General features: G+C 46.4%; 2 protein-coding genes, 1 long non-coding RNA gene and 1 other non-coding gene across 5 annotated transcripts; 2 read left to right on the top strand and 2 right to left on the bottom strand.

The window, feature by feature from the left end:
- Positions 1–45,017: 45,017 nt before the first annotated feature.
- Positions 45,018–165,339, bottom strand: VPS52 (VPS52 subunit of GARP complex). The gene is made up of 20 exons (XM_085620396.1): positions 165,103–165,339; positions 159,536–159,626; positions 159,392–159,444; positions 157,941–158,016; positions 155,786–155,853; positions 142,322–142,497; positions 141,272–141,422; positions 140,084–140,184; positions 138,910–139,042; positions 138,662–138,719; positions 132,155–132,288; positions 124,626–124,781; positions 122,758–122,876; positions 121,941–122,064; positions 89,573–89,668; positions 88,721–88,828; positions 87,999–88,064; positions 52,955–53,066; positions 50,505–50,623; positions 45,018–46,314 (listed from the first exon to the last, which is right to left on the bottom strand). The coding sequence occupies exons 1-20, from the start codon at positions 165,148–165,150 to the stop codon at positions 46,168–46,170; spliced, it is 2,136 nt and encodes a 711-aa protein (XP_085476522.1). The 5' UTR covers positions 165,151–165,339; the 3' UTR covers positions 45,018–46,167.
- RPS18 (ribosomal protein S18) lies at positions 165,323–179,053 on the top strand. 2 transcript variants are annotated; one of them, XM_085620401.1, is made up of 6 exons: positions 165,323–165,471; positions 169,816–169,914; positions 170,948–171,034; positions 178,012–178,113; positions 178,424–178,515; positions 178,938–179,053. In XM_085620401.1, the coding sequence occupies exons 1-6, from the start codon at positions 165,469–165,471 to the stop codon at positions 179,011–179,013; spliced, it is 459 nt and encodes a 152-aa protein (XP_085476527.1). In that variant the 5' UTR covers positions 165,323–165,468; the 3' UTR covers positions 179,014–179,053. The 2 variants fall into 2 exon arrangements, with proteins under 2 accessions (XP_085476527.1, XP_085476524.1); XM_085620398.1 differs by lacking the exon at positions 165,323–165,471 and adding an exon at positions 165,520–165,543.
- Positions 170,042–170,179, top strand: LOC146869826 (small nucleolar RNA SNORD94). Its single transcript, XR_014959858.1, has one exon. It is a non-coding gene; the product is annotated as a small nucleolar RNA SNORD94 (small nucleolar RNA).
- Positions 171,327–172,496, bottom strand: LOC146869827 (uncharacterized). The gene is made up of 3 exons (XR_014967356.1): positions 172,378–172,496; positions 171,956–172,070; positions 171,327–171,682 (listed from the first exon to the last, which is right to left on the bottom strand). It is a non-coding gene; the product is annotated as an uncharacterized LOC146869827 (long non-coding RNA).
- Positions 179,054–282,276: the final 103,223 nt, after the last annotated feature.

The following is a 282,276-nucleotide window of genomic DNA, read 5'->3' on the forward strand; positions in this document are numbered from 1 at the left end:
GTTCTGTCCTATAGTGCAGGCCTTGCATTTTATGCATCTAAAAAATCCCGCACTTGTCTGCAACCACCCTTCTGTCGTCTTCAGTTCTGGGCTATTGTTATCCAAGTCCTGCCTCATCGACTGGGCTTTCCTGAAAGTTACTAGCGGTTTTCGTGTAACCACTTCTCTCATAATCAGATCTCTCCTTACTAAATACCAATGTCTATTCAGGCAGTCTCTCACCCTGCTCTGATAGGCATTGTAGGTGGTAATCATCCTTATTTCATTCTTGTTTTTACTTGTCTTCCTCTCTTTTGCCATTTCATTTGGGTGTAGAAAGCTAGATCTGGCTATTGTATTTACTTTGCTTAGTCCAACACAGACGGTTGGTATCCTCTCAGCCTGAATCTTTCATTTAGATCTCTCTGTGCAGTTTCTAGGACACATGGTTCGCTACAATTCCTTTTTATCCTTAGATGTTCACCATAGGGAAGACTGTTTTTCAATTTTGTTGGGTGGTGGCTCTTGGCGTGTAAGATAGTGTTGCCAGCTGTCGGTTTTCTGTAGGCACATGTGTGTAAGGTGTTGTTGTTCACATATACTTCCACATCTAGAAAGCATAATCTTGTTTCACTGATGGAACAAGTAAACTCCAGATTTAGGGAGTTGATACTCAAGCTCTCAGCATATGCCTCTGCACGGTTTTTTGAGCCATCCCATACCACAAACAGGTCATCTATGAACCTGGTCCATAGAACCACATTCTTTTCCCATTGCTATGCATACTGCATCCTGAGCACCTGCTCCTCCTACCATCCCATATGCAAATTCGCATAGCTGGGGGCGAAGCAGGTGCCCATCGCAGTCCCTCGCATCTGCCTATATGTGTCTGTTCCATACATGAAGATGTTATTCTTAAGACATTGCCCATTTCTAACAGCATTAGTGTGTGCTGATGCAGTGTAATAGGTCTCTTGCTGAAATAATGGGTCATTGCTCTCAACCCATCTTCATGATGGACACTTGTGACACATCGTGTCATCAACAAAAATGTTTACTTCCATCTGATGTTTTCCACTTTCCTAAGAAAGTCACGGGTGTCTTGAATATAGGCTGGCAGTGCCTTCCCGTATTGTTGTAAGAAAAAAATCCCAGTACCTTGAAATTGGTTCATAGAAGTTGCCTATTGCCGATATGATTGGTCTACCTGGGGGGACGTTGATATTTTTATGTACCTTAGGAATAAGATACATAATTGGGGTGACAGGATCATCAACCCGCAGGTCCTGTGAGATGAGATCCAGCCCCCTCCACCTTGATATGTCTTTATTCAGCTTTATTTTTGTCTCTAAGATGATACTATTTGGTACCTTCCGATAGCACCTGCTATCCTTCAGTTGAGACAATGCCTCATCATTGTACATTTTGAGAGGCCATAAAACAACGTTCCCTCCCTTGTCCGATCACAACATCTTTTCTCATCTTGATTTTTTTCACAATCATATCATATTTTCTCTATTGTTGCCTATTTTAATTCAAGAAACCCTCACTGGATTCAATAGACAGAGATTGTAAATCTTTTTTTAATTTAAAAAAAAATATAATAGTTATGCATGATGACTTTTGGGGGGGAAAAACAGGACTGAATGCCGAAGGTATGTTTATGCTCGCGTATGCTTGAAAAAAATACCAGAGTATTAATTTAATAGCAATTTATAATCAACAGATTAAACAGTATATTTACAAGATGACATGCAGAAGGTTTAGGGGCTATGTGTGGGTACGTATGTTACTATTCAAATATTTTTTTAAAAAACTGGGTATTTGATACTAAATGAATAGTTCGGCATGATGCCTGTTAAAAAAAATACCAGAACGGGATGCAGAAGGTATAGGGGCAGTGGGTGGCTAAGTGTGTTAATACTCAGGTATATTAAAAAACAATGTACCAGAGTATTAATTTAATGACAATTTATAATTAACAGATTAAGTAGTATACTTTCAGGTCGGGGTGCAGGAGGTTTAGGGACTATGGGTGGGTAAGCATGGTAATAATCAGGTAAAAAAAAAAAATCTGGGTATTAATGTGATACCAAATTAATAATTCTGCATGATGCCTATAAAATACTGGATATTAATTTAATCATTTATTATTTACAGATTAAGTAGTATACTTTCAGGACGAGGTGCAGGAGGATTAGGGACTATGGATGGGTAACTATGATAATATTCAGGTATTTTTTTAAAAAAAGAACCTAGGTTTGATACCAAATTAATAGTTCTCTATGATGTCGGTTAAAAAAAAAAAAAATAATAACAGAACGGGATGCAGAAGGTATAGGGGCAGTGGTTGGGTGTGGTAATACTCTGGTATGTTAACAAAATCATACTGGAGTATTAATTTAATAACAATTTATAATTAACAGATTAAGTAGAATACTTTCAGGACGGGGTGCAGGAGGTTTAGGGGCAATGGGTGGGTAAGCATGTTAATATTCAGGTTTAAAAAAAAACAAAAAACGTGTATTATTTTGATACAAAACTAATATTTCTGCATGATGCCTATTAAATAAAACAAATACCAGAACGGGATGCAGAAGGTATAGGGTTAGTGGGTGGGTAAGTGTGGTAATACTCGGGTATGTTTAAAAAAAAGTACTTGAGTATTTACTTAATAACAATATATAATTAACAGATTAAACAGTATGTTTTCAGGATGGGGTGCAGGAGGTTTAGGGGCTATGGATGGGCAAGCGTGTTAATATTCAGCACACAAAAAGGTATCAGTGGCATGGGTATCAATTGCGCAAACCTTTCATATCTCAATGTAACTCATGATTACTACTCTGGTGCTCCTAGGGGAAAGAGTGGCCATCCACACCCTTAAATCTAGTGAGGACAAAGTCCCCGACTTGGACAAGTTGCTAAGACCCCTGATCAACACAACATCCAAAATGTCAGTACAAAAAAGTAGTAGTATTCCTTTGTCTTTTTATTCTTCCATCTACACATAGAATTAAATCAATCCATAACTTCACTATTCATTGCGGTCAGTCTTGTAGCCAACACGTGTTTTGACATTGGTACCTAAACCATTTGACTTCATCAGAGCTGTTCTCAGAATGTCACATAGTATGTATAATGTCATTATCAATCCAATCCGATATAAAAGTTCTCAATCACCGGTCATACCAGTGGTAAAAAGGTCCTCATTCTTCATATATGTGTCCAAATTCCAAATGTGGTGGTTGCATTACCCTGTAATCTTAAACTACGATCTTCAAACGCATGTATTAACTCCTATGGTCCGTGTAAACACGGACCATAGGAGTACTGCTCATTCGTTTGAAGAGCATAATGCTTTAGATGCCGCAGATACAGCAGCTAGAGGAGTCAATACCAGCATTCTACTCGGGAGACATGCATGGCCCAGAATTTCTGGTTTCAAACCAGAGGTTCAAGAAACTATTCTTAATGCACCATTTGATGAGGAACACGTCTTTGGGCCTCAGATAGACCAGTCGTTAGAGAAAATGAAAATAGACTCAGAAGTGGCAAAATCAATGGGAGCGCTTCAGTCTCCTTCTTCTAGAGGTTCCTTTCTTCGCTCCTTCTTCAGAGGCGACTCCAAGACTAATACCACAGATGCCAGCGCATCTTTGTATAAAACACAAACACAATTTTCCCTGTCTAGAGGATTCTATAAAGGTGGATGTAGAGATAACAACTTTAAAGGAAGAGGTAGAGGTTCACCAACACGCACCTCTCCATCCACTAACAAGCAGTCACTTGCAGTCACTTCCCCCCGATCATTCATCACCTGTCGGGGGAAGATTACAACAGTTTCTTCCACTTTGGCAATCAATAACAACAGATAAATTATCCAACATGGTTATTGCCTGGAGCTCACAAGCAGTCCTCCCAACTTTGCACCTCGTATTCACAAACTGTCTATAGAACACCAAAATCTACTCAAACAAGAAGTACACGCTCTTCTCGCCAAAGAAGCTATAGAACCCTTCCCAATACAACAACAAGGATCTGGGGTATATATTCACTATACTTCCGAATTCCCCAAAAGGACGGTTCATTAAGACCAATCTTAGATCTCAGACCATTAAACCTATATATTATTATCAAAACACTTCCATATGGTCACACTACAACAAGTACTTTCCCTTGTGCAGCAGGCCGACCTTATGTCAACACTAGACTTAAAGGAGGCATATTTTCATATAACCATTCACCCAGCACATCGCAAATACCACGGATTTGTGATAGGAAAAAATCATCAGTTTAAAGTACTTCCATTCGGAATAACAACTGCACCCAGAGTGTTCTCCAAATGCCTTGCAGTGGTAGCAGCACATCTACGAAGATAACACATTCATGTCTTTCCATGCCTAGACGATTGGCTCATAAAGCCAACACACATCCCACGTGGGTGCAACACACAGAAATTCAGATCTGCATCAGTTAGGATTTACAGTCAATGCAAAAAAAATCCTATCTTCAACCCACTCAAATACAACCATATCGAGCCAGTCTAAACACTCAAATGGATCTAACATATCCCAATGCTGCCAGGATTCACAGTTTTCAAACATTGTTACTCCAGTTTCAAAACAACCAATATCTACCAGTCAGAACTTTCATGCAGGGAATGATGGTGTCATGCGTTGCAATAGTGCCTCATGCAAGACTAAACATGCATCCTCTATAAGAGTGCTTAGCACGTTAGTGGAATCAATCACAGGGTCAGCTAGCAGATCTAGTGTTGGTAGACAACCGCACTCATCGCTCTGTGCAGTGGTGGAACGCACAAACTGTATCAAAAGGGCGCACTTTTATCGACCCTATTCCACAAATTGTGCTCCCAACAGACACATCGCTCACAGTGTGGGGAGCAAATTTACAACATTTTACAGTTCAGGGTCTTTCGAATTCCACCCAACAGAACCATCACATCAATACCTGGAATTCCAAGCAGTTCAGCTAGATTTAAAAGCATTTCTACCTCATCTGATAAGGAAAGTTGTCCTAGTCCGGACGGACAATATGACAACAATGTACTACATACAAAAACGGGGAAAGGACACACTCTTTGCAGTTGGCACGCCTCTCTCGGACCATTTGGCGTTGGGCAATTAAGCACAAAATCCAGCTCCTCCCAGAACACTTTCCACGAACAGACAACATCTTTGCCAATCTCCTCAGCAGAATGAGGCAACAAGTACACAAATGGGAACTTCACCCACAAGTTTTCCTTCCGTACTTTCAAAAATGGGGATTCCCACAAATAGACCTCTTTGCAACAGCAGAGAACCCGAAATGCCCAGACAGCGCCTCCAGGTTCCCACACCCTCTATCCAAAGGCAATTCCCTATGGATCAACTGGTCAGGGATATTTGCTTATGCTTTTCCTTCTCTCCCTCCTTCCATTTCTGGTTCGGAAACTCAGGCAGACATCTCTCACATTGATTCTGGTGGTGCCCACATGGGCTCGTCAACAGTGTATCACCTCATTCCTTTAACTGTCAATAGTTCCACATCAGAAGCTTCACATATATTTACATTTTCTCACACAGAACCATGGAGAAAGTTGACATCCAAACCCCAAGGAACTCAACCTGGCGATTTAGCTCCTGAAGTCATAGAGTTTGGTTATTTGAAACTACCATCAGATTGTATGACAATTCTTAAAGACGCAAGAAAGCCTACCACTGGGGCATGTTATCCAGCAAAGTGGAAAAAGTTTGTGGTATATTGTCATAATAACACAATTTATCCACTAGATGCATCTATACAAAATATTATTTGTTATGTTTTGCATCTACAACATGCATGCCTTGCCTACACATCCATTCGATTACACCTTGCAGCAGTATCTGCATATCTTCAAAACAGACCACCTTTATCTCTACTCAAAGTTCCAATAATGAAAGCCTTTATGAAAGGCCTCAAAAGAATAATACCACACAGGGTACCACCTGCACCTGTCTGGAACCTTAACCTTGTTCTCGAAAAGCTTATGGGTCCACCTTTTGAACCATTACACAATTGTGATTTACAATTTCTTTCATGGAAGGTTCTCATTACTATCACTTCACTAAGACGCTGCAGGCATTAACCTTCGAAGAACCCTTCTTTCAACTTCATAAAGTGGTTCTTCATACAAACCCAAAATTCCTTCCAAAAAAAGAGCACTATTATATTATATTATATTGATAGGACAAAATACTTTCGCTAAACAAAACAACTTTTTGGTGCCTTTGCTCCACCTCATAAAGGGAATCCTATCTCTAAATCCAGTATTTCTCGATGGAATGTTAAATGTATTCAAACGTGCTATGTTAAAGGTAAAAGAACTTAAACTATACCTCCTAGAGCACATTCTACTATCAAAATAAGGGCATCTATGGCCTTTCTAGGCAACATTTCCATAGCTGACATATGTAAGGCAGCTACATGGTCTACACCACACACATTTACCAAACATTGTGTGGATGTGTTGGCATGTCAACAAGCTAATGTAGGACAAGCAGTGCTAAAAACACTTTTCAAACAACTGCAACAACCACTGGTTAGCCATGCCTTTGGGAGTATACTGCTATACAGTCTATGCAAAGCATGTGTATCTACAGCACACATGCCTCGAACGGATTATGTTACTGACCCTCTAAGCATCTGTCCTTGGCATGTAGAGCTGTAGATTCACATGCGCTCTCCCTTGATCCCGGACACCTATGGTTGTTGCAGTTCTTATTCATATTACATACTCATGGACATCTCTTTACTACACTTACTTACTCCATTCTCACCATCTTGTTGGTAACCAATCTGACAATGGAGTTGATGCCCATGCGCACTATCACCGAAAGGGGGTTGTCACCTACCTCGTGACTGGAAAGACTTCTTTGAAGAAAAACAACTTGCAAACATCTGGAGCCAACACTAGATGGCAGCAGTATGCAAAGCATGTGTATCTACAGCTCAACATCCAAGAACAAATGCTTACAGTGTAAGTAACATAATCCTTTTACATAAGTCTTTCAGTAAATCAAAACAAACCTGATGTTACTCAATTAAACGTATTTATATAAACTCACCCATAGATGTAAAAAGAAGCACTCCAATATTTAAGCAATAACACTTCACATTACGTTCCTAGAGACACGGTAACAGTAGTCCATTTTCACTTTCCATGACTATTCCAAAACGTAGTTTTACATCTCTATTTAGAGCACATAGAGCACATTGGAGCCAGACGGACAAACATATTCCAGAGAGCTGCATGTATGTAACTTTTATTTACATTCTTTAATATATTAGGAACATTTACAGCAAACAAGGAGGGAGTGAGGGTTAGTAATGTTCTAAACTAGCAATACTCTATTGCTTATACATGTGGCAGGATAAAAAAAAAAAACATTAGTAACTGCATACAAACCGGTTCCCAATTTTGGGAACAAATTCATAAGGTCACAATTCAAGTGTATTTCAAAATGAAAACAGTATCTGCAATCTGTTTTTTAATAATCTTACTAGGTTCCAAAAGTAAAACCAAAGTGGCTTTCTTAAGGGGCGACATGATGAACAGAAGAAATGCAGAGTAAGAATCCAAAGAAACAGTAAAACTAAATATTAAAAATGTAAAATGTAGGCGATAGTCTCCAGGTAGTCTGCAATTACAAGAAATCTAAGCTGTTCGATTTTAGCAGCTAATCTCTCTGCCATTTCTCTACTTTTTGGGGAAATACGAGGCTGCAGGCTACCTGTTAAAGACTGTGCCTGCCTTTTTGTAAACTTTTCAAGAAATTATAAATGTTAGGGTGACTTTTGCCAATAGCATGATTGAAGGAGTTATGCCAACCCTCTATGGCATTATTTGTTTCACCAGCTAAACAGGTTGAGTAGCAGTTCCACCATTCAATAGGGAAACGTGGTTTATGCCTACGTCCAGAGCTGTTTAGATAACCAATCCATGTCTCTTCGAAAGAGTTAAGCAGGTGGGCCAATTTCTTCTAATTTTGAGAAAAATAATCAGAATCAACAATTGCAGTGTAGTACTCATCTACACGTTCTGGTGGGACAACACACAAAGCACTACTTTTTTTAAATTGTATTTTACTGCTCGAAAATAGTCTTCTACTAAGGCTGATATTTGGACTTTATGCCAATATGCCTGTGTGAAATGGAAAAAACAACCTTGAATTTGAGTTTGCGGATACAAAGAATTTATAGTTTTAATCATTTGAATTTAAAAATCAATAATTATTTTGGACGGGCTTTTGTTAAGTGTTTTTCCTTTGTACAATTGAAATAAATTCATTGTATGTGGGGGCCTGTTTATCAAGGAGTAATGCATAAATTAGTGGTATATTGGCATTGTTAATACTAGCTTGAATTGTGTATATTTGTGCAAATGGATGAGGGTACTTTTGAAGGTCCCATCCATTGCCCAGATATCAGTTCTCAAGAGTAACCAAGTTAAGTTATAAGGAGTAGTATATTAGTAATCTTTTTGGGGCATTTTCATTATCATACAAAAGAAATATTGTTCATGTGAAAAAGTTTTTGTTAGTTCTAAAGGTGTAATTCGGTCAGAAAAGGTTCAACAAGGCCGGAGATGTGGATTACTTGCCTGCTTTTTTCACAGTATCATTATTTGCAAATTTAGAATGGGACACATGCTGATTAGCCAGAAACCGGTCCCAGGATGCTTGTTTCCGGTCCAGGGAAGACATGGCTTGGCAGTTCGGGCTGGACTGTTCCCATGAGGCACAGGTCAGACTAATTTGCATATGGTCTGAACTGGGGTGGCAGAGTGAGCTAAAGAAGGATAATGGATTATACCCAGATCAGTTGACTGGAGGTGGGTGCCTGCAATGTTCAACACTCCGTCCTTCGTCCCCTTTGGTTTTACTTTGTTCGCCCTAAGTTGGCAGGGTATGCCCAGACGTGGGTCCCTTGCTCACTTTGCCACTGAATTCAAGCTAGCCTGGCTGATGATGGCTTATTAGCCAGAAACCGGTCCCAGGATGCTTGTTTCCGGTCCAGGGAAGACATGGCTTGGCAGTTTGGGCTGGACTGTTCCCATGAGGCACAGGGTCAGACTGATTTTCATAAGGCCATGTCTGAACTGGGGTGGCGGAGTGAGCTAAAGAATGATGATGGATTAAACCCAGAACAGTTGACTGGGGGTGAGTGCTTGCAATGTTCAACACTCCGTCCATCATCCCCTTTGGTTTTACACATGTTGCATGCAACATGGGGTGGGATAGTTTGAGAGACCAACCTCAAAACCGAGCCACAAGGTTCACTGGAGGTAGTGCTGAAGTCTTTTATTTCTTGAATGTTTTGTCTCACTTCAATTTCTGTTGCAGAGGCAGGGTGGTTGTGCTCTGTTGTTTTTAACACAAGGTCACATAGTGTAAACACTCTGCCTATGAAACATGCTGCAAAATACTGAACACACCTTCAGTGTCTCTGTGGCTCAGTTTCTCTTTTTTTTACAATAAAGGTGCCCTTGAAATTTAAGCAATCTGTTTCCATGTCTGAACAGAATATAGGCTGCCTCTGGTGTTCGTTCCATAACAAGAAACCTGAAAAGAAAAAAACAAAGGTGAGTGATGTTAGCATTAGAAAATCTACCGCAAAGCATACTCTCCAACATCTGTCCAGGGGTTTACACTCACTTGGAGTTGGAGTAGAAATTTTACACCAGAGCCCACTGTCCTGCACCTGTCCAGGGACTTCCACTGACTTGGAGTTGGGATAGTAAATCTGCCCAAGAGCCCACTGTCCTGCACCTGCCCAAGGATTTGCACTGACTTGGAGTTGGAATAGGAAATGTGTCCCAGAGCCCAGGCGTTTCACTAATTTTCACATTAAATCTAACCTAGTTCCCAGTTGGCTTTCTTAGCATTTGCAGCTTATTAATATTAAAAATGAACATTTTAGATATTTGTTTTATACAACATTACCTATTTTTAATGTACTTGTATGAGAATGTGGCTTTCTTTCACAATGTTCAGCAAGCAGGCGATATTAGTGAACCTTACATACAAGCCGAAGTCGTCTCCAGATCTGAAATAAAAAATAAAAATGTCCAGGACTAAAACTACGTAGTTGGCCTGCTATCCTATTTTTGGGAAAAGTAAAATCATCATTAAACTTTGGCTGCAGCCCAATATTTTTAAACATAAATGAATTATTACTGAAGCTGATACAATTTTGGCATGCACATTTATCAGTATCTTACACTCTATTACTTTATAACTCTGATTACATCGATTGCAGGACTATTATTAACTTGCATGCTTCACTAATCTGAATAATTGCTCTGATTCAGTCCACCACAAGGAAGATTTATATACGTACCCCGTAGACGAATGGGTTTCACCATTTCTCAACATTTTCATTATTTTTATTGTGGTTGGAAAACAACACAAATTTTCATTGATTAACACTTCGAAAATGTGACCTGTGTTTGAAGTTGCACTGCTAACATAGCAGATGCCTATCTGACGGATAGTTTCCTTCCGCAAAAAAAATCAAATGCGACTTTTCAAAATTAAAAGTTTACCTTTTACAGAGTCTTACTCGGTTTATGCTGCTTTCCCACCTCCAAGTGTAGCACGGTAAAACTTTGGTTAATGTGTAGATGCATTGTTGCTTTCCTATTGTTTTGGAAAAAGAAATGTATGTGCCTTGGTACTGCTACACTTCAGTCTTATGTTTCCTCATTTACAGTTCTCTTTTTAATCCATATGGTAATCACTTTTTGAACATTAACATAACAAGTCCCCTATGCTGACATGTCCATACAACTCTCTTTGTAACGGCACGCATCTGTTTACCTAAACAAATTGTTTAACTCCCTTTACTAATTATTTCTTTAAAATGCACTCAATTAAATAATTACTTGCAACACGTGGATTAACACGTATATGTTGAAAAAAGTTCTTCAATTTATTCAGTCCTCAGAATGTATTATTCCCCTATAAAAACTTAACCTGAAACGAATAGGTTTCATTTTTATAAAAACCAAAATATACATTTTCTAATTTACTAAAATAGGATTCACACTTTATTTATGAATGATTTCTTTAAATATTTACTTTGGACAGGAGGTAGCACTGTAAGTCTGTGACTAAAATGCCAGTCCTTCACAGCACGTCCAATCACGTCAGTGTGTTGCTTTGGAATGCACACAAAATGGTGGAGAGACAACTTAATTTGGCACCAAAATTCCACAGCAGTCTTCGGTTCTCGTGGCTCTTCTTTGTCCTCTTTTTTGGGATCTTTCAAAACTGAGTTCCTAATGTCAGGGATGCCTCCTAAATACTAAATGTAGGGGGATTAAGGGTGTGAGAAGTTGGCCTGGTATATGATGCTCACTAGTTAAAGTGATCACCTTGTACCATGCCAAGCAACCCTTATGGTGTGGTTGTAAGTCAACCTTTTCGGACTAGCTGCCCTAGTGGTAGCGTAGGCTAAGCAGTCTTTGAGGCTAAACTCGTGAAGCGTGTTAAGCAAGCTGTTTTACCAATAGTAACCCCCTTTTATACCAATGAAAGGACACCACACAGATATATATTCAAAATATATATGGATTTATTTATCAAAGTAACCCCTAGTCTCTTTATGAGCACAGGAGCACAAATCGTCAAACAAGATTATCACAGAATACACAGAAGTTGCACTTTATATGGATAGGCCCTGGTGGCCACTCGAACCATATACTAAAATAGTGGTATAAGTACCACGAACAGAAAAGGGAAAAGGCCTAGGGCCTCTAGAATCGCTGGGCCTACAAGGAGCTAACGTCAGTTAGTGACCAGGAGGTCCACGGGTGGCGTGTGCAGAGCAAATAGTCACACGCGTGCTCCCATAGGTTTCAATGGGTGCGTAAAAAGTACAAAGTTACTGCAAAAGGAATCTTCCGGATGACCTAGGAACTTAAGATTTGGAACACAGGCACTAGAGATGTAATACTACACTTGGGCACAGGGGTGCCAGCTTTACCTCACCCACAGGAAGCGGGTGCATAGGCCTCGAAGTGCGTCGGGTTTCTTCTATCTGTTCCGTGGGGCCTGTAGACAAAAGTGCTGCAGGCGGTCGGTCGGGAAGAGATGCAGTGGATCCAAGAGTGGATCGGAGATGTTGAAGACCTGTAAGCAGAGGGGACAGTGTTCACAGTCACTAGCCAGTGACCAGCGTGGCACCAGGTGGGTACCAGGCGATGTCGGGTGCAAACAGGTGATGGGGGGTAGCTTGTCTCCGCAGCCACGTGGTCCCTGAAGGTCGACGACGTCCAGGAGTCGGCTCACGAGCTGTCCCACGCAGGCTCTCGCTGTCGGCGGTGTCGGCGACTTGATCGAAGCAAACAAGCCTTGGCAAAAGCAATTGTAGGAGGATTCGGAAATCAGCTGTTGGTTCTGACCAGCAAGGTCAGAGGGATTGCTCCTTTGGAGGGGAGCAAGGGCCAGTCTGGAGCAATCAGACCAGCGGTGTTTGTCGTAGATTTCGTCGCCAAGATGGCCACTAGCCAGCGGGCCAGCAACCGGTTAGGCGCGTCGAGTGGCAAAATGCAGAAGGGCCCCACGCAGATCGTGGAGATGCTGGAGGGCTCACCTTTGGTGCAGATGCTGCTCGAGGGTTGGGCTTCTCAGGACCCAAAGCACAACTTGGAGGGAGCCTCGGTTGTTGCACTTGTCAGCTTGTCGTGGTCGTTTCAAGATGGCTGGCTCCACGTGTCTCGGTGCCTCCACGGGTCTCTTCTTTGCAGGGACTGTGGATCGGGCGGTGAGAGGTCTGGAGGTCCAGGTCTTGTCAGTCTCTGGGCTCGGGCTCCGGCGGGAGGCGGCGGCAAAGCAGACGTTGATTCGCTGGATGGTGCTTGCGTTAGCAAGGTGGTCACTCCCTGACCACAGGGGAGATTTTCTTCAGTCTTCTGTGCAGCAGAATGTCGAAGTTCCCGTCTTCTTCTTAGTTTCAAGTTGATTCCAGGATGTCTGAAGTCTTAGGACACAGCTCCTACCTTTATTCGGATTCTAGGGGCCGGACTACCTGCTAGGTCCCTCCCTATGGGTGGGACCAGGAAGGGGGGTGGTTACTCCCCCAATCCTTTGTCCAGCTCGCCCCAGGCCCGGGACTGGTGTGCCCCAGGACCGGTTTGAACTGGCATATGCCCCGAGGCTCCTTGTGAGCCACAGGCATGTCTGGTTTCTTTCAAGCCCTACCTGACCAATACACAAAATCCTGTCTGGGGTGGTGCACGCACCTCCCCTGGCAGGAAACCCTTTGTCCACACCTCCCAAGCTGGAAGGACTCCCAGCAGCAGGAGGGCAGACTTGTGTCTGTGGTGGCAGCATCCATTTTGTGGAGCTGAGGCTATGTCTGATTTTACCCGGGTTTCAGGCACTGTACATGTCGTGTCCCTCTAGAAGGGTGGAATGCTAACCCCGTCGCCAGAATTGGCGAGGGGTTAGTATTCCAATTCGTATGACACCTTACTCGACATGTTTTGATAAAGCCAAACCAAAGATAGCATTTAACCGCGAGGTTCATAATGCACTTAAGAGTATATGGTATGACGATATCTGGAAACAGTAGAAGGAAGTTGTTCCGACCACTGCAGACAGGCTCAGCTCATGCCAGAGCACCATCTCACATGGAACCAAGCACTCTGCCTTCAGGATTGTTAAGGCCTGCTATAGGAGTGACTTATAGGTTACCAGGTGTCCCATTTAAGGTTAGGTATAGGTATACTACACCTAAGTAAGAGGTGATTACACCAGCTTACCCCAGCTGAGTGATCAGCCAGTTGTGTCAAATCGTTAGGCCAAGCCTGGGGTGGCATAATACATGCTGCAGCCCTTGGCAGGCCTGGGGTACACCAATGCCCTGGGTACCTAGTGTACACTGGTACAGGGGCTGACAGGGTGATCCAACCAATTGGGTATGTACCTAGGGTACATGGAGTCCATTTTAAAGAGAGAGCAGATAGCCTGAGAGCCTGAATGGCAGGATCTCAGGCCAACTAAGTCGAAAAACCAGCTAGACACTAGGCAAAAATTTGGGGGTAACCATAGTCAGATATCCACCTTCCTACACAACCCCCCCCCAAACGAAGGGAGATAAGGCTGACCTTGACCAGGTAAGCCTATATTGCCCAAGTGGCCATATAAGGAGGAACCAGCACTGGCATGGTTACCCCCTGTCTCATGGTCCACTAAGCAATCCCTCACCCTAAGGGTATCAGAGGGTCTCCACCATAGGGAATCTCTACCTGTGGTGTGTCTTGGCAAAGTAAAAGGCTGGTGTTGAGATGGAGTACTGAAGTGAGTGTCCTCAAAGTGAGGCCTCAGCTTCCTCCAATCATCCTCCACCATGGATGCCTTTCTTTCTTTAACTGAGTTGCACTGTGCTCTCAGGGTCAGCCTCTGGCTACCTAAAGCTGGAGGCTGGGTCCCTTTTGTGGGCTTACTGGAGGGACGGGTCAGGTTTGGGGCCCTAAGGTCCCATGTTTGCCTGTGCCCAACAGAATCCCCCTGGGGGAGGTCCCTAACTACCTGTAAAGGAGATCCCTCAGGAATGTTTTTACCCATCACCTGACTAGGGCTACTAGCCAGGCAATCCTCATTCTTTTGATGGGGGGGTTCTTGTGGACAGGGGCCCTCTGGGGGTCCACTGGCCTCCCTGACCTCTGCAGCCCTGGGCTGACTGAGGCAGGGTAGAGAGAGGCAGGCTACCTGCACCAGACTGGATCCCACCTTGGAAGGGGCCACTGACATCAGAGGCTCTGCCAGGCCAGGCCTGGCTACCTCTGGGGCAGTTCCTTCACAAGGGGTGAGGTCAGATCCCTGAGGAGGCTGACCTTTTCCTAATGTCTGGGGAGAGGGAGACTTTTCTTCCTCCCCACTACTCTCAGTTTGTGTGGAGTGATCCATTGTTTCAGGCTTCACTACACCTATGTCAGTCTGAGTATAGGCTGAGACCATTACAGCCTTGCCAACCTTTTCAGGGGGGCACTCAGTTTGTGTTTGAGCTGTGACTGTCACAGCTCTGCCAGTCCCTACAGGGAAGTCTGTCTGTGCCTGGGCTGTGGCTACCACTGCCCTTCCAACCTTTTCAGGGAGGAAATCTATTTGGACAGGGGTTGTGAATGGCACAACCCCCCTACCCTTTTGTGAAAGGCCTACCATTTTAGAATGGGTGTCTTGTTCAACTCCAGCCCAAGCTGAGAGTTCTAAGTCATTCCCCAGTAAGCAGTCTACAGGCAAGGTTGGGGACACTGCTACCCTTTTAGGGCCAGTGACCCCTCCCCAGCTGAGACATACCTCTGCCATGGGATGACTGTTCTGTTTGCCATCAATGTTAGTCACCTGGTAGGAGAAACCGGGCAAAAGCTGCTCAGAGGGAACTAGCCAATGGGCCACCATTGTGATGCTAGCCCCAGTGTCTCTGTAGGCCTCAGCTTTTGTACCATTGATGTAGGGCTCCTGTCTGTACCTACCCAAAGTGTTGGGACAGGCAGTGAAGTTGGCAAACCCCATGCCACCATCACAGACAAGAGTGGTTGCTGTAGGGGAATTGGCTAAGCCAGGGTCCCCCTGTGTTCCCCAAGTAAACCCACCCAGATTTCTGGGGGCACTCCCACCACCTGGGGGATTACTGCTGACAGTAATAGGTGGTGTGACAGGAGTAATTGGAGGAACAGTTTTGTTTTTAGCCCTTGGGCAACCGCTGTCAGTTTTCCAATGCCCAGGAGTTTTACACTCATGGCAGTAGGGCTTTTTAGCTGTGGTAGAGGAGGGAGCTTGGGACCCACCACCCTGTGTGGAGTTTTGGGGCCCTGAGGAAGGTTTCTCTTTTTCTTTATCCCCACCCTTCTCTTGAGGCTTGGTGGTATCTTTCTTTTGGTCACCACCCTGGTTTTTAGGCCTGATCCTGGTCTTGACCCATTTATCTGCCCTCTTTCCCAATTCTTGGGGAGAGGTCAAATCTGAGTCTACCAGGTGTTGATGGAGAAGCTGGTTTTGACAATTACTTAAAATCTGCTCTCTCATCATCAAATTGTACAATCCTGTATAATCAGACACCTTACTTCCCAGCAACCAACCCTCCAAAGCCTTAGTGGCACATTCCACATATTCAGACCAGTCCTGAGTCTGTGTCTTCTGGGTGTCTCTGAACATTAACCTGTACTGTTCAGTGGTTAAGCCTAACCCATCAACTAGGACACTCTTCAGGACTCTGTAATTTCTGACATCCTCTTCTCTAACAGTGAGGAGTCTATCTCTGCCTCTCCCCTCAAAGGAGAGCCATAAGATTGCTGCCCACTGGTCTTCAGGAACCTGCTGCACTTTGCAGGCTCTCTCAAGAGCAGTCATCCATTTGTGGATGTCATCCCCACTTTTGTAGGGGGGCACAATCTTGGACAGGTTCCTATTGTCAAAGACCCTATCTTTGTCCCTAGGGACATTGCTGCCACCAGTGGGTATAGACCCACTCTCTCTATGCTGCCTAGCCTTGCTCAGTTTTTCTTCCATCAGGGCTACTTCTAGCTCCTGCTTCCTGATCCTCAGCTGGGCTTCCTGCATTCTGGCCTCATGTTCCCTCCTCTGAGGGGTGGTCATCCTTTTCCTGGAGTGACCTTGAGAGCCTCTAGAGCCATGAGAAGCATTGGAGTCACCTGAGCGATTCCTTTGCCTCCCAAGCCCTGTGTTAAGTCCACTGGGGAGATCCAATGGGGGGAACCCATTGTCAGTCCCCAATAGCCTTAGTTTAGCTGGGCCAAGTATAATACTTGGCACTGGGCTAGTTCTCCCTTCATCATCACTACTTTCTGTATCCTCACCACTTTCCTCCCCTGTAGTATGGTTCTCATCTAAGGGATGGCTATTGGAACTGGGTACCTCTGTAGTATCTTCAGAAGGGGGGCCTCCTGTTCCTGACCCTAAGGGGGCTAACTGGGAAGCTTTCTTGAGTGCTCTCTGATTCTCATCATTCTGTAAGAGCTCTCTGAGCTCAGCAGAGTTTGGGTTCTTGGGCTGTTTAAGGCCTCTAAGAGTTGCCAAATGCCTGAGCTCATTCTGATTAAGGGTAGCAAAGCTGGATGGTGCCCTCTGGGGGTCACTCTCAACAGAGATGGGTACAGTGGACCCCTCTGCCCCGGCCATTGCTCTTAAGTGTGGGTGGATGTGTTGCAATCTACCTACACTTGGGTTTACCTACTAAACCTATCTAGTAGTTGTAGTCAGGGTGTGCTACTCCCTTTGCTCTACAACAACTAAGTTCAGTAGAACTTATGTATATCTAATCTTGTTTTATATGTACCTACAGGTACCTATGTGATCTTTCAATTGGTAACCAAGAGATTACAATGGTAAAACACAGCAAGCTCAAATCCAACCGCTGCTCACCAATGTGAGAAGTTGGCCTGGTATATGATGCTCACTAGTTAAAGTGATCACCTTGTACCATGCCAAGCAACCCTTATGGTGTGGTTGTAAGTCAACCTTTTCGGACTAGCTGCCCTAGTGGTAGCGTAGGCTAAGCAGTCTTTGAGGCTAAACTCGTGAAGCGTGTTAAGCAAGCTGTTTTACCAATAGTAACCCCCTTTTATACCAATGAAAGGACACCACACAGATATATATTCAAAATATATATGGATTTATTTATCAAAGTAACCCCTAGTCTCTTTATGAGCACAGGAGCACAAATCGTCAAACAAGATTATCACAGAATACACAGAAGTTGCACTTTATATGGATAGGCCCTGGTGGCCACTCGAACCATATACTAAAATAGTGGTATAAGTACCACGAACAGAAAAGGGAAAAGGCCTAGGGCCTCTAGAATCGCTGGGCCTACAAGGAGCTAACGTCAGTTAGTGACCAGGAGGTCCACGGGTGGCGTGTGCAGAGCAAATAGTCACACGCGTGCTCCCATAGGTTTCAATGGGTGCGTAAAAAGTACAAAGTTACTGCAAAAGGAATCTTCCGGATGACCTAGGAACTTAAGATTTGGAACACAGGCACTAGAGATGTAATACTACACTTGGGCACAGGGGTGCCAGCTTTACCTCACCCACAGGAAGCGGGTGCATAGGCCTCGAAGTGCGTCGGGTTTCTTCTATCTGTTCCGTGGGGCCTGTAGACAAAAGTGCTGCAGGCGGTCGGTCGGGAAGAGATGCAGTGGATCCAAGAGTGGATCGGAGATGTTGAAGACCTGTAAGCAGAGGGGACAGTGTTCACAGTCACTAGCCAGTGACCAGCGTGGCACCAGGTGGGTACCAGGCGATGTCGGGTGCAAACAGGTGATGGGGGGTAGCTTGTCTCCGCAGCCACGTGGTCCCTGAAGGTCGACGACGTCCAGGAGTTGGCTCACGAGCTGTCCCACGCAGGCTCTCGCTGTCGGCGGTGTCGGCGACTTGATCGAAGCAAACAAGCCTTGGCAAAAGCAATTGTAGGAGGATTCGGAAATCAGCTGTTGGTTCTGACCAGCAAGGTCAGAGGGATTGCTCCTTTGGAGGGGAGCAAGGGCCAGTCTGGAGCAATCAGACCAGCGGTGTTTGTCGTAGATTTCGTCGCCAAGATGGCCACTAGCCAGCGGGCCAGCAACCGGTTAGGCGCGTCGAGTGGCAAAATGCAGAAGGGCCCCACGCAGATCGTGGAGATGCTGGAGGGCTCACCTTTGGTGCAGATGCTGCTCGAGGGTTGGGCTTCTCAGGACCCAAAGCACAACTTGGAGGGAGCCTCGGTTGTTGCACTTGTCAGCTTGTCGTGGTCGTTTCAAGATGGCTGGCTCCACGTGTCTCGGTGCCTCCACGGGTCTCTTCTTTGCAGGGACTGTGGATCGGGCGGTGAGAGGTCTGGAGGTCCAGGTCTTGTCAGTCTCTGGGCTCGGGCTCCGGCGGGAGGCGGCGGCAAAGCAGACGTTGATTCGCTGGATGGTGCTTGCGTTAGCAAGGTGGTCACTCCCTGACCACAGGGGAGATTTTCTTCAGTCTTCTGTGCAGCAGAATGTCGAAGTTCCCGTCTTCTTCTTAGTTTCAAGTTGATTCCAGGATGTCTGAAGTCTTAGGACACAGCTCCTACCTTTATTCGGATTCTAGGGGCCGGACTACCTGCTAGGTCCCTCCCTATGGGTGGGACCAGGAAGGGGGGTGGTTACACCCCCAATCCTTTGTCCAGCTCGCCCCAGGCCCGGGACTGGTGTGCCCCAGGACCGGTTTGAACTGGCATATGCCCCGAGGCTCCTTGTGAGCCACAGGCATGTCTGGTTTCTTTCAAGCCCTACCTGACCAATACACAAAATCCTGTCTGGGGTGGTGCACGCACCTCCCCTGGCAGGAAACCCTTTGTCCACACCTCCCAAGCTGGAAGGACTCCCAGCAGCAGGAGGGCAGACTTGTGTCTGTGGTGGCAGCATCCATTTTGTGGAGCTGAGGCTATGTCTGATTTTACCCGGGTTTCAGGCACTGTACATGTCGTGTCCCTCTAGAAGGGTGGAATGCTAACCCCGTCGCCAGAATTGGCGAGGGGTTAGTATTCCAATTCGTATGACACCTTACTCGACATGTTTTGATAAAGCCAAACCAAAGATAGCATTTAACCGCGAGGTTCATAATGCACTTAAGAGTATATGGTATGACGATATCTGGAAACAGTAGAAGGAAGTTGTTCCGACCACTGCAGACAGGCTCAGCTCATGCCAGAGCACCATCTCACATGGAACCAAGCACTCTGCCTTCAGGATTGTTAAGGCCTGCTATAGGAGTGACTTATAGGTTACCAGGTGTCCCATTTAAGGTTAGGTATAGGTATACTACACCTAAGTAAGAGGTGATTACACCAGCTTACCCCAGCTGAGTGATCAGCCAGTTGTGTCAAATCGTTAGGCCAAGCCTGGGGTGGCATAATACATGCTGCAGCCCTTGGCAGGCCTGGGGTACACCAATGCCCTGGGTACCTAGTGTACACTGGTACAGGGGCTGACAGGGTGATCCAACCAATTGGGTATGTACCTAGGGTACATGGAGTCCATTTTAAAGAGAGAGCAGATAGCCTGAGAGCCTGAATGGCAGGATCTCAGGCCAACTAAGTCGAAAAACCAGCTAGACACTAGGCAAAAATTTGGGGGTAACCATAGTCAGATATCCACCTTCCTACAAAGGGCATGACAGGTAGTAGCCAATGGGCTACTTACCATTAGTGTATCTACACCCTCTATTGGATGACTTCCAGTGGGAAGTGGACATAACTCTGGCCCACAGAGCCTAATTCCGCCCAAAACTAAGATGGTGGGATTTAAAAAATCGTGTCCACATCAGGTAGCCCCCTTTAGTGGTGGAACTAGGCTGAGACTAGCTAATTTACCCGCCTGTCCTGGTGCCAAATAGGCCCAGGGCAGAGGGTGCATTTCCTGTCTGGGGAAGCCTTGGGTCACTTATCAAAGGCGGCAGAAGCCTCCTGCCTTGATGTGCTGATCACTTAGCCATCCTCCATGGAGGAGGTGACAACGCCTGCCAGAGCAGGCATTTTTCTGCCCTCAGAGCACATGCTATCACCTGCAGGTGGTTAGAAACCTGTCTGTGGTGGCAGACTAGTATACACCAGCGAACCAGCACGCTAGTAGTCGGTAGGTTTTCAGGGGGCATCTAGAAGGTGCCCTCTTGGTGCATGCATTAATAAATCAATCACTGGCATCAGTGGTATCAAACATCTCATATCATCAATCAATCAAGCATTTTTATAGCGCGCTACTCACCCGGAGGGTCTCAAGGCGCTTGGGGGAGGGGGGTCCGCTACTGCTCGAACAGCCAGGTCTTGAGTTGCTTCCTGAAGGAGAGGTGGTCTTGGGTCAGGCGGAGGTGGATGGGGAGGGAGTTCCACGTCTTGGCAGCCAGGTAGGAGAAGGATCTTCCTCCTGTTGTTGCTCTTCGGATGCGGGGGATGGCGGCGAGGGCGTGGCTGGTTGATCGAAGCTGGCGGGTGGGAGTGTAGAAGGTCAAGCGGTCGTTGAGGTATCTTGGGCCTTGGTTGTGGAGAGCTTTGTGTGCGTGGGTGAGGAGTCGGAACGTGATTCTCTTGCTGACGGGGAGCCAGTGCAGGTTTCTCAGGTGTACGGAGATGTGGCTGTGTCGGGGAATGTCCAGGATGAGGCGTGCTGAGGCGTTCTGGATGCGCTGGAGTCGTTTCTGGAGTTTGGCTGTGGTTCCGGCGTAGAGGGAGTTGCCGTAGTCCAGTCGGCTGGTGACGAGGGCCTGGGTGACCGTCTTCCTGGTTTCGGTGGGGATCCACCGGAAGATCTTACGTAGCATGCGTAGGATGTTGAAGCATGATGCGGAGACGGCGTTGACTTGTCTGGTCATGGAGAGGGAGGAGTCCAGGACGAAGCCCAGGTTGCGTGCGTGGTCTGTTGGTTTGGGTGCGCTGCCAAGGGCAGGGGGCCACCAGGAGTCGTCCCAGGCGGAGGGTGATGATCCCAGGATGAGGACTTCTGTCTTATCTGAGTTCAGTTTCAGGCGGCTGTTCGTCATCCACTCGGCTACGTCTTTCATCCCTTTGTGTAGGTTGGTTCTGGCGGTGGCGGGGTCGTTGGTGAGGGAGAGGATCAGCTGGGTGTCGTCGGCGTAGGAGATGATGTTGAGGTTGTGTTGGCGTGCAATGGCTGCGAGGGGGCTCATGTAGACGTTGTAGAGGGTGGGGCTGAGTGATGATCCTTGTGGTACGCCGCAGATGACTTCGGTGGCCTCGGATCTGAACGGGGGTAGGCGGACTCTCTGTGTTCTTCCGGCGAGGAAGGAGATGATCCATTCCAGTGCCTTCTCCTGGATACCGATGTTGTTGAGGCGCTGCACTAGGGTGCGGTGGCAGACCGTGTCGAACGCCGCGGAGAGGTCCAGGAGGATGAGGGCCGTTGTTTCCCCGTTGTCGAGCAAAGCTCGGATGTCGTCGGTGACTGCGATGAGGGCGGTCTCGGTGCTGTGGTTGGCCCGGAAGCCGGACTGCGAGTGGTCGAGGGATCCGTTCGTCTCGAGGAAGGCGGCCAGTTGTCTGTTGACGGTTTTCTCGATGACTTTGGCCGGAAAAGGAAGGAGCGAGATGGGGCGGTAGTTTTTGAGGTCGGTGGGGTCCGCTGATGGTTTCTTCAGTAGGGCGCTGAGTTCGGCGTGCTTCCAGCTCTCTGGGAAGGTGGCGGTGTCGAAGGAGGCGTTGATGAAGTCCCGCAGGTGGGGTGCGATGACGGAGTCGGCCTTGTTGAAGACGTGGTGAGGGCAGGGGTCGGTTGGAGATCCTGAGTGGATGGAGTTCATCGTGCGGATGGTATCTTCGGTGTTGACTGGGGTCCAGGCGCAGAGGGTGGTGGTGGGGGGCGTTGTTCCGGTCGTAGGGTGCGTTGTCTGTGTGCTGAAACTGTTGTGTATGTCTGCGATCTTGCTGTGGAAGAACGAGGCGAGCGAGTTGCAGAGGTCTTGCGAGGGCGTGATGTCGTTGTTTCCGGCGCTGGGGTTCGAGAGCTCTTTGACGATGTTGAAGAGTTCCTTGCTGTTGCGGGCGTTGTTGTCCAGTCGTTCCTTGAATGCGGATTTCTTGGTGGCGTGGATCAGCTGGTGATGTCTTCGAGTGGCGAGCTTGAGGGTAGTCATGTTGTCTGTAGTTGAGTCTCTGTGCCAGGCTTTCTCGAGGGCCCGGCATTATTAATAAACCCAAATACATCTCTAGTTTCAGTGAAGTCGTCATGTAGCTAGGGAACTTGTAAATACCAGTGTCCAGCACATGTACTCAAATTGGCTTCCCTGCTCACTTGTAATATCTAACAGTCGACTTAAACGACATCACGGGCATATCGGGGAGAAGATGTAGCCTTACGGCTAGAGCAGTCGACCTCTAAGCTGGGGAACCGGGTTCGAGTCTCGACAATGACGCTCAACATCCTGTGATTCTGGGCATATCACTTAATCTCCCCGTGCCTAATAAAAATAAATGTGTCCATCTGTAAAGAAAGTGGTGCCCCTGTAAAGCGCTCTGATACCTGATGTCTCGGGTCTAGTTTGTGCTATATAAAACTTTTTTAAAATAAGTTTTAAAAAAGAGATTATATATCCGCTCATGCTGATATGTCTGCACATATAGTATAGTGCACTCCCCCCTTAGGACTGCTGTAGTGGTTGCTTACCTGTACTGCATGCAGAAGTGCCATGTTGTGTCTTCGCTTTTCTCTGCACCATGGCACGCAGTCTGCACATTGGTGCTGAGGGGGTCCCTTAGGGTGGCACAATTAATGCTGCTTCCCTTAGTGACCCTCTTTAGCTTCCTTGCCATAGGTGCCATGGGTACCATTTACTAGGTGCAACAAAAAGAAGGAGAGTAAGGGGTGGGCTATTTTTATTGAGGTCCTGCACATAAGCCCTAGGTATTGACACAAGCGAGAGATGTGGAGTTCCTACAGAATGAAAAGTCTAGGGTAAAGAAGTTTTCCGAAGTCAGACTTACACCTAGTGAATGTAAAAGGACAAGGGAGGGGGGTCCCTTTAGGGTGGAACTGAAACCCTCACACACCCAGCAAGCTAGGTGTCATGCTTCATCATCTGGGTTTTGCTCCTCGTCGGGTCGGCGGTGCAATACCCGACGGACACCCATATAGGGGCTCTTTGTCGGAGATCTTCTGTTCCCTGCCGTATGGTGCGTGCGTGTGAGGGCCCGTGTGTGTAGACGTGTATGGTTAAAAAAGGTTGGTTGATCCGAAATAAGACTTTATTGGTTCAGTCAACCACCTTGTTTAAAGGGGTGAGTGGCGTAAAAGCTAAACTTGCTCACAATGAGGAGTGGCTAGCTACGCTCTACTCTTCTGGTCAACATGTTTCGCGCCTAGTGGGTCAGGAGGATCCCGTGGCGCTTCGTCAGGACCGATGATCTTATAGTGATGTGTGTTAAAGAACTATCTACAGTGGAGTGTAAAAAGGGTGAACTAAGTTAGAAAATCAACCCTAAATTGGTTCCCCTACCTTTTGTATTTTTGGTATCTCAAAGGGGTCACCTAAGAAAAAGAGACAAAATAAAATGAAAAAAGGGACATAGTAACCCCCCAAAAAAGGGAACCTGTCATAACAGATTGACACTAGTTCATATTTGACCAGTATTTCAATTAAGTACATTCAAGGCAACAATCTGGAGCCCTATCCAGATATTCATAAGTAAACTCTTGATAATGTTACAAAGGGAGAAATAAAACTTGGGAACATAACAGAAATCTGGTAAAAGCAGCTAAGTATACTCAGTTATGATAAAAAGCTGTAGTTAAGTGCAGACTCACCAAATTATATTATATAAAACTCATCCTCAGGTACATGGCGCGTCATCAGGGGGGGGGAAACACATTCGTTTCCTATGAGACATTGATGCAAAAACAGAGTGATGCAAAAAAGAGGTGACGACACATACAAGAAAGATGGTGAAAAATCAAGAGTGGTCAACCTCGCTATCCTGTTCGCCTCTTAAAAATGTAACTGAACGATGTTATCCCAGAAGTGAAAGTGTCGGGGGACAACTAATCAATACATATGCGTGTGTTCTTTGGCATAGAATCCTATCAAAGAGCCCATCTACTCAGCTACCCAGTGCGGCGGTGGAAGTGAAAGTACGAGCCACTGATTGGCGGTTTCTGTTATTAAAAGAAGTAAGAAGACCAGTGTTTACCTTCCGGGTTCGGCGACGCGGGCAGGTTAATAAACCTCCAGGGGACCTTTGACGTGTGAGTATTTCTCTTACTACCCCGGTAGCTTGCCTATGTTTGGTGTTTTGTTTGAGATAATGGGGCAGCGATTATACCTCCACGAGGGTATAATCTTACTTCTTTTAATAACAGAAACCGGCAATCAGTGGCTCGTACTTTCACTTCCACCGCCGCACTGGGTAGCTGAGTAGATGGGCTCTTTGATAGGATTCTATGCCAAAGAACACACGCATATGTATTGATTAGTTGTCCCCCGACACTTTCACTTCTGGGATAACATCGTTCAGTTAAATTTTTAAGAGGCGAACAGGATAGCGAGGTTGACCACTCTTGATTTTTCACCATCTTTCTTGTATGTGTCGTCACCTCTTTTTTGCATCACTCTGTTTTTGCATCAATGTCTCATAGGAAACGGATGTGTTTCCCCCCCCCTGATGACGCGCCATGCACCTGAGAATGAGTTTTATATAATATAATTCGGTGAGTCTGCACTTAACTACAGCTTTTTATCATAACTGAGTATACTTAGCTGCTTTTACCAGATTTCTGTTATGTTCCCAAGTTTTATTTCTCCCTTTGTAACATTATCAAGAGTTTACTTATGAATATCTGGATAGGGCTCCAGATTGTTGCCTTGAATGTACTTAATTGAAATACTGGTCAAATATGAACTAGTGTCAATCTGTTATGACAGGTTCCCTTTTTTGGGGGGTTACTATGTCCCTTTTTTCATTTTATTTTGTCTCTTTTTCTTAGGTGACCCCTTTGAGATACCAAAAATACAAAAGGTAGGGGAACCATTTTAGGGTTGATTTTCTAACTTAGTTCACCCTTTTTACACTCCACTGTAGATAGTTCTTTAACACACATCACTATAAGATCATCGGTCCTGACGAAGCGCCACGGGATCCTCCTGACCCACTAGGCGCGAAACATGTTGACCAGAAGAGTAGAGCGTAGCTAGCCACTCCTCTCATTGTGAGCAAGTTTAGCTTTTACGCCACTCACCCCTTTTAACAAGGTGGTTGACTGAACCAATAAAGTCTTATTTCGGATCAACCAACCTTTTTTAACCATACACGTCTACACACACGGGCCCTTACACGCACTCACCATACGGCAGGGAACAGAAGATCTCCGACAAAGAGCCCCTATATGGGTGCCCGTCGGGTATTGCACCGCCGACCCGACGAGGAGCAAAACCCAGATGATGAAGCATGACACCTAGCTTGCTGGGTGTGTGAGGGTTTCAGTTCCACCCTAAAGGGACCCCCCTCCCTTGTCCTTTTACATTCACTAGGTGTAAGTCTGACTTCGGAAAACTTCTTTCCCCCAGACTTTTCACTCTGTAGGAACTCCACATCTCTCGCTTGTGTCAATACCATTTACTAGGGCCTGACGGAGTGCTAAAGGTATTGCCAATTGAAGGAACAATTGTACAGTTTTAGGGAAATCGATCTGGCACTGGGGACTTGGATAGCTTGAACCCAGTGCACTTGTGTCAAAATCGCATCAGATAGCAGGAAAAAGTGGGCGTGACCATGTAAAAAAATAGCACTTTTGCTTCTGTTTGGAACCTCCCCTACTCATTATTGCCGCTGCTTTTCACCCCACCCTGGCTCATTTTAATCATTAAAACAAAACAAAAAAAACTTTTGCGTGTTGTTTTCTTTTCTTTTTAGTAACTGATTCCACTCTGATCAGTAACTAAAGAGAAAAAAAAGCACCTGTGTCCTGTTGTAGGGGCATACATGCATAGTATGCATGCCTACAAACTTGTACGCGCTGGCATAACAGACTTTTTTCTTTTCGCTTTTTTTTTTTTTTACTTTCAGCAGCCATGTATTGGAGATGCAATGCAACATGCATGGCTAATAGCCATTGGAAAAGACAATAGATCACAGCAGTAAGACTTATTGGCTTTGCCAATGCTTGTTAGAAATGCAGCTGTTTATGCCAGGACTAACAATACAAGGTCAGTGGACGCCCCAACAAAGTCTTTCTCATATCACTGTTCTAGAATTGGGAGCTTTTCAGTTACCCTTTAAAGGCACTGATTCAAACAGGCCATTTGATCACCATTTCATGTGTTTGCAAATTGGAAGGTTACACCGTCCAATCCACTTTCAAAGTTTACACAAAATAAGTGTGGACATATGTGCTCACAGCCATCAGACCAGCTCACAGAAAGAACAACTCTTGGGGGTGGACATCCTGTCTGACCCGAGCATGACTCACAAGGAGGTCCATAAATAGGAAAGCAACAGCCTATCATGCAATGTTGCTTGAGTCTGTGGAGGACTACATTTGGGGATCTGTTCACAACGTATAAAGTTATGCCAGAGACTTGCACAACCCCAGTCTCTTGGGAAAGCCCTATGGATTCTCACCGGTCAGGGATGTTTGCTTGTGGTGCTGATGATGAGACGGGTTTCAGTGGCAGTTATCCTCTTAGCTTGTGCATGGACACAGAGCTCTGGTAGTCGACCCTGTTAGGGATGTTACGTCATCATTTCATACACCGCCACACAACTTGTTCTCATAATATGCAGAAAAATGGATATCTCTTCATTTAATTGATCATAGGGGACACCCTATCAATGGGACAAAGTCCCATTCCAATTTATGAAAAACTCATTCAATAAACAGTCATTATTTTTGTGTTTTTGACTGAGAGACATAAAAATACATATATATGTAGACATTTTACATCACAAACATATATAAAACAACATAAACCAAATCTTAGTTGCCAGCACCCACTTATTTCTACAGTAATCAGTGTTCACACACTTAATCTGGGTAATACATTGCGAGGTAGTCCTCTATGCACATGAGGTTTCAACACCTCTACAAACATCTATCAAGTGTGCTTGCAAAATACAATAGCAATTCTTGTATTCAAGCGGACTACTCCCGTCAAAACTGTCGACGTGGACGCGTTTCGGCCCCCAATTTCTTCCGGGCCTCCTCAGGACAAGGGTAAAGGAACCAACCTAAATTAATCAAAGAATATACATTTGTACAAAAACTATGACAACTGTCCTCTCAATTACGCAGGACATGCTAGGTCCAAATCATGCAGGGAAAATGGGATCTTGGAAAGGTGAATGGTGTGGGGATATACGTGCTGGGGCTACGAGACTTCACTGTGTGAGGTGACACACCACCATGATGATTGGGTATCCTTACCCGGGCCTGAACGAAATACATTTTGTGTATCATTATCCGAACCCACGTGCACCCGTAGAAACATCACATCAAGGTGCAGAAAAATAATAAGGTGCAAGAAAAAATAAATAAAAATGATGTGTATATAAATGCACACCGTGCACAATGCACTTACGTGGCATCAATCAATAATGGCTCTTGATCGTACTCCAGGCCCGCAGTGCCCCTCCTTATGAGGAATAAGGTGAACCATATAACGTGGTTCTATCACCTGTAAATGTTGGTTCATTCTATCAGAGCACATTCAATGAAGACTCCATTCATTTTCACAATTACTATTACCTAGGACGAGGTCGGAAAAACACAAGTGTTGAGGCCCTTACATACCTTTTAAAACCGTAATATGTTCTCTATTCGACAATATAATCCTTGCGTGTGCTCGCTCCCTCATACGGGTGAATCCTCGCTGTAAAACGAAATATCAACCTCTATAACTCAGCTTGTGTAATATGTAACCGTAAAAACAGCTTACAAATGTCCATTCGCACTGCCATTCCTACCTCTAACTACCGCCACAAGTCATGTAGCAAACAACGACAAGTTCCTCCGTGGGTCCACAATTATGGACGCTCCAACGTGCTGCTCGCACTGGCGCCGGGGGTATTTGAAAAAACAGGAAGTTTTCTGCCTACGTGGTCGTGTCATTAGATTGCAGAACAGGGAAAAAAGACTACCGGAGATGTCTAAGCCGGTTGTCATAGGGACTTTAACCCACAAGAAAACAAAAAACAAACGAGGCACCCAATCAAGCATCTAAAAACACGGGGGAAAAAATCACCTACTTACAACTCTAACATGAAAAAAATTTAAATTATTTTCCATCCTGCATCCACAGCATGTCCTGTGCAATCTGGGCTTACAATCTATTTCTTATAGGTGTGTAAATAATGAAACATATGCAAAGTATGACCATACGAAAACAGAAGTGTGTCACAATTTTCCAACGGTTACACACACATATGTACAGCAAACCCAAATCTTCCATCGAATGGGTCTAAATATACCTGAATGTTCATGGCTAAAATAAATACATGTATAACTCAGTGGAGAGCAACCCTTTACCGGTCAATTTATGCGGTTGCTCTCTAATCAGATTAATGCCCAAATCTCGTCATGGTCATTGAGACCATTTGTTGCTGTCTGGTATTTTTCGATCATTCGGGCGTTGTGTCTATTCAGATTTATTTGTAAACTCGCTTTGTTGTGTGACTTCACCACCAGGAGCACTGACCAACATATCATTTTCATTGTGGTCACATTGTATAAAATGTTGGACTAATGGTGGCCCCTGTGTCGTGCAGCATATTCTAGATTTATGTTGTAACACCCGCATTTCCACTGCCTGCTTAGTCTGCCCAATGTAGGACTTACCACACTGACATGTGAGAGAATACACTACGTTTTTTGTGTTACAATTTGAAAAATAATGTTGTGTATGCTTTTTATTGTTTAACATAATGAATTTAGAATCATTAGTCTGGGTGCACGCAGCACAATTATTGCATCTGAAGTGCCCTACCAGGGGTGGGAGGCCCAACATATCTCTAAGGTCCTTCTTAGGTTGTTGTGTACATGAAACCTTCACTAAATATTGACGTACGTTTTTTCCTTTACGAAACGAAAAGAGGGGCTTTGGAATATTTAAATGCTGTACCAACCTCTAATTTCGTAGGATATCTGCTTAACTTTGTTGGCCTTAGGATTGTATGTTAGTACACATGTCATTGGGCTAGAGTCATGTTTGGTCCTGGGAGTCAAAAGATCTTCTCGTGGCGTGAATCAGGCACGTTTAAGTGCTGCTCGGACCAATTTCTTTGGGTAGCCTCTCTCACATAACTTTTGTTGCAGAATTTATGCATTCTTAAAGTAATCGGTTTTATTAGAACAATTCCGCCTAATTCTTAAAAACTGCCCATAGGGCAAGTTTTCTTTAAAATTTCTGGGGTGTCCACTGGTGTACTGCAACAACGTATTGCGATCTGTGGGCTTGGTATAGAAACTCATTAATGGCTATCCACACATCTAAAAAATGAGTTTTTTTGTTGCTAGATGTTTTGGTAAACCTTAGATCTTGCTTATGTGAGTTTAACCAGAAGTGAAATTGTTTTAAGGACTCCTGATCTCCAGTCCAAACCATCAAAATATCATCCATAAATCGCACCCACTGTGCAATATGCGATTTAAAAGAGGTGGCGTCATGAAAGATGTATTGTGTCTCAAAGCAATCCATGACCAGATTGGCTATTTCTGGGGCGAAACAGCACCCCATTGCCATGCCTTTGTAAATATAGATCTTCTTGAAAGGCAAAAAAATTGTTCTTAAGACATATCCTGGCTAGGGCTGCTATAAATTCCATAGGAACCTGGTGTGGTCTGACTCTTTTATCGAAGACCATATTAAGGACAGCGAGTGCTTCTTCTTGGGGGATGTTTGTGTATAAACTTTCAATGTCGAACGTGACCAACAATTGTTGGTCCCTATCAAACACTGAATTCTCAATTTTGGAAATCAAGTCCATTGTGTCCCTAATGTATGCCTTAGTCTGAACAACAAAGGGTTTTAGAAAAAAATCAATATATTTAGCCAAGGGTTCTAAAAGTGAACCACACGCATGGACACAGAGCTCTGGTAGTCGACCCTATGTTAAGTCATCATTTCATACACCGCCACTAAACATGTTCTCAGCAAAAGGAAAAGCTATTGCATCCAGATCCCTCACCCCGGTGATTTGGCATCTGAAGTTTTAAAATGTGGTTACTTTGCGATTCCGCTGACTATATGGCATTTCTCATCACAACTTTGTACCAGCAGATGTAATACAGCAAGGGTGAAGTGATGTGTAACCTATTGCAACGGTCTAGGTATAGATCAACATCAGGGATGGCATAAACCTAAGCGGCTGCATGTAGCAGCAGTGGAAGCATACGTATAAAACTGTCATGAAAACTCACGTGACCTCTGCCCTCTCGCCGTCCCTCAGGGAAGAAGCGGGCCGTTGGAATCAGGCCGCGAACCATGTCCGCGCAATGCGGGGCTTATGGGAGACTACCAAAGCTGCCAAGGGACTACGCTTCCCAGCAGCCTCTAGGCCCGACGCGCGCGCACAGGAAGTGACGCGGCGCAAACGACGGAAATCCATTTAGCCAGGAGTTCTTGGACAGGTTCGTGGTAGCATACATAGATGACATCCTCATTTACTCTTCCTCGGTTGAGGAGCATCGGGCGCATTGCTGTCAAGTATTTGAGGCGTTACGAAGAAACAACTTGTATTGTAAACTCAGCAAATGCGAGTTCCATGTGGACAAGGTGGAGTTTCTAGGAGTAATACTGACACCCAAAGGGCAAGAAATGTCTGACAGGAAAATCTTGGCGGTAAAAAACTGGCCCCAACCTGCCACAGTGAGGGACGTCCAATGTTTCCTGGGATTCGCGAACTTTTATCGCAGGTTTATTAACGGATTCTCAAACATGGTGGCACCCATCACAGCCCTATTACGAAAGAACGTAAAGTTTGGTTGGTCGGCTGAAGCCGAACATTCCTTTCAATGTTTGAAAGATGCCTTTGTGACCGCTCCGGTGTTGGCTCACCCTGACCCTGAGCGTCCTTACATTGTAGAGGCGGACGCCTCTGATGTAGCCATAGGGGCTATTCTTTCACAGAGACATGCGGTTACCGGGCAATTACATCCAGTTGCCTACCTATCCAGGAAGTTAAACCCTGCTGAGACCAGATACACTATAGCGGAAAAAGAGCTCTTAGCCATTAAAGAAGCCTTCATGGATTGGAGGCACTGGTTATTAGGAGCCAAACATGTAGTCACGGTCTATACTGATCATCGCAATCTGCAGTTTATGCGCTCAACTCGCATGTTATCTCCTAGGCAGTTGCGATGGATGTTGTTTTTCTCGGAATTCCACTTTATAGTGACATTTCGACCCGGGACAGAGAACAGAAAGGCAGATGCCTTATCCCGGCAGACTACCTCCCTTGAACATACGACTGAAGAACAGCAGGCTATTTTGGACCCAAAGAAGGTCATTGGAGTTTTACATACGGATGACTTCCTTCAAAGGATACTCGTAGGAATCAAGACCACTTTCTGGAGACAATGGTTGAAAGCACATCCGCAATGGAAGCTACACCAAGGTCTGCAGATGAAAGGCAATCAATTGCTGGTACCAACAAAGTCATTGCGGGAGGAAGTATGGCAGATGTGTCACTCCACGCCCAGCGCTGGCCATAATGGGGTCCGAAAAACTCTTGACAGAATAGCAAGACAATTCTGGTGGCCATCAGTGGTGAAAGACACCACGAACATGGTAAGGCACTGTGAAACTTGCGCTAAAGTCAAAACGGACCATGGGAAGACTCAGGGTCTATTGCAACCTCTACCCACACCGTTGAAACCATGGGAAACCATCTCTATTGATTTTATAGTAGGTCTTCCAAAGGACCAAGGTTGTACAACCATCGTGGTAGTGGTAGACAGCCTCACCAAGATGGGACATTTTATCGCATGTGCCAAAGAACCCACTGCAGGGCAGTTAGCCCAGTTACTTCTGGTCCACATTATAAGAGTACACGGACTCCCGGCCAATATCGTTTCGGACCGAGGCCCTCAATTTATAGCTAAGTTCTGGAAGGAGTGGTGTAAGGCGTTACACATGAAGTCGTCCAAATCAACGAGCTTCCACCCCCAGTCGGATGGGCAAATGGAGCGACTCAACCAGAATCTTAAGCAGTACCTACGTTGCTATGTGGCAGACAATTCGGATTCCTGGGTTGAATGGCTCTGTTTGGCCGAAGTGGCTTACAATAGCGCCACACATCAATCTACACAGTACTCACCCTATTATAGCAACTATGGCTTCCATCCTCGTTTTTCCTCCTTGATCCAACCAGTGAGCGGGCCAGGGGTCCCGGAAGTTGGTACCCGAACCAAAAACATTCGAAAAATCCTACTGAGTACATACAAAAACTTGGTTAAAGCTAAAATAGTGTACAAAGACCAGGCAGATAAACACCGGAAACCTAATCCTCCTTATCAGAAGGATGATGTAGTATGGTTATCAACCAGAAACATACGGTTCCGGAAATACAGCATATTCAACCCAAGGTACATCGGGCCATACAAGATAAAGAAAGTTATCTCCCCTAGGGCTATGATGCTAGCGCTACCAAGATCTCTAAAAATACATCCAGTATTTCATGTGTCGCTGCTGAAACCTTCCTACACCCCGGTGAAGAAGAATCCTTCTCCTGTCTGGATAGAGAATGAACCGGAGTACGAAGTCAGGGCCATCCTCGACTCAAAAATGCGGGGGTCCAGACTCTGGTACCTGGTATCTTGGAAAGGATACGGACTGGAAGAAGATTCTTGGGAACCTGCCAGGGGGGTACATGCTCCTCGGTGTGTAAAAGCCTTCCATGCGAAATATCCCGACAAACCTGGCTCCTGGCAGAGGTCGTGGGGAGAGGGATGTGCTGTCATGAAAACTCACCTGACCTCTGCCCTCTCGCCGTCCCTCAGGGAAGAAGCGGGCTGTTGGAATCAGGCCGTGAACCATGTCCGCGCAATGCGGGGCTTATGGGAGACTACCAAAGCTGCCAAGGGACTACGCTTCCCAGCAGCCTCTAGGCCCGACGCGCGCGCACAGGAAGTGACGCGGCAAAAACGACGGAAATCCATTTAGCCAGGAACCGCGGAGAACTGCTCGCAGATTATCCTGGAGCCTGACCTGACCGTGTTGCAGATCTCATTGCGGAGTTCCCCGGGTGCGGTAAGGGTGTCAGTGACACCGCCAAGAGTCCTTTAAGGCACACGTTTGTGCTTCCGTTTGTGTTTCCGTGCTTCGTGATATCAAAGACTGCCATAAAACGAATAAGCTTGTGAGACTTTGTGACAGGCATTAAAGAGAACCGGAATGAGTGCGTGGAGCGCTCGACATTAACGCTTGACCTTTACCAGGTGGTATGACCCTAAATACCACGCTGTGAATTCTTTATACACCAATGTTTTGCCTTTCCTGAAGTCACCGCTGAACATGTATTTATGAACTGTGTGTTGTGTTGTCTTCTAGCTGGGGGTTTGTAGAGGGGCAGCTAGGCTACAGCGTAAGACCTTCCTTCCTCAGTGAGGCCTACCTGCACACCCTCTTTGGTGGGTATATGGTGATACCCTATATTGGCAAAAAAGGTATATTATGCTGCTGGTATAAAAAAAGGGGGGGGGTTCTAATGTATTGTTTGTGTATCTACAGTCGCGCCCTGTGAGTACCTATACAGAATAGCGACGTCCCGGTGCACACTGCAGCTAGCTGGCGTTGAAGCGGCCTTGACGATATTTAATCGCCCTTCTGCTGTCACAGCTAGAACTGGTTATTTTTCTTTACAGGTAGACTGAATTGTTTATGTGAGTCAAGTGGGTGTAAAGACGTTTCAGCTACAGGCAATCCAGCTAACCAAACCTGTGCTTCCTTTACAGATCTCCCTCCCCGCTGTTCCCATCCTTTCCTTCCCCTCGATTGACCCCCTTAAGCTTCCGTGCCTTTACGGCTATTCGGAATTAGGGTTGTCAATAGGGGGGCCCCCATTGAGCAACGAACCGATCCTGAGAGGCCTACGCGGGACCTGACAAAAACAGAGACTATCTTTCCATTTTGAAAATACAAGTCATACAGGCTTTCATGCGGGGATTAAAAAGAATAATCAACCAAGAATCCTACTAGCCAATTCTTGGACTGACCAATCTTGCTCGTCTAATAGGGCCAGCATCTTAACACCTACATTAATGCCCATCCCAATACATTTTTGTTGAAGGATGTTGTTGGTCGCTGTTGTAACAAGCCGCCGCACGGTTAGTGAGCCTGAAGTGCCATCTATTGGGAAGCCATACAGTCAAGTCCTTAAAGTCAAGGTAGTGATATGGACTCCACTACGCTTGCTACCAAAGATGGTGTCACAATTCAGTACCATTAAGTCTGTTGAACTGCCATCGTTGTTGACCCTCTACAGACACTTGAGGAGTGTTTGCTATGTTTGTAATGGAGTGTTTGCTCATCGTTGTCCACCCACAGACATTTGGGGAGTGTATGCTATGTTTGTTAAGGAGTGTTTGCTCGTTGTTGTCCACTCACAGTCACTTGGGGAGTGTTTGCTCGTCGTCCACCCACAGACACTTGGGGAGTGTTTTCTATGTTTGTAATGGAGGGTTTGCTCGTTGTTGTCCACTTACAGGCACTTGGGGAGTGTTTTCTATGTTTGTAATGGAGTGTTTGCTCGTCGTTGTCCACCCACAGACACTCGGGCAGTGTTTGCTATGTTTGTAATGGAGTGTTTGCTCGTCGTTGTCCACCCACAGACACTTGGGGAGTGTTTGCTATGTTTGTTAAGGAGTGTTTGCTCGTTGTTGTCCACTTACAGGCACTTGGGGAGTGTTTGCTCGTCGTCCACCCACAGACACTTGGGGAGTGTTTTCTATGTTTGTAATGGAGTGTTTGCTCGTTGTTGTCCACTTACAGGCACTTGGGGAGTGTTTTCTATGTTTGTAATGGAGTGTTTGCTCGTCGTTGTCCCTCAACAGACACTTGGGGAATGTTTTCTATGTTTGTAATGGAGTGTTTGCTCGTTGTTCTCCACTTACAGGCACTTGGAGAGTGTTTTCTATGTTTGTAATGGAGAGTTTGCTTGTCGTTGTCCCTCAACAGACACTCGGGCAGTGTTTGCTATGTTTGTAATGGAGTGTTTGCTCGTCGTTCTGCACCCACAGAAAATTGGGGAGTGTTTGCTGTGTTTGTAATGGAGTGTTTGCTCGTCGTTCTGCACCCACAGAAACTTGGGGAGTGTTTGCTGTGTTTGTTAAGGAGTGTTTGCTCGTTGTTGTCCGCCCACAGTCACTTGGGGAGTGTTTGCTAGTCATTGACCACCCACAGACATTTTGGGAGTGTTTGCTCATCGTTGTCCACCCATAGACACTCGGGGAGTGTTTTCTATGTTTGTAATGGAGTGTTTGCTCGTTGTTGTCCACCTTCAGGCACTTGGGGAGTGTTTTCTATGTTTGTAATGGAGTGTTTGCTCATCATTGTCCACCCACAGACACTCGGGGAGTGTTTTCTATGTTTGTAATGGAGTGGTTGCTCATTGTTGTCCACCTACATGCACTTGGAGAGTGTTTGCTTTGCACTGTGGTTGTTATGATCTACATTCAGTGTACTCACACACTATGAAAGACAAACAACTGTTTGTTGCTTTTTCCCCAACCACATACAGGAAATCTCATTTCAAAGGCAATATTTCCCAGTAGATTGTTAGTTCAAGCAAAGTGTAAACTTGGAGGCATCCTACAAGCATACTCTACATAAAAAAGGGACAACAGTATCATTTTTTGCCAGCATTCACTCAATGGATATATGTAAAGCAGCAACAAGGTTGTCTAACTACTCATTAGAAGAGATGCTGAAGTCAGACAGACTGGGTTTATGATACTGTTTAATACCACACCCACTACTTTGCTTAAGCCACCGTTTTAGACCCGAAGATACAGTTAGATCTACTTGATATCACGCACAACTTAAAACCGCTGTTTATTCATTACATAGGCGAAACCGATGCATTATCAATGCTTGTTTTATGGGCAGCCAATGTAATTTTTTTAAATGTTGGAGCCGAAGATGACCGAGCCGGTAAATTAGAAATCCTTCCAGAGCATGTGGTCTACAAGAAATACATGCTACAACCGTAAAACATTATTTACCTGTAACACTCTGTTTGCACCTTGTGCTATTGTATACACATCTGTTCCCACCCAACTTCACAGATGTGGTACGGTAGTAGGGTGTTCTTTAGTGACATCACTGTTCATGGCCATTAGCCACTCAAACTAACCTCAATAGGAAACATGACTATATACAATTTAGGGTGCAGTCTGTAAGATCTATTGTGGGTTGTGGGGATACAGTCAAAAGTCATTTGTGGCATGCAGGAAATTATAAGCAGTCTTCATGAAAACCAACGTGTAATATTTCAGACCCAACACTAATGTCATGAGAGTGATCAGACTGTGACACTATCACACTACCAGTGTCAAACCAAGTGTTCCAGATAAGTAATGGTTCCATCGGTGCCGCTGGGCAACTGCCTACCTTTTTTTTTTAATGTTTTAGATTGTATTGAAATTTCATCTCTGTAGTGCTACATACTCCTGACGAGGTTCCAAAAGGTATTTACTACTCCATGGAACTGTGGTGGATGACAGTGTGTGTGTGTCTTTTGTGTGGCTTATATGGGTAATATATGAAATTGTTTACATTCAAAAACACAGGTAGAACGGTTGTGGTTTGAAATTACCGCACAGTGTACAGTTTCCACAGTATAAGCTGCTCATTCCCAGGGCCAACCGTCTAGAGTGCTCCAATGTTTAGAGGAATGACAACATGCAGAAGGAGCACCCTAACTGGACTAAGAGTCTACAGAAGACATTTCACACTGGGCCCAATATCCCAGAAATGGTAACAATACGCAGAGTTACAAAAGGTCCAGATTGGTTATTCAGTCCAAAGAACATCACAAGACATCAATTCTAATATTCTTTATTTCTTCACTTCCATTTTCAAAAGGGAAACAAGTACCCTTGTTTGTTTCCCTTTTGAAAATGGAAGTGATGACCAGTGCCCCGTACATATACTTAAGATGGCTTCCTGAACACTTGCAATGTCGTGGCAATGGAACCAGACATCACAGGGGCATATCTGCTCATGCAAATATGTCCTCACATAATATAATGCACTCTGCTATAGGGCTCTAAGACCGCTGTAGGGGTGACTTACATATAGTATATGCAGTGTGGGAGCTATGTCCTGTTTTCAAAATGGTCTAAGCCATGTCACGCAGCATGCATGCAATTTGTGTGTGGGTGCCAAGCTACATGCTGCAGCCCTTAGGGATCCTGTTTAGCCTCCTTGCCCTAGGTACCGGGGCTACCATTTAGAAGGAACTAACATGGGTGCTAAAGTCCTTGCCAACTGGTTTATCATGGTTTACCTTGTTTTAAGGAAAGAGTAATGGCACTGGGGCCTGGTTAGCAGGGACCCAGTGCACTTTCAGTCGAAAAGCATCAGTACTAGGTACAAAGTGGGGGTGACCATATCAAACGGATGCACTTTCCTACACAACCCCTCTCCCCCAACAAAAGTGAATGAGACTAACATTTGCCAAGAGAGTCGTCTATGTGGAAGAACCTAGAAAGGCCATCTGTATTGGCATGGTCAGAACCACGTCAGTGTTCCACTGTAAAGTCCATACCCTGTAGGGAGATGGGCCACCTCAACATTTTTTGATTTTCACCCTTCATTTGCATTAGCCATGTGAGAGGCCTGTGATCACTTTGAACAAGGAAGTGACCAAACCACAGCAAAAGCTTCCCTCTCAATGGCACCACAATGCTGTTCCCTGGGGAGTAACCTCCTGATCACAGAAGCAACAGGTTGGTGTTGGCCATCATCATTGGTCTGGGATAGGACCGCTCCTATCCCTAGCTCAGAGGCATCTGTCTGCAAAATAAACTGCTTTGTTTAACCTGGAGCCTCTAGATTGGGTGCTGAGCACATTGCTTCCTTCAGAGTGTCAAAGCCTTTTGACAGCTCACTGTCCAGTTTACTTTCTTTGGTTGCTTCTTCGACGTCATTTCAGTGAGAAGTGCCACAATGGATCCATACCCCTTCACAAACCACCTGTAGTGCCCAGTCAAGCCAAGGAATGCCTAAACTGGAGTCTGCGGAGTTGGAGCCTCCCAGTCCAGAATAGTCTGGATCTAGGGCTGTAAGGGTTTAACTCTGGCCTCCACCTACAAGTGGCCCAAGTATACAACAGAACTGTGCCCTATCTGGCTCTTCCTTGCCTTGATAGAGAGTCCTGCACGTTGCAGAGGCTCAAGGACCTTTACAAGGTGGATCAGGTGATCCTGCCAAGTAGAGCTATAGACCGCAATATCAAGATATGCTGCACTAAAGGACTCCAACCCAGCATGAGATTGTTGAAATACTTTTTCATGGAAGAAAACACACACCTAGATGGTGCATCCTAACTGTTTTCCTAAGTATGCATTTGTTGTGAAAAAACCCTGTAACATAGGTTTCCCCACAGGTTTCCGCCTGTGAATCCTTCAACCTCTCACATCCCAATATGGATGGTTTTGTATATGCCATCAATATGTTTTGTTTTGATTTAAGCCCTTTTTAGCAGCAGCATTTATTTATAGATCCTGATGAAAGCTGCAACACCTTCTTGGGTCACGGGCGTAAACATGTCGACCTTTATGTGACACTAAAGCTGGTTGAATCACTCCCGCAGTGCTTTGTTGTTTTTTAATCCTAGCCCAGGGAGGGCCCAATAAAGTTACTTGCGAGCCCTGTAGCTAGTTTTACCCATCACTTTCACTTGCTCCGCTACCCTCACCACTCTGAGCTCATCTATCTGGTATTTGGTATACCCCGCTTAGTACTAAAACATACCTGAGCTCCTCCCTCTAAGTGAGGGGGTTGTAGCCCGTACCATGACTAGGCATCACGGTACAGGTTCCCGAAGATGAATCATGCCACCTATGGTGGGTGAGGGAAACTGCCCTATAAAAGGAACATTCCACGACGGCTAGTCTCTCAGCTAGGTTGAGAATGTTCACAGACCCAGGGGCTTCATTTGGGGTTTGGCATAATATGGCTACCCAAAGCCAGCAGACCCTCCAAGTCCTATTATAATCAATGAACTAGGACACTACTGGATGCAGGGGACATAACTGCTCTATCAGGGATTTTGCTTCGTACTGATCACCATACACTCCCATTCATTATAATCCTTCATTTTCACCAGACCTACAGGGAAAACTAGGTAAGATGGCAGGAAGGACACTGCTGTAGATTACAAGATCTTTATGATAAATAGGAGATAAGATTGTTTGAGAACTGTATGAAAACATACAAGTTCCCTGAAGACGAGAGATGGACACACTACCAATTAAGACTCTGGGCAATTTACCCCCCAAAATAGCATAGCTGCAAAAAGGCAGTGGGGAATTCTCAGGAATCAAATGCATCATCTCAACCCTCTATACCATACTGACTACACCTTCTCAAACTTATAAGTGGAATTACATGCCACTCTGGGGAACACTAACTCACTAATAAAGCGTGTTTGTGTAGTGTGAAAAAAGAAATATTGCTTTCTGGAACACATTCTTGAAGCGTAGAGTGAGAGAGACTGGTATGTCATGCAATTTCTTGGAAAGTTGATTAGAGGAGAGAGTAGGGATTTTACTCACTAATAAAGAAATTCCTGAAGGGAGCATGATAAACATTGTAGTTGAACATAATACATACGGCGGAGTGTGCAGAGATTTGCCTACTCCGCGTTCCGCAGAGTAGGCAAATCTCCACACAGTCCGCATGCGCAGATCACCCTCAGACGGCGATGAAGAGGAGGATGGCAGCCCGCGGACGCTGCAGCCAAGGTAAGTCTTTATTCTTTTACTTGTAATGTAGTTTTAATTAATTCTTAATAGGGGGGGATGGAGGCGGGTGGCGGAGCGGAGTTTGTCCCCAACTCTGGGGACCTCCGCGTAGTCCCGCTCCGCCAGCTTTGCCCAGGGTTAATCTAGGCACTAGGTTCTTGCTGGGATCAGTTGAAGAGCCAGGTCTTGGGTCCCTTTCGGAACTCCTGGAATGAGGATGCTGTTCGCAGGTGAATGGGAAAGGCGTTCCAGGACTTGGCGACAAGGTAGAAGGAACATCCGCCTCTGTGACGTCAGCGGATTTTAGGAGTGTGTGTGAAGGCGAGGCAGGCAGAGTGCAGGTGTCTGGATGGTTTGTGAAAGTTCAGGCGATAGTTGATGTATGCTGGTCCTAGGTTGTGGAGGGCCTTGTAGGCATGTCAGAAATTTAAATTGCCATCTTTTCTGGATGAGGAGACAGTGGAGGTTCCTGAGGTGGGGGTGTTGTGTAAACTCATTCCAAAGATTCTGTTTTCACCTCTCCACACTTGGGCCCAGAAATTTCCTAAAACAGTTTCACCAATGCTTAACAGGCTTTGCACACGGTGGTCCCTCTGAAAACTATTTGCCTGTGGCCTAACTGAAGGAGAGACGATTGTTTTTCATAATTTTATGTCCAAATTAAACCAGATGCCTAAAAACACTTACAAGAAAACACCTGACACAATTTACAGAATACTAGCAAAAATACTGGAAAAATCCATGAATCAAGACTTAATAGGCTATCTAGAGCTTAATAACATCTTAAATCATGATCAACATGCCTTTAGACAACCCCATTCCACCTAATCAGCCCTAATTATGGCCATGGAGGAAATACGCAGGCAACTGGACAGTGGAGGAAAGGCCATCCTAATCCTCCTAGACCTCTCAGCCACACTCGATGCCATGAACCATCAGGTACTGATTCAAAGGCCGAAGGCAATAGGTGTTAATGAGATGGCCCTTAGCCTTCTGGCCTCATTCCTCGTGGATAGGGAACAAAGGATGTCTGGGACAACCATCAATCAGAGAGGTTTTCCCTCCCCTGTGGAGTTCCCCAGGGGTCAGCGCTGTCCCCAACACTCTTTAACATTTATGTGACACCTCTGGCTGAGCTAACCAGAGGACATGGGTCCTCGCTGGTGCCATATGCTGATGACACCCAACGTGTCATTTCCATCTCTTCAAATGTGGACACCATTGCTGGGAAATTCCATGGCTGTCTAAAACACATCATGGGTTGGATGCACCAAAACTATCTCAAGCTAAATACGGGAAAAACATAAGTGATGGAGTTTGGGTCTGGTGCACCGCACTGGAGCCTGGAATGGTGGTCTGCAGAGGCAGGGAACTGCCCTATACCTGTAGGAAAAGTCAAGAGCTTGGGAATCTTGTTGGACGATCAGCTGAGTTTCCTAGACCACATTAACCAGCTTACATCAGCTTGTTTCTTCCAGCTGAAAGTCCTACGATTTTTTTTTCCCTTTTATCCCCCTAGAACTACGGATATCGGTTGTTGTCGCTTTGATTCTTTCAAGGATTGACTATTGTAATGCCCTCTTTATGGACATTAACAAACGCCAACTGTCCAAACTACACTTTATTCAAAATGCTGCAGCTAGAATGCTGTTAAACATTCCAAAGTTCCACCACATATCTGGCAGCATTAAAACTCTTCACTGGCTGCAGGTGCAACAGCAAATTGAGTTTAAAGCCTTGTGCTTGGTTCATAAAACTCAGTTTGGTGGAGGAGCAGAGGATTTACAGAAACTATTTCAGCAGTACACTCCTCGGCGCAATCTTAGGTCGGCTAACAAAGGTCTAGTCCAGATACCCAGAATACAAAGAGCTAGAGGGGGTGGTAGGAGCCGGACATATCGTGCGTCCAGACTATGGAATGAATTATCGGACGATATCAGACCCCAACTTTCCAGACCACGATTCAGGAAGTTGCTGAAGAAGTGGCTGTTTACTAGGCAGAAGTAAGGTACCCCTCCTGTGCTAAACCGGTTTCCTGCTACAGCGCCAAGACACCTCTGCATTCGTGCGCTCTACAAGCATAATACTTACTTACAGAATCTACAGAACAAGGCCAAGAGGATCACAATGCATCTAGGATGCTACTTGTGCAACAAAAGAGCTATTCCGAATCCCTAGTGAATTCCTTAATGCTACAAGCACTTCAAAAGATGAAAAATGATCATATACCTTGGCAAACTAAATCATCAAGAAAGTGACCAACCTCAAAGCTTTCTTTCTCTCAAAATAACTCAACATTGTCTCAAAGCCTCCATCATCAAATCAAGTTTCTTTCGACTCTCTTAACTGCACCTTGCACATTCAATTTTCTATCATAAAAAGAAGCCATTCATCTAAACAAAGCCACATTGCAGGGTCTCCAGCGAAAACGTACCTGCTAAACATGTCTTAAATCAATCCTCCTTGAGTCCTATGCCTGCTACACCGATGATAGAGCTCACCAACGCCTCCCTAGAACTTGGTGAATTCCCAAGTGACCTGAAAAAATTCACATATTAAATTCTGCAAATATAGGAAATTGACCACACTGACCCAGCTAATTACCGGCCAGTAGCTTCTAGACGCATTTTGGGTCACCTCAATGAAAAGACAGCCTTCACCCAGCTATGAACTTTCATTGTACAAAGTAGTCTAATCTCAGACTGAGAGAATTGATTCAGACAAGGAAGAAGTACCGAATCAGTACTGATCTCCACCAGGGACATTGTTTATAACACTTTCAACAGAGTAATGGAGTTGCAGCCATAACCCTACTACTCGAGCTGTAGACCTCTCTTGACAGACGACCATCAACTACTAGCCCGAAGGATACAACGGAATACAGGGCGCAGTCAATCAAATCGATAAAAGCCTTCCTAAAGAGCTCCCAAATTGTCACACTACCACTATTCAATTCGTCACGCAACCTCAGGTCAAAGATGTCCCTTGGCCTACACTACTGCACCTCTACTCTTCAACATGTAGCTAGAACCTAAATGGATGAATTATTTCACCCACTCCTGCTAGAACTCTGTGGATGGTACTCCTTGTTTTAAAACTCAAACAGTCCTTACTGGTCCAAACTTCAAAACTCAGCCTAGACCCATTAGCTGTGGAACAATTCATGCAAGAGAGCCATCTTATACTCAATACTAAAACAGAAATACTACTCTGTTGATCATGAAAAAAACATAGCCACATATCCTCTTTCTCTCAGGAAACAGGACAGCCACCTACCACGGTGAGAAGCTTTATAGAGACTTTGGACTCCACCATCTCTCCTCAACCTTAAGCCAACAAAGCAACAAGACACTCATTCTACATTATGAGAACTGTCCCTACCTGGTACTCTTACGCAGGATACTGGCATCACTGGAGCTAGTGGTATCAAGACTGCACTATGGAAATGGACTCAGCATTGGGCTCACTAGAAAATGAATTGTCAAACTACGATGAATACAGAGCACAGCAGCTAGACAAGTCCTAAACCTAAATAGAAAGGACCGTATTACCACTGCCCTCAAAGGACTACACTGGATCCAGTGGCCAGAAGAACATCCTTCAAAGCACACAAGTAATAGACACATTGGGAACTAGCTACTTACAATCCAAACTCAGGCTATACAACCAACGGAGAAACCTACAATCACAGCCCCACTGCTCATTCCTACGCAACATAAAAACCCACTGAGAAGGTAGCGGCTTCTCGATCTAGACATGCACATTAAGTCATAAAAAATCACCGCAGTGAACAGTGCAAAGAGTCAAAGTTCTGTTTTCTTCTTAACCAGAACTCAAGTACCTCTGAGGCCACAATCCTGACTGACTGGTATATGCTGCTAGCAAACATATCTTCACACCTTGCATTCCTCCACATATGTAAAACATGCTCAGGTGCCGTTGTGTCAAATCTGGAGCATGATCGCATGGCGTCACACACAAATCCAGCTGTAGATAGCACAATTGCAGCTTCACGCTTCTTCCACCCACACATGTCTGCCTCAATCATTGACCCTGGTCTGGAAAGTGCTTTGGGACCGCGAGAAGTGGTAGGAAATCGATTGAGAAATCTTGATATGCATGTGCAATAGCAATAGTTGTGTGTCTGAAACAACGGTTTTGCAGTTTCTGTTCATAATTCTAGCGCTCTAGTGGTTGAATCTGTAATATGTTATGTTTAAAAAAAATGTCTAGCAGTGATGTGACTAACCATTAGTCAAGTGACCTTTTTCTCCCAACTATGGATATTAAATATAAGGTAATATGTGGCTCTGCTGTTAAAATTTTACAACATGTAAGTTTCTGTAACTTATAAGAAACCTCTATTAATGTCAAACATGTTTGACTCTAAAGTGCATATTCTAGATTTCCCTAATATGTAAACATGCCACTATGCATAATTATTTTGAAATAACCTCTTGCTTCAGCCCCATTAGAGACGCATTTTCATGCAGGATAGATTCCACGGGTCCTGAGAAAAGTATTCGGAGGTACCTGGAACAGACACCCTGGCCAGATCAGAGGGAAAAATCATTTATTCAGACATTCAAGGGTAAGCGTGAGAGACCGCGACTGTCACCAGTATCACTATGTACATCTTGGTCAGAGGTTCAGTAACAGATTTGCGGAACGTCCACGCTACGAAGATACAGTAGATAGAACCAAAGACTGAGGCGTAGGGTGCAAGGTCTTGCGTTGTTGCACAATCCACATCCAAAGGAAAGACAGACAGGACTGGAATGGGCCACATAAACGTCCTCTGCTAACAGGAGGGATCTGCAATTAATAAGGATCATAACCTCTTGCAGAAGAAACAGAGTAGGACTCTCTTTAAGTAGTCTGTCTTTAGGCTGGGGTCAGGCTCCCATTCTCCACACATGGAAATGAGAACACCCCGTCCCAGAATGCCACGATACATAAACCTAAAGATGGTTTAGCATTCAAGGTCACAAGTTCAGGCATTAGACCTCAGAGCAATCTCTCCTCTGTCTGAACAGAAGGGGGTGTTCAGGGTGTTTTACAGTCTGTGCTCTCAGTAACCTTCTCCAGAGCAGTCTGGGTCTTGCCTCCTAATTCTGGACATATCTTTAAAGACCACAACAGAATGGCACTATCAGGACGTCACATGGGAAAGAAAGAGGCATTACATCAGGTAACATCCTTGAAGAGTAGCAGGACAGGACAGGACACACGTTTTACTGGCAATGAACTACGTGGAGTTGGTGGGGCACTCGGGGTCCCTGTCAGTCTTGGGGTATGGTGGTGGGTCCTCCCAGAAAAAGCCAACACGTGGAGAACCAGATGCCCACCTACCTTACAATCATCATTCCCGCAAGTGGTCTTTTGCTGTAGTGTGTTTGTGTAGTGTGGCATGGGAATGTCACTTTCGGGATCACATTCTTGTTGCATAGAGAGAGACCGGCATCTTGTGTTAATTCTTAGAAAGGCGGTTTGGAGGAGCTAGGTAGTGATTTTACTGGTTACGAAAGGCTTGCGGCAATATTCCTGGGAGCATACCACTGAGGTGATAATATATATCCTGTTTTTGAGAGGTTCTTGAAATTTCATCCAAATTCCTGGAAAGGATGAGCTGCTGCATATTTTCATGTCAATTCCTGGGAGAATGGCGCACAAATTCATTTTCTGGAAAGCGCTGTTATTGTCACATCAGAAGTTGGGCTTGTGCTTCTTCACTTCTACCATGAGATGGTGTATGTTGATAAGCTCGGAGCGGACCGGCAGATTCTTGAAGGGCGCCTGGGACAGCACCTTATGGAAGCGGTGATAATACTGGATCAGCTGGGTCAGCGCTCCCTGCGAGATAGAGAGAACAAACCACAAGTGAGAGAGGGAGATAGGTATGATAAATCACCATGCTCACAGCCAATAGAACCCTCCCTACCCAGCAAGATGGCCATCAAGCTGCAGTGGGATACAGACAGCAAATGGAGCCCACTGCCTATGCGCAAGATCACCCGTAACGTGTGTAGAGGGCTAATTGAATCCATCTGTCACCCTTAAGATCATCGACATCCTGAAGAGGGATAATGAAACCCATCCGCTATCTGTAAGATCATCAACACTCCGAGGGGGGCTAATAAGAACCCACCCGCAAGATCACCATCGCCTATTAGAGAGCTACAGACATCCAAGAGAACCCACCCTTATTCACAGGATGCCCAGTAAGCGGCAGTGGGATACACAGAGAAAAGGGAACCTGGCCTTACCCGCTAGATCACCAACACTGTGGAGAGGACTAATAGAACCCACCTGCTACACCGAAGATCACCATCTATAACAGGGCTACACAGAACTAATGGAACCCACCCCTACCTGCTAGATAATCAACAGCATGTGGAGGCCTAACAGAACCCACCCGTTACACGCAAAGATCTCAATTACCCTTCTGAGTGCTACACAGAACCAGTGGAACCCAGCTCCTACCCGCTAGATCATCAACACCATGTATTTGCTTAATGCAATGTATATTGTTGGAATAGGTGAACAAATGATACCTACATACAGGGGTAGAGGTTGTACCTCCACGATAGATAATTTCTTTATAACATCAGATTTGGACACTTTGGTGCTATCAGGGCAAGTGCTGGCCTCCACGTAAGGGGACCATAACCCACTCGAGGTAATATTTAGTCTCTGCACCAAGGATAAATTGAAAGGGGAATGCAGAGCCACGAATTTACATACAAGTACTGATGGTTTAAAAGTTAAAGTGGAAAGTTGCTGATCCAGCACAGCTTTTTCACTCTATAGTTAGCAAGAATAAGGTTTAGTTGAAGCATGTCTGAATGTCTCAGAACACCGTGTGGTACAGGCTTTCATCCAACTCTCCTTGAACATCAGGAGTAAGCTGATAAGTCCCCAACGGGAACACCCCTTCAATCCCAGATGGTTTAATTATGAGTGGTCAGAGGTCAATCGTGATTTACAAAGGGCTCTTACAGTTGCTCCAAGGGATCCCATGGGCGTAGTAGCATGCCGCAAGGTGATTAAAGAAGCCATTGCAAGAAGGAAGCAGGAATTACTCCAAAGTCAGAGGGATTACCTTGCGTTATTTGCAGCTACAAAGAATTGTAAATAATTTTGGCAGGAAGTCTCTAACAATGAAAGCGAGTCGGGAGCCTGGCTAACTGCCGAACACGGCGGACGCGCCGCAACAGAGCTCCCAGGCCAAGCCATTTAATCCTGCAACTTTCCAATGAGGTGTGGGACATTCATACTGAAATACACCCCCAAGACTTGAATAAGATAAAGCAATTGCCGATACTATCAGTCTTCCCTGTAATGAGCCAGAAACACCGGTAAGATGGGAACCGGCAGAGAAAAGAGAGGAGGGGCCGCACCATCAGCGCACTCTGTTCAGTGCGCATACCACCCGCACTGACAACTCGGGGAAGCCCCTCAAGTGTATTTCAAAAGTAGGACATGTACTTTTACGTTTCACATGTCCTGGTAGTGAAAAACTCTTATATTCATTTTTCGCTACAGCAAGGCATATCTCTCTTATAGGTTAACATTGGGATTACCTTATTAAATCTAATGAGTGTAATTTCCAATTGGGATGACATGGGACCCCCAAGTTTGTTGTCTCTAGAATCACAATTTAAATTGTAATTATGAAAACGCCACTTTTAGAAAGTTGCCATTTTTCTACTTTAGCCATCTGGGGCTGTATTATAAAATGCAGCGCCTTTTCCTTGTTAGCACCAGGTGCACCTTTCAAAAGGTGTGCTCAGCGCTTACAAGGAGAGTGCGCCGTGTTAGATTGAATACGCTGCCCCAAGGGCAGCCGTGAACTCATGCTGCCCTGGGGGCAGCGCATTCAACTCAAATACAGAGCGGCTTTGAAGCAGCTGCTCCGTGTTTCACAGTGCCGGTGGCAACTTGCCTGCACTTTTATGAGGAGTGAGCGAGCCCCTTTCAGGCAGGTGCAGTGAGTGACTGCAACTGCCTGCAAGGGAATGTCTAGGGTGTCCATAAGACCCCCTTCATCTCCCCCAGAGGACTGTCATCAGGGGGCGCACTGTCAGCATGCCTCCTGACAGCTTCTTTGCCTTTGCGCCTGCATCTATAATAGGCGCAGATGCAAAGAGATTCCCTCATTTGCATGAGGCTATGCCCCCATGCAAATGAGGGAACACCCTCTGATGGTAGTGCTGGTGCTATATGTGCACTGCACTATCAGTATTACAGAAGGGGCTGCACAAGCATCTGCTGCCCATTTTGTAATACCAAAGTGCCCAGGCGCGCGCAGAGCAGTTGCAAACGCACGTTGCGTCCCCGGGGGAACTTTGTATAATATGGCCCTCTGTGCCTTCTGCCTGTCTCTGAATACATGTCTGGGATGGGTGACAGCTGGGCTTTGTGCATTCCCACCAGACAGCCACACACAAAGGGAACTTAGGTGTGACTGATGTGCCATCCTAGTCAGGATGGGAGGGAGGAACTGAAACTTACACCTGAAAGGGCTAGGGTCTGTTCTGACACAAAGGGCTGCAGACGCCCCTGTTGTGAGTCTGAGACCAGAGCAGGAAGGGCAGGGACTCTGAAGTGGGGGAGGCTTCAAAGAGAGGGCTTTGAAGTGCACAATGGCACCACTTGGTAAAAGTACTGGACCCCTGGCACCACCAACTCAGTATACTTCTGGACCTGTGGATACTCTGCCAGGAAGGAGGACTGCTATGCTGCGGAAAGGATTGTCACTCTGCTGGATTCTTGCTCTGCTGTGCTGACCTGCTGCCCTTTTGCCTGGGAGAGAGAAGGACTGAACCTGCATCTCTCCAACCCAGGTTTAACGACGACGCATCTCCTATTTGCGTGGCTCGCAACCAACGCATCGCTTACATCTCCAGGATCGACACATTGCCTTCTTTGCTCCACGCATCTTGCCCACAACGTCAACGCAACCCCGAACCATGGTACGGTTTCCGACCCACGCTCTATTGTGGTCATACTGAACTTTTGGATTTGATCCGGTTTAGCATGACCAGATAGCCCCAACGGGCACTTTATACTTTGCTTTAAGCTCTATATTTCAAGATATCCTATAAAAATTCATAACTCCGATTCCACTTACTGGATTTTTGTTGTTTTGGTCTTGTTTTGTTCATTACATTGAGGTCCATTTTTCTAACCAGGTATTGTATCTTTATGTGTGGTTTTTCACTGTTTAACTGTTTGAAGTGTTGCACAAATATTTTATACATTGCTTCTTAAGTTAAGCCTGATTGCTCTGTGCCAAGCTACCAGAGGGTGAGCACAGGTTAATATAGGGTGTATATCTGACTTACCCTCACTAGGATTGTGGTTCTTGCTTAGACAGGGTGCCAATCAGAAACCCAATTTCTGAAAGGCACCCATGCCTGGACAATGACGGTATCCATGACCTGCTTCCCACCGCTCCTGAAACCAGAGCTGGGGTGTGACACCTGTACTAGGGACTGGTGCAAACAATCTCCGATCCCTCAATAACAAGTGCCAGCGCTCAGGGCCCTCACCTGGTTGATACCAGTGCATACAGCCATTACTGCCTCTGATCCCTTGAGAACGAGTGCCAGATCACTGCACTCACCTGGATTATACTGGTGCACACAGTAATTACTGCCCGAGACACCAGTGCATGGATGATACCAGTGCATACAGTCATTACTGCCTCGATCCCTCGAGAAAGAGTGCCAGCGATTAGTGCCCCCACCTGGATTATACCTGTGCATACAGTCATTACTGCCTCTGATCCCTCAGGAACTAGCTCTCAGTGCCCTCACCTGGATGATACTGGTGCATACAGTCATTACTGCCTCCAATCCCTCGGGAACGAGTGCTCAGTGTCCTCACCTGGATGATACTGGTTCATACAGTCATTACAGCCTGCAATCCCTCAAGTACGGGCGCAAGTGGTCAGCACACTCACCTGGATGATACCGATGCATGCAATCATTACTGCCTGAAATCCCTCGATAACAAACGCCAGTGCTCAGTGCCCTCACCTGGATGATACCGGTGCCATTTTTGAAGTTGGTGAAGGAACGCATCACATCCTGACTCAGGTTCTCAACTGACTGCTTCCAGGTGGCAGCAAATCCACGGACCAGCTGCACTACGCGGCCTAAGGGAGGTGAGATGGTGTTACTGTACAAGCAAAATTCGGACACACTTCAAAGCGACATATGATATTATTGGTCCATGGGCTCGCGCCCCCCCCCCCCCGCGTACCGCCACACTCCCTCAATGTCCATACCAGAAGACACGGGGATAGACTCGCCCCTCCTTAAAAGTAACACAGAGCGTTGCATCCGTCCAAGAGAAGGGCAGTATTACAGTCTCTCTCCTTTAAAACAAACATGGAGCATTTCAAGAGAAGGATTGGACCACAATCTCCCCTCCTTTAAACTATCAGGGCGCATCACATCAGTTCGAGAGAAGGAACGGGGCAGACTCTCCCCTCCTTAACACTAACACAGGACATCACATCCGTTCAAGAGAAGGACCGGGCACACTCTCCCCTCCTTAAAACTAACACAGGGCATCACATCCATTCAAGTGACAGACCGGGCCACATCCTCCTCTCCTTAAAAGCAATACAAAGCATTTAAAGGGAAGAACCAGGGCACACACTCCCCTCCTTAAAAGCGATACAAAACATTTAAAGGGAAGAACTAGGGCACACACTCCCCTTTTTAAACATAACACAGGACATCACATCCATTCAAGGGAAGGACTGGCACACACTCCCCTCCTTAACACTAACACAGGAAATCACATCAGTCCAAGGGAAGGACCACGCATACTCTCCCCTCCTTATAACTAACACAGGACATCACATCCGTTTAGGGTAGGACCTGGGGCACACTCTCCCCTCCTGAACACTAACACAGGAAATCACATCCGATCAAGGGAAGGACCGGGGCACACACTCCCCTCCTTAAAACTACCACAGGACATCACATCTGTTGAAGGGATGGACGGGACACACTCTCCCCTCCTTAACACTAACACAAGACATCACATCAGTTCAAGGGAAGGAGCGGACACACTCTCCCCTCCTTATAACTAACACAGGACATCACATCCGTTCAAGGGAAGGACTGGGGCACACTCTCCCCTCCTTAAAAGCAATACAAAGCATTTAAAGGGAAGAACCGGGGCACACCCACCACTCTTTAAACATGACACAGGACATCAAATCTGTTCAAGGGAAGGACCGGGCCACACACTCTCCTCCTTAACACTAACACAAGACATCTCATCTGTTCAAGGGAATGACCAGGCACACTCTCCCCTCTTTAACACTAATACAGGAAATCACATCCGATCAAGGGAAGGACCAGGGCACTTACTCCCCTCCTTAACACTAACACAGGACATCACATCCGTTCAAGGGAAGGACCGGCACACTCTCCCCTCATTAAAACGAACACAGAGCGTTATTAGAGAAGGGCAACGGGCACACTCTCCCCACCATAAAACTAACAGAGAGTGTTTCAAGGGAAGAACCACTGCACACACTTCTCTCCTAACACAGAGCATCACATCAATTCAATGGAAGGGCCGGGGTACTGTCACCTCTCAAACCTATCACAGGGCATCAAATGTGATCAAAGCAAGGCCCAGGGCACAATCACACCTCTATCACAAGACATCACATTGTTCCCCTTAAAGGTAACACAGAATTTCAAGAGCAAGACTAGGGCACACTCACCTCTCCTTAAAAATACTAGTGTGCTTCAAGCTTAAGACTGCGACACAGCCATCCTTCTTTAAAACTAACCCAAGGCATAACATCCATTCACAGGAAGGAAGTGGGGCACACGCAAACCTCCTTAAAACTAACACAGGGCATCACATCTGCCCAAGAGAGACATGGATACACTCCTTCCATTCCATGGAGAAAACATTGTTAGAGCTACCTTGCAGCGGACTCCAGAAGTAAATATTTAAGAGTAGCAAGAGCAGCCGTACTCTATCCACCGGCACCATTTGGAGAGAAACAGCGGGTTATCTCACCAATGATGGAACAGAGGTCTGCAGACAACGCTGTTCCCATTTGAAAAAGCTGCAGCTCCACCGCTCACCTGACCCTGGGAATCCTTGTTGCACACCACACTCATTGGAGAAAAGGTGGTATACTTTACTTTTTACAATAGATCTGAGACGTGCCTATCACTTGAGAAGTGTTCGCCACCTCTCAAACAAACCCAAAATGGAGGACCTCTCCTTCAAAAGAACGAGAAGGTTGTGACATGCGCCCCCTCAAAAGACTAGACTGCTAGGCACCACACAGAACAACCAGCTTCCTGGAACCAACAATGAGACAGACGGTCAGTTGTTGGACGTACTGACGAGTAGCCGGTCAGAAGGCAAGATGGAGGAGACGGACTAGAAAGAGGAAAAACAGGAAAACCACTGAGTTTTGGGCCCAAATGTGATGTGACCTCACCTTCTTCATTCTTCAATCTGTCAAGCTGCCCCTTCTCAATCAGCGACTCTGACTCCTTCACAAAGGCCATCATTCCACCAAAGGGAGGTGACAGGATCTCTTCGATGAATTCCTGCAGGAGAGCAAACAAGATATTTAGCACAGGACAACCAAAGTCTCCTGCAGAAGGGCATACCAGAAGCTTACAGCAGAGAATACTACAAGCTTACAGCAAAGGCTTAGCTTGTGACATCAGAGCATCCCTGCAAAAGAGCATATAGGAAGCATAGCAAAGGCGGCCTGCAGGAGAGTATCCAAGGAGCTTGGCATGAGAGCATAAAGGGCCTCGGCGCAGGAATTTGGACAGTCCTTAGCACAAAGATGGAGGTTAGCACAGAGCATCTGCCAGGTGAACAGCGGAGGCTGCTCCTTCTCCCACCTGGCAGCTCAGACATTTAGCACCCTCCCCCTACACCTCAGAGCATCTCCATCACTCCAACAGTTCAGGAAGGACCTCAAGACCTGGATTTTCAACCAATAGAAACAGGCAGCGGAATCCCACAGCAGAACCCCACAATGCCTCTAGACGCTCACGGGTGATGTGGTCGCGCTACACAAATCCTGATTGATAGAGAATTCCTTTAAGAGATCCTGCGGGTACCAATACAGGGCAAGAGAATTCCTGCAGGATAGCATGCAAGTAGCTCAGCACAGGACCTTAAACAGTTCAGAGCAGCTCCCAAATAGATCATTGAGGCAGACTGGTACAAAACCTCAGAGCCCTCCTGAGGGGAGAGGGTGGGGGAAGGTGAAGATAGGTTAAGCAGGTTAGAGAGCTACAAGGAAGAGCACACAGAGAGTCTCCAGGAAAGCATACAAAGAGCTTAATCCAAGAGATCAGAGCTGGTCTGGAGAGGGCGTTGATTGAGCTTACTCCAGCAGAGATCTTCTGCCCACAGCTCTGAGAGGTAGCTCCTGGACAGAGCACCACTGAGCCTAGAGCAGGAAAAAACATACATTTCGAGATTTGTAAAGTGTGCTTTCACACTTTTTGCCACCTTGGTGAAGAATACCAAATGTATTTATGTATATGGTATTCATATAGCACAAATCCAGACAAAAGGCAATAGAACGCTGTATGGGGCCAAAGGCAAATATACAGTCAATGAGTGAGTGAAGATGTAGCTGGATTCTGAGAGTTGAAGTAGACTGGTACTCTGCTGTGATATAGTGTTATTTAAGGAGTGGTGTCTTCAGCTCTTTCCTCAATTGCAGCAGCGCCGGGGCGTACCTTACAGATATGGGGATGCTGTTCCATATTCTGAGTTCACAGATTGCGAAAGCCTTTAGTCGTTTTAACACTTCTTAGTTTCAAGTCCATGGTGTCCCAACTCTGGGGTTGTCAAGAGCCACAGGAAGTGGCGAGCATGTCAACAAGATAGGCAGGAGAAGGATGCTGTGCTGGTGACTTGTAATGATGCACCTGGATTTCAAAATGTTTATTACTAAACTCAATAGCACTAATTTTATCAACCTCAGAAAGATGAAAGGCTGAGTGGATATGCTGGGAATACAACCTATAGATGTGAGCTAATGCACAGATTCCTGAAGTGATGTGTCACCAGCAGGCCCCAGAGACACTGAAAATATATGTAGTTCCGGGACATGTTTAAAACTTGCTGCTCATAGGGGCAATGTCAAATGTACTCAAGGAAATCACATACTTTACGTAGGTACGTAAGGTTATTAGGATCGGTTATTAGGATTCTCTCTTGTTTCAGGCTTCAGTAATTTTAATGCATTGTGTGAACCCTCTTTTGATTGCAGAACACATGTTTTCACCGATTCACTCATCGCTGAACTGCTCATTATGCATTTATTATTGTAGGAAACTGGGCTTTTGTTGCAGTAACCCCCCATCCATTTTTTTTCCTGTTTCTTGATGCAACTTTGACTGAAGTGTACTGGATTCCTGCTAACCAGGCCTCCAGTACCAGTGTTCTTTACCTAAAAATGGACAATTGTTACCCCAACTGGCAAAACCTTTAGCACCCTCTATAAGTCCCTAGTAAATGGTACCCCTGATACCTAGGGCCTGAGGCACTAAAGAGTGTTCCTAGGGTCTGCAGAACCAATTGTGCCACCCTAAGGGACCCCTCACCAAGCACATGCACAAATGCCATTGCAGGCTGCGTGTCTTGGTGCAGTCAAAAGTGAAAACACGACATGTCACATCCTTGTGTGCCATGTCTCTTACACTGCTTGTGACACTTGTAAGTCACCCCTACAGCAGGCCTGATAGCCCTAAGGTAGGGTACTTAGTACTACACGTGAGGACATACCTGCATGAGCAGATATACCCCTATGCTGTTCAGTTCCATTACTGCCAGTACAAGTGACCAGGAAAGCCACTTTAGAACATGTGAAAATGAGTTCCCCCAGCTACATGATGGCTTTATTCGATAGGGATGTATGGTATCAAACATCTCTTACTGGTAAACCCACACTGATGCCAGTGCCGGAATTAACAATACATGCACCTAGAGGGCATTTTAGAGGTGCCCCCTGAAAACTTACCAGCCTCTGATGTGCTTGCTGACTGTTTTTTTACCAGCCTACTGCCCAAGACGCTGTTCTGACCTCCTAGAGTGAGAGCCTCTGCTCTAAGGAGACCCAGAACAAAAGCCTGTCCGAGAAGAGGGTGTAACACCCCCTCCTTCAGGATGACCTGCTGATTAGCCTCCTACGGCTTGCTGCCTTTGGAATGTGAATCAGCCTCCCCTCAAAGGAGAGGTAGCCCCCCCCCCCCCCCCCCGTCTGTCCAGACCCCCTCCACACCTGGACATGCAGAAGAAAACAAGTTACTTACCTGTAACTACAGTTATCCAGGATTGGTATCTTTCATAGATTCACATGCCTGAATCATTCCCCGTCGCCGAGGCGGGAGTCCCCGGTAAATAAAAAGTAGTGCCAAAAGTGTTAATAGTAGGCCCAAAGAAAAGGCCTAAAGCCTAGATCTTAGCAGCCTATCTACCTCATTTTGCAAAAGAACCCAAGAATTGGTAACAACCAATCAGACATCAGCACCCTTCTAGAACCCTCTCAGCAGAGCCAGTTCTCCTCAGATTTTCCTAGCACAAGTGGGAAGTAAATGTCCCCAAAACATAGAGAACTGACTCTACGGGGAGGAGGGTGGGTGCATGTGAATCTATGAAAGATACCAATACTGGATAACTGTAGTTACAGGTAAGTAACTTGTTTTCTTATCCAGTATTGGGGTATCTTTCATAGATTCACATGCCTGAATCAGAATAGCGAGCAGTATACGAAGTATACAGTCGTTTGCGGATGGTGGGAGACTAGTGCTGATACTCTCCCAGTTGCATCCACATCTCGTTAATAAGAGGTATAAGAAAACAATATCTTAAAATTCGAAATATGCAAGCTACAAAGAGAAAGCAACATGTAGCGCAAAAACATTCGAAGTGAAACATGACATTATTGTAGAACATGCTATTGTCAGGATAAAATATAGTAACATATATACAAATAGACATATATAAAATGCGAAAAGTAGAAAAAAAGGTACCTGAAACCATCTCAGAGGAAAAGATGTTGCAGGACAGCTTGTCCGACCGCTGCATCGTCTTGATGCGTAGATTGGAGGCAGTAATGTCTCGTAAAAGTGTGGACATTCTTCCATGTCGCAGCACGGCAGATATTCTCCAGAGTCACCCCAGCAAACAATGCTGTAGACGCTGCTACCGTTCTTGTGGAATGGGCCTTGGCTTTCCGTAATAAAGGCCTGTGAGCTTTGTCATGGCAGAAATGGATTGTTGATGCTATCCATCTGGCAATAATGGATTTTGTAACTGCATTCCCCAGGGTAGCTTGGCCATAAGCCACAAACAACTGGTCAGACTTCCTAAGGTCCTTGGTCTTCTGAAGATAGAATTTGAGACATCTCTTGATGTCAAGAGAATGTAAGGCTCGCTCCACTGGAGTAGATGGGTTAGGAAAGAAAGTCTTTAACCTCACAGGTTCATTAAGATGAAACTGCGATGGTACTTTAGGGATGAATGTCGGATTAGTTCGGAGGTGTACGTAGTCTTGCGTGAAGTGTAGAAATGGTTCCTTTACAGTGAAAGCCTGAATTTCACTCACTCTTCTAGCTGACGTCAGGGTCAGAAGTAAGGCAACCTTCCAGGTGAGGAATTTGAGATCAGCCTTATGGATAGGCTCGAATGGATGTTTCATTAATTGACTTAAGACCGTGTTGAGTTCCCACTCTGGTGGAGGAAGCCTGACTGGAGGAAACTCCCGGAATAGTACTTTCATGAACTGCTTAATTAAAGAGGATGAACATAGAGAAGGACCATGAGCACCCTTTCTGAATCTGGAAAGTGCGGCTAAATGGACTTTGACTGAAGAGAAAGAGAGTCCAGATCTTGCCAGATGTAACAAATAAGGTAGGAGCTGTTCTGCAGGTGCTTCCACCGAGTAAACATGGTTAGCTTCGCACCAACAGCAAAAACGTCTCCATTTTAGACGGTAAGTTTTTATCGTGCTGTGAGCTCGTGATTTTGTTAATATGTCCCTACAGTCTTGAGGGATGTCCAGGTCTTTGAATTCTAAGAAATCAGGAGCCATGCGTGTAAATGTAGGGACTGAGGGTCCGGGTGGAGTACCTGACCTCTGTTCCTCGACAGCATTGTGGGCGTCGGAAGAAGACGGATAGGCTGGTCCCGGGATAATAGCAGAAGCTCCTGAAACCAGTACTGGTGTGGCCATCTGGGAGCAATCAGGATGAGACGGCAGCCCTCCAACTTCATCTTGCGTATGACTCTCGGTATTAGAGGTATCGGGGGGAAAAGCGTAGGCACAAATCCCTGACCATCGCATGGACAGGGCATTCCCCCTTGACCCCTGTTGATGGTATCTGCTGGCATAATAACGGCATTTCTTGTTTTCTTTTGTTGCGAACAAATCCAGTGTCGGCGTGCCCCAAGCTCTGAATACCCTGAGCACTTGAGCCTGCTCTAGTTCCCATTCGTGGCAGTCCGATTGGGACCTGCTGAGCGTGTCCGCTAGTGTATTGCAGAGACCTCTGACATGTTCTGCTCTGAGGGTTATGTTGTGGAGCGTGACCCATTCCCACAAATCCTGAGCCTCTGCGGATAGAGTTGCTGATCTTGTCCCTCCTTGCTTGTTCACATAAAACATACTGGTGGTATTGTCGGTCCGAACTAGTACCGAGGAACCTGCAATCCTTAGAAGGAAAGCTTGCAGAAACAGGAAAATTGCTCGCAATTCCAGGCTGTTGATGTGCCTGTTCTTGTACTCTGGAGACCACTTCCCCTGTATCTGTAAATCTTGGAGATGACCTCCCCATCCTTCTATAGAAGCATCCGTAGTGAGGACAAAGTCTGGAACCTTTTGTATGAAAGTGAGTCCTTCTGCTAGGTTGGGTATGTGGGACCACCAACATAGAGCACTCTTCATGCCTGGAGTGACCCTGAGGATGTCGTCGAAGGAACCCACAGCCTGCTGCCACTGAAGATGTAACTCCTCCTGCAGGGGTCTCATCCGAAGTCGTGCCAAAGGGACGAGGTGTATTGCAGAAGAGCACATCCCTAGGAGCGACGCGAACATGTGGACAGAAACTGACTTTGTTCTGGAAATCAGGATTGCCAGTTTTTGAAGATGAACCTGCCGTTCGTGAGATAAGAATGCCTTGCAGCGGACGGTATCTAACAGAGCTCCCAGAAAAGGAAGGACTTGCATCGGGTGTAACTGAGACTTGCTCCTGTTCACAGTAAGCCCCAGAGAGTGGAACAGACGAAGAGATGTTGTCACAGCAGTTTTGACTGCGCTTTCCGAAGGGCCTTTTAGTAACCAATCGTCCAAATACGGGAAGACTTGGAATCCGTGGGATCGTAACGCTGCTGCCACAGGAGCTAGGCACTTCGTAAAGATCCTTTGAGCAGATTTTAGCCCAAACGGGAGCACTTTGAACTGATAATGGGCGCCAGCCACGGTGAAGCGAAGATATTTGCGATGCTTCGGATGTATTGGGATGTGAAAGTAAGCGTCTTCCATATCCAAAGAAGCCAGAAAATCTCCCTCGTTGAGACAACCTAGAATTTCTGCCAGCGTGACCATGCGAAATCCCTGCTTCTTGAGGAATCTGTTCAGGTTGCGAAGGTCTAAGATCGGACGCCACTCCCCTGATTTCTTCTTGATGAGAAAAAAGCGGGAATAGAAACCCGTCCCCTTTTGAAGTGCGGAAACCTTCTCGATTGCATTCTTGAGGAGCATTGTTAAAGCTTCTTTGAATAATAAGTGAAGACGTGGGGGAGGGGGTCCCTTGGGTGGTGTGGTGGGTGGCTTGGTGACAAACTCTAAGGTATGACCGTTGTGAACCAGGTGCAGAACCCATTGGTCCGATGTAATTTCCTGCCACCTGTTCGCAAAAGCTGAAATTTTCGCACCCACAGGGAGGGGAAAGGGAGTGGAAGGCGCCCTGCAGAAATCATTGTTTCCTTGTGGTGTCTCGTCCTTGATTCTGCGACCTTTTTCGTCCGCCTTGACGAGAGAAACCAGACGTGTTGGTTTGTCTGTATGAAGACTGATAGGATTGTCTAAATTGAGGCTGGTACCTATTCTGCTGGGTTTGATACCCTCCTCTGGAAGAAAAACCACAGCCTCTTGCTCCTCTGAAGGTACCGCGTTTGTACTGCAAGGAGCCCAATGATCTTGCTGTATCGGTATCAGTCTTTATTGCTTGGAGTGCGTCATCTATATGTTTTCCAAACAACGATTCGCCATCATAGGCCATATCCAATATCTTTGTCTGGACTTCTGGTCTGAGGGTGGTGTCCTTAAGCCAACCCTGGCGTCTGAGTACAGCTGCACCAGCCAGCTGGCGAAAATTAGTATTAGCAATATCCAATGCGCAGTCGATAGTCTCGGACGCTGCACGCTCACCCTCCAACAAAACTTTCCGAGCGTCTTGTCTGTTGTCCTCAGGAATGAGCTCGATAAAGCTCGCTATTTCTGACCACATCTGGCGGTCATAACGCCCTATTATCGCTAGAAAGTTGGCAGCTCTGATGGAGGCAGCTGCCATCGTGGAATTTGTTTTGTTAGTTAAATCCAGACGACGCCCCTCCCTATCCGGCGTTGTAGTAATAGGTGCTGCCGGATTCTTAGATTTTTGTTGGGCTGCCTGCGAGATGACCGAATCTGGCCGAGGATGGCCAATGAGACAGGAGGGACTATTGGCCAGTGCACGGTATTTTTTGTCTATACGCGGAAGCACCGCTGGCACAGATGCAGGATTTTTCATAATCTTGACCCCTTCTTTCCAGATGTAGTCGATGATTGGGATAGCTCTCGTGACCTTCCTTGACTCCTCCTTAAAATCATGGAGAAAACAGTCGGACTGTTCAATGGTAACCGGCAAGTGGAACCTGGCCGCAGCCCGCTGCATAAGATTATGAAATCCCCCTATATCCTCTGGGGGTGAATCAGATGGTAGAGGGGTGGGTGGCGAAGGCATAGGGATTATATATGAATCGCAAGGATCTGCTGGATCTGGTAGTTCACCCTCTTCAAATTCTTCCTCAGAGGTTGAATCTTGAACCTGACGCGGGTCCTGTGGAGGATCAGGAAGTTGAGGCATTGGAACCGGAGCCTCAGGCGAGGGCAAAGGATCCGGAAGCGGCACAGTTAGTGGAACCTGCAGAATGACTGGCTGCGGTGGAAAACCCTGTTCATAATCTGCAAGCATGGCTTGCAGGTCTTGAATCAAAGTTGGAGGCAGATGTGATATCTCGCTCTGACGAGGTTGTTTATAGTAAGGTTTATGATGCAGGACGATAATGTCCTCCTGATAGTAATGCTCTTGATAATTTTCCTCCTCCTCCTCCTCCTCCTCATCATCGTCATCTTGACATTTGATGTGCAATTCAGAAGGATGGCGAGCAATTCCAAAGGGTCCTTCGTCCTCGTCATCGTCATATTCATCATCCTCACCCTGCACATAGGTTTCGAGGAGATGTGAGGGAGTAAGCGGTGATATATCGCTACAGTCGTGCCGTTGAAAAGTTTTGAGTTGAAAACTCCTGGAAGAAATGGGAGTGGAATGAGAGGGCGCCATTACAGGTGTCGTAGACGGAACAGGCAAATCTCCTGGCATCGTCGTCGACGGGCTCTCGGTAGATACCTTTGATGTCAACAGGCTTTTAGTGTCCATCGTCGATGGGGCCGTCGTCGACGGGGTCGTCGTCGACGGGGTCTTAGTCAACGGGCTCACCGTCGACGGGGCCTTCGTCGACGGGGCCTTCGTCGACGGGGCCTTCGTCGACAGGCTCGACGTCGACGGGGCCTTCGTCGTCGAGCTCGACGTCGACAGGCTTTTCGCCGATGGGATCGTCGTCGATGGGACCTTCGACGACGAGATCTTCGTCGACGGGATGTTCGTTGTCGATCCTGCTCTCTTCGACGATCAAAGCTTCGTCGACGGCATCGTCGTCTATATGGTTTTCGACGCTGGCTTAGTTGACGAGGACTCGACGACGGGCTTCTTTGACAGGATAGTAATCCTCGTCGACAGAATAGGAGATGTAATAGACGTCGTCGAGATAGTTTCCGTCAACGAAGGAGCAGAAGAAGTGACGGAAATCGTCGACGAAGGAGGGAAAGCCAGAGATTTTGAAAGGCTTTTACTCACTGTTTGCGTCTTAGAGTCCTTGACCGCAGAATCCTGAGGAGAGTGCGCTGATTCAGAGGAAATGATGGGATTCCTCTGAGAAGAATCAGAAGTAGAGTGGGAAGTTTTATGGCGTTTCTTCCCCTCACTGGAAGAGCTGTCATGCGATCTAGCCCTCTTGCGAGAAGTAGAGGCTCTGTCATCCTCCTCAGCCGAGGAGGATTTAAGCCACAACAGCACTCTCGCCACCCTATCCCTAAGAGTCTTGGTAGGGAAGGTGCGGCAAATCTTGCAATCTTTTGCCACATGTGTGGGGTAGAGGCAGTAGATGCAGTCTACATGTTGGTCATCCACATGGACTCTCTTCCTGGCGCAGGTTCTGCAGGACTTAAACAAGGCCTTCTTGTCAGACATGCTGAAGAAAGTTGAAAAACTGAGTGGCACTCAGGGAGACTCCCTTCCACACAACGTGCGGTGAAAATCTGAGGAGAACTCGCTCTGCTGAGAGGGTTCTAGAAGGGTGCTAATGTCGGATTGGTTGTTACCAATTCTTGGTTTCTTTTGCAAAATGAGGTAGATAGGCTGCTAAGATCTAGGCTTTAGGCCTTTTCTTTGGGCCTACTACTACTACTAACACTTTTGGCACTACTTTTTATTTACCGGGGTCTCCCGCCTCGGCGACGGGGAAAGATTCAGGCATGTGAATCTATGAAAAATACCCCAATACTGGATAGACATTAGCTAGTCAGGTAGGGGTGCCTCCTCCAAGCTAGTACCACCCCTAGGGTGGGCTCCTACTCTGCACTCCTAATGTCCCTAAATTCAGTATTTAGGGGAGTCCCTGGCACCAGAGAAGCAGATACTGGCAACCTTCAAAGAAGGACACAAAGAACCGCAAAAAACCAAACATTTGAAGAGCGCACCTGACGTGGCCCAGCCCTGATGTCCTGTCTGCTGTTCTCCGTCTATTCATTGCCAAAGACGACTCGTGCTGCAGCTGTGTGCATCCAAAACCTGGTATGACTGCCTGCCTTCAATAAAGACCAAGACCTCCCTTGAACAGCAGACCTGTTCCAACAAACTCCAAAGAAGAGACTCTGAGGCCTCAGGAACCGCCATACCCCCTCACCTGAAGCAACTACTGTGCCAGCAAGGTTACCCAGCCCTCCAGAGCTCAAGCCCATCGTGGTGTCACCCTTCATGGACTCCCCGATGTCGTTTGCAACCTCTGCATGCAAGCCCCCTCGACCACGACTGCTCCCGGTAAGAGAAAGCAGACACCTAAAGACACCTCTGCATCCATTGCCCCTGGGCCGTGGAAAAGAGGACCCCAGGTGTACCTACGTCCAAGAGCATCGCAAGCCTTGAAAACCCCCCTGTTGGTTCACCCCAACTGGTTTCCCTGCCAGAACCTGCAGCCTCTTTTTACAGTGACCGATCCCCATTTAAAGCTATTGGGCTCCCGACGCTGACTTGCACCCTGCACCTGGCCGCCCTCGTGTCGCTGGTGGTGTACTACTGGTGCTGCCTTGGACCTTGCCCACCATTCACCTTAACTCCTGGAGATTGGTCCTGTAAGTGGATGTACTGAACCTGTTTGCAGAACTTGTTCTTCCTTTCATAGGATCACATTGCAGAACAAAAAAATTGCACAGTGTCCACAGTGTAAACAATTTATCATGAAAAATATACTTACCTCAATCAATCAGGGGTTTATAGAGCACGGCCACTCACCCGTGAGGGTCTCAAGGTTCTCAGTGGGGGAAGCGAGGTGGAGGTGGGGGGTGGGTGATCCGTCTAGGCGCAGGGGTTCAGTCGAAGAGCCAGGTCTTGAGATCCTTCCTGAATTGGGTTAGCGATGAGAATTGCCTGAGGTGGAGAGGCAGGGTGTTCCAGGTCTTGACGGTGAGGTAGGAAAAGGATCTTCCTCCGGCTCTGGTCTTGTAGATCAGTGGGAGGGTGGCCAGGTCCAGTTAAGCAGACTGAAGGTGTCTGGCTGGTCCATTAAATGAGTGGCGGTGGTTCGGATATCCTGGTCCTGCATCGTGGACGGCTTTGTAGGCCTGTATGAGAAGCTTGAATGTGATTCTTTTGTTGACTGGGAGCCAGTGTAGTTCTTGAAGGTGTTTGTTGATGTGGCTGCAGCAGGGGATGTTGAGAACCAGTCTGGCTACAGTGTTTTGAAAGTTCTGTAGTTTCCGGAGGAGTTTCTGGGAGACGCCGGGATAGAGTGCGTTGCCGTGGTCGAGTCTTCTGGTGACGAGTGCGCGGGTGACCCTCTTTCTGGATTCAGCGGGGATCCATCTGAATGTCTTTCAAAGCAGGTGGAGCGTGTGGAAGCATGATGAGGATACATCTTTAATCTGGCGGTTCATTGTGAGCGAGGAGTCCAGTATGATGCCGAGGTTACGTGTGAGGTCCGTGGGGTTGGGGGGATTCCCAATGCAGCGGGCCACCAGGAGTTGTCCCAACCTGAGGGGGTGGGTCCCAAGATAAGTACTTCGGTCTTGTCCGAGTTGAGTTTGAGGCAACTGTCTTTTATCCAGAGGCAACGACCTTAATCCCGCTGAGGAAGGTAATTCTGGCAGCTGTGGGTTCGTTGGTGAGGGGGGAGGATCAGCTTGGTGTTGTCAGCGTAGGAGACTATGTTGAGTATGTTGTTCCCGACGATGGCAGGGGGCGGGGCAGGTAGATGTTGAAGAGGGTGGGGCTAACGGAGGAGCACTGGGGCACTCCACAGCTGAACTCTGTGGGTTCTGAGAGGAACGGAGGTAGTCTAACTCGCTGCACTCAGCAGTAGGGAAGGAGTGGATCCAATCCAGGAGTCTCGTGATTAGGGTGTGGTGGGAGACTGTATCAAAGGCGGTCGAGCAGTCCAGCAGGATGAGGGCTGCGGGTTCGTCCTGGTCGAGGATCGAGCGGATGTCGTTGGTTGCTTCAGAAGCTGGATTGGGAGATGTCCAGGATGTGGTTAACTTCGATGAACTCGGAGGAGAGTTGGGTGTTGATGACCTTCTCGATGACCTTGGCTGGGAAGGGGAGCAGGGACATGGGTCTGAAGTTCTTAGTCTGTCTAGTCGGCGGATGGCTTCTTCAGCAGGGGTTGATCTTGGCGTGTTTTCAGTTGTTAGGGAATGTGGCGGTCTCGATGGAGCAGTTGATGGTGCGGGGAAGCTCGGGGGCGATAGAGGTGGCTGCTCAATGGAAGATGAGGTGTGAGCAAGAGTCTGATGGGGCTCCGGGGTGGATGCTCTTCATGGTCTTGAGTGTGTAATCTGTGATGGCAGAATCCAGTTGACCAGGATCCGTTGGGGTGTGGCCTGGTTTGGTGCGGGGGTGTCAGATGTGGTGGGAGGGTCTTGGGTGTCAAAACTGTTGTAGAGCTGCCTGATCTTGTGGTGGAAGAAGGTGCCAAGTTTGTTGCAGAGCTATTGGGAGGGTGGGACATCTGTGGCCCTACTGTTGAGCCTGGCAAACTCCGGTGATGTACTGTGGGTGTGGTACAGGTGAAGTGCACGCAGTCGTGGTCGGTCCAGAGGAGTTCGTGGTGTGGTTGGAGATGTTCCGCTGGTGGAGAAGACTGGGTTGAGCAGTCCGATGTTGCCAAGGTTCTCAAGAATGGATGCGGTGTTCTTGTCACTGGGGTTGTTCAGGTGAAAGTTGAGGTCACCGAGTAGGATGTCATCGGTGGATGCGGGAACCTAGGGTGCAAAGAAGCCGACGATGACATCGGTGAAGGGTGGGCGGGGGCCAAGAGGCCTGTACATGAGAGTGCCGCGGAGGGTGGTGTTGCGATTGGTCTGGATCTGGAAGTGGAGGTGTTCCATGATTGTCATTGGGTTGTCCGAGTGGGTGGTCAGGCGGAGAGTGTTCTTGTGGACGATGGCGATGCCTCCTCCTGGTCGGTGGGTACGGTCCTTGCTAGTGATTTTTGAAGCCATCGGGGATGGAGGTGGTAATGTCTGGGCCATAGCTGGGGATAGTCCAGGTTTCTGTGAGTAAGGCAATGTAGGGAAAGACGGAGTCGAGGAGGTCCTAGATTTCTGTGGCATGTTTGTGGAGGGAGCTCGTGTTGAGGAGGATGCAGCTGAGCCGGTCGGGTGCGCTGTTGGCAGAGCAGGTGGCGAGAGGAGCAGGAGTGTGGAGGTGGGCGAGGGTGTAGATGCTGTTTCAGCAAGGGAAGAGTCCTTAGGTGTCCTTCGGTGACACAAGGTGGCAGGCGGCAGTGTTGACTGTGTCGGTGGAAGGTCCAAGAACCAGGGTCCGTGGCACTGGGCGCGGTCCAGGCGCGACGGGTTCAGACGGGCTTGCCTTTGGTATGCTGGAGTGAGGTTTTCCCTAAGATTCGTATACCTCCTCCATTTCATCAATTGAATTAAAACGAATAACTGATTAATAGTATTAATGGTTTGCTGTGTTTGAATAATCAACATTACTAATTAGAAAATACACGAGGGAATCGCATTTGCATGGCCTGATTGATATGTAAACTAATTTCGTATGCATACTAATGTCAGATATTTAGAATTTGCATGTTATATGTTGCTTTTGTGATGTGATTTGTGAATCGTGCTTTAAAATGTGAGTATAAACCGCAATGCGTGTTGCTTTTGCTAGATAAATACACACACATAGAGGGTTTAGTGAGGGAATAACATTTTAATAGTCACTTCCATGTATTAATTACGTTTTGTGTTTCTTTGCTTAAGTTGACCTTTCTGGTGTGGCCACAAAATGGCTGCCATCCCTATTTTGACGGACAGACGAGATACAGAAGTCACTGAGTGAAGTGCGTCTGCGCTAAAAGATGAGCAACAATAACCTCGTCCTGACCCCAGGCAGACTGTACTCGTGAAGGTCGCACCGGGAGGAGTGCCAATCCCCAGACAATGGACTTCCTTAAACTAAGAACTGTTATAATTGATGACACCATGGACACAAACCCGTATGGGACCCAAAATGCCCGGAATGGACTAGTAACTGTTGCAAATTATTAGAAAATTGAGAATTACATCTAATGAAACATCGAGCGCATGAGAATCAGGAAGAATGATCCTGGTTCAACCAATCAAATTTGTTTTAAAACATGTATTGTAACATTTTGTTGTTGATTTTACTATAAAAGAAGTAGACTAGAGAAGGTCAATAGCTCGTCGTGCTTTAGCTTGTTTTCTTGACGTTATGCTGACGGAGAGGACGGTGACACTGCTGGACAGCTGCTTGCCAGAGACTCTGATGGACTGATCAGATGCCCAAATAATTCACGAACTGATTGATCGATTTATGGGCATAGAGACAAAAGATTTGAATTTGACATAGAGGACGCCATTTAGCCAGATTACGTAAATATGCGAATCAAAATATTGAATGCTTTATGATTTTCTTATGCTTTAATTAGATAAACATTTCAATCATTTAAGAACTGTGTCGGGTTATTATTTGAAGTGTATTGATGTATATTGTTTAGAAGAATTAAGTGTCACTTTTCCCAGCAACTCAGCTGATCCATGGCCTATCCATGGGAGGAATTGCTAGGTTAAAAAGTATTGAGACCCTGGTGAGGTAGGGAGGAATAGGTGAACTTGTTACTCATCAGGGGATTTGTGCATTTTCCTCCCATATTTCCAGCGCATGGAATAGAGAAAGGATTCCCCTCTCTCTCGAGGACCATTGATCTAAAAGTAGAATGAATGATTGGTGTTATGGGCCCCACCAGTGAATGAGTGAATGAATGCAGTTGACCAGATCTGTGGTCTATGATGTAGAAAGGGGATTTTGGTATTCAGCGCTGGAGCAGTTTTTCTGGTAGCAGAAGGAATATGCTACTTACCAGTATGCATCTGTTCTTGGCATGTAGAGCTGCAGAGTCACACACTGAGGATAAGATCGCCATCTGGTGTTGGGCTCGGATGATTGCAGGTTGTTGTTGTCTTCGGAAGAAGCTTTGGTCACGAGGTTGGTGACTCCTCCCCTGGACAACAGTGCGCATGGGCATCCACTCCATCGTCAGATTGTTTTTTCGCCATGATGGGAAAAGATGGAGTGTATAGGAATGAAAGAAAGGATGTCCATGTGTAATGTCTAAGTAAGACGGATGCTGGAACAGATACAGGTCCCGGGGAGGCGGGCGGGCGTGTGTGACTCTGCAGCTCTACATGCCAAGAACAGATGCATACTGGTAAGTAGCATATTCCGTTCGAGGCATATGAGCTGCAGATCACACACTGAGGATAGATTATACAGCAGTGCTTCCCCTTAGCGGTGGTCGCCTGTATCTGTTGCAGCAGCTTGAAATAAAGTTTTTAGGACAGCCTGGCCCACTGAGGCCTGTTGTTTGGCCTGCACGTCAACACAGTAGTGTTTAGTGAAGGTATGCGTGGTAGACCACGTGGCTGCCTTGCAAATGTCTTCTAAGGGAATGTTACCTAAGAAGGCCATAGAAGCCCCTATTTTACGCGTGGAGTGCGCCCTAGGGGGAACTGTAAGTGTACGCTTAGCCTTTAGGTAGCATATTTGGATGCATTTAACTATCCACCGGGCTATACCGGATTTGGAGATCGGATTGCCTTTATGTGGTGGTGCGAAAGCAACAAAGAGTTGTTTCGTCTTTCGAAAAGGTTTTGTCCTGTCGATGTAATAAAGCAAGGCTCTTTTGACATCTAAGGTATGTAGGGCCCTTTCAGCTACGGAGTCTGGGTTTGGGAAAAAGACTGGTAGCTCTACTGATTGGTTAAGGTGGAAAGGGGAAATCACTTTTGGAAGAAATTTAGGGTTTGTCCTAAGAACCACTTTGTTACGGTGTAGTTGTAAGAAAGGTTCCTCTAGTGTAAGGGCTTGTATTTCACTTACTCTGCGTAGGGAAGTGATTGCGATAAGGAAAGCTACCTTCCATGTTAGGAATTGTAATTCACATTTGTGCATAGGTTCAAATGGGGTGCCCATGAGTCTTGTGAGAACCATATTGAGATTCCACACTGGGGCAGGTGGTAATCTTGGGGGAAGAATTCTTTTGAGACCTTCCATAAACGCTTTGATGGCTGGTACCTTAAAAAGGGACAGGTGTTGCCTGTTTTGCAAGTAGGCTGCCAAGGCTGCTAGGTGTAAACGTATAGAGGAATAGGCTAGATTGCATCTTTGCAAGTGTAGTAGATAGCAAATGATGTTTTGGATGGAAGCATCCAATGGATGTATGTCATTATTAGCGCAGTAGATGGCAAATCGTTTCCATTTAGCGGCATAACACGCTCTAGTAGTAGGGCGTCTGGCTTCCTTTATGATATTCATACAGTCTGGAGGGAGATTGAGGTAACCGAACTCTAAGACCTCAGGAGCCAGATCGCTAGGTTCAGTGTTTGAGGATCTGAGTGTCTGATTTCTCCATGGTTGTGGGTTAATAGATCCGGGGAGAGGCGTAGCCTTTGATGTGGAACTAAAGATAGTTCCAGAAGTGTGGTGAACCACGGTTGACGTGCCCAAGTAGGAGCCACTAGTATTAGTGACTGTTGTTTCAGTTTGCGTACCACAAATGAAACTAGTGGGAGAGGCGGAAAAGCGTACGCAAATCTGCCTGACCAGTTCATCCATAGGGCATTGCCCTTCGACTGCGGGTGTGGAAACCTGGCGGCGAAGGTTGGGCATTTTGTGTTTTCGGGAGTGGCGAACAGGTCTATGTCTGGTTGTCCCCACTTTTGGAAGAAGGGGAGTAGAACCTTGGGGTGTAGTTCCCATTCGTGGATCTGCTGTGTGTGGCGACTTAGGAGGTCGGCCACTTGATTGTGGATCCCTGGGAGATGTTCTGCTAACAGGTAGATGTTTTGGGGAATTGCCCATCTCCAGATTTGCTGTGCCAGTTGGGACAGTTGGAGAGAATGTGTCCCTCCCTGTTTCTGTATATAATACATTGTTGTCATGTTGTCTGTGCGTATGAGGACAGTTTTGTTCTTTAGGTGAACTTGAAAGGATTTTAGTGCTAGGAACACTGCTAAGAGTTCCAGGTGGTTGATGTGGAGCAGTTTCTGTTGACTGGTCCATCTGCCCTGAGTGGTATGGTGAAGGAGGTGGGCTCCCCACCCTGTGAGAGATGCGTCGGTAGTTAGCACAACTTGTGGAAGAGGCTCTAAGAACGGTCGTCCTTTGGACAGGTTGATGGTGTTCCACCATTTCAGTGAGCGAAGTGAGCGACTGTCCACCAACACCAGATCGGTAAGTTGTCCGTGAGCTTGGTTCCACTGTTGTGCTAGACATTCCTGTAAGGGCCGCATCTGAAGTCGTGCGTGTGGGACTATGGAGATGCAGGACGCCATCATGCCTAGGAGCTGCATGAACACTCTTGCTGGAAGAGATGGATGAGTTTGAAATTGAGAGATGAGATTTTGTATACTGGCTATCCTGGCATTGCTGGGATAAGCAATGGCTTTGGATGTATCTATGGTTGCTCCTAGATACTGATGTAAGTGGGAAGGTTGTAGATGGGATTTGTGGTAGTTGATAGTGAACCCCAAATTGTGGAGAGTTTGAATGGTGCGATGAGTGTGGAGAACGCATTTTTGGTGAGTATTGGCTTTTATGAGCCAATCGTCCAGATAGGGGAAGACACGGATCTGTTGTCTTCTGAGGTGCGCTGCCACGACTGCTAAGCACTTGGTGAACACTCTGGGTGCTGTTGTTACTCCGAATGGGAGAACTGTGAATTGATAGTGTTGCCCATCTACCACAAATCGTAGATATTTTCTGTGAGCGGGATGCATAGGGATGTGAAAGTATGCGTCCTTGAGGTCCAATGTGGCAAGGAAGTCTCCCTGTTGTAACAGTGGGAGGACTTGTTGGAGGGTGGTCATATGAAAATGATCTGAATGTATATACTGGTTTAGCAGTCTGAGATCCAGTATGGGCCGTAATGTTTTGTCCTTTTTGGGAATGAGGAAGTATAGAGAATACACCCCTGTTCCCTGATGTTGAAGAGGGACTGGTTCTATCGCATGTTTTTGTAACAGGGATTGAACTTCCTGTTTGAGGAGAGAGAGATGATGTGAGGACATTGGGCGTTGTTTGGGCGGTATGTTTGGGGGGGATTGTATTAGTTCGAGGCAGTAGCCAGACTGGATAATTTGTCTTACCCATCTGTCTGTGGTGATGGAAGTCCAGACAGGTAGGAATTGTTGGAGTCGCCCCCCGACCGGAGTGGAATGGTCTGGGGGGAGTGGTGGCAAGTCACTGTTTAGTGGCTGGGGAGGTGCGGGTGTTGTTGTTGTTGCCCCGCCCTCGACCTTTGTTATTGTTTCCCCTATAACCTCCCCGGAAATAACCTCTGTTAGGGGATGTTTGTCCAGAATTTTTAAAGGTGGACGTGGTCTCAGTTGCTGTGTTTTTGGAGCCTCCTCTATAAAAGGAGCGACGAAAGGAACCCCGGTTTTGAGGAGACTGCAGTGCTCCCATGGACTTGGCAGTTTCATTATCTTTTTTCATTTTTTCTAATGCAGTGTCCACTGCAGGGCCAAATAACTGCTCTTGGTTGAAAGGTTGAGCTAGAATTGCGGTTTGAACCTCTGGTTTAAAACCTGAAATACGGAGCCAGGCATGTCGTCTGAGTAAGACGCTAGTATTGACCGCCCGAGAAGCAGTGTCTGCCGCATCTAAGGCGCATTTAATAGAGGCATTAGATATTAACTTGCCTTCTTGAATGAGGTCAGCGGCCTGGGATTTAAAGGGATCAGGCAGGTGTTGCATAAGGTCCTCAAGTTGGTCATAATGCGCCCTGTCATACCGGGCTAACAGGGCCTGGGTATTGGCAATACGCCAGTGGTTCGCCGCCTGTGCGGCGACTCGTTTGCCTGAGGCCTCTAAAAGCTTAGACTCCTTGTCTGGGGGGGGGGGGGCGTTTCTCCAGTTGTCTGTGAGTTAACGCGCTTCCTGGCATTTGATACGACCAAGGAGTCTAAAGGGAGCTGGGCTTTAATGTATGCAGGGTCCTGCGGGGCTGGTTGGTACTTTTTTTCGATGCGGGGGTTGAGAACCCTCGCTCGAACAGGGTCTTTAAAGACCTCAGTGGCATGCTTTATAACCCCTTTAATCATGGGAAGAATGTGAACAGTTTTTTGTGACTGCTCAAAAGTATCGAGGAGAAAATCCTCTTCAAGGGGGTCCGTGTGCATAGTGACACCATGGAATGTTGCTGTCCTATTTATTAGTTGGCCAAACCCCAAATGGTCATCAGGAGGGGAGGGCTTGGAGGGGTAGGTAGTGGGGTCAGGCATGTCAGGCATTGGATAAGACCAGTCATCTACTGGTGCTGTGTCTGGAAATGTAAACGGGTCGTTTGGATCAACAGGATCATTAAATAAATCAGGGTCCGCCCCTCCCCCTAAGTCATCATTATCATCCTGTGGAGGAGGTGAATGATAGGGAGATGGTAAAGGTACAGGTAAAGGAGAAGGAGAAGGAGGAGGGGGGGACGGGTTAGGAGGTAATACAGGAGAGGTAGGACAAAGTGGTGAAGTGGCACAGTCCTTTTTCCGTATGGGAGCTGGAGGAGGTGTAATGTCCAGCTTCCGCTTTTTATATGGGACGGCAGTCACATGTCCAGTGTCGGGATTGATGTAGATCCGCTTTTGAGTAGGATCTGGCCGAAAAAGTTCATCTGGTTCCGAAGGTGGTGGCGGCGACGGCCGCTTCGGGTCTTTATGAGCTTTTTTCGGTGTGGACGTAGTTTTCGGTGCCGATGATGTTTTCGGTGCCGAAGGATGTTTCGGGTCCGATGGATTTTTCGGAGCCGATGAGGTTTTCGGAGCCGATGAGGTTTTCGGTGCCGATGTATGTTTCGGTGCCGATAGCTTCGGCGCCGAGGGACTTTTAGGCATCGATGTGGAAGAACGTTTCGGCGCCGGTGGAGACTTCGGTGCCGAGGAACGTTTCGGTGCCGAAGGAGATTTCGGTCTTGAAGCCTGTTTCGGTGCCGATAGTGGTTTTTTCGGTGCCGAGGGTGTTAAAGGCACAATCAGATGAGGTTTGCTCGAGCCCGAGCCACCTACAGGCTTAGATGTCTTCGGAGCCGGGCCCGAGGGCGGGGCTTCTGAAGAGGATTTTCGGTCGCGACTGGGCCCAGCTGGCGGAGTCTTGACCAATGCTTTTTTGGATGGGGCAGGGGCAGGGGGGGTGGTACTCACACACTGCCCTGGAGTGATGAGGTCATCGGAATCGTCGGCCTCAGACACGATCTCGAGATCTTCGGTGTCATCTTCGGGCACATCTTGAGCAAAGATGTCCTCCGGTTCTGGAGCTGGTTTGGCCATAATATGGCGTCGAGCTCTTCGGTCCCGGAGGGTCTTCTTCGAACGGAAAGCGGCACAAGCTGGACAGGTGGACTCGTTGTGTTCCGGCGACAGGCAGAGGTTACAAACCTCGTGGTGGTCACTGTGGGGGAACTTCGCTCCACACTGGGGGCATTTTTTGAAGGGTGTCCTGTCCATCAGCCGCTTCCGGAACCGGTCCGAGTTGATTTCGACGTCGATGGAATGAAGATTAAAGAGTTAAATCGATTGCTAGAAGTTTTCTGCTGGAGCGGAAAAAAGTTCATCCGAACCCAATGGCGGAAAAAAACAATCTGACGATGGAGTGGATGCCCATGCGCACTGTTGTCCAGGGGAGGAGTTACCAACCTCGTGACCAAAGCTTCTTCCGAAGACAACAACAACCTGTAATCATCCGAGCCCAACACCAGATGGTGATCTTATCCTCAGTGTGTGATCTGCAGCTCATATGCCTGGAACTGATGGTTAGCTATTGTTTTGGGTTTAGTGACGATTGCTTGTAAATAGCTTATTGATTATTGATTGGTATTGGTTTATGTACTAACACTATGTTGAATTGCGTCGAGTTATATGTTGTTTGCACGGTTTCGGGGATGTAGGAAGTCGGAAGTTTGTAACAGTTCCGTAGTAGAGCAGAGGTAGGTGCTGCTCTCGGGAAAGACGGAATTGTTGTAGCCCTGCAGGTACAAAGGGGAAACGTGTGACAAGTGAAGTTGCACGGCGCATTGTCTGGGTTCGATTCGGCGGCATGGTCGTGTGTTGCCATTAGAAAGATTCTCGGTGTGAGAGAAGTATGTATGATAGCGAAGATTACCTGTGAAATTTTGGTCTTTAAGTACCAGGAAACCAATTGGCATACCGATAACGCTTATCACTGAAAAGGTAGCAGGTGTTCTCTGAGTTTGTTAGAAGGACAAAGTAGAGGGAAGCGCTACTTTGTTAACGAATGGGAAATTCTGTAGCAGGGCAGAGGTAAGCGCTGCTCTCGAGAAAGACAGAAGTCTGCGTGAATGATCTACATTTTCCCTGTATGACAGTGTGTGTATGAAAAAGGCATTCTAATTAATGGCAAAAAAAAACTCTAGTGTTATTTAATTCTAGAGAAGCGGTTAGTTGATGTTTGACAGAAGGGTGAAGTAGAGGGATGTGCTACTTTATCAACGAAAGTAACGTTTCCGTAGTAGGACAGAGGTAAGCGCTGTTCTCGGGAAAGACGGAATTCTCGTGAGAATGGTCTTTTGCTGTCCTTTGGTTAGCGAATCAGACAATGGAGATGTTTTAGTGTTGTTACTAACAGAATCGTAAAAGTTGCAGTAAGAGTTCATGGAGCGGTCTTGTAAAGGAGGGGTAGACGAGAGCAGAGCAGAGCTGCTGCAGCGGCTGCTGACGTCAGAACGACCGCGCTGGGATTGGACAGTAGAATGGAGGCGTAAAACGCTCCGGATTGGTGCGCTAGTGTAAAGTCGCGCTAGGAGTGGAAGAATACAGAGTGACGTAAACGCTTCCTGATTGGTGCGTTAGTGTGAGTCGCGCTGAGATTGGAGGATTGTGATAGTGACGTAGATGCTCCTGATTGGTGCGTTAGTAAGAGTCGCGCTGTGAGTGGACAAAGTAGCGGTACCATTGTAAGAAGACTAAACGGTACACGGAAATCGAGAAAATGTATTACCAACCACCAGAAAAGAAGAAATCATGGTTTGGGAGAATTAAAAGGTGGTTCAAGAAAGATAAAGTAGTTGAGACCAGGGAAGGACAGTTACTTCCTCCACCGAAAACACCCGCATCTACAATGATTGCGAAATATGGGTATCATACTTGTATTTGGTTAGATAATTGGGTAAAATACACCAAGGACGATGGAGTCCTGGCGTTTCCAGAACATGGTTCCTTTAATTTGGCTGTTTTGAGAAATCTCCGAGACAAAATGATGGACTTAGAACCAAGACCTAGACCGACGCAGTTTGAGGCATTGACGGAATGGGAAGACGAAATGCATGAACAAGAAAAGCAGAGAAGTGGTAGGGGTTACCGATACATGTTCGGTAGATCATACGGACATGAGACACATGACGACCGGATGAAAAGGTGGCGGAATGCAAGTATGACTGAGGGTATGTATCCTGTGAGAATGGTAGGAGAGAATGAAGGGAGAAAATGCACAGAGAAAAGGCGTAATATGGATTTGAGTGGGTATGAAGTGAATGAATCAGAAGATGATGTTCTTGATGAGGTGTTTTACAAAAACCCACCACCGTATCGACCAGAACCAGAGGCATTGTCACCAAGTGCCCCAATAAGAGAAACATTACGAATAATTAAAACAGAGACTATGTCACCAGAATTAGGGAAAAGTAACTCTGCAAGAGAGATAGAAAAACAGGCAGAAAGTAGGGTAAATGGTGAGAATTCAGTAGAACTGGCCAAAACTACCCTAGAATTAACCGAGAAAATAAGAGAATTGACCAAAAATCTAGAAGCCGTAACAGTTCCAGTAACAATAGGTCCAGTAATGCCCATATTTGAGAAACAAAAAGATACTGACCATTGTTTGACAGTGCCGTACAGAAGCCAAAATCTAATTGAAAATACTGAACGGAGTCAAATTGAGAATCCGTGGGGACCGACAATAAATATGTTTGAACTGAGCGTTTCAAATAATCCATTTGTAAATCAAATTTATGCTGAAAAGAGCAGAATGACAGTGGAAACATTATTAGAACCACAAAAGGCCCCAGAACAAAATAATGTAGACAACCCAGTAGGGCCTTCTGTAGAAGAATTAAGCGAATAGCTCCGAGAGCTACAGAAAAAGGAGCAAAAATCCCAGTCAATAGATGTGGCCAAATTACGAATGGTATTAGAAGAATTGATAGTATGAACTATCCCTACTGAAAAATTGAAAAACTATCAGGATGAGGAATTGTTGTTTCTCTGCAAGAGTGCAACGTGGAGAGCGAAAAACTTGCATGAAAGATTAGAGGAAATTGCAAACGAAATGGGAATAGATTTTGACAAAGTAAAAGCACTGCAAAAATCTTATCGAGTTGATTTTACTGAGAAGGATATAGAGAACATGAATACTACAGGAAGGATAGGTCAAATTAAGGACATAATCGGTTTGTTGAGAAAATGGGGAGATGTGGACAGATGGAGAAGTCAGTGGTGTAGAAGACGCGATAATATTACAGAAAAGACAGTTTCAGCATTTCCCGTTAGAGAGAAAGAAAAGGTAACGACAGAATACCCCATGAGAGAGATTCCAGGGGGAGGGTATGTACATGTTCCATGGACAAGACAGGACATTTTGTCTTTCACAAATGATTTCCCTCGACTACGCGAAAAGCCCGTCGAGTGGTACCGGCAGGTAGACAGATTTGTAAAATTGTCAAAGGTATTATGAATAGATTTGAATAGTTTATTCGATATAATAGTACCAGCAGATTTATGGACAGAATGCAAGCTGATGATAAATTGGCCCACTCAGGAGTATCCCAGGGACCCTAAGACGGGAGCTCCCGACCCAGAAGTAATGAAGAAATATGAGCAGGTTATGGCATTTCTGAAAAATAAGGTACCCCCTAAAGAGACCGATTGGGTAAAAATTGACAGAACCCAACAGGAAAGCAAGGAGTCAGTACATGCATATTATGAGAGGCTAATTCAGGCTTTTAAACAGTTCAGTGGAGATGAGAACCTGAGTGATAAAGATTTGAGTCATTTCGTATACAGATTTGTATATGGTTTACGCCCAGAAATTGGTGATATGATAAAGCAGCATACAGTTGATTGGCAAAATAAGAAAATAGATGAAGTTTTGAGACATGCAAAATATTTCAGCGATGAGATTGAGGCAAAACAGCGAAAACTGAAAGAAAAGGCAATGTGGGCACAGGTAAAGGTAGCCGAACGACAGGAAGCTCAGTTGGTAGAACAAGCGAACAATCCAGGAGTAAGACCAAGATTTAGTTCAGGGAAAGGGAAAGGTTATATAGAAGAAGCTAAAAAGAAATTCCCATGTCACAATTGCGGTGAGTTAGGGCATTGGAAATCCGAGTGTAAGAACCCTCCAAATACTAATAATGAAAATCGATCGTTGAATCCACAGGTGCAGAAAGAGGTGGGTGGTCAACTGCAGCAACAGCTGCAGGTGGTTACCTCCCAGAATCAGGTGCCAAAACCACCTTTTCCACAGAACAGAAACTCACAGAAGTATAGTAAGGAATCGGGATACTACAATGAAGAACAGGTAAATAAACCATCACGCGCTCGCACTGATTCGCAGTATTGGCTGCAACATGATGAGAGTGATTCAGAAATGGGTTATTGACAATGCCAAAGGGAGGAAGAAGAGTGCGTACTTGGCGCAACTCTAGAAGTAGACCAGACAGGACCATTTGTAGATGGGAAGATTAATGATGATAACATTACTTTCCTAGTGGACACTAGCGCTACTCGATCTACTGTTAGATCAGCAGATGTTAAGAATCTTCCTCTTTCGGATGAAACGATCCAAGTAGTTGGTGTATCTAACCAACAGTTAAAAACATACCTTACAGAACCCGTAAAGGTTAGTATAGGGAAATTTTCTGAAAAGCACCGATTTGTGGTGTGTGACACTAGTCCTGTGAACTTGCTAGGTAGGGACCTGTTGTGCAAGATGAATTGCACTATATTTTGTACTCCAGATGGAATAGCTTTTGAAACACCAGATGAGGATGTATTGTATAAAATGACCATAGCTAACAGAGAATGTGAGAATATTGGAACATATGCAGTATTTAATCCAGATGAACTGCCTAGAGAATTGAAACTGTCTGTAAAAGCAGAGGTTTGGGATTTCACCGGACAAGATGTAGGGCTAATGAGAAACGTAGACCCAGTAAAAATTACTGTGAATGATGAAGTAAGTTATCCGAACATTCCTCAGTATAGATTGACACCTGAAATAATTGAAGGTGTAACTCCAATAATTGAGAAAATGATCAAGCAAGGAATTCTGAGAGAGATAATGAGCAGTCCATGTAACTCACCCATAATAGGCCTGAAAAAGCCAAATGGGAAATTCAGAATAGTCATCAAACTTGAAAGGGTCGCACTCCGATTCTTCCAAATTTGGAAGAATCGGAGTGCGACCCTTTCAAGTTTGATGATTTTGATGTTTTAGCCCTAAACGGGTTGGCACCCACGCGAAGAAAATAGACTTACAATAATGGACTTTCATCTAAATGACATTATTTTTCCATACAAGGCGGAAAATTCTCGTTCGTTTAGCAACTTTATTTTTTAATAAGAGTCAGATGAATACTGAAATGATAAATTAAGATATTGGACACATTGGCATTCTTAAAGTATTGTTAAAGGAGTTATATCAATTGCTTGCTCTTGTATCACATTTGTTTAAATACACAACCTAACGAATAGTATTGTGGGAGGTGTAGTGTCCCAGGGAGGTTTGGCCGATTCAGGTGTAAATAATTACATGATTGAAGAAAAAAAAGAGGGAGGAAATCCGAGATGGTAATCGTTCAGTAAATGGGAGTCGAGGACGGTTCATGTTTCAGCAGGTACGTGAAAGGGAAAGCGAGCGTAATGGGAATGGTTGAGAACAGTGGAAGGGGAAAGATTTCTGGGTATGTTTTGGTACGAAGGAAGATGGAGAGGAAAGAACAGTGTAATGTGAATAACGGTAACGGAGAAATAGTTATGGAATCACCAGGGGGTAGGGTTCATGTAGTAATTGAAGTGTAAGCAGGAGGGAGGAACGTTCCAAGGATGAAGGTTTTTTTACGGGAACCATCAATAGAGGGTATTGAGTAGAAACCAAGAGGCCATAGAAAGAATGGGAGACATAAATTGAAAGTTATTAAACAGTTGTAGTTACATGGGGAAAAGAATTGTGTTAATTCAATTGGATTGACAATGAGTATTGTTAAGGCATATACGCAGCTGTGTGCTTTTGAGATTTTAAATATATGTTCTATCATTCATTTACAGTTACCCCTGACGAAGGGCCCTAAGGGGCCCGAAATGCATTGGGTTACAATAAACTGCTTTTAACGAACGTTGCTTTATTACGTATTCTTTGAAGAGGTTCGGATGGCCCACTGGGATATGAGAAAAGTTGGAAAATTGCATTTCCTTGCATGGAATGAAGTATGCCTAAATCTAAAAGAAGTAGAAAGATATGGTATAAAAGGAGAATAAATCAATCAAAGATGATGACGGATTAAAAGTACCTGCAACGGCAGTAAAGGCTGTCGCCGCTGGACTCGGGGTTAAAAGAAGCCTCGATACGATGGTGTTAAATTCAGAATAGTGCAAGACCTGAGAAAGGTAAACAAAATCGTTGTACCATGCTGTCCCATTGTACCAAATCCATCAGTGATTTTGTATCAGATTCCCCATGATGCAGAATGGTATACAGTAATTGATTTGTGCCATGCGTTCTTTTCCATCCCATTGCATCACGACAGTCAGCAATTTTTGGCATTTCGGTTTGGAGACCGTATTTTGGCATGGTGCCGAATCCCACTGGGGTATACAGAAAGCCCCTCAATAATTAATCAATTGTTGAAAAAGTCATTGGAAAGTCTGCAAATGCCCGAGAGTTCAGTACTAGTGCAGTATATCGACCCTCCTTGTGGCGTCGAAAACTCGTGAAGCTTGTGAAGTAGACACTATAGCCTTACTAAATCACCTGGCAGATGGAGGACTAAAGGTGTCCCCAGCCAAACTGCAGTATTGTAAGAAGGAAGTACAGTATTTGGGACATAACATTGAAAAAGGATTGAGGAAAATAACAATAGACAGAATCAGAATCATAAAAGGAATGAGAGCCCCCATGACTCAAAGAGAAGTGAGAATGTTTCTGGGAATGGTAGGGTACTGCCGCCAGTGGATCAGCAACTTTTCGCTGATTGCAAAACCTCTGGTACGGCTAACAAGGAGTGATGTAAAAGATCCCCTTGAATTGAATAAGGAAGAATTAGCAGCATTCAAACGATTGAAAGATGGATTGTGTGAAGCCCCAGCATTGGGTATGCCTGATTACGAAAAAGAATTTGAGTTATATTGCAGTGAAAGAAATGGATGTGCACCTTCTGTGTTAATCCAGAAGCATGGAAGATTGAGGAGATTAATTGCATATTATTCATCGATGCTTGATCCAGTAGCCTGTGGCTTACCTGGTTGTCTGAAAGCAGTAGCTGCAACATGTCAAAGTTTGGAGCAGAGTGAAGGAATCGTAATGGGATATCCTTTGAAAGTGTTTGTACCTCATGATGTGGCGATTCTTTTAACAAGGAGTCGTACTCAGTATATGACACATAGTCGGCTGACTAAGTATGAAAAAGTCATATTAGGTGCAACGAATGTGAGCCTTGCAAGATGTGTGAATGTGAATCCAGCAACGTTGTTACCAGATGCTGAGAATGTGGAAGTGAGAGATGAAGCAGATCATGATTGTTTGGATGTGCTTGAGTATTGTACGAAACCGCGACCAGACATAAAAGATGTACCTTTGGCAGAAAATGATTATGTAATGTTTGTTTATGGGTCATGTTTGAGAACAGAAGAAGGGGTGTTGAGTGCAGCATATGCAGTGTGCACGGTTGCAGCAGTGATGGAAGCATCCTATCTAAAAGTAGTGAAATCTGCTCAAGTAGCAGAATTAGTGGCTCTGACTCGAGCATGCAAAATTGAGATGCCAACATGTAACAGATTGAGGTACGTTCGGGTCATAGTCTGCCTATTCTCCAGGTGGGTAGAAGCATACCCGACAAGGAGAAATGATGGATTGACAGTAGCAAAGCTGCTTTTGAGAGAATTCATCACCAGGTTCGGGTTCCCAGTGACCCTTGAATCAGACAGAGGAGGGCATTTCAATAATGAGATTGCAAAATTGGTCAGTGATGCATTGAATGTACAACAGAAACTGCACTGTGCCTACCGACCAGAAGCTTCTGGTGTGGTTGAGCAAATGAATGGTACAATCAAAAACAGAATTGGGAAAATGTGTTTAGCCACAGGAATGAAATGGCCTGATGTCTTGCCTCTAGTTTTGATGACCATACGTGCAACCCCAGATAGAACTACAGGGTTAAGTCCTCATGAAATAATCATGGGACGTGCAATGAGGCATGCTTACATACCAGTCAACAAACTGATGACGATTTCTGATGACATGGTGTTGGAGTATTGTAAAGGCCTGGCTGACGCAGTTCATTCTGTGTTTCATCAGGTTGGAGTGCATGCCACCACCCTTGAAAGGAAGCCAGCCCATGATCTAAGCCCAGGAGATTGGGTGAGGATAAAGGTCCACAGAAGAAGAAACTGTTTGGTTCCCAGGTGGGGAAAACCAAGACAAGTCATTCTAACCACGACAACAGCTGTGAAGTGTGCTGGACTGAAAAACTGGATCCATGCCAGCCATACCCTGAGAATACCAAATCCAGTGGATTGCAAGGAGAAAGAGTACTATGACGAATCAGAGTCAAGTACTGAATCAGACAACGAAGAACCAAAAACACGAGAAAATCCTGAAAGGGGGGAAAACGAACCAAAACAGATTCTAGTTCCCAGAAGTGTCTCTCTGAGAAGAAGACAGCAGATTTCTGACAGCTCAGATTCTGAAGACGAGCAGAGAAAGAAAGGTCCTAGAAAAGAACCTAAAAAGAAGGAAGGAAAATACAAAGAAGAAGAAGCAGTAAAAGAAAGTCAAAGAAAACAAATCCCAGATGAAAAACTGAGAGAAATTCCACATGAAATAATAGATTTGAATGAAGAAGGGACAGTTACAGAGAGAGAGGGACAGATTGCGGAAGACCCCCGAGGAGGTGTAGGGAACTGCAACATCCAGCTAGGTGAAGGGACAAGTAGTCAGCAGGAAGATTGCGTGTCGGAGATCCGAGGAGGGAAAGAAGTAGGGAAACCAGAACAAGTGGTGGATAAAGAGACTGGTGAAAAGGAAAAGCAAGTTGGGACAGAGTCAGAAGAGAGTGAGAACGAAATACCTGAAGGTTGAGTTCTGAGAAAGAGAGCTTGGAGAGAAGAAAAGAATGTCAAAGAAAGTAAATTGAAAAGAACTGTAAAACCAGAAGTTTGGCCAAATAAAATAAAGAGACTAAGATATCGATTGTCTCGAGTGAAATCACTAAGAGCTGAACAGGTGAATGAAGTTATGAGTCAGGAAAAATCAAAAGAGGAAGAAACAGTTGTAACCAAAGAGTCCAGAAGAACAAGAAAACCTAACCAGAAGTATAAGTCGCCGGAATGGACGTATGTGGCCCTGCCTGGGGAATCCCAAGAGGCAGACAGTCAAGGAAATCCAGAGGAGGCTTTACTGAAAGTGGTTAAAGAAGAAGAATAATCAGAAATCCTGAGAGTTCTCTTGTCCGACATTGGAGAAGAAGAAGTGGAGATTCAGGAAATTCTGTATCCTGATTGGGAGAAGGAGGCAAAGGACGATGAGATGCCAAACTGAATAAACAAAGAAGCTGTTGATGTGGAAAACGATAATAAAAGAGAAGAAGTAGAAAACTAGTGGAACCAAGTAGAAGCTTAGAAGCTTTGGGTTAGAAACTGGTCACAAAGTAAAAGAGGCTAAGTCAAAAGACACGGTCTATTTTAGTAAAAATGGCTAACACAGATGGTAGTAAAAGTAGATGTACATTCATGAAAAGATGGTGTAAAACATGTTGCTGTTGTACAGGATTATTAATGCTTTTATGGAGCATCCTAGCTCTTGTAATATCATTTAAAGTCACAATAGATATAATAGAAGGAAATGGTCAAAACAAAACTAACATAGGTAAAATTTCGAAGGTAGTACCGACTGTAGAAACAAACATTCATTTGCATAAAGATAGGTCTATTAACGATTTCTCTAATAATGTATTTTCAAAATTATTGTATGAATATGTAAAGACTATGGATGTAAGGGATTGCTACGTCTGCATGCAGTTACCTGCTTCTGTGGCAGAGGGAGTGACTTATCACCTTCCAGCTACTTATGGAATAACTGTAGTGTAATAGCTAGCTTATTTTATGAGTTAGGGAAATTAGAGTATTATTTTTCAGATGTAGATAACATATTTGCATTAGTGCCTGCTAATAATAAGTTAAATAAGGTAAGACCTGCTAAAGTTTTAGGTGAATTATTTCTAGAGACTAGTGAACTAACATTAGAAGTTGTGTTTAAATATAATTTGACATGCAGTTTGCAGAAAGAAGAGAAGACATTTTTGAATATGGTTGAGGAAAGAAGGCATAAGATGCACAAAAAGGCATCAGAAGGAAAGGTTGAGAAAACTGCTTGGGACATAGAAATGGAGAAACATCTGACAAAAGGAGAGTCTACACCAACAATTGCTTTAGATAGGCCTCAGAAAGGAAAATTTTGTATAAGAAGGAATCAAACTGCATATGATAATCTTTTTGTAGGTAATAGTGAGTGCCATGATACATACCGAATCATAGGTGGATGGGGATTTAAAGGTGGAAGAGATCCAGTATTTCCTGGAATATATTTTATCTGTGGGAACAGGGCATATTATCGTTTGCCAGACCATTGGTATGGCACATGTTATGTAGGCCTGGTATTTCCAAAAATCTTTCACATGGACAGAGAAGAGGATGTAAATAGTTTAAATAGTCATTTAGTGCGTAGAAAGAGAGAATCTTGGGCAGAAATTGTGGGTGACATCTTTTGTGCATTGATACCAGCAGTGGGAATAACTCTGAATGCAAATAAAATTAGAAGATTGTCTACAGTAGTGGATCGCTTGTCAACAAGCACTGCTAATGGATTCTTATTGGTTAACACTGAAATGGTTGCCATGCGTGCTATGGCAATGCAAAATCGACTTGCCCTAGACATTCTATTGGCAAAAGAGGGTGGAGTCTGTGGAATGCTGAAAGTTCAACAGTGTTGCACTTACATTCCAGACGAAAGTAAAGATCTAAAGGTTTACATTAAAAATATTACTGAATTGCATGATGAACTTGCACCACTGGAGGTTGAAGATGTATGGACAAGAATGGGAAAGAAAATAGCTGCTATTAAAAATCTCTTAGCTAAAATAGGTAGTACTGTTATAGGTAAAATTCTGTTTCCATTAACATGTGTGATAGTTGCATTATTAGTGATAAGATTAGGGTGTATGTGTTGTAGAAATAAGAAAACAAATAATAAAATAAAAAGAGATAAAATTAAGAGAAAAGGAAAAGATCCAGACAAGGATTTAGAAGAAATAGCCTTAGATGAGTGGAAAGAAAGTATGTATAAAAAAGTAAAAAGAGATGAATATGAAGAAACTGAATTTTGAGCTATGAGTAAGAAGTCATTTCAAATTTCAGTAAAAGGGTACTAAATTTGGGTGTTTTGTGGTGATAAAATCACCAAAGAGGGGATTGCTGGAGTGAGGTTTTCCCTAAGATTCGTATACCTCCTCCATTTTATCATTTGAATTAAAACGAATAACTGATTAATATTAATAGTATTAATGGTTTGCTGTGTTTGAATAATCAACATTACTAATTAGAAAATACACGAGGGAATCGCATTTGCATGGCCTGATTTATATGTAAACTAATTTTGTATGCATACTAATGTCAGATATTTAGAATTTGCATGTTATATGTTGCTTTCGTGATGCGATTTGTGAATCGTGCTTTAAAATGTGAGTATAAACCGCAATGCGTGTTGCTTTTGCTAGATAAATACACACACATAGAGGGTTTAGTGAGGGAATAACATTTTAATAGTCACTTCCATGTATTAATTAAGTTTTGTGTTTCTTTGCTTAAGTTGACCTTTCTAGTGTGGCCACAAAATGGCTGCCATCCCTATTTTGACGGACAAACGAGATACAGAAGTCACTGAGTGAAGTGCGCCTGCACTAAAAGATGAGCAACAATAACCTCGTCCTGACCCCAGGCAGACTGTACTCGTGAAGGTCGCACCGGGAGGAGTGCCAATCCTCAGACAATGGACTTCCTTAAACTAAGAACTGTTATAATTGATGACACCATGGACACAAACCCGTATGGGAACCAAAATGCTAACTGTTGCAAATTATTAGAACATTGAGAATTACATCTAATGAAACATCGAGGCAATGAGAATGAGGAAGAATGATCCTGGTTCAACCAATCAAATTTGTTTTAAAACATGTATTGTAACATTTTGTTGTTGATTTTACTATAAAAGAAGTAGACTAGAGAGGGTCAATAGCTCGTCGTGCTTTAGCTTGTTTTCCTGACGTTATGCTGACGGAGAGGACGGTGACACTGCTGGACAGCTGCTTGCCAGAGACTCTGATGGACTGATCAGATGCCCAAATAATTTACGAACTGATTGATCGATTTATGGGCATAGAGACGAAAGATTTGAATTTGACATAGAGGACGCCATTTAGCCAGATTAGGTAAATATGCTAATCAAAATATTGAATGCTTTATGATTTTCTTATGCTTTAATTAGATAAACATTTCAATTCATTTAAGAACTGTGTCGGGTTATTATTTGAAGTGTATTGATGTATATTGTTTAGAAGAATTAAGTGTCACTTTTTCCAGCAACTCAGCTGATCCATGGCCTATTCATGGGAGGAATTGCTAGGTTAAAAAGGATTGAGACCCTGGTGAGGTAGGGAGGAATAGGTGAACTTGTTACTCATCAGGGGATTTGTGCATTTTCCTTCCATATTTCCAGCGCATGGAATAGAGAAAGAATTCCCCTCTCTCTCTCGGACCATTGATCTAAAAGTAGAATGAATGATTGGTGTTATGGGCCCCACCAGTGAATGAGTGAATGAATGTGGTTGAAGAGATCTGTGGTCTATGATGTAGAAAGGGGATTTTGGTATTCAGTGCTGGAGCAGGTACACCAGCGGCACGGCCACACAGCGTCCGCTATTAAGTAGTGTGCGGGGAGCTGGACAGCTGGGAGGCGGGAAACGCAGGAAGCAGGAAAGTGTCACTGGAGGAGGGCGGGCCACCGTGAATCGCAGGGCAAGAGGGGCAAAGGTAAAAGGAGAGAAGAAAAGTGCAAAAGGGACAGAAAAGAAACAGAAAAGGAAGAATCCAAAAGGCAGAAAAAGAGAGACCGAGGGCAGCCCAGCCCAGCAGCGGATTAGTGACGCTCTACCACTAGGCCACCATGGATGAGGCTCTGGAACTCCTGACCAGAGGGTCAGCAGCAGCAACGGGGGGAGCAGCTACCAGTCAGAGATGTGCAGGGAAGGGAGCAGTCCACTAATGAGGTGAACGATTTTTCTTTGATGCCTAAACATATATAAATATACTTGCTATATTTGATAAATTGGTGTGGATCTCCTTCTTGAATCATTAAGTCATTTATTTATTATTGTGTGAATTTGCAACTGTCTTGCACTCCTCTGCGTTAAACCTAAGGCTGCTCAACCACCCTACCCCCAATAGAGCACTCTGGGATTACAGACCAAGCCCTGTCCACGTGTAAGGGAGCCCCTGGACTCTTTATACAGTATATCAGATTTTTGATATATCACATAAAGAGCCAGCTTCCTACTTTTAAATATGTACATATTAAAAATTCACTCCTAAATTTTAGTACCAAGCAATGTGCTCTATGATATCTTATAATAAAGCAAACACAAGGAGATGATGGACGGAGCACTGAAACTTTCCAGACACTCATCCCCAGTTACAGATCTGGGTTGAATCCATCATCGCTCTTTAGGTCACTTCGCCACCTCAGTTCAGACGCAGCCATATGAAATCAGTCTTGACCCTGTGCCTCATGGGAACAGTCCAGCCCGAACTGCCAAGCCAGGTCTTCCCTAAACCAGAAACAAGCATCCTAGGACTGGTTTCGTGGTAACAACCCTCACCAGCCAAGCTAGGTTGAATCCAGTGGCAAAGTGAGCAAGGGACCCACGTCTGGGCATACCCTGACAATTTAGGGTGAACAAAGCAAATACAAGGAGATGATGGACAGAGCGCAGAAACTTTTCAGACACTCACCCCAGTCACAGATCTGGGTTGAATCCATCATCGTTCTTTAGCTCACTTTGCCACCCCAGATCAGACACAGCTATATGCAAATCAGTCTTGACCCTGTGCCTCATGGGGACAGTCCAGCCCAAACTGCTAAGCCAGGTCTTCCCTAAACCTGAAAAAAGCATCCTGGGGCCGGTTTCGGATAACGCCCCTCATCAGCCAGGCTAGGGTCTGAACTGGGGTGGCAAAGTGAGCTAAAGAACGATGATGGATTCGACCCAGATCTGTGACGAGGAGGGGTGTCTGAAAAGTTTCAGCGCTCCGTCCATCATCTCCTTGTGTTTGCTCTGATATCTTATGCCTGTTCATGTGTACCAATACAAAGGTTGTGGCTGGATTAAATGCATTTATTATACTGTGTGTGTGGATACATAGCACATTTTTATTAAGGGCATGACCCATTTCCGGTATATTAAGATTGTCCTATGCCTGTCTGAACTTCTTGGTGCACCCTGCTTTTTGAGCACAGGCACCTTAAGAGGCGCATGAGTGATGTGCCCACAGTGACAGAGGGCCATGTTTACAGGACCTGTGGGCCTACTGACAAGCACAAGGGCACATGTACAGGGCCTTCTGGCCACAGTTACACTTTACATATTTACAAGACCTAAAGGGCCCACAGTCAGACATGTATATATTTACAAGACCTGCAGCGCCCACAGAAACACATCAACATGTTTATAAGACCTGCAGGGCCCACAGTCACACATGTACATGTTTGCAAGACCTGCAGGGCCCACAGACACAGAGGGGCTTAGGACCCTCAAGGGCATCAGACACACAGGGGCGTGAGTATATGAACTGCAGGAGCCACAGACAGACAGGTACTTGTTTACAGGACCTACAGGGGGTCAGACACACACAGAGGTGTACAGGACCTGCAGGGTTCACAGACACCCAGGGGCATGAGCAAGTGAAATACAGGGTCACAGACACACAAGGGCGCGTTGGATAGACTTCCAAGCATAGTGATGAATGCAGACAGTAATCTGAGACTTGTACTGACCTGGGTGCGAGCTGTGAGAAGCTGCTGGAAGCTCTCCACCTCTTTACTCTCATCAGCGGCACGCTCCTGTGGAGGGAAAGCAGAGCATGGGATGGAGATGTGACCCATACAATAAAGCCACAAGAGTGTCTACAGAAACTACGACAAGCCTCACCTGGCCTGGATAATCATGACATGAAACACGCTAAGGCAGCATGTGGCCTTCAGCCAGCACTGAAACACCACACAGGAGCTCCACACTCCACTGAGGCGCCCCAGGAACAGTCTCTCAAAGCGAGATGGGTGAGGGGGTCTCAACACCACTTACGTACTCTGATTAAGTATGCCAGCCATAGGCACGCTACCCTCCAGCACTGTCAAATAGACTTCTTACAAGAAGTCCAACAATTCACATCAGTACCCTCAGTCCCCCCAACCCTGCCAGCACCACTGGGTGGAGCCCAAACGAGCACTCGCCACCAGTGAACTTGGACCAAACAACACCTGCACCCACATGTGCCTCACTCTAGCCTTGGACAAGACTCTACACCACCTCCCCATGGCAGAATCCTAACTACCAGCCCTGGGCAGGCTCTTCCTGGGCGTCCACCCTCCCCTTCAACAACCCTGGTAGACAACTGGGCACCCAGCACACAAGAACCTTAAGGCAGACTCCACACCAGCACTTCACACTCACAACAGCCCCGATTCACTGCGCCCTCCACTGTTCTCCCAACACTTACCATAAGCACACCGAGGAGCATGTCATAGTTATTGATGAGGAAGATGAGCTGCTCCTTCCTTGATGAAAACTCTGCGGCCACTCGGAGGACAAAATTCTCAACCTCCACCTGCAAGAGAGGAGTGAGGGCAGTGGAGAGCGCAAGGGTGGAAGGAGAGATTGGACCAAGCAAGCCGTGGAAGGAGAAATGAGAGAACATGAGGGGTGGAAGGAGAAATCATTCAGTGAAAGAAAGGTCAGATCAATCAAGGGTTAAAGGAGAAATAAGAGCGCCATGGTGGGACGAGAAATAAAGTGTAGGGTGGAAGGAAAGATCAAAGAGAGGGTGGAAGTAGCAAAGAGTGTGCGGTTTGGAAAGAGAAATGAGAGTGTGAGAGTTGGAAGAAAAGTCGAGGAAGTTGAAAGGTAGAATGAGAGAGAGGGATAGCAGAAATAAGAGAGTGGTGGGGTGAAGACAAGAGAGGGAAAGCAAGGAGAGATTAGATGTGTGGACAGAACACAAGCAGTTGGCGTTCGAGATTGAGTGAGACACGTACAGGAGGGAATTATGTTAAGTAGCACAATTGGGCTCATAGTTAGATATATTCACTACTCTGAGATGAAGTGCACCCCTTCCAGGCCCTCTCATGACCCACTGTCCACCGCTTCGTTATCTTCCAATGTTCCCTCACACACCATATCCAACTGAGAGCTCCTATGACCTCTTCCAGCCATTCTCAAGCCTGCATTCATCACTGTGATGTGGTGCCCCCTCAGAAATGCCCAAACATCCCCTCTGTCTAGCATGCAGCAGACAAAGACTTTTCTGCCTCCTTGGGAGACCCCATGCACACCCTCTGCTCTCACAACGCACCTGCAGTTGAGCCAGCAATGTATTGGTCTTCTCGTTTGGGAACGTCTGGTTGATACTGACGATAGCGGAGGAGAACTCTGCGTAGCGCCTCGTGATCTACATGAGATGAGAGGAGATAGGTCCAGTCAGGAGGAGACGGAGCCAATACGCAGAGATGGAGTGAAGTACTCCAGTGCAGGGAGAGGAGGTGAAGGTACATAGGAAGAAAATAAAAGGGTGAGATAAGGTACAGAGAAGTGGAGAGAGGGTGAGAAGCTGCAGCGAGGTACAGAGCAAAGAATGAGTAGGGGGTGGAGAGTGTGTGTGTGCGCAAGAGAGGAGGGAACAGAGAGAAAGAGAAGAGAAAGCTGGTAAGAGAGATAAGGGAGACTCAAAAAGAGTGTTAGAAGTTGGTGAAGTCATGAACCATTTCCATAAAGCGACAGATAGAACCTAGACGGCAATGTTATTCATTTAACACTTTTAAAGAACTCGCTCCCTTAATAGATAGAGAGAAGTCTAGCTCTTGCTCCTATTAACACTGGGAGGTCACAAGGACCTCATTACGAGTACCATGTTCATTTAAACGGGGTAAGTAACTCCCCATTACCACTACCTCCAGAATTACCGGTACGCGTGGTATCACTCCGGGGACAGACAATGCTGGATTACCAGGGTAATTACAGGAGGCCAGCTGGAATGGGACACAATGGGACACAAACCCAGTTCCTGGATGCTCAGAGCAAGGGTCTCAATACTTGAAAAACTGGCTTAATGGGGCTCCACCTTCATCTGGAGGACTTGTTTGAACAACTTGGCCAGCTTGGGCATACTGACTACATCAGCCCAGTCATCTGTCCAGTGATCCGCAAGAAGACGGAGGGGAAAATGGATGCTGCATTTTTGCGTGGCAAGGGATTATATTGAGCTTATCAGGGGATACTCTCCTGCAGTAGAGGACAGATAGGCGAAAGAAATCTCATTGACCCAAATTATGCACTATTCAAACCCAGAGACACAATATATTCTTTATCTTCCTCCTCTAGAAAACCTCAGAGGCATCAGGGATGAGACAAATCAACGTGAGACCAGAACCGCAGACCTCCCACTACCCCATGTAAAAAGGATGCGAACCGAGACTAGTCGTTCATCCATAAGAGGACAGCGCAGGAGCAGTCCGGAACGAGTAAAATAAGATAAGCAGGCAGACAAACCTTTCAACCAAAAAACAGCCCCTTCCAACATTAAACAGAGTCCATGTGTTTTTACTGTAACGAAAACTGTGACTTATACAACATTCACAACTGAAAGACATTGATAAATTTAGATACAGTGCGTTACAAAACAAACAACAGAAATTAAGGAAGAAAAGAAAATATAGGGTCACTTCTACGAAATAAGATACAAATTAAAATCATAAGTGACAGCTACTGGTGATCTCAAAAGATAGGTTACTGCTAGTAAGGCTGATAATCGCATTCAAATGTGTGTTTATTTACATCTAATCATCAAAAACAGTCTGAATTATAGAGGCACCAGGCAAAGACACAATGCTCTGATTAAGACCAGCAGATATAGTCTGCCTTGTCTGATGGGACCTATTCTCAACCCTAACACCAAGTCGCACGGGGAGTCATTTCAAATGATAGTGGAGGTTTCCATCTTCTTGGGAAATGTTTGCCTTTTAAAGAGACTGACCAGTTTCACACTTCTCTGGCCCAGTTTCACACTTCCCTGGCCACCGGTCATCTCTTCCCAAATATCTAAAGAGCAGGAGCCCCAGTCCAAACCACAGCAAGCAACTTATTTCACCTGCTTAATCCTTATTGTCCCTTTCGACTAATTACGCACAACGCACTATATGGTCTTTGTCTTCAATGCACAGAAAACTCTGCCCACATTTTTAAGAAAACAAAGTCTACCGTACCGGAGGCCAGTTCTCTAACGAGGATAAGGTGCTGCGCAGACACCTGTCAGCCATCCGCGCCACGCAAACACAGAAATATGGATCAAACATTCCTACCAAGTGAAACGGTCTGTTCAGTCTAAAAATCTATGGCACCCCCTTGAAGGCAGAGGTCAAACTGTGGACATGGTCACCACGCTTTCTCAGCAGACGCCATAAACCTCTTCATAGCTGATGTATGTGCAATTACTGAATCCTGGCTTAATATTTACCCCCAACCCATCACTGGCATCTCAGCTCCTCCAGACTTACAGATGACCAGAACAGACTAACAGAAAAGCTGTATGGTGGAGAAGCATGAACTCTCCAATCCATCCTCGCTGGAAACTCTCATGTTTCAAAGTTCTTAAGGTAGCATGGCTATCATCCCCTTGAAGGTGCCACTGCCTGTGCTAGCGCGAACGCTCTACCGCCCTGTTATTTTAAAACTGTGTTGCCTATGAATCTGATTGTCACAAACTACTTGCTGCACTTAGATTTTTAAAATTGAATCGCACTCACCGCGCCGATTCCCCGCTGTCACACCGGCTCACTCGCTTCCTGGTGGAAACGCTACAAGCGCCAATCAGAGAAGAGTGGGAGGGGCTAAGGCTGACTACAGATACAAATGCCGCCAGCAGCGCAGGAGCGTAGCGGACGCGCGCAGCGGGCGCGCCGGCGGCGTGCCAAAGGCAAGCCCGTCTGCGCCCGTCCGCGGCCGACCGGGGCAAGGGGCAAGCCAATATGCTCACAATATTACCTACTCCACGGCCAAACTTATATCGCTCCACTCTAACGCACCTGCAATCGACCAAAAGTGCCTGGCTAACATAGCAACGAACAGGATAATGTCTAAAAGATCCTCATTTCCCGAACTCAGCGGTCTCACACACCAGAACAAGAAACCAAACATTAAGGCCACAAACAGGGAACAAACCCTAACAGTTATCTATCTAAATACCCGCTCCATGGTCAAGCACCAACTTGAAATACATAATCTACTGTTAACCGATAAACCGGATATCCTATTGTTAACAGAAACCTGGTTAACACAGGACTCCTCCCCTGATATCCTAGCAGCTCTGCCCGCCGACTACTACATCCTGCAAGCTAACCGCCTTCAGGGCAAAACAGGAGGGTGGGTGGCAGCCATAATACATCAAGACCTACAGTTCTCTGCACTTACCCCTCTCGACCTTCCACAAGTAGACAATCTAGTGATTAAACTAGAATCCGTCTCTGCCCCACTAGTCTGTGTCATACTCTATAGACCACCACAGAGCATGCCACAGTTTCCGCAGCTGCTGGGTGAACAGATGACACACATCACTACTAACCACACTAAAATACTCATGATTGGGGACCTCAACTACTGGGCGAACGACCCAGCAGGTGGACCTCACTCAGCAGAACTAACCAATCTACTCACGGGGCTAAACCTCCGTCAGTACATCTCCTCCGCCACTCACATCAAAGGTCATGTTTTAGACCAATTATGGTCCACCAACTTGACCATAACAAACCCAGATGTAACTCCTTGTATCTGGTCAGATCACCAGCTCATAAAATTTTCCATAAACAACCTTACTAAACCTAAAATCCCCCTACCAGTACCTGGATACTTTAGGAGCTGGAACACCATCGACAAAGCCCGATTCCTTGAAACCCTTACCAACACAATTCCCACAAACCACTCCTCCTTAGATAAAAAGGAGGAAAACTTGTCGGATTGGCTCCTGACAGCCAGCACTAAACACGCCCCACTTAGGAAGCTACAACAAGCACGTCGTCACGAAGCACAAAAATGGTTCTCTGACGACCTAAAAAATTTAAAACTTGCCCTGCGCCAAGCGGAAAGGAAATGGAGAAGCAAATACTCACCTGACGATAAAAACGTCTTTCGAACTGCCCTTAGAACTTATAAAAAAGCGATCCTGACCACAAAAACAGAATACTTCTCACTTAAAATCATCAATTCCAAAAATCAATCAAAGGACATTTTTTCTATAATAAATAACTTATCTAATCCTGATCGAGTGACATCAAAAATCACACCTTCACAACCCTTATGAGACTCCCTTAATAACTTCTTCATTGACAAAATCAAAATTATTAAAGCAAGCATCCCTACCTGCACTAAGCCCAACTGTCTAACCAAACCAATAAACACTCAAAGGCTAGAACAAATCCCTATGATAAGCCAAGAAGCCTTCTCAGACTTACTGACCAAAGTTAGATCTGGCTCTCCTAGAGACTGCTGTCCCCCGCGGATCTTGAAAGAAGCCTTTACAGCCTGCCCAGAACCAGCCATGTCCCTATTAAACAAATCTCTATCCCAGGGACAAGTACCTGATGCTTTCAAAGAGGCGCTTGTCATCCCCCTCCTGAAGAAACCGGGAGCAGATCCTGGAACCCTCAGTAACTACCGACCTATCTCGCTACTCCCTTACACGGCCAAACTACTTGAAGCTCATGTAGCCAAAAACATATCCACTTTCCTGTAACAGTCAGACTACCTAGACCCTCATCAAGCAGGGTTCCGCCCAGCCCACTCCACCGAGTCAGTGATACTGTCAGTCTTAGATTCTCTGCGAGAGAAAGCGAACAGAGGCTCCCCCAAGCCCTGGTGCTGCTGGATCTTTCCGCCGCCTTTGACACGGTCGACCATAACATCCTGGTCGACCGTGTCGAGGACGCGGGTATCCAAGGGTCGGCTCTTGAATGGATAAAATCCTTTCTTACTAACCGCTATCAAGCGGTCCGTCTGGGAAATTTCACAACACCCAAGAATAAGAACACTTGCGGTGTCCCCCAGGGCTCCTCCCTTTCTCCACATCTATTCAACTTATACCTTCTCCCCTTGACCCACGCACTAAAGGAAAGAAAAGTCCAGACCTTCAACTATGCAGATGACTTTCAACTAATTCTGCCGATCAACAACTCCCCCACCTCCATCCTCGAATTCCAGAGAACAATGCTGTTCATCCGCGACTGGATGAACAGCAATCACCTCAAATTAAATCCAGATAAAACAGAAGTGATCCTCACAGGAGGCCTTTTGAACCCCTGGAACTGCCACTTCTGGCCTAAGGAACTGGGACAGCCCCCACCCCCTCCACTTCCGCCAAAACCTTGGGTGTCATAATCAACAAAGACCTCACCGTGAAAAACCAAATTGGGGCCTTGATCTCAACATGTTGCTTTCATCTGAGGAAAATTAGAAAAATCAGTAGGTACCTTACTCAAGAAGCTAGAACACAGGCAGTCCTCGCCATGGTGATGTCCCACATCGACTATGCTAACTCTCTCTACCTTGGCATTACGGCCCACCTCATCCACCGCCTTTAAATGGTTCAAAACCAAGCGGCCAGACTGATCCTACAAGAAAACAGGCGCCAACATATCACCCCACTTCTGAAGAGAAAACATTGGCTTCCTATACCTCAGAGATGCTCCTTCATGGTAGGATGCATCATATTCAAATCCCTGAATTGCAATAGCCCAAAATTTATCAACAGTCTGATTAACAGATATACCCGACCCGCAACCTACGAACTGCCCACATGCACCTCCTGAGCACCCCACCCTTCAGGCTAAAACGCGCCGGGGGTCAAGATTCGCCACCCTAGGACCCAAATTCTGGAACTCTCTGCCACGTGAACTCAGATCCTGCACAAACCTCATGAGCTTCCGCAAACTGCTAAAAACTTGGCTATTTAAACAGGCATACTAGCAACATCTAGTTTAACACCCTCAGAGCAGCGCCAAGAAACCAACCTGTTGTACGTGCGCTAAACAAATAAAGTTTAACATAACATAAAGAAACCTTGTGTTTCCATAGCATGGCTATCATCCCCTAAAGAAACCTTGTGTTTCCATAGCATGGCTATTATCCCCTAAAGAAACCTTGTGTTTCCATAGCATGGCTATTATCCCCCAAAGAAACCTTGTGTTTCCATAGCATGGCTATTATCCCCCCAAGAAACCTTGTGTTTCCATAGCATGGCTATTATCCCCACAAGAAACCTTGTGTTTCCATAGCATGGCTATTATCCCCACAAGAAACCTTGTGTTTCCATCGCCACATTATTCACCATCCCCTAGAGCGAGCACACACAGGTTTCTTTACAGAAGACCTTACCATTCAACAGACACTGCCTATCAAACACCTATGTATGGGCGTCTTCAGTAGTGTGGCAGTCATTAGTGTTATTACAGAATATACTGAACATAAGCCGCTGAACACCCACAATCTGGAACTATCACAACGTCCGACTCACAAAAAAGGAAAAAGATCAGACCTAGTTATTGCAGAGTCCAAGATCATCACACGACAAGACATGAACTCCGGTGCACTAGTCTGGCCATCATATAATACCAAAAGAAATTTGACCGAATCAGTTTGACAAATGTTAATTAACTCTGTCTGCCTTTAGAGCCACACAGCCTTCACAACATGAAACAGACTTTAATCTGGTCTTTGTCATAAAGAATGTATAGGATGACACCATTGTACATAATGATATAAATTATTCCTTTCTGAAGTTATGACAGTGCTGGAAAACAAAATCCACAGACTCAGCGGAGCTCGTCAAGAGTAAGAAAATCACTACAAGAAAATACAATCTGTTGTTCATGGGTGATCTCTGTGCGAAGAAGAGAACGCAAAGGATGGAAAGAAGTTGGAGAACACAAAGTACACGTAAATCTCTTTCCAATCTGAAAATATGTTAGACATTATCAAAGGGGAATCTGATCCAGCAACAAATAAAAGCAACAATCCCCTCAACAAACCCAAGTAACCGATCGACAATGTTAATACCAAAACTCTGAACGATACAAGGCCTCCAAGTGCAACGAATTCATACACCGCTTCACTTCTGCAATATTTTACTTAAACTCTGTGGAAATATGGATTTTTCTGGTCAGTTATGTCCCCTATCTTGGACCCCAACGGTTCTATGTGCATATTACAAGTACATGTATGTTTCCTCCAGTTCCAGTTATGAAGACGCAAACACATGTGCGTCCACCATCAACATGTCCTCTGTCAGATCCGCCATGAATAGGCCGGATATTCCATTCCTAAGTATGGAAAGCCACCGGCTTTATATGGTTCACCTATGCCATTTTACAGTCCAGGCAAGTAGGCCCTGATTCTGTCGTCAAACTCTTCTTGCCTTCTGCCTCTGAAAAACTCCAGTCTGAGCCTGCATCTGTGACCATGAACTTTGTCTCATACTCTGCGCGGCTCACGAAGCCTGACATCAGCCTATTCTCTGCCAAGAACTGTATTTCACCTTCGAGTTATCTGCTTCGCCCCTTAGCCGATGCATTCCTGTCTAGTAGTTTAAGTAAACATTTCTTCCAGCTACCGAGCAAAAGGCTCGGCTTCTCTGTCTTTATGCAAGTAATTCATAGTCCTGTTACCATGGAATATTCCTACCCCCTCGCATTTAGTGTAGACACTTAGACGCTTGTACACGCACGCACAGTCAGTATAGAATAGATTCTGTCCGAGAGTCCTTCTTTTGTGGATAACATAGTTCTTTAAACATAGGATGTTAGATATGATTTGGGATTAGGTTGACTTGACCCCCCAGACTTTTCGTCTCCACATGTAGAGCTAAATGTCAAGTCCCCTTCACCCCTAGTTGCACGTCAATCACACGTCATGCTGCTGCGCGCGCATCTATGCCAAGTATTATCTTATAGATCCACCTATATATGACATCATAACCAATTATGTTCCTTTTTACTCCTTATTACACCCATTTTCGGTTACGCATATGAATCGTCATTTTCCTTATCAATTGTTACGCCTACTGCATTCGCTTCATTGTAATGTATGTACTATAAAAGTCATTTCTTGTCAATCATGTATGTACTTCACTTCCTGAACCTCCGTGGTGATGGAACTTGGAGCAACCGATTATAATCGATCATTGGAATAAAGCCCATTCCGAACCTCTGATACCACGGATTCTGCCTCTCATTTTACTGAGCTATTTTATTATGTTTCCGTATCAAATTAAGTCCCGGTAATGAATTTTATTTACCACATGAATGGCGCCCGAACAGGGACACTTTCTCATCTCACGCGCCGGCGGTGAGTTGCAGGCCCGGTCTCCTGCCACAGCTGGACGGACAATAACGCGTACCAGCAGGATTTCCTGTATCTCCCTCCGGTCAAGCGGGGGCGACTGAGGCTGCGATCAACACCCAGACGAGGCGGTGAGAAGTGCGAAGTATCCCGACCAGAGCCTAGCTGAGAGAGCAAGATCCGAGGTATACAGAGGCCCACCAGTTCGAAGTCGAGTCCAGTTTCCGACGAGTCGAGTCGAGTCCAGTCCGGTCCAAGTTCAGTTTCCGAGGCCTTCCGTTTCCGAAGCTACCCGGTGAGTACCATTGCTGGGGAGGCATTTCTGACGTGCACATAGGTTGTGCCGGTCAAGACGGGTTTGGGTACACAAATCCGGTCTGCACTGTTTTAGCAGTGTATATGTACTGTTTAGCAGTATATCAAGTATTCCGAAGTATCTAGTTATTGTCAAAGAATTATGCTTGGTGATTAGTTATGCAGACGATCATCATTGTTGGTTATTTTAAAGGTTAAAAATGTTTAATGTTTAATGTGTTAAACGTCCTGCATATTGTGGTATGAATGGTTGTTCATTATTGTGCTTTTGTACTAAGTGTGTTCAAGATTAAGTATCAGATCAGTTCTCAATATGCCGCTCTTTTCAAAACTAAGACAGATCACTACAAGAAAAGGGGTACTCGAAGAAGCCGTTCCTATTCCTCCTAGGGACACTCCAGGGTACTTCATGTATCATAAACATGGCTTAGACGCTATATTATTTCTTGATTTATGGGTAGACTACACCAAGGAATTACCAGAAAGTCAGAGGTGGCCCACAGCGGGAACCTGGGATGCAGAGTGCATCATGAAAGTAGAAGAAGAGTTATGGAAAAGGAAAGTCAGACAGTCACAGAAAGATGCCGTTGAGTTATGGCGTAAAGAATCTCATAGACGTACAGAAAAAGCACGTAGACAGGAGGAGAAGAGTAAAGAGAATTCCAATAAAGTTCGAGAAAATCTATTTATTGAGGAAGGTATCCGAGTGAAATCAGAACAGGTAGACAGACAAAGAAATGCCCTTACGAATGGTATGTATCCCCTTCTGGCCGAAGGATTACCTAAAGCTACTCCAGAAACACCGAAAGACTTGCCGCCCCCATTATTCCCAATAAAGGTACATCCTAAGGGGCATCCTAGAACCGCAGAAGATGTTTTTCTTTCCTCATATTTAGATGACGCAGCTCCCGAGTATGCTAATTCCGCCCCACATAGACCGCCTATCAGGGAGGTTCAACGCCAAGACCCAGTACCCGTATCCCTACAGCAACAGATCGTGTCACAAGTTCCGGCAAGCACATCTGTTTCTACATCTGTTCCTACAGCTGCTTCTATAGCTGTGTCCACACCTATAGTTGCTGTGTCACGTTCAACGAATCCTTTCACACCCGACACCCCAGATGGGGCTACGGGAGGTGCTAGTAACATTTTTTCTACGCCACCCAGAATAAATAAACTTACTTTTCAAGAGTCAGCACATTCACGTACCCCCAAACTCATAAATGCCCGTACGCTTAAGGAACTTCTTGTAGATTGTAGATATGACCCTGTGCCCGGCAAAGAGGACGAAATGACCCTGGCATCATTGCGTATCAGACGAGCCGCAGTGTACTTAGGGAAGTTACCAGGAATGACTGCGCATCTAGATAAAATATACCATTTTGTTCAAACAGGGCGAGATTCTGAATGTATTAACAGAGCTATGGAATATCAGAAAGTGGAGATACAGGGGGAACTGTTACGTTTCCTCATAAATTGTGTGATCAGAAATGAAGACCGACCGGGGGTAGACCCGGAAGCAATGCAAATTCTTACCAGATGGAGCCAGAATATATCAGAAGGTAGACATGATAAACAAAATTGTATAATAGCCATGTGCCGAAAGATCCGTAAAGAAATAGAACGCCTACACGAAGAAAGATTAGCGGTAGACGAGTTCGAACAAAACGAGGAGGAAGGGTCAGGACTGCCCGCAGGACAGTCAGACACCATAGCCTATGTAGGTAAAGGAAGATCTTGTAATAGTAATAGATGTCCTATTGACCCGATACGTCCGATATGTCCAGATAATAACAGGAATTTCCAAATACCTATAATTAACATCAGGTCTAACGAGCATTCGTTCCAAGCAGCTGACAAATTACTTCGAGAACGAAGGGGTTATCATTTTCTCGATTCTATGGATGAACAAGAATTAGCCAGGTCAGCTGTCCATTGGGTTGACAGTCCCGGAAAATATAGTGATGATACAGTAGCACGCACATTTTTGAATCTCACCCCAGATGAACAGCGGTTAGCTGGGATTTATATGATTCAACAACTCATTATACTATATCAGAGTCAGCATTCGGACCCTGGTCCCTTACCTGACATATTGACTGAATTGCTTATGAATAGATGGAGAGGTTCAGGTACTAAATTAATTAAAGAAATTCTAGAATCAAGAAAGCAGTATATTCTTTTTGTATGTTCAGACCGTGTCTCATTGCCCATCAAGGAAAGAACCACGTATTACATGGATAGACAGAATCCCTTACGAGAAGTGCACCCAATAAAGGGCGAGGACAACGAGTTTAAGCGCGTATTTGTGTATACGCCCATATCAAAAATAGAATTGTTAGAAATGAAGAAAGTGGTACCCAGTCATGACAAAGATCCAGCGGGTTTTCACCGAGAAATTAAAGACATGTTACTCATGGGAGAGTATACCTATCCCGACATTATGACAATATTAAAGGTATTGATGCCTGCTGGCATTTATGAGAAACTCAGGGAAAAAGAGTGGGAGGTAGGAGACCAAAAGATAGAATGGTCAGTATTAGAAGCAGAAGAAAAGGCCCGAACTGCAGGAGCAGGACTCGGGGATAAAACTAAAGCACTACCAGGTTTATTAGTACAGGTACTGCCACGTTTATTAACTACGAAAAAGGAAGATTGGGGTACAATTTCAGCCTGTAAGCAGAAGCAAGATGAAGACACTAGTGATTACTATGCCCGATTTGAAAAATGTTTTGGTATAAATAGTGGCCTAAAAGCAAGTAGCGAATCATACCCACATCTGTTTGTAACAAAATTAGTAGAAAATGCTCTGCCCCAAGTAAAGAATAGAGTATTAAAATTTGAGAGTACCTGGCAAGGTAACACTCCATCACAAATGTTACAAATGTTACAGTACCATCACAATAGAATTAGAGAGGAACAAGAACATGAACACAGACGCATGAAAGACACGAAAATGAAAATGTTAGTTTCTCAGACAGTCCCAGCTGAAGGACATAAAAAGGGTATGACACATTCCAGTGATTCAGCCGGACCTGTAAAAGGGACATGCAATTATTGTAAAAAGCCAGGTCATTACGTACACGATTGTCCAGTTTTGAAACATAATATCGCCATAGGTAAAACACAAGAAAGACCACGGCCACCTAGACAGGACCAGAATGAACAAGGAGCTCCGCAGCATGCACAGTCCATGCCAGCTTCACAACAGTCTATACAGTTTGTGCCAGCTGCACCAGCGCTGCCTGTTGCTGCCACACAAACCACGACACGACAACTGTACCAGACCGCACAGTACGACTATCCTGATTATCAACGATACGCATGAACAAGCCTAGAGAGGGAAGTTGACTTACCCCTTATCGAGATCCCTGTAGATCAAGAAGGACCTTATGTACATAGTGAATTATTAGGCCAAGACAGAAAATGTTTACTCGATACAGGGGCAAGTCGAACAACCATAAAACGTAGTGAAGTTCCAGGGGCACCCCTCTCAGGCTCACAGAATATTTCCCTTGGTTTTTCAGGAAAACCTATTGTTAATGAAGTATCACAGCCTCTCCCACTTACGATAGGACCTTTGACCCGAACTACAGATTTATTGCTTACTAAATCATGTCCAGAAAATCTGTTAGGAATAAAAACACTGAAAGCTCTAGGAGCTATAATATGTTGTTCTCCGGAAGGAGTAAGGTTGTTTTTACGTGATTTTAAAGGTCATTATGTGTCTAGAGACATGGATCCCCGACTGCAGACTTTACCTACACATTTATGGGCACAAGGCCCTACTGATGTTGGATGCATGAATATTACACCATATCGAGTCACATTAAAGGCAGGAGTGGTGCTACCACGAATGCGACAATACAAGTTACCACCAGATGCTGTAGTGGCTTTACTACAAATCATTGACGAGCTCATTACCCAAGGAGTAGTTGTAGAAACAGACTCCAATGTATGTAATTCACCGATAATTCCGATTCTTAAACGAACAGATCCAAAGGCCCCGCCAGTATATCGATTGGTTATTGATCTGCGCGAATTAAACAAATGCATTGTGCCACAATTTCCTGTGGTCCCTGATATCTCGTCATTACTGACCGCTATTGATTCCGAAGCGACATTCTTTACTGTAATCGATCTCAAGAATGCCTTTTTCAGCGTCCCAATAGATCCGGAAAGCCAATATTTGTTCGGATTTAGTTTAAATGGACGTAGCTTTAAATTCTCACGCGCACCTCAAGGATTTACAGAAAGCCCCAGCATCTATAGCCAAGCACTGAAACGAGAACTCGACAGTATCCACATGCCAGTTAACACTGCTCTGCTTCAATACGTCGATGATCTGTTGATCACCGCGAGAAGTGAACCGGAATGTGAAAAAGCATCACTGACAGTTTTACAATTTCTAGCCGAAAAGGGGCACAAGGTGTCCCCTTCTAAGCTGCAATTCTGTGTCCAGCGAGTTATTTATCTTGGACACTCGCTGTCCAAGGAGGGAAGGCAGCTTACACCCGACCGCATTCAGTTAATAGCTAACATGCCAATACCCAAGACACAAAAGGAGGTGCGGGCTTTCATAGGCCTCACGTCATATTGCAGGCAGTGGATCCCTCAGTACGCATTTCTAGCAAAACCACTCATTCAGTTGACAACACAGGAGGCAGCCACATCGACTGTTCTCCCTTGGACCCAGGAACATACACAAGCTTTTGAAAGCCTAAAGAAAGCTTTATGTCAAGCACCTGTTTTAGCAACGCCATGTTACAGAAAACAGTTTACACTCTTTGTTACAGAACGCGAAGGTACTGCCTTGTCAGTACTCACACAGGAACAAGCAGGAGCACACAAACCATGTGCTTATTTTTCTAGTACATTAGATCCCGTAGCTCAGGCTTTGCCTGCATGCCTAAAATCAGTGGCAGCGACAGCTTTAGCAATCAGACAGAGCGATGCCATAGTGTTAGGACATCCATTGACAGTTCAAGTACCACATGCAGTAGAGGTTCTTGTAAATAGAACGCAAACACAACACTTGACTATAGCGCGACTTACAGGGTACGAACTTACATTGTTTCAGCCACACATAGAAATCAGACGCTGTAACACATTGAATCCTGCCACACTTTTGCCAGTAACCGGAACAGACCCACTAGCCCATGACTGTATTGAAGTTATTACAATAACGACGAAACCTAGACAAGACTTAACCGATGTCTCATTGTCAGACCCAGACCTGACATTGTATGTAGATGGTTCATGTATGAGAACAAATACAGGAGAGTTGGTGGCTGCTTACGCAGTCACAACAGATACTGAAGTCATTGAAACTAATCGTATAAATACTTTGTCAGCTCAAGCCGCAGAGCTTATTGCTCTGACACAAGCCTGTATTCAAGCCACAAATAAAAAAGTCAACATATACACTGATTCACGTTATGCATTCGGAGTTGTACATGACTTCGGCGTGCTATGGCGAGAGAGAGGTTATTTAACTTCCCACGGTGCCCACATTCAACACGGACCCCTCATTCATGCCTTATTAGATGCAATACATCTACCTACTGCAATATCAATTATGAAATGTAAGGCTCATACGAAGGTTACTGATATCATTTCTCAAGGCAATGATCTAGCCGACAGAACAGCTAAACAGACTGCTCAAACCCAAACATCCGACATGACAAAGACAATAGTCCCGATGCCGACACATTGTATGACAGTTAAAGATCCTACCCTTGACGTAATTGACATACAGACACATGCTACACCAGACGAAATAAAGAAATGGACTGAATTAGGAGGGATCCAAACGGACCAAGGAAGGATGATGAAGGAAAAGTCTGTGTGGTTCCTTCCTGATTCAATGGTCCAAGTTATAATTAACACTATACATAGTCCAGCACATCTAGGAGAAAAAGCTATGCTAGATAGCATTCAACACATTTGGTTCAATAAACATTTACGAGCAGCAGCCAAACAAAAGGTCCGTACCTGTATGATCTGTTGCCAGTTCAACCCAGGAAAAAGTGTTCCCGTAGAACAAGGTGGATTTCATCCTCCTAATCACCCTTTTGAAGTACTCCAGATGGATTATATCCAGATGGAACGATGTCGAGGATTCAAATATGTTCTCGTAGTTGTCTGCGCTCTGTCCCGCTGGACGGAGGCATACCCGGTTTCAGATTACACTGCCCCGACTACTGCCAAACAGTTAGTTCGAGAATTCTTCCCACGATACGGTTTACCACGTGTTGTTCACTCAGATAACGGCCAGCCGTTCTCATCCGAATTAATGAAACATGTTTCACTTCTGTTAGGTTATCAGTGGAAATTTCACTGTGTCCGACACCCCGAAGCAGCAGGTCTCGTAGAAAGACATAATCAGACCCTGAAAATTAGATTGTCCAAAATATGCAGGGAGAAAGGTGTCGACTGGGTAGTAGCACTACCAGTTGCACTCTTTTACACAAGAATGGTAGCACACTCTCGAACAGGGCTATCCCCGTATGAGGTGATCTTCGGCAGACCACCAAATATGTGGGGGACGCCTATACCACGCAAAATAACTGATATTGACTGTAATATGCTGACAGATTACTTGGCTTCCTTGATGTCTGCACTACAATCTTGTCGTTCACAGGTAGCTGCAGCCTTTCCCGACAACACTGAGGTGAAACCCCATGACGTAGTTCCGGGGGACCTTGTGCTTGTGAGAAATTTCGACCGAAAGACTCAGCTGGAGCCCAGGTGGAGGACACCCCAGCTGGTCCTGCTGACCACAAGGACAGCCGTGAAGATCGAGGGCAGGAAAGGATGGGTGCATTCAAGTCATATCAAGAAATTTCATGGACTTCCTTCAGATGTAAACAGCCCACCTCGTGTGTCCTCACCAATTGACTCAAAACTACCTCTGGCTGAGGCCGACAGTAAAGAACTTTATAAACTAAAATTAAGGCCTAGGCCGTCGGACGATTTGATTGTTTAAGTCCTCTCCTAGGTGAAGCGGTTGAATCTGTCTCCGACATGTATCGCCTAGACCTGAATCATGGACAGTCGCGAAAAATGATGAAACGACAGGCGTATTGTAAATCACTGCGTAGCCATTGCATAGTGACATTATTAATCTTGTTTTTCTTAAGTCTTTTAATAATTACTGCAAGTATATTGTTGCACATATATTACCCTATTGCCAGAAACGTTTACAATGTTACTGCTGAACATTCTTTTAGTGACTTACCCCCGCATGAATTGTCTTATAGACTTGCGCTGCGCAATAACACTTTCATTAGTATGTTACATCATTCCCATCAGACTAGTAATGCAACTAATTGTTGGGTGTGTGGCCGGCTCCCTCCCTATCAGAATTATGAAGGAGTCCTGCCTTTCTTTCCACATCCGTTTACACATAATGGCTCCTGTGGAGCATGGTTTAGTTTAATCAATTCCATAGACTCAGATACAGCCGTTTACCAAGACCAGTGGGTATGGGGAAATCTGAACCTAGTTTTATTCAAAGTCTGTTACCCTGACAAGGAGGGTCGCCCCAAAGGAACAGGAACTGATCTAGAAAATGAAGTATATGGATTAGGTAACTTTACTCCTAATCTCATGGTTCTAAATGTCGAATCCGAAGTTGAACTAGTTTTACCAACCATGTCAGTATTCCCAGCGAAAGGTGAATTGTGTGTAAGAAAAGTTGGTTCCATACATATGGGCCATAGTAAATTCACTACTACAGTAGAATTCAGTGATCAAGGCAAATCTTCATTTAGAGCTTATCGCCACTCCTACTTTATATGTGGTCAGACTGCATATATGCGTCTACCTCTAGATTGGGATGGTACCTGCTACATTGCATTCCTTTTGCCACCTGTTTTCCTAGCTCCTCCTGATTATTATAGAAATATTCATTTAGTACACAACAGAGAGCGGAGAGATCTCCCAATTGTCGATTACACTGAAACAGTATGGGAAAAATACACAGATTTCAATAAAGGCATCTTTCCCTATATAGGTACTGTTACTAATAGTAAGCTGATACGTAGATTAACTAGAACCCTTGAAGCGGTAGTGAATGAAACTATTTCCGCCTTAGGCAATTTAACAGAAGAGCAGTCTGCTATGCGGATTGTTGTGCTTCAAAATCGTCTTGTCCTTGACGTCATCCTGGCTGATAGGGGCGGAGCTTGTAGGGTCATCGGATCAAGCTGCTGCGTATTCATACCAGAAAATTCGCCATCTGTATATAAAGCTATAACTCGCCTTCATAAGATTGTAAGCCAGATACACCAGAACCCAGGCACTTGGACTTGGTCCGGTTGGTTTTGGAGTGTGATATCAGCCTGGGGATGGAGAGTTCTATCATTTCTAGGTATTGGCCTTCTCATACTATTCAGTTGCTGTCTATGTCTACAATGTGGACCAGCGATTTGTGGTCTGTGTGCCACATCGTGCATTCCACATCAAGATTTTCATTCAAGATCCCGGAAGAAGAAAGAAGAACAAATGATGCTATATGAACAGATCAATGGATTAATGAAGATTGATATCTCTTAACGGGCAAGTAGGGGACAAGGAGGGAATGTGGAAATATGGATTTTTCTGGTCAGTTATGTCCCCTATCTTGGACCCCAACGGTTCTATGTGCATATTACAAGTACATGTATGTTTCCTCCAGTTCCAGTTATGAAGACGCAAACACATGTGCGTCCACCATCAACATGTCCTCTGTCAGATCCGCCATGAATAGGCCGGATATTCCATTCCTAAGTATGGAAAGCCACCGGCTTTATATGGTTCACCTATGCCATTTTACAGTCCAGGCAAGTAGGCCCTGATTCTGTCGTCAAACTCTTCTTGCCTTCTGCCTCTGAAAAACTCCAGTCTGAGCCTGCATCTGTGACCATGAACTTTGTCTCATACTCTGCGCGGCTCACGAAGCCTGACATCAGCCTATTCTCTGCCAAGAACTGTATTTCACCTTCGAGTTATCTGCTTCGCCCCTTAGCCGATGCATTCCTGTCTAGTAGTTTAAGTAAACATTTCTTCCAGCTACCGAGCAAAAGGCTCGGCTTCTCTGTCTTTATGCAAGTAATTCATAGTCCTGTTACCATGGAATATTCCTACCCCCTCGCATTTAGTGTAGACACTTAGACGCTTGTACACGCACGCACAGTCAGTATAGAATAGATTCTGTCCGAGAGTCCTTCTTTTGTGGATAACATAGTTCTTTAAACATAGGATGTTAGATATGATTTGGGATTAGGTTGACTTGACCCCCCAGACTTTTCGTCTCCACATGTAGAGCTAAATGTCAAGTCCCCTTCACCCCTAGTTGCACGTCAATCACACGTCATGCTGCTGCGCGCGCATCTATGCCAAGTATTATCTTATAGATCCACCTATATATGACATCATAACCAATTATGTTCCTTTTTACTCCCTATTACACCCATTTTCGGTTACGCATATGAATCGTCATTTTCCTTATCAATTGTTACGCCTACTGCATTCGCTTCATTGTAATGTATGTACTATAAAAGTCATTTCTTGTCAATCATGTATGTACTTCACTTCCTGAACCTCCGTGGTGATGGAACTTGGAGCAACCGATTATAATCGATCATTGGAATAAAGCCCATTCCGAACCTCTGATACCACGGATTCTGCCTCTCATTTTACTGAGCTATTTTATTATGTTTCCGTATCAAATTAAGTCCCGGTAATGAATTTTATTTACCACAACTCAACCAAGCTGGCGAAAAATAAGGCAATTGATAAAAAATAGGCACCAACCTCCAGCAATTATTCGACACCGATCCGTCAACTAGCTAACCAATGTCTGAAGATTAAATGTTTGAAGTTATGAAATATGCTGTTCCTGCTTCAACATCTCACTTTCAAATATCATCTTTCATGAGAGCTTAGTATTAGGTCAATGTACTTCTTTATTAAAGAAACCCTCACCAGGCCCTAATGTGGTCTTTAACTTCAGACCTGTCACCAACTTACCTTGGTTTAGGAAGAGGATTCGAAAAATGCAACCCCAACCAATTAACAGAAAAACACAAACTACTCACTCCTTGCCAATTAGGATGCTGCAAGGAACACAGTAAGGAAACCGACACATTAAAAACACTTGATGACACCAGTTCCATCCCTGACAAAGATGATGACTGCTACACACACAAACGAATCTTTATGCTTCAGCAACAAGGAAAAGTTCTCTGATGGTTTTTTCTTACCTCTGAAATCGAGCACCCAGTGTGTCGATTGCCCGCTTCACTTCTGATACTGCTCCTACATTATGCAGCGTCCCTCAAGGATCAGCCTTAGCCCCGCCCTTTTTAACATGTATATGTGACCGCAGAGGATACTACTGAAAGGGGTGGCGTCACAATTCATCACTGTGAAAGAACACTCAACTACATCTGAAAATAGAATTGTTTCAGGACATTCAAGTCCTAAAAGCCTGATTATCGCAACTTAAAAAATATCTGACCCTAAAAGTATTAAGACTAACCATGTAAAAAAAAAAAGTTATTGTAAATATAAAAAATATCATTCAAGGTCATGCCGTCTGGCTAGCTGTCCTGCCCTCAATCAGCCCTCTCCGTCTCCAGCAACAGAGGTAAAAATCACTTGGTTTCCGGTTGGGTAACCATCTTACCAGGTCTTCCTACATTGCACATAAAGTTTCTCTAGCTCGATCAACACTGTACTCTCTAAAATACTATGGGCCACATGCATCAAGCGAAAAACCGGTCGCAAACGCTTTGCGACCGGTATTTTTGCATTTGGGATGCATTATCCCAAATACAAAATTCGCAATTAGAGAAATCGCAAAAATAGCGATTACTTAATTGCAATTGCATTTAGGAAATCGCAAATTGCGATTCCCTGAATGCAATGCATGATGAAATTGCAAATAGCGATTTCGCAAATAGGGGTCGCAAATTACCATCAATTTTAACTTGATGGTAATTTGCAAAAACTTTGAAGAATGCACTAAAGTGCATTTTTCAAAGTTCTTGGTTACACACACACACATGCCCTTGGGGCATGTATGTGCGCAACATGTGTTCAGATTACAATTTCAGGGGTGCAACAGGTGTCCTTTTGGCACCCTTGCAATTGCATGCAATTTGCGAGCACCTATTGGGTACTCGCAAATTGCGCATGCAATTCCCATTCATTCCTATAGCCCATAGGAATGAAAGGGAACCCATTTGCAATTAAGGAATGTTTAGGAATCGCTATTTTTTTTAGCAATTCCTACATACATAGGCTTTTGCGATTCCTTAATTGCTATTCCTTGATAATCGCAATTAAGAAATCGCAAAAGCCTACCTTGATGCAGGTGCCCCTAAAGGCCTTTCTCCAACCAGACAAATTGTTGATGTTCTGGTGGTTTCTCACACATATTATGGGAACTCAATTTTCACTGGAGTGACTAAAGCTAAGAGTGAGCCTTTAAAAGCTATTCTTCACTACGCAGCCAGACTGGTCTCTGGGACAAACAACATTTACCACATCACCCCAACACTAAGAGTCTTAGATTAGCTCCCCTTGTAAGCACATATTAAATTCAAACATATATATATATATATATATATATATATATATATATATATATCCCATAATGCTTTAATGGAAATTAACAAGGAAGTACAGCCCACCAGGGGCGACAAAACAAATAAAAGAGTAATACAAAGCGAGACGTAATGCTTATGTGTTTGAGCAGCCCAGAAGAAGAGGATTTACCTTGAAATGCGTCGGCTAAAAAGTTAAATCATCTGCACGAGTGGTGAAGAGATAAACCGCATGGTGGGTGACCTGTGTGTTCCCTCCTAAAGCTTTCGGGCCATTGTTGACTATATATCTCCATATACATATATACGTAGCGTCTGTCATGTGATCAAGGCTCGTTAGAGCCGAAACGTGTAATGGCTGTCAGAAAATAAACTAAGAAATGTGTGCACGTGTAGTGTGGTCTGCACCCGTTTTGTGTGCTGAAAGAAAACTGCAGCAGGAACGGAATCCAAGTCACATATATACATATGGTCCTAATTACGAGTTGTCGTTCAGGGGTGATTTTACAGTTTTGTTCACCGCACATTAAAATCGCTCTGTACCGTGCAAGATGAGCAAAAACCTGTGGAATGCGGAATTACAGCACAAGGCTGCTTTTTCCAGGCTTAAACTCCAATGGAATCCCAGTTCCATGTGGTTTTACCCCATACTGCTAGGAGTGCGTGGTAAATTTATGTGGGGGGGTTGGGGGTATGTGAGGCAAGGAGAAGTTTTTTTTTTTTTTTTAAGCGTTGTATGCTCAGGTCATAACCTGGAGGATGGCAATTTCGATAACTGCACTGCTTCTGCCTCCAAATATACCTTTTATTTTTCAACTTTAAAGGTCTTGTGTTTGTCGGCGATCGTCCTAGGCATCTTGGACAAAAATGTGATCACCTGAAGTGGAATTTCAAGCTACATAAAATTCGGTTTTCTAAATGCAATAATTTAATTCAGTTGCTATATGGGAACAACGCATAAACACAGAGCCTGCTTAAAAAAAAGTTACATCTCAAAAAAAAAAAGTTACATCTCATCATAATTTAATTTAACTGTTAAAGTAAATAACCAGCATTATTATTCATTTTAAGGGTACGTTCATTATTAAAATCTAACTAGGAAAAAATACAAATTATGTCCTAAGACGTAATACAAGTGCACGTGATGTTAAACCAACTAGTAGATAGAGAATGACTGCCACAAATAACCCTGACTTCTTGTATTAATATCCAAAAGACTGTCCGGAGGGAGGGAGCAGCGAGAGGGGGGAGAAAAAGAAAGAGAAAGAAAGAGCCTGCAAGTGTGTATGTGTATGTCCCGGTAGCCCAGATCTGCAGGCGTTCCAGATAAAACTAAAAACAAGCATTGGCATAGCCAATAGGTCTCGCTTTTGGGACCTTCGAAGTATTTAGTTATGCAGCAGAATATCCTTGGTGCAACCACATCAACTGTGGCGTGGCTAAACACTTATAAGGTCCCAAAGGCGAGACCTATTGACTGTGCCAATGCTTGGTGTGGTTTTGTGTGTGGTTGTGTTTGTGTGTGTGTGTGTGTGTGTGTGTGTGTGTTTGTGTGTGTGTGCGGTTGTGTGGTTGTGTGGTTGTGTGTGGTTGTGTGTGGTGTGTGTGTGGTGTGTGTGGTGTGTGTGTGGTGTGTGTGGTGTGTGTGGTGTGTGTGGTTGTGTATGTGGTTGTGTGTGTGGTTGTGTGGTTGTGTGTGTGGCTGTGTGTGGTTGTGTGGTTGTGTGTGGTTGTGTATGTGTGGTTGTGTGTGTGTTTGTGTGTGTGTGCGGTTGTGTGGTTGTGTGTGGTTGTGTGTGGTGTGTGTGTGGTGTGTGTGGTTGTGTGTGTGGTTGTGTGTGTGGTTGTGTGGTTGTGTGTGTGGCTGTGTGTGGTTGTGTATGTGTGGTTGTGTGTGTGTGGTTGTGTGTGTGGTTGGTTGTGTTTGTGTGTGTGGTTGTGTGTGTGGTTTTGTGTGTGGTTTTGTGTGTGGTTGTGTGTGGTTGTGTGTGTGGTTGTGTGTGTGTGGTTGTGTTTGTGGTTGTGTTTGTGGTTGTGTTTGTGTTTGTGTGTATGGTTGTGGTTTTGTGTGTGGTTGTGTGTGGGTGTGTGTGTGGGTGTGTGTGGGTGTGTGTGGTTGTGTGTGGTTGTGTGTGGTTGTGTGTAGTTGTGTGTGGTGTGTGTGTGGCTGTGTGTGGTTGTGTTGAGTGTGTGTGTGGTTGTGTGTGTGTGTGTGTGTGGTTGTGTGTGTGGTTGTGTAAGTGGTTGTGTGTGTGGATGTGTGTGTGGATGTGTGTGTGGATGTGTGTGTGGTTGTTTGGGTGTGGTTGTATGTGTGTGTGTGGTTGTGTGTGTGTGGTTGTGTGTGTGGCTGTGGGTGGTTGTGTGTGTGGTTGTGTGTGTGGTTGTGTGTGTGTATGGTTGGTTGTGAGTGTGGTTGTGTGTGTGGTTTTGTGTGTGGTTGTGTGTGGTTGTGTGTGTGGTTGTGGTGTGGTTGTGTGTGTGGATGTGTGTGTGTGGTTGTATGTGTGGTTGTGTGTGTGTGGTTGTGTGTGTGGTTTGTGTGTGTGGTGTGTGTGGTTGTGTGTGTGGTTGTGTTGAGTGTGTGTGTGGTTGTGGGTAGTTGTGTGTGTGGTTGGTTGTGTATGTGGTTGTATGTGGTTGTGTGTGGTTTTGTGTATGGTTGTGGTTGTGTGTGTGGTTGTGGTTGTGTGTGGTTGGTTGTTGTTGTGTGGTTGTGTGTGTGTGGTTGTGGTTGTGTGTGGTTGTGTGTGTGTGTGGTTGTGTGTGTGTGCTTGTGGTTGTGTGTATGGTTGTGTGTGTGGTTGTGTGAGTGCTTGTGTGTGTGGTTGTGTGTGTGATTGTGGTTGTGTGTGTGATTGTGGTTGTGTGTGGGTACGGTTGTGGGTGCGGTTGTGGGTGTGTGTGTGGATGTGTGGTTGGGTGTGTGTGCTTTTGTGTGTGTGGTTGTGTGTGTGTGGTTGTGTGTGTGGTTGTGTGTGTGTTTGGTTGTGTTTGTGTGTGTGGTTGTGGTTGTGTGGTTATGTGTGGTTGTGTGTGTGTGGTTGTCGGTGTGTTTGTGTGTGTGGTTGTGTGTGTGGCTGTGGTGTGTGTGGTTGTGTGTGGTTGTGGTTGTGTGTGGGTGTGGTTGTGTGTGTGGTTGTGTGTGTGTGGCTGTGTGTGTGTGTGTGTGGTTGTGGGTTTGGTTGTGGTTGTGTGTGTGTGGTTGTTTGTGTGGTTGTGCGTGGTTGTGTGCGTGTGGTTGTGTGTGTGGTTGTTGGTTGGGTGTGGTTGTTTGTGTGTGTGTGTGTGGTTGTGTGTGTGTGGTTATGTGTGTGGTTGTGTGTGTGGTTGTGTGTGTGGTTGTGTGTATGATTGTGTGTGGGGTTGTATGTGGGGTTGTGTGTGGGGTTGTGTGTGTGGTGGTTGTGTGTGTGGTGGTTGTGTGTGTGGTTGTGGGTGTGTGTGTGGTTGTGTGTGTGGTTGTGTGTGTGTGTGTGGTTGTGTGTGTGTGTGTGGTTGTGTGTGTGTGTGGTTGTGTGTGTGTGTGGTTGTGCGTGTGGTTGTGCGTGTGAAAGTAATACTAAAAGAATATCAAAATAAAGGAACACAAACTTCGAGTTTGTGGAAAGAGAAAGCACATTGTAAGTCAAATGGGCGCAGCAAAGCATTAACACATCAACATGTTCTTTGATGTTTGATGTTCTTTGAACGAGAACATCAAAGGGGCGCCGCAAAAGTGATCGTGGGCACTAAATGAGCATGATGAGGTTTGCCATATGGTGCCTCTGCTCCTAAGCGCACGCCCGCGCACATGCACTGTAGCTCTAAGCTGGCCATGGTAGCATTTTTTGAGCCCTCACGAAAAGTCTCGCCAGACCAGCGCATGCGCTGGGTCAGGCGAGACCTAAAAACTAAACGAGGCTTGATACCAAAAACCATCCCATTGAAATATTCGTAAAGGCTGATGTAAAATTGCAGAATTTGTAAAAAGTGTGAAAAATGTAGTAATTCTTAATACATCTAGTTGGATTTATTTTACTTCCTCTCTTAGGTTTCCTGCTCTTAATAAGGAGATACTTCATTTCAATACTGTATTTTTATTCTGGCTGTACGTACCATAGATCCTTTGGTGGTGGGGCAGTGAAACCGCACAGGCTCCTCCCACAAATGGCAACAACCACTGGATGAGATTCCTCAATCAATATAATTTGTAAAGCACAGCACGGTCCCATCGAAGAGGTATCTGGGCGCCGAGGGTGCAGTGACTCTGTCGAAAGGCCAAGTCTTGAGTCTCTTCCTGAAGTCCGTTATGGAGGGTGCTGTTCGGAGTTGGAGGAGTAGGTTGTTCCAGGCCTTGGCGGTGATGACGGAGAAGGATCGGCCGCCACAAAGGCTGAGACGGATGCAGGGGCTGTGCGCAAGGGCGAATGAGGAAGAACGCAGATGTCTGGAGGGTTGATAAAATTTCAGTGAGTGGTTGACATAGGATAGTTCCTGATTGTGGAGAGCCTTGTAGGCGAGCAGGAGAATATTTAACTGGCATCTCTTCTGGATGGGGAGCCAGTGAGGTCGGAGGTGGGGGGTGATGTGTGACCTTTTGGGAAGGTCCAGGATGAGTCAGGCTGCTGCGTTCTGTAAGGTCTGGAGTCTCCTGAGGAGCTGGGTGGAGATGCTGGCGTAGAGAGCACTACCGTAGTTGAGGTAGCGGGCAACGAGGGCCTTTCTAGTGTTGACTGAGATCCATCTGAAAATTCTGAGGAGCATGTAGAGGGTGTGGAAGCATGAGGAGGCGACTACGTTGACTTGCTGTTTCATGGTCAGTTGGCTGTCGAGGATGATCCCTAGGTGGCGTGCGTGGTTTGCTGGTGATGGAGTTGGTCGAATTCAGCTGGCTACCAGCTGTGGTCCCAGGTGAGGGCATTGTTCCATAAGACAGTACTTCAATCTTGTCGGAGTTCAGTCTGAGGCAGTTTTCTCTCATCCAGTTGGTTATGTTGGTCATGGTGTTGGAGAAGTTGGTTTTGGTATTGGAGGGGTCGTTAGTGAGCAAGAGGATGAGTGGAATGTCGTTGTCGTAGGAGATTATGTTGAATCCATGGGATCTGATGACGTCTGCAAAGAGGGTCATGTGGGTGTTGAATAAGGTAGAGCTGAGTGACGATCCTTGGAGTATGCCACAGATGATGTTCTTGAGTGCGGAACTGAACGGAGGGTGCTGAATATTCTATGTGTGTCCTGTAAGGAAGGAAGCGACCCACTTGAGGGCATCTTGTTGTATGCCAATTTTGAGGAGTTTGTTGATGAGGGTGTTGTGGGAGGTGGTGTCGCGATCACTCTGTGAGGGCGGGGAAGAAGGGCAGTGACTGCTTTTACCCGTAGGGCAACCCTCCCCTGTGTGAACGCTGCTTGGTCAAATGGGAGTGTGACACCCCCCGCAAGAAAATTGCGACACCTAAACCACATGTCCCAGAATCCCTTGGGACGCATAAAAGGACCACGGGTCAGGCATCTCCGAAGGAACTGCCCCTCCTATAAAGCCCCTCCTCCTCCGGAGGTCGGGGCTTGACAATCTCGACTGATTGGCCTGAGTTTCCAGTGAACAGAAGACTGTTCCCCGCTGGAGTTCATGTTGTTGACGGAGCTGTATCCTGAAAGGAGCTTAGTTTCCGAACGCCCGGTGTTTCCACGAGGGATTTGTCCTGCTGAATCAAGAAAGGTCAGCAGGGAGCTGGACATCAGCGCTCTGCCTTGCGACTGAATTCCCAGGTATTATTGCATAGACGGGAGAGAAGCGCCGGAGCGCTCCTCCCACAACCACAACATTCATAGTTTATTTCTCGCATCTGAATGTGCCCACACTGTGCCTGAAAACAGCAGACGGGTGCATTTATCACTGTGGGATTAAGACTGTGCCTATTGCGCTCACGCTGTGTTGGAAAACAGCAGTCAGGTGCGTTTACTTTGAACTTCCCCATAGTGCCTTCAGTACTCATGCTGTGCTTGAAAACAGTGGGCGGGTGCAATGTTTACTTTGAGACTACAACTGTGCCCGTAGCGCTCACACTGTGTTGGAAAACAGCCGTCGGGTGCTCTTCACTTTTGTGCCTCCACTTCGTGCCTTTTAGTACTCACGCTGTGCTTGTCAAAACAGCGGCTGGGTGCCCTTTACTGGCTTTTTCGTAACCTGTGGATTATGCAGAAAAAGCTTTCTATGCGAGACAGTTGCATTTTACCTACCTATTTTTGTGTGGTTTCGACAAAGGATTGATGGTCAAGGTCTATCCTCTGATTGCTGCTGCACAGTGTATTGAGAGTGTTTTGACAGTTACATGCTTTGTTGCTTGGGTATGTATGATACTCCCCCTGTTGTCTTCCTCATACATCTCTCTCTTCTATTATATGCAGCATGTACATGGGGGGTGACTTCTGATGAGGTATCCAGCCTAGACCAGGCCTAGGGACAAGAAGATCCATACCAGCAGCCGAGTTTATTATTTTATCCGCTTCCCTTTTCCCCAGAGTGCTTCCTTACATAGTGGTGTAACAGTACCTTGTGGAGGGTTGCACCCAGTGGAGTAGGGGGGCTCCTCTCCAAGCCATCGTCCCCGCTGGCAGAACCAAGATGTTAGTGGCAGTACATGTTTTGTGCTATTGACACATCCTGACAGATTGTCAAGCCCAAGACAGTTGCCCAGCCTAGACGATGGACACTAACACGGTTTTGGCCTCACTTGTGGAGAGCCTTTCGGCTCTTCAGCAGGGGGTCCCGATCCGAAAACCAAGAATTAAGAAAGGAAATGGGCACATTACGCAGGGAAGTAGCTGGCCTCTCCAGAAAAAGCAAGCCCAGTAGTACAGGGACGGGATCTTACAATAGGGACTGGGCTCTTCCCCCCTCCAGTACCTGTTATGCATACACCCTCGCCTGGCCAGAAGCAGGGAACAGGGTTCTTTTCAGTGGCACCAGCACCCCCTCATTCCTCTGAGTCCACTCCCACTGTTCATGTGATACAGACATGGGGTTTCCATTGGTGCTTCCTGGACGCTTTTTTGGGGATCCCAAGAGGTTCGAGACATTCCTAAATCAATCCCATATGATGACTCTGGATCGGGAATTAATAACCCTCAGACAAGGGTCTCAGGACTTACTGACATATCACCACGTTTAACCGTCTTATAGTGGAAACAGACTGGCCCCAAGAGAAACACACCACCCTGTTTTATCAACTCAAGGACGTTCTGTCTCAAGTGGTGCAGTTGCCACAAACCTGCAAAGAGATGATTGATCTCACCATACAACTAGACCACCGACTACAAGAAAGAAAAGGGGACAGAAGCAGGGGGAGAATCGTTTCCTTTTCCCCAAACCCATAAACGAAGAACATGGCAAGGCTTCAGAAGGGACCGAACCCATGCAAATAGGGGGAGATTCGAGGCCCCCTTATCACAGAAGAAAAGGAAAAAAAGACGAAAGATGAAACTGTGTCTTTATTGCGGGAAGAGCGGACACTTCATAAGAGAGTGACGCGCCCGGGCTAAACTCCCCAAAAAACCAAACACCTAATGGATGCAAGCAGCATTCCAATGCAAAACCCTTGCGCTGGTCACTACACCAGACTTCCTAGAGGACGTAAAGGTATCCTTAGCAGACGTGGACATTTCAGCCTGGAAACAGGAAGATCCTGAACACCGAACAGAGAGCGTGAACTTGTTATACCACTATCACGCCTTGTACATACCGAACACTGTTCTGCAACTACGAGTACTAGCTTGGGCTCATGATTCGACATTAGGAGGACACATGGGGGAATACAAGACCATTTCCTTCATCGAGCGTTCTTTTTGGTGGCCCACGTTACGGAAGGACACTAGAGAGTACCTGAGGAACTGCGCCGTATGCGCACAAGGGAAAACCAGTCACTCAAAGCCTGCAGGATTGCTACGCCCAATACCCATTCCTCCTCGGCCTTGGCACACCGTGTCTATGGACTTCATTGTGGAAATGCCCCCCTGCAAGGAATACACCACCATCCTGATTGTAGTAGACCACCTAACTAAGATGGGACACTTTATCCCATTAAAACGACTTCCCACCTCTTCTGAACTAGCTGTGGTTTTTCTCCAGCATGTGGTAATGGCTCACGGTATACCCAGTGTTCTCATCACAGCTCCTGGAACTCAGTTCACCTCTCGCTTTTGGAGGGCGTGATGCAAAACCATGAGTGTGGAAGCCAGATTGTCCACCAGTTACCCTCCTCAGATGGATGGTAAGATAGAACGCCTTAACCAAACTTTGAAGCAGTATTTGCGCTGCTTTACATTACAGAACACCACGGAGTGGTACACGCTAATATGGATGGCAGAGTTAGTCTACAATAATGCGGAACACTCAACGTTAGGCTGCTTGCCTTTCTTTTGCCTTTATGGGCATCATCCGAACATGCTCCCTTTTGAATGGCCAGTAGTCTCCAAGCTCCCAACTATCCATGAACACCACGCCCATCTCAGAGCAGTGTTGATCGATAACAAACAACAGCTAGCCGCAGCCCAAACTGCACAGAAGCGTTTTGCAGACAGAAAGAGGGGCCCAGAACCCGTTTACCTAGTGGGAGATAAGGTATGGCTGGCCACTAAGAATCTACATCTCAAGGGGGTGAACAAACTGAAACCCTGATACTTAAGTCCCTATAGTGTCGAGGAAGTCATCAATCCTGTTGCCATGAGATTATCCTTGTTCCAGTCATGGCACATACACGCTGTCTTTCACGTGTCTCTGCTCCAGCCCTGTCCTGCAAGCATGAGGTTGCCAGTGAGACCCATCCCCTTGGAAATAGATGGGCAGGAGGAGTACGAGGTATTGGAGCTTTCGGACTCTCGACTGGTGAGGGGACGAGTGCAGTATCTGGTGGATTGGTAAGGGTTTGGGGTAGAGGATATAACTTGGGAACCAGTGCACAACCTCCAGTGCCCCCACCTATTAGAGTGCTTCCTTACATAGTGGTGTTACAGTACCCTGTGGAGGGTTGCACCCAGGGGAGTAGGGGGGCTCCTCTCCACGCCATCGTCCCCGCTGGCAGAACCAAGAGGTTAGTGGCAGTACATGTTTTGCGCTACTGACACATCCTGACAGGTGGTGTCTAACGCCACAGACAGATCAAGGAGGATCAAGCCCACACTTTCTCTGTGGTTGAGAAGGGTTCTGATGTTGTCCGTGGCAGCAATCAGCACGGTCTCAGGGGTGGTAGTTGGCACGGAATCCGGATTGTGAGGAGTCCAGTAGCTGGTTTTGTTCCAGGAATTCAATGAGCTGTTGGTTGATGGCTTTCTCGAGTACTTTAACCAGTTAGGGGAGCAGGGAGATCAGTCGATTATTTTTGAGATCGCTGTAGTTGGCAGGGGGTTTCTTTAGGAGGTGCCTGACTTCTGTATGTTTCCATCTGCTTGGAAAGGTGGCTGTGGGATGGAGGTGTTGAGGATGCTGGTGAGTTTTGAGCTGATTAGGTTTGTTCCGACGTTGAAAGGAAGACACGATGTCTGTGGTGGTGTGGGTGGTGAGAGTAGACCAGGTGGTGATCATTTGGCTTGTGTTCGCTGGTTGGTTGATGTTGTTGAGGTTGAGGGTGGTGGTTCGAAATTGCTGTAGATGGTAATCTTGCTGTGGAAGTAGTCTGAGAGGGTGTAGCAGAGTTATTGAGAGGGGTGGATGGTGTTCTCTGTGGCTGTTGGGTTGGAAAATTATTTACTATTTTGAAGAGTTCCTTAGTGTGGTTGGCCGCAATGTCGATACAGGCTGTGATGGCTGCTTTCTTGGCTTCCTTTATGTGCCGGAGAGGGATGTCGAGGGCTGTTTTTTTAATGGCGCTGTTGGAGGAGTTTTTCGTGATGCCAGCGCTTCTCCAGTTGGTAGAATTTGCGCTTGGTCCTGAGCTCGGGGGTGTACCAGCTGGCTTGCTTTAAGGTTTTGTTGGCTTTTGTAGGATTGATTGGGGCGACTCTGTCCACACAGTTGGTGATCCAGACGGAGAAGTTCTGGGCGGCCTGATCGTGGTCTGCTGAGGCTTGGGGTTGGGTGGTGGTGAGGGCCTGTGTCGACTGAGTTCTGGTGACCTTGCTCCAGCTATGGTGGGAAGTAGTCTAACGCTTGGTAATGACATGCTGGGCATCAGAGATGGTGAAGTATATGATGGTGTGGTCAGTCCAAGTGAGTTCTGTGGTGTGGCTGAATTTGATCCTGTTGCTGGAGGTGAAAATGGGGTTGAGTGTGTGTTCAGCCTTGTGGGTGGGTTCGGTGACCAGTTGAGTGAGGCAGATGTTGCTCAGGTTCTCCAGGAGGGCGATGGAGTTGGCACAGTTAGGGTAATTGATATGGAAGTTGAGGTTGCCGAGTAGGACGTAGTGGTGGGAGTCGATGGACAAGAGTACGATGAGGTTGGAGATGGCGTCTCAGAAAATTGGTATGGGTCCAGGGGGTTCGTAGGGGAGGGTGCCTCTTTTCGGGGTCCTCGCGTCTGTAGTTGGAAGTTGATGTATTCCTTGAGAGGCATGGGGTCGTTGTTGGTGACGGTGCATTGAATGGGTTTCCTTGAAGATGATGGTGATGCCTCTACCTTGTTTGTTAGCGCGGTTGTGGTGCATCATCTTGTAGCCTGTGGGATTGGCGAGGTGATGGTGATATAGGGGTTCGGGGGGAGGGGGGGCGGGTATAGCCATGTTTTGGTGATGAAGGTGATGTCAGTGGAGAGGGTGGTGATGGTGTCCTAGATTTCCGTGGCATGCTTGCAGAGGGATCGGGCGTTTAGCAGGATGCATTGGAGCAGTTCCGGGGTGTCCGCGATCCTCTGGGCAGGAGAGGCGCGGGATACATCGTAGGTTGTGTTGCAGGAGAAGAGGCAGTGTCGGCAGGTGAAGGGTCCTTTGGTTGATCGAGGCAAAGCCGTTGTAATTTCGATGTCCGGGGTCCAGATCTAGGAGTTCCTTGGCAGTGTATTGGTAGATGGTGGGAGGGTCAGTGTCCTGGCGCTGGGCACAGTCCAGGCTTGAACGGGCACAGACGGAACTGCCTTTGGTGTGCCCCCTGCATGTGGCAGCTGTGCATGTGGCAGCTGTGCAGCCATGCAGCGGCCTCCATTTGTAGTCCTGGGAGTTGGGAGTGGCTAGCAGGGAGGCAGAGGGTAGAGATTGGGAAACGGCAGGTAGCCAGACGGTGACGGGACTAGTCCCAACTAGTAACCCTCACAGAACCCACAAAAAAAAACACAAAAAATAACTGTAATCCTGCAGGAAAAGTTAACCCAAACACATCAATGAACGAGAACGAAGAAATAAAATTAGGCTAGAGGAGAGGCAGCTCGGGATGGCAGTTGCAGCGGTCACATGTGGACCTAACTGGTGTCCTTGAGGCTGGGGGTGAGGAGCCGACTCACCAGGCTGAGCAGCAGGGGGGCAGTAGAGCGGCGCACTGGCCAGGAGATCTAAGGCTAATCACTAGGGCCGTGCAGCGGCCTCCATCTGTAGTCCTGGGAGGTGGGAGGGGCTAGCAGGGAAGCAGGATGGTGGGGATAGGGACACGGAAGGAAGCGAATAGCGACGTGACTGGTCCCAACCAGTAACCCTCACCCAACCCACAAAAAAAATATCTGTAATCCCGCATGAAAAATTAACCCAAACACACCAAAGAAACAGAAAGAAGAAATAAAATGAGACTAGAGGAGTGGCAGCAAGGGGACGTCAGTAGCAGAGGTCACCTGTACCGAACCGGCGTCCTTGAGGCTGACTTACTAGGCTGAGCGGCAGGAGGGCAGGAGAGCGGCACACTGACCGGAGAGGTCCTAAGGCAAAAGTGTACCTTCTTTCAACAGATGAGTCACTCTCAAGTTGTAACAGGTAAGGATCACAGGCCTCTATTAGAGCACTCAGATGCTGCTCTGTTGGCTCACGCTTGTCGCTGTGATTCTGCCGTCTTCTCACCGATCACCCAAGAGCATGTGCCTGTCATAGCCTTGGGTAATTCATTGCTGTTTCTTTTATAGAGCCCTACTCCCTGTCTGCATAAGGTCAAAACTCTCTCATCACTTATCTTCCTACCCTCTACTCTCTGCCATCCTTGACTTCTCCCCAAACCTCCTGTACACCCTCTCGCCATGAATCATTCCACTGTATCACAGTACTCTACTGCAATGTCCCCCTCAAATCAAGCTCAGATCTTTCTGGATGCTTATAAAACCATTCTCAGAATACACTTCCACTGTAGTATTGCTTGCACGGTCATTCCTAAACCAGTTGTCACCAGTCCCGATGCACTGTAAAATGACGTATGTTATTACTTGTCATACTGACCAGACTCACCGCCCTCCAGCTTTATGGGACCTCCCAAATAACCATGCCCTAATGTACAGCATGTACAGTGTTTCTTGTAGACAAACAACTACAGCCGCTTCCACCACATCTTACATAGTGCGGCCGTGTGTCCAGGGAGCCCAGCTTCTGGGGGTCCGTGTTGCGGATGCTTTGGATGTTCAGCTCCAGGATGAGCTCAAACCGTGGCCAGAGTATTTCAAGGAGAGTGTCCCAGTACCTGCGAGGAGAGGCACAAGGTTAGGACTCCGAGCACATGTTCACTAAAGGAGGGAGGGCAGAATCATTTTATCTCCTCCCAGCTCCTACCTGCAGATGACCAGAGAGTAGGATGCATGTAACAAGCAGGGCTGAGGACCACTCATGCGCAGTCTCTAAGCAGATTATGGGGAACACACTCACTAGCACATAACCACTCTCATTTCATCCTCTTTCTACCGGTTCCTCGCAGACACAGAAGGGAAAGAGTGAGAGCAAAAAGAAGGGAGGGCTCAGAGACAGTCACGCCAAGTAACTGCACCTTGTGTCTCTCACTCACCCAGTAGAGAGCACACTCACTTGGCTTCAGCCACAGTCACTCTTGTCTTCAGCCACAGTCACTCTTGTCATGTGTTCTGTGTACCCAGTGTGTTGCTCTTGCCAAGTAACAAGACTAGGGAGCTCACATGCTAATTTGGCGTGGAGTACAGTCACTCTCATCACGTGTTCTGTGCAGCCAGAGTGTCGTTCTTACCCACTAAGGATGGCGCTATTTGTTAGGCCGCAGGCTCACACACTCTTTTGGTGTCAGGGATACTCCAACTATTGCCCTGTATCCCAGCAATTACAAATACGCCACCCTTACTATGCCACGTCCCAAATCCCCATTCGCTGTCCCACCTAGTAGGTATAGGGCACTGACGCACACACTCACTTGTCTGCGGCAGGGATGTTCCTTTTGGCCATGATGCCCTTAAACCGCAGAATAATATGGATGCAGAGAAAGACGGCGATGCTGTCGTAGCAGTCCGAGACATAGGTATCCATATGTTTCTGAAATAAAGAGCAAGAAGGTCCGCTTGGTGTCCAAGAGACTATCTTCTACAGTGCTTCAGAGAGGCAGCAGGCCGGAGAAGGCAGGAGATCCTGAGGTGCAGCAGGTGACAGCATGCAGGTCTTCTTGGAGTGCAGAGGGCTTAGCATGCAGGGCATCATAAGGCGCAGCGGGCTTAGCATGCAGGGGATCATGAGGTTAGCGGGATTAGCATGCAGGGGATCATGAGGCGCAGTGGGCTTAGCATACAGGTTATCATGAGGTGCAGCGGGCTTAGCATGCAGGGAATTCTTGAGGCGCAGCAGTCTTAGCATACAGGGAATCATGAGGCGCAGCGGGCTTAGCATGCAGGGGATCATGACGCGCAGCTGTCTTTTCATGGAGGGACTCATAAGGTTCAGTGGGCTTAGCAACCAGGGGATCATAAGGCGCAACAGGCTTAGCTTGCAGGGGCTCATTATTACCATCACGACCTTGGAAACTGCAATACCTGGCATTAGCCGAGACTTAAGAAATCTTCGGGTTATCAAACCCTTGTCACTAAATACTGAATTACCTAACAACCCGCCCTGAGGAAGCCCCAGGCCTGATGGCCGACTAGGGGGCGAAACACGTGTTGGCTGTGCCATCCTTTTTCTTGCAGCTACCCAAAAAAGAATAAAAAATACTTATCTCACCCGGATCTGCATGTCTTAATTGGAATTTATTCCCAAAAACTGAAACTAAAACTCTAGCCCGGACACACCGTTTCAAAACCAGTTTCATTTTAGGGGGAAAGGGGTATCTCCCCCTGTCTCTGGGCAAGAACCATTACTTGAAAGCTTCATGCTTATTAGATGATGAGTAAGGGATGAGGATCTCTTTCCCCTCACACTCTTTCAACAGGGGCTCGTGAGGCGCAGCGGGCTTAGCATGCAGAGGATCATAAGGTGAAGCATGATTACCATGCAAAAGATCAAGAGGCGCAGTGCTCTTAGCATGCAGGGTATCATGAGGTGTAGAGGGCTTAGCATGCAGGAGATCATGATGCATAGTGGTCTTGGTATGCAGTGGATCATGAGACACAGCAGGCTTAGCATGCAGGGGGATCATGATGTAGAGCAGGCTTAGCATACAGGGAATCTGAGGCGAAGCAAACCTTAGCATGCAGGGGATCATGAGGTGTAGAGGGCTTGGCATGCAGGGTTCATGAGGTGTAGAGGGCTTAGCATGCAGGGGTCATGATGTGTAGAGGACTTAGCATGCAGGAGATCATGAGGTGCAGTGGGATTAGCATCCAGGGGATCATGAGGCGCTGTGGTGTTGGTATGCAGGGGATCATGAGGCTCAGCTGACTTAGCATGCAGAGGGATCATGAAGTGGAGTAGGCTTAGCATGCAGGGAATCTGAGGCGAAGGAGACCTCAGCATGCAATCATGAGGTGTAGATGGATTAGCATGCAGGAGTCATGAGGTGGAGAGGGCTGAGCATGCAGAGGATCTGAGGTGCAGCAGACCTCAGCATGCAGGGACATCAGTCCCCAGCATGCATGGGCCCTGCGGTACACAATTCTTAAGACATAGCATCCATGAAAAAAAGGGTTCTAAGATGCAGGCTGCTCAGATGAGCAGAGATATTGAGATGCATGACCCTGACACAGAGTGGGGTCCTGAGGCAGCATGCCATCCTTAAGAGCATAAGGAGGTTCTGTGGCACGAACAGGGAGGGGGTTCAGGAACAGAAGTGGTTCTGATACAAGGGATCCTCACCAGGAACATAGCCAGGGTTTTGCCCATGATGCAGTTGAAGAGGTCCTGGGCAGAGTTTCCCATCACCAGGAAGAAGTCACAGAGGAACAGGTATTCCCTGCAGCTGTTGTCCAGGAGGGCATAGTGCTGGCTGCGAAAGAGGGACTCAAATGGGTACTGTAGAGAGAGGGGAAAAATGAATGGGACAGGTATTCAAACAGTGATTCACAAGAGGGAGACACACAGTAACCAAGGCAAACAGAGAACGTGAAACGCATGCACACACATCTAAGAGTTTGGTTCCTCACACAGACCTTCCTTCTCTATGCCACAACTCACAGTCACGTGAGCAGGATAGGCCTGGTTAGAAACGCGCCACCATTTACTTACTCACATTTGTTAAGCTGCCTTCTCTTTTACACACGATGACTTTTGAAATACATTTGCATGCTTGACAATGCAGGATAACATTCTCTGAATCAGTGTGCCTACAAAGTAGAAATGTAAGCAGCGCTATCACAACACCTTGAACAATTAGTACAAGGGATGAAGTTCACTGTGCAAATGTCATCATTGTTATTGTCCGGTAGGCGACTACACTATCGAACTAAAATAAAATTGAGGCCTGGCAGGGGTTCAGAGATGGCCACATGAGTGCCGTTTACTATATATACAAAGAATCACTTCCTTGTTGAGGTAAAGGAGCACTCAGCTGATACTGCAAGGTCACTACATGTCGAAATTCTATTCTAGCCAATTCCTACAACACGAGGGATGTCCAGCTCTACACCAAGATAGACAGCCTGATGACCCTTACCCGCAGGTAATGAGGAGTTAGTCCACCTGGTGGGATTTGGCAGATCAGCCCCCCTGACAAACTAGGTTAGGGAGTGGTAGGTAGGGTACACTATAGCACAGTACTTATATACCCGCATATATTCACCATCTTAGCACATTGGCGGAGACGTTCATCTTTTTCACTGTTCTTGTAATGCTAATTACCTAATCTGTTTCATTCTATTGATTATCACGGCACATATTTTATACAAGAATCACAATGCTTCAATAAATATTGATATACCTTGCTGAGTATTTCTTGTGTACTTCTTGGGGTATGCATAAGTAACCAAACGAAAGGGTTGTAGATCTGTTACCACGATTTCCTTTGGAGATCAGGGTTGTCATGTTCTACGGTTTCACACACATTAGTTACCCTAGGTTAGGGGTGCAGATGGTGCACTGTGGCTAGCAGGGATACCGGCAAACATTTCCTGAGGGAGTGCATGGACTCAGTCTCGCGCAATCTTGACATTTATGTTGTCCAACTAACCCACAGTTTTACCGTACGAGGTACAAGCTTTACCACATCACAAAGCCCAAAACTCCTGTGAGTACCAAAGTCAGGGGCATCGGAACACTGGAGGACGGTCGGCCCCGCTGTACACATGACAGGCGAAGAAGGCACTCAATATTTCACCTTTATAATGGTAGATGCTCACTGTGTTACAAGATTCAAAATACCACAAACCACAGTGCAATGCCATGGGTGTGTGGTACTAGATCTGCTCAAAAATACCTTCTTCTAACATCAAGAGGTTCCGGAACACAGCAAAATATGAAGATAAAGACACCGATTAATGCATAGATTGACTCTCATCATCCAAAAAAAAGAGAACAGTTGCAGGTGCCTACAACATGCCCGGCACATGAAAGGACTGCTTTACCACAGAACTTCCGGAGGTGGTAGAAAGATGTATGCTGTGAGAGTGAGAGAGGAGAGATTCACAACAGCCCTGACACACAAAGGTAATGGATCTGTGGAATGCTGCCTCTCTTTCCCGGTCCAGCCATACTAGCTCAGCTAGCGCTGACCACATACCAGGTGTCACTTTACATGCTTGGTGTACTATTCCCCCCATCACACTTCTGCTCCAGGAGTCAAAGACAGACACTTTGGCACATACAACAATCACAGAACATTATGTCAGAAACACCTTGTAAGACATGCTATTTACAAAAAGCTGGCCTCCCTCTGCAAAGCTGAGCGACAGCAAGAAACAAAGGCCCTGGGTAACTAGCATGGAACAATTGGTGAAACAATCCTGTTTTTAAGAGCTCGTAGGAGATTAAGGAATCTTGTTGACAATGTGAGGCTAGTAGCACGGAGTTATGTGGATAGAAGCTTGAACAGAGAACCATCTACCGCTGTATCTGGCTAAACGAAGGTTTAAAAACCTCAGATGGTGAATGGCACATCCAAGAATTGTTAAAGTTGGATACTGGTGTACAAGGCCATTGAGAAAAGGGGGACCATATAGAAGAATGTGAGCTGAACCCTAGCGCCTTAAGCCATGTTGAAACAGTTATTCGAAAATAAATACCCTACCCATCAAATGAATGAATGAAAAGATTTGTAAAGCACCCAACTACCTATTAGTCCTTTTAGCACTAGGAATAAAAGGTTGCAAGGCAGAGAATAAACAGAAAGGAGTTATGAAGTATAGGAAGAAGAAAAGAGCAGAGATTTTAGTTTCTTTGGAATGAAAGGAAATTAGGATGCCAGGTCCAGTGCTTAGCCATCAGATAGAAATAAAAAAGAGCCTCCAATACTGGTTTACTAAACAGCAAGCAAATTGGCTGTTGATGGCCACATAGTAAAGCCTCTTAGACTTCCCTAAAGAAAGGTACACTGACGTTTAAAGAGTAGTGGCAAAGACAGCCCAAAATAATCTAATGCCTGGGAAAGTATACAAGGCATCAACTGAGAGATGCACCCAACCTTCTCATCCGAGGAGCATAAAAACAACGCAGTGCATAAAATTGAGCAAAAGATTTACAGCAAGGACACAGAGAAAGAATCTATGAAAATGAAAGGAGATTATACAGCAGAAAGAATGTTATTTTTAAGATATGGCTTGGACACTACAATACAGGCTCTCAACTTCGGTCAAGCGATCAAAAGAACTGTTCTTTTAAAAGCCCAAAAGACCTAAAACTTGACAAGGCCAACTGTCCAAACAATAATTATGTTTGAGTGGCCCAGATGTTCACTCACCTCACAGGACTGGTGCACACCCTTTCGCTCTCTCTCCCTTATCTAAAAATTCAAAGGTCGTGCTAATACCGGCCTAACCCTCTTCTCGGCTACCAGCAGCCTAAAGGATCTGTTTATACTTGTGCATGGTGTTTAAATGCCTAAAGAAGAAATGCTCCATTATCTGAAGCTCACTGCACCAGCTGCAGAGAGAAGGGGGCAGTAGTTTTGCTCTCCTGCCCCTCCCCCCAACCCAATAACTAAATCCCCACCCTCCTGGGCTTCAGAGGGCCAGCCAGAACACTTATCTTCAGTTAAGTCTGTGCTCATATTGATGCTCTGTGATGGGCTAGAATTATTGTTTTTATCATTGCAGCCAGGCAATGCAGACATCTCATTTTGTGGTGCCTGCCAAATAAATAAACAATATAAATATTCCTATCTGTCCTTAAGCCTACACCAAATTTATTTACAGCTCTCCATCATGTATGTGGCCCAGTCCCTATTCCACCTGTTGGTGCTGTGCCCAGGGTCCATTTCTGTTCAAAGCTGTCTCGCTGTCACTCCACCTCAAGAGAATCCTGCGCCTCTTGGAGCTGCCTGAAAAACTCTCCTGCTGTTTCATCTCCATATAACAAAGAGGTCTCTTTTCACACTGGGCTTCCAAGTGCTTTAAAGGCAACTCCATCACTGTGAATACCACTGGCACATCACCCTATCCAGCTGCGATTGGCTCAGGGCCCTGGTCACACTACATGCTGCCAAACACACAAAAGATGATGGAAGGAATGCATGCAAATAGTCTAACCACTTGCAATCTCTCAGTAGCTTTCCAAACCATTGTGTCTTTAGCCTACCATGCCACCTCAGCTTAGACCCAGCCACATGTGAATCAATCTTGGTCCTCCTCCATAAATACAGTCCAAGCCAGGTCCCCTCCGAACCAGCCAGTTTTGCCTCTTCAGTCAGGTGCATCTTGGTCACAGTGGCACAGCGAGTTGTGTCATAAGTGATTGAAAATACTGAGGATGGTACTGGCCTAGGGCATGTGGCAGGTGGATGCATTACTCTCTCCTACTGCTGATGGGAGACTGTGGCCTTCTCAGTAACCCTTCTGTAAAGTCACAAGTGCTCTGCGTTTTAGACTCCCTTGTTTGGGAGACAGGCCGCCCCTTCATGGACTCTCATTGGTGGCCCCCAAGTGCTGGTAAACTGTCTGTGCCAGTGTTGGAAGCTGGCGAGGGTTTAATTCCTGCTCCAATCACACTTGACTATCATAAGAATTTTCCTTCTTAAAGGCAAGCACATCTGCCCTGCCTAGCTAAGATGCAGCCAGGAAACGATGCACAACAGAGGCACATTCTCACACACAGAACTCACAGCACTTTAGCCAGATAGTTTAACACTAAACCAGGATGGCCCGGCCCACTTAGTAGGGACACGGTTTTAAATTCCAATATTCCACTGGAGTTGTTTATTCCTATAAAATAGACAGATAAATCGCCCTCATACTCCTCACAAATTACCGCAAATTCATCCTCCAAACAGTGATCCATCATAACAGGATAGTGACACCCTGGACAGATTTCTTAAATGCATAGCTGGGGGACCACTTTGCTCCCATTTAACAACTTAATCCAGTGCCTGTTTAACTAAAGAGGACACATCAGGTTTGCTGTAAATGGACGTCTAGCCCATTTGTAAGAGACGTCAAACACTGCATATCAGTCAGTGGCTCATGGGCCTTAATAGTCATATTTAGACAGTCGCCAGACTTGTTCTAGTTGAGTCAGTAGTCCAGGACCTGCTGGTTGCTCGCACTACCACGGCTTGCCTGGTTCCTCTTACCTGGGACTGTGAGACTGTACGTTCTGGACACCTTGAGGCATCATCAAGTGCTGGCTCTCCCTGAAGAGACAGGGACGCTTTCATCCCATGGTTAGGTCTCGCCTGAGCCAGCGCATGCGCTGGTCTGGTGAGACATTTAGTGAGTGGACTTTAGAAATCCTATGACAAGCTTTTGCTGGCCTAGAGCACGCGGTTACACACACAGTAACACGCATTCCTCGCATCGCTCGAGCAGGCGCCATCTGGCTTTCCTCTCGCTTGCCACTTCCAGGCGCGCGCGCGCACCACTCGCAGGCTCACCTCCTGCTCCCCCTGTCAGTTAATAGTTAACTTTCGCGGCCGCGGGGCTGTACTTGTGTTTTAACGCTTGTTCTTAGTCGTTCTTGGAAACACCATCCCGCCGGATGAGATCCCAGAATGTGGTGTCTCGTGTCCCCTGCTCATTCGGCTCTCTGGGATCCATATGGGTCTCCAGCTCACGTGAGTCCCTGTCGGCTGATTAATTCATGTCACTTCCCCACGCAGCTCCCGTGCCTATAATCAGCCCCGCGGCCTTTACGGTCCTACGGCCCTCCTATCTTGAATCACATGTTTGGCCTCGGCGCTGCACTGTTCTCCTAGGTCCTCCTCCTCTGTGTACATCAGCCGGCTCATGGCGGACGGCATTCATGGGACGCTTTAAAAGAGACTGCCAAAAACAGGCGGGTGAGACGAGAGGCAGTTGGGCAGCTTAGGCGAAAAGCAGGGTACAAAGGCAGCGTAGGAGTACTGCTGAGTTTAGGAACAGCCCTGGGCATGCGGCGTGCAGTACTGATCGTCACAGGTTCCCGGGCTGAAACACAGCTGATTCACTCCAGAGCACCTCAGTTCTGAATGACCGATTCCGGTATTTAAAGCCTGGCTGTGTGAGAATTGGAGTCATTTTATCTTCTATAAATAAGAGGACAGACTGATCAGTCGGTACAGGTTCCAGGCTATTGTAAAGCGTATTTCAACAGTTAGAGCTTCTCCCAGGGGCATTATTCCGCTAGCTGCTAGTTCAGATTTTTTTAATCTTACCACTGAAGATTTAGGCTACGTAGTTATTTTATAAAAAAAATTTACGTTAGGTTTTACTGTTCCCCCATCTTTTGTTTCGTAGGCTAGATTTTTAGTAGCTATTATTTTACACATTTATCTCTTTAAGGCGTTTCGTTGATTACTTCCCATTTCTTTAGCGGCGCCCTGGGTGTTTATATCAGTCAAGAAGTATGAGGACTTCTCTGGCCCCCGGTATCCGGCTCATCCGATCCATTTCCACAGGCGACTGGTAAGTGAACAGTGAAGTAGAAACATTAGTCTGTCATCTGTGTGTGCCGCTTGGCTGCTTCCTTGGAACCATCGTGCACGTCTGAGATAAGCGTGCTTTTTAAGTATGTGACATTCCTTCTGCTATTCAGGATTTACAAATCCCAGTTCACTATACACCGGACAGCCCATGCTGCTACTGTGAGTGCCTTTTCACATCTTCATAAACAGCCAGGGACACTAGAATCATGCGATTCCGCGGCCGCTTCGTTTTCTGCATACTTATGAACTTACTGCATGTGCCACATAATCCTTCATCTGCTGCGTGATCTGCAGGTTTTAACAACAAGCATTGGCATAGCCAATAGGTCTCGCCTTTGGGACCTTAAAAGTGTTTAACCATGCAACAGTTAATGTTGTTGCACCAAGGACATTGTGCTGCATAACTAAATACTTAGAAGGCCCCAAAAGCGAGACCTATTGGCTATGCCAATGCTTGTTTATACTTCAGCCTCTCGCGCATAGGTTAAGGACACCGCTCCAGGGGCTAGGACCTGTTCCTATCGTCTCCACATCCCTTGGATCTGACAGACCCATTCTTATACTCTGACAAGCAAAACCTCACTCTGCAGCCTTAACTCTTCTAAGAGGCTATGCACAGACAGCTCAGCCACAGAACCCTTCACACTGGTCCTGCATGGTGTTTTTCTGGATATCTCTCCTTCACAAGGATGCCTTTGGTTCCCGAAAGAGTGTTTTTTCTACTTTTCATCTCCACACTCGGGAGTTATTTTGATTGTTCCCAGTTCTGGACTCTGCAGCAAGGGACGTTAGATGCAATGTCCTAGGTGTGTCTGAAACTGTGCCACCATGGACATTATGTAGCAAGAAACATGGCCAGAGAGTAAGAGGACATGGAGGGCAACACTGTGACAGAGAAGAGAGGCTCAGTCACAAAATGAAAGCCAGCATCCCTTCAGAATGGGAAGAGACTAAGCGGTGACACCGAAGCAGGGAGGAGACCGTGCAAGAGAGGTACCATATGCAGAAAGACAGAAATAAGGAAGACAGATGAGGCAGTCTAGAAAAACAGCACAAGAAACAAAGGACATTGCTGCCTACTCCTAAGCCACCCCATCTCTCTGCAAAGTAACTAGCAGTGTGGAATCTGGAACCAAACAGATCTTATAGGGTGGCACAAGCCTAGACAGGTTCAGGTCACGACTTTGTGCTGAACACTGAGCAGCACTTTGCCCTTCTGTCTTTCCAGCCACCATCCTCATTCACATAACTCCCCTGAGCCACCTCTTTCTCATGCTCTCCATGCCAAAATGCTCACCAGGACACAACCACTTTCTCACTCTCCACGATAACTACTCACCCGGACATCGCTTTTTTGCGCAGTGTGGGGCACCAGGATAGGCGCTTCCAGTTCAGTGGAGGAGATTACGTTGCCACGGCTGCCCAGGGTAAAGATGGTATTCCGGTTTTTTAGAGAAGGCTTCGAGAAGAAGCGTCTACCAGTCAAGGAGGAAACAAAAAGTAAAACAGGGAAAACAAATGCAGTTTGCACATTTTTTTAAACACGGCCCCTACTGTATGGGGTGTAGATCACTGGGCGGTGACTGTACACTGCGAAGGACTAAACTATGGAAATCTACCTTGTGGGGTGTAGATCACTGGGTGGTGACCATAAAGTACAAAGCAATAAACTATGGAACCCTACCTTGTGGATGTAGATCACTAGGCGGTGACTGTACACTGCGAAGCAGTAGACTATGGAAATCTACCTTGTACCTCAAAACCCCCGGAGGACCTGACCACCTTGAGACTCTACCAAGGCTGGGACTCCCACGAGCAGTGGTTCTGCTCAAACAGCAATACCCCTGGTGCCAGCCAGGAACCGCGAATCCCGCACACTCTGCATCCACCGAGCCCGGCCTGTGCCCGAGTGGACAAAGACCCGGAGCACGTCCCATCGTCGATTCTGACCTGGGATCCAGTGCCCAAGGACCCTCCTCGACGACCCAGACGATGCCTGCAGCCTCAGAACCAGGGACCCCTCCAACCGCGACCAGCAGAGGGTAAGATTTTCAGACGTCAAAAGACACCCCTGCACCCGGCGCCCCACGGCCCCCTGTGCCCAACTCCTGGGTGCCTACCCATCCTCCAAGATCCCAACTCACCCCTCGAAGTGTTGGTCACTCCTGAAGATCCTCCGTCCTCGAGCCTGCAGCCTTTGTTCACTTTCCAAGATCTCCATTGCATAACATTGAGCACCCGACGGCTCAAAAGCACCCTGCACCCAGCCACCCGAGTGCCCCTGGCAGTGCAACCTATGTCCTAATCTACTTCCCCATTTGCCCTAAGCAAGTGACCAGGAGCCCAGCTCCCACAGCCGCCTGGCCTGCTCGCCAGCAGCAACCAACCAAAGACCTCTCATTGGATAACATTGGGCCTAACTACCTCTGCACCCGGCTGGCCCTGTGCCGCTGAGGGTGTACTAACTGTACCTACCTGACCCTGGGAGACCCCTGAGTCTATGCCCAGAACCTTAACTCTGCCAGTCGAGTACTTACCTAAAAGCCGATAGATCACTTTTCTTCCATAGGCTAACATTGACTGGTTTCACTTGGAAATTCTTTTAAGTCTGGAGTTTTGGAACTTTAAAATATTCATCTAAAATCAGCCAAACAACGAATTCTGATTTACTCACCTGTTATCAGGAGAGACCTCAGTGCTGCATCTTGTAGCTCAGTACTGACCCTGAAAAGTAATTTTAACCGTACTTACCAGTAACTTGAATTTCCTTCCATAGGATATCATTGCCTGCTTTTTGCTGAAAAAGTTTCTAAGTGTCGCTTTTTGAAACTTACAAATATTCTTTAAACATCGTGCCAACGATAAAAACGTAATTACTTGCCTGTTTTAGATAGATGTCCCAGTGCTGAACCTAGGAGCCCAGCACTGGATTGCAAAAGTAACGCAAACGTACTTTACCTGCTAATTCTATTTCCTTCCATAGGATAACATTGGTAATTTCAACCTGAAAAAGTTTCTGTCAACTTTTAAAATACAATAATATTCCTTAAAAATCACTACTGTAACCAAAACGCTTTTACTTTACTGTTTACAGCTCATGTCCCGGGACTGAATCTAGGATCCAGTCCTGTGGTTAGAAAAGTAATCTACAAAGTAACTAATTGCATTTAACCAAAAATTCCCATTGAGCTCAATGTTGCATTGTGTTTGAAATTATGTTGCCTACTGCAACAAACTGTAACTATTGTATTCAAAGAGTCTATTGCCTATTTGAAAAGTATTTAACTAAAGTAATTCATTCTGAGAAAGTATATTTTGATACCTTGTTGGTTCTAAAATAAAACAATTATATATTTTGATACAACACAATTGGCCTAGAGTTCAGTTCTTGAGTGTGTGAGACCATTTGATGACTAAGTGTGTACAACAAATGCTTTACACTGTCCTCTAATACTGCCTTACTGCTCGACCAAGCTACCACTTTAGAGAGTAAGGTCAGTGGCGTCACTAGGGTAGGTGTCACCCGTTGCGGGTAACTCATGGTGTCACCCCCTCACGACTTACCTCATGGACCTCCTCCGCTCCAAGTCCGCTAGTGGACACAGTTGGCAAATAACGGGACCATACAGACTCATTAACCCTCTGAGCAATGTGTCCATGAGTCAAATCTTCCATTAGACAAAATTCCGATCTCGCTCTACGAAGAACATTAATCACCAGAGTCATCATGACATTTTTATTGTTACCGAAAATTGCTGGAGGCCAGGAAGGAGGCAGCAAGCACTTTTAAAACCATAATATACTTGCAAAAATGATGCCTCCACCTAAAGTCAGCACCTGGTGCGGTCACACCGGTTGCACCGCCCTAGAGCTGGCCCTTCTCAAGGGTCCTGTGATCTCAGTGACAGGGTCACTGTTGTTCTAGGGTGTGCTGCTTCATAGACCTGCCCTCAACACTGGAGGTGAACTTCAGTATGAATAGTGGTGGACAAGCCTTGAAGGTTAACCTACACTTGTAATGCTAGGGTCCACCTGCTGGTGCTACGACACCGGGGCTTCTAATGTGTTACGAAGCCTTCTAAGGTCTAGCATGAGATAGTGCTCTCTCAGGAGAGTGGTCTGGCGGACTGGTTATTAAGGCTGAACCTTGTTCCCCAGTTCCAAATTCAGCAGCTCTGGCCATAGTGCCACATCCTCTCCCCCACTGAACACCATACTGTCCCACTGAGAAAAACTCAGACTGCCTTCAACTACAACCCAATTGTTGCCAGCTATAAACACCTGGATGCGGCTCAATTTAAATTACACACTGGGCAAGAGCAATATGTGGCCTACCTTTACAAAAAAAAAGTGACTGCATCCTGGAAAAAGCAAACAATCATAGGGGATGCAAAATTTTACAAACCATGTGAAATGTAAGTAGGAGCAACATGGTTACCTTAACGCTTTTACACTCACTGTTCAGAAATCAGGGAGTGCTTTTGCCTGAAAAGTTAAGGACATGACAACAGGGGCTTGAATGAACCCATTTCAATGGCCATTGCTTATATCCTTACAAAACGTAAGCAGTATGGTAAAAAAAAGACAACATCCCTAGATGTAGAGCAGCAGTACAAATTTTGTTTTTCAATCCACACTTTGCAGTACCTCCAGGATTGGTGCACTAGGTCCAAGCCCAGGGAAAACAAAGCCAAGACAACAAAAATAGCGCTTCACTGGCAAAGTCTGTAAAAGTGGCGCTAATGTGTTTGGGTGTGAATAAATAAAATCTGGCCAGTTTGCTACCACTCTGTCTTACTTTATTTAGCTATTTATTTTTCATATTTTTAAACTTTTATTCCCGATGCTGCACTTTGGAATTAAATGTCAGAAAAATACGACATTGATTTCCAGCAAAAGTGATTTTCTATTTTGGATCCATTTCACAGGGGTTCAAATAAAAGAAAGGAGAGGAAAGAGAGTGAGAACCCAGTCTTGCAGCCACTGTTTTCAGTAAGAGTCAGAGAAGAACTGCTGCGCTAGCAGGCGCGAGGCCTCAGCACGTACACAGAGCTGCTGTGCCTGAAAGTCGTCTCTTCGCAGGCCTTCCGAGCCCCGACAGCTCAAAAGATGGGCCCACAACTCGAAGACGACGTAATCAGTGATCAGAGAGGCAGTGATCATGATCAGAGAGGCAGGCCACCTCGCTACGCACTGCCTCTGCCCTCCGCCCAGCGCGCTGCGCCCTGCTCAAGAAGTCACAAAAGCGAAAAGTCGACACTCACAACAACACACAGCACAGGCAGCATAAGCATAACCGGTCCGCTGCGTCCGCTTGACCACTTGACCCATGACCATTAATTGGATCGCACAGGCAGCATAAATGCTTGCGCTTGACCACCACCCACCCATGACCATTAATCGCACAGGCAGCATAACCGCTTGACCACCACCCACCGCCACCTGACCCATGACCATTAATCAATTGGTGCCGGTCTGCCGTAGAAACTCACCTGCTGTGTTGGTGGTAGACGGGGGGGGGCTACGTCAGATGGCAGCTAGCCTTGGAATAAAATTAAATTGCGGGTGCCCAGAAATGGGTGGCCAACCTCTGCTCCTCCTCGTCACTCGTGATGCCAGTCATGCGCACTTTTAGGGCCCAATGCGCATGCGGGATTCGGAATGACATCACCCGCCTTCACCCGGGCCTAGAGTCTCTAGTGATACCACTGCCTAGAGAGGCGCGCAGATGCAGCGGAGGAGGAGGAGACAGAGGCACCTCCTCCTCCTGAAAGGTTAGGTTGCTCTGCACTGCACACACCAGCACTGTTGATGTCACCCGTGTGAGGGTGTCACCCGGTGCGGTCCGCACCCCCCGCACTCTCATAGCGACGCCGCTGAGTAAGGTTATATCCAACTTTAGCCTCTGCCATACCTCTGGGGACTGTGGACTCTGTGAACACCGTACCGTACTTTGGTCCAGTATATACAGAGCCACTTTCTTACACTGGTTTTATAATTTAATGCGCCCCCAAACACCCTCCTGGACCATTCCAAAATTTCTTCTTTAACTTAAGTGAGTGTGTTATAAACATGGTAGCAAACATAAAACCAGTATTAAATACAAAACAACGATTAAGTAATAATTGAATGTAGCTAAGCGATAGCAAAGTTTGGCTTTGGCGAGCGTTGAGATGGGGCCTAACGGAGGCAGAAAAGGAGGATTGGAAAGTGCAAGAGGGAAAGCAAATAGATGCGGCATTGAATGGAAGTAGAAGAGACCTGATAGAGACAGGAAAGATTGATGTGCGTTAATATAGGTGAATGGAAGGTTGTATGGAAGGCAGCTATTGTGTGTTAAGGTGGGACAAATGAACGTGCAGAGTTGGAAAAAGACGGAAAGGGTGAGTACTCGAATATGCAGTGATGCAGAAGGGGCACCATATAAAGTAAGCATAAAGGTACGACTGGGGCTAAACAGAAAACTGAATGTGTGGTATGTATAGTATGTATTGTTTCTGGTAGTGGTGTAAAACATATAAAGTGGCAGTGTATAGCATCACGCCACGCGCAGTGAAGGAAAGGGTGTATGGAACGGCACTATTGTGTGGTGAGGCGGCAAAAGTGACGTGCACAATAGGACAGACAGGAGTAGAAGCGAGAGGAGCAGGGGTTTGAAAAGAGGCCGGGAAGGTACAAGAGGCTGGTAGGTGAGACGGGATCCAATAGGAGGGCAGGAGGGGTATACAAGAGGAGGCCGAACAGAACAGAGAGCCGGTTTAGACAAGCCCGCGAGTGGTGTGCGATAGAACTACCTCATACAGCAGCACAACCCCCCCCTCTGTGACCGAGGGGGAGTGAAAGCAGAGACAGTGGAGTGGAGGAGCGTAGGAATCAAACAAGCATTTGTAATGTAAATAAACAAGGAGGCATGTCTATCGAGTGGTGTACGATGTGCGCGCACTGTAAGGGTGCCCGCGAGCGATGCGCTTAATGAGCCATGACGAGAGAGGTAAGCCAGATGTCGCCTGTGCGCATAACGGTGCGCGTAACCGCACGCTTTAGGCCACACAAAAAGCATGTGGTGAGCTTTTTGAAGCCCACTTACTAAAAGTTTCGCCAGAGCAGCGCATGCGCTGGCTCAGGCGAGACTTAAAAACATAACTTCCCCCACTGCAAAAGCACTTCCAGGACTGGCCGGCTCCACCGACAACCTAATCGAGAGAGCCAAGACCTAGGGAGGAATGGTCCAGTTTAAGGAGGCAGTACATCGATTTTGTAGAGTAGAGCCCAGCGCTTTCTTGAGGGGCGTTGCTTGTGTAGTCCCATCTACGCACACCTAACAGAAGAGAGTCAAGGCCAGCAAAGATAGAGTTCTAGCAGGAAGTTTCAAGGGAGAAAACTTGTAGAGACTAGACCACGTATAGGGGGGCACCTGAAGTGACAGAGTTAAGACCAGCGGAGTTAGTCTACTACTTAATAATAGTGCACATCTGGCAAGCAGTGGAGAACGACCAGCTGTTTGAGAGCAGGCCCCACATACAGTGGCCAAGATAGACGCGCCTCGCAACCAACGTATGCAATTTTACCCCTCCCAGGTGGCATGCTCATTGTAAGGGCCCATCAGCCTGGCTTTTACCCCAGCCACAGGCTTATTTGGTGAGAGAAGTGGAACTCTGGATCAGGGCATGTAAACCCCAAAACACTGCAAGTATTACTTTTCTTGACTGGCAAGCACCTTTCCATGCCATCTCTTCTCCCCATGTAGCATTGTCTGCAGCCGGCTCCTCGCCTCCTTCAGTTAGGACCGCCTCTGCAAGCTCATGTGCTCCCCTTTACAAACCCCAATTACACCCTTAAAGGATATCTTTCTTGCCCGTGTCTTCCACTCCCATCAGATCATCTTTCTCAGCCACCTCTTCATACTGGAGTTAGGAGACAAGAGAGAATCCGTTCATTAGCCACAGGCCAGAGCAGCAGATCGCCCCACGCTGCCACACCTCTCCCTGTTCCCGAACCCCCCTATTCTGTACCACAGTTGTGCACTTTCAGTCAATCACAGGACTTCTATGAGAAAGTTTATGGATCCTTATACCACTCCCGCCTCATCCTCACCTGCACTTTCATGAGGCGACTGGTGTAAGACTTGAAATAGGACAGGTAGATCTTGCTCATGGTGTCCACGTACTCGTCTCGGATCTCTTTCGCCACCGAGCGTTCGTTGGCCAGAAGGAACTGATAAAAGAATCTGTGGATAAAACACAGACAACACTCAAAGAAGTGAAAAAACTGAAAAGAAATGCAAGCTATACAAAGAATTAATTATGAGCGGTGTAAAGTGGCCACAACATCATATATTAAAGCATTTGTATATCTACTAAGGTCTAAGAATACCTGAAGCTACTGTCTCTTTTTTGATTTACTTTCTTGCACCCAAGGCTTTCTAGAATATCTATTAGAGGGGGGTACCTTTGTCTTCAACGGAATTTCAGAGCCTGGTTCTCAAAGGTATTTCCCCTAAGTATTTCAATCTCCGAGAACGACCCTCCACAAAATGCGGAAAACACAAATGTGTGTCAGAAATTGTGGTCAAATTGGCTCCCCGATCATATTGTGTGGAAATGCAGGAAACCGCAGCACTACTGAATCAAACTTGCAGACTGCATCAACAATGTGACGAACCTGCCTATTGTTACAACTGCGAAGTGGTCTGTGTTGAATGTATGAGGCGATGATACAATACCAAAATACCCAAAATTGTGGATTGCACTGGGTTTCGTAGAGGCAAAGTGAAATATAGCCAGACGATGGGGGGCCCGGAGGCTCCAGAAGCATCAGAATGGGAAAGAGACATGGACTGGTGCATGCAAGAAGAGAAGGTGCTGTATGGGGGTAGAGGCTGCCCCAGGAAATTGAAGAAAATTTGGTAAGAATGAAAGTCCTATTGGGGGCTCTGACCTGGTACGGCTCCACTAACTGCCTTGAAGGGAAATACACCAGGTCACATAAACTTATATGTACAATTGGTGACAGATTGTTACTGTACTGGTTGTTAAAATCAATAAAGAGATATAAAAAAAGCATCCCAATCTATGAAATTGAGTAAAAACTGTCAACGTACACAAAAAGGCGGCAGGATCAGAGTAATAAAAAGTAAATGGCTTGGGTGAGAAACAGAGATGGGAATACATCATCAACATAAAGAGAACATGTTAAACCGAGAAAGGAATAGCAGCACTATTATAATGGACGGCTGTACAAATGAGGGAACAGCAGCAGTCACACAGACCTGTATTTAAGTAGTGCATTCTGGGGGATTTGGTAATTAGTCATTGGCTTGCGGAATGAGTAAATTTTCTGAAGGATAAATTCTCGAATCTTTGTCACCGCCTGAAAAATAAGACATCGTTAAAGTTATGACCAATTGCAACAGAAGGCAGCTTACATGCAGCATGACTTCAGGATACAATCAACAGAGGAAGAACAAGTTACATTCAGCAACAAGAAGTTAGATCAGCAGGAAGGGGGCCAGGTTGAATTTAAAAGAAAGGCCAGGTTACACTCAGTAGAGAAAGTTCAGGTAAAACTCAGCACATTAAGTCAGGTCACAGTCAGAAGTGGGAGGACACTTTACAATCAGCAGGAGATCAGGTTATAGACAGTCGGAGGGAGTCAGGCTACAGACAGCCGGAGGGGAGGGCGTCAGGCTACAGAAAGCCGGAGGGGAGGGCGTCAGGCTACAGACAGCCGGAGGGGAGGGCCTCGGGCTACAGACAGCCGGAGGGGAGGGCCTCGGGCTACAGACAGCCGGAGGGGAGGGCGTCGGGCTGCAGGCAGCCGGAGGGCGTCGGGCTGCAGGCAGCCGGAGGGCGTCGGGCTGCAGGCAGCCGGAGGGCGTCGGGCTGCAGGCAGCCGGAGGGCGTCGGGCTGCAGGCAGCCGGAGGGCGTCGGGCTGCAGGCAGCCGGAGGGCGTCGGGTTACAGACAGCCAGAGGGAGTCGGGTTACAGACAGCCAGAGGGAGTCGGGTTACAGACAGCCAGAGGGAGTCGGGTTACAGACAGCCAGAGGGAGTCCGGTTACAGACAGCCAGAGGGAGCCAGGTTACAGACAGCCAGAGGGAGCCAGGTTACAGACAGCCAGAGGGAGCCAGGTTACAGACAGCCAGAGGGAGTCAGGTTACAGACAGCCAGAGGGAGTCAGGTTACAGACAGCCAGAGGGAGTCAGGTTACAGACAGTCAGAGGGAGTCAGGTTACAGACAGGCAGAGGGAGTCAGGTAACTGGCAGTGGTAGGATGTCAAGCAACAAACAGGAGCAGGAGGTCAGGTTACATTCAGCAGATCAGTTTACAGACAGCAGCAGGTCAGGTTAAACACAATAGCAGGAGGTCAGATTACACTCTACAGGTGGTCACATTAGTCAGGTGAGGAGGACACGCGAGGACAGATCAGGCTAAGAGCAAGCAAAGTTTTCACACCTTGATTCTGAGCCGGTCTAGGATGTCTTGTACGTCGGCACACGCTGCAGTCTCCCGGAAGGACTGCTCCTTCACATAGTTAATCTTGGTATTCAGCTCATGCAGCTGCTCCAAGAAATCCTGCTCTGTTACAGGTGTGTCCAGGATGGTACTGTGGGGGCGTGGGGGCGTGGAGAAGGATGAAGGAGGTGAGGGGAACATGGAGTATGGAGAATAAAGAGAAACACATCAGTCTGAGCTGGACTCACTCCGATCTAACTAACCTCCATCCCTCAAAACATCATGATCTACACCCAATCATGGCATTTATGAGAATGGATCCACCAAGATCCTGGGCTCTCTTCTAACCAACAGAGCTAAAACGAATTATACTCACATGCACCCATTACGATCTTCTTTGAAGAATATAGAAGAATGGTTTCTGTTGCCCCCCTGCGAATAGGCCACGTTACAACGCAAGCGATACATCGCATGTCCTTACAATGCGGTCATTACAAACACTGCGTTGTTACATCGCATACCATAACAACGGTAGCCGTTACGACTTGCTGTAGGGGGTGCACTGGATTTTGGAATAGTATAATTTACCATTCCAACTCCAGTCTGTGCAACAGTAGGGAAGGTGTTGGATTTTAAATCCAACACCTTCTGCCCCCTACAGCAAGTCGTTGTAACGACTTGCGTTGTAATGGTTTGCGATATAACAACACGGTCGTTGTAATGACCGAGCTGTAATGGCATGCGATGTATCGCATGCGTTGTAAACAATGTTTCTCACCACCTACACATTGTTGGCCACCGTCCCTGCTGATCCTAACATTAAGGGGACAGAAATCCTCGCCCACCCACCTTATCACATGGTTGCTTACTTTCCTCTCAGAGCCTGGCATTACAGGGATATGGGCCCACTCATCACCCGCGGCTATATATTCACCCTCCTCTGGTGCCAGCATTATGGGGCAGAGACACACCTTCTTGTGCATCTATGGTGCTGTCCACATCCACCAAACCTTGTGTCTTAACGCGCAATGACACAGCCCTGACACGCACCTGATCATGGCGTTGGGAACCACCAGCTCATCCACCAGTTGGCTAAGCTCGCTGCGTACAGACTGCCGGTTCTTCAGCTTGATGTTCATGGTGATGGACTGCTCCTGAAGGGTCTGGATCTCAGAGCTGATGCTGCTCAGATCGCACTGGAAGGAGCTAAGCATCTGCTCCATGCGCTGCGAGAGGGGGTTGAAGGGCACAATATAAGACCAGGTGCTGCGAACCAGGCAGAAGAATGCATAATAACTTCCAAAAAAAGAGCAGGTGCACAAAGATAGGAATTTACTAAAGCTTCTGGGCTGTCTGTGTAGCACTGTACAAGTCAGTAACCCATTCAGTGTTTTATTGCAAAGCCCACTCTCCTGGCTTCCACTGGATTTCCCACAGCTTGAAAACTCCACTATTCCCAGTGCTGAGCCCCTCCTGCACCCTTACAGCTGGAAAGCAGGAGTTACAATAATAGCACCATATACCGGCATTGTACCAACACACAGGCTGTGCCAGGTGGCTAGGTGTTCTGCTCGATTTTCCCGGCCTTCTTGTGAGGAACAATGATGAAATGTGACTTCAGTCTCTTATCATTCAAGTCTAAGGGTTAGAGTAGTGAATGGAGCCTATTTACTAGGCACTTCGACATGATTCTGTGCTCTTCCCCATAGATCAGGGCTTGCACACATAGCCTAGGGGATAGATTCGTTAGTATTAGGGATAACCTGTCCTGTAGTGAGGGTATTTCATGGAGCCGTGCTGAATCCAGGCCTGGTAGGCCTCAAACGGGAGAGACTCCATCTTTCTTTCTGCTCCGGCAGCTTGGGATGCTTCTAGGTCAAATGTAATGTTTTAGTTATGAGGTGTTATTCGCTTGGAGAGAACCGGTTCAGGCCGGCCCTTATCGAAGGATTGTATTTTTCTTCATGCCGAAGACACTACATCAGGCCGGCCGGCTGGGAACGTGTCCTTGGTACGGGGAGGTACAAGAATTTGGTGGGCGGCAGGTTACAGGCCGGAATTTTCCATGAGGAAACGCACCTCTATATTAGTGAAAGTCTGAGGCAGTTACATGTTCAGTCCGTAGGCGGCATCTAGCCGTTAGCAGTAAATCTACTACTTATTCCAGGGAAGACAGATGCCATCTTGAAGGCGGAGAAGAACCGAGAGACAGATACTCTCCTAGCAGAGTAGCCAGAGAGGAGAGAGTAGCCGATAAGGAAGAGGTCCCAGTGACTCGGAGAAGGGTGAAGAGAACAGCGCATAGTGGTGCAGATATGTATCCGTGACTGCGGAGGTGTGACTTCCAGGCGAGCCGAGGCACAGACGAGAAGGGAACCTAGATGACCACTGAGTGCAGGCTACACACTACTAAGGTGATGTCGACCCTTTCTTATTAGAGTGTACAACTTAATCTTTCACTTTTCTTTGCAGGTTATGTGTTATATTGTAATGTTATGTGGTTGCGTATGTAATGAGTAATAAAGTACCCAGTTTGTAGTGAACCAACATGTGCCGCGTGTTCTTGTATGAGAGGGTAGCCTATTCTTCTAGTCAGCTGCGGCTACATGAACAGATGTTAACCCTGATCAGGTAAGTGGTAACTGAATAAGGGAAAGAGGAGCCCCTCGAACCAGAGAACAGGCTATGCTTGAACTGGCAGTCCTTGTGTGATCTGATGAATAGTGAGACGGATTCCCTTTTTGTATGTTATGGTGATCATAGGATGAACTTCGTATGAGACTGCCGTCTGGGTAGAGAGGTCTGGATTCGTGTGGGATCGCGAGGCCGCCACTTGTGATACTGTCGTATGGGCAGAGAGGTCTGGATTCGTATGGAATCGCGAGGCCGCCACTTGTGATACTGTCGTATGGGCAGAGAGATCTGGATTCGTATGGGATCGCGAGGCCGCCGATTGTGCTGAGACTGCCGTCTAGGTAGAGAGGTCTGGATTCGTATGGGATCGCGAGGCCTCCACTTGTGATACTGTCGTATGGGCAGAGAGGTCTGGATTCGTATGGGATCGCGAGGCCGCCGATTGTGCTGAGACTGCCGTCTAGGTAGATAGGTCTGGATTCGTATGGGATCGCGAGGCCGCCACTTGTGATACTGTCGTATGGGCAGAGAGGTCTGGATTCGTATGGGATCGCGAGGCCGCCACTTGTGCTGAGATTGCCGTCTGGGTAGAGAGGTCTGGATTCGTATGGGATCGCGAGGCCGCCACTTGTGCTGAGACTGCCGTCTGGGTAGAGAGGTCTGGATTCGTATGGGATCGCGAGGCCGCCACTTGTGCTGAGACTGTCGTATGGGCAGAGAGGTCTGGATTCGTATGGGATCGCGAGGCCGCCACTTGTGATACTGTCGTATGGGCAGAGAGGTCTGGATTCGTATGGGATCGCGAGGCCGCCGATTGTGCTGAGACTGCCGTCTGGGTAGAGAGGTCTGGATTCGTATGGGATCGTGAGGCCGCCACTTGTGATACTGTCGTATGGGCAGAGAGGTCTGGATTCGTATGGGATCGCGAGGCCGCCACTTGTGATACTGTCGTATGGGCAGAGAGGTCTGGATTCGTATGGGATCGCGAGGCCGCCGATTGTGCTGAGACTGCCGTCTGGGTAGAGAGGTCTGGATTCGTATGGGATCGTGAGGCCGCCACTTGTGATACTGTCGTATGGGCAGAGAGGTCTGGATTCGTATGGGATCGCGAGGCCGCCACTTGTGATACTGTCGTATGGGCAGAGAGGTCTGGATCCGTATGGGATCGCGAGGCCGCCGATTATAAGAGGTCTTGGTATGTATAGTAGGAATTCCCTGTCCTTAGGTGGTAGATATATGTGGTTGCACTATTGTAAACAGGCCCTAGGGAGGGGGTAACGTTCTGGCTGGGTTAGTGAGGCTCTGATGAGCGGGTTCTATCTGATCCGAAAACCCAAGCAGAACATTTGGCGTCACGAACCGTTTACGAAACCTGTGTGCGTTGTGGTTGTATCGTGTTTGCTTTCGGCGCGTGCGTGGTTTCGTTTGTATATTATTTCTATATAATTGTGAGTGTGTTTTTTTTTTTTTTTTTCTTTCTCTTTCTTCTTTCTCTTTTTCTCTTTTTCTTTCTTTTCCGAGATGTTTTCTAGAAAGTCGAAATCTACTTTTAAGTTGCCCGTTGATATTCCCGGTTGGGATTCAACGCCTTATGAAGCCTTAGCCCGTGAGTGGGCTGATTCTACTGGTTTGAGTGAGAATTGGAATTCTTTTTTGGAGCTGGCGGAGCCGGCTAATGTGATTACTTGTTTACAGAAGGCGCCGGTATCTAAGGGTGATGAACTTCCCGTTTTGGGGCGCAGAGGTTGGATTGTTCTGTCTGCGTACAGGATTCTGCATGAGAGGTTGTTGAAGTTGCAGAAATCGCATAAGGATGTGGAAGCGAACTTTGTTGAGATTCAGAATGCTCATACTTTGTTGCGGTGTCAAAATAAGTTGCTTGCTGACAAACTTGAGACGTACCAAACTATTGCCGAGAGGGCGGCTGTGCGAATTGCTCGTTATAAATACAAGAATCGGCGTGGTCGGGTTTCGACGCGAAAGGTGCGTCTGGTCGTGGCGAAAGCCGGACTGGATTGGAATCCTGATGAATGGGATGGTAATATCTGGAACTCGAGAGATTCTCCTTCCTCGGGTGAGGAGTCTGCCAAGCGCGAGTCCTCTCGCTCCGGCCGTGATTGTAAGTCTGCTTCTTGCGCCTCTGATGGTGCACCCAATGATTGCGCTCGTCCTTCGAGTGGGGTCGATGCTTCTTACACTGATTGTTCCTCTATGTGTACTGGTCGAGCTCCTTGTGATGCTCGTCCCGCGGTCTCGGTGCATCCAGTTTTTCGGCGGAAGTTGCAGCAGGCTCCCGGTGCTCCGAATGGTATTGCTTTAGACTCTTTGGAGGATTTTACTCAACAAGAAATTAGTGATATTTTGCAGCGATTTCGGCAGCGAGCTGGTGAGTCCTTACTCACATGGATGGTGCGCCTTTATGAACTGGGCGCTGCTGGCATTATGTTGGATGCTGGCGATTGTTTGAAGTTTTGTTCCTTGAGTTCGGATTCTACTGTACAGGATCATTTTCGTAACTTTAATGTTGGTGGTCAAATTTCTTTGCTTCAATTGGCGACTGAGGGTTGTAATCAAAAATATCCTACTGAATCTGACTGGCCTGTGAATGACAAACCGTGGTATACTTTGCGCGATGCTGCACAACGTCTCAAAGAGGAGGTGATGAAAACGGCAATTGTTTTTAATACTGCTGACAGGTTGCTTGATGGTTTGTTGACATCTTCTGTGCGGAATCGTATTATTCGTTCTTCCCCTGTTGCTTATAAGCAGGTCATGATGACTTTATTGATTAATCAGACTGGTAACATATTGTCTATGGTGCTGGAATCGGTACGCCAACTCGGTGAGTTGGGTGAGTGGTTTAAACCTGAACGGCACTCCCGGCCTGACACTCGTACTCCTGGTGACAATAAACTTACTAGACGTGATATGTTTTTTGGTCTTATGGCCGATGGTGTGCGGAAGGAGGACATTGACGGTGAGACTACTTCTCGTTTGTGGGACATGTTTCGCAAACGTGGCTTGGATCGAAAGGAGGGTGCCCGGCGTGTTCGGACGACTGAGTGTGATCGTGGTTTTTCTGACGGTAGCGGTGATGACGACCGCCGTGGGCGCTCTGATCGTCGTGATGATCTACGTTATGTACGTGATTTGTCCCCCCGTCGTGAGAGAGACAGGGAGAGAGAGGGGGAAAGAGAGAGGGGGAGAGAGGATTATGTTAACAGCAGACGTAGAGATGATAGGGATCAATCCCCTGAGTTGAGAAGGAGAGAGGATCGACACAGATTGGCCGATCGAAACCCGCAGTACAATGCAGAGGACAGGAATCCATTTCGTAAGTGAGATGGATATGAACAGGAGGTATCGATACCTGGGAAACATGAGAGTCTTTATCCTGATTTATCCTGGTACACAGAACGCAGTAAACATGACTAGGAAATAGGTCAAGCTCCAGTACACAGATGGGCTCACAGAGATAATAGACCCTATGTAGATATTGATATTTATTGGAGACATCGTAATGTCCAAAGGGCCCGAGCATTGGTAGATACAGGAGTGGAGGCCACTCTTATTCATGGAAAATCAAAGAAGTTTAAAGGTCAGCCTTTTACAATTACCGGATTAGGTGGAAAGGAAACTCCCGCAGTTCAAACTTTACTTGAAATGAGAATAGGTAGAATTCCTAGAAAAGAATACTCTGTATTAGTGGTACCACTCTTAGAATTCATAATTGGAATTGATATTTTGAAAGGAATGACTTTGCACTTAGATGATGGATGTTACCAATTTGGAACTAAAAATTATATATCGTCCAGGCCTGTACGGGTTAGTCGTTTAAGAATGCCCCCCATAAAAGTTCCCCAGGCGACAAAAGTGGTTCGTCAGAAGCAGTATCGTATTCCAGGTGGTCATGAAGAGATTAGTACCACTATTCAGGAGTTGGTGGATGCAGGAGTTATAACCCCAGTTACTTCTGCTTGGAATAATCCTGTTTGGCCTGTACGTAAGAGTGATAATTCTTGGCGCATGACTGTTGATTATCGAGAATTGAATAGACACACACCCTCTTTGACTGTTGCAGTACCGGATGTTATTACCCTAACTGAAAGAATCCAAAAACATCCAGGTACATGGTATGCGTCCATTGATATTGCTAATGCTTTCTTTTCGATTCCGATTGCCCCTGAGTGTCAGGAACAATTCAGTTTTACGTGGAACGGGCGTCAGATGACGTTTAGGAGTCTTCCCCAGGGCTATGTGCATAGTCCTACGATATGTCACCGGCTGGTGGCAGAGCATTTGGCTGAGGTACCGGTTCATCCGCAAATTCAGATATGTCACTATATTGATGATATTTTGATCCAAGGCGAAACACAAGAAGAAGTGCAGACCCAATTGGACAGAGTCATTGAGTGCCTGCGTGAGAAAGGTTGGGAAATCAACCCGGACAAATTACAAGGTCCGTCCCAGGCTGTGAAATTTTTGGGTATTAATTGGCATGAGGGGCACCGAGAAGTGATCCCTCAGGTTAAACAGAAAATTCTTGATTTTGCAGTTCCGAGGAATAGGAAAGAAGCCCAAAGCTTCATTGGTTTGTTTGGTTTTTGGCGCCAGCATATTCCTCATTTGAGTCAAATATTGGCCCCTTTGTACCATGTCACTCGTAAAAAGAATGCATTTGAATGGGATAAACCACAGCAAGATGCGTTCAGTCTGGCAAAAGAAGCAATTCAGCATGCTCTGGATTTATGGCCTGTATGTGATGGTGATGTGGATTTGAATGTGTCTGTACAAGGCCTTTATGCGAATTGGAGTTTGTGGCAGAAACAAGGCAAGAGTAGAGTACCGTTAGGTTTCTGGACCAAAAAGTTACCTGATGCTGGTGAGCGTTATACACCTTTTGAGAAACAGTTACTTGCATGTTATTGGGCTCTGGTGGATACCGAGCAATTGACTTTGGGACATGATATAGTTTTGCGACCTGAAATTCCTATCATGCAGTGGGTTATGAGTTCGCCGAAAACTCACCGAATTGGACACGCTCAAGAGGCGAGTGTGATTAAATGGAAATGGTATATACAAGACAGGGCACGTGTGGGACAAAAAGGAGTTGCATCTTTGCATGAGCAGGTGGCACGGGCGCCATCGACTGAGACTGAGAGTGAATGTTCCGTACCTTTAGTACAGGAGTCTCCTGTTAAGTGGGGTAGACCTTTTGATGATTTGTCGGCGGAGGACAGAAACCATGTCTGGTTTACGGATGGTTCAGCAAGGTTCATAGGGACGAAACGGCATTGGAAGGCGGTGTCCTATAATCCGATCACACAAAAATTGCTGAGTACAACTGGTGAGGGTAAGAGCAGTCAATTTGCTGAACTCTATGCTGTTTATCAAGTTCTGAAACAAGAGTTACCTGGCACATGTCATATTTTCACCGATTCTTGGTCTACTGCCAATGGACTGGCAGTTTGGTTACCGACTTGGCATTCCCATAGTTGGAAAATCCATTCAAAAGAACTGTGGGGAAAAGAATTATGGCAGGAGATTTGGGAAATGCTCCCACAGAGTACTGTTACAATCTTCCATGTGGATGCTCATACCCCGATAGACTCTCTTGACAAATTCTTTCATAATATTGCAGATGAGAAATCTAAAATTGCTGAGGCAGTGGTGGACAGGCAAGATTCTGATATTGCGGGATTGGCGAAATGGGCCGACCAGAAAGCAGGACACTTTGGAGAGAAAGCCACTAGCAGGTGGGCTGCTGATCGAGGAATTTATATTCCCCTAGATTTAATCAAAAATGTTATTCTACATTGTCCCATTTGTCAGCATATCAGGCAGCGCAAAGTGCCCCAAACTGTTAAAGGTCATTTACATCGCGGGAAATTACCCGCTCAAATTTGGCAGATTGATTACATTGGTCCACTTCCTATGAGTAGGAATTGTCAATATATTTGCACTATTGTTGATACATACAGTGGCCTGTTGGTGGCCCTTCCCTGTAAGCAAGCTACCCAATTGAATACTATTAAAACAGTGGAATTGATTATGATGTATTATGGTGTGCCATTCCAAATTCAATCTGATAATGCATCCCATTTTCGTGGAAGATTGGTACAGGAATTCTGTGTGGAAAACAATATTGAATGGGTGTTTCATATACCATATTATCCACAGGCCTCGGGTCTTGTGGAGAGGTTGAATGGCCTGCTGAAAGATCAGTTACGTAAATTAACAGATGACAAGTATAAAAATTGGCGAGACTTTTTGCCTCAAGCGCTATTGATTTTGAATAACCGTCCTTTTCTAAATGCTGAATCCCCACTTATGCGTTTGTTTCCTCCGAATGTTGATGCTAAGCCCAATGAAATCAGAGAGACCGTGATGTACTGGGAGATTACTCCCGGAGCTTTGGCTCCATGTAGAGCGACCCCAGGGTCGGCAGGTTTAGACTTGCATGCCATGGATAACACTGTTATAAAAAGTAAGGATCGAGTCATCATTGAAACTGGTGTTGGTGTTCATATACCAACTGGAAATTTCGGATTAATCGCCCCTAGATCGGGGCTGGCTGTAAAAGGCATTCAGGTGCTTGGAGGAATCATTGATAGTGATTATCAGGGAGAGATTAAGGTGCTCCTGCTGAATAGCAGTGAGGTTGACTTACTGATACATCAAACTGACCGAGTGGCTCAATTGTTAATAATGCCTGTTTTCAGTGGTGAGATCACAAAAGGCACTGCCCCAACGTTGCTAACTGTACGAGGCCAGAAAGGTTTTGGCTCCACAGATAATCCTGGGGCCAGAGTTTGGGTGCAGTCGCCTAAGAATCCCCCTGAACAAGCAGAAGTCATTGCAACCGGTCAAGACAACACCATTTTAGTTATGAGACCAGGGAAAGATAGCTGGGAAGCAGTCCCGGCTGACAAATGTTACTTACGAGAATGAATAATGCCTGTATTTGATTCTCTTTCAGATCATTCTTTGGACTGTTGCTGCAGGATGTGTCGGCGTTGGACTCCTTTTGGGCTGGTACAACGAGAGAGGAGGGATCCCATCAACCCGGGCTGAGTTGAGAACCCGAGTGTCGCGTTCCTTCGCTGCGTGGGATTCGTCGTCGAACTTTTGGATTACATTAGCCAAACAAGTGACTAAAGCCCCTCATTTCTGCTTGACACCGATGAGATCGGTGACGGACATTCTAGCGACTTGTTTAGTTGCTGTCCCTGCTTCATTGGAGACTTTGACTCATATTTTTAATATATCGAATGCTCGCCCCAATGTTCTTCTGGGCGATTTTGCTGCCCATGAGTATTGCCCCTTGTGTACTGTACTGTCAGACCCGATACCCCCCATCCAGTCCCAAATAGTTACCTATAATATCACACAGGGTGATTTGTGTTTTTTCCTTACTTGTGATCCTAGTGCGATTTCTGAATGTATGCGTTTAAGATTGAAAGGTGCCACTTCATTCACCGCTCATGAACGAACTTTGTGCCTTCAAAGGACACCGAAAACATGTACTTCTGTTCAGAATAACATGACTTGCAAGAGTTTGGTAGTTACTCCCAGTCATTATCGCACGATGTTACTACCTGCCGGATGGCTTTTCTCATGTGGTAATACTTCCTGGCCATATATTCCCGCAAATATTTCTGGAGGCCCTTGTGCCATTACTAGACTGAGCTTGTTAATGTTTTCATCACATCCGAATGCCAACTCTCGTGTGATTCGAGATACAGTGAGGTTACAGGAGGATTGTGACTCATCTTTGCATTTATATTCCAAGTCTGAATACCTTAGCCTGGCTATTTCAATTGTTGGTGTTCCTGCTTTGGCAGTTTATAATGCCAAATCTATTGGGAAAATGGCCTGCTGGATGGTAAAATCCATCAATCATACTTCTACAGTCCTGTCTGACATGCTATTAGACGCCCAGGGTGAACGTAGGGCTATCTTGCAAAATCGAGCGGCCATTGATTATCTTTTGCTTAAACATGGACAGGATTGTTCTGATTTTGAGGGTCTTTGTTGTTTTAACTTGTCAGATCATACAAAATCCATTCAAGCTCACATTGATAAACTACATGACTTGACAGAAGAAGTTAGAAAACACATTGACCAGGGCTGGTTTGACTGGCTCTTTAATTGGTTACCTGATTTGCATATGTTACGTCAGATATTAGGAGGTATTCTGATTACTATCGGCATTTTGATTTCTATCTGTTGCTTTATTCAGTGTATTCCTTCACTACTTCAATTCTGCACACCTGGTACTAGACATAGATCAGTTAGTCTTGTTTCATACTATTCTTCCACAGATATTAGTTCTGTTTAATGAATGTATAATAGACTGAAGTCAAGGGTGAAATGTTCTGCTCGATTTTCCCGGCCTTCTTGTGAGGAACAATGATGAAATGTGACTTCAGTCTCTTATCATTCAAGTCTAAGGGTTAGAGTAGTGAATGGAGCCTATTTACTAGGCACTTCGACATGATTCTGTGCTCTTCCCCATAGATCAGGGCTTGCACACATAGCCTAGGGGATAGATTCGTTAGTATTAGGGATAACCTGTCCTGTAGTGAGGGTATTTCATGGAGCCGTGCTGAATCCAGGCCTGGTAGGCCTCAAACGGGAGAGACTCCATCTTTCTTTCTGCTCCGGCAGCTTGGGATGCTTCTAGGTCAAATGTAATGTTTTAGTTATGAGGTGTTATTCGCTTGGAGAGAACCGGTTCAGGCCGGCCCTTATCGAAGGATTGTATTTTTCTTCATGCCAAAGACACTACATCAGGCCGGCCGGCTGGGAACGTGTCCTTGGTACGGGGAGGTACAAGAATTTGGTGGGCGGCAGGTTACAGGCCGGAATTTTCCATGAGGAAACGCACCTCTATATTAGTGAAAGTCTGAGGCAGTTACATGTTCAGTCCGTAGGCGGCATCTAGCCGTTAGCAGTAAATCTACTACTTATTCCAGGGAAGACAGACGCCATCTTGAAGGCGGAGAAGAACCGAGAGACAGATACTCTCCTAGCAGAGTAGCCAGAGAGGAGAGAGTAGCCGATAAGGAAGAGGTCCCAGTGACTCGGAGAAGGGTGAAGAGAACAGCGCATAGTGGTGCAGATATGTATCCGTGACTGCGGAGGTGTGACTTCCAGGCGAGCCGAGGCACAGACGAGAAGGGAACCTAGATGACCACTGAGTGCAGGCTACACACTACTAAGGTGATGTCGACCCTTTCTTATTAGAGTGTACAACTTAATCTTTCACTTTTCTTTGCAGGTTATGTGTTATATTGTAATGTTATGTGGTTGCGTATGTAATGAGTAATAAAGTACCCAGTTTGTAGTGAACCAACATGTGCTGCGTGTTCTTGTATGAGAGGGTAGCCTATTCTTCTAGTCAGCTGCGGCTACATGAACAGATGTTAACCCTGATCAGGTAAGTGGTAACTGAATAAGGGAAAGAGGAGCCCCTCGAACCAGAGAACAGGCTATGCTTGAACTGGCAGTCCTTGTGTGATCTGATGAATAGTGAGACGGATTCCCTTTTTGTATGTTATGGTGATCATAGGATGAACTTCGTATGAGACTGCCGTCTGGGTAGAGAGGTCTGGATTCGTGTGGGATCGCGAGGCCGCCACTTGTGATACTGTTGTATGGGCAGAGAGGTCTGGATTCGTATGGAATCGCGAGGCCGCCACTTGTGATACTGTCGTATGGGCAGAGAGGTCTGGATTCGTATGGGATCGCGAGGCCGCCGATTGTGCTGAGACTGCCGTCTGGGTAGAGAGGTCTGGATTCGTATGGGATTGCGAGGCCGCCACTTGTGATACTGTCGTATGGGCAGAGAGGTCTGGATTCGTATGGGATCGCGAGGCCGCCACTTGTGCTGAGACTGCCGTCTGGGTAGAGAGGTCTGGATTCGTATGGGATCGCGAGGCCGCCACTTGTGCTGAGACTGTCGTATGGGCAGAGAGGTCTGGATTCGTATGGGATCGCGAGGCCGCCACTTGTGATACTGTCGTATGGACAGAGAGGTCTGGATTCGTATGGGATCGCGAGGCCGCCGCTTGTGATACTGTCGTATGGGCAGAGAGGTCTGGATTCGTATGGGATCGCGAGGCCGCCGATTGTGCTGAGACTGCCGTCTGGGTAGAGAGGTCTGGATTCGTATGGGATCGTGAGGCCGCCACTTGTGATACTGTCGTATGGGCAGAGAGGTCTGGATTCGTATGGGATCGCGAGGCCGCCACTTGTGATACTGTCGTATGGGCAGAGAGGTCTGGATTCGTATGGGATCGCGAGGCCGCCGATTGTGCTGAGACTGCCGTCTGGGTAGAGAGGTCTGGATTCGTATGGGATCGTGAGGCCGCCACTTGTGATACTGTCGTATGGGCAGAGAGGTCTGGATTCGTATGGGATCGCGAGGCCGCCACTTGTGATACTGTCGTATGGGCAGAGAGGTCTGGATCCGTATGGGATCGCGAGGCCGCCGATTATAAGAGGTCTTGGTATGTATAGTAGGAATTCCCTGTCCTTAGGTGGTAGATATATGTGGTTGCACTATTGTAAACAGGCCCTAGGGAGGGGGTAACGTTCTGGCTGGGTTAGTGAGGCTCTGATGAGCGGGTTCTATCTGATCCGAAAACCCAAGCAGAACACTAGGTATGTGGGACATCAAGCTCAGCATTTCCCAAGCTCTTCATTGTTGGTGCTGCTAAGCACAAAGTCTGCAGAGCATGAACATTTGCTTATCTATCAGCACACCAACTTCACGGGGCACCAAAGCACCCCTGTATCTCCCCCGAATTTTAGATTTGGAGCCCACTCTTTTAGTCTGCCACCACTGCTCCTTAATTGGCTCTCTTATTTTCATTTTCAAATTTCTATAGCCTACTCATGGTATGTTTGGATCCATAGTCTACTTCAAACGCTGCTTTCCCCGTGTTTCCAATATGAATATGTAGACCTACACCGGGGGTTTCTGGAAGAAGTATGCGTATCTATCCCCCTTTGCTCGTATGGCACCCTGCTCATCTCCCATCAAGGCTAAATGTCCGGTTTCAGCATCTCTGTGCTTTGATTCCTTGTTGCCAGGTTAAAGCCTTCCCAGGATCCACTCAGTGCCGTATTTTCAGTTGGCTTAGCCGTAAAGCTTTCCAGTGTCTTGGATGGGTTGTGCTTAGAGTTTCATATGATAGTTTTACTGCACTGTACTTTGCAGCGACAGCACTGACTCCTGCTAACTTTCCCCTTGGGAATGCACAGCAGATACTGTTTTAGAAATCTATGCTGGGGAGTAAACACAGTCCCTATCGGTCATAAGGCAATCCAAGTCTTGTGACAGTAGGATGGCTTATCTTGTGCACATCAGGTCATATGGTGAGACTACTCCTTACTCACGGACTCGCCTCCCGGGACTGGGATCCCTGTGAACCACCCTTCCGTACTTGATGAGAGGATTCATGCTTACAGTTCAGTATTTTACACACTGCTCTAGACAGCAGCCCTAGGCATGATTATTACATCTATCCTGATATACCCATCCTACTGAAGCTGAAAAAAGGCCTGTTCTCCCGAAGTCTTCAGCTGCTGGTGGTGATTCCACTAAAGACACCCCAAGTTGATAGACAACTAATGGAAAGAAAAGCAATTACAGGTGGCTTGTAAAATGATTGGCTGTTAAACCAGGAAGGACAGAAGGGCCACCTACGCGCCCTCGAAAATTGCACTGTGATAGAGAGAACCAGCCTCGTTTAGGGGTAGAAAATGGGGAAACACAGAAGGTGGTTATGGGTCACAAAAGTAAAACAGTTGGCGGATATGGCAAGTGATGCAGCCTGTGAGAAAATATAAAATGGGAGAGTCCAGTCTTACCTCTAGGATGGTGTCACAGGCTGTAATCTGATTGTGCAGAGAGGCGATGTTCTGGCTCTCTTTAATATCTGAGCAACAAACAAAGTTAAGGAAAAAACAGGAAGCATAGAGAAATACTCACAAAACAAATGCATCAGCCATGTTTCTGTATGCTTCCAACACCCCAGAGGAAACTGTGTGTAGTTCCAACCAACCAGTGCATACTATGCTCATAGCCATTGTTCACTGCTATATTTGTGAGAATACACTTCAAGGAGAGGTGTGAACGGGCTTTTAGGTGCATCTCCTAATGTTGCATACAATAGTGCCAAGTTGTTTGCTAACTTGCCACTGTTTTGGGCCTTAAACGTATTAAGACTGAGTAGTTCATGTGTGGAGCCGTGAAGTTAGGCTTGCTTGTTTAAATAAAGCAGCTGATAAAATGTGTGCTAGATGTATTTAAGGCTCACGCTAACAAGCCAAGGAAGGAAACATTACATTATCTGACACTCTTTTACAAACACACCAGTTAAAATATGGCTACAGGAAGAAGCCATGCGGGTTCTGTTTTGAAGGAAGACAGGAGCACTGTCCTGTGTAACAAAACAAAAGCCGAGCATGAGCTGTAGCCTCCTCACCCTAACGGGCGGCATGATCGAGGAAGGTTAGGAAGATGGTGCTGCAGGGCCTAGGGCATACACATGGACCAATTGCTGGAGGGATGCTAAAATGTGATGTCACAACTTCACCTGGAAGGCAAAATAAGGCAGGCGGAAGGCTTTACATGACATGGCATATTATTACAAGCTGACTAATCAATCAATCAATCAGGGGACGTGTAAAGTGTGACTAGTCACACGCAAGGGTCTCAAGGTGATGCTATACAACTATGCTGTTGGACAGCTAGTCATAGCTTAGGTGGGGTGTAGACTAATCGATGAGGGATGTGTGATAAAATAGGATTGAGGTTCATCTAACCTTTGCCCTAATATGTCGAATTATTGCTGAGCTGCTCACAATAATTACAATTACGCTAACGCGCATGGTTTGCAGAGTATATGTGAGAAATAAATAACCATGTAGTTTAAGTTACCAACTACTGTGTGTGCGCTGATTTTGGGGTAAGGGCGGGGCTCTATATACCACCTGCAGAAGAGGGGTTCTCATGTAAGTTTTGTCTGAATCCTAACACACTCCCTGAACATAACTCACTAGTGAAGGAAGGACACTCACTTGCCAATTCTCCGTTTCTCTGAAACTGCTGCAGTTTATTTTTGGGGCTCGAATAATCTACTTGGTGTGACCCCAATAATTTAAGCATAACACGACAAAGGCTTGAAGATTACACTTGCCGCTAGCTAATGTGAGCGAGACTTTCATGGGGAGAAGGCAATTTTCCCTATACATTCAAAAAGCGACTGAGTACTTTACTATTAGTGTTGCTTGGAGCTAAGGAAAGTTGCACTTTGAGAAAGTGCTAATTTGAGTCACTTTTGGCAGCAGAGCAAAGTGGACGACAATCAGGCCCAATTAGAAGCACTCCTTTGTTTACCCCAGCACTACCCACACCTGCTCTTTGGTAAATGTAGGTTCCACAGAACCTGTCCAGTTCAGCTATGTTCTGCAAAACCAGCAGTGCCTGCGCTCTCAATGACCTCACTTCCTCTTCCTGCTTTAGACGGGTCTTAAAAAACAGATGTAATGATTGACAGGCAGCAATAGAAAAAGAAATCCTGCTAATGACAACACTGCTGCCACAGGAGCACATATCTCTCTCACTGACCGGATCAGATGGGTATCCGATAAATTGTACGGGAACTCTTATTTTAAGCACGAGGGTCTATCTTATGTTTAAGTATTGCAAGTGCATATGCTATGCTGTGTTCTGAGAAAACTCAGGTTGTGGTGCCATCAAAACGTCAGGATTCTTCCTGTAAGGACCGCCTTGTGTTACCCAGGAGTCTTCCACACCCAACTATTTTACTGAAGTGGTTTCAACTTTTGCAAATATGGTGGAATCTGAGGCCAGGCAGGGCCTGTGAGTATCGTGACAAAGCCCTCATTAATCTAGCCAAGACAAGTGTCTGTACATTGATGGTCAACAACAGATGCTATCCGGGTGCACTTTTACTAGAATCAGCAGCTCAGGCACAACATCCACGTAAAGAAAGGATACAATCCTTGATGGAGGCATGTTCGATCTGCTGCAGCTCCAGTTCTACCTGCTTGGAGTACTGCCTCAAATCCACGCCCTGCAAGGAGGGGAAATCCATCAGTCGACAGCCTCACAGTGTTCCTTTGAGACAAAACGCCTTCATTCTCTGATATCACACTCAGCAAAAGTGAGGAAGAACTTGGCTACGGGAATGTAGCCAACACCACAGCCAGTAATTATGATCCCAGTGCAGTTCTGAACAGGCTCTACAGTCAGTATCTAAGCAAGAGACACAAGTAGGCACAACTACTGCAGAAGATAGTGAATAATATCAAAGACACCAAGACAAACCCAAAACACAACATATTCACCAAATCATACCCAACAGGCAAAGCCACAAGGCCCTCATTACAAGAGGCCAGTTAACATTCATGTTACTTTTCCGCCCCGGAACTACAATTGCAGAGGGTCACAGTAAACCTGTGCACTAGGAAAGAACTATTGATAATGCCAATATCAGATCTCTATTTGAATGACTTTAAATAATCATATGAAAACATCTATTTGTTGACGAACCAGATGTAAATGTTTGCAGTTTATGACATGATAATAATCTACACACACACTGGGGTAGTCGGTACCTAGAAAAGGTAATTTGTAAAGAAATAAGTAAATTAATGTACAAGAGAGCTCATGACATAACAGCAATGTTTATCAGATACTTAACGAATTAGAGGTGATTTAACCCTCGTGGGAACAATTGTTTGTATTCTTTAGAATGTCAACCAAAGCATTTCTAGCAACACAACTGCAAAGAGAGAGAACAATGAAACAACATCAACCGAAGCACACCCAAACACAGCACAGCAGCTAAAAGTGACACCAACACCATCAATATGAACTCAAGCATGAGACACCAACAGAGCCTACAAAGTGATATTAGCGGTCCCAGCAGCAAACAAAGTGCATCCAACAACAGTCACCAGGAGACGGATCCACAAGCACCAGAGCTTGCAAACAGCAGCACACCCAAGACCGAGAACAGTAACCGCAAAGCCAGGATAAGCATATCCAGCAACACACTCACCAAAAGCGATACCAATGAAGCAAGGCACTACCACTGAAAGGGACACCACCACCATCAACTCAAACATATCCAACACTGACATCAACACGACCAACATTTAGTGATACTAATGGCCCCAGCAGCAACCCACGAACAGTCGAAGTTCAGTGACCAATACCAGTGAAAACAATGTTAACCACATAACTTTCAACAGCAACACAGCTATCAAGAGTGAAAGCAACAACAGCAAAACTAACCAAAGCACATCAAACAACAACATCCACAAACAACACAAGCAAAAATAGGACACCAAAAACAAACAAATCCTGTGCAACAACAACACAACGGGTCCAATGGTCTTAAATGTGAGCAAGTCCAGTGCTCGGCTGGTAGAGGGAGCACCTACCGTTTTTAAGGCTTCTTTCACCAGTGCATCTTCCAGGTTCTCCTGAATGTGAACTGTCCATGAAAAGAAAGCAGGCAGTTCAGAGGTCAGATCATCACAAACCCAAAGAGGCTTCATAACTAACTCAGCAGAAAAAGAACTCACTGTCCACTTCGTCCAGAATAAACTCGTCCGACGTGAGGTCCAGGTCCCCCAGATTCAGCTGTAAGGGGTCCTCGCCTAGGTCTCCCAGCACCTGCAGAGATGTACAAAGGTAGGTAATCAGGTAATAGACAAAACACTAGGTGTATTCTCTTTCCGCCTCAACACTAGAAAGGGAATATAAGCACAGAGCGGCACAGCAGAACATGCACTTTCACGCCTAGCTCCAAGATTAAGGAGCTCTAGCCTTGACTACATCAAGCAAAGACCAGACCTTCTTGTATTCCGGAAGGACTTAAAAACAGATCTCTTCGGGCTTTACCCCCTAACTCTTCCCATCTGAAATTCCTTATTTACACAAAGATATTCTTTCTGTAATGGTCCCAGCTCCCTGTGTTATCTGTAAAGCACTCCGGCGCCTTGTGGATAGGTCTGCGCTATAGAAATATGTGAAATAAATAAAACTCCCTCAATTCCATTAAGCAGAAAACAAAGATCCTTCTCTGAGAAAAAATATGGGCACGGCCTGGAGCTATTGAAACTGGTCGTACAGCAGGTCTTCTAAATGTAAAGCATGTCTTCTAAATGTAAAGCTCTCCATTCTCAAGCTTCCTGTTCAAAAACCAAACTGCGAAGCGAAAAACATATTCAGAAATATGCCTTCACTCTCCCCTAATCGCTACCACTTACTTCACAGCTTTACTCACAACAGCGGATTGTGGCCTGATATATAATCCTGCTTTAACACTGATACAAAGGATTTTCTCTAAAGGGACCTCCCTACATCGCTGCCTTTTTAATCTATATTCAAACTGATACAAAAAACCTTTATTAGATAATGTGTGCAACGTGGCTAGGAGAGAGACAATAGATCCCCCTTTCCCCACTTTGTGTGTCGTAGTTCTAACAGCCACTCGCAAGCTTATTCAACACAACCTGCCGCTGAGGCTTTTAATAACTTTAAATGGCCTGTTGAAATGGAGTCCTCTGTCTATGCTTTTTTAACTGCACCAAATCCGGTCTGATACATTTTCTTTCTGGATAACACCTGGACATATACTCAATCTACCAAAGGCATCAGAAACGAGGGGAGGAGGCGTGCTTGCCCAGGGGGTGGGCTTTCACCAGAAAGTCTTTCTTACAGTTCACAAACCAGTTGGCTTCTTTGCTGGGACAGTCAATGAGATCTATAAACTGACCCCACACGTGGGGCTTTAACAATAAAGACATCAACTCTATTGGAAATACTTATAGCGTGCACAATCTGCTGGTCAACGCAGCTATCACCAATATTCAGAAGCAATTATTTTAAATTGTGATGAACTATGAATCATCAGGATGTTTCGCACCAAGCAGATAGGGACTTCTGTTCTTTGATAAATACAAAAATGGAGACTCTGCTCAGACCCTGACTCTGGTCCTGAGACTCCTGCCAGTGGAGAAGACAGCGGTCCCAGATGTGGCACTCGCACAAGCCAACCGAGACTGTGCTCATAGGCGTGCCGCTGTTACTAGCCAGTGACCAGTGCTCTATAGTGCGATATTTTTTTAGTGGATTTGCTCCTTTCACTGCGCAGCTCCATCTGGTAGCTGCTGCTGTCCCCATTCCAGCTGCTGACCCAGAGGTCAGGAGTTTGAGGTCATCCTCGACCCACAGGCTCCTCCCTGCGCCACATCCCTGGTGGTCTAGTGGCAGAGCGTCACTCCTCTGCTGTTAGGGCTGCCCTCCAGTCTCTTTCTCTGATTTTTCTGTCTGTTTATGCTTTTCTCTTTTTACAATATTCTGCATCTGCCTTTTGGCTTTGCAATTCTTTCCTTGTTCTGTTTTCTGCCTGTTTCCCCCTACACTGCCCCTGCCGCTGCGATCCCCGCAGCCCTGCCCCCCTCCAGTGTCCCTTCCCGCTCCAGCATTTACCCACTTCCCAGTTGTCCGCACTCCCCCCCCCCCCGCCAACACTACTTAATGGTGGCTGCTGTGGGTAGGAAAGTGCCCCCTTTTGCAAGGTTTCCATGCCAACAGCCACTGTCCCTGGTATAGGTAAGCCAGTCCTCTAGCAGGGTGCACTATACCATTGGCGAGGGTACAAGGGCATGAGCCCTGTACCGCTACAGTGGCTAAGTCTATTCTTGGGCATTGTAAGTGAAGTACAGCCGTAAAGAGTATATCGTCTGGGAGTTTGTCATTACAAACTCCACAGCTTCATAAAGGCTTTACTGAAAACTGGGAAGTTTGATATCAAACTTCTCAGCACATTAAGCCCCCACTGATGCCAGTGTGGGATTTATTGAAAAATGCACTCAGAGTGCATCTTAGAGATGCTCCCGGAAAAACGACCTGACTCTAGTGTCTTGGCTGACTGGCTGCACGCCAGTTGCCACCAACAGACATGTTTCTGGACCCCTGTGTCAAGAGCCTCCTGCTCTCTGGGTCCTAAAACAAAGCACATCCTGTGCAGAGGTGCCAAGCCTCCTCCCCCAGGATGGTCAGGGTCCATGAAGGGGAAGCTTCAAAGGCTTGCTGCCTTTGTGAGCTACCCAATCCATTTGCTGCTCATAGCAACTGGCACCCACCGGTTCTGACCCCCACTTTGGGCGGGTTAATCGGCGGGAAAACCAAGATAGGAGGAGAGGTGTGCCCACCTTTGCCAACCCCACCCCTCAGGTGGGGAAGGCAAGGCGAAGCAAAACTTTCAGTCTCCACCATCTTGAAGATGGGGGCGCCCAGACAACCAGAGGGAGGCTTATGCCCCCTATCACTGGTGAGTGGCATAATAGAGGGTGTACCCACCCCAAGGAAGGGAACCATTGGCCCCAACCTTTACCTACCTGAAACGCCCCTAAATTTAGTATTTAGGGTCAACCATGAACCGGGTCTCCCCAGACAAGAAGAAGAAGGACTGAAGAGCCATGCTGAAGCAAGAAGAGGAGGATGTCAACTGACTTGGCCACAGCCCAACCGGCCTGTCTCGACCTCGACCTGCTGAAGCGAAATCCCAGTGTATCCTGCAGCCAGCAGCCCCCCAGAACCTGCCCTGCCTTCCCCAACCAGACTTTGTCTCCTGTGAGCACCAGATTTGCTCACCAACAGACTGGCTCCAGCCAGATCCACGAGTCTGCACCTGACGCCCATGTCCCGGGTTTGAGTGGCCCAACACCAAGAGTAGGTCTCCCCCGCGATCTTGACCTGCCTCAAGTCTCCCGACGACGCCTGCAGCCCCTTTCTGGAGGATCCGCGCGACCAGAGCTGGTAAGAAGTATCAGACGCCAAAAGACACCCCTGCACATGCCACTCCACTACCTTAGGTGGTCCAACCGATGGTGTCCCGGCATCCCACAACATCCCACCTTACCTCTCCAACCCATGGTCGCCTCCAGAGAATCTTCGTCGCCGCACCGAATACGCTTGACCCCATCTTCTCCGCCAGCGGGAACATTAGCTACAGCCACATCACCGAACACTCCTGGACCGACCACCACTGTGTGCATCTCGCCTTCGCCACACCCACCGTACACCACTGTCTTCCTCGCCCCACCCTGTCACGGCTGGATCAAGGCCACAGAAGAACTTCTCATCAACTCCCTCAGCCAACGCCAACATCGCAGCACGCAACCTCCAACAGCGCCGACACTCTGGCACCCTCAAAAGGAGACCAGGCAAGCAACACTACAAGAAAGCCAGCTGGTTCACTCTCGCCCTTCACGAATCCAGACGTACCTGCATATGACTCGAGAAGAAATGGAGGAACAAAAATACCCCGGAAACCCACGCAACCATCAAATCTGCCATCAAAGCACATCACCTCCTCCTCAAAATCTAAAAGAAAAGGGCCTTCCAAGATAGAATCAATGCCAACAACAACAAAGAACTCTTAGCCATCGTCCCACCCTCCCAAGACCTCTGCAACAAATTTGGCATCTTCTTCCACCACAAGATCGGGCAGTTCTACGACCGCTGCGACACCTCAGGCCCTGCCACTACACCCGCCACCACCCCAACAGACCGTGCTCAGCAGGACCCCGCTCACACTCAAGACCATGAAGAGCATCACTCAGGAGCCCTGTCTGGACTTTGCCAATACCACATCTTCAATAACTCAAAAAAGTCTGATGGTCTGTGTGTTAGAGAGAGACAACAGAAAAGACAAATATGAAAAGTGAGAGAGAAAATTTTAAAGTGCTAATTGGCTATAAAGGATTTCCATCAATAACCAGTGATTGGTCAGTATCATCATCTGGATATCCATCCTTCCCACCACAATAAACCTCTCCAACAAGGGGTGTTGCGTGTGGTATAGGTGTCAACCAGAGCACCTGAATGTAACCAGGGAAGGGGGGAAAAAAAGAAGACAGCAAAGTCACTGGCTTAGTCAAAGTATGTAGATATATACCGAAAATGATATATGAACAGTGCAGTGCAAACATGTGAAGGTTTAAAAAAGGATTTAGAGGAAAGAGGAAATTTTATTCAAGATATTCCTACTAATCGTAGGGTTAAAAATTGGTGCAGAAACAGCTTTTAACAAATAGGCTGTGTGACAATACGGTCGACATGTTTCAGCCTTACGGCTCAGATACATCCCGAGGTACCGACGGAGAGGGCGGGGCCTCCCTTAACCTGAGTCAGCACCGGGTGAGGTGAGGCTTACCCCTCGTGCTAATCAGATAATTCATATATACTGGTTGCACGAAGAGTCATACACCACGAAGGTTGTATTTCGCGCACTTATTATTTCAATTTTTTGTTACATTTATTGTTGCAGTAGCAATATAAATAGATTATAAGGTCCTGAAGAAAGCCATTTGACCATGGGGTCAAGAAGGCTGAAACATGTCGACCGTATTGTCACACAGCCTATTTGTTAAAAGCTGTTTCTGCACCAATTTGGATGTTGGGTGACACACACACGGATCCAGGGAGCCCTGGCTGTTGGGTGACACACACACGGATCCAAGCAGCCCTGGATGTTGGATGACACCCAGGGAGCCCTGGATGTAGGGTGACACCCAGGGAGCCCTGGGTGTTGGGTGACACCCAGGGAGCCCTGGGTGTTGGGTGACACACACACACGGATCCAGGGAGCCCTGGGTGTTGGGTGCCATACACGCATCATGGGAGCCCTGGATGTTGAGTTTCAGGCACGAATCCATAGAGCCCTGGGTAGCACACGGATCCAGTGAGTGCTGGGTGTCACACACGCGGATCCAGCGAGTCCTGGGCCCTTGGGTGTCACACACGAACCCAGAGAGTCCTGGGTGTCTCACACGGGTCCAGGGATGCATGATATGGCACAAGCAGGCACCATTAGAAGGGAGGTTCGCCGTCTGTAGGATCTGTGTGTACTGACAGCGCCTTGGAGTGTGCTCTACTACTATCCACATCCACAGGGCTCAGTGTGTGGTGTGGTCATCACCCACAGACACAGAGGTCCGGTGACATCTATGGCTACAGGTCTGCGTGAGTCAGTGGGGCTCAAAGCGCATACGGATTCTATCCCGGAAACGGCGCCCCTATACACCCAGACCGTTAACTGCTGCGACAAACACCTCTGGGACTGGCCGCACACACTCACCGCCCCGTTGTCCGCCTCCTCGGGGGCCCTAAGCCCCAGCGTCTCCATCTTGCTGGGGGCAATGACTGAACTGGACGCTCTTCCGCCAACCGCCGGTGACAGTGTAAACAGCTGTCGGATGAGGGAGTTCCGCCAACCAATGGCGTCACCTCCGCCATTCAGATCCGTTTATTCCGCCCACCACTGTTGTCATAAACGTCACAACTAACTGCGCCCGGAACCCTTCTACTGGTTCCCCAGACTGTGTTTCTGTCGGATGTAAAAAGGCGAGTCCCACTACGCCGGAAGTGTCCTCCGATCGTATAAAGTGGCTCACGCGTCACTTCCGCTTTCTCTTTCAGAGGGAACCAGACAGACCCTGCCGCCATGGTGAGCGCTTAGTAGAAGTATCCGTCCCCATCCGAGCAGAAGGATAGTCCGAGTGTGCAGGGGATGGGCTGGGTAGGGAACAGAGCTGCGGGGCTGGGTCAGGGCAGCGTGGCTGGTCAAAGAAGGACAATGGGGGTGGGCAGAGAGGTTTTGGATTGGGAAGAGATACTTCGGGAGAGTTCGGGCATCCTGTGACTGTCCCAGCCCGGGCAGCCTGTGACTGCCCCTTTTTGACCCACCTGCAGGCGTCCTCTGGATGAGCCCTCGCTGTGTGTTACGGCTGTCCTGGTTCGAGACGGGCCGCTTTGCCTCGAGGGGGCTTTATTTAAGCGGTACCTCCTCAGGTGACACTACTGAGGAGACGACGGCTGCCCCGCCGGCCGGACCCTTCAGGGGACTTGTGTGCCTCGCACGGACCTGACCTGCACGGGTCTTCGGAGCTCAGGAGGCCTTGCCTCAGTGGTGCTGGTGTGCTCTGCGGGTTGGATGTGTGTGTGGAAGGCCGGGAGCGCGGGATCTCTGCAAGATCCCGCTTCAGATGTACATACTGGATACTTCCCAGTCGGGCTTCAGTGCCTCACACAGCAGGGAGGCGGCACTGCTGGAAGTAACGGACACTATAAGGGTGTCCCTGGACAGGGCCGTCCCTGTCATGTTGGTGCTGTTGGATCTGTCTGCTGCCTTTGACACCATCTCTCATCAGATCCTTTAGGACCGGTTGCGAGATATTGGTGTCCGAGGCAGGGCCTTTAAATGGATCCAGAGCTTTCTGGTGGGCAGAACTAAATGTGTCCAGCTCGGGTCCTTTTATTTCTCAAACCACTAGTGTTGACAAGGGGGTTCCACAGGGCTCAGTTTTGAGCCCCACCTTGTTTTAGCCTATATGTGGCTCCTCTAGCTTCAATAATTAGAAACTGGGTGCTGATGACACCCAGGTGATAATCCCTATTGAAAAGAGTTCTGCAGTCACCACGCTCAAATTTACACTGAATGACCAGCATAGTCAGGTGGATGAAGAACTTTCTCCAGCTCAACTCATCTAAGACTGAGATAGTCCTACATGGTAAAGCGAAGGAGATGTGGACCTCTGATTGGTGGCCATCAGAGCTAGGAGAGAATGGGCCAAGAATCAGGGCATAAAAATTGATAACTCATCAATGGATGAGCGTAAAATTGGTGGCAGGCACCTGTTTCGGAAACATGCAAATGCTTAGAAGGATCTCTCCGTGGATTCTGTTTATGGCCGAACAGACCCATATCCAGTTGCTCCTGGTTAGTCGACTGGATTATGGTAATTCACTGCTGGTCGGGATGAGGGAGGACCTGGCAGCCAAATTACAGGTGGTCCAAGATATGGCGGCCCGTCTTGTCCTTAACAAGCCGGCACGGACACCCTTGCTACCCCTCCTGCGCCAACTACATTGGTTCCCCATTAAAAAAAGGTCAGTTTTTAAGCTGTTATGTCTGCTTTTTAAATCCCTTCATGGGATGGTCCCAGCCTACCTGATGAAGAATCTCGAATGGTATCAACCCACATGATTGCTGAGATCCAGCAGCCGTAATCTGCTCTGTGTACGCAGAATCAGGCAGTCTAGGGTGGGTGGACGGGCATTTTTGTACTTGGCCCCACTCAGTGGAATACCCTGCCGGACGAGATTCATGCCTGTACCAATTTCTGCCACTTTAAAAAGCTGCTCAAGTCCTGGTTATTCTAATGTTCCTCCAACAGTGTGCTCCTCTCATAAGCCGAGAAATTCCCCCCCCCCTCCCCCCGTGGATGATTAGTTGCGCAATACAAATGAGTAAATGTCTTTAGGATGTCCTCGGTGTAGGAAGCAGCCTTGCACACTAGCCGTATTGATTGGGTCCGTAGAGAGCTGGGCTCTTCTCCCCTCTATTTATTTTATGCGTTTTTATATAGTGCAGACTTTACCCGAAGGTGTCAGAGCGCTTCACAATAGAAATAGTACTGATCCTTGAGGAGAAACTTACAAGTGAGCATGTTACAAAAGCGAATGTTACGGTACATTAGACAATAGTGACACTTGTGCATGTATCAAGAGCAAACAAAATACAAGAGGTAGCGAACGATACGTTACAAGAGGAAAAAGTGACATGTGCATGTTACAAAAGCGTACAAAGTACAAGTAGAGGTATAAAACTGCAATAAATGGCACACTCAAAACACAAGAACATACGTTACATGAGGCAATGGTGGTAATTGTGCATGTATCAAAATCAAACTAGTTGGGACCCTCAGAAGTGAACTTAAGTCCTCTATTAGCCAGAGGTTTGTGGCAGATCTCTTCAGTTCAATGCATTTTTCAGGTGGTGATGGGTGGCTTATTTGCTGTGGACTGGTACAGTAGTGGGTATGGACATGGACCAGAGCAGTTTTGTTTAATGTGAGTGCCAAGTAGTACAAGGTAATTACTATGCAGTCTGAGTGAACTACATTTAATTGTCCAACCTCTGACGGGTATGTTATGTATATTGTAGTTGCATTGAGCAATTACTACCCTATAAGCGGTATTGTGTTTCCCTAGGGTAACATGCTGCTCCAGAACACGGGATAAGAATTTTTTTTGCTTGTTTTTGATTTTCGGTATTAGTTTTGCACTGTTATGGCAATATAGAATTTTAATAGGCATGTTTGGTTTTTAGTTGAAAAGGTGATACGCGAGTTAGTTGGCAGTACTAATAGATCAGCTACAGGTGGTTGGGTATTTCATTATATAGGTATAGCATTTACAGGTGAGGTTGTGTTCTTTGAAATGAGATGTTAGAAATTTGTAGGAATACAAGAATGGAGATTATGCCAACATGCTAGCTTCTTGAAGTAGCCTGTGCTCGGCGAGGAGGCATGCACACACTGAAAAGAAAGGAGTCATTTGGGCGAAAAGGGGTAGTTGGCAGTTGAGTTTTAAGTCAGTTTTCCTGAAGGGTATTTAGGAATATAATGGATTCTTGAAAGTGCATGCAAAACTGTAGAAAAACAGCCTTATTTGCATGTGTTGCAATATTGTAGTGCACGAGAACAGCAGTGTGCGCACATCACTATTACCTGCAGATAAATAACTTTAAAACTAATATTTCTTCCCTTTCTCATAAATCAGATAAAAGAAACTCAAATAAGAAATGTACTTAATGTTTGTGCTTGATGATCTTCCACTTTCCATTTGGTGATCGGGGTGGGATGAAGGATGTCTGTTTTAGTCAATTTGTGTTTAGTAATGCTTTGCAGGAGCACACAGCACTGGGCTGTCTCCAGTCTGAAGCATCCACAACAGTACATTGGTGGCTTTGGGTCAATCTGGGGGTGTAAATTGCTCATGGTAGTCTGTATCTTTCTGCGTTACAGCGCTCGTCAGGCTATTTTTCTGCTGTATTGTATTTTAAATGGACTGGCTCCTATCAGTTGAATAGCCAGGTCCTGAGTCACTGTCTGAATTGCGTGAGTGATGTTTGGAGGTACAGGGAGAGAGAGGTATTCCCAGGATTTGATGGCAAGGTAGGAGACTGGGCATCATCCACTGCTGCTTCGGCGATGAGGGGAGTGTGAGCAGACGAGGCAGAGCCCTGGTGTCTGGATAGTTGGTGGAAGTTCAGGTGGTGGTTGATGTATGCTGGTCTATGGTTGTCGAGGGTCTTGTAACCTGGAGAAGTAGGCTGTGTTGAGTAATACATTTCCATCACTAAATGAACAGGGGTATCAAAGGTCAGGTGAATGCTCCTCGGTGCAGGGGGACATGCACTAATCCTCCCCATGTAAATTGGGCATGGTTACCGAAGTGTGGGAGCTCACCATAGGTTGCTGCTGTAGTGCACTGTGCTTCACAAGGTCATGGGCTTGTATTTAGACAGGCAGGTTATGTGCCCATGTCCTCCCAAGTTCAGTATATAACTCCAGATCTCGGACTTCTGCAGCTGTAGTGAGTTGCATAAGTAGGGGTAGAATAGTAGACCTGCAAGAGACTGCACAGCTGGACATTTGGGGTATAAGCTACCTGATCACTTTTCCTGTTGCTTGAAGGGGTTGGGGTTCAGGACTCCAGCATGTACATGTGTGCAGCTCGCATTGGGGGAGACCAACTTCTGCAAGGGTTGAGACTGATAAATGAAGATTTAAAGCATCTAGATAGTTTTGCTTTGTTCAGTGTGGGAAGTATGCCCTAGTCCCCTTCTGATGGGCATAAAGCTGCTGTGAAACGCTATATATAAAGGTATGCATGTTTTGGGCATGATACAGTAGGCACTCTAGCAAATGTTCTAACTGTATAGAAAATCATGGTGCCCTGAGAAGTGTTGCTGCTGTCACTTAATGGCATTGTTCATTTCTTGCAGTCTCTGGTAATTCCCGAAAAGTTCCAGCACATTTTGCGTGTTCTTAACACCAACATTGATGGGCGAAGGAAGATTGCGTTTGCCATCACAGCCATCAAGGTATGTGACTGTTGGTGCCACCAATGTTTGTCCACTTCTATGCACGCTGGTCACGTCCTTTCTCTGGCATTTTTACCATGTTGGCCCCTTCACCGCTCGCCTTTCCTAAGACCTGTAAACGCCTGGGCTGGCAATGATGAATGGCGCAGGGGTACATACCTCAGCTGGATAATGGGAGCTGAGTGCAGGCTGTATTTTCAGAATGGCTGGCATGTAGTTGGCCTCTGATGGCAGTTTGCATGAGAAAGTCGCCTGTCTGAGCCTCCTTGAGCAGTTCTAAACCATCGACTTCTGAGAACCCCACTGACTCACTACTTGAAAGGACCCCAGACCAAGCAGTTGCTACGATTTGGCCCTCAAATCTATGTATACATTTCAGAACATATTGATTGAACAGTTACACAAATTATGAAATGTTATCACAAGTTTAATATTGATGAAATGATGGCGCTTTTCAAAATGCTGTCTTCCTCAAAGATGAACAATGTTTTAGTTTGACGTATCTTTAATTTGTGCTTAATGCATGCCCCTTTTTGTGCACGCATACTAGTGCTTTGAGACCACAGATTGTCCATACTAGATTCCACAAATCATGCCGAGGATACAAACGTTTTCCTCATTTGTTTTGTTTTATTGGTTTTTGTAAATAATGCAGTTCAGTGCCCCCCCCCCCCCCCCCCCCCCCCGACAACCAGAGGTGAAGGAACTGCCGCACCGTATGGATGTGTTTGGCAAAGTCTCTACGTTGAGTCTAGTCTTCTTAATTGGGTAGCCTCCGAGCTGCACCTTCCAGTAACTTTAACTAAGCCATCTTTGTGTTTGCACCATAGAACCTTTTCGCTTTGCTGGCTGCTACTTGTTGAAAAGTTTTACTAATCTCTTTACAGATATTGGTGCCTGGCCTTATGAAGCAGTGGCATAAGCACTAACTCCATGTTAAAATCTGTTATTTTAGGTGTTCTCGAATTGCAGAAAGTTCAACGCTCACTGAAAATTACGGTCTGTTTTATTAATTTTTTTCCTCCTGCCCTAGGGTGTTGGAAGGCGCTATGCACACGTAGTGCTGAGGAAGGCTGATATAGACTTAAGCAAGAGGGCCGGAGAGCTCACAGAGGATGAGGTGAGCAAGGAGCATGGTACTGTAATAATCCCTCCTCCTTTTTGCTAATTTTCGCTTAACTTTAATTTTGCACAAGTTCGAAACAAGAGTTAAATCTACACTGAATGATGTGAGTGTGTAAATTGTCTGCATTTTCTGATCTCGCTGCCTATTTAGTCTTTTCGTCACAAACAAGATCCCTTTGGGCTCCTATTTAAAGCATACGGGTACTCAGTTTTCATACATACATCATACAAAATCAGCAATTATAAAAAACCAAAAAAGGATAATATAAAGCTATATTTTTATTATGTTGTGATATATAGATATTTCTAATAAAAAATGCAAAAAATGCGTACAATAAATTCATAAAAACACATCCAGAGTGTACATCAAAGGTTCAATTTGACTCACAACATAAATTAAAAACACAATCTAAAAGACTGTAATGACTGTTGGAAACAGAAGACCCAATATTATTTCATTGGCACACCAAGTCTTACAACCAAATGATTTCGAGGTCAACTCAATTTCATAATGTCCTTATTTTCAGTGACCCCAGGTGATGCTTGGGTGCTCCAGTAACACACAGCGACTCGTTTCGGTCGTACAAAATGATACTCCACCTTCAAGCTTAACGTTTATGAATCGGCGTTTCCCAATCTTGATCTAAAAACAATAATATATAAAATGTACAATTAAAAAATCAAGTACATGGATCACTTTAAAAAAAACTTGTGCTATAATACATTTGATTGTTATACTACATTAAGCCACTGCTGATGGTCGTGTATATATACACAAACAAATAATTCTCTATCCATATATTTCATTTATTTTACCATTTAATGCTTGATGATTCAACAACTATCCATACGCCATATTCCAAAGATCTTATACCATGCATCCATACATACACATACATTTCCTACAAGTACCCACCAATTGCGAAACATTCCAGTAAGCAGTAGGAGAAATATTTCTTCCTCGGGTGCAGTTATTTTTGTCTCCCGATCACACAATGCATGAAAAGGGATATGTAACAAAGGTGTTCTCCCTGTAGAGTAACATAAATGTGAATGTTATACGGTATTCTAATAATCATTATTCTTATTTGTACTCGATATGGCCACTATAAAAAGGGCGATACCTTAATTTATGCTTTCCTTTGATTTGTTCTTTTCTTAAATTTGTAAACTAACAGACTGTACACAATGTTGCAGCAGTCTTCAATCTTTTGTTATAAACACGAATAATGAAGTCCTAAGATAGAAACAATATATTTTAATGATTTGTTATAGTAATCGTACACATCCACCAGTCCCCATAAGGCTCATTATATTTTGTCTAAAAGGGCTTTCTACCTTCATAGAACTCCATCTATGTTCCGCCCCTGGAGCTGTGGCAAAAAGTCTTCTATTCACTTAGACCGCCTCTTGGTGGGTTAAAGAAATCACTCCTTCAATATACCCAGTGGCCTAAATGTGAAACACAAATAGTGACCGTCCCAATCATAATTCAAACAAACCATCATGTGACAACAATCCTATTTCATCGTGTAAAGGATAGTTAATATATATATATTAACTAATGGGTTCGACCCTCACTCATTGCCCGAGGTGAATATCAGAACATATGCACGATATCCCAAGATAAAAATATCGAAGGGCACTAGTGTTAACCAGCCCTTATTCGTATATCCGTGAAGCGAAAATTGCATAAACACTAATCCCCCTTCATACGGCCACACACGTGTTCGATAGCGGTGCTCAATACATAAATGACGGCAATGGGGTTTGAGAATTATCACGTGTCCGTTTTTACCGTAACAGTGAAGATTGGTTATAAATCCCCCAACATGTGGTATTCTCCTAAATGCCACGAGGCACCAATAGAAATGTTGCCACAAAAAAATATACATGCTCGAACTCCACCGGGACCTAAAGTCTCCAAGCCTGCTCCAAAAGTCTCCGCATCCAACCGATTGTTACCGGCAAGCCCAGTACCACGCCTATAAATAGTCCTCCATCGCTCTCTAGTAATGGGGCTCCTCATGGAAAGGGAAAGTGGACTGGTGTTTGTAAAGCGCACGCCATCTTAACCTGGCCTAGAAACTAATAAAATTAATTAATACAGCCAATGTGAATTTTTCACTTACGCCTATTCCCTTATTGCTTGCCGCTGATTAAAATCTAAGGCGAAAAACTTATACATCTTAATAAAAACTACCTACATAGGGAGCTCTACTCGAAATGACTGTCTCGATAGGACTCGCATGTGGTCCATCGGAAGAATCGGTCTTGTTTAAATCATGTAAGCTCTAAATATTTATAATTTGTTTGGCCTCATCCTACACCCCAAATTTTATTAAAGGATGGGAAAACTAAGGCTAAAGCTACCGACGATTGTAATGAAGTCATGAGGTGCATACAAATTTTGCACATAACACCAATGTCTCGTGGTGCCTAGACGTTATCATGGATACCTCTAGGGACAGCTAATGTTAGATGAACCCTCCTTAAGTCTTTCAATGGATCAAGTCTCATCATGATGCATCCCACATTATCTAAGCGGGAGACCCATATTCACTCTGTAATGACTATATGCAAACTGGGGCGCAAAAGAAGTCAAAATCTAAGCTTATACCAAAGCATTAATTTGCATGCTATTATCAAGCAAATCTTATTGGATGAGTCTTTCCCATTCTTCTCGAATTCAGTCCTTGTCTAATGGTGTTTAGAATTGATATATACCATTGTTCCCTACACTTACTTTTCTCCTCTATGTTGTCACCTCTTTTGTTCATAATTACTACTTCCAGTATGTACCAACCAAAATCAGTTTCCTTGTGTCCCATTTCTAAGAAATGCGCTACAAGGGTGCATTAAGCTTTTTTTGTTTGTTTTTGTATTAATGGCCGATCTGTGTTCCAAAAGGCGTATTCTCAACTCACGGCAGGTTTCCCCTACATAAGCATATCCACAGGGGCATCTAATCATGTATATAATATTTTTGCTGCGACAATTGTTTAAAGCACTCTTAAACTATACTGTCTGCCAGTATTGTTGACCTGTGACTCACCTTGTAGTCTTCAGTCTTGTGTAACATTTCCTATACACTGATTTACACACACGTGCTTGATTGTCGGTGTAATGTGTGTGTGTGATGAAGCGCTCTGACGCCCTACACTGATATAGGTGGTGCTATATAACGAATTAAATAAATCTGAGAGTGAGAAAGTGCCATCTTTCTTGCATGGTATGCCCCCACTTTTTGCTGAATTGCTGAATGTACTTTGAATGAGTGTGCCCTGGACTCCTGCCAATCAGGTGCCCAGGGCCTATGTTCCTTCCCTAAAACACACAACCCAAATTGGCAAACCCTGGCCACATGTCAGCCCCTGGTAAACGGTACCCTAGGTACCTAGGGCCTTGTGACCAAGGAAGGCCTCTAAGGGCTGCAGCACTCATTGTGCCACCCTTAGAGGCCCTGTACCCTTACACACACACATTGCCCTTGCAGGCTGGGTGTCTGGGTACAAGACAAAACAGTTGACATGGCACACATCCCTGTGTGCCATGCCCACCTACACTGCCCTGGCATACATCAGCCACCCCTCTAGCTGGGTGCCCTATGCCAGTGGTGTGGGCGCAGGAGCCCTGTGCCCCTACAGTACCCAGGTCCATTCCTGGGCACTGTAGGTGCAGTGCTGCCATTTAAGAGTACATGGTGCTGAGAGCTCGTCAAACACTAACTCCACAGCACCATAATGGCAACACTGAAGACTTGGTATCAAACTTCTCAGCACATTAAATCCCACACTGGTATCCGTGTGGGTTTAGTGTACCAAGCACCCCAGAGGGCATCTTAAAGATGCCCCTAAAACCTAACCTACAATCCAAGTCTGTTCTGAGGCTGCCTAGGCTGCCACACAGCAGACCTGTTGCTGGACCCCTGGGTAGGAGAGCCCCATCTCTCCTGGGTCTGCAACAATGCACATCCTGGGTGAGGTGCTACATCTTCTCCTCCAGGATGGGCAGGGGGAAGCTTCAAAGGCATGCCGCCTCTGAGCTTCCCCTGGACTGCCAGGCATTGTGCAATCATTGGCCTGCTGTGTAACCTAGCGACTGGTGTTGCAACTGCAGACACCAGATTTTTGAAGAGGTGGCTGGATTCTGCAGTTGCAGCTTCTGAGCTGATCAAGGGTTTCAGCTCTGCAGCGAAGAGGGGGGTATTTTGAGTTGAGTGCACCTGTACCCGCCCAGGCTTGGTTTACTTTGAGAGCATACCATGCATAAGCAATTAATGTAAGTAAAATGCTCAAACACCAACAGAAGTGGTGCAACAAAAACTGTGCTTGCGTGAGTTGTACCGAAGGGTGTAGCACCATATTGAAGATCACAAACCACTCTTGCCCCCTCCCCAACACTACTTCTGAATACCTGCTACCCAGAGAGTAAAGAGCAGAAAGGGCATACCCGGTCCAGCAGGCCAGACCCCAGGGGCAAACACTTTCCAACAGCTCTGTTGAGTCCCAGTAGCCCATATCCGCCATGTGGCACCAAGATGTAATTGGTGGCAAGCAGTGTGGCATCTGCAAGTTCCTCCAACTGTCTTGAACAGAACGATAAGCTCAGCTCAAAACACCCTTAACTGCACGCTGTTATAGATACAAGGTTAGGAGTATGCAATAACGACCCGTTCTTCAACCAGCTGTGTGAAGCAGCTTGGAGATTGTGAGAAAGTGCCCTCTTTCTGCATGGTATGCCCCCACTTTTTGCTGGTGTTCTTGGAGTGTGCCCTGGTCTCTAGCTAATCAGGTACCCAGGGCCTAGGTTCTTTCCCTAAAATTGCATTGAAGCATAAACCCAATTGACATCCCTGGCCACAGGTAGGCCCCTGGTAAATGGTACCACAGGTACCCAGGGCACTGACCAGGGAAGCCCCCAAGGGCTACAGCACTTATTGAAGGCGACATGGCACACCTGTGAGACATGCCCACAACCCACTGCCTGGCCTAGATCAGCCACCCCTCCAGCTTGGTGCACTAAGCCAGTGGTGAGAGTACAGGTGCATGAGCCCTGTGCCAAAGTCCATTCTTAAAAGTGCAGTGCTGCCATTAAGACTAGATGGTGCTGGGAGTTGGTACTTACGAACTCCACAACACATGGACGGCTACACTGCAAGCGTGAATGCGGGGGGTCTCGACGGCACCGCTGTGCTCATGACGGAACCACGCCGTCATGAGTCACGGGTGAGCTGTGCTCATGACGGCGTGGTTCTGTCATGACTCCACGCACTACGCTAATCGCCCGCACAAGCGGTAAATTAGCGCCGCGTGGGAGGAGCGGCCGCAGCATGGCGGAACCACTCAGGCATGAGCACAGCGCACCCGTGGCTCATGACGGAGTGGTTCCGTCATGAGCGGGGAAGGGGTTGAACCAACACTGATGCCAGAGTGGGATTTAATGTAAAATGCACAACAGAGGGCGTCTTAGAGATACTCCATGAAAAACTAGACCAACTTCTAGTGACCTGATTGAGTGGCTGCCACCAACGGACATGTTTGTGGACCCCTGGGTCGACAGCCTGCTGCTCTTGGGGGCCTGAAACAATGCACGTCCTGGGATGAGGTGCCAAGCTTCCTCCCCCAGGATGGGCAAGGTTCACCAAGGGGAAGCTTCAAAGGCATACCGCCTTTGGAGCTCTCCCAGACCACTTGCTGCTTTCAGCAACAGGTCCCCACTGGTTCTGACCCCCACTTTGGGCAGGAGAGCCAGCGGGAAAAACAAGCGAGGGAGAGGTGTGCCCACCTCTGCCAACTCACCCATCAGGTGGGGGGAGGCATGGTGAAGCACAACCCAGTGTCCTCGCCATTTTAAGTCTTGAGTGCAGTTCCTGGCAAGAACTGTCCACACACTGGTCTGTCCTGACTCGCCTCATCTGGCTGCTCTGGCCATCTTCAGAAAGTGTGCTATTGATGTCCCTCACCTCTGGGAGATTGGATGTCATGCAGACACTTTCCTCAGTCGCACAGCAGACCTTGGAATACAGTGCGGATGACTCCCATCTCTGTTTACAAAGGCTAGAAGAAAGGGGGTCGTCTCTATACAGTTGTCTATACACATTTCAGACTGGATGTGGATCCTTTATACAAGATTAAATGATCAGCAACCTTTAGCTAACAATGAGTAAACTTTATTATTGCCCCTTCTCCATCCCAACTTCAATGCTTTTATCTCCAGCCATAGGAATTGTGACAGTATACTTCCATTGTGTGCGAAAAGATGGGTCCATCCACTGTTTTTTGTTGTGCCAAACTGAGCCATCCAAAATGGATCCCACTGGTTCAGTACTCAAGACTATCACACGTGCACCACACAATCATGCACTCAGCATGTACACTACAGTCATCAGGTGTCTGCGTGCGCTTACCAGCTGAGCTTTACACAAGGAGTCAGTGCGCCACACAATCAGGAGAGAAGGTTCTGATCCTAGTGATTCAGTGTATGCCAGCGCCACCAGGTTGACCTGCCCAGGGCATGGGCAGTAATCCGGAGTTTGTCCTTTGCTTTAGGTCATACTACAGGAGATCTCCTCTGGCCGGTTGTGTGGATTGGTGTTGCTACATTGGCAATCCCAGCACACCCCCACCACTTTGTCCCTTCCTCTCACCCCTGAGCATGACTGCTTCCCTATTGCACACAGGTGCTTGCTGTACGTGTGGTTTCCTTTCAGACTCCATAGTGCTTTCTTTTCCATGGACTACTATCCAACTGTGCAATCTCTTGAGCTGTGCTGGTTTTGTTCGTATGCCTTCTCTTCCTGTTACCCACTTTTTTTCTGACTCCGCTGTCTCCACTTGTGTTGCTTTCTCACAGAAGATGGCAATTTCCTGCCTCTCCCCCTGTCTTGTTTGTCTTCCCCCTGGTGCCACCAGTCTGTTCCTTAACATGCCTTTCGTTTCCCTGTCTCATGGTTTCCATGTCCCTTTACAGGTGGAGCGTGTAATCACCATAATGCAGAATCCCCGCCAGTACAAAATTCCTGATTGGTTCCTCAACAGACAGAAGGACATTAAGGATGGGAAGTACAGCCAGGTGTGTATGTGGCTTGGGTGTTGGGACTCGTGCATGGTTGGCAGCCTGTAGGCATGCCTCCTCCTTTAATTGCCCTACTTGGAAGCAAGAAGCCAATGCGCTTCTCTCTGCATTAGACTATATGGGTAGGAAACGCTTCATAGACTTTTGGCCTTTCATGTGCTTCTGTCCGCTGTCTCCCCCATTCTCCAACTCTTGGGTCTATTATCCCCCACGTGGAAAAGGAATCCCTCTTCTGTGTTCCATAGCGTTTTGGGGAGCATCCCACTGCCGAAGACTAACCATTGTTCCCCTGTCTTCTCTCCTGCAGGTTTTGGCTAACGGCCTTGATAACAAACTCCGTGAAGATCTGGAGCGTCTGAAGAAAATCCGAGCTCACAGGGGACTGCGCCACTTCTGGGGGTACGTGCAGTTTATGGCTTGTGCTACCATTCTAATCGAGGGATGTCTACTGTAGGTCTAGGGGCTACACTAGAATTCTGCATAGCCACATAAAATGTATCTATACTTTTTTAAAAGGAAATTTACTTGATTTTCCATGATTTGTGTTGTGCCAGAATCCCTGGACAAATGCTGACGACGTATCGTTGGTTTGAGTGTGTTTGCTGTAGCAGTGGCTGTTCATCAGGGCACTAATAGTGTTGTCATGAAAGTTGGCAGTAGTAAAAGTAGTGGTTCCTGCTAAGGTGTTTCACCTGTTAAGGGTTGTAAGCATGTTTTGGTTGCCATCCTATAAATGCTATTGCAGGAGTCAGGAGAACATTTTGTGACATGTAAATTATTTGTGTGGATTTATTTCTGAACTGCTACTAACTTTCTTACAGCCTGCGTGTGCGAGGCCAGCACACAAAGACCACTGGACGAAGAGGCCGTACCGTGGGTGTGTCCAAGAAGAAATAAATCCACCACCTTGCTTTTCAATAAACTGTCTTCAAAAAGATCCTACCTGTCTCCCTGTGCCTTGAGTTGGTGATTTGTATCTTAACTAGCCTGTGATTTTGTTTGCTGCTTTTAAAGTGTTTTATGCAGTACTTCTGCTGTTCAAGATGTGCGGTTGGCCAAGAGGTGATGAAGCGAATGAGTTGCCTGTGAATAGAATGATGGTCTTCAAAATGGTGCTGGCCGGCCGTGCACTGTGGTACTCTGCACTATACAAGTGATAAAGGAAAGCATGTGTCTGGAGAGATCCATCTTGTTGGGTTCTGATCTCTGGGTATCCTGTCGGAGATGCAGACTGCTGAAGCCTTCAGCACCCCAGTCATCAAAATTGGATTTCAAGAGTGGCAGGTTGTGTGCTCGAAGAGTCATGGGACGCTTCAGGGTGCAGATGCTGGATACTCCAGGGTCTTCCTCTAAGATGATTCAATTGAGGGACATTGCACATCCACTGAGATTTCTCAAACTCCGATTGCTTGAAGAAGACACATACTAAAAACATGGAGTGCGCCTCCAGTCCATACACCCTACGGGTTGCTCACTGCCTGCGAGCGCAGTGGAGTGCCTCAACTCCCACGATCCCTTTCATCAGCCTTTTCATAACTGCACCTGTTGGAAGCCACAATCAACCTAGCAACTCGGACACCCATATCCAACCTAACTGGTCAAACACCCACTGCAGCATAGCTGGTCTGAGCACACTGGACTCAGTGCCAGCACCCCAATATCTTCGTTATGGAGTAAGACAAATTGGATCAAGTCGCTGTGTTGCCTTACTCTGAGCCGAAGGTTTTCCCATGCAACACCCATGGATTTTGATGCTGCCCCATATTTACCAAAGCACGTAACCTGGGGCAACATCAGACGTATGCCTCCCCAGTGGAGACGTAATAAGGAGGTTTTCATTTCTCCTTTTTTTTTTTTTTATTTCCAGGTGTGCTGGATCCTGCAGCTCACACAGAGAAAAATGCCTCCGGGTTGTTTTTGTGAAGGAAGGTGCCCCTTCCTGCACAAACAATCCTGCCTATGTTGGTGCTTGGCAGCAATTTGTGCGACAACGCAAGGGGAAGGACAGGAATGCACTGCATTTCATAAATGGGGTGCATTCCGTCCTTTTCACATTGGCATAGGGCAGCCCCGCAAGAAGACTTGCAGCGCTGACCTACGCGAATTCCTCAAATGAGGCCCTTTGTTTTAGCTACACATTTGACCACTCCCTCACACTGACTGACCTTTGGTTTGCTAAACAATGTTTAATATTTCCCCACTGTAAATAATTTGCTGTGAGAATTGGGGACCTTTATAGCTGTCGATGACTAAGAGTACCGGGTCCTTAATGTCAAGAGGAGGTCCTTGTGCCCAAGAAATTTTGTATAAGGGGTTGTCTCAATGTTTGAAGACCTCTGCTCTAATGTCGTTATACAAAGCTTTGGGGTTGCTTGCGCGGGCTCTTGGGTATGGTTGAGACGCTTGCACCGCCGGAGTATCAAAAATGATGCTCTTGCGGCGCAAGCCTCTCATAAGCTGCAAATATTCTGTATGTTAAGTCTTTCACCATCAGGTACCTACGTATAAACAAACGGGCAGCATAAATGAAAAATAAAATTAAGTTGCTACATGGTCTGTGTATAACCAGAGAGCCACAGAATTAAACCTTGGTTGGTTCAGTGGAGAATAGTGATAGGTATTTTTAGTGCTACAAGGTCACAGCCTGTGACTGAAAGCACTGTGAGTATCTAAGTTATTATTTTATACTTGCTTTACACACAGTGCAAGACTTGTACACAATGTGCAAATAGTTTTATGATTAAATGGTGCTTCCAAAATGTCTTTAGTAATACCAAAGGGGTACAAAAGGGGTGGTGATGGACGGAGCATCCGAACCAATTTAACACTCACACCCAGTCAACAGATCTGGGTTTGATCCATCACTGTTCTTTAGCCCACTCTGCCACCCCAGTTCAGACATGACCATATGCAAATCAGTCTGACCCTGTGCCTCATGGGAACAGTCCAGCCCAAACTGCCAAGCAATGCCTTCCCTGGACCGGAAACAAGCTTCCTAGGACTTTGTTCTGGCATTTTAGCCGTCTTCGACTGATTTGCATATGGCTGGGTCCAAACTGGAATGGCATGGTGAGCAAAAAACGATGGATTCAGGCCCAGATCTCTGTACTGGGGTGAATGTATGACCTTGTTCTGCTTTCTGTCCATCAGTTCTTTTTGCATTTAGTAACACCAAAGCATATGTAATGCTTTTCTTTTCTTTGTTTTTTTTTTGACTGCCCCTTCAACACCTCCTTATGGGATACTAAGGGCTGTGTAAATACAATTCTAATTAAATGCATGCACTTCATATCCCAGTTAACTTTGCACTACCACTCAAAATCAAATCTTTGTCATCACAAAGCTTGGAGTGATTCTATAAATTACAGCCAGAAGTGGCTCCCAAGCACCCTTTATGCTTGCAGATTAGTTAATATTGCACATTTACATTTCATTTGGGCACCCTGGCAGGAAGGCTTTTTACAGCACATGACTCAATTGAGAACTTCAGCTGAAGCATTTTAATCAAAATTAGGACGTTGTCTCTTTTCCAAAACTAAAGTAAACGTTTTGGATTCCAGGCACAAGTGAGGCTGGGGAATGCGTGAGCCCCTTCCCAGGACTTCACTACCACCCTGGGGGCCATGCCCCACAGATTAAAGACTTTTACAAAAGAGGAAGATTTCCTTTTTGAAATCCTATCTAATGCTCAAAGGGGGCACACTATCTCCCACTCCTTTAGCATATGGTACGTCATTTTTAAAGACCCGGTTAATGCTAGGATAGGGGATGCATCTCCCTCGGGGAATCTTAATTGATTGATGCCGCTGGGGAAACGTGGAGCTGCCCAATCAGCTAATCATTGGCGTATAGCCAACAGCCAGGCTCTGTTAACTATCTATGCTCGCACTCTCTGGGATGAAATGGGAGGTCTTCTACATCTCCCAGAAGAGCCCAGGAAATTGTCAATGAGGGAGCTCATTACAATAACTAAATTATATCTGCACTAGATGCCGCAGACACGGCGGCTAGATGTAGGACTACCAGCTTGCTACCACGTAGACCTGCATGGCTCCGTGTCTTGGATTTTAAACCTGAAGTGCAAGAGGCCGCTCTTAATCTCCCATTTGATAAGGAACATCTTTTCTCCCCTCAAGTGGACACAGCCCTTTGATAAAATCAACAAGCATTGGCATAGCCAATAGGTCTCGCCTTTGGGAACTTATAAGTGTTTAGCCATGCAACAGTTGCATAACTACACTTATAAGGTCCCAAAAGCGAGACCTATTCCATGCAACAGTTGCATAACTACACTTATAAGGTCCCAAAAGCGAGACCTATTGGCTATGCCAATGCTTGTTTTAACTGCTGCACTTATTGAAGCCTCACGGAGAACATCAAAGAGCGATCGCGATCAAACATCAAAGCGGCCGAAAGTGAAAGTAATCGCGGTAAAGCGCGACGCCCGCGCACATTCACTGTAGCTCTAGGCTGGCCTGGTAGCACTTTTTGGAGCCCTTACAAAATGTCTCGCCAGACCAGCGCATGCGCTGGGTCAGGCGAGACCTAAAAAGGGCAGAGGTCGCAAAATCAATGGGTGCTCTACAGACAACTACTTATCATGCTTTTTTTCGTAGGTTCAACTATAAACCAGGTTTAAGATCTGCCGCCTCCAGACAATACAGGGTCAACATATAAAAATCAAGGGCAACCCTCTCTTGCCAAAACATTTTACAGGGCTGCATACAGAGGTAACCATTTTAAAGGAAGAGGTTGTGGAAATAATACCCATAATCCCAACACAACTACCAAATCTGGAATTTGTGAAGCGTACTACTCGCCCATAAGGGTCTCAAGGCGCTGGGAGGAGTAGGGGGTATTTCAAGCAGCTCCGGCTCATCCGAAGGTTCAGGTCTTGAGGCTCTTCCTGAATGTGTGCAGTGTGGGGGTTCGTCTGATGCTGAGGGGGAGTTCATTCCAGGTCGTGACTGCAATGGAGAAGGATCTCCCTCCCTTTCTGGCTCGAAGGATGTCGGGGATTTCGGCCAGTGCAAGGTCGCCGGAGCGGTGGTTTCTCTTGGGGCATAGGAGATTTTTGTTGGGGTATTGGGGTCCAGTGTTGTGGGGGGCCCCTTGTAGGTGTGTGAGCAGCTTGATAATCATTTGTCGACGGGGAGCCAGTGGAGGTCTTGTAGGTGCTGGATGATGTGGTCTTGTCCTCCCCATTAGAGAACGAGTCTAGCTGCGGCGTTCTGATGGTCTGTAGTTTGTGGAGAAGAGATTTGTTGATTCCGGCATAGAGGGCAGGGCGTCCTGGAGTCCAGTCTGCTGGTTATGAGTGCGTGTGTGACTTATTTCTGGATGTGGGGGGGATCCATTGGAAGGTCTTGCAGAGGGTGTTGAAGCATGTGGAGGATATGGCGTTGATCCGTTGGCTCGTGGTGAGGGCAGAGTGGAGTATGATGCTGAGGTTGCAGGCATGGTCTGTGGGTGTGGGAGGGTTGGCGGAGGCAACCAGGTGTTGCCCCATGTGAAGAATGACTTCCTTACCATTCCACCCCAACCATTTAACACCTGTCTGGGTTCAGCTTTATAACCTTCTATCCATATAGAGTTCAATCGGAACCAATGAATGGGTGTTTAATAATGTCCAACATGAAACTGGTATATCCATTATGCTTCCTCATGCCCAAAAAAGACTGAACTTCTTGACTTATTGTTGACCTCAGACCACTCTTTCATTATATCCTATCGGAACACTTCCTTTTAGTCACCCTGCAGGAACTCATTCAGTTTTTACAAAAATGAAACTTGATGACTGCATTAGATCTAAAGGATGCCTACTTCCATATACCCATCCATCCAGCAATCTGAACTGATAATGGTTTCCTTGAAATAGAAACCGTAAGGTATTTTCTAAGTTCTTCCCTTTGGAATTACCACAGCACCAAGAGTATTCACAATGTCTAGCAGCACATCTACGCAGACAAAACAGCCATGTATTTCCTTATCTAGGTGCTAGGCTGGTAAAAGCAAACCAACTCAATCTTTGCAAATACAACAACCCCTGACCGTACTGCATCAGTTGGGGTTCTCCATAAACATTCACAAGTCACATTTACAACTTGCTACAATATAACCATGTCTAGGAGCCATGATCCGCATACAATCGGCATATCCAAATGCAGACAGAATAAGAAATATTGTAACATTGATCCAACAATTCAAAACTGGCACTTATCTTAGTCAAAATATTCATGAGACTTCGGCATGATGGCATCCTGTATTTCAATAGTTCCACATGCCAGACTACACATTCAACCTCCAAGAATGTGTCTTGCATCAATTGACACTCATTAGGTCCTTCAGGATCTAGTGTGGGTAGGCAGCAGCACACATTACTGCAGTGGTGGAATCTGCAGCTTATCCAAGGGGCGGCTGTTTCAAGACCCAGTTCCTCAAATAATTCTGCTGCAGATGCTTCCCTTATGGATTGGGGAGCTCCTCTCCAATGCATACAATTCAGGGAATATGGGACTCTAAACACACAGGGTCTCCCTACCCATTACCTAGAGCTGCAACCTAGTGAAAGCATTCCTACCTCACCTACAACATAATGTCCTGATTCGAACAGACAATATGAACTATGTACTACATACAAAAATGGGGGGCTATTTATCATGTTAAGCATGAAATATTAAGGTTCGAGGCATGAGCTGCAGATCACACTTTTGCATAGATCGCTATCTGGTGTTGAGTCCGGATGTTTGCACTTGGTTTTTGTCCTGGAAAGTCTTTGGAAGTTACGAGGTATGTGACTCCTCCTTAGTATCATAGTGTGCATGGGCATTGGCTCCATTCTTGGATTGTTTTTTTCCGCCATCGGGTTCGGATGTGTTTCTCGTGCTCCAGTTCGGAACCGATTACAGTTTTGACGCGCAATCCTACACCTTTTCGACGGTATTGTCTCGAACGCGACCCCTAATCGGCACGCATCTCTACCAATCTTCCATTACGGTCGTCGAAGCAGGCCATTGGGCCGACCCGAGCCTTCGCATCTGGCTCATGGAAAGGATGCCATTTAAGAAGTGTCCTCGGTGTGGGTCAAAGTTTCCCCACACCGACCTGCATGAGGTGTGTAACCTCTGCCTCTCTCCAGAGCACGAGGCCAGAGACTGTCCCGCTTGTGCTTCCTTCCGCTTGAAGACCATCCGAGATCGACCAGCTTGAAGGACCATGGCTCGCTCGTCGAGTTCGATCCCTGACATCTTCCATGGGCGTGTCGATGTGCCAGTGGAGCGGGTCGAAGAACAACTCATCAGCGCCTCCGAAGCCGATGACTCAAACGTCGAAGTGACTCCAGCTCAACGGGTCGTACGTACAGACGTAGACCCCGACCCACTCCCTACAACAACTGCTTCGTCACACCTTCGCCTTCAAGCTCAGGTGCATACCAACACACTGCTTCCCATGCCCCGCCCTGTGGCCCGGCACAGAAGCCTACCAAACCTTCTGGCGACTCTGGCTAGAGTCTGCCTGTTACCGGTGCCCAAACCCAATCATCGGCACCGAAAAATAAGCCACACCCATCCTCGGGGCTGACTGCTATTTCAACCCCGAAGCCTTCGGGACCAAAGACTCCAACTACTGACTCCCCGGCTCCGAAAAAACACTCTGAGCCGACGAAGTAGCCACTCCCCAAAGGTTCGTACTCGCGCTCTTCAGAGCCGAAAGAGGCATCGACACTGAATAAACACACAATCTGACCAATCGCATGGCTCAAGCCTAAAACAGCTCCACAGCCAGAGCCGAAAAAGCCCTCTGACAAGACCGAACACCCAAACTTCTTTGGAGGAGTGTTTTCAACCAGACCCTCAACAAAAAACTTTAACTAAAGACCTTAAAACCGATCAATTGACTCTCAGTTCCAGGAAAAGAGCACTAGACATGCCTGTACCAGCTCCACCTAAAAATAGGGATATAGCCACATGACCTCTTAGGGTACCCCCTCCTCCCCCACCACCACCACCTCCACCCCTCCCACCTAGGTCTCCTATGCCATCCCCTCCACCAGTAGATGACGACGACATGATGACACGGGGGATGGTGACATGCCAATAGATGACCCCATTCCTCCAGGCTCCCCTGACCCATGGGATGCCTATAATACACCTGATGTCCCTAATGTACCAGAAGAGGACATCTACCCCTCTAGGCCTTCACCACCAGAAGATACCATGGCATTGGCTAATACACTGGGCTGCCCAGTATCACGGGGTCTACCTCCATACAGATCCAGTCCAGGATGACTTTTTTAATGGACACTTTCGATACCACCCAAAGGTTGACATCCACCTTGCCCATGCTCAAAGGGGTGATTAAATACGCTACAGAAGTATTTAAAGACCCTGTCAGAACTAGAATCATCAATCCTAGAATTTAGAAGGAATACAAAGCTGCCCCTACAGACCCAGCTTACATTAGGGGCCATGTTCCATTAGACTCCATGGTCTTCTCAAATGCTATGAAACTAGCTAATTTGCAGGCAACAGGTGATGCACCTCCACCCGACAGTCTAAACTCCTGGACGCCTCTGGCAAAAGAACAGCGTCCCAGGAAGCGAATATTTGGCGCATCGCAAATACTCAAGCCCTGTTAGCCAGATACAATAGGGCTCACTGATGCGTTGGAGTCCCTGCTCCAAAACCTCCCCGACAAATACAAACATAAGGCCAACGACCTAATACAAGAGGGTAAAGTTATCACCAACACCTCTATCCGGTATGTTCTTGATGTAGCCAATACTGCGTCCAGAGCAGTGAACACAAGCGTCCTTCGCAGGCGCGCGTGGCTACGCATTTCCGGGTTTAAACCTGAGGTGCAAAGCTCTATACTAAATCAACCATTCGACCAGCAACACCTCTTTGGCCCTAATGTTGATGCGTCCCTTGAGAAGATGAAAAAGGACTCCGATACAGCCAAATCAATAGGAGCCTTGCAATCGCAAGCTCCCAGACGTTCTTTTTGTCGCTCATCCTACAGGGAATACTCCTCTAACACCCCATCCACCTACAAGGCTCCCACCCAATCCATCTTCACCAGAGGTTACCACAGAGGAGGATACCGAGGTAACAAAGGCAGAGGCAAGACTAACACCCGCTCTGCCACCACCCCTGCCCAATGACTTCCCTCCGCTTCCCCCAGACCATTCCACTCCTGTCGGGGGAAGATTACAGCAGTTCCTTTCTGTCTGGACCAACATCACTACAGACAGGTGGATGCGGCAAATAGTGCAATCAGGTTACTGTCTCGAACTTACCTCTACCCCCCCCAAACATTCCACCCAAACAGTGTCCAATGTAAGCAGACCATTTGTCACTCCTCAAACAGGAGATAATTTCCTTACTACAAAAAAGTGCAATAGAACCAGTTCCCCTGCACCAACAAAACAAGGGACTTTACTCCCTATATTTTCTCATACCAAAGAAGGATGGCTCTCTGAGACCTATTCTAGACCTCAGCCCACTAAACCGGTACATACAATCAGACCACTTCCACATGGTCGCACTTCAGCAAGTCCTCCCACTACGTTCACAGGGCGACTTCCTGGCCACCTTAGATCTCGAGGATGCCGATTTCCATATTCCTATACATGCTGTTCACAGAAAATCTTAGGTTTGTAGTGGACGGGCAGCACTATTGATTCAAAGTACTCCCTTTCGGAGTCACAACAGCACCAAGGGTATTCACCAAGTGCCTAGCAGTAGTCGCAGCCCATCTAAGAAGACCACCCATTCACATCTTCCCATACCTCGATGACTGGCTCATAAAAGCCAGTTCGTACAACCAGTGCGTTTGTCACACTCACGCGACTATCCAATTACTCCATGACCTGGGGTTCACAGTAAACCACACCAAGTCTCATCTGCAACCCTCTCACACACAATACCTCTGCGCCACAATAAATGCCTCAAAAGCGTTAGCCTATCCCAGTCCAGCAAGGATAGCAAGCATTCTAGCTCTTACCCAAATTTCAGCCACATCACACTCTCCCAGCTTGAGTGTTCATGCAACTCATAGGAATGATGGCCTCTTGCATTTTCATAGTGCCTCATGCAAGACTCCAGATGTGTCCCATACAAGAGTGCTTAGCATGACAATGGAACAAGGCTCAAGGTCAGCTAACAGATCTGGTGTTGGTAGACGGTCGCACTCCCCGCTCTCTGCAGTGGTGGAACACCAAAAACCTTTCCAAAGAGTGACCGTTCCTAGAGCCAGTTCCTCAGATTGTCATGACAACGGATGCATTGCTCTCCGGGTGGGGAGCTCACCTATTACATCACACCATACAAGGCAAGTGGACACCTCAACAAAAGTTATTCCACATCAATTACCTAGAATTACTGGCCATATTCCTAGCCTCAAAGCATTCCAAAAACAAATATCGAGCAAGGCTGTCTTAATCTGCACCGACAACATGACAGCCATGTACTACATCCAAAAACAAGGCGGTACACACTGTGCAGTTCTCCCAGCTAGCACAAAACATCTGGAGGTGGGCTATACCTCAGAATATATTTCTCCTAGCCCAACACGTCCCAGGAGTCCAAAACACCATAGCAGATCTGTTAAGTCGTCGAACACAACAGATTCATGAGTGGGAACTCCATCCACAAGTCCTCCAACCATACTTTCAGATGTGGGGGCAACCACAGATAGACCTTTTCGCCACCCACAAACGCTAAATGCCCAAGCTTCGCCACCAAATACCCACACCCATTATCCAAAGCCAATGCGTTATGGATGAACTAGCCAGGCAGATTTGCATATGCCTTTCCGCCTCTCCCACTCATACCACTGGTGGTGCGCAAACTACAGCAACACTCACTGACTAATTCTAGTTGCTCCAACTTGGGCCAGACAACAGTCGTACACCAAATTGTTGGAACTATCAATAGTCCCGCACCAAAGATTACACCTCTCACCCCGCCTCTTAACCCAGAACCGTGGAGAGATCAGACACCCAGACCCAGCTCAGCTGAACCTTGTGATCTGGCTCCTGAAATCTTAATTTGGTTACCTTAACCTTCCTCCTGACTGTATGAACGTCATTAAGGAAGCTAGACGCCCTACCACTAGAGCCTGCTATGCAGCCAAATGGAAACTATCTGTGATATATTGCCATAACAATACCATCAATCCCCTAGATGTGTCTATCAAGCACATCATAACCTACCTACAAAGGTGCAACTTAGCCTACATGTCTATTCGGCTACACCTCGCTGCTATAGCAGCATACCTACAAACAAGACAACATTTATCCCGATTTAGAGTGCCCGCCATCAAAGGTTTTATGGAAGGCCTCAAAAGGATAATTCCTCCCAGAGTTCCACCCTCACCTGTGTGGAATTGAAATATCGTGCTCACACGACTAATGGGGCCTCCGTTTGAACCTCTACATAAATGTGAGCTACAATTCTTAACATGGAAAGTTGCTTTCCTAGTGGCCATAACTTCTCTAAGAAGAGTTAGTGAACTACAAGCCCTTACTATTCAGGAACCATTCTTACAAATGCATCATAATAAGGTGGTTCTCCGCACTAATCCTAAATTCCTCCCTAAAGTCATTTCCCCCTTCCACTTTAATCAATTTGTGGAGTTGCCCGTTTTCTTCTCGCAACCACAGTCGCAGAAAGAGCTCTTCATACTTTAGACGTTAAAAGAGCATTACTCTATTACATTGAAAGAACACAACCTTTTCGGAAAACCAAACCACTAAGTTTTTCTCACCACCGCACAAAGGCAATCCCAAATCTAAGTCCATGATAGCCAGATGGATTGTTAAATGCATACACATTTTCTAACACAAAGCAAAACACACTTTAACTGTTCCTCCTAGAGTCCACTCTACAAGGAAAAATAGGGGCTTCTATGGCATTCTTAGGCAACATTCCATTAGATATCTGCAAACCAGCTACATGGTCTACACCACATGTGTTCACTAAACACTACTGTGTAGATGTGCAAATGAAACAACAAGCCAGTGTGGGCCAAGCTGTACTCAAAACCCTATTTCAGACTACTGCAACAGATAATGGTGGCCGCCGTAATCTGCAGCTCGTATGCCTCGAACGGAATATGCTACTTACCAGTATGCATTTGTTCTTGGCATGTAGAGCTGCAGATCTACACACGCCCACCCGGCTTCCTTTGTCTGTTCCAGTATTATCTTTTTTAGATAATTATACAAGGTCATCTTCCTGTTTCTTACAAAGCTCCATCATTTCCCTGCTGGCGCAAAACAATCTAAGGATGGAGCCAGTTATCAGTGAGGTCACTACCACTACAGGAGAAGTAGTGTCCACCCAAGGGGAGATAAATGAGGCTTTCAGGCAATATTACGCGAGACTCTACAGTGAACCTGGGGAAGTACTGGAAGTAGACATAGATGAGTTTTTAACCACGACACCTTTCCCCCGGCTATCGGAAGCCGCACAGAAAGGGTTACTAGGTCCCATTACGAAATCAGAAATCAAAGCCGCCATTAAGGGCCTCCCCAGGAATAAAACCCCGGGGATGGATGGCAAGCCAGCCGAATATTCTGCTACCTATGCGGAAATATACATACCCCAGTTGGAAATTTTATATAAAGAAGCACTGGAAAAGGGAAGTTTGCCCCTCACTACGGCACAGGCGCTGGTGGTGTCAATCCCGAAACCAGGCAGGGACCCCACTGACATGGCCAGTTACCGCCCGCTATCATTGTTAACAACGGAGTATAAAATACTTAGTAAAGTGCTGGCTAATAGACTCCTGCCGAATTTGCATAAACTGATCCATATGGATCAGACCGGGTTTTTACCTGCGCGAAGTACATCATTGAACACAAGGAAATTGCACCATCTGCTTGCGGAAGCCCCGAATCACTATGATTATGCGGGTTGTATTTCACTTGATATGCGACAATCGTTCGACTCCGTTAAATGGGACTACATATTCAAGGCCCTAGGAAGATTCGGATTGCCAGAAAAGTACGTCCGGTGGATCCGCCTCCTTTACAACGCCCCTACGACTAGAGCGCGAACGGGAGGGCACATATCGGCAGAATACCATATACGTAGGGGAACGAGACAGTGGTGCCCGCTGTCGCCGCTTATTGGGTCTCGCCTAGCTATTGCGTTTACGCAATCGCTATGCGAGACTCTAGTAAGAGGAGCATTTCAAAGTGCTCCCAAAAGTGGATTGCATGGCGAGCACGCGCACAATCACGTGTATCGTGCCGCCATGCAATCCGTTTGGGGAAGCGCTTCACCCCACTGGCGCGTGCATGTGTAGCCACAGCCTCTGCATCATACTTCAAAGGGTCCGCTCCCCCGCCTGGAATGCGCTCCCCCGCCACAGCATGCCGAGAGATTTTCCTCATGGCGCCTCACAACTGTCCCTCCCCCACCACAGGGCTAGTCTCACGGACGCATTGCCATCCATCGATTTCACTTTCATGCCCGTGTTCTTTGCCTTTCAGCACACAGCCCGCCCTCCCCCCTCCGTGTTTTCTTGCATCTTTGCCCAGATTTGAGTCTCAAACAACCAAAATAAGTTTGCCCTGCATGCTTTCTGCACGTACAAAGTTAACATATGCCGCCCTCATTCCCTTTTCATCCTTCTAAGGTCTATAACATTAGCTCCATTAATTCTGCGTCTAAGGATTTAAATAACCATATGTTTTCTTGCAACTTTAGGCACTTCACACACACAGCCCCACTGCTCACACACACAGGCATCAAGGCAGCAACAGAATGCTCTGAGCCCCACCAGTGTTTGCCACACACACGCATGCCTCTCGCATCTCGTGTTTTCTTCCAGCTTTGGCCCGTGTTTTCTTTGCCTTTCAGCACTCGGCTTCCCCGTAACCACCATTTAACTAACATCCTGCCACACTCATTCCATTTTCATCCTCGCTTTCACTTTCATGCCCGTGTTCTCTTTGCCTTTCAGCACACAGCTTCTCCGTAGCCACCATTTAACGACCATCCTGCCGTAAACACCATTTAACTACCATCCTTTTAGTTAAAATAAAAAAATGGCCTCTAAGGGTTTAAGGAACCATAGAAATACAAGGCAAGACAACATACACTCCGAATGCCACTCAGAGCCACATAATTACATGCCACATAACTACAATGCACTCAATACAACAGACACTCCAAAAACCAATCAGTGCCACATAGTTACATACCACATAATTACACAGCGCTCAATGCCACATACACTTCAAATACCACTCAGCGCCACATAATTACACACCACATAATTACACTACACTCAATGCCACATGCCCTCCAAATAACACTTGGTGCCAATTAATTACAATGCAAACAATGCAAGATACACTCAAAATAACACTCAGCCACATAATTACACGCCACTAAAATCAACATGCGCTCCACACAAAACCATCAGTGCCACATAATTATATTCTGCATAATTACACTATCTATCGCCCTCGCTATCTATCTATCACACCACATCACATCACACCTTTCTATTTATCTTGTCTAACTATTGCACTTCTATCTATCGCATCACCACAGCATCACTTAGCACCGCCACAACATCACTCAAGGGCACCACTACATCACTCAAGGGCACCACTACATCACTCAAGGGCACCACTACATCACTATGTGCTACCACAGCATCAATTAACGCCACAACATCACTCAAGGGCACCACTACATCAATCACTACATCACTACATCACTATGCGCTACCACAGCATCAATTAACGCCACAACATCACTCAAGGGCACCACTACATCACTATGCGCTACCACAGCATCAATTAACGCCACTACATCACTCAAGGGCACCACTACATCACTCAAGGGCACCACTACATCACTATGTGCTACCACAGCATCAATTAACGCCACAACATCACTCAAGGGCACCACTACATCAATCACTACATCACTCAAGGGCACCACTACATCACTATGCGCTACCACAGCATCAATTAACGCCACAACATCACTCAAGGGCACCACTACATCACTATGCGCTACCACAGCATCAATTAACGCCACTACATCACTCAAGGGCACCACTACATCACTCAAGGGCACCACTACATCACTATGTGCTACCACAGCATCAATTAACGCCACAGCATCACTCGACACCACCACAACATCACTCAAGGGCACCACTACATCACTATGCGCTACCACAGCATCAATTAACGCCACAGCATCACTCGACACCACCACAGTATCAATCTGTACAACCATTCAACAACAACTGGCTCTAATATGTTCTCTCAATATTAGGCTTTATTACAAATGGCACAAAAAAATGTTAATTAACTTCTGTTCTTGGATTTTAGGCACAATTAAATACACTAAACATAATCTTCACAAGAGTTAATAACAAAAGTTTAAACGATTGCCATTATAATTTACATTAGCTTTTATTTAAGTATTAATTATATGCAAAAATTAAAAGCCATTGTTATTTGTAATATCAATGCATCTAAGTCACGTAAATACAACACATACTGCATTACAAATGCTATAGGTGTCACATTTGCAACAGTTAAAACTATTGACATTGTACATGAGAAAGCTAGTAATTTCAATACCAACACATAAATAAATAATTAGTCAATTTACAATACAAAAAGCTCAAACTTTCCTAATGCGAGACTTATTGCATTGCAAATGCTTGCTTTTATATTAGCACTAGAACCTATGGCCTTGAAGATTAGGGCGGAATTAGGGGATATGGGGATCAGGGTAGGACGTACCACGCACTTGATATCGGCGTATGCAGATGACATTGTATTATACTTGCGCGACCTCCGTACCCCTGTGGACGCCATGGCAGCGATGTTTCTGCGCTTTGAGCAGTTGTCGGGGCTAGCTATCAACCCAATGAAATCGACTGTATTTTACTTCAAGGAACAGGCGCCCTTACGGGACTTCTTGTTTGGTACGCTACAGTTCAAGGTGGCATCTCACACGTTAAGTATCTAGGCATCCAAGTTTATCGGTCACAGGCAGACATGATGTAGGGCAACCTGAACAGAGCCCTTAGAGCCTTACGATCTAGCATTACCTTTTGGACTGCTCTGCCACTGTTAGTTGCAGGCACGGCGGCAATAGCAACAAGCATTTACAATGCAATGGTCTCGGCATTGGTAAAGTTAGAGCTATTGACATTGCTCATGACATTATTTTTATTTATGTTTTTGTTTTTAAAACATTTAAAGAAACGGCATTGTCATGAGCAATGCCAATAGCTCTAACTTTAACAATGCCGAAAACACTCCCAATGGAGAGCTCCGAGGAGCACACAGCCCTGGTCAAGGACAGGTCCAGCTAGCAGAGAGGCGAACACGAGCAACGCCTCGAAGACCTAAGACACCAAACTTTCCAAAACAGATGTATGAACAGCTTCTAAAGTTGTCAGAAACACTCATGCGCACTTCTGACACGCATCCAATTCATACTCAAACATTTCTCTTGCGCATGCTTTCACACACCCCTTCCTTCTCTCACACAGCTTCACCCTCACAGACACTAAATCTCATGCACACTCTCAGCTTGCCCTATCTGATACTTCCCATCACCGGTGACTCAACATTTTGAACAGGCGAACGAATATACCTTTCATTCTCCCATTAAATATGTTGCTTTATGCAACCCTCAACTTTGGGAAGAATACCATGTTAAAGAACAGTAGATGTTGCAGTGCCCAGTATAATGTGCTCAAGGCGAGATCAATTGCATTGCAAATGCTCTTTCATAAAGGAGTAATTCCTTAAAATTACAACGTTGAAGAAAAGATCACAAATTTTTTAAAAAAATGTAGACAAGTAAAAGCTACTGCATGCATTGCATTCCAAGCATTTGCACAGAGGGTGACCAAACGAATTCAGGTTGAATGGGTAATGGATTTGATCTCCAGCACCAGATACTGAAAGGAAGTGCAGGAATCACTTGGTAATCAATTCAGAGTTCGTGCAAGCCTGCCAGAGACCTATCTTTGTAAATAAGGCTAAAAACGAATGTCAAAGGTGGGAGGGCAACAGATGTACATGAGTTTATGGGGAGTAATATTTCCGAGTTTCCAACAAGAACAAGAGATTTGAACATCGAACTGGTTATCACCGCTATCTTTAATGTAGCATTAGCTGCTGATCGGAGGGGCTGAAGGGGAGGGGGAACCCTCCACATTTTAAACTGGCGTAGGGATATGATAAAGTTTAATAAGGGAATGCATGCCATCAGGCTCCATCACAAGCTGAGACAAGCCAAGGAAAGGCTAGCAGGAGACGAGCCCATTACACCCAAACCAAGGGGATGAACGCACAAAATTGTGATCCACACCGGGAGAGAGGAATGCACGGCACCTTAAACTCAAGGACAGGAGTGCATCCTTACATGACCCAACTCCAGTGAGTCATGCACTTCACCAGGGCGCCGAAGGAAGGCACATGCCACTACGAGCAACCAAGTGGACGCACAGACACCACCAAGACCGATGCCAAAAGGAGTCACAGACCACCAAGACGCAACAACGAAGTGAACGGGTTCTGTGCACAACTGACACCACATCTGCCCTGCCATTCCCAAAAAATCCGTACCCCTTCAGTGTTGTCCTTAGGTCTCCCATCCCCCATCCCAGTCCAGAAACCTCGCTCCGTTAACTGCCTTGCATGACTATCACTAAATACGTACCATTCATCCAGGGGCTCGACCCCATCAGGAGCATTATTGTAGAGCCCAAGATTCCCTTCCAAGATATACTTAAATCCACACGCTAGTCCCCGCCACCCACTTCAATCAGAACTAAACACGCAATTGCCATGTCTGTTGGTCCCCCACGACCTCCGAGGCCACAATTCCTTGAGTCAGCTCCCCTTGGTCTCTGGTGCCCCCCTCCCAACATTCTCTGGGTCACTCACCGGTCGGAGGTCCCTCTTCCCCCCGGGACTCACCGGGCCCTCCTCCCGCCTCCATATCCGGTGCCGCGCTCCGTGGGGGGGCGCTTCTCCGGAATATTGGCTCCGGGTGGGGGCGCAGGAGGGAGAAGAGGGGGTCCGCCGAGGGGGACGGGCAGGGTTGCTGAGCCGATGTGGGTCCGTGAGTCCACCCTCCTCCGGAACCTTGGGGAAGGGGGGCAGTCATACTCACGGGCTGCTGGGGGAGGGGTGGAGAATTACAAAGGGGCTATGGGCCGGTGCATGAGGGGGCGCGTGCAACCAGTACACCCAAGCGCGCGACAGTGAGCTGTGCGATCGCCGCGCTCCCGACCACGGCGAAGAGGCGGTAGGGCAGGGAAGTGCCGTGCAACATAGCGGCCATCTTAAAGAGTCCCCGAGTCCTTTGATTTCTTAGGACAACAAACGGAAAAAAATACCCTACAATATGCAAATACATTCAAAAAACAGGATTTTTTATAGCCTGTGGAGAGTCAAATTTAAATGAATGAAAACGTGTGAATTAACAAAAAGAAATAGGTACAAGCTGAGGATTGCTATACTACTTTAAAAGAGAAAGGCCACATACATTAATTTACATTCTTCTAAGAATTAACTTTGCTCACGCGTCTGTCCTAGTTATTGAAAATGCTGCACTACGAAAATGGCCGCGGCCTAGTCGCTTTCCTTTAGGGAGGTGCACAAAGCTGCACGAGAAGGGGTAGCAGTACGCAAGCAAGCGCCAGAGAGAAGTATTGCAGCGAAAGCGCGTGCGTGATCCTTCAGCCCCTTTAACTGTACGCATGACTTTAAATAGGAAAATAAACGCCTGGAAACGGGGGGAGGGGACGGGTGGGGCTGGAAAGTGTGAGGGAAGACGAGCTAGCAAGCGCCAAACAAGACTAGGTCATGATGGCATAAAGTAAAGAAGCAGAAAGTACACGAGGAAGGTCAGAGCAGGGGAGATTACAAACAAGCACCGTGAGAATTACCCGCTGCCTTTCTCCGAGAAAGGCAGCGTCGTTTTCGGATTCAGGGGCGTGTTTTGCTGTTGTCTCCTCCCTGAGACTTCTCGCAAAAAACACGCCCCCCGATCCGAAAAGGACGGGGCCTAATCTGAATGACTGACCTCTTCTCCAATGGCTGGCCAGCATTCAAGAGGCCAGCCAATGGAGAACAGGGGAGAAGAGGGGCGGGTTCAAGCCCCTCTTCTCCAAGTCATTAAATCTCGGAGCGAGACTGCGCAAGCGCAGCCTTCGCAGCCGAGACCTAAAAATGGTGGTCCTCCCGAGGCTGCTTTACTATTTTACAAACATACCACTTATGCTCCCGGGCACCACTTTTAAATTGATGAATACACTACTAATTGATCTTATTTGGGGGACAAGTAGGCAGAGAATTAGCCTTAAGAAGTTACAACGCAGCACTGCTGGAGGCGGCCTGGGAGTGCCTGATCTCAGAGCTTATTTCTATGCCTGTCAATTGCAGTGGCTGGCCTTCTGGACAGCAGGGCGTAACCTACAGGAAATGAGGATGACTGAACAGGATGTTGAAAGAGGGGCTCTACACACCCTCTTGCTACCGCACAGTAGGATCCCGTGGGATCTCCCCCCCCCTTTTGTGCACGGCGTTGCGCTGTTGTAGGGCAGCCCTGCATTACACTGGAGCATCCCCTGTGTACGCCGGGAACATACCTCTGCTCGGTATACCTTTACAAGATGGATGCTTGACGTTGCGCAGGCTGGCGCCTTTGTTGGATGTGCTGGACAGTACGGTGGCGGACCTTTTTGGAGACGGGGTATTAATGGACCATGATAATTTCGTGCGAGAAACCGGAGCTCCGGACCACCTATATCTCTTACACGCAGCACTATTGCAATACGTCCGAACACATTGGGCCCCACAAAGACAAGAGCCATCCACGAATGATCTGGTTAAAACACTGTACTATATGGGAAGGGGTCGGCACCTCATTAAATGGCTATATGTAGGGCTGCGCTCCCATACACAAATAGACCTGACGCCGCTGTGCACAGCATGGGAGGGTGACATAGGCAGAGCCTTAGAGGACAAGGAATGGGAGAGGGTAGTGGAACACCCGAAGAAGGTATCAAGGAATGCGAGGTTCAAGTACATCCAAACCATGTTCTTATATCTTACACCGCACAGATTAGACAAGATGTACCCAACATCATTGCCCCAGATGTCGATTAGAGGGAGCAGACCTTATACATACGATATGGTCCTGCCAAAGAATGGGAGGGTATTGGGACTCGATCAGACGCCATACAGCGGAGATTACACACAGGGAGATACCTGCTACAATCGAGAGCTGCATACTGGGATTAAGGAAGGGAACTTCCAAATATAAAGTACAGAACAGGTTTGTGAACTTAGCACTTCTATTGGAAGTACGAGCGATCACCATGAGATGGAAATCAAAAACGCTGCCCACAATCTATGTATGGCATACTGAAGTGGTGAGATGGGGGGGAGCAGAGAGTGCAGCACTGAGACGGGAGGAAGCGAGAGGGTTACAGAGGACTCCTATTGCGATGGAGTGGGATGCCATGTTGGAAGCGGGTCGAGCTTTGGATGTAGACTTTACTACCACTAATAACAACACGCAGGGTAGTGTAGGAGGCCGGGATAAGGACATACACGTACAAAGCAGTAAGAAATTTGCAAAGTGTATGGTGTGTGAAGCAATTATGTACATGCCGAAAATGACAGCGGGAGATGTGTATGGACCCAGGAAGAAGGGGAGGGGGGAGGGAACGCTATTGTTGTGGGTTATATATTATTTGTTGAGATGAGCACTATGGAAAGCAATTGCAGGAGTAGGGAACAGCTGCGGAAAGCAGACATGTTATTTCATACTACAAGTCATATGATAGTTATTATGCAATGTCACGCCACTGTATGAAACGTGCAACTTTTTAAAACCAATAAAATTATGTTTAAAAAAAAAAAAAAAGGATGGAGCCGATGCCCATGCGCACTATGATCCTAAGGAGGAGTCACATACCTCGTGACTTCCAAAGACTTTCCAGGACAAAAACAAGCGCAAACATCCGGACCCAACACCAGATGGCTATCTATGCAAAAGTGTGTCGATCTGCAGCTCTACATGCCAAGAACAGTTGCATACTGGCAAGTAGCATATTCCTTTAGCGGTACATCACAGCATTCCGCTCCTGGCAGAACATGTTCCTGGAACAAGCATAATAGTTGCGACGTAAACGTGACGCAGCAACAAGTCCACAAATTGGAACTCCACCCCAAAGCCCTCCTACCATACTTTCAAAGGTGGGGGTTTCCACAAATGGATCTGTTGGTAACCCCAGAAAATGCCAAATGCCCTAATTTTGCAAGCAGGTACCCACACCACCAATCCAAAATAATGCTCCATGGATGAACTGGTCAGGGATATTTGCATTTGCTGTTCATCCTCTCCCGCTACCATTAGTGGTCAGAAAGCACAGGCAAACATTCCTTACAGTAATACTTGTAGTTCCAACATTGCTCGCCAGCCATGGTTCTCAACACTATTGGAATGTGACGGATCCTTTCCCCCGGTCCCCAATCCCTCACGCCCACCACCCGGATTACCTCCTCTCCGGAACTGTCCCTTCCCGGATTCCCGATTCCGAAGGATCTCCAAAGCGTCCGTGACAACGGAATCCCCACCCCTCTCTCTCTTTCAGGGTCCAATCAGGAGTGACGACGGAGCGGAAGGAGTCGCCCGATGCCCCGGAAGTCCCGCCTACCTACAACCAGACGCCCACAGAAAAAGCGGATCCGAAGAGACTGGAGGAGTCGAAAGATCGTGGCAGGAACTCTCGGCTGGCGAGCACGTGGAGAACGAAGACGGAAGTGGAGAACTCGAGGAGTGGTCAGAAGAGTGGTGGAGTCCCACGGAGGAAGCTGGAGAGCGGCCGTAACTCGGAGGAGAGTTACGGCGGAGCGCGTGAGTACCTTCCACCATACCCTCAGTCTGTTAGAGTACTCTATGTACCCATATAATCTACCCTTATATATAGCCTCTCTCTCTTCACCATCCCGTCCCGCCACCTTGTAACTTATGTACAGCACCCTACACCGTGTACAGACCCTGTTCTCACGAACCTTCCGAGCACTCTTCCTTTACCAACCCCTGCCTTTCCCCCTCTTACCCTTTCCCCACACAGTCTGCTTACTCCTCTTCACCTTGTGGTAACGGGGCCAGCGTCTTCATCTGAGTCCCAGCAGGACTAACGGCTCCTCTTTCTTTCTCTTCCGGTCCTCCGAGGAACTTCCACACTGTCTAGGGTCGCCGATTACAACCAAGAACGGAGACGTCCCTGAAACACCGACCCCGACGACCCGACCGCGACGAGGAGTTCTTCCACAGCTACATCAAAACCCTACACCTGTGTAAACAGAACTTCTGTTCAATAAAACAACACTATAGCCCACTATATCTGGCCTCCTCGTCTGACTTTCCGGCCCGCAATACCCACACGCCGACAGGTGGTGTCAGAAGTGGGATCAGCTGGAGACATGGAGGCCGTACTGCAAAGGATGGCTACCTCCCAAGAACAATTAGGGACATTGATGGAACGCTTCCTGAAAACCGCCGAAAACGATCGTGGGCAACTCCACGATGTCCTGAAAGGCCAGGGAGACACCCACGAACAAGCCATGGGAAAATTGACCACCGCCCTCGAGCAACAGAGACCCACAACCTCATTACCCTCGGTGGTCCTCCAGAAGTTCGTGCCGGGAGAAGATCCGGATTTCTTCTTTACGAATTTTGAAAGGTTAGCCCAGGCTGCGTCATGGCCTGTAGACCGTTGGGGCCATTACCTGGGCCCTTTACTGACTGGTGATTTACAAGCCGCTTACCAACAAGCCAACGTGCAAGGCACCACTCCGTATGCGGATATCAAAACGTGCATATTGGAACGATTGGGCATCGACGCAGAGGCCTACCGGGTGAGGTTACGTCAGGTCAAAGAAAGACCACAAGAGACTCCTCGAGCACTATCGTTCCGAATCAAGGATCTGACATCTCGGTGGCTGAAACCCGAAACGTCCACCAAGGAAGAGATCCTGGAAAAGATCCACCTAGAACAATTTCTCTCGTCTCTACACCCCGGTACCCAAAGGTGGGTACGTCAACATGCCCGTCTCACCTTGGATACCGCCGTGGAAATAGCCAGTGCCTACAGTCGAGCACAGGAGACCCCACGAGGCAAGGAGGAACATCCCCAGAAACCTCCTCTCACCACCGGCATCAGACCTCTCCGCCCTCTTCTACCTAAAAGACCCGGGATGACCCATTTGTTTCCCACACCGGTGCCTACGCGACCTACCAACCCTGGACCCCAATGTTACGGGTGCGGAGGTTTTGGTCACATCGCTCGCATGTGTCCCCACAAAGAAGAACCCATGGAGATTGGTCTGGCCAGGAACTACGTTTGTTCCGTACCCGGTTCTGAACCACCCTCCTTCCACCGACCCGTAACCATAAATGGACAAACCCTCACAGCGTTGGCAGACTCTGGATGTCGACAGAGTGTTCTCCGACCCCAGGCCCTGCAGACACCCGCCGAACCTCCCTCTGGAACGGTTGCCATTCAATGTGTGCACGGCGATACGTGAAGATATCCCACCACCCAAGTCCAAGTCCAACATCCAAAGGATCCGGGAACCACCCTCACCGTAGGACTTATTCCCTCTCTTCCCGAAGAAGCCATTTTGGGGAGTGACTATCCCGGATTACCCGGACTTCTTCAGGATTCAACGGATTCCCTCAACCAATGGTGGGAAGAAGCACCCTTTCCTCAGGGGCCATCCTCTCCAACAACACAACCCAAGCTCCTGAAAACCAAAGCACAGAAAAAGAAGGAGAAAAGGGACTATGTCGACGTCTTCCCAGCGATCCCGGACGAACATCCATGGCAGACAGACCAAGAATTTCGAGCAGCCCAACAAGAAGACCCCGTTCTGCAGGAAGCCTGGGCTAAGGCGTTGGAAAACGAGGATCCTCTTACCGTAGGTCCCTACTTCTTCAAGAAACAGGGGTTGTTATACCGAAAGGGAGGGGCCCAGCAAAAGGCCCAACTGTTGATCCCCGGCCCTTTCCGCGAGAAGGTCCTGTTTGTCGCACATAGCCATCTGCTGGGCGGACATTTTGGTGACGAAAAAACCAGCCAAACCATTCTAGAGAGATTCTACTGGCCCGGGGTCCACCAACAAGTAAAAACATACTGCCGGGAGTGCCCGGTGTGTCCAAAAAACAGTAGATATCGACCCCCTCGGGTACCCCTACAACCTCTCCCTATCATTGACATCCCGTTTAGTAGAGTAGGGATGGACCTCATAGGCCCCTTGTTGCCCTCTCGTAGCGGCTGTCGATATGCCCTGGTCCTCGTAGACTACGCCACACGCTTCCCGGAAGCTTTGCCCTTACGACAACCCACTACCCAGAACATAGCGAAAGCCCTCATCTCCGTATTTTCCCGAGTAGGATTTCCCCGAGAGATCCTAACCGATCAGGGCACCCCCTTTGTATCAGCCTTAATGAAACAGGTTTGTTCACAACTAGGTATCAAACAAATCCGGACCTCGGCTTACCACCCCCAGACCGACGGGCTGGTGGAGCGCTACAATGCCACCTTGAAACAAACACTGAAGAAGTTACTGGGGTTAGAAGCCAAAAGATGGGAAGATATGTTGCCCCTAGCGTTGTTCGCTATACGTTGCAAAACCCAGAGTAGTACAGGCTATTCACCATATGAGTTGCTATATGGCCGGCCACCACGTACCCTGTTAGATATGGCCCAGGAAGCCTGGGAAGCCGAGCCTAACCGCACTCGGCCCCTCCCTGAGTATATATCCAACCTACAAACCCACTTGGCAATGATGAGAGACATCGTCCACCAAAACCTGGAAAATGCCCAGAATAAACAGAAAGTACAGTATGACAAGGGGACAAAAACCCGGAACTTTGCCATCGGGGATTTGGTACTGTTGATGATGCCATCCTCTGATCACAAACTCCTAGGGCAGTGGCAGGGCCCGTATACCGTGCTTCGACAGGTAACCCCTGTCACATATGAAATAGAACTGGATCCTACACGAGGCACCAAACAGATCTTTCATGTGAATCTGCTTAAAAAATGGGAAGGCCCCCGTCCCGTCCTCTCTACCACCGTAGAACAGGTACCCCTTTCCTTTGCCCCCTGCATAGACTCGGGGCTAACACCCCAACACTGTCACGACCTCAAAAATCACCTATACCCCTTACGGCACGTGTTCTCCTCGGTACCAGGTCATACGACCATCACCGAACACACTATACCCACAATACCCGGGAAGGTGGTCAGGCAAAGGCCATACCGAGTTCCTGAAGCCCGTCGGGCGGTAATAAAAAAAGAAACCGAACTAATGCTGCAGATGGGCATAATAGAACCCTCAGTAAGCGACTGGAACTCTCCAATCGTCCTCGTTCCTAAACCCGACGGATCAGTCAGATTTTGCATTGACTTCCGGGAAGTCAACAAAATTTCATCCTTTGACACGTATCCCCTGCCGCGCGTCGACGAGATGATCGAACGCATAGGGAATGCGCAATTCATCTCCACGCTAGACCTCTGTAAAGGGTATTGGCAGATACCCCTCAGGCAAGAGGACAGAAAGAAAACAGCGTTTTCTACCCCTGAGGGGTTGTATCAGTTCCTTGTTCTCCCGTTCGGCCTTCATGGGGCCCCCGCCACCTTTCAACGAGCCATGAACCACGTCTTAAGACCCCACACCCAGTACGCGGGGGCATACCTAGACGACATAATCATCTATAGTGATAGCTGGGAACAACACTTGGACCACCTGTACAAGGTCATCACCTCCCTGGGGTCATATGGTTTCACAATCAATCCCGCCAAAACCACCCTGGCCGCACAAACGGTACAATATCTGGGTTACCTCCTGGGGGAGGGCCTCATCCGACCCCAATCTACCAAAACCGAAGCCATCCGTTCCCTCCCCTTCCCGAAAACGAAAAAAGACCTCCGTGCGTTCCTAGGCCTCCTAGGGTATTATCGGAGGTTTGTACCCAATTTTTCACAAAGAGCAGCCCCTCTCACAGACCTGTTAAAAAACTCTGCAGCCACGGAGACATTGCTCCAAAACCCAACACCCTTGTTATGGGAGGCCTTTTCCGACCTCAAACGTGCTTTGACCTCCGGTCCCGTGCTTGTGAGCCCTGATTATACGCGACCCTTCCTTTTGCAGACTGACGCCTCAGAACAGGGTTTGGGGGCAGTATTATCCCAAAAGGACCTGTTTGGTAACGAGAAGCCCATTCTCTACCTCAGCCGGAAGTTATTTCCCCGAGAACGCAACTACGCTGTGGTAGAAAAAGAAGCCATGGCTATTAAGTGGGCAGTGGACAGTCTCCGCTATTACTTAGAGGGTCGTGAGTTCACTATATACACCGACCATGCCCCTCTGGAATGGATGGCCCGAAACAAAGGACATAATGACCGAGTCCTCCGCTGGTTCCTTGCCCTCCAACCCTATCGTTTCACCACAGTACACCGAAAAGGGGCAGACCAAGGGAACGCGGACTACCTGTCCCGTTATCCCGTGTCCTCAACAAGTACACGAAACATTCCTAGGGGAAGGGGATGTGACGGATCCTTTCCCCCGGTCCCCAATCCCTCACGCCCACCACCCGGATTACCTCCTCTCCGGAACTGTCCCTTCCCGGATTCCCGATTCCGAAGGATCTCCAAAGCGTCCGTGACAACGGAATCCCCACCCCTCTCTCTCTTTCAGGGTCCAATCAGGAGTGACGACGGAGCGGAAGGAGTCGCCCGATGCCCCGGAAGTCCCGCCTACCTACAACCAGACGCCCACAGAAAAAGCGGATCCGAAGAGACTGGAGGAGTCGAAAGATCGTGGCAGGAACTCTCGGCTGGCGAGCACGTGGAGAACGAAGACGGAAGTGGAGAACTCGAGGAGTGGTCAGAAGAGTGGTGGAGTCCCACGGAGGAAGCTGGAGAGCGGCCGTAACTCGGAGGAGAGTTACGGCGGAGCGCGTGAGTACCTTCCACCATACCCTCAGTCTGTTAGAGTACTCTATGTACCCATATAATCTACCCTTATATATAGCCTCTCTCTCTTCACCATCCCGTCCCGCCACCTTGTAACTTATGTACAGCACCCTACACCGTGTACAGACCCTGTTCTCACGAACCTTCCGAGCACTCTTCCTTTACCAACCCCTGCCTTTCCCCCTCTTACCCTTTCCCCACACAGTCTGCTTACTCCTCTTCACCTTGTGGTAACGGGGCCAGCGTCTTCATCTGAGTCCCAGCAGGACTAACGGCTCCTCTTTCTTTCTCTTCCGGTCCTCCGAGGAACTTCCACACTGTCTAGGGTCGCCGATTACAACCAAGAACGGAGACGTCCCTGAAACACCGACCCCGACGACCCGACCGCGACGAGGAGTTCTTCCACAGCTACATCAAAACCCTACACCTGTGTAAACAGAACTTCTGTTCAATAAAACAACACTATAGCCCACTATATCTGGCCTCCTCGTCTGACTTTCCGGCCCGCAATACCCACACGCCGACATGGAACTATCCCAAGTGCCACACGAGATGCTTCACCTCAATCCTGATTTCACACAGAATAAATGGACACCTAGACACCCCAATCCCAGGGAGATTAATCTTGTGATATGGCTCCTGAAGTCTTAGCATTTGGGTACATAATTTTACCACAATATATGGATATTTTTGAAGCTCGCAAACCTACCACAAGACCATGTTATGCAGCTAAATGGAAATGGTTTGTGTTATACTACCAGCAACAAAAAATGTAACTCTTAAATGCACAAGTACAGACAATACTTACTGTGTTTGCAGACCATGGGGGTTAGCATACACTTCTAAATCCTTACACCTGGCAGCTATTGCAGCAGATTTGTAAAATAGACGGCACTTGTCATTATATAAAATACCTGTTATTATGGCTTTTATGGAAGGACTTAAAAGAATTATACCTCCAAAGCTTGCACCTTCATGGAACTTAAACATTGTACTAACAAGAATTAAGGGCCTCCATTTGAGCCATTGCCCTCTTGCTAATTTCAATACTTGTCTTTGAAGGTTACCTTTTTTATAGCTATCACTTCGCCTAGTCAGTAAGATTGAGGCATTAACATTAGAGCCTTTCTTCCAGCTTCATACAGACATGGTAGTGCTTAGGACAAACCCAAAATTGATTCCAAAGGTTGTGTCCACTTTTCATATTAATCGAATTACCTGTTTTCTTTCCTGAACCCGACTCAGTTCCAGAAAGAGCTTTATATACTTTAGATGTTAAAAGAGCTTTAATGTATTATATTAACAGGACTAAAACATTCAGAAAAACTAAACCATGATTTATTTATTTCACACCACCTCATACGGGGAAATGCAATTTCTAGATGGATAGTGAACTGTATCCAAACTTGTTATGCTAAAAATAAGACTTCTATCTTTTTGTCCTAAAGTTAAATCTAATTGCAAAATAAGAGCTTCTATGGCATTTTTAGGGAACATTCCAATTACTGATAGTTGCAAAGCAGCAACATGGTCTACTCCACATACATTTACAAAACATTGCTGTGTGGACGTATTTGCCTGTCAACAAGCAAATGTTGGCCAAGCTGTAATAAACTTTTGTTCAAACAACTGCAACCCTCATGGGTTAACCACTACCTAGGGAGAGGGACTGCTTTACAGTCTATGCACAGCATGTGTATCTACAGCACACGGGCCTCAAACGGATTGTTACGTCCTCTATAAGCATCAGTTCTTTGCATATAGTGCAGTAGATTTACATGTGCCTCCCTCCTCCCCATAAAGCCCTGTGTAGGTTGCAGATTACATAGTTTACATCACGTTACTTGCATGGATATCACATTACTGATTCATACTACAACTCCATTCTCGCCTATCTGCGGAAAAACAGTCTGGCAATGGAGTTGATGATGATGTGCAGTATTACCAAGAGGAGTCTCCGTGTAGCCTCGTGACTCGCAGAAAACTTCTTGGAACAAAAACAACTTGTAACCATCTGAACCCAACATTAGAAGGCAGACATATGCACATCATGTGAATCTACAGCACTACATGCCTAGAAGAGATGCTTACAGGGTAAGTAACATAATCCTTACAGGTAAATAACTTCTCCCCAACCACGTACCAGTGTTCAACAAATTCCTTGAAAGAAGAGGGAATAATGTCGACCATGGTAAAAGCCGTAAAGCATAGACCATACTGACCATACCAGCATTTCCTTCTCGACTAAAGAATCTCAACAGGCCTGTATTATACTGGCTTGCATCACCCACATTCCTGCACTCGCTTGCACCCTGCTATCCACTGACAATGCGCTGTTGAGTGTGTTTTAACACCTGCAGAGGAAGCATATAGTGACTGTTTCATAGCTCTATGCAAAGCTTTTGTGGCAATCCCATCTATGAATAGAAGAAGATGGCCATGTCTTAGGTTAGCGCCATGAATGTTCCATTGAAGTCTGGAAATATCCTGCTTTGATAGTCGGACTACTGAAGAGCATGCCATTGAGCACCTGAAACTACCGGCTGCTGGAGAACATGAATTGCTGTCTGGGTCACTGGGACTCCACGGAGATCCGTTCCTGTGAAGATGGGCCCCTCCTCTCCTTGCAATCCTGGACTAAGCTGCAGGTGGTCGATGTGGTTCTGAGCTGCAGTTATGCAGGAACAAGAGTGGCGGTCCTAGACTGCTCACCCTGCATCAATGGAGGGCCTCGCACAAGGGGGGAAAGGTTGTAGGCAAGGCCCTGGATTGCACAAGAGAAAGCTTGAGACGTGTTTGACTCATGCGAGTGGGGGGTAATAGCAGACACCTGTTTGACTCTGGTGAGGTTAGACTGACTGGGCAGGGTGCACCTGTAACAAGATACCAGGAGTGAACCACTACTTACCTGGATACCGACTGGGTCAATGATTCTGAGAGCTGCGGAGAATTCTGTGGCACCAGATGAACAGATGCCCCACATGCATTTCCATTTATATAGCCTTACTTTGGGATGAGTAAAGGGGAGGTGGAGGGGGAAAAGTCAGGGAAGGGTTTAGAAAGGCTTGTTTGGGAGTTATGAATAGTAAAAAAGGTTTGAAATGATGCAAGGAGGGAAGAGTCTAGAAAGGGTTATTTTGGGGATCATAGTAGTAGAATGGGGTTTGTGATGAGTCGCAGTGGAGGTAGAGGATATATTGAGAGAGGTATAGGGTGAGATATAGGGTAGCGCATTGGAGATGCTGAATTAGAAGTAAAGTAATTAATATAAAGATACATAAGTACATGGAAAGTATATAAGTATAAGAAAGATAATATGTAGATTTAAGTTGTATTTAATAAACTCAGACTTTCTAGTGTTGCTATACTTTAGGCTAATCTATTTGTTTTAATAATTAATATGTAGGTAAGTCAATAGTAGATAACGTTATGATAAAAATGTACTTATTTATGCAGTGACCTATATACATGTTAAACATAGAATAATATAACCATAATATGTACATTTGTTAAGCTGAACGAACAAATATATTTATAAACATAATTATGATGCACGCTTATTTAAAGGAATACGCATATCTAGGTACACATATATAGTCCAAATTTGCCTCTGCCACTGCCCAATTAGACGTGGGCGCAGAGGCAAATAATCTGTCAGGAGGCACACTGAGAGTTTGTCATCTTAAAGGTGTTGCACTGTCAGTGCGCCCCCTGATGGCATCCCTCTGGAGGGTGTGAACCAAGACATCCCCTTGCAGGCGGGTGCAGTCACTTACTGCACCTGCCTGCAAGGGGATCTCTAATCCTGCTCTGGGAAAACAGAGCGGCTTCAAAGCAGCCACTCTGTTTTTCCCATGAATGAGCTGCCTCCAGGGCAGCGCGATTTTGCGGCTGCCCTGGGGGCAATGCATTCATCATAATACGGTGCACTCTCCTTCATTGCGCCAGGCGCACCTTAAGATACAATGAAGGAACATGCGCCGCGTGTACAATACAGCTCCAGGTGTGTCTATATATGTTTTACAGAACACCTCATGCTCGGTGTTTGTCTCCTTTGAGTGGAGTGCAGTTATTTTATGACCAACACATTCGACTAATTTGTAAACAAAGTGCAGGGCTGAATACAAGTTTGATGTAGATGCAGTGGTCTTCTCAAGTCTGTGAGTTAAAAGATATGGCATATGTGTGATCACAGCAGGTAATGGTAAGGTCATGTAGAGAGACCTGCATTGTTACTGATTCATTAAGATCCCCAAAGAGGACATCGTTTTCAAGACCAGCTGCATCCCCTACAAGGCCATCGTAAACCATGCTTCTGCAGACCTGGAGGAGAAGCTAACCACCGCTGGCATCCAGTGCCAGAGCAGCCGCCAGGACTTGCTAGCGTGGAGATAAAGAAATGAAAGAAGGACAGGACCAGAAGACTAGTCCTCTCCATCCACTCTGCATCCCAGGATCTGGACCAGCCTCCCTGTGAGAACTTCTCTGATCCTCCTGGAGGACAGAATCAAGCTGAAAGCATCTCATCAAAGAGCTCCGTAATCGTACCTGGTAGGAAACAGCTTGTCACCTGACTCATTGTAAAGGATCTTGAGTTGTATGTCTGGGCTCTCTTCTCACTGCTGTCCTCGGCTGGGATTGTGCAATACAAGTCCCACTATGGACAAGGTGACCTATCTTGGTGCCACCTGCTCTGAACTTATTGCACTTACACTTCTTACATAGGATTGCATCTTGGGAATGATGCTGTTCTTGAAGTGAACTGATAATGTGGTCAATCATGATGAGTAGGTCTGAAATGAGGTGTGTTGGGTCCCTTACTAGAATAAGAGCATGCCAAGTCTACAACACCCAGGATCCTGGGCTCAGGATGTGATGTAGAAGGCCAGGACTGTCTGTGATGAGATGAAGTGAGAGGGGCCTTTCCTTACTAGAATGAGAGCACACTGAGTTTACAACACCCAGGATCCTTCAGGATGTGACGTGGAAGGCCAGGGCTGTCTACGATGAGATGAAGCGAGGTGCCCTCCAGTGCGACACATAGGGGGGCAGCAGATGCCATGAGGCAGACCCTCACAGCACGCTTAGACTCCTGGGAAGCCTCTCATCTGTGTGACCTCTCAAAGACTGGCAAGTATCTCAGGGGCTTCAAACAAGTTATAGGAGAAGAGATGTTTAGTAATGGTAACAAGGCTGCGTCTGTCAACAAGATGCAACTGACCACTGTGGAACAGCCTGCATCACATTCACATATCAACCATCTTGATATTGGTGGATGACCCCCAACTTCTGAAGCCAAAATGCCTTCTTTTACCTTACCTTTCTCGCAGTTAAAACTTTACCCCTCTTCAATGTGAGTTAATGTTGGAAATATACAGCGTTCAGGACATTCTGGCTACTTCTAAGCAAAGAATAATCCAGGAGGTAGCGGTTGCTTTACTCTGATGCATATTGAGGTTTCATGACCTAAGAGAGTTTACTGCCAGTTACAAAATGGTCAGACATGATATAAATATTGCTTTAAAAAGAAAGTTATCAAATCATCAATTAACCACTACCACTTTTGCTGAGAACCGTACAGTGGCGTAGCTAGGGTGGGGCGGTGGGGGTGGGGCGGTCCGTCCCAGGCGGCACTATTTTGGGGGCGGACAAAGGCATTCAGATAAGGCTCGGCTTGCTTTCGGGGACGGGCAGTGAGGAATAGGACTCGGGCAATGACCTCTTCTTTTTTGTGCTGGCAGCTGTCCCCCCCTCTCTTCCTATTATTCCCTCTCTTTCTGTCTTGCTCATCACTTACTGAATACCTTAACTTGAAGAAAAGGTTCACAACCTCTCTTTCCTTCTTTCATTTAGTTGCTTCCCTGTGAAATGGATCCAAAAAAGAAAAACACTCTTGCGGGAAATGCCCTTTTTCTGACATTTTTCTATTCCAAAGAGCAGCGGGATGGAGAGAAATAGAAGGTTTTAAATATGAAAAATAAATACATAACTAAATAAAGCAAGACAGAGTGGTTGCAAAGTGGCCAGATTGGTTTTATTCACATCCAAACACATCAGCCTCACTTTACAGACTTTGCAGTGAAGCGCTACTTTTGTTTTCTAGTCTTTCTTTGAACAGAATTGTTGTCCCCCATTCCTGGAGGTACTGCAATACCTGGTTGATGGGTGGATTGGAAAACAAAATGTGTACCATGGCTCTGTGTTTATGGATGTGGTCTTTTTAAACCATACTGCTTACGTTTATTAAGGATATAAGCAATGGACATTGAAATGGTTCCCTTCAGGGCCCTGTAGTCATGTCCTTAACTTCAGGTAAAACCACTCGCTGATTTCTGAATAGTGAGTGAGAGATCGTTAAGGTAACCATGTTGTTTCTGCATACATTTCACATGCTTTACTTAATCTTGCATTCCCTATGAGTGTTTGCGTTTACTTTTTTTTTTAGGCAGCATATTACTCTTATCAAGTGCATAATTTGAATTGAGCCACATCCAAGTGTTTATAGCGGGCACAATTAGGTTGTAGCTGAAGGCAGTGCGAGTTTCTCTCATTGGGGCAGTATGGTGTTCAGTGGGGGAGAGGATGTGGCACTATGGCCAGAGCTGTCGAATTTGGAACTGAGGAACTGGGTTCAGCCTTCATGACCAGTCCACCAGACCACTCTACTGAGGGAGCATATTCCCATGCTAGACCTTACAAGGCTCCACTAGACCGTAGAAGGCTTGATGTCTTAGCACAAGCAGGTGTACCCTAGTGGTGTCAATTGTGTGTTAACTTGAAGGCCTGTCCACCACAATCCATACTGAAGTTCATCTCCAGTCTTGTGGGCAGGCCTACGGAGCAGCACACCCTAGAGCAACAGTGATGCAGTCTCTGTGACTCTGTCACTGAGGTCACATGAACCTTGAGCAGGTTAGGGCTGTGCGAACGGTGTGACCACACTGGGTACCTATTTCGGGTGGTTGCGTAGTGTTTGCAAGTATATTATGGTTTAAAAAAAAACCTGCTGCCTCCTTCCTGGCCTCCTGCAATTTTCTGAAACAATAAAAATGTCATGATATCTTCGGTGAATAATGTTCTTCCTAGAGAGAGATCCGAGTTTTGTCTAGTGGAAGGGTTGACTCCTGGAAAGGTAGCACAGGAGGTTAATGTGCTGCAAAGAACATGTACCATGCAGATCACAAAGTGCACTGCTTTAATATGGGGACCATGATGAATGGTCAACTGTAGATGATGGATCCCTGAACAGTGTCATGTATGTGCATGTTTGCATTGTGCTGAGGGGATTACCAGGTAATTGTTCACGCAGCTCTCTGATGAATGTCACAGGCAGTTTTTCTGAGTCCCCAGATAGATCATGCAGTCTGTGTGTTCTCTTTTGTACTGCCAGTCACCGGTGTATTCAGCTGTGTAGCCTTGGACCGTGTCATATATGTGCATGTAACTTGCATGATCGAGGTAACTATTAGCGGCGATACTACGTGTCTCCCGGTCCTCTTTCAAGTGCTTGCCGTCCTTTTCCCCCAGCAACCCCCCCCCCAGGGGCAGCAATCTGAGGGATAGCCCCGGGCGCCACAAGCTCTAGCTACGCCTCTGGAACCGTACTATAGGAAGTTTTTAACAGTCTGGAACTTAATTGAAAACAAAATATCTAATGGATTTCCATTTTATTTTCACATACCAAAAGCCTTTAAAATGTTTATAGCTAACCAGAGGTAAGATCATAAATAATTTTAGTAGTCTCCCCTGATGATATCCGTAATAACAGCAAACATAAGCATTGCATACCCCCTACAAGCTCAGCCAGTTTAGTGCTGCAGAGTTCTATACCTATTTTTTTCAACAGCACGGCGCCCCAGGTTCGCACACTGAGCGGAGAGTTAGAGCTCCTCAGTGGAACTTTAAGGTCAAAACAGGAAGAAGGTGTTATATGCGCTTATAGAGCCCTTTATACGGCTAATGAACGAGCTTCATTTCCATTTTGACCAGGGATTGTTAGAGGCTTTTAAATTGTCCAGCCTACAAAGAGCATGTAGCCATTTCAAAAATAAGCATTGGCATAGCCAAATGGTCTCACCTTTGGGACCTTATAAATGTTTGGTTATCCAGCACAATATAGTTGGTGCAACAACATCAACTTTTGCATGGCTAAACACTTATAAGGTCCCAAAGGAGAGACCTATTGGCTATACCAATGCTTGTTTCATTATGCTCTGTCCCACAAAAATATCTTCATTCTTTTATTTCCTGATGCAAGGGGCGCCAGCCATCGTGAATCAGTTAAAAAAAAGAAAATGACACCCACTTCATTTTGCTGGCACACGCATGCCTGTGATACATACACAAGCCTGTGGAATGACAAGTGGTAGGGGCATCCCTCATTTTTCTTTTCTTAAAATCAATATTGCACAGCATTGGGGAAAAAAGCATTTTGCTCCTCTTTTCGATACTGTACAGCACCGCAAACAGCCATTTGCAAAGCTGAAAGGTCTTGGAGGCGCAATCTTTTGGCTTTATCAATGCTTGTTTATGTGTGTTAGCCAAGACATTTTGAGGTTTAAATAAAATAGTATATATGATATGCTTACTCATAAGGGTTTTACTGCATTCTTCAAACATTGATCTGTTGTTGTGTCATTCGCATTTTTCTTCCACCCACTACAGCATACAGCATGAGGCAAGGGGTCAGCTCCCTTCAGCGATTGGTTAACTTCAGAGTAATGGCATTCTGCTCTATCACAAGGTTCACATCCGCACACAAGTAGTTCCCTTCAGTTTCTGAGACTGCTATGGCCATGTGTGCTTTTTAAGACCGAAAAAATATTTTTGGTTTTAACCAATGTTTCATGTTATGTTTGCGACGGCCCTGCAGCTCACCCAACAACAATGTTTTACTCTGCTGTACAGGTGAAAGAAATGCCGTGTCTCACCAAGCTGGAGCAGAGCGTCCATATTTTAGTCATTCCAATAGCGCATTGGTATTTTCAGTGATTGCCGTGGCTGCAAGGTGCGGCTAACCGGAGCTATCCAGTAGAACGTTGTCTTCATAGGAACCACTTCCTTCAGAGCGGCAAGTGGTCTGTCTGCCCCTTAACCCCTTCAGTGCCACGCCCTTTCCCCGCCCTGTGCCGGGCGTTACATTAGCGGGCGGGGTTCATGACGAGATAGTCTCGTCATGGGCACAGCGCAACCGTGCTCCATGACGAGACTATCTCGTCATGGGCACAGAAGAGGTTAAATAAACTTGAACAATGAGTTTTATTACCCAAGATAAACATTGCCACCTCAGAAAAGTACACTAAGAGCCTGTAAAAGGCAGAGGCCCTCCCCTTTGATTAAGGCCCGCAGACAACCAACCCGAGGTAAACAAGCATTTGCAATGCAATAGGTCTCGCATTTATAAGAGTTTGAGCTATTGGCATTGTAAAATTACAATGCCTTTTATTTATGTTTTGGTTTTAAATCTGTGAGACCGGCCTCACGGCGTTGCCCTCTCCATCATCCAGCCAACCTGCAACCACCCTCAAGACACGACATCTCCGACTCCGGCCGCCCCAGCCACCCCAGATCCGCGGGCCGGCCAGAGGCCTGACAGACTCAACACCCTACCACGCATGTCCAACCGAGGGAGCGGGAACCCTCGAGCCAGACCCAGAGGCGCCAGCCCAGTCACACCTCGGGTCGCCTTCCCCGGGAGGACTCAATCGGCCACCAGGCCCCTGGGGAGCAGGCGCCTCCCCTGCCGAGCGTCTGGGGTCCCTCCCAGACCCACCTGAAAAGACCAAAGAAGTGAGCGGCAGGAAATCCCGCCGAACCCCCTCCGTCACCCCAGTCCCCCCTCTGCGAGGACTCCGGACTTCAAAGAACCAGCGGAGTATAACAAGGGGGCCGGAGAAACGAGGGCAGAGAAGACCTGGAACCATCCGAGCCTGCAGACGCTGTCGCGGCTCCTGAATGCTGAAGTCACCTGGGCCTGCTGAGTGACTCGCGGCCTCTTGCTATTGAACCATCTGAGCCCTGCGGACGAGGTCGCGGCTCCCGAACACTGAACCACCTAGGCCTGCTGAGTGACTCGCGGCCCCAGCTATTGAACCATCTGAGCCCTGCTGACGGAATCGCGTCTCCCGAACTTCGACCACTTGTGCCTGCTGAGAGACTCGCGGCGCTCCCCTTGAGGACGACTCGGTAAGAGATCGCCCAGAGACACGACACCCTCCAGCTCGAGGATTGTGAGCTTTCCGCAGGGTATTTCGCAGAGACACTATCTTGAAAGACTGTCCCGCTACCCCCATTCCCCACGACCGATTTGTGGTACGTTGTGCCACTGCTGTACTGCTTGCATCTTGGATCATAAAGATCCCTTGAAATCATCGATAAAAGAACCTATCGTCCTACAAAGAATACGTGTGGTGTCACTCTGTTCGTAGTGTATCTCAGGGTGTGCGCGCCTGGTTCGGCCTACTTGGGAGAGGTGGGTCAAAGGGGTGGGCAAGACGTGCATCGAACCCCCCTCCGGCGAACGCCTTACCAACATTTGGTGGCAGACAACGGGATCCGAGCCGACACCGAAAGAGAGCGTGCAGTGAACGACTGACGCACTACCAAACAGAGATGGAAGGAGAAACCTCCCTGGGTGCCGCAGGTACCGAAATAAGCTCACCGTTCCGAGAGGATCAATTGGACTATTACACGCATAGAGAACTAAAACAGTTTTGCAAAGACCTTGGCATCGCTACCACCGGACTAAGCACAAAGGAAGACTTCCAGAAAGTACTGAAAGCCTGGGTCGAGACGGGGGCGCCCCCGACCCAAACGGAAGGAGACTCTACCCATGAACCACCAAGCATCCCGGCGAGAAACAACGGGCCAGAGGGGAACCTGTCCCCCGAGGAACTAGCGGACCGAGAGAGAAGCCGCAACCACGAACTTGAACTGGCAAAACTAAAAATCGAGGGAGAAATAAAACTGGCAGAGAAGAAGTTGGCCGTCGAGCAGTTACGGCTACAAGGGGAACTCGAAGAGAAGAGACTCCAAAGGGAGCACGACGAAAAGAAACTCCAGCTAGAACATGAACGCGGCCTGAAGGAGATTGAGTGGCGGGCTAGGAACGAAAAGTCACAGCCACCCGGGAATCCACCGTCCGCTCCCACCGGGGAAACCAAAGTTCACATCCCCAAGGATGTGGTAAAGGAGTATTACAAGAACGATGATATCCAGCAGTGGTTTAAGGCCTACGAAGTCGCCATGACCTCTCACCGAGTCCCGCAGAAGGATTGGGGGGCTGGCCTATGGGGCCGGTTCTTAAGCGAAGGAAGAGACACTCTGCTAGATCTGCCCTCCACGGTCATGAACTCCTACAGCCACATGAAGGAAGCCCTCGTGGGCCGGTACGGACTCACCCCCGAAATGTACCGACAACGGTTCCGATATTGCAAGAAGATACCGGGCACCACGTGGGTAGAATACGTGAACTTTTACAGCCGAGCCTTGGATGGGTGGATCAAGGGCAGCAAGGTCTCCACCTTTGAAGAACTGTTCGATCTGATTGCCTGGGAACATTTAGCGGCTAATTGCTTTATAGAACTGCGCCAGCATCTCCTGGACAGTAAACTCACCGACCCTCGGAAGCTGGCCGCTGAGGCTGATCGTTGGGTGAACACCCGGGCCACCCGGGGCCCCGTAGGGGACTACGGCCGCCACAGTCAAGGCCCCCCCCGCCAGAGTGGCGGAGGGAACCACGGCCGACCAAGAGACTTCCCCGGGGGGTCCTCAACCAACCCCCCCAGCAGCCCACCAGCGGCGGGTTCGGCACAGTCCCCAGCAAGCACCGGAGCCCCAGGACGACCAGGTCCACGAGCTAGGATCACCTGCTTCCGCTGCCAACAGCCCGGACACTACGCCAATGACCCACAGTGTCCCCAGTATCAGCGAACCACAACGACCAGCCCCACGGGCCGGCAGATGGCCTCCGTGGCTCTGGGGGAAGAGATGGAAGACTCAGAGGAATGGGAACCGGCGGCCATGGCCCTGGTCTCCCTTGGTGATCGAGAAATGGTCCCCGGGACACCCTTGCCCGCCAACACAGAAAAATACCGACAGCAGGTGACCATCAACGGCCACCGAGTCGAGGGCCTTCGCGACACCGGGGCGAGTGTCACCGCGGTCCACCGCAGCCTAATTTCAGAAGACCAGATCCTAACCGGGGCCCTCTGTCCGGTCGTATCCTCCGACAATTCTGAGAGCCTCTGCCAGATGGCGCTGGTGCCCTTCGAGTGGGGAGGGGTCTCCGGAGAACTGAAGGTAGCGGTCCGGACCTCGCAGCCCGTAGACTGCCTCCTGGGCAACGACCTGGAGAGTTCCCCGTGGGGGCAAGTAGAACGAAGAGCCCACCTGGAGATGATGGGCCTACCAGAATGGGTCTGCGCCACCACGCGCTCCATGACCGCACGATTGCCTCTTTCCAAGGGCGGTGAAGCCCTTTTACCGAACACTATCCCCGAGAGCCGGGACCCCCTACCAGAAGCAGACAACCCTCCTTCCGAGGGAGAAGGAGACACTAACCCGGGGGAAGGACCGGAACCTTCCGCCCCAGAGGCCCTGACGGAGCTCGAAGACCTGCCCGAGATGGCCCAGTGGCGCTGTGAAGGGGGGCCCTCCCGCGAAGAGTTCTGCCAGGAACAGGCCACCTGCCCCTCCCTCGAGGGACTTAGACAACAAGCCGAAGCCCAGGCCGCCGGTGACCAAACCGGAACCCATTGGATCTATTGGGACAATGGCCTCCTATACAGCGAGCAAAAGTCCGCCGAGCTAGGCGCAGCCCGGGTACTGGTGGTACCCTTGCGGTTCCGGAGCCTCCTCCTGGGCCTGGCCCACGATGTACCCTTGGCAGGACACTTAGGCCAAGACAAGACATATCAGCGATTGGTTACCCACTTCTATTGGCCCAAGATGCGGGCGAATGTAGAAGTACACTGCAAATCCTGCCTCACGTGCCAGGGCAGTGGGAAGAGTGGCGGAAAACGCAAAGCTCCCTTACAACCGTTTCCCGTTGTGAGTACCCCGTTCGAGCGGGTCGGCATCGACATCGTGGGACCCCTGGATCCGAAGACCGCCCAGGGCCACAGGTTCATCCTTGTCCTGGTGGACCATGCCACCCGCTACCCCGAGGCCATCCCCCTCCGCACCGTGACGGCTCCCGTGGTGGGCCGGGCTCTCATGGGGATCTTCTCCCGTGTCGGATTTCCCCGCGAGGTTGTGAGTGATCGCGGCACTAACTTTATATCCCGCTACATGAAGTCCCTGTGGCAGCAGTGCGGAGTCACGTATAAGTTCACGACCCCCTACCACCCCCAGGGCAACGGCCTAGTGGAACGCTTCAACCGAACCCTGAAGGGAATGATCCTGGGCCTCGAAGAGCCCCTGCGCCGGAAATGGGACGTCCTCCTCCCTTGCCTCCTGTTCGCATACCGAGAAGTCCCCCAAAAGTCTCTGGGGTTCAGCCCCTTCGAACTGCTGTACGGACATCCCGTCCGAGGGCCCCTGAGCCTGGTCAAAGAGGGCTGGGAGACAAGCCCCCGAGGGACACCCCCTGATGTGTTCCGCTACATCCTGGCGCTCCGCAACCAGACGAGGAAGTTCAGAGAACTCGCAGAGGCTAACCTCGAGGCCAGCCAAGAAGAAATGAAGCGCTGGTATGACCAGAACGCAACCCTGGTCGAGTTCCAGCCGGGCCAACAGGTTTGGGTCATGGCTCCGGTGAAACCCTGCGCCCTACAAGACAAATGGACTGGTCCCTTCAAGGTGGTCGAGCGGAAGAGCCAGGTCACGTATCTGGTCGACGTACAGTCCCCACGGAACCCCCTCCGGGTCCTCCATGTGAACCGTCTCAAGCCCCACTTTGTGAGGACGGAATTAAGTTTGCTACTGGCCACCGATGATGGGGCGGAAGAAGACACCGAACCCCTGCCCGACCTCCTGTGCGCTAAAGAACTGGATGGTTCCGTGGAGGGAGTGAAACTGTCGACCACCCTCACTCCCCAGCAGTCCGACGACTGCCGCCAGCTGCTCAGACAATTCGCAGACCTCTTCTCCCTCATTCCAAGGGTTACCGACTGGTGTGTCCACGACGTGGACACCGGCGACAGCCCGCCTGTGAGACACCGAGCCTACCGGGTGCCTGACCGGGTCCGCACCTGCATCAAGACCGAGGTACAGAAGATGCTCACCCTGGGAGTAATCGAAGCCTCCGACAGCCGCTGGGCCAGCCCGGTGGTTCTGGTCCCGAAGGCGGCTTCCCCAGGGGTCGCCCCCGAACTAAGATTCTGTGTGGACTATCGGGCCCGGACCTCCGTCTGCGTGGTGGGGGGCTCCCAAGACTTGATGGCGTCGATCTTCGGTTGGAGGGGGGCGACCTGGCCGCTGCCCACCTGATGCCCCAGGTAGACCACGGAGCCCTGCCCGAGCTGGCATTTGCTGGCCTTCACTGTTAGGCCGGCTTGGCGCAGGGCCATTAGTACTCGTCGGAGGTGCTGGAGATGCTCGTGCCATTGAGAGCTGAATACGGCGATGTCGTCAAGGTACGCTGCGCTGAACTCCTCGAGTCCGGCCAGGACCTTGTTCACCAACCGCTGGAACGTGGCTGGGGCGTTCTTCATCCCGAACGGCATGACCCTGAAGCGGTAGTGTCCATCTGGTGTGGAGAAGGCAGAGCGTTCTTTCGCTCCCTCCGTGAGAGCAATCTGCCAGTATCCGCAGGTCAGGTCGAAAGTGCTGAGGAACCGGGCGGCCCCAAGACGGTCGATGAGCTCGTCGGCACGGGGAATAGGGTGAGCGTCTGCTCGGGTGACCGCATTGAGCCCCCGGTAGTCCACACAGAATCTTAGTTCGGGGGCGACCCCAGGGGAAGCCGCCTTCGGGACCAGAACCACCGGGCTGGCCCAGGGGCTGTCGGAGGGTTCGATTACTCCAAGGGTGAGCATCTTCTGTACCTCGGTCTTGATGCAGGTGCGGACCCGGTCAGGCACCCGGTAGGCTCGGTGTCTCACAGGCGGGCTGTCGCCGGTGTCCACGTCGTGGACACACAAGTCGGTGACCCTTGGAATGAGGGAGAAGAGGTCTGCGAATTGTCTGAGCAGCTGGCGGCAGTCGTCGGACTGTTGGGGAGTGAGGGTGGTTGACAGTCTCACTCCCTCCACGGAACCATCCAGGTCTTTAGCGCACAGGGGGTCGGGCAGGGGTTCGGTGTCTTCTTCCGCCCCATCATCGGTGGCCAGTAGCAAACTTAACTCCGTTCTCACAAAGTGGGGTTTGAGACGGTTCACGTGGAGGACCCGGAGGGGGTTCCGTGGGGACTGTACATCGACCAGGTACGTGACCTGACTCTTCCGCTCGATCACCTTACAGGGTACTACCGGAGGTTCATTAAAAACTATGGTAGTATCGCGGGGCCCCTCACGGAGTTGACCTCCAAAAAGCTCCCGAAGAAGGTGCAGTGGACCCCCCAGTGCCAGCAGGCGTTCGACGCCTTGAAAACCGCCATGTGCACCGCCCCCGTACTGAAGGCCCCGACTACTCCCAAGAGTTTGTGGTCCAGACCGACGCATCCGAACACGGCCTCGGGGCCGTCCTCTCGCAGTTCGACGACAAGGGCATCGATCAGCCCATAGCCTTCATCAGCCGAAGGCTGCTGCCTCGAGAACAGCGTTGGAGTACCATAGAACGAGAGACCTTCGCCGTAGTCTGGGCCCTCAAGAAACTACGGCCCTACTTGTTCGGAACCCATTTTCGAGTACAGACGGACCACCGGCCCTTGCGGTGGCTAATGCAGATGAGGGGGGAGAACCCCAAGCTACTACGATGGTCCATCTCTCTCCAAGGGATGGACTTCACTGTCGAACATCGCCCCGGGACGGATCATGCCAACGCCGACGGCCTGTCCCGGTTCTTCCGCTTCGGCGAGGAGAACCCCCCAGTGGATGGGTAGTTCTCCACGCCTTTCAGCTGGGGGGGACGCGTGTGAGACCGGCCTCACGGCGTTGCCCTCCTAATCACCCAGCCACCCTGCAACCACCCTCAAGACACGACATCTCCGACTCCGGCCGCCCCAGCCACCCAGATCCGAGGGCCGGCCAGAGACCTGACAGACTCGACACCCTACCACGCATGTCCGACCGAGGGAGCGGGAACCCTCGAGCCAGACCCAGAGGCGCCAGCCCAGTCACACCTCGGATCGCCTTCCCCGGGAAGACTCGATCGGCCACCAGGCCCCTGGGGAGCAGGCGCCTCCCCTGCCGAGCGTCTGGGGTCCCTCCCAGACCCACCTGAAAAGACCAAAGAAGTGAGTGGCAGGAAATCCCGCCAAACCCCCTCCGTCACCCCAGTCCCCCCTCTGCGAGGACTCCGGACTTCAAAGAACAAGCGGAGTATAACAAGGGGTGCCGGAGAAACTAATGCAGAGAAGACCTGGAACCATCCGAGCCTGCTGACGCTGTCGCGGCTCCTGAACGCTGAAGTCACCTGGGCCTGCTGAGTGACTCGCGGCCTTTCGCTATTGAACCACCTGAGCCCTGCTGACGAGGTCGCGGCTCCCGAACCCTGAACCACCTGGCCTGCTGAGTGACTCGCGGCCCTCAGTTATTGAACCATCTGAGCCTTGCTGACGGAATCGCGGCTCCCGAACCCCGACCACCTGTGCCTGCTGAGAGACTCGCGGCGCTCCCCTTGAGGACGACTCGGTAAGAGATCGCCCAGAGACACGACACCCTCCAGCTCGAGGATTGTGAGCTATCCGCAGGGTATTTCGCAGAGACTATCTTGAAAGACTGTCCCGCTACCCCCATTCCCCACGACCGATTTGTGGTACCTTGTGCCACTGCTGTACTGCTTGCACCTTGGATCATAAAGATCCCTTGAAATCATCGATAAAAGAACCTATCGTCCTACAAAGAATACGTGTGGTGTCACTCTGTTCGTAGTGTTGCTCAGGGTGTGCGCGCCTGGTTCGGCCTATGTGGGAGAGGTGGGTCAAAGGGGTGGGCGGACGGGCATCGAACCCCCCTCCGGCGAACGCCTTTCCAACAGGCGTGCAGCAGTGTGTGGCGTGCAGCAGTGTGTGGCGTGGTTTGTAAACAACAAGAAAAGCGGACATCAAAGGAAGGGTGGGAGGGAACGAGCATATGGGGTGTGAGTTATAACGAAAGTTAATTGTTGTAAGAGGGGATGCAGGAAGTGAGGCCGAGCGTGTGCTGGCGAAAGCAGTCTGCTGCTTTCAAGTCCGATGCCAGATGCCAGCTTCGCGCTTGAAGAGAAAGGCGGGGCCAGCATAGGCCCCGCCGCCATTATGGTGGTCGGGCCGTGCCCCCGTATCTTTCCCGTTCCAGTCGCCCCCGCATTGGCTGGGGGCCGTGCCCCGGAAGCGATCGGATCGCTTCCGGGGCTTGGGAGACTCCGCCGCGCCCCGGAAGTGATCAGATCACTTCCGGGGCGCGGGTGATCCCCTCAGCAAGAACCAGTTTCAGCTGGTGAATTGAGGTAGTATAAAGCCGGGGGAGCGCGAAGAGCAGTCTCTTTGCTCTCCGCTCGGCAGCACACCCGTCGTGTGTGCCTCCTCCCTTGGGAGGATGTTAGAGTCGGGGATCTCTGGTTGGCGCAAGGTTGCCCTTGTGTCAAGCAGGAACCCTCTCCTCTACGTCAGGGCGCAGGATAACCCCTTTTGAATGACCCTTGCTCACCCTCTAGGTGCGTGGCGTGAGCAGCCAAGGCGATTCCTCAGGCGTTGTTGGTTAAGCACTTACAATCACACACACAGTAAATACATCAATCCCCCCAGAAACAGACACCAGACTTGGATATGTAGAAAAATACGCTTCTTTATGTAAAAGTAGGTATATATATCTCAGCAGACTTATCACAAGACCAATAACGTTTTCGCTAGGCCACCAGGTTATAAAGCAGGCAAATGTTCTTTGTTCGTAGCTTCAAATAGATACTTTGCAGTCTCTTGCAAATGTCACTTGTGGTTCCAGTACTTACAGAGATCGACTCCTGTGAACGGGGAAATAAGGCGTTGCGGGCCCCGAGCCCGATACTGGAACCTCTTCCGTGATGTGGAGAGTCGGCACAGGTCGGTGCGACTCTCAGCTTGAGAAGTGGTCTTGGGTCCTCGATCAGCGGGTGTGGGCAGGTAGGCAGGCGCGGCCAGCGACCCTCAGCACGGCGGTGCAGGGGGGGTCTCCACAGCGGGGGCGGCGCGGCCTGAGGTGTCCGGGGATAGCGAAGCGGGGTCACAGGGCACGGTCAGTGCAGCTGGATGACCCGGCGTAGATCACAGTCGTCGGACGGTTTCCGGCGGGAGGGGTGATAGCGCGTTCAGCGCGCTCCAGTGGCAGGCGGTGACAGGGGTGCAGGCGGCCTAGCCCGGGGACAGAGAGCGGCTCCGGACGGAGCGGGGCTCTCACGGGGTTGCGGCAGGCGAGCTCCTGAGTGTCACGACCCTAGGAGGGGCGTTGAGGGGCGCAGTCTCTTTCCAGCGGGATGCACACACGGCTCGAATCGGAGGACGAGCAAAAGCACAGAGAACCCACTGGTCCTGGGGTTCAGTTCAGGGGCAAGCTCAGATCAAGCCCTTGGAGAATGTTTAAAGCACAAAGCAGCAAAGTCTTTTCAGTAGTCTCTTCCTCTCCTTTCTCAGCAAGGCAAGCAGCAGGCCAGCTCCTCCAGCGTCTCCTTCTCCTTCTAGTCGGGCTGTTTGCTGCTGCGGCTGTTTTTTTTTTTTAAAGTACTAACTTTAGAGTTCGTGGCAGAGAAGGGGCGTGCTTCGGCCGGGGAGTATTTTTGCGAACTTGCAAGTTTGTGATGCTCGTAAACAGTTTTCATGGCGATTCCTACTCTAAACGCACACAAAACCACTGCAACAGCCTAAGAGCGCTTTGAAGAAGGCCTTGGGGGACGAGCCGCCCATATTTGTTCTATTGCTATTTTGCAGAAAGTGCATATAAACTGATTGCTGGCGATTCTCCACAGTGCTAGAATAAAAAACAAGTCGACCACAAAAGTGAAAGTTAAAGCGACCGCGAGCAGGCAAATGCAACAGCTCTTTTCAAGCACTCGTGCTTGTGCTGGCATCCACCTTGCGGGAGCGAGCAGCGGCGTGCGGGCCATCTGTTTTCAATTAGCGTGGCTAATATATATAGATATAATATATATAATATATATATAGATGGCTTCTATATGAAGCGAAAATTGATGTGTCTGCCTTTGGAGGGCACTCCGTTGGAAGTGCTATGACGTTTAAAGCATACTCTGTGGGTTCACCTTTAGGAGATGGTATGGCAGCAGCGGACTGGTCGTCAGATTCAACATTTAAAATATTTGATCACAAACTAATTGCAGATGTAGACTAAGTGGTGGTGACACAGCTTTAAACTAGCATAAGCTGAAGCCTCCTGTCTTGACATAGAACGAACAAAAATGTTCAAACTGGCACGTCAAGAATTTTCAATTCTATTAAAGACAAAAAGGCAAAGATTATCAAACCCGTATTTATGCTATGTGATCCATATCAATAATAGGACAGTTGTCAATCTGTTGATGGAATTTTTTCCCACCCATTGTTAGATGCATGTGCTTTGAAGGTATTACGACTGTTTTCTGTTGACAGGTGGAGATAATAAACCAGCATAAACATCCCGCTTAGAGTTGTTCTCATGGTTGGTAAATCTGACAGAAAACGATGGGTTCCAGAGAGTGAGTTCCTTGGCGTTATCGCTGCACGACTTTGACAGAAGTTCCGTGGGTTCTATGTTGGATGCAGGACATTCGTAATACTATTTGGCTAAGATTGAATGACGCAAAGAAAGAAGAAGGACTATGGTGGTAACAGGTCTTGAAGGGTCTAGAGGCTTCTGATTGATGGTGGGGTGCCGATAGTCGGGTAGTGACTCATGGGATATGTAGTCAATGTTTTGTGTAATGCGTTTGGCTGCTGTGTGAACACCTTCGCTGCCAGGCCTCCCCCGCTCCTGCCTCACCCTCTATTGGCTATTTGGGGTAGTTTGAGCTTAGGCCCCCATAACATTTTGTCAACATAAGGTTTCCATGCCAAATGTGTGTCCTTTTCTTCCAACATCCTGAGGATTCTAAATGTATCATGGGTTTGTGAATTCCCCTGGAGGAGACCGAGAAATTAGGCAAAATGCAGCAAATTTTTGTTTTTTTATGGAAAAATGGGAAAAAGCGCTGAAGAAGAAAGCATCTGTTTTTTTCTCTGCAAATGGTATCAACGAAGGGTTTGTGATGCTAAAATCACCATCTTCCCAGCTTTTAGGAACAGGCAGATTTTTGTCAGAAAACCAAAAAGTCTTGCGTACGTTGCAGCACAAAGCTCTGCAACGCCTCCGCAAGAGATTTTTTAGGAGAAGACTTTCAAAAAAGGGCTTTAAGCCCCGCCCCTCATTTCCATTGGCCGGCGTCACCGTTTATGGTAAACGGTGGCCTGCCATTGGAAATGAGGGTTTTCTGTTCACGCCCTTTGTCTCCGAGCCGGACTGGCTTGCTTGCTTTGCATCTGTCTTGAAGACATTTCTTATCAGCTTGTTTATTTAACAAGCTGATAAGAAATGTCTTCACGAGAGCCGTAAAGGAGCATGCACCAGGTGTCCTGCAACCACGCTGGCTTCATGCCTGGAGCAAGCGCCAGTCAGCTCTCTCATTGGTCTGTCGGTGTCCAGCTGCCAGAGGGCCCCACACAAGGAAGTGGCTACATGTCTCAAAGGAGGATGCTCTGAGAAGGCAGGGCAGAGAACGCCGTGGAGTGGAGCTGCGGGTCCCAATTTGTGAGACCCAGCTGCTCTGCAGGCAAAGACGGAAAACACGGCTTGGTTTTTTTGCATGCCTGGGCCGATATTTAATCCCAATCCAAACCTGGCGTTTATATTGTATATTTGTATCACGCTTTAAACCACATGTACGTTTTAGTTTAGGAGACAAAATATCAGTTGTTATAATGGGCCAGCATCGCAGTTGCCGGCAACAACCGTAACTCTAGATGTATTAATCTCGTCATGCTATCACCGCAGCTTGGCACAAATGTAAAGCATGTTCAATATAGAGCAATCCTACGGATCAAAATTAATTTGTATCCGGCTTTGAGAATCAAAGGCAAGAAGGCTGCGAGGGAATTAAGAAGGCAAAATGCAGCTGAATCCAGTTGTTTAGAGGGTAACACTTGTGCAGTTGCGCTTATAGCAGAGTGCGCGGCAAATGTTTAACTGCAGCCCAGTTGGTGAAAGGGTAAGGCTTGAGTCGGTAGTTTAGCATGTCACAGGTTCGAATCCCATGACTGTCGCTTCACGTCATTGTGAACAAACTTTGTCAATTCCCCCCAACTGTCAGCAAGCACACTAGTTATGTTTTATGTGCCACTTGAACTTGCCATTATTAATAATACATCGATTCCATAGTTTACGTCTCTGTGCTTGCTCTAGACGTGAAACGCACTGGTTTCATACGTGGCTAGTTAAGCTTGTATGAGAAGCCATATGGCTTTATTGCTCTGGCGATGGTTGCATTCATAGTTCCAAACTTACTGCTCTTTCAGGGCATTGAATAATTCCAGCACAAGGGATTAACGGTGCAGTTGCACTCGTGCAGAGACACCCAGCAGACATGATGAGAAGTGCAATGTGATGAAAGTTGGAGCCAAAACTAATGACCTCCAGATCTGTCCCAGTTTTGCATAATTCCTGGAAGTGAAGCATTTAGTAAATAAGCATTTGCAATGCAATAGGTCTCGCAATTGCGGAATTTTGATCTATTGGCATTGTAAATGACAATGCCTTTTATTTATGTGTTTAAAAAACCTGCAATAATGAAAGGCATTGTCATTTACAAAACCAATAGGTCAAAGTTTCTAAAATGCGAGACCTATTGCATTGCAAATGCTTGTTTCTACAGAGTTTTGGCATTTTCTGGGACATTGCCTATGTTTTGTGCTTTCAACCTCCTTTAAGTTAGTGGTAGAAATGGGTGTGAAACCGATAATGGATCCCCGAAAGCTACACATTTCTAAAAAATTAGACAAAATTCTGAATTTCACCAAGGGGTCAATTGTGTAGATCCTTGTATTAATCAGGTCCACACTGGTAGGTATGATTCAAGATGATTTATTCAGGTTAGTTACAGGATCAGTAGTACAGCCAGTGTAGAACCAGAGTTAAGCCAGTGAAGAGCCAGTAAAGAGCCCTTAAAGAGCCCCACCAGGAGCAGCCAGCCAGGCGCTCAGCCCATCTCCAACTGTGTGTTTCACAGATCAACATTCCACATGACATCATCACCCAGTGTTCCACTGATGGAGAAGTAAATAGGAAGAAACACACTGTACCAAGATATAACATATCCTCCTTCCTTCCAAACGAATAACCAAACAAAGAAATAAAGAATCAGATAAAGAGCTCAGAAGAACCAAACTAAATAGAAGGATACAAGGGCGAACAGAGCGAAGGTAGAAAAAGAGAAAACAAGCAAAGTTCTTAAGGAAACAGAAAACAAGCAAAGGTCTTAAAGAAACAAATAACCTAACTTGTTTCCCATCCTCCTTTCTACAACTGAGAAAAAAAAAACGTCAATGAGTACTCCCTCTGCACTCCAACTGGCCAGGTGGGTGTGCGAGAGAGCAATCACATCAGTAAGAATAACATGACAGAGAAGACGAAGAATGCGTAAGATTAATCATGCTTCCCTGTGATAGAATTAAAGATAACAAAACATTTTTTAACAGCACTGGGTAAAACAACAAAGAAAGATCTTAGCACCCAGTGAACATGAAGTTAAAGCGCAAGGCGACTTACATTAACAGTAACGTGATGCGCAGGGCGGCTTACACACAAAAGAGAAAAAAAACATGAAGCGCAGGGCGACTTATACATACATAACATGAAGCGCAGGGCGGCTTATACTAACATGAAGCGCAGGGCGACTTATACACAACTATAACGTGAGGCGCAGGGCGTCTTACACACAAAACGCAAAAGACATGAAGCGCAGGGCGGCTTATACATAGATATAACGTGAGGCGCAGGGCGGCTTATACACAGATACACGAGTGAGGCGCAGGGCGAATTACACACCACTATAACATGGACACATGGATAGGAACCATGACTCAAATGTGGGTAGGAACCCGAACCAATGGGTAGGAACCCATGACAGAGTGCACTTAAAAGAAAGATAAACCCTGGACCCATGTGACACACCATGAGGAGACAAAAATTTTGTGCACTGTAGAGATAAGAATACAACCCATGTGACATCTCCTGTAGAGACAAAAAAATGTTGTGCACTGTAAGGATGGGCGAATCCCCTGTGAGAGACCTCGTGTTGAGGTACAGATTGTGCCCAGTAACAATAAACAATTTATACAGCAAGAAACCCATGGATTGATGGATTATCTCTAAAAATAGATACCAACTTCGCCCACAAGGTGGCAACGTAACATAATACATGTTGAAATGTCACAGTCAATTGGAAAATCAATACATAACTTCAGAGGCAAAAGTTCAAGGTAATCATGCATAACACAGAAGAAATTTCTGAAAAGGGGCACACAGTGAAATACTGCTCTTTATATGAAAAATGCCCAGTTGAAAAAAAATGACTCCAACGTGATGTAAGTAAGCACAGAAATGAAAAACAAAACACCTTCATCCTAGATCGTACTTGCTGTTTAGACAGGACATCAATTCTTCCTCACAAACGACGAAGAAATAAAAAAATAAAAAATAAACATGCAGGCCCAGGATGAAAACTGCAGATCCTGACGTGAGGAGAACCACGTAGAAGGAACTTTATTGTTACTCATTAGAAAAAAAAAAAACGTGGTTGGCAGATGAAATGTAGTTGTAATCTTCAATGATGCATACCGGTGGTTGGACAATCCTAAAATGGCGGCACGTAGGGTGGCGCTAAGCCGGGTGGCTCACAGCGCGTGCGTGCATGCAGGGAACTTAAAACAGCATCCGGCAGGGAGAACGAAGGACGTCACAGGCCCTTGAAGAACGAGAAGGTGAGCGCGCTCTGGTTCTGACTCGTGCCACTTTTTGAAAGAAATCACGACGGTTGGCAAAGTGCAGGCATAAGGTCTCAGGGTAGACCAAAGCCAAAGAAAATAAAACGAGTTTTACATGGCTTTCCCCGCATTTGTTCGTAAGAGCCACAAGCACCACCCCACAGTTGTAGCTAAACTCCCAACCACAGCATGAGGGGACACAACGGTGAAAAACACTTTGAAAACAGTATGTGTCTCAAAGTGTGGGGTCCCAAATCGGCACACAGGAACAGATTGTAAGCGTCAGCGCAATAAAAATGAAGTGGCTTACAGCTCTTGCAGGCTCACTCTGCGCAGCATCAACGTTGAGAAGATGTGTTCCCATGCAGGCAGTAACCAATCACATACTCTGTGCAGCGTCAATTAAGTGAAATAAAAGGCTTACATTACTGGAAGGCTTAGTGTGCGCAGAATCCTAGAAGTAGACTGTTGAAGTAGCCAGTATAAATCACAGTGAGGGGAAGCTTGTAAGTAAGGCTTCTTTTTCTGGAAGCACAGTTGAAAGCGTAGGTTGGTTAGAAACTGTCACTGGCACATGTCACTTGTTTGTTGAAGGGCTGGCACAGAAAATTCTGGTTGCGCAAAATCCATTTTTGAAGGCACAGAACATGAAAAAAAAAAAAACTTGTAGAGAGTCAGGATTACCCTCTCCTGAGGGCACAGCACAGGAAAAAACGTAGAAAAGTGTCAGGCTTACCCTTTCCTGAGGGCACAGCACAGGCTTACCCTCATCTGAGGGCACAGCAGAGCACAGGCTTACCCTCTCTTGAGGGCACAGCACCTGACACCAGCTTTGACGAATGTCAGGCTAGATCTGCAACTAAACAGACGCTGTAGGTACAGCAAACATAGACTTTGAGCTGCAGATAATACAGGAGCTGGCACTGTAGCGTTGAGGGCGACCGTTGTAGAGGTCACTGGTGGGGTGATGAGTGCCAGAAGTTGAGTTAACGCAGCTGTAGTTACAAGAGTTGCTTTTATCTTGAGAGTAGGTACTCCAGATGTCCTCAGAGGTAGCAGAAGCAGGTTCTTAGTTTCAATTCGTCGCCAAAAATATGTAGTAATCAGGTCCACACTGGTAGGTATGATTCAAGATGATTTATTCAGGTTAGTTACAGGATCAGTAGTACAGCCAGTGTAGAACCAGAGTTAAGCCAGTGAAGAGCCTGTAAAGAGCCCTTAAAGAGCCCCACCAGGAGCAGCCAGCCAGGCGCTCAGCCCATCTCCAACTGTGTGTTTCACAGATCAACATTCCACATGACATCATCACCCAGTGTTCCACTGATGGAGAAGTAAATAGGAAGAAACACACTGTACCAAGATATAACAATCCTTCAATGTTTTCCTATAGAAAGTAACAGTTGAAATTAAAAAAATATTGAAATTTAGTTGAAAAGACAGCCCTTTGTGCCTGCATTTTCACCTGTAACTTCTTCTAACTATGGTAGATTCTTTAAAGCAATATATTGTTACATCTGCGGGACCCTTCTGGTTGCTGGGATATATGAGGCTTGTAGGTTCACCAAGAACCCAAGGTACCCAGAGCCAATAACTGAGTTGCACCTTGCAATGGTTTTTCATTATGTACCGGGTATAAAATAGGTACCAAGGACAACTGTATTTCTGAAATCAGAACAAGATATGGAATTTAGAAGCATTGGTTATTTGCACATCTCTGAATTTGTTGGTACCCATATTAGCATGTGAATTAGAGGGTATTGTTCAAAATGACTTACTTTTTACACACTGTCTTGCATTTGGAAGGCAGAAATGCATACGAAGACAAATGGTAATAACACTTGTTCTACTATTTTGTGTTTCCTTAAGTCTCCGGATAACAAGCATTTACAATGCATTAGGTCTTGCATTTATGCAAGTTTGAGCTATTCACATTGCAAATAACAATTCCTTTTATTTGTGTTTTCGTTTTTAAAACATAAATAAAAGGCATCGTCATTTACAATGCCAATAGCTTAAATTCGCGTAAATGCGGGTGTAGCGGGGGATGGAACACCACAGCTGTCAGATGGACTCTTACCTGTCCTGTAAAGGGCTTAAAGTGCGATAGTGCATCTGAAGAGAGAGCACTGAATTGTATTCTATCATTTGTCTAAACCAACGGTTTAAACTGTTATCTGCCAAAGTTTCCCCGAAGCTCAGCCTGAGCTTCTGCGTCTCAGCGGGGAGTTTCCAACCGTGGCTTTCCTCCCTTGCTTAGGACTTTATGGGTCCACTGGCTTTTAGGGAGCTGAGGGTTACTTTGAGAGACGGACTGCCTTATAAATATTGGGATAATGGGAATGGCGTGATTTCAGGGTGAATACATTTCGGTGTTGACATTAGACTCCCATCATCACAAGGGAAATGAGGTTTAGTGGCTGTGGAAACGATGAGTGACGGGTATAGGAGGAAAGATGAATGGTTAGTATGGCAAAGACACAGATGACTTGTGAAGGGGATGGACATGGCAAGAGCATCTGGCATCTGGTGCTAATCCAGTGACAGCCCCCCCCCTCCAATCATCATTACCAGGGGCCTATACAAACACACAACCTGCCACGTGCTGCTGGTGCTAATGTAATGACAGCACCCACCCCCCGCCCGTGCCAATCCAATGTCAGCACCCTCCCTCATCATCACCGGGGGCTATCCCCCCACGGGCTGCTGGTGGTAATCCAGTGACAGCACCCTCCCACCATCATCACCGGGGGCCTCTACACCCCCACCCCCATCACTGGAGACCCATGAACACACCCCACCCACCACTTGCTGCTGGTGCTAATCCAATGACAGCATCATAGGAGACCCATGCACCCCCCCCCCGCCCGCCCGCCCGCCACGTGCCTCTAATCCAATGACAGCACCCCTCTTTGCTGCTGGTGCTAATGCAATGATAGCATCCCCCCAATTCATTATGAGGGGCCCATACACACCCACCCTGAGCATGCGCAGCTGTCACTAATCCAGTGACGCCCACCCCCCGCTGAATCTATTATAGAGCCTCCAGCGTGCCCTGCTGCCACTAATCCAATGACAGCGCCCCCTCCTCCCAAAAAAACCTTTTACTCCCCCCGCACGAATTTATTAGAAGGCTTCCTTACTTCTCGCTATCCTCGGGGGGTGGGGGCACGAAATCAATAAAAAGCCTTCTCTCTACCCCCACCCTCCATTGCCGAAGGGGATGGGGGGGTTACGAATCTAATTTTAAAAAATCCTTCTCCGTACCCCCGGGGGAGAGGGGGCATGAATAAAAAGCATTCTCTCTACCCCCCCTCCCCGCCTCCTCTAGTGGGGCAGGGGGCAGGGGCACGAATGTAATGAAAAGCCCCGGTCACAGTTAAAGCCCCCGGTTTTGGGGCCGAAGGGTTCCGCGCCCACCTCATATCCAGTCCCAGCCGCGGGTGAAAATACCCCACGGGGCTCCCGGAACGGCCCCACCCACCCGGGTATTTACGGGTCTTTGTTTGGAAACAAACTGATACACAGTAACAGCCGGTGCCTGATACACACGGACCGGCCTTTGTAGTTACAAACACTTCCTTGTGTTTCTAACAAACCGATTCCGAGGACTGCACCCTTCAGGGAGGATTTCCATATTTCACATCACTATGTGCAGCGGACGGATTTACTTTCGCCGTCCCTAGAAACCTCACCCGCTTTCCAGGAAAACCGAATCAAGGATTTGAACGGGTTAAAGATGAAGATAACGGTTTAACGCTGCAGGAAGAAGCGCTCCTCTCGCAATGGAAACCTGCACAAAAGTACAATGCTATAAAATATCGATGCGGTGAAGAAATCTATAGAATTACAGGTTACTGAAAATAAACGGAAACAAGCCTGGGATCATTGTACTCCGGGTACAGAGGGGCCCGCATGCCCGCCACCGCCTGGCCTGGCCGGGAATGACTGCTCCTTCTCTTCACGTGCGCACGCCATGACGTTTTGCTCGGCTTTCCTCGCCTGTTACCTTTTGCGACGAACGCAAGGCAGGCGAAGCCGTCCAAATGGGACGGCTCAGAAAGCCAAGCAAATACGTCACCGACACCTCTTTTCCAATGGCTGGCCACCGTGTAGCATAAACGGTGACGCCAGCCAATGGAAAAGAGGGGCGGGACTTAATGCCCCTTACAGAAAATACCCACATCTCATTAAATCTCGCCAGCGAGACTGCGCATGCGCGCAGCCTACGCTAGGCAAGACCTAAAAAGGGTACCTCACTTGTGTGGGTAGGCCTTGTGTCCGTGACAGGAAATGGCTCAAAATGCAAAGTGTACACATCACATATTTCCTCTGAAAACGGACCCTTTTTTTTGCAATTTGCCTAGCTGTGGATTTTGGGCCCTAGTTCAGCCAGCACCTAGTAAAACCTAGCAAATCTGTAAATGTTTTAAAACTATACACCCAGGGAAATCCAAGATGGGGTGACTTGTGTTGCTCTCACCAAGTTCTGTTACCAGAATCCCTTGCAAACCTCTAACTTTGTAAAAAAAAAACTAATTTTCCTCACATTTCTGTGATGTAAAGTTCTGGAATGCGTGGGGAGCCACAAACTTCCACCCACCCCGCATTCCCCCCAGCCTCCCGATAAAAATTGTACCTTACTTGTGTGGGTAGGCCTAGTGCTCGCAACAGGAAACTGCCTAAAATGTACTGTGGAGACTTCAAGATTATTTATCACAAAACAACCTGGTTTTGCAAGGGAGTCACCTGAATTTTATGGTCCCGGACATCTAGGGAAACCTACCAAACCCAGACATTTCTGGAACCTAGACACCTGGGGGAGTCCAGGGAGGTGTAGCTTGCATAGATCCCCCAATGTTTTCTTACCTAGAATTCCATGCAAACCTCAAATTTATTTTAAAAATCACATTTTCCCAACATTTCTGTTTGGGAAAGTTGTGGGATCACTGGGCTGGCACAAATTTCCTACCACCCAGCGTTCCTCCAGAACTCCTGATAAAAATGATATCTCACCTGTGTGGGTGGGCCAAGTACCCCCATAAGGGGAAGGGCCCAAAAAGTATTGTGGAGATATCAAAATTACGTATCACAAAACAATCTGGTTGTGCAAAGGGGGCACCTTAGTTTTTGGTACCGGGCCTAGGCAGCCATCTAGGCAAACCTACCAAACTCAGACATTTCTGAAACCTAGACACCTAGGGAAGTCCAGGGAGGTGTGGCTTGCATGGATCCCCCACATTTTCCTACCCAGTATCCTCTGCAAACCTCAAATTTAGCTAGAAAATTCATGTTTCCTTACATTTCTGTTTGGGATTACTGTGACAGCCCAAATTTCCTGTGTAGCTAAAGAAATCCCATTTTCCTCAAGTTTCTGAGTGGGAAAGTTGTGGGATCACCGGGCTGACACAAATTTCTTACCACCCAGCGTTCCTTTCGATCTCCTGATAAAAATGATACCTCACTTGTGTGGGTGTCCGATGCAGAATCGCCTAAAAACTTATATTTAAAAAAATTAGCGCTTAGAGCTCTCTGTGCTATCCCCTCAATCTCTATGTTTTTGGCCTTTTCTAGTCGCAGGCCCTTGGCTCACCCACACAAGTGAGGTATTGTTTTACTCAGGATACTGAGGGGAACTCTGGGTGGTAGGTAATCTGTTCTGGTGCGGCAGTCCCAGACAGAAATGTGACTTTTTAGCTACATTTGAGGTTTGCAGGAGATTCTAGGTAAGAAAACGTTGGGAAATCCACACAAGCCACACCTCCCTGAACTCCCCTGGGTGGCTAGTTCTCAGAAATGTCTGGGTTTGGTAGGTTTCCTAAGGTGGCTGCCTAGCCTGGGGCCAAAAATGCAGGTGTCCCCCTTGCAAGACCAGGTCGTTTCGCGATATAGATAATTCTGATGGCTCCACAATAAGTTTTGGGCCCTTCCCTGTCACGGGTACTTAGCCCACCCACACATGAGAAGCGCCATTTTTATAGGGAGACCTGGGGGAATGCTGGCTGGTAAGAAGTTTGTTTCAGCCCGGTGATCCCACAACTTTGCCACTCGGAAACTTGAGGAAAATTGGATTTCTTTAGGCAAATTTGAGGTTTGCGGGTGATTCTGGGTAAGAAAACATTATGGGATACACGCAAGGCAAACCTCCCTGGACAGTGGCGGCTCCCCCATTGGGGTGTGGGGGCGTCGCCTCACTGCTTTCTCGCAGTGCGAGAAGGCAGAAACATAAATGGTAATAATGACCATTTTATGTTTCTGCTTTTCGCACTGTGAGAAAGCAGTAGTGCCTGGTTGGGGGTGGGCGGTCCTGCTCGAGGGCAGGGGGGAGTGGCTTGCCCACTGTTGTGCATACTGACTGTTTGGTTGGCCCTGGGGTGTGACAGGCACACAAGATACTCCCAAGACTGTGTGCATCCTCCCAGGCTCCAGTGACGGGCAGGCCCAGCCGAGGAGGTCACTTCTGACAAGTCTCAATGAAACGATACGCAGAGGGCTCTGCTCTTTCAAGCTGCTGCTGTGACGGACAGGACACACTTTGCATCTCACTTTCAAGGTAATAAGTTAACTCATGCGTAATGCGAGAGTCTTAGAATGAGCATGTTAAGGCTCTTAATTAATGTGTCCGCCATAAACACTGAATGTAGTTACATTTTATTGCTCAGAATCCATTCCACCAGACGTGTCCATCTTTCTGTCCGTCTCTCCAAGCATGCATAGATCAGGACCTATCTACTATTCATTTTATCCACTCATCTTCTATCCTGCCGTCCCGCTAACAGGTTAATCCACCTACCCACCGTTGCAACACCTGGTGGAGCAGGTAAAACAAAATTTTGTAAACCTTCTCTATTTTGCATGAAAATACTAATTACGTAACTTTTCTAATTACTAAAAGTATATTAATTGTTTGCCGTAGTCTAATTAACCAACCTCGCACTTTAATAAACACAAATTTCACGCGGGACTAAAAGCAAATTGCATGGCGAGTAACCCTAATAAATAAATATGGTGCGCATATTAACGGTAGATTGTGTTGATATAGAAAATTGCATGGTTATATTGCTTTTGTGATGTTTGCATCCCTGCTGGGACGAAAAGGTGAGTATTATTGCTTTAAATGTTGCTATAAGCTAGGAAAATACTAATATAAAGGGATTAGTGTGGGTTTAAACATTAGAATCTTCATTTCTGTATATTAATTATTCTTTGTTTGTTTCGCTTAAGTTGGCATTCGGGCCTACTAGGCCACAATATCCAAAATGGAGTTCGGAGGTGGCCACAGTCATGTGAGCGCGATGTCTACTGCGAAGACTCAGATGGCACTGAAGATCTTCAGGCGTCCTTTGGCCAAGTCACAGTGTTCCTCGTCAAGGATAGGAACGTGGAGGACTGCCAAAGTTCAACTCGTATGACTGAAAGAGAAAACAAAGGACACCTATTCCCAGTAGCTGTAAAATGGATACTTCGGACCCTTTCTCATGAGAACTGTCCCAGCCATGGAATAACATCTTCTGTAGAGCATGGGAAACAAGGAACTTTTCGAAAGCCATCCGAATTTGCAAATTTGCTGGCTTGACCCATGAGAGCCATTTCCAATGTAACAAATGTAGCATGTTACCCAAATTTTATTATAAAAGGGGGATTAGTAGAAGGGTGGGTTGGTTGCGTTCCAGGAGCGTGATCCGAATCCCGTTGATTGATTTGCTTGCACGAGGGTCAGGTCCCCGGAAATCTTTGGGACTGTGTTGTGCAGGGCAAAATAACTTTTCTCCGGACTGATTGGGTCTTAGCCTGCCTTCGATTGGAGGGTTATATCGGAGGAGATTTGATTTATGCAGGACTAATAAGTTGAGGAAGGATGGTCGCTAAAATCCAAGATTAGGTAAATATAAATGTCATATTGAATTATGCTAATGTGATCAAAATTCTGATTAATAATAATGATGATTATGCCAATAGGTGAATTGAATTAGATAAACTAAACAATTATTAACAAAGAGCAAGTTTGTGGTTCTTTAAAAGATTCTGAGACTTTAAATGTGTTTTAGCTGGTTCTAAATCATCATCAACCAGTCCAACTAATTGGTCCATCGACCAAGGGGGGGGAGTGCCTTGATGTTAAAGTTAGGATTCTACAAGTACAGATGTATGATATGAAAATAATGTAAATATTTCTTCCTATAGGTAATAAGGTACCCCCACACATGTCCAGCGCTTCTCTTCCTCCTGTGTGCAGATTCGAGTGAGACGTATGAGTGTTGGTGTTATGGGCCCCACCAATGAATGTATGCGTGAATGAGAAAGAGTGATGTCGGGTCTGTGACGCAGGAGGATATGTAAATTTGCCCTTTCCCGCTGGAGCAGTTTTTCTGGTAGTAGCAGAGGATGGTTTTATTGCATTGGTTTGGTAATTATTGATTATTGATTGTGGATGTTTGATTGATTGTTGATTTATGTACTAATATTCTATGTTGAGTTGCGTCGCGATCTATGTTGTTTTTGAAGACTTCCGGAATGGAGGAAGTTGGATGCCCTGTAGGTACACGGGGAAAACGTGTGGCAAGTGAAGTCGCACGGTGTATTGTCTTGTTTCCCTGTAGGTACACGGGGAAAACGTGTGACGATTGGAGTCGCACAACGCATTGTCTGGGTTCGAATTGGTAACATCGTTGTGTGTTATCGTTAGGGACATTTCTGTGTGAAAGTACTAGGGTGAAATAGCATCAGGCTCTCTCGTGAAACTCTGGCCTTAATTCTCAGGAGCAATGTAGTCTCCACATGTGTTTTATCCCCAGAGAAACAGTTAGCCTTTTTTCTTGATAGAAGGGTAAGGTAGAGGGAAGTGCTACTTTATCATCGAACGGAATAATTCCGTGGAAGGGCAGAGGAAGGGGTTAGCAGAAACCGGAGTAGCGAGGGCAAAGCTGACGTCAGTAAGACCGCACTGGGATTGGTCAGCTGTGGAGTGACGTAGACGCACAGGATTGGTGCGCTGGTGTGTGCCGCGCTAGGAGTGGAGGATTGCTAGTGTGACATAAACGCCCCTGATTGGTGCGTTAGTGTAAATCGCGCTGCAATTGCAGCAATACAGAGTAACGAAGACGCTCCGGATTGGTGCGTTAGTGTGAGTCGCGCTGCGATTGGACAGCAAACAGAATAGTTGTAAAAGACCGATTCAAGAAGTCTAGCAAGTCGAGACTACAGATTTAAGAGAAAAATTATGTATTATGATCCACCTGAGAGGGGGAAAAAGTCATAGTTTGGGAAGATCAAGAATTTATTCAAAAAGGATAAGCCGATTGTGACTAGAGAGGGACAGTTGCTTCCTCCACCAAAATCACCCGCATCCTTCATGGTTGCAAAAGACGGGTACCACACATGTATCTGGCTAGATAATTGGGCGAAGTACACAAAAGAGGATGGAGTTTTAGCTTTTCCAGAAAATGGTTCATTTAACTTAGTTGTATTAAGGAACTTAAGAGAAAAAATTATGAGATTAGAACCAAGACTTAGACCTACTCAGTTTGAAGCTTTAACTGAATGGGAAGATGAGATGTACGAAAGAGAACGACAGCGGAGTGGCGGAAGGTATAGTTATATGTTTGGTAGACCGTATGGACAGGAAAATCATGATGATAGGATGAGGAGATGGTGGAGTGCGAATATGGCTGATGGGATGTGTCAGGATGTGTCAGCAGCACCAAAACAAGTAATGACACTAACCTTTAGTACCACCAGAAGGGACGACGGAGTGTAGAGAAGTCCCCCTACTTCCCTGAGCACAACCGCACACAGAGTAGATATACACTGCTATGCAAGGAAGCACCCCGGGGAATAGGGAAAAGGGGTAAAATAATAAACTCTGCTGCTGTGCTGGAGTCTTCTTACACCTTAAGTCTGGTCTATGGCTTGGTATAACTTCAGAAGTCACCCCACAAACATAAGCTGCAGATGAAAGAACAGAGAGGGATATGAGAAATAACTCAGGTATTCATTTATCTCACACAACAGGATGCTCCTATAGTCAGATACTCACAATATAACAAGCAGCAATACTCTTAGAGAAGGTTCTGAGACTTTCCAATCCCAGTGAGAGACGATGAACTGGAATGCCAGGGAGTTTATGAGCTCACTGAACCCAAGGATGATTTCAATCAACAAACAAAGTCACGGTAAATGGTGCCTAAAGAGGACTATGAATCGCACCATAAACAAGCATAAAAACGCTGTTAATAGCACAGCATAAGAGCGAAGGAATAAAGTTGTGCACGCAGTAGTCACAAGCTCAAGTTCAATACCACTAAGAAATTGCGCACCAAACCACTGTTTGCAAGCACAGTGTAGATTGTAAGCACAGGCTCCAAAAGAGAAGACCAGCGTGGAAATAATTACGAAATTAAACTGTTTCAAAAAGCAGAAGGAGCACTTCCTTTCCGAGTGAGGTTAAATACCTTGTGTTTCCAGCGTTGGTAAAAAACAGAATCCTCTAACCTTGAAAGCAACCCTTCAAACACTTCGGAATGAAGAAATGTCAGCAACGATGATTAATGTGAACCAGCTGGAACACTCCTCAGAGAAAGCCCGGGCCTCGGAAAGCAGTTGCCTTGCTTGACGAAAAGAATTTCATGTGAACCAACTGGAAAACTCCTCATAGAAAGCCTAGGGCTCGGAAAGCAATTGCCTTGCTTGTCGAAAGAACTTCAGCAGGAAACAACAAATCCAAACCAGAAATCCAGTGGGGAATACCATCCACTTACTCGAACTCAAAAACAGGTGAGATTGTCAAGCCCCGACCCCAGGAAGGGGAGGGGCTTTATAGGAGCAGAAATCCAGGCGTCTCCTTATCCATCTACCAGCATTCCGTCCCAAGGGATTCTGGGACATGTAGTCCGCTGTGCGCCATTTGCCAATAGACCTCGTAACATGCATACAAGGGAAAAGAACCTTAACTGTAGCTGCCGGGAAACCCATCTTTCCTGATCTACGCTGAAGAATCGCGACAGAACCCCCTCCCAAGGACCGTCGTCTCGGCGGTCGGCCTGGTTTGCCCGGATGCTGGGTGTGAAAGCGTTCCAATAGAAAAGGGCAATGGAGGTTGTGTAAAGGTTCCCAGGTTCTATCTTCAACCACATAACCTTTCCAATCTACCAGATACTGCACTCGTCCCCTCACCAATCGGGAATCTAGGATTTTACTGTACCTCGTATTCTTCCTGACCATCTATCTCCAAGGGTAAAGGTCTCTCCTGTAACCTTGTACTCATAGGACAGGTTTGGAGTAGTGAGATGTGAAAGACAGGGTGTATATGCCAAGAGCGGGGTAAGGGTAATTTCATGGCCACTGAATTAATCACTTTCTCAATACTATAGGGGCCTATGTACTTGGGTTTCAATTTGTCTACCCTTTTGAGATGGAGATTTCTAGTTGCCAGCCACACCTTATCTCCCACTTTGTATACGGGTTCTGGAGCCCTCTTTCTGTCAGCAAAAAGTTTCTGGGTTACTTGCGCTGTGGAGAAAGGCTGTTTGGCATCAATTAACACGGCTCTGAGATGGGCATGGTGTTCATGTTTGGAGACTATTGGCCATTCAAAAAGAAGCATGTTAGGGTGATGTCCAGTTAAGCAAAAGAAAGGGGAACAACCTAGCGTTGAATGTTCTGCATTGTTGTAGGCGAATTCTGCCATCCAAAGTAATGTGTACCAATCCGTGGTGTTCTGTAAAGTGAAGCAGCGGAGGTATTGTTCCAATGTCTGGTTAAGACGTTCTGTCTTTCCATCTGTCTGGGGATGGTAACTGGTAGACAGCTTGGCTTCAACTCTCATGGATTCGCATAGGGCTTTCCAAAAGCGGGAAGTGAACTGAGTCCCACGGTCTGTGATAAGAACGTTTGGAATTCCGTGAGCTCTGACTACATGCTGGAGGAAGGTGGTGGCCAATTCGGAAGAGGTGGGCAGATGCTTCAAGGGGATAAAGTGTCCCATTTTAGTCAAGTGATCCACGACAACTAGTATGGTGGTGTACCCATCAGAGGGAGGCATTTCCACAATGAAATCCATAGACACTGTGTGCCAAGGCCGAGGAGGAATGGGTAATGGACGTAGTAATCCTGCAGGTTTCGAATGACCGGATTTTCCCTGTGCACAAATAGCGCAATTCTTTAGGTATTCTCATGTATCTTTTCGTAGCGTGGGCCACCAAAAGGATCGTTCTATGCAGGAAATTGTTTTGTATTCCCCCAAATGCCCTCCTAACGTTGAATCATGTGCCCAAGCCAGTACTCGTAGTTGCAAGACGGCATCAGGAATATACAAAGCGTGATAATGATATAGCAGATTTCCGGTTTCTGTTCGGTGTTCTGGGTCTCCTTGTTTCCAGGCCTCAACATCCAAATCTGCTAAGGACACCTTTAAGTCCTCCAAGAAGTCTTGCGATGTAATCAATGCAAGTGTTTTACCTTGAAATGCTGTTTCAGGGAGGATTGTGGGCGGTTCGGGAATATCTTCCTGTGTACTCCTTTCTGGTTCTTCAATACGTGAAAGGGCATCTGCTTTACCGTTTTGGGGACCTGGTCGATCCTTGATAATGGAATCAAAATCAGAGAAGAAGAGGGACCACCGGATTTGTCGAGGTGTCAGGGCTCTGGCGGTCTTCAAAAACAGCAAATTGCGATGGTCTGTATACATTTCGACAGCGTGATGTGCTCCTAACAAGTAATGCCTCCATTCCTCACAGGCTCTTTTTATGGCTAGCAGTTCTTTATCGGTGATGGAATAGTTCACTTCACAGGGGGTGAGTTTCTTTGAAAAGTAAGCCACAGGATGCAGCTGTCCTGTATCCGGATGTCTTTGAGATAACACTCCCCCTACGGTGTACTGAGAGGCATCTGTTTCTACAACAAAGGGTAATTGAGAGTCAGGATGCCGCAAGATAGGAGCCTGAGTGAATCGTTCTTTTAATGTTTGAAACAAATGGTCTGCTTCTTTGCTCCATATAAAGGGTGTGTTTTTTCTCAACAAACTAGATATAGGTTGTATGATCTTTGAGAAATCCTTGATAAAACGCCGGTAAAAGTTAGCAATAACCCAAGAAGCTCTGTACGGATTTAACATTATGAGGAGCCTTCCACTGCGTAATTGCTTCTACTTAGCCCTCATCCGTCTGGAACCCTTGAGCGTTGATAATGTAACCCAAGAAGGCGACTTCTTCTACATGGAAAAGGCACTTCTCTAGTTTTGCAAATAACGAATGGTGATGAAGTCTATCCAAGACCGCCTTTACATGGGCAACATGTTCTTGGGGTGTTGATGAATAGATAAGAATATCATCAATGTAGACAATACAGAATGTTTCTAAATACCCCCGACGTACTTCATCCATAAAATACTGGAAGGCAGCTGGGGCGTTACATAGCCCAAAGGGCATCACTTGATACTCATATAGTCCGAATTTGGTTCGGAATGCTATCTTCCATTCGTCACCGGCTTTAACTCTCACCAAATGGTAGGCACCCCGTAAATCCAATTTCGTGAAGATTCGAGCACCCTTGAGCTGGTCCAGAAGCACAGGTATGAGTGGTAGGGGGAACCGATTTTTTATGGTGATCCTGTTGAGCGCTCTGTAATCGATACAGGTCCTAAGATCGTCACAATCTTTTTTCGGAATGAAGAAGAGAGGGGACGAGGCTGGAGATGAGGAGTGCCGGATGAAACCAGAGGCAAGGTTCTCTTCCAGATAGTTTTTTAAGTACTGTGTTTCTGGCTCGGTAAGGGCATACACTCTACTACAAGGAATAGCTGATCCAGGCATCAAATCTATGCGACAGTCGCAGGTCAGGTGAGGAGGTAATTGGGTAGCCTTCTGTTTATCGAACTCAGGTTGATATTCCTCATAGACGTTAGGCAAGATAGTGGAACAGCAATACTGGGTGTCTTCGCACCCAGTGGCCAAAAGACCTGCCTGAGTATCGCAATCCATTTTCTGGTGAACTTATTGTTTGGTGCAATGCTCTCTGCAATTTTCGGAATTCAAGGTAACGATGCGTGCCGCCCATCGAATGACAGGATCATGTAGCGTCAACCATGGCATCCCTAGAATAAGACGGAATTGTGGGGCATCTATGAGGTCAAACTGGATGGTCTCGAAGTGGTCAGTCCCGAATTGCATTGTTATGGGAATAGTATGGTACCTTACTGGTCCTGACATCAGTGCCGTCCCATCTACGGCTTTCACAGGTTCAGGTGACGTCTTTTTCTCACACAGTACCCCAATGTTTTGAGCGTACTTTTGTTCTATAAAGTTCCCAGTTGCTCCTGAGTCCAGCAAGGCAGGCATCTTTACTGGTGTTTCTTCGGTAATCCATAGAGTTATGCACACATTCAAATGCGCCACTGATGGTTGTATGGTGTTGGCTATTACTGATGAGATCTTTTCATGTTCACCACCCGATCCAGAGATCTCTTCCTGGCTCAGGCTCTTCAGTTTTCCGCCACCTCAATCCTTTCAGATTGCTGAAGTAATGCCGCTTGTGTCCGTTGAGTGTTTGGTCTTTCCGGAATTTTAGTTCTGGCGCGACACTCCTTGATGAAGTGTCCACTCTTCCCACAATAAAGACACAATTTCAGCTTTCGTCTTTTTTCTCTTTCCTCAGTTGTGAGGGGTCCTCGAATGCCACCGATCTGCATGGGTTTGGTTCCTTATATTCCTTTAGTATGTTCTTCAGTTACGGGTTTTGACCTGGGAACAAAGATTCTCCTCGGGTGCTGTCCCCTTTTCTTTCTTGTAATCGGTGGTCCAGTTGCACCGTGAGATCTATCATCTCTTCACAAGTCTGGGGTAGTTGCACCACTTGAGACAGGACGTCTTTTAGTTCTCTGCGCAGTCCCTGGTGAAACAGAGTGGTGCGTTTTTTCTGGGGCCAGTCAGTTTCCACAACAAGACAGGTAAACGTGGTTATATATGTCAATAAATCCTGAGATCCTTGTTTAAGGGTTATACGCTCCCGATCTAGAGTCATCATGTGGGATTTATGATCAAACAACTTTCTCATCTCCAAACAAAAATTTGTGAAGTTATGTAGAATGGGGTCATTTCGCTCCATCAACGGTATAGTCCAACTAGCAGCGTTGCCCCCCATGTAAGACATCATGAAAGCTGTTTTGGCCGGTTCATCTTGACAATCCGCAGGCCTACATAGGAAGTGTAACCTACATTGGTACAGGAATGTTTTAAACTTTTTCGGGTCCCCAAAAAAGCGTTCAGGAGGAGCCAAGGGAATCCCTGTATTGTGTATTACGTGGACCGTGGGAATAGACTCAGAAGAATGAGCGGATACTTGTGGTGCAGAAAAGAACCCTGTTCCCTGCGTCTTTCCTAGAGGGTGTGGTTCGTTGGCCTGTATTGGAGGAGGAAGAGTCCAATCTTTTATGTAGGCACCTGCCCCTGTACTATCGGGTTTACCCTTCCTGGTTAGGCCTGCTACTTCCCTGCGTAACGTACCCAACTCCTTCCTCAATTCCTGGTTTTCTGATCGGGAAGTTGGCACCTCCTGCTGAAGAGACGATAGGCTCTCCAGGAGGGAGGTCAAAACGGCATTAGTATCTATCGTCCAAGCAAGGCTATAGTCGTGGGCTTGACAATCTGTCAGGATGTGTCAGCAGCGCCAAAACAAGTAATGCCACTAACCTTTAGTACCAATCAGCGGGGACGACGGAGTGTAGAGAAGTCCCCCTACTTCCCTGAGCACAACCACACACAGAGTAGATATACACTGCTATGCAAGGAAGCACCCCAGGGAATAGGGAAAAGGGATAAAATAATAAACTCTGATGCTGTGCTGGAGTCTTCTTACACCTTAAGTCTGGTCTATGGCTCGGTATAACTTCAGAAGTCACCCCACAAACATAAGCTGCAGATGAAAGAACAGAGAGGGATATGAGAAATAACTCAGGGATTCATTTATCTCACACAACAGGATACTCTTATAGTCAGATACTCACAATATAACAAGCAGCAATACTCTTAGAGAAGGTTCTGAGACTATCCAATCCCAGTGAGACCATACACTGAGAGACAATGAACTGGAATGCCAGGGAGTTTATGAGCTCACTGAACCCAAGGATGATTTCAATCAACAAACAAAGTCACGGTAAATGGCGCCTAAAGAGGACTATGAATAGCACCATAAACAAGCATAAAAACGCTGTTAATAGCACAGCATAAGAGTGAAGGAATAAAGTTGTGCACGCAGTAGTCACAAGCTCAAGTTCAATACCTCTAAGCAATTGCGCGCCAAACCACTGTTTGCAAGCACAGTGTAGATTGTAAGCACAGGCTCCAAAAGAGAAGACCGGCATGGAAATAATTACGAAATTAAACTGTTGCAAAAAGCAGAAGGAGCACTCCAGCACTTCCTTTCTGAGTGAGGTTAAATACCTTGGGTTTCCAGCGTTGGTAAAAAACAAAATCCTCTGACCTTGAAAGCAACCCTTCAAACACTTCGGAAGGAAGAAATATCAGCAACGGTGATTAATGTGAACCAGCTGGAACACTCCTCAGAGAAAGCCCGGGCCTCGGAAAGCAATTGCCTTGCTTGACGAAAAGAGTTTCATGTGAACCAACTGGAAAACTCCTCATAGAAAGCCTGGGCCTCGGAAAGCAATTGCCTTGCTTGTCGAAAGAACTTCAGCAGGAAACAACAAATCCAAACCAGAAATCCAGTGGGGAATACCATCCACTTACTCGAACTCAAAAACAGGTGAGATTGTCAAGCCCCGACCCCAGGAAGGGGAGGGGCTTTATAGGAGCAGAAATCCAGGCGTCTCCTTATCCATCTACCAGCATTCCGTCCCAAGGGATTCTGGGACATGTAGTCCGCTGTGCGCCATTTGCCAATAGACCTCGTAACATGCATACAAGGGAAAAGAACCTTAACTGTAGGTGCAGGGAAACCCATCTTTCCTGATCTACGCTGAAGAATCGCGACAGGATGTTTCCGTTAAGAAATGCAGAAGAGACCAGTGGTAGAGAATGTACAGAGAAGAGAAACAATACAGGGTCAGAAGGCTACAATTACGGTGTGAATGAATCAGAGGATGATGTGCTTGAAGACACGTTTTATAAAAATCCTCCCCCGTACCAACCAAATTCAACGTTGCTGATGCCGAGTGCGCCAGTAAAAGAAGTTCCACGAGGTAAAACCTTTGAACAAACACCCCCTGATATAGGAAAAAATAATCCCTTTACAGAGTCTGAGATATCTCAACCCGTTAGGATGGTAAATGAAAATTCAGCAGAATTGGCTAGGACTACTTTGGAACTAACCGAGAAAATGAGGGAATTGACTAAAAACATGGAAGCTGTAACTGTGCCTGTAACTATAGGACCAGTGATGCCTGTCTTTGATAAACAGAATGATAGTGAGCATTGTTTGACCGTTCCGTACCATAGTAATAAACCAATCGAGACAGAAGCAAGAAGTTCGGGAGAAAATCCATGGGGAAAATTAGTAGGAAACTCAGGATTAAGTACTCCTAAAAATCTGACACTGAATCAAGGCCCAGCAAGTAAAACGTTAATGACTACAGAATCAGCCCCAGAGACCCCAGAGAGAAGCGTAGAGCGAATAAGGAATGACACGATTCCTGTAGGTCCCACTTCTGACGAATTGAGTGACTGGTTAAGAAGTTTACAGCAAAAAGATACAGAACCTCAACCTTTAGATGTGGCAAAACTAAAAATAACACTGGAAGAATTAATAGTAAGGACGATTCCAACTGAAAAATGAAAAGCATATCAGGACGAAGAGTTAATGTTTCTATGCAAAAATAGAACTTGAAGAGCTAGAAGTTTGCATGAGAAATTAGAAGAGACAGCAAGCGAAATGGGTACTGATTTTGAAACAATAAGAAACTTACAGAAACCATATAGAGTAGATTTCTCTGAAAAGGATATCGAAAATTTAATTACGGCAGGAAGATTAACTCAAATCAAAGAACTGTTTGCCTTGCTAAGGAAATGGGGTGATGTAGATAGGTGGAAAAGTAGGTGGTTTCGTAAAAGAGATGAGACAACAGATAAGACCTTTTCAGCGTTTCCGGTAAGAGAAAAGGAAACGGTGATAACAGAATGCCCTATGAGGGAGATCCCATGAGGAAGGTATGTGCATGTTCCTTGGACTAGACAGGACATTTTGTCATTTACAAATGATTTTCCCCGTCTTCGCGAGAAACCCGTGGAGTGGTACCGACAAGTAGAAAGATTTGTCAAATTATCAAAGGTACTGTGGATAGATTTGAATGGTCTGTTCGACATAATTGTACCGGCAGATCTATGGGCGGAATGTAAAATTACAATTGGTTGGCCCACTCAGGAGTATCCTAGGGACCCTAAAACAGATGCCACTGACTCAGAAGTAATGAGAAAGTATGAACAGGTAATCACTTTTTTGAAGAATAAAGTGCCTCCGAGAGAAACGGATTGGGTAAAGATTGATAGAACTCATCAGGAATTAAAGGAATCTGTTCATGCATATTATGAGAGACTACTGTTGGCATTTAAGCAATACAGTGGTGATGAAAAACTAAGTGAGAAGGATTTGAGTCATTTTGTATATCGATTTGTGTATGGGTTAAGACCTGAGGTAAGTGAGATGATTAAACAGCATACAGTAGATTGGCAAAATAAAAAGATAGATGAAGTACTGAGACATGCAAAATATTTTAGTGACGAGATTGAAGCCAAGCAACGCAAGTTAAAAGAGAAAGCCATGTGGGTTCAGGTTAAGGTAGCGGAAAGACAGGAAGCCCAACTGATTGAACAAGCAAATGGCATGGGCCATGTAATATTAAAGCCTAATATTGGTAAAGGAAAGGGACAAATTAGTTTAGAAGAAGCCAAAAAGAAGTGGCCATGTCATAATTGCGGAAAGGTAGGGCATTGGAAATCCGAGTGTAAATTGCCCCCAAGTGCTAATGGCGATAATGCATAATTGAATTCACAGGTACAGAATGAGGTGAGTTGTCAACCGCAGCGACAGCAGCAGGTTGTTGCCCAACAGTGTCAGGTGCTAAAGCCACCTTTTCCACAGTGCTTAAACCCTCAAAGATACAGAATAAGACAGGATTCTACACCGAGGAACAGGTAACAAAGCTACCGTGCGCTAGTGCTGTTTCGCAGTATTGGCTGTAATGCGATGAGAGTGAGTCAGAAGAGAGTTTTTGACAGTGCAGAGAAGAGGAAGAAGGGTGCATACTTGGTGCAACTCTAGAAGTAGACCAGACAGGCCCTTTTGTAGATGGAAAGATAAATGATGAAAATATTACTTTCCTGGTAGATACTGGTGCTACTCGTTCAACTGTTAGATCAGCTGATGTTAAAAATCTTCCTCTCTCGGATGACACAATCCAAGTAGTCGGAGTCTCAAACAGACAGATAAAAACATATCATACTGAACCAATTAAAGTTAAAATAGGGAAATTTTCAGACATGCACCGCTTTGTTGTGTGCGATACTAGTCCTTTAAATCTGTTAGGGAGGGATTTGTTGTGTAAAATGAATTGCACGATTTTCTGTACTCCTGATGGCGTAGCTTTTGAGACTCCTGATGAGGATGTACTGTACAAAATGACCATGGCCAATTTGGAACCCAAGGTTACTGAAGCCTTTGCGGTATTTGATCCAGAAGAATTGCCTCAGGAATTGAAGAAAACTGTGAAACCCGAGGTATGGGATTTCACAGGAGAAGATATGGGGTTAATGAGAAATGTAGACCCTGTAAAGATTACTGTAAAGGAAGGAATACGTTACCCAAATATTCCGCAGTATAAATTGACACCCGAAATAATTGCAGGAGTCACTCCTATAATAGATAAAATGATTGAACAGGGTATTTTGAGAGAAATAATGAGTAGTCCATGTAATTCACCAATCATGGGTCTGAAGAAACCTAACGGAACCTTCAGAATAGTATAAGACCTGAGAAAAGTGAATAAAATTGTTTTACCATGCTGTACCATAGTACCAAATCCTTCGGTGATCCTATACCAGATTCCTCACGATGCAGAATGGTACACGGTCATCGACCTGTGTCATGCTTTCTTTTCCATCCCATTGCACCCTGACGGCCAACAGATTTTTGCGTTCCGGTTCGGCAAACATACCTTTGCATGGTGCCGAATCCCACAGGGGTATACAGAAATTCCAGCAATATTTAATCAGATGCTAAAGAAGTCCCTGGAAGATCTAAAAATGCCCTAAAGCTCAGTGCTAGTTCAGTACATTGATGACCTACTGGTGGCATTGAAATCCCGAGAAGCCTGTGTAGTAGATACAGTTGCATTATTTAATCATTTGGCAGATGGAGGACTTAAAGTATCCCCATCAAAATTACAGTTCTGTAAAAAGGAAGTACAATACCTAGGCCATAAAATTGAGAAGGGTTTGAGGAAAGTGACTACAGACAGAATCAGAATAATAAAAGGAATGAGAGCACTAATGACTCAAAGAGAAGGGAGGATGTTTCTTGGAATGGTTGGATATTGCCGTCAGTGGATCAGCAACTTTTCACTGATTGCAGAACCCTTGGTGTGACTGACGAAAAGTGATGTAAAAGACCCTCTTGAACTGAACAAAGAAGAGTTGAAGGCTTTTAAACAATTAAGAGACAGTTTGTGTGAAGCCCCAGCTCTTGGAATGCCTGACTATGAAAAGGAGTTTGAGCTCTATTGCAGTGAGAGAGATGCATGTGCACTTTCTGTGTTAGTACAGAAACATGGAAAATTAAGACGACCTATTGCATATTTTTCGGCTGTGTTGGATCCTGTAGCTGTGGCATTGCCTGGTTGTTTGAAAGCAGTGGCTGCTACCTGTAAGAGCTTGGAACAGAGTGAGGGATTTGTGATGGGATATCCTGTAAGAGTGTTTGTACCACATGATGTGGCAATCCTTTTAACCAGGAGCCGCACCCAATTTATGACGCATAGTCGTCTAACCAAATATGAGAAAGTCATTTTGGGAGCAACGAATGAGCCTTGTGAGGTGTCTCCATGTAAACCCCTCAACGTTGTTGTCCAATGCTGAAAATGTGGAAGTAAAAGATGACGTGGATCATGACTGTTTGGAAGTGCTTGACTATTGCACCAAGCCACGTCTGGACATAAAGGATGTGCCTCTGAAAGAAAGCGACTATGTGATGTTTGTGGATGGGTCATGTTTGCGAACAGATGAAGGGATTTTGAGTGCAGCATATGCAGTGTGTACTGTAGCGGCTGTATTGGAAGCGTCTTGTTTGAAAAGAGTGAGATCAGCTCAAGTTGCTGAACTGTTTGCGTTAACAAGAGCGTGCAGGTTGGGGAAGAATCTGAGAGTCACTGTGCTTACCGATAGCCAGTACGGCTTCGGAGTGGTGCACGACTTTGGGCATATATGGTCCCAAAGGGGGTTCTTGACCTCAAGTGGGACACCTATAAGAAATGCTGAAGTGGTCGGAAAGTTGCTTGAGGCTATACAGCTGTCTAAGCAAGTAGCAGTGATAAAGTGTGCTGCCCACTCGAAGACCGCTGACTATGTGTCGGCAGGAAACGAGTTCACAAACGACATAGCACAGTATTGTGCGCGCAATCAGAATTCGGTAAACAGAAACAGAGAAAAGGAAATGAACTCATGTCCCTTATTTTTTACTAACACTGTAAATACGTGAGAAGAGGTGAGACAGTTTCCGTAATGAGGCAGGAGCTGAGGAAAAGAAACAGTGGATAAAATCAGGATGCGCACCCAGAGAGTCAGACAGAGTCTGGGTTTATCGGGATGGAAGACCAGTCATGCCTAATAGCATGATCTCTACCATGGCACGGATGTACCATGGGCAAGCACATGTAGGAAGAGATGCTATGATCAGACTTTTCAAACAGACATGGTATAATGCCAAGTTTCATCTTGTAGCAGAGAGCCTGTGTCAGAGATGTCTCACATGTCAGCAATACAATCCAGGAAGAAAGACAGTGTGAGTTTGGGAACGATAGGACGAGAAGGAGGTCCTTTCACCAGAATGCAGATTGATTTCATTGAAATGCCCCCATGTAATAGACTAAGATATGTCTTAGTGGTGGTTTGTTTGTTTTCACGATGGGTAGAAGCGTACCCAACCAGAAGGAGTGATGGGGTTACAGTAGCTAAACTCCTATTGAGAGAGTTCATTCCTAGATTCGGTTTCCAAGTTACGATCGAGTCAGATAGAAGAAAGCATTTTCAGAATGAAATCATAAAATTGATTTGTGAAGCATTGAATGTACAACAAAAACTGCATTGTGCTTACCGTCCAGAGGCTTCTGGAGTGGTGGAACAAGTATATAGCACCATTAAAAACAGATTGGGAAAAATGTGTTTGGCCACAGGATTGAAATGGCCTAATGTCTTGCCTCTAGTGCTCATGACTATTAGATCTATCCCTGATAGGAACACGAGACTGAGTCCTCATGAGATTATTATGGGTGGGGCGATGAGACATGTTTTCATTCCTGTCAACAAACCACTGCCTATAACTGATGACTTTGTGTGGGATTATTGCAAGGGGTTGGCTGATTCCGTTCCTTCTGTGTTTCATGTTGGATCGGATGCCACCACCCTTGAAAAGAAGCCAGCTCATGATTTAAGTCCAGGAGACTGGGTAAGGATTAAAGTACATAGAAGAAGAAATTGTCTGGTCCCACGTTGGGGAAAACCGCGTCAAGTAATTTTGACCACGACAACGGCTGTGAAATGTGCCAGAGTAAAGAATTGGATTCATGCAAGTCATACTCTGCGAATTCCTAGTCCAGTGAATAGACCTGAAGAAGAATATTTTGGAGAATCCGATACCGGTTCCGAGTCGGACTCAGAAGAACACAGAGCAAGACCAACCGAAAGAAGGGAAGAGTTGGAACCAAGTCCAGAGAATTTACCATTAAGAAGGCAATTGTAGATTTCCGATACCAGTTCAGAGTCAGATCCTGAACATAAGAAAATATCAAAAGGCGTAAAGGAGACTATTGAAGAGACTATTAAGGAAATTCTTAAGAAGGAAGCTCCAAGTGCAAGTACAAGAGAAATTCCACCTGAGATCGTAGAAGTAGAAGGTGAGGAAATAGATACAGAAAGAGAGGGTAAGACTGTTGCGGAAGAACCTCGAGGAGGTATAGGGAAACCACACATCCAGGTAGAAGAAGGGACAGTTTGTCAGCAGGAAGATTGCGTGGAAGAAACACGAGGAGGGACAAAATTAGATAGGGAACCGGAAGTTGTGGAAGAAGAATCTACAGAAGGTAAAAGTCAAATTGAGACCGGATCTGAGGATAGTGAGGGAGAAGTACAAGAAGGACGAGTCCTGAGAAAGAGAGCCTGGAAAACCGAAAGAGGTGAAAAGGAAAATAAGCTGAAATGGCCAGCAAAGGAGGAGATTTGGCCAAATAAAGTAAAAAGACTGAGGTATCGATTGACACGAGTGAAGTCATCTAAAGCAGAACAAGTGAATGAGGTGTCTAGCCAAAAAAATCAAAAGACACTGATCAGACACACTTGGAGAAGGGAAAACGAATTAAGAAACCCAACCAGAGGTATAAGTCGCCGGAATGGATGTATGTGGCACTTCCTGAAGTACAAGAGGAAGCAGACAGCCAAGAAAGTCTAGGAGTGACTGTACCGGAAGTGGTTGAGGAGGAACAAGATTTGGAAATCCTGAGAGTTATCTTGTCCGATAGTGGAGAAGAGACGGATGTTCAGGAAATTCTGAACCAAGATTGTGAAAACCAAGTGAAAGATGATCAAATGCCAGACTGAAATTACAAAGGAAAGTTGAAGAGAGACTTAATTATTGGATAAGACATTAACTGGAAAGAACCAAGTAGGCGCTCAGAGCCTTGGGTTTAGACAAAACTAGTTGTGGGTGGACGAGGCCATGTCAAAAGACACTAATCATCATCTTAAACTCGTTGGTCGGAGGTGGGAGGAACATGGCGGCGGCAGGCTGACGCCCGTCGTAGGAGTCCTGAGACCAGCAGATAGGCGCAGCAAGCAATGCACGCTACACGATGAGGAGTTTCTTACCGTATAGGTGAGCAGATATCGGTTCTCTCCTACTTTATCGATTATCGGATAACTGGCTTTTCATTTTTATTTTCTCGCTGGCCGAGGCGTTGGGGTGAGGAGCCGATCCTTTGCGCTCGGAAGCACTAGGACCCTGGAGACACCCTGGAGATACGGAGCGGAGACTGACACGGACCCGGATGTTCCTCTTCGACGCTGAAGCAGCAGAGGCAGGGGTGCCGGTAGGGAGAGACGAAAGCTTTCGGGAAGCAGCGCGGAAAGGGAAGAAGATATCGGCGTTGCAGCAGACCGGAGAAAGTAGGAGAACGCTTTGGTGTAAGGCACGGGCTGCTGTAATATCGGTTCAGTTCCGTGGTCCGGTATGCCGCATTTCCTTTCCTTTTTGTCAAACAGGGACAAACAAGAATAACACTGGTAGTGAGCTTTCAAAAGGGGAGGGTGGTTCTTATGACTACATGGATCGGATTTCTGCGGAGACTAACTTAGGTACTCCCTGTAGCGCGGTGGTTGAAACTGAGAGGCGGGGTAGTGTTGAAGCGCATTTGAGGAGGAAAGATTCTAGTGACCCCCCTTTTGTATATACATCATCAATATCATCAAGATCACCACTAAGAGGTCGAAATAGATACCAATTGAGGTCTCAGCGTGAGCTTATGTCAAACGGGGTATTAGATTCAGGTCTTAAGGAAGGTCCAACCCCGCTTACTCCACTTAAGAAGAAGAGAAAGCAGGGAGATATTAAGAAAACAAAAGCCCCTAGGGGTTTACAACCCCAGAAAAATACACCATCACTTAAGACCTTCTTCAAAATTATGCAACAGGCTGGGGCTGGTGATGGGGGGGCTGTACCAACACAGGGGTGTAGTAGCAGTAGTTCTCCTTTAGAGCTGATAAACCGATATGCACCCTTAGAGAATATGTTAGTTACGGAGGGTGATGGTAGTGGGGCCCAGTCTTTGGCAGGTGACTTACCTCTATCCCAGCCCCAAAACTCGCATCCCTCATCAGGGGCTTCACCTATTCCGCCTGTAGATGGTTTGATGGATAATTCTGTTGGAGAGGGGAGTATGCTAGGTTCCCTGTTAAAGTCTTTGAAGGATGACCTTATGGCTAAATTCGAGATTTCTGAGAGTAATCAAAAGAGCATCCATGATAGATTTGATACTCTCGAGTCTAGGTTGGATGATATCTGTGCCCGTACTGGCTCGTTGGAGCTTAAAGTTTCTGCATTGTCAGAGTCGGTTCAAGAAAATATAAAGGTAATTAGCACCTTAAAAACGCAGAACCGGTCTCTCGAAATGGACATGGAACGGCTAGAGATGCAAGCACGCAGGAATAATCTCAGAATCCTGAAGATTCCGGAAGGTGAAGAGACAGGGGACATCAAGGATTTTGTTTGTAAACTCTTGAGGGATGGGGTCTTGAAAGACCGCCCCGATATCGTATTGGAGAGTGAAATACAAAGGGTGCACAGGGACCCATTCAGACTACATCCAGACAGAAAAGTCCCCAGAAAGATTCTGGTGAATTTCCAAACCTATAGTGTGAAAGAACTAATTTTAGGCAGATGTCTATCTAACACTAGTCTCCTCCACAATGCACATCCATATCAAATTAGATCAGACATTGGGGGGAAAACTGCACAGAGACAGTGGGAGTTGGGTTCTAGAATGCCAGAATTGAGATCCTTAGGTGTACAAGTTCAGATGAAATTTCCTGCTCTTCTGAAAGTGATGTGGAGGAACAAAATGCATAATTTTAGCCAGCCAGAGGATGTAGACATTTTCCTATCTAAGATAAAAGAAGAAGGACATAATGGGAATTGACTGTGAATATGAAATAAGATAGTTGAGGGGAAAACTGTTTCAGAAGGAGAGAGGTACGTGGGATAAAGAGGAGAAAGGAAAAACAAAAAAAAACAAAAAAAAACATAGATATGAGATAAAATAAAATAAACAAAAATATGGAACATAGGGATAGGTGTTAGGAATATATAATTAAATGTTTCTGCTGTAAGAATAACTGGCATATGAAGTAATATGTTTTGTGGATGGTAACTCCTATTTTGTTTTATGTTTTATTTGGCGTGATTTTTGCATGCTGTCGCCACTGGGGTCTGGGCTCCTGAAGAGGCGATTTCAACGCCAGGTGTGAAGGGAGGGTTCCTCATGGGAGGGTGTGGGAAGGGGGATTGGAGGGTTAGAAAATGTGTAAAATTGTTCTCATATTGCGCAAGATTGTTTCTTTATGTTAATTGCTCTAGATGTCTGGTAAGATCAGGACGGCATGAGTGGATCAGTTAAGATAACATTTCTCTCCTGGAACATCAACGGTCTAGGAGGCAGCAGGAAACAACGGAGGGTTTGTGAGTACCTAAGGGGTACGGATGCCCATTTTATTTTGTTACAGGAAACCCACCTAGAGGCAAAACTATGTGAACAGGCTTATCGCACATCAGGGTGGGTTCAGGATATATTATGTTCACATCAGACAGGTTGTACCAGAGGTGTTGCTATAATTCTTAGATCGAATAGAGGGATTAAAGTTCAGAAATGGGAAACAGACAATTCAGGAAGATGGTTAGTGGCGGCCCTATCTATAGCTGGATTGGTTTTCACGTGCGCAGTGTATTACGGCCCGAATGATGATGATTCGGGTTCCATTTTAAAATTGAATGCATGCCTCATACAGTATCCTGCCCCGGTTATTTTAGGGGGAGATTTTAATTTAGTTTTTGATGGGCAGGCTGACCGAACCTCAAGGGCGAAATATTGTGTTCCAACCAAAACTTTGTCATCTTTGAAGTATATGATGAAGGATTATACGCTTCTAGACATTTGGAGAGTGAAAAATCCAGTTCAAAGAGAGTATTTCTTTTACAGCAAGAAATATAAGCAATTTTCAAGAATTGATTTTTTTTTGGTGGATCAATCTTTGCTTTCTAATACTGTCTCGACTGCTTATATTCCGGTAGGCCTTTCAGACCACTCTCTGGTAGAACTTGTTCTTAGCTTAAATCTTATGAAAACAGTGACTAGATGGACACTTGATAGATCACTTCTCGCGGATGACAAAGTGATGGTTCTAGTAAGTACGGGAATAACCGAGTTTTTTTATTTTAATCTTGGTTCTACCACCGTACAAATGGTTTGGGAATCCTTTAAAGCTAACTTAAGAGGCTTGTTGAGCTCGCAAATGTCATACAGGAGAAAAATGCGTAAGAGAGAAGAAATAGATGATATTAAAGCCATAAAAGACAAAGATTTGGATTTACAAAGGGCTGCTTTGATGGACAGGGAGAGGATCCCCAAATTTGAGAGAGAACTGTTGGAACTACAAGCAGCGTTCAGCGCAAGGTGCGATAAGATCAATAAAGAAAAATGGGAAGCTAGTAGGCTGAAAAATTTTGAGTATGGTGAAAAGTGTGGAGCCCTTCTTGCCTGGAAATCAAGGGCGGATAGGGTTAGGAATAATATAAAGGCTGTAGTGCAAAGGGATTCTGGCCTATTAACTTCAGAGGATGATTTGATTAGAGATGAGGCGATGGGGTTCATGTCTACTCTATATCAAGAGGATACTAGAGTTGGATTGGGCGAGGTAGATGAATGGCTTAATTTGGTTAATCTGCCTCAACTGACAGAGATAGAGAAAATACACTTAGTTAGCGAAATCAGAGAGGGTGAAATTCTAGAACAATTAAAAAAAATGAGTAGAGGGAAAGCTGCTGGCCCGGATGGGCTCCCGATAGAAATTTATTCTGATAACTCTGAAATAGTTGTTCCCGTTCTGAAGACACTTTTTAATAGTATTCTTTTAAATGGAGAGCCTATCCCCCCATCTTGGTCGGAGGCTACTATAACTTTGTTAGTTAAACCAAACAAAGATCCACAAAAAATGGAGTCGTATAGACCAATTTCATTGTTAAATTCGGATCTAAAAATCTTTTCAGGGATATTGGCCACTAGATTGGCGAGATCCATTAAAACAATTGTACACCCCGACCAAAGAGGGTTTATACCAGGGAGGCAGCTCAACGAACTCACGTTTCAAGTTTTAGGAGCAATTGATTATGCTGAAGTAAAAGGGCTCCCGCTGGCCATTGTAGCAATAGACGCAGCCAAGGCCTTCGATCGGGTGAACTGGGGGTACCTTTGGGCCTCTTTGAGGAAGTTCGGTTTCCCTTTATTGTTCATTGAGGCAGTTAAATCCTTATACTCTGGACCTCGTGCAAAAGTCCTAGTGAATGGGGGGCTATCGGATTGGTTTAAAATTACTAGGGGTACAAGGCAGGGTTGCCCCTTGTCCCCATTATTGTTTGATCTTTATATAGAGCCTTTTGTTTGTACTCTTAGAAGTGATAACACAATTATTCCTTTTAAAATCGGCGAACTGGAGTTGAAAACCGCACTGTACGCGGATGATCTCTTATTGTATACGTCTAATCATGTTGAGGCAATTCCACGGCTTTTTGAACTAGCAGAGGAATTTGGAAGAGTCTCGGGGTATAAAATTAACAAGGAAAAAACGGATATAATGGGTTGGAATAATTTAATCCCGATAGAAGGGGCTAAACAAAAAATCAGATACTTAGGAATTTTTTTGACTCAGAAATTAGCTGATATTTCTAAAACTAGTTGGTTGCAAGTTGTTAAGGAAGTAAGTAAGCTAATGGTGAGATGGGGAAGTATTCCGCTTAATATTTACGGGAGAGTAAATCTCGTTAAAATGATCATCCTCCCCAAAATAACGTTTCTTTTTAATACTATCCCTTTATTATTTAATTATAAGGACATTGCCTCTCTGCAGGGAAAGATTAGTTCATTTATTTGGGCCACCAAATCGCCTAGGATAGCGTGGAAGAAATTGAGGAGGGGTTTGAATATAGGGGGATTGGCTCTACCTGACTTGTTAATATACTGCCATGCCTTTCATTTTAAGAATTTTAGAATACTGGTTAATAAATTGGACTCTTCTTCACAATGGCGTCTTTTTCAGGCTCTACTATATGACCAACCACAAGGTCTTGAGAGTTTTCTTCTTAAATTTGGAGACCAAAAATTTTTTAAAAAGGTCCGCCTCAAGATTCTATTAACAGCACTTAAAAATTGGGGATTTATTCGGAAAACTTTCGGGATCCCCTATTTCAATCAATATGCCCCAATTTGGGATTCCCCAGGCACTCCTGAATGCCTTTTAGATCAACTATCTCAGCCTCTTAAAGTAGCAGGGATCAAAGTATGGGGAGACCTGTGTTGTGAGTTTGGGCTTATGGATTGGGAGTCTCTAGCAAACCTAACGAATGGATCCCTAACCAGGTTTAAGTTTTATCAACTGTCTGCGTGGTGGGTTAGACAATCTCGGGGACTGACAGTGGATTTCCCAATCTTTGATTCTATTTGTAGGGTGGGAGGTTGGAAACGGGAAGTCTCGTTTTGGTATCAAACACTGGTTGGTTATGGGGATAGTTTAATATTTGAGATAGAGAAACTTTGGGGCAATGGCCTAATAGGGAATACGGAGGAGATACAAGAAATTTGGAGAGACTCGTTCCGCATGTCTCAGAGAATCATTAAACCCGCTAATTTGAGGAGAAACCATTTGTTTACAGCTTATAGGGTCTATTGGACTCCGGCAAAACTGTCCCGGGTCTCATCTAATAATTACTTTTGTCCAAGATGCAAATTTTCGGCAGCAGATGACACCCATATGTTTTTGAATTGTACCAGGATTTCCGGTTACTGGGGGTCTGTATGCCGTTTTTTAGAAGAGCTTTTAGGTGTACCAATCATTAGTTGTCCCAGATTGATATTTTTTGGTAGTATACAAGGATATAATACAAATATTGCTGCACAACTTGTGTTTTATGTGATCGTCATTGCCAGGAGAGAAATTTGTAGACATTGGAAGTCTGAGATTCCTCCTAAATTTGCTGATTGTTTGAGGAATATTATATGGATTAGCCAGTCAGATATTGCATGTGATCAAAGAAATTCGGAGACACTTTGGTCTCCTCTACTGGCCTGGTTAAAGAAAGTCTGATGGGTCCAATGATTAAGCCAGGGGTCTGTGGTCAATCCTTTCCTAGCACCAACGTGATTCCCAGTGGTAAACGGAAATGGATAAGGAGACAGCCCTTCTCTGGGGGAATCCGGCGGCTGCACATAGGCCCCGAGGGCAGGAATCGAAATGGTCAGTGTGGAGGGCCCGGATAGTTCCCATCTAGAGCAATCTGTATCTGGCGTATGTATGAGGACACAAAAAAAAAAAAAAAAAAAAAAAAGACACTAATCATTTCCGAAATGGCAAACACAGAAGGTAGAAAATCTACATGTGTGTTCCTTCGAAGATGGTGCAAGGTGTGTTTTTGTTGTACAGGATTACTAATGCTTCTATGGAGTGTATTAGCTTTAATAGTTTCATTTAAAGTAACATTCGAAACGATATACGGTCATACCGAGAATAATACGAATGTAGAAATGATTCATGATACTCATACAACTAGATCGATAGATAGAACGGATTTACATAAGGATAGGTCCATAACTGATTTTTCTAACAAAGGTTTTTCGAAGTTATTGTATGAATATGTAAAAACTATGGACATTAGAGACTGTTATGTCTGTATGCAGTTACCTGCATCAGTGTCAGAAGGTGTTACATATCACCACCTTCCTGTGACTTATGGAATAACATGTAGTGTGTTAGCAAGTTTGTTTTATAAAACAGGGAAATTAGAGTATTATTTCTCCGATGTAGATAACATTTTCTCACAAATACCTGTAGTTCCAGAATTGAATAAGATAAAGCCTGGTAAAGTTTTAGGTGAATATTTCTAAGAAACTAGAGAATTGACTTTAGAGGCAGTATTTAAAAATAATCTTACCTGTAGCCTAAAGAAGGAAGAAAATACCTTTTTGGACATGGTGGAAGAGAGGAGAATTAAGATGCAAAGAAAGATACCTGAGGGAAAAGGAGAGAAAATGGTTTGGGACATAGAAAGAGAAAAACATTTGAAGGGAGAAACCAGTCCAGCTTTGGCTTTAGATTGGCATCAGAAAGGGAAATTGTGTATCAGAAGAAATGAAACTGTGTATGATAACTATTTTATAGGTGCGAGTGAATGCCATGATACATATAGAATCATGGGAGGATGGGGATTTAAAGGATGAAACGATCCGGTATTCCCTGGGTTATATTTTATCTGTGGGAACAAAGCTTATTATCGGTTACCGGGCCATTGGTATGGCACATGTTATCTAGGCCTGGTCTTCCCAAAGATATTTCATGTGGGAAGGGGAAAAGATGGTGCGCATGAGATAGGCAGACAACTAAAACGTAGAAGGAGGGAAAGTTGGTCAGAAATTGTAGGGGATATTTTTGGAGCACTGATACCAGCCGTTGGAATATCTCTGAATGCACATAAAATCAGAAAATTATCTACAGTAGTGGATCATTTATCGACAAGCACCGCTGGAGGGTTTTTACTGGTAAATACCAAAATGGTAGCCATGAGAGCCAAGGTGATGCAAAATCGACTTGCCCTTGATATTATTTTGGCCAAAGAGGGAGGAGTTTGTGGAATGCTGAAAGTGCAACATTGTTGTACTTATATTCCTGATGAGAGTCAAGATTTAAAGACATACATTAAAAATATAACGGACTTGCATGAGGAGATTGTTCCATTGGAGGTTGAAAGTGTTTGGGAAAGGATTGGTAAAGGGTTTTCTACTATTAAGAACTTCTTAGTTAAATTAGGCAGTACATTTGTAGGCAAGATTCTAATCCCTGTGACTTGTGTGGTAATATTAGTATTAATATTGAAATTAGGTTGTGTATGTATAAAAAGAAGAACATTACAAAATAAAATAAAAAGAGAAATAACCAGAAAAAGAGAGAAAGAAAGAAAGGAAAGAGAAAGGGGAGATATAGAAGTAGAAGAATGGAAAGAAAGTATGTATAAGAAGGCAAAGGAGCATAAAATGGGGGACACATCGATGTAACATAACATGTTGTAAGGGAACTGAGACATCATTTCCATAAAAAATGTATTGAAATTTAGAGGGATTTGTGGTGATATTTAAAATCACCAAAGGGGGATTGGTGGAGCAGGTAAAACAAAATTTTGTATACCTTCTCTATTTTGCATGAAAATACTAATTACGTAACTTTTCTAATTACTAAAAGTATATTAATTGTTTGGCGTGGTCTAATTAACCAACCTCACACTTTAATAAACACAAATTTCACGCGGGACTAAAAGCAAATTGCATGCCGAGTAACCCTAATAAATAAATATGGTATGCATATTAACGGTAGATTGTGTTGATATAGAAAATTGCATGGTTATATTGCTTTTGTGATGTTTGCGTTCCTGCTGGTACGAAAAGGTGAGTATTATTGCTTTAAATGTTGCTATAAGCTAGGAAAATACTAATATATAAAGGGATTTGTGTGGGTTTAAACATTAGAATCTTCATTTCTGCATTTTAACTATTCTTTATGTTTGTTTAGCTTAAGTTGGTATTCGGGCCTACTAGGCCGCAATATCCAACATGGAGTTCAGAGGTGGCCACCGTCATGTGAGCGCGATGTCTACTGCGCAGACTGGGATGGCACTGAAGATCTCCAGGCGTCCTTTGGCCAAGTCACAGTGTTCCTCGTCAAGGATAGGAACGTGGAGGACTGCCAAAGTTCAACTCGTATGACTGAAAGAGAAAACAAAGGACACCTATTCCCAGTAGCTGTAATATGGATACTTCGGACCCTTTTGCATGAGAACTGTCCCAGCCATGGAATGACAACTTCTGTAGAGCATGGGAAACAAGGAACTTTTCGAAAGCCATCTGAATTTGCAAATTTGATGGCTTGACCAATGAGAGCCATTTCCAATGTAGCAAATGTACCATGTTACCCAAATTTTATTATTAAAGGGGGATTTGGCCAAAGAGAGAGGAGTTTGTGGAATGCTGAAAGTGCAACTTTGTTGTACTTATATTCCTGACGAGAGTCAAGATTAAAAGACATACATTAAAAATATAACAGACTTGAATGAGGAGATTGTTCCATTGAAGGTTGAAAGTGTTTGGGAGAAGAGTGGTAAAGGGTTTTCTACTATTAAGAACTTCTTAGTTAAATTAGGCAGTACATTTATAGGCAAGATTCTAATCCCTGTGACTTGTGTGGTAATATTAGTATTAATATTGAAATTAGTTTGTGTATGTATAAAAAGAAGAACATTTATACATACAAAAGGGTGGGTTGGTTGCGTTCCAGGAGCGTGATCCGAATCCCGTTGATCGATTTGCTTGCACGAGGGTCAGGTCCCTGGAAATCTTTGGGACTGTGTTGTGCAGGGCAAAAGAACTTTTCTCCGGACTGATTGGGTCTTAACCTGCCTTCGATTGGAGGGTTATATCGGAGGAGCTTTGATTTATGCAAGGCTAATAAGTTGCGGGAGGATGGTCACTAAAGTCCAAGATCAGGTAAATATAAATGTCATATTGAATTATGCTAATGTGATCAAAATTCTGATTGATAATAATGATGATTATGCCAATGAAGGTGAATTGAATTAGATAAACTAAACAATTATTAACAAAGAGCGAGTTTGTGGTTCTTTAAAAGATTCTGAGACTTTAAATGTGTTTTAGCTGGTTCTAAATCACCATCAACCAGTCCAACTAATTGGTCCTTCGACCAAGTGGTGGAGTGCCTTGATGTTAAAGTTAGGATTCTACAAGTACAGATGTATGATATGAAAATAATGTAAATATTTCTTCCTATAGGTAATAAGGTACCCCCACACATGTCCAGCGTTTCGCTTCCTCCTGTGTGCAGATTCGAGTGAGACGTATGAGTTTTTGTGTTATGGGCCCCACCAATGAATGTATGCGTGAAGGAGTAAGAGTGATGTCGGTTCTGTGACACAGGAGGATATGTAAATTTGCCCTTTCCCTCTGGAGCACACAAATTGATTCATTCAATCGATCCACCTTTTCTACCACTTGGCTAGCTTCTTCCCACCCATCAATCCATCCATCCATCCACCCACCCACCCACCCAAAAGGGCATCCATTCATATATCCAGCAATCCATTCATCCACTTTCTCTCTCTCCTTCTGAGTCTATGCACATTGGATGGAGTTCTGTCTTTGGGAATACAATCGAAGCTTCCAGCTGGAACCACTTCCCTTTCAGCTGCCAAAGTAGACTTCTCTTCAAAGGGACCTTAACATCAGAATGAGGGTCACTCACAAAGAGAGAACATGTCCGGGTGAGAGAAGTAGATGGGGAAGAAACAAGTGTTAGTGAAATTGCCACTTTAATATACAAGCCTTTAGTACGTTTTGTTGGAAATTATAAAAAATGAGAAACTATATTTAGCTTATTTAGGCAGTGTCTTGACTAACATGTGGAAAACATGTATGCATGTCTCAGTCTCTCACCTCCCACCAATACAAGTATTAATGGCGCAAGTTTAGCTGCAGAAAAATGCTTACTTTTCTCAAGCACGGTAGTTTTTATGCATCTGCTATCGCTTTTCCCATGTTTGACAGAAAAAGTAAGCCATCAGAATAGAAATGGAGAGCTATTAGTTGGCCAGAAACGTGATCTGTATTATTTTGCTCTGAGTGATCTTCATGAATGTGGCTGTAGTGTGCTCGCCATCCCATTTAATTCCCAGATCATGGATGCGTCTGAGCAGCTTTGCTCATGCCCACAGTGTGGTTTACTTTCTAGGGAGTGCTTCATAGTAATTTCAAGTAATGTGTTCTGGGACTGGAGGCACCTCTCTTCCATTACTCTCCGAGGGGAATACCACCCAGCATTAAACACCAGAATGGTGTTTGGAATCTTTCTTGTTGGTCTTTCTGGCAGCTGGTGAGGGACTTGTAATGCTGTGGGGAGTCGAGAAGATGTTTGAGAGGTGATATACCGTGAGGGCTAGGGTGTTTAGGAGGTATCTCCTGGGGTAGAGAAACAAAGCGGTCTACAGTATTAGCACAGCCTTCTGGTTCTGTGGAAATGCTGGTTGTACTATAGGTGGCAGAAAGGTATGGCTACTATAGAACGCTCTAGAGGCTCACCCAGAGTTTCAAATTGATCAGAGGTCTTCCTCCAGTTTAGTGTAGAAACACAGAATTAGCCTTCTGGTGCTTCTGAGGAAAGGCTGCAAGAACATTCTATGCATAATTTGTTGTGGAATATAGATATGAAGGTTGATAGACAATTTAAATAGGGGGTAGCTAACAGGTTTTGCTTGGGGTGTATATATGAAGGGCTTTGATGAGTGTCCTTTGGACCTGGGGATGTTGAGAGTATGGTAAATACTTAGGCCCTAGGATATCTTCAGTTTTTGACCTCCAGAGACAATATCTGCACAACTGATTGACCATATGTATGAACCCTTTCTAAATGTCCATTTCTGACAAACAGGAGTACAATTTATACACCAAACTGCTGAATCATAGCAAGCATTTGACATCTAGTAGTCAAAATATTGTTGGTTGCAGTGTGACTATGTTTGCATAGTAACGGTTCCTGGTGATAGGAATTGAAGTTTATACATTGTGTTTCCCTTTTCTCTTTTAGTCTCTTGTAGACCACTGCTACTTTAGAGTGTGGAACTTTATATGCATTTTCATGCCTGTCTGTTCTGTTTACTTCTGAGGTTTTCTACCAACTGCAGAGCCTGTTTTGCTCAATATTAGCTTTGTTATTTCTCAAGCATGTCAGTATGTATGCCTAGGGGTTTATTGTATTTCATCTTTGAAGAAAAGAAAAACAATAGCGTTAGTATCTTTGGTTACGCTCTCAGTTTTGAAAGAGTCGATCATACCAGCAGGAGTGAGAGAGGAGAGAGCTACGAGGGCTGAATACATGTTTTAAATAAAAAATGTTCCATTTATAGTATACATGTGCAAAGATACACAAAACGTCACATGCCTAACTGAGGGATCCTTATTAATGCTATCAATAGAGGCTTGGACCAGGAAGCAGGAAACGCATACTATTAACAGCTATATGAGACTCCTAACTGGAATTTATTTCATGTTGGATGTACCGTGGTTCTATCCAGTATGATTAAGAATAGTTGTGCTATCGCGGTACCAGTAAATTGTTATTCATTTTAGTTCCATATTACCAGAGCACTCTCATTATGTGTCAAACTTCTATAAGGTTTCTTAACTCCCACACCTGTAAACAGTAGTATTGACTGAGCTGTTCTTCACACCTTCTGGATTGCTTGAAAATGCCCCATTTGCCCACTCTTTTTTTCAAAATTTTCTCGGTGGGAGAAACCCAACAAACCCCCCGTAGGTGGTTCAAGCTTGCTCGCTACACTCGCTTGTCACAGTGAAGTATGACAGTTGTTTTAGGCTTCACCACTTTCAAATGTCACCAGCCGCCACTGTCTCTGGACTCTCCCAGGTGTCTAGTTTTCAGAAATGTTTGGGTTTGGCAGGTTTTCCTAGAAGGCCACCGAGCCTGGGACCAAAAACGCAGGTGACCATCTTACAAAACCAGGTCATTTTGTGATAGATAATTCTGTTCCCTTGCAAAACCAGGTTGTTTTGTGATAAATAATTTTGATGTCTCCACAATACGTTTTGGGCCATTTCTTGTTGCAGGCACTAGGCCTACCCACACATTCTTATCAGGAGACCTGGAGGAACACTGGGTGGTAGGAAATGTGTGCCAGTGCTGTGATCCCACAACTTTCCCACACAGAAATGTGAGGAAAAAGTGAATTTTTTCAGCTAAATTTGGGGTTTGCAGGGGATTCTGGGTAAGAAAACATTGGGGGATCCACGCAAGCTCCACCTCCATGAACTCCCTCAGAAATCTCTGAGTTTGGTAGGTTTCCTTGGATGGCCACCAAGTCTGGGACAAAAAATGCAGGTGGCCCCTTTGCAAAACCAGGTCGTTTTGTGATCGATAATTTTGATGCCTCCACAATACGTTTTGGGCCCTTCCCTGTCGCGGGCACTTGGCCAACCCACACAAGTGAGGTAGCCTTTTTATCGGAAGACCTGTGTAAATGCTGGGTAGTAGGAAATTTGTGCAGACCCAGCGATTCCACAACTTTCCCACACGGAAATGTGAGGAAAACGTGATTTTTTTTGTAGCTAAAATTGAGGTTTGCAAGGGATTCTGGGTAACAAACATTGGGGGATCCATTCAAGCTACTCCTCGCTGAACTTCTCTGGATGTCTACTTTTCAGAAATGTCTGGGTTTGGTAGGTTTCCCTAACTAGCCGCTGAGCCCTGGCAAACCCAGATATTTCTGAAAACTAGAAACCCGGGGGAGTCCAGAGATTTGTGGCTTGTGTGATTCCCCTAACGTTTTCTTACCCAGAATCCCCTGCAAACCTCAAATTCAGCTAAAAAGTCACATTTTTTTAAACATTTCTGCATGGGAAGGTTGTGAGATCACCACATCGGCACAAATTACTCACCACTCAGTGTTCCCTTCAGTATCACTTGTGTGGGTGCTCTAAAGCTGAGTCGGCCTAAAAACTTATGGAAAACAAGCATTTGCAATGCAATAGGTCTCGCATTTGCCAGAGTTTAAACTATTGGCATTGTAAATGACAATGCCTTTTATCTGTTTTGCTAATTAACAAATAAAAAGGCATAGTCATTTACAATGCCAGGAGCTCAAACTTGTAAATGCGAGACCTATTCAAAGAAGCGGCATTGCAGGAAAGCAGGTCATGCTTGCAGTCGATGAAACTTAAAGAAAACAGTGCTTAAACACACAAAAAACGTACCGTGTAGCAACCGAAGTAAAAGTGTCAGTCCTCATGGGAGGTTACAAATGAAGACAAGGCGGTACTAAGGAGGGAATAGCAAGCCTATTAACGTATCAGAAGGCAGCATTTACGAAGGGCAATGACAAGCCAATGACAAATATGGGCAGAGTGGGCGGAGCTTCTATTCCATACTCCAAACCAGCATGCCGTAGAGCAGCGCATGCGCTGCCCAGGCTGAACCTAAAAAGTCCCTCATTAACTGATCACATACATACTCACATGGATGACACACAGATGCTTGATTTGCATGGGTTTGTGAAAAAGGGTTTGAAGATTTTTATCTGGGTCAGGGGCCCGCTACAACAGGCACAATAGATTGATATATATGCTTGAGTGGTTTATTGCTGCAACAATGCACTGCCCCTTCATTTTGGGACGATAAAGAAGAAACAGCATTCAGCCTTGAAACATTTTAGCATGCGCGGTCTTTCAAAACATGCATTACAGTCAATTAAGTTTTGGTACAATGACATACACTTCTACGTTCCCACCCAAACACACTGCACAGATTGAGAAATTAGGAATACTTAAAAGTCTGTAAGTGTTCCACTTAAGCAGGATCCAACACTGAGAACCATTTTTGCACATCTGGAAGCGTGCTATGTCACACAGTGATATCCTATTTCGGCCATAAATAAGTTTATTAGACTCAACTGTTTCCTTAGAGACAGCACGCAGCTCGAGCTTTCTATGGGGCATATCAACAACAACCGGCGATAATTATCTCTAAGCGCACTTAGCGCTAGGATAATTATCGCCAGCTAGCGTGGATTTTTATCGCTGAGATAGCGTGCTATTAGCAACGCTTATCTCAATAGCGATAAAAATCCTCACGCTAACAGGCTAACGTGAGATTATCGCTGGAAACCCAGCGATAATCTCACGTTACCTTGTTGATAGGGACAGGCAAATTTAGCCATGATATCCTCCTTCCATAGGATATCATGGCTAAGTCAGAAAAATACCAGACGTAAAAAAGCAGCGTTAACTGCGGTTAGCGCTGCTTTTTTTGTCTCTAACAGGGTTAGCGACATTCTTGATAATAGGAGAAATGTCGCTTAGCGACATTTCTTCTATTATTTTACTCTGGAACGCCCCCTTTGCATCTCATTAGAAATGCAAGTGGAAGTGTAGAGTAAAAGGGTGCTAACATGCAAATTTGCATGTTAGCACCCTGTTGTTGATAGGGCGCTAGTTTTAGCTCTCCTTTTTTGGCTTTTAAAGCAGAGATAAAGCCCTTGTTGATATGCCCCAAAGTTCTTGCAGTATAATCAGTATTGGCCATGCACGGCCTGGGCCCAAGAGCTGTACGCAGGTACTCAACAGCTGTCTGCAACAGTCATAAGCAGAGGACCAGATTGCTGAAATATAAAACTGGGCGTTCTCTTAGCAAGATACATTTTGTTAGGGATTGAAATCTAGGGCTCCTAAAGTTCTTTATAGATACTGCTAAATTACTGTAACCCCGATAGTTGGTGCATTGACTTAAAAAACTTAAAACACCTAAAGCAAAGCTCAAGCGAACATACAACATCTTGGCGTTGAAGTCTTGCTCTCCTCTCCCGTATGAACTGGTTGGTGTGTGTTAGCCACTAACTGTTCCCCCTTCTAGCAATATTAATGCATTTAAAATGAACAAAAAAAATACAGAACATTTATAGGCCACACTGTAGGTGCACGTTTTTTCACATGTATACATCAAAGCTCTATTTTCTCAAAATGAATACTGTTTTGAAAATAAGGTGTACTTCTAAAAAGACTAAACAATGAGAAAAAGGCGCAAACTCACCACAGTTCCAAAACATCTTACACACACGAGCCGTGCTTCTACAATGCAGTTGCTTATCTTGAGTGGGCGGGGCTTCTATTCCATACTCCAATACAGCATGGCTCGCCCATGCTCGACCTAAAAAGGCTAACACTAAAGGCTGCAAATTGTTGTAGGAAAGTAACATTTTCCTTCTTCCAATAAGGAAATTAACTTTAGTAATTGGAAACTGACATTTCCAATTGTCCCCCAAACTGGATGGTAACCTCATATTACTTTATGCTACACATCTTTCTGCTCCGATCAGAGCTGATAACTTTCTCTCCTTTTTACAGGTTTGCATGCCATCTCAAAAAGCTCCACAAATTCCTAAAAACCCTCCATGAAAACAGTTTGACTTGACTCCCAACTCACATTTCTTTCAGACGACTCCTTGCTTTTGATCCCGTGCATACCTTCGCTCTGAGTGCAGCTCCTCTGAATTACATGTATGGGTGCCCTAACCCTCCTTATAGCTATGCAAATTGCACACAACTTATTTCGAAGACCACAACCTCTCCTTTAAAAGTCCTATTCATCAATATCTGAACTTCTGTAGCTCTACAAATACCACCAATCAATGCATAAATTCACACATTGCCCTAAAGATCACACCTAATTCCAAAAAATGGAATCTACCTCACAAAAAACTTGGGTAAAGGCATGGAGTGGTTCCTCTAGAGTGCAAGACTAATGCCAATGACCAACAAGAACTGACCGAAAAACCAAACAACCCAGAGACCTGGATCAGTGTTCTGCCTAGCATAAAGTACAACAATGCCTGGTCAGGGGAAGCATGTACTATGTAACGCAAATACACTATAACTCACACTGAAAGTATAGCACTCGACAGTCAGTCGATTGTAGTTCATAAAGACTGCGTAGTAATTCCCTTTTACTGCTTGACACTTACATGACAAACATGCTATGGGCCATATCCAGGACCCAGTACTATGCCAGTCCACAGTAAAAAAAAAACAAAAAAAAACCTGCCAACTAAACAGGCACAAAATTAACTGAAGAGACCTGCCAAATGCCACTGGCCAAAGCAGGACTCAACTTCAACCAACACTGAAGGTCCCGACTAGTAACATACTACAGCAACTTCTTGGCATCTTATGACAATCAGACTTGGGATGATTGTGACAAAGTCCACCCCAGCACAAATCTCCACCACTTCTCCTTAACATATGCCTGCTCAAGGCTATATGTCAGAATGGACAACCCAGTACAGTAACCAGCTAAGTGGACACACATAATACAAACGAGACCTATACAAAGAAGCAGCTGCCATTTTCTTGGCTGCTGGGGTGTCCATTTCGAATTCTGTTCGGTTACTTCAGTCTTCAGCAGGCATCACAGAGAACATGTAGGGGAAGGCAAAGAACTAGAGTTTGGCTTTAATGTTTTACCAGTAGTGCCATGCAGGGAAGGCAGTGGAACCGCCGATAAAGAAATCTCTCTATTTGAATGTTCGCAGGAACCAACCCTCATCCTCGGTCTGGGACAGCATGCGTCCGGGTGGTATAAGAGGGGAGGGGGTATTTGTGACGTAAACGAGTAAGGAGTGCTCCAGGAGGAGGCGGCGGCAAAGCAGTCCATCAGTTCGCCTTACAATCTAAGAAATACTTTGTCTTTCACTTCAGCTTCCACGGGAAACAACTGTGAAGAGATTTCTCCAGTTTTGGTGAGCAAAAAAATCTTTTAGCGGCTTTTTTTTTTAGGTTTCACTATGTTTTCTGTTTGAGACCGTTCCGTGATTTCCTTCCGTAGAACAAGCAAAACCTCACGTTAAAAAAGATGCTTCATAAATTTCAAGACCGTAAACCATTTTTTTTTACATCCTGTACCTCTTAGTACAGGACGCAGAAACAAAAGAAAATACGGTCCACAGCAGAAAGGGAAATTCCTTTTTCTTCACAAAAGACCTTTACATTTGTTAATTTGTGAGTTATACCGCCGTCCAGAAGCAACACAAAAGCAGAGCTAAACAGTCTAGACAGTTAGTGAACAGTCGCAAAAAAACTGAAACGTTTTAAAACCACTTGCCTTTAAATAGGTTTTTAACCCGGTATAGTGGAGTCGGAAGAGACGTGCACACTTATAAAGTTTTAAAAGTGCACAATATTATAGAAAGAACCTCCCAAACAATTAGTTGCACGTTTTTTCTTTTCTCTACCAATCTTTTGGAATGTGCAGTCCTGGTTTTTCCTTCAATGTTCCGGTGTCTTCGTACAAAACATAGAACATAAGAGACAAAAAAATAAACCTCTGTATGCCGCGGGACTCCTTCCAAGTTCTGATCTCCTGTTTCCTGTCAGTAACTTTTCACGAGCTTGTCCACCCTTTTCTCCGGCCCCAAGGAGAACAAGCAATGGCCGCGCAGCCATGAAAGTGACGCGGCCAAGCGGCGCGAAAATTAAAGGAAACCAGTGGCGGGGGAGAGGGAGCGTGGCAGCGTGGCGAACGCGCGCTGCTGCGCGTGCTAGCCACGGATGGGAATGGACGGAGCAAAGGCAGGACATGCGCCCGCCTTTGCCCAATTGCGTGCCTTTTTAAAATAAAAAAAACACACGAAACCCAATGGCTGCCGGCACAAACAAAACCACATGCACAAGCGTGTGGTCAGCTTCCAGAACCCCCTTACAAGACGTCTCGCGCTGCGCGAGCAGTGCTACGCACTGCTATGCTAGGCGCGGGACCTACAAACTGCTCTTTTGGACCCACTTTGGTTCCCCCTCTGTTTTTCATTTTATAAGTTTTTAGGTTCTCTGCTTTGGGCACCCACGCAAGTGAGGTATCATTTTTATCAGGAGACCGAATGGAATGCTGGGTGGTGGGAATTTCGTGCCAGCACAGTGATTCGACTACTTTTCCACACAGAAATGTGAGCAAAATGTGATTTTTTAGCTATATTTGAGGTTTGCAGGAGATTCTGTGTAATAAAACACTGGAGGATCCAGACAAACCACACCGCGAGCCAAGCACCATCCATGCACACCACCAGCCAAGCGCCATCCACGCACACTGCCAGCTAAGCGCCATCCAAGCACATCACTAGCCAAGTGACAGTCCATGCACACCGCCAGCCAAGTGACAGTCCATGCACACCGACAGACATGTACCATCCATGCAGACCACTAGCCAAGTGACAGTCCACGCACACTGCCAGCTAAGCGCAAGCCACACACACTGCCAGCAAAATGCAGGTTCACACACAGCCAGCCAACCGCCAGTACACACAGACCGTCAGCCGAAGTCCAGTTCACACACACATAGAAACTTTTACTAGTGTCTAGTAGTTTTCTGCCCCTCTTGGTGGCAGATGAGCCTAAAAATATCGCTGATTCGCCCCCAAGGTGGGCAGAAATGGCCAAAATATGTGCACAAAAAAACAGGGGAGCGACTCTTCCCTAAGGGGCCACTCCCTCACATGCCCATAAACATATCGCTGGTGCTTAGTGCGCTTTCTGCCCCCACAGTGGGGGAAGAAAGACTGTCCATTTGTTTTTGAGTGGGCTGGGGCATTAGCATGGCCATTCTGGGCAGCCCCCACCCCTACTCTGACTAAAGAAAATACTCCCTGATGCTTAGTGGGCTTTCTGCCCCTCCTGTGGGGCAGATCGGAGGCTATTGCCCCATCTGCCCCCCAGGGGTGCAGAAAGACTGTGGGTATTTTGGGAAGGGAGTGGCGTCATGTGCATACCCATTCTGGGCAACCCACACCTCTAAAAAAATAAAACCCTTTTTCTAAGTGAGCTTACTGCCCCCCGGTGGGGCAGATTGGAGGCTATTGCCCCCATCTGCCCCCCACAGGAGCAGACATACTGTGCCTATTTGTGGGTGGGGTAGGGGTATTACAATGCCCATCAGGGCAGCCCCCACTCCTAAATTTACATTTAAAAAATCCCTGGTTCCTAGTGGGCTTTCTTTCCCCGGGCAGGGGGGTGGGGGGAGAGGTTATTGCTCTTAAGGAGAGGCGGTGGGGCAGAAAGACTTGCTATGACTTGCTATTTTTTGAGTGGGTGCCCCCTTTCCCCGCCAGAGGCAGATCAGGGGCTCGCAGACGGCTCATCTTCTGTTCATCCCATGCACAAAAAAGAAAAGGTGGGGCGGTTTAGCCTGTTCACTGCTAGTGGCCAAACTCTGGAATGATCTTCCTTTTCTCCTCAGATGTCTACCAGACATAAAGCTGTTACGTAAGCAACTGAAAACCCACCCTAAAGAATAGATTGTCACTGACCTCAATATTTGCCACATGCCTAGCGCTGGGATACTTGTGCAGTAGCCGTGCGCTCTATAAATCCCCATTCCTTCATTCATTCTATTGCCTCCATATGCCCAAAAGACTGTCCCTTTAGTGTTTTGTGGGGTGGGGGCGCTGGCACACCAATTTTGGGTAGTCTCCATCCCTACATATTCAAAACATAAAAAATCCCTGTTGCCTAGTGTGCTTCCTGTCCCTTCTCCCATGCATTGCTCCCCCCACCCCCCGGGTGGTGGGCAGAAAGAGTGGAAACGCCCAAAATAGTTGGAGAGTGACAAAGGCCCTTGCTCAAGGGGTCGCTGCCTCCTCTCTGGTGTCTAGTGGTGGTTCCCTGCAGCAATCCCCAAGCAGAGGAGGGCAATCCCCAAGCAGGGATCCACTAGGGTACCATTGCAAATGGGAGATTCTCCCCTTTCCAACCATACCTCTACCGTCTGCCTACGTGCTCGGGGGCTGAGATAGCCCCAGTAGCACATAGGAAGTAAAAGTGAAATGCGACGGTCGTCTCATTTCACTTTCAAGTGTAATGACGTTGACGTGCCAGCGCTGATCAGCGTTAAAAAGGTTCATGCAGCGGGGAAAGTTCTTCCCCAGCTTCCGAGGCTGAAGAAGTAAAAATTAGATTACTGAATGGTATGCCTTGGACGTAACGATTACGTCCTCGAAGCGCCACAGCCGAGGACATAACCGTTACGTCCAAGGCACCGAAGGGGTTAAGTAGTAAAGAAATAGAAGCATAATCCTCGCCTCCCATGTCCTTCATAGAATTAAAAGCTTGACATCTGAGCTTTAAAGTTTTTCATCCTTGCCACTGTGTCCTTAATAGAATTGAAAATTCTTAACGCAACAGCTAGAATGTTATTTACTCCTTGGTACAGTCTCTCAGACACAACTACAGACATGCCAATAGACAGTCTTGCCAAGCACCACCCATCAGGCATTAGACTAACGCATTTCAGAGTGGTGCTCAGCATCACCACACTGAAATGCATTGTCACGCATAGTGCCTGAGCTGTCACTTAAGCTAGCTCTGCCTAAAACTAAACTGGAGTGGCAGCTGGCAGCACGCCGTGGCGTGTGCATGCTGCTCCAACAGGCTAGGAGCATAGTAGCAGCTGCTGCAGGCAGTACTACAATGAATTTCATCAGAAAAGGGGATTGATTTTATGCCGCTGCGTGGGTGACGTCACATCCTGCAGCCGGAGTTGGGTGATCGTCCTCACCACAAAGAGGCGAGTCAGGCGGGTAATCTTTCTTTATTCCTCAATCCCCTGCCCAAGTTGGTTCCACGCGATCGATTCATGCCATGTCTGTTCCAGTGCCAAAGACAATGATCCGTCTCCTGAGAAATTACCTTTGGCTTCACGGCAATGAGGTAACAACATGTGTCAATTTATTTCAGTGTGAATAAAACCATAAGAGTTGGTTTATACTTGGCTCATCCGAAAAGTGCTAACATGGGCTGTGTGTGTTGTAAACAAGGCCAGCTGCAATGTCCTAACCGAGCTGCATCCATACAAAGTTACTAGCAGAGAAACACTTACGGAGAGCATGATCGGCGGTCCACTGCAGGTCTCAGGTTTGTTCCCCTCACAGCTGAATATATGATGTTAAGAGACGTGCTTTCCTGAATTAAGTTGGAACGAAATGCAATCCGCGCCGTTGACATCTAAAGACATTTTAATTCAGCAAATACTGAATAGTGGGGACGGGATTACATGTATTTATTGGCAGCCAGGTGCTTTTTGCGCAGATTAAAAGTACTGAAGCTGCTGGCGTCGCATGTATGGAAATAAAGCTGCACATTAATTTCCAGTAAATGTGTGCCTAGGGTTAATTATAAAGCGCTCTGGTACCCGTAGGGTCTTGTTCACCTATTGAAAATGGCAAAGAAAAATAAACGTGTAACTTGGAGACTGAGCCACAGAATGCTAAACTTAAACACCAGGAGGCCTGCTTTACTAGATAGCTGGAGGCCTGCTGAGCAGCAAAAGCCTTAAACTGGAGCTGACAGTCAGAGCCAGGGGGCTTGTGTACACAGAGTCTGAGCAAAACCAAAGGGGATGATGGACGGAGTGTTGAACAATGCAAACACCCACCCCCAGTCAACTGATCTGGGTTTAATCCATCATCATTCTTTAGCCCACTCTGCCACCCAAGTTCAGACATGGCCATATGCAAATCAGTCTGACCCTTTGCCTCATGGGAACAGTCCAGCCCGAACTGCCAAGCCATGTCTTCCTTGGACCGGAAACCAGCATCCTGGGACCGGTTTCTGGCTAATCAGCCATCATCAGCCAGGCTAGCTTGAATCCAGTGGCAAAGTGAGCAAGAGACCAACGTCTGGGCATACCCTGCCAATTTAGGGCGAACAAAGCAAAAACCAAAGGAAATGATGGACGGAGTGTTGAACAATGCAAACACCCACCCCCAGTCAACTGATCTGGGTTTAATCCATCATCATTCTTTAGCTCACTCCGCCACCCAAGTTCAGACATGGCCATATGCAAATCAGTCTGACCCTTTGCCTCATGGGAACAGTCCAGCCCGAACTGCCAAGCCATGTCTTCCTTGGACCGGAAACCAGCATCCTGGGACCGGTTTCTGGCTAATCAGCCATCATCAGCCAGGCTAGCTTGAATCCAGTGGCAAAGTGAGCAAGAGACCAACGTCTGGGCATACCCTGCCAATTTAGGGCGAACAAAGCAAAAACCAAAGGAAATGATGGACGGAGTGTTGAACAATGCAAGCACTCACCCCGAGTCAACTGATCTGGGTTTAATCCATCAACATTCTTAAGAAGTCTGTCACAGAGTCTGAGCCAGGGGGCTGGATGCCAAATCTGAGGCGTACTGCACACAGAGTTTGTGGCCTGGGTGCACTGTTTGCAGATTGAAGCATGCTACACACAGACATTCAGCCACATGTAGGCCGAGTCTGAGAGAAGCGGCATGAGGCATGCTATCTAAGGTCTGCTGCACCCAGTTATACTGTGCACACATAAGCAAGTCTCCTGGACCCATACAGCATAGGGCACAGCTACACTGTGTACACAGACGCAAGCCTCCTGTATGCGCATAGCATCACGCACAGCTACACTGTGCACACAAACGCAAGACTTCTGCACCCATACAGCATAGCTCATAGCTACACTGTGCACACAGATGCAAGCGAACTGCATTCATACAGCATAGTGCACAGCTACACTACTGCTTCAGCGGAAAAGAGCAAATTTACATAGCCTCCCTGCGTCACAGACCCGTCATCACACTTACTCATTCACGCGCGCATTCACTGGTGGGGCCCATAACACCAACACTCACACGTCTCACTTGAGTCTGCACACAGGAGGAAAAGAAGCGCTGGACATGTGGGGGTACCTTGTTACCTATCAGGAGAAAATTCTTTACATTACATACATTAGTACCTATAGAATCCTAACTTTAACATCAAGGCACTCCACCACTTGGTCGATGGACCAATTAGTTGGACTGGTTGATGGTGATTTAGAACCAGTTAAAACACATTTAAAGTTTCGGAACCTTTCGGTTAACTTTCAATAGCTTATTAAAGAATCACAAACTCGTTTCTTATTAATCAATGTTTAGTTTATCTAATTAATTCACTTTGTTAGCATAGTCAGGATTACAGTCAAATCAGATCTCTATTAAGGGATTTACAACCTTTGATCTTGAACATAAATGGACATAACAATTATATTTACCTAAATTTGAATATTGGCAACCATTTCCAGAAGAACCCGTCAACCCACAGCATAAATCAAAATCCCTTCAGATGGAATCGTCCTTATATATTCAATGAGAAACCCGGGTAAGTCCAGGAAATCTCCCTCTACACGACGCAGTCCCCACAATTTAGTCAAGGACCCGGCGATCGCACCAACAAACCAACAAATCGATCCTCCGCACCAACAGCCACCCACGGGATAATGATACTGACTTTCATCTCTCTTCTAAATTCCACATTATATACCTTTTTTCTCCTTACTTTTAGGACAACGTGCAACAGTTTTAAGAGTAGAAGTGTTCTGATTGGCTAAATCGTCTGAATTTTGTAATACTTTTCAATATTCCCAGGTTTGCCTGTTTCCCATGAGACCTGGCATGACATATCCCCAATTGTATTCTTTTTCGTAGTTTCACAGGCGAAAGTTCCGAAGTAACAACATGTAAACCTTCGTGTACATGTCGCTATTGTCCTCTCAGTCATTCACACTAGTTGGGTCTTGGCAGTCCTCCACGTTCCTATCCTTGACAGGGAACATTTCGTCTCTCTTCGGAGGTCGCCTGGAGATCTTCAGAACCATCCGAGTCTGGGCAGTAGGCATCGCGCTCACATGACGGTGGCCACTTCCGAACTGCATTTTAAGTACTGCGGCCCAGTAGGCCCGAATGCCAACTTAAGCAAAAACAAACATAACGGTAATCAATATATGGAAATGAAGATTCTAATGTTTAAACCCACACTAATCCCAATACATATTAGTATTTTCCTAGCTTGTAGCAACATTTAAAGCAATAATACTCACCATTCTGCAACACTGGAAGTACAAACCATCACAAAAGCAACATAAATCATGCAATTCTCAATTTCAACACATCCTACAGTTAGTTTGCGTACCATAGTTAATCATTTAATTATTAGCCATGCAATTAGCATTTTAGTCCCACGTGTATCTTGTGTTTATTAAGGTGCAAGAGTTGGTTAATTATAACACTCAAAAATAACAAAAGAGTGACTTTTATATTGGGAAAATAGAACAGCACAGGGAAAAACGTATTTCTTTAAAAGAACCCTCACTCACCAACCTAGTTGGTGACATGCTTCATCATTGGGTTCCAACCAGAGTGGCCGAATGCCTCCCTGGTGTGCTACAACGCCTGAGTTACAGCGGAGCAGGTTTTTTTGTGCAAGGATGTGCGCGTGATAAGTGATGTGAATTTTAAAAGGTGGCAGGTTTTAACCAGAACTAATTTTAATGGTGGAAAACCAGCGACCGTTAAAAAGGGTGACGGACGTTAACTGGCTAGTTAGGTTGACCAGGACCATCCGATTTGATAGAATAAGTGATAAAAAATGGTCAACATGTTTCAGCTTATCTATGCATATTTGCTAAGCATTCATCAGGACCGAAAGAGTTCCATGGCGGTATGAGCTCGCTATTCAACAGCGAAGCCAATCGCAGTGCTTGGGGAGGACAATTGCGGTAGTCTAGCCACAAGATTGGAAGTAGTGAGGCTTTCACCTCCTGTTACTTATGTTGGCCTTTCAGAATGGGAGTGTACTGAACATCTTGAGCCTGCTACGCCCATCTTGGTGGTCCCTAGCGGGGAGGGCCTAGTTACAGGAGTGACATCTAACTCTGGCCCTCGGGATAGCTCTTTTGTAAAAGGGTCTTCACCGGGGCAGGCCATAGATGGCGACAGGGCCTTGAAGGTTGTCAGCTGGAACATAGCTGGTTTGGCACGTAACATCGACATACCCGAATGGAACTCATTTATTGAATCATTCGGGATATGTATGTTCCAGGAAACCTGGTGCTTGGAGCCCCGACACAAAGTGGGCTATACTAGTTACTTTGTACCGGCTATTCTATCGCCCGGAGGGAGAGGTCGCCCCTCAGGTGGCCTACTAATCTGGGCAAACATATCCTTGGGCTATTCCATTCGGTGCATAGATACTAAGTCCTTGGACTTGCAGAGACTAACAGTTAGAGGGCCACGTGGGGGGAGGGCGCTTGAGATTCTTAACATTTATGTTAGAGGTACTAGGGGTGGTATGTCGACATTGTCCCTTACGGACGTTGAAGAAGAGCTTAGATCTTGTGGTGCGGACTCGTTTGTCATGCTTGCTGGGGATTTTAACTGTACCTTCGAACCCCTAGCAGCGGAAGATATACTGGGTACCCAGGAGGATGACGCTAGGAGAGGCATCCCCCATCTCTCAGTATCACCAATTAAGAGATGGACTCAAAGCGCCATTGATCTTAATGCCCTCTCCTTGGAACACGGAGTAAGGGCTGCAAATGGCAGGACAAAGTCAGATTCTTGTGGGGCACATACGTTCAACAGGGTAGGTCAATCCTCTAGAATTGATTATATCCTGTTGAACTATAAACTTTGGGGTCACTTGTTGGATATGGTGGTTCTCCCCTCTACTGATAGTGACCACAATCCCCTGTCCTTGTCATTGTCCCCTTTGTGGACGGCAGGGACTAATGAACAAATTCCACATGATTGGAAGTTAACACGTGAAGTATGTCCTTCAAATTGTGGGAGGCGGCTAAAATGGAGGAATATTGTTGGCAACGAGGACAAGATGCTGGAAGTAAGATCAACCATGGCAAACGTTCTGTCCAGTTTGGACCTTGCCACAATTAGCGCCCACGAGATCTCCACGTTGTTTGTCCAAACTACTAAAGCCCTAGGCGATCTCTTTTCAGTTCGCAATGCAAGCACTAGTGCCAACAACAGATGTCGCCCTAAGGGCAATCCTGCTTGGTATTCGCCTGCCTGTCGTAACGCTTAAAGGGACCTAATTAATGCAGTTAAACTTAAGGACGGTGGTTTGATTAGTACTGCTAGGAAAAGTTATAGAGGTGCCATCTCTAGGGCAAAGCTAGAGTGGGAGAACCAGTTTTGGTGTGATCTGAAACTGTCAAGCTCCGCTAGGGACTCGAAGGGCTTTTGGAAACTGATTAGGGCTAGAGACAAACCAGTGGACTCGCTGATAACATGCAATATCCCTGAGGCCGTGTGTTTCGACCACTTTTCCCATCTATATAATGTGGTAACGGGTAACGGGGAAGTTTCCATTGACGCCCCTTTTTTAGACCACCTTGAGCTGAGTATAGACTCTTTGTTTACGGTTAAGGAAGTGGTGGACGCAATTAAGTGTCTTGTCCCCAACAAAGCTGCGGGGCCGGATGGCCTACCAGGGGACCTGTTATGCATCAACCCGATAGAATGGGGGAAACTTATTGCCTCATTATTAAATGCTAGTTTTGCAGACGCATCTCTTCCAGAATCCTGGAGGGGTGCTGAGGTCGTCCCGATTTTCAAGAAAGGGTGTCGGAACGACCCAGCAAATTATCGCCCTATAAGTTTATTAGACTCCACACAGAAGGTGGCAGGAAAGGTGGTCCTGGGGAGGGTCTTGCAGTGGGCAGAGGAGAAGGGTATCCTGTCCGATTTCCAGGCAGGTTTTAGAACAGGTACTGGGACCATTGAGCAAACATTCCGGTTGATGATGCTTTATTGGAAAGTGGTTGTACTGGACAAAGGCAGTCTGTACCTTGCATTTATAGATTTGCGGACTGCCTTTGACCTGGTCCCCCGTAGTCACCTCTGGAGGGTGTTATCTGGGCTGGGTTTTCCCCCATATTTATTGTCCCTGTTAATCAAGTTGCACGCTGAAAATTTTGCGCAGATCAGGTGGGGAAACCAGGGTCAAAAGACATCACGAATACCTGTAAACAGAGGTGTCCGTCAGGGATGCGTTTTAGCCCCCACTCTGTTTTCATTGTATGTTAACGGAGTGGTGGACCACCTTTTACAAATCCCTTCAGATGCCCCATCGTTGGCAGGCAGGAGGGTACCCACCCTTCTGTTTGCAGACGATACCCTCCTGATTTCCAAGACCCCGGTAGGGCTACAGAGCCTTTTAACTAGCTTCCAGTCTTTCTGTGATTCGAGGGGATTGGAAATTAATACTGGAAAGACCAAGTATTTGGTCCTGAATCCCCCAAAGAAGACTGGTAGGCCACCCACACTAAAATCAGTCCCCCTAGAAAGGGTCAAAGAATTTGATTATTTAGGAATTCGCCTCTGTGACACCATGAGATGGAATTGTCACCTCCACAAGATGCTGTTGAGCCATAAGAGGGTGGCAGGGGCACTACTAAAAGAACAACGAGCCTCCTCCCTTAAACCAATTGCTCCGGTACTTGATATTTATAGGGCAAGAGGCGTGAGTGCGGCGCATTATGGGGCGGAACTTTGGGGTGCGCAGAATGTGGACCAGTTGTCTTGCTCAGAAAATAAATTTCTTAAGGACTTAATGGGGCTTCCATACAGCACTCCAACCTTACCATTACTGCTTGACATGGGCAGTTGTCCTATTAGTGATCAGGCAAGGTTGCGTCCTCTCCTTCTTTGGGCTCTCATTTGAAGAGTCCCTGAACTGGCCAGCTACGCAGATGGTTTGAAAGAGGTCCTATTGATGCCTGGTTGGCCCAAAATAAGCTGGCTGAGGGAAGTCAAGCGACTACTGGTAGAATTGGGTCTAGAAGAAGCTTGGCAGTTAAGGACTGCCCCCCCCCCCCCCCCCCAAGTCTGTTTTGACAAAACTGTACTGGAGATGGGTGTTAGATGGGCGAAACACTAATCCCAAACAATGTAGGTCCACTGCTGAATTTCTTTTAGTGAAGGAGGTCCCATCTTGCGAGCCCTACCTTGATATTATATCAAAACCCAGAGACAGGGCATTGTATTTTAAATTTAGAGTAGGAACACTTCCTGTGGGTGAACTAACTGCTAGGCGGAAGGCCCCGGCCCAGACGATTCCTTTTTGTCCACATTGCATGACAAGGATAGAGTCAGTTCCCCACCTCCTATTCGAATGCCCTGCTTATGAAGCTCCACGTCGTAGGTGGTTGAAACCCCTTTGTAGAGAGTTAGGCACCAGACACCATAGGGAGGCATTGCGAATTTTGCAAACGGATTCGCGGCCCCTTTTTGCCTGTGGCTTGGCGAAGTTTTTAAGCTGGGCATGGCTAATCAGATCAAATAGGCTTTTGTATCTTGTTTAATTCTGGTTTTATAATGTATTTTTTTATGTAATTTATTGGCGCCTTCATATTATGAATTGTATGCATTTTTTGCTATGAATTGGCTCCTTTTATTTTTTAAAAAAGTGTGTATATGTATTGCTTTTTAAGACATGCTCTTTGTCGAAATAAAGCCTTGACTGACTGGCAAAATAGAGAACGTATACACATTTTTGCTTTACCTGCTCCATCACTACGCACACAGTTGCATGCCACTTGCATG

This window comes from Triturus cristatus, chromosome 1_1, assembly GCF_964204655.1.
Source record: "Triturus cristatus chromosome 1_1, aTriCri1.1, whole genome shotgun sequence".
In the NCBI taxonomy this organism is placed as follows: domain Eukaryota; kingdom Metazoa; phylum Chordata; class Amphibia; order Caudata; family Salamandridae; genus Triturus; species Triturus cristatus.

Bases quoted from the DNA above. Each gene is read 5' to 3' on its own strand.
- VPS52 (XM_085620396.1), bottom strand. From the start codon at position 165,150: ATGGAGACGCTGGGGCTTAGGGCCCCCGAGGAGGCGGACAACGGGGCG. The intron at 159,627-165,102 runs GTGAGTGTGTGC...ACATCTCTGCAG, and splicing joins AGGAGGCGGACAACGGGGCG to GTGCTGGGAGACCTAGGCGA. The intron at 140,185-141,271 runs GTGTGAAAACTT...CTTATTTTTCAG, and splicing joins TAGACCGGCTCAGAATCAAG to GCGGTGACAAAGATTCGAGA.
- RPS18 (XM_085620398.1), top strand. The intron at 169,915-170,947 runs GTATGTGACTGT...CTCCTGCCCTAG, and splicing joins TTGCCATCACAGCCATCAAG to GGTGTTGGAAGGCGCTATGC. The intron at 178,114-178,423 runs GTGTGTATGTGG...TCTCTCCTGCAG, and splicing joins AGGATGGGAAGTACAGCCAG to GTTTTGGCTAACGGCCTTGA.